We start from the raw sequence: 238249 nt of genomic DNA, 5'->3' as shown, positions 1-238249 counted from the left end.
TGCAATCCCTGTAATTATCAGGCAGTGCGGAGCTGTGTGTGTGTTGGCCTGTGATGAGAGATCAGTGATGTGAAACTGCAACTCCTGCTTGATTGATGCATATGGCAGAAGTTAATCCTCTGCCATTGTGGAGGAATGCAGGAGAGTTGAGCTCGGCTATAAACCAGGTAACAGTGATAACACACAGGCATCTATACTGATGTAGATAGCAGATGATAAAGTAGGCGGACTGTACAGAAGCAGTCAGTACACAGAAGCATAAGGTGACTTCTACATTTAGATTGGCCTGATAACAGAGGTGGGGCTAGTAACGAGCACACAGGAGAGTGGGGAGGGGGTCTGCAGCACCGAGGAGAAGCAAGTGCTGCTGAGAAATGTAGTTTTAGCAGTGTAAGAATAAGACCGCCCATTTATGTGAAGCTGTATGCACAAGGGGCAGATGGATGAAAAAAGACATGAACGTATGAGAGAGAAACTCTTGGGATTAATTTGTATATTACCAATAAGTATGCCATTATTGTGCTTTGTGAAAAAAAAAAGTGCAATCTGTGGAATCATCTTTTAGAACAGCACTGTATCAGTATGTAGATTCTGAGGCTCTTTTGTATGCCTTCTATAACAGTTTGTTTGCCTGTGATATTGTTCATTTTTTACACCGCTTACATTTTTTTTTCTAATGGCTCGGTTGTTCCTTCCTCAAACGGCAGGGTCTGTGTATCCCATGTGATTAATCTTCAACCCTGCAGGGTCTGATTGCATCCTATGAGATGCAGTTTCAGCCCATTTACCATGCCTCCTGCTTGGGATACGTTTCCTCTTGTCAGTTACAAGCATGAGTCAGGCTGAAGCTGCATTTTATAGAATACATTAAGACTCTGCAGAGTGAAGATACATCGTATAAGGTTCATTAAGACTCCTATATACGTCACATAGGGTACAATGAGACTGCTGTATCCATCACATAGGGTACACTGAGACTTTGCACACAACCCCTCACAGATACTAATGACTGTGAGTCGGGAGAGAATATGCATATTCCTACCCATAATACAAGGGTAATATTTTTTTTTTTTTAATAAATGCTAGAGATGAGCAAATTGATTTGCAAGACCCTGGTCCAGTGTCCGTGGCCCCTGGATGAGAGCCCTCCAAACCTGCTAGATCAGAGCTAAGCCGGATGCGTACGTGGACTCTAACTTTGTGCAATATTTATATATTCTGTTATTTTCCTTGATCTTTACAGGATTTATAATCCCGGCTATTACCGCTCCGTCCGCCTTCTCGCCCCCGCAGTTCACGGTGCGTTCTTCTGTCGATGGGTATTTTGTAAACAGTCTGAGATTTCGCTTCCTGGTATCGGATAATGAGGAAGTCGACGGTTTCCAATGGCCGAATCCTTTTATATAAGGAGCAGGTTTTATGGCATGAGCTCTATTGTTTAGATTCTGGCCAGTGAATCTCCTCCCTGCGGTGCGGGTGGGCTTCTATGTTCAGTTCGTGGGGGGTTTCTGGGACGGGTAAGTGCATGGCCCTGCCCTGATCTGCCGATCATGCACACGTCCTATCCAGGCACCAAATAACTCTTATAACGTGACTAAACACCTTAGATTCAAGCATTCTGCCAAAATCTGTTCCCCTACGTGTGCTTGCTCAAGTTTGCTGCTATCATAAATCTCCGGCATCGGCTTATCATGCTTGATAACCAAGGAGTGGGCATATCGAAATCCAACATGCCCAATCCTTGTTCCCGATATCTGCCTTGGGGCTCATTTGGACATTTATTTTTTGTTGTTGCTGTTTTTCATCTCTAGAACTCATCCTTTGGATAATTTTTGGGTCTGTTCACACATCCAACACAGAATCTTAGGAGTTCGTTTTGTTTTGTTTTTTTTCAGCAAAATACTTTTATTCATTTTCATTGGAAATTACGTTTTTGGAGCTTTTTTTTTCGTCCTCTAAGAGGTTTTGGAAAATTTCTGGTGGGGAAAAAGAAGCTCCCTGAAGGGATCTGCTCCAAAGAAGGCACTGTCCAATCAAAAGACTATAAAATAAAAAAACTTCTAAATTGATTTGGGGATAGAAATAAAAAATCTCCAAAAATTATCTCGTCCCCCCCAAAAAAAAGGAGTCTTTCCTTTTAGTATATGTCTCGTACCACTCCAGAACAGACACGAGGTGTCGCTTAGTCATGGATTTGTAGAATTAAATCATTTTATTAAACATTTGATTCACAGATTGAGGGCAGATTTTTGGGGGTGAGAGGATGACCTGCATTCCTTCACTCACGGGTACAAAAAAAAAAAAAAATCCGGTCCGGAGAAGATCTCGCAGGAAAACCGTCTAAGTGCTTACATGTAAAAACCCCCACAATTAATCAAAAGAGACCACCACATTTTAAAATTTTTCATAATTTTTTTTTTTTTCCGTAAGTGACCCAGCACTATAAGATAAAAGATAAAAAATATTCCAGTGTATAAATGGCACCACCAGGGCGGCACGTGACGGCCAGAGTCCTGCCGTGGCCTCTTCCAAGATTTCAGTCATCCAGTCCCAGCTTGATGATGATTCCGAAAACTGCAACCAGCGCAGCTACGAGCAAAAGGTTGGGGTTAACGGTCACGGGATCCCTTGTGGATACCTGTGCGGATGGAGGGAAAAAAATATACATTACGGTTATTAAAAGGGGATGAGATATAATGGTAGTGTACCGTCCCTTTAAGAAAAAAAACAATCTGGGACCGAAAAATCAGTTACTCCCATTAGGATGTTGATATATATATATAGTGCAGGCCAAAAGTTTGGACACACCTTCTCATTTAAAGATTTTTCTGTATTTTCATGACTATGAAAATTGTACATTCACACTGAAGGCATCAAAACTATGAATTAACACATGTGGAATTATATACTTAGCAAAAAAGTGTGAAACAACTGAAAATATGTCTTATATTCTAGGTTCTTCAAAGTAGCCACCTTTTGCTTTGACTGCTTAGCACACTCTTGGCATTCTCTTGATGAGCTCCAAGAGGTAGTCACCGGGAATGGTTTTCACTTCACAGGTGTGCCCTGTCAGGTTTAATAAGTGGGATTTCTTGCCTTATAAATGGGGTTGGGACCATCAGTTGTGTTGAGCAGAAGTCTGGTGGATACACAGCTGATAGTCCTACTGAATAGACTGTTAGAATCTGTATTATGGCAAGAAAAAAGCAGCTAAGTAAAGAAACGAGTGGCCATCATTACTTTAAGCAATGAAGGTCAGTCAGTCTGAGAAATTGGGCAAACTTTGAAAATGTCCCCAAGTGCAGTTGCAAAAACCATCAAGCGCTACAAAGAAACTGGCTCACATGAAGACCGCCCCAGGAAAGGAAGACCAAGAGTCACCTCTGCTTCTGAGGATAAGTTTATCCGAGTCACCAGCCTCAGAAATCGCAGGTTAACAGCAGCTCAGATTCGAGACCAGGTCAATGCCACACAGAGTTCTAGCAGCAGACACATCTCTACAACAACTGCTAAGAGGACTTTGTGCAGCAGGCCTTCATGGTAAAATAGCTGCTAGGAAACCACTGCTAAGGACAGGCAACAAGCAGAAGAGACTTGTTTGGGCTAAAGAACACAAGGAATGGACATTAGGCCAGTGGAAATCTATGCTTTGGTCTGATGAATCCAAATTTGAGAACTTCGGTTCCAACCACCGTGTCTTTGTGCGACGCAGAAAAGGTGAACGGATGGACTCTACATGCCTGGTTCCCACCGTGAAGCATGGAGGAGGAGGTGTGATGGTGTGGGGGGGCTTTGCTGGTGACACTGTTGGGAATTTATTCAAAATTGAAGGCATACTGGACCAGCATGGCTACCACAGCATCTTGCAGTGGCATGCTATTCCATCCAGTTTGCGTTTAGTTGGACCATCATTTATTTTTCAACAGGAAAATGACCCCAAACACACCTCCAGGCTGTGTAAGGGCTATTTGACCAAGAAGGAGAGTGATGGGGTGCTACGCCAGATGACCTGGCCTTCACAGTCACCAGACCTGAACCCAATCGAGATGGTTTGGGGTGAGCTGGACCGCAGAGTGAAGGCAAAAGGGCCAACAAGTGCTAAGCATCTCTGGGAACTCCTTCAAGATTGTTGGAAGACCATTCCCGGTGACTACCTCTTGAAGCTCATCAAGAGAATGCCAAGAGTGTGCAAAGCAGTCATCAAAGCAAAAGGTGGCTACTTTGAAGAACCTAGAATATAAGACATAATTTCAGTTGTTTCACACTTTTTTGTTAAGTATATAATTCCACATGTGTTAATTCATAGTTTTGATGCCTTCAGTGTGAATGTACAATTTTCATAGTCATGAAAATACAGAAAAATCTTTAAATGAGAAGGTGTCCAAACTTTTTGTCTGTACTGTATGTGTGTGTATATAAATATATATATATATATATATATATATATATATATATATATATATATATATTAATATCCATATATTTGGACGGAGACATTTTTCTAATTTTGGTTATAGACATTACCACAATGAATAAAAAAAAAAAAAACAATTCAGATGCAGTTGAAGTTCAGACTTTCATTTGAGGGGATCCACATTAAAATTGGATGAAGGGTTTAGGAGTTTCAGCTCCTTAACATGTACCACCCTGTTTTTAAAGGGTGGAGATTATATATATATATATATATATATATATATATATAATACACACACGTGTGTACCCACTCACACACATATATATATATATATATATATATATATATATATAATTAGTTTTTTTTTCATTACATTTCTTCATAAAAATCGAAAAAAAATTCTTACCAGCGCCCCCCTGCCAGGAGTTTGGGTCACACCATGATCCACACGGCTCGTGATATTTTTAACACTTCTCAAAAGGCTCAGCGCAAAATTTTGGCAATTACCCACAACACGTCTGCGAAGGTATAAAAGATTCGGATTATTTCTTCCCATTTTTTTTTGTCGTTTTTATTTTTTATTTTTATTTATTTTAATTATTTGTTCCTGCTTTTGCAACACATTCTTCCAAACATTTTTAAAGCAAAAACGTGTAAAAATCCTTTAAAATGTGGCACACGTTTCTAACATTTCCGCAAAAAAAATTCTGGCAGGTAAAACAAAAAAGAAAATCTCTCTCAGGGGGTAAACTAGGGATCATTTCTGTGTAATAAAAAAAAAAATTTTTTTTTTTTTTTTTTTTTATTTAAATGGCAAATTAATTGGCTACAAATATCTGGATAATAAAAACAGCGTCCGCGATGGTGGAGAGAAAAAAAGAGATGAACAAGTAGAAGTAGGAAATAGACTTAAAAAAGTGCAATTTAAAAAAAATAAAAAAAGCCTAAAGTAGGAAAAACTAGACAAAAGATAACACAATAATGAATATATGGCAATGGATTCACAGTAGCTTAAAAGAAAAGTGAGCGCTGCTGCCCCCTTCCGGTCTCTATTACCTAGCTCCGCCTTGGAACACAGTAGCAGCCAATCACTGGCCACTGTGGTTACCCAGCTGAGCCAGTGATTGGTTGAGGAGCCATTTCCTGTGTGTAGAGACTGAACCAGGAAGTTGTGACCAGCAGGGACCCTGTACGGGAGAGGAGGTGAATGAGAAGCATTGAGATTCACTTCCTTCTTTTATTTATTTATTTAAAGCACCCTGAGCCCTTTGCAAAAATATTTTTTAAACCCCTTCCCACCCCTTTAAGCCTAGGGCCAAATGGTTACATGACAACTGAAATATATGATGGGGGTCGGATTTTCACCTACGATCTAATATGACGCAACCGTCACAAAAACCCAAATCTTGTTTGACTTCTTTTCCCAAGTTGCAAAGAAATATATATATTTTTTTTACTTGGTTGTGAGTATGCTGCAGTACCATACCCAACCTCATGTCAGTGAGTGGCGCTGTTTCCTACAACCCCTTCAAGCTTTTCGGACAGGTTTCCATTTGCTTTCACCATATTAACCCTAACTATAATAATATATATATATATTTTTTTTTATATAGATCCTCCCCGACTCTCGGTGTAGTTACTGTTCCCGATGATTTCGCGGAGTTGAAATGTGGGTTATGTAAATCAGTATTTCAAGAGCAAATATTTGGCCGCAGAAACTTTACCGACCACGAGAGCAAATAGAGAAAGAAAACGGCGCTGAATAAACAGGGTTATCGGAGTGAGTCTCGTCCTCTTTTATGAGCACAATGCATTTTTAAAGAGACAGTAACCCCTGTATCTGTTGAAATAGTGCCACCCCTGACCACGGGTTGTTCGTGGTACTACAGTTGAGCTTTCTTCACTTAAATGGGACCAATACCAAGCACAAGCCATCATAAGGGGGTGGTTTCCAAAAGAAAGCAATAATTATTTTCTAATCCAGGACAACCCCATTAATTAGACCGTAGACCCCCTTTAATGGAAGGAAGACCCCCCTTTTTAGACTCTTATCTATTACCCAGTGCTGAGAGTGGCTGCAGAGAGCGTCATTCACAGTGGAGGACCCAACATGTAATACCTCATTTCCCCTGTGGCGTCACTGTAGGCATTTTAAAGTACCTGCTCCCAGAGATTACACATGATTCCAAGCAGCAGAAGATCCTTAAGGCAAAAAGTATTTTGTATATCTGATCGAGGATTACACTCCCAATCATCACTGGTTTGGGCTCCAATAGGAAGTAAAGGAGGCCAAACCTCACGAACACCTTATCAGCGGGACTAGAAAGGATCGCACTGCCCCTTTAAATATAAAATGCAGCATATAATATAAGTAATTGACAAAAAAAAGGGAGCTGATTATGAATCATATGATACGTAGACTCCTAGGAGCGCTCATAAAATATAAGTGATGTAATTACCGGTGACTGTTATTCGGTGTAATCCATCAATTGACCTTTTACAATGGACTCTGAACTGAATCATTAAACAAAATCTTTTCCTAAAGCAAACAGTATATCATAAAAGCAAACAGAGGAGAGATAGTCACCTACATGGACTGGCGGATAACGTGCGCCATCTTGTTCTCGAATCCTTTCCCGTAACTTCTGTTAAATTCGTCCCCAATAGCGGCCAACCTCTGTCCAATCTGCGCAGCAGAACTGAAGGGAAAACACCAGACCCTGGTAAGTGATGTGACACAGAAAAATGGTCCTGGTCCCTGGTTACTGATATATGACACAGAATAATGGTCCCGACCGCTGGTTACTGATATGTGACACAGAAAAATGGTCCCGGCCCCTGGTTACTAATATGTGACACAGAATAATGGTCCTGGTTACTGATATGTGACACAGAAAAATGGTCCTGGTCCCTGGTTACTGATATGTGACACAGAATAATGGTCCTGACCCCTGGTTACTGATATGTGACACAGAATAATGGTCCTGACCCCTGGTTACTGATATGTGACACAGAATAATGGTCTTGGTCCCTGGTTACTGATATGTGACACAGAAAAATGGTCCCGGTCCCTGGTTACTGATATATGACACAGAATAATGGTCCCGGCCCCTGGTTACTGATATATGACACAGAATAATGGTCTTGGTCCCTGGTTACTGATATGTGACACAGAAAAATGGTCCTGGTCCCTGGTTACTGATATATTGCACAGAATAATGGTCCCGATCCCTAGTTACTGATATGTGACACAGAAAAATGGTCCTGGTCCCTGGTTACTGATATATTGCACAGAATAATGGTCCCGACCCCTAGTTACTGATATGTGACACAGAAAAATGGTCCTGGTCCCTGGTTACTGATATGTGACACAGAATAATGGTCCTGACCCCTGGTTACTGATATGTGACACAGAATAATGGTCTCGGTCCCTGGTTACTGATATGTGACACAGAATAATGGTCCTGACCCCTGGTTACTGATATGTGACACAGAAAAATGGTCCCGACCCCTGGTTACTGATATGTGACACAGAAAAATGGTCCTGGTCCCTGGTTACTCATATGTGACACAGAATAATGGTCCTGGTCCCTGGTTACTGATATGTGACACAGAATAATGGTCTTGGCCACTGGTTACTGATATGTGACACAGAATAATGGTCCTGGCCCCTGGTTACTGATATGTGACACAGAATAATGGTCTTGGCCCCTGATTACTGATATGTGACACAGAATAATGGTCTTGGTCCCTGGTTACTGATATGTGACACAGAATAATGGTCTTGGTCCCTGGTTACTGATATGTGACACAGAATAACGGTCCTGGCCCCTGGTTACTGATATGTGACACAGAATAATGGTCTTGGTTACTGATATGTGACACAGAATAATGGTCTTGGTCCCTGGTTACTGATATGTGACACAGAATAATGGTCTTGGTCCCTGGTTACTGATATGTGACACAGAATAATGGTCTTGGTTACTGATATGTGACACAGAATAATGGTCTTGGCCCCTGGTTACTGATATGTGACACAGTATAATGGTCTTGGTCCCTGGTTACTGATATGTGACACAGAATAATGGTCCCGGCCCCTGGTTACAGATATGTGACACAGAATAATGGTCTTGGCCCCTGATTACTGATATGTGACACAGAATAATGGTCTTGGTCCCTGGTTACTGATATGTGACACAGAATAATGGTCTTGGTCCCTGGTTACTGATAAGTGACACAGAATAATGGTCTTGGTTACTGATATGTGACACAGTATAATGGTCTTGGTCCCTGGTTACTGATATGTGACACAGAATAATGGTCTTGGTCCCTGGTTACTGATATGTGACACAGAATAATGGTCTTGGTTACTGATATGTGACACAGTATAATGGTCTTGGTCCCTGGTTACTGATAAGTGACACAGAATAATGGTCTTGGTTACTGATATGTGACACAGTATTATGGTCTTGGTCCCTGGTTACTGATATGTGACACAGAATAATGGTCTTGGTCCCTGGTTACTGATATGTGACACAGAATAATGGTCTTGGTCCCTGGTTACTGATATGTGACACAGAATAATGGTCTTGGTTACTGATATGTGACACAGTATAATGGTCTTGGTCCCTGGTTACTGATATGTGACACAGAATAATGGTCTTGGTCCCTGGTTACTGATATGTGACACAGAATAATGGTCTTGGTCCCTGGTTACTGATATGTGACACAGAATAATGGTCTTGGTTACTGATATGTGACACAGTATAATGGTCTTGGTCCCTGGTTACTGATAAGTGACACAGAATAATGGTCTTGGTTACTGATATGTGACACAGTATTATGGTCTTGGTCCCTGGTTACTGATATGTGACACAGAATAATGGTCTTGGTCCCTGGTTACTGATATGTGACACAGAATAATGGTCTTGGTCCCTGGTTACTGATATGTGACACAGAATAATGGTCTTGGTTACTGATATGTGACACAGTATAATGGTCTTGGTCCCTGGTTACTGATATGTGACACAGAATAATGGTCTTGGTCCCTGGTTACTGATATGTGACACAGAATAATGGTCTTGGTCCCTGGTTACTGATATGTGACACAGAATAATGGTCTTGGTTACTGATATGTGACACAGAATAATGGTCCCGGCCCCTGGTTACTGATATGTGACACAGAATAATGGTCCTGGCCCCTGGTTACTGATATGTGACACAGAATAATGGTCCTGGCCCCTGGTTACTGATATGTGACACAGAATAATGGTCTTGATCCCTGGTTACTGATATGTGACACAGAATAATGGTCTTGGTACCTGGTTACTGATATGTGACACAGAATAATGGTCTTGGTTACTGATATGTGACACAGAATAATGGTCTTGGTTACTGATATGTGACACAGTATAATGGTCTTGGTCCCTGGTTACTGATATGTGACACAGAATAATGGTCTTGGTTACTGATATGTGACACAGTATAATGGTCTTGGTCCCTGGTTACTGATATGTGACACAGAATAATGGTCTTGGTCCCTGGTTACTGATATGTGACACAGAATAATGGTCCTGGCCCCTGGTTACTGATATGTGACACAGAATAATGGTCTTGGTTACTGATATGTGACACAGAATAATGGTCTTGGTCCCTGGTTACTGATATGTGACACAGAATAATGGTCTTGGTCCCTGGTTACTGATATGTGACACAGAATAATGGTCCTGGCCCCTGGTTACTGATATGTGACACAGAATAATGGTCTTGGTTACTGATATGTGACACAGAATAATGGTCTTGGTCCCTGGTTACTGATATGTGACACAGAATAATGGTCTTGGTTACTGATATGTGACACAGTATAATGGTCTTGGTCCCTGGTTACTGATATGTGACACAGAATAATGGTCCCGGCCCCTGGTTACTGATATGTGACACAGAATAATGGTCCTGGCCCCTGGTTACTGATATGTGACACAGAATAATGGTCCCGGCCCCTGGTTACTGATATGTGACACAGAATAATGGTCTTGATCCCTGGTTACTGATATGTGACACAGAATAATGGTCTTGGTCCCTGGTTACTGATATGTGACACAGAATAATGGTCTTGGTCCCTGGTTACTGATATGTGACACAGAATAATGGTCTTGGTCCCTGGTTACTGATATGTGACACAGAATAATGGTCTTGGTCCCTGGTTACTGATATGTGACACAGAATAATGGTCTTGGTCCCTGGTTACTGATATGTGACACAGAATAATGGTCTTGGTCCCTGGTTACTGATATGTGACACAGAATAATGGTCCCGGTCCCTGGTTACTGATATGTGACACAGAATAATGGTCCTGGCCTCTGATTACTGATATGTGACACAGAATAATGGTCCTGGCCCCTGGTTACTGATATGTGACACAGAATAATGGTCCCGGCCCCTGGTTACTGATATGTGACACAGAATAATGGTCCCGGCCCCTGGTTACTGATATGTGACACAGAATAATGGTCTTGGTCCCTGGTTACTGATATGTGACACAGAATAATGGTCGTGACCCCTGATTACTGATATGTGACACAGAATAATGGTCTTGGTTACTGATATGTGACACAGAATAATGGTCTTGGTCCCTGGTTACTGATATGTGACACAGAATAATGGTCCCGGCCCCTGGTTACTGATATGTGACACAGAATAATGGTCCCGGCCCCTGGTTACTGATATGTGACACAGAATAATGGTCCTGGCCCCTGGTTACTGATATGTGACACAGAATAATGGTATTGGTCCCTGGTTACTGATATGTGACACAGAATAATGGTCTTGGTCCCTGGTTACTGATATGTGACACAGTATAATGGTCTTGGTCCCTGGTTACTGATATGTGACACAGAATAATGGTCTTGGTTACTGATATGTGACACAGTATAATGGTCTTGGTCCCTGGCTACTGATATGTGACACAGAATAATGGTCTTGGTTACTGATATGTGACACAGTATAATGGTCTTGGTCCCTGGCTACTGATATGTGACACAGAATAATGGTCTTGGTCCCTGGTTACTGATATGTGACACAGAATAATGGTCTTGGTTACTGATATGTGACACAGTATAATGGTCTTGGTCCCTGGCTACTGATATGTGACACAGAATAATGGTCTTGGTTACTGATATGTGACACAGTATAATGGTCTTGGTCCCTGGTTACTGATATGTGACACAGAATAATGGTCCTGGTCCCTGGTTACTGATATGTGACACAGAATAATGGTCCCGGCCCCTGGTTACTGATATGTGACACAGAATAATGGTCCTGACCCCTGGTTACTGATATGTGACACAGAATAATGGTCTTGGTCCCTGGTTACTGATATGTGACACAGAATAATGGTCCTGACCCCTGGTTACTGATATGTGACACAGAATAATGGTCCTGGCCCCTGGTTACTGATATGTGACACAGAATAATGGTCTTGGTCCCTGGTTGCTGATATGTGACACAGTATAATGGTCTTGGCCCCTGGTTACTGATATGTGACACAGAATAATGGTCCTGACCCCTGGTTACTGATATGTGACACAGAATAATGGTCCTGGCCCCTGGTTACTGATATGTGACACAGAATAATGGTCCTGGTCCTTGGTTACTGATATGTGACACAGAATAATGGTCCCGGCCCCTGGTTACTGATATGTGACACAGAATAATGGTCCTGGTCCTTGGTTACTGATATGTGACACAGAATAATGGTCCCGGCCCCTGGTTACTGATATGTGACACAGAATAATGGTCTTGGTCCCTGGTTACTGATATGTGACACAGAATAATGGTCCTGGCCCCTGGTTACTGATATGTGACACAGAATAATGGTCCCGGTCCCTGGTTACTGATATGTGACACAGAATAATGGTCCTGACCCCTGGTTACTGATATGTGACACAGAATAATGGTCTTGGCCCCTGGTTACTGATATGTGACACAGAATAATGGTCTTGGTCCCTGGTTACTGATATGTGACACAGAATAATGGTCTTGGTCCCTGGCTACTGATATGTGACACAGAATAATGGTCTTGGTTACTGATATGTGACACAGTATAATGGTCTTGGTCCCTGGCTACTGATATGTGACACAGAATAATGGTCTTGGTTACTGATATGTGACACAGTATAATGGTCTTGGTCCCTGGTTACTGATATGTGACACAGAATAATGGTCTTGGCCCCTGGTTACTGATATGTGACACAGTATAATGGTCTTGGTCCCTGGTTACTGATATGTGACACAGAATAATGGTCTTGGTCCCTGGCTACTGATATGTGACACAGAATAATGGTCTTGGTTACTGATATGTGACACAGTATAATGGTCTTGGTCCCTGGCTACTGATATGTGACACAGAATAATGGTCTTGGTTACTGATATGTGACACAGTATAATGGTCTTGGTCCCTGGTTACTGATATGTGACACAGAATAATGGTCCTGGTCCCTGGTTACTGATATGTGACACAGAATAATGGTCCCGGCCCCTGGTTACTGATATGTGACACAGAATAATGGTCCTGACCCCTGGTTACTGATATGTGACACAGAATAATGGTCTTGGTCCCTGGTTACTGATATGTGACACAGAATAATGGTCCTGACCCCTGGTTACTGATATGTGACACAGAATAATGGTCCTGGCCCCTGGTTACTGATATGTGACACAGAATAATGGTCTTGGTCCCTGGTTACTGATATGTGACACAGTATAATGGTCTTGGCCCCTGGTTACTGATATGTGACACAGAATAATGGTCCTGACCCCTGGTTACTGATATGTGACACAGAATAATGGTCCTGGCCCCTGGTTACTGATATGTGACACAGAATAATGGTCCTGGTCCTTGGTTACTGATATGTGACACAGAATAATGGTCCTGGTCCTTGGTTACTGATATGTGACACAGAATAATGGTCCTGGCCCCTGGTTACTGATATGTGACACAGAATAATGGTCCTGGCCCCTGGTTACTGATATGTGACACAGAATAATGGTCCTGGCCCCTGGTTACTGATATGTGACACAGAATAATGGTCTTGGTCCCTGGTTACTGATATGTGACACAGTATAATGGTCTTGGCCCCTGGTTACTGATATGTGACACAGAATAATGGTCCTGACCCCTGGTTACTGATATGTGACACAGTATAATGGTCTTGGCCCCTGGTTACTGATATGTGACACAGAATAATGGTCCTGGTCCTTGGTTACTGATATGTGACACAGAATAATGGTCCTGGTCCTTGGTTACTGATATGTGACACAGAATAATGGTCCCGGCCCCTGGTTACTGATATGTGACACAGAATAATGGTCCTGGTCCTTGGTTACTGATATGTGACACAGAATAATGGTCCCGGCCCCTGGTTACTGATATGTGACACAGAATAATGGTCTTGGTCCCTGGTTACTGATATGTGACACAGAATAATGGTCCTGGCCCCTGGTTACTGATATGTGACACAGAATAATGGTCCCGGTCCCTGGTTACTGATATGTGACACAGAATAATGGTCCTGACCCCTGGTTACTGATATGTGACACAGAATAATGGTCTTGGCCCCTGGTTACTGATATGTGACACAGAATAATGGTCCTGGTCCCTGGTTACTGATATGTGACACAGAATAATGGTCTTGGTCCCTGGTTACTGATATGTGACACAGAATAATGGTCTTGGTCCCTGGCTACTGATATGTGACACAGAATAATGGTCTTGGTCCCTGGCTACTGATATGTGACACAGAATAATGGTCTTGGTTACTGATATGTGACACAGAATAATGGTCTTGGTCCCTGGTTACTGATATGTGACACAGTATAATGGTCTTGGTCCCTGGCTACTGATATGTGACACAGAATAATGGTCTTGGTTACTGATATGTGACACAGTATAATGGTCTTGGTCCCTGGCTACTGATATGTGACACAGAATAATGGTCTTGGTTACTGATATGTGACACAGTATAATGGTCTTGGTCCCTGGTTACTGATATGTGACACAGAATAATGGTCCTGGTCCCTGGTTACTGATATGTGACACAGAATAATGGTCTTGGTCCCTGGTTACTGATATGTGACACAGAATAATGGTCCTGGTCCCTGGTTACTGATATGTGACACAGAATAATGGTCCTGACCCCTGGTTACTGATATGTGACACAGAATAATGGTCCTGGCCCCTGGTTACTGATATGTGACACAGAATAATGGTCTTGGTCCCTGGTTACTGATATATGACACAGTATAATGGTCCTGGTCCCTGGTTACTGATATGTGACACAGAATAATGGTCCTGGTCCCTGGTTACTGATATGTGACACAGAATAATGGTCCCGGCCCCTGGTTACTGATATGTGACACAGAATAATGGTCCTGACCCCTGGTTACTGATATGTGACACAGAATAATGGTCTTGGTTACAGATATGTGACACAGTATAATGGTCCTGGTCCCTGGTTACTGATATGTGACACAGAATAATGGTCCTGGTCCCTGGTTACTGATATGTGACACAGAATAATGGTCCTGACCCCTGGTTACTGATATGTGACACAGAATAATGGTCTTGGTTACTGATATGTGACACAGTATAATGGTCCTGCTCCCTGGTTACTGATATGTGACACAGAATAATGGTCCTGACCCCTGGTTACTGATATGTGACACAGAATAATGGTCTTGGTTACTGATATGTGACACAGAATAATGGTCCTGGTCCCTGGTTACTGATATGTGACACAGAATAATGGTCCCGGCCCCTGATTACTGATATGTGACACAGAATAATGGTCCTGGTCCCTGGTTACTGATATGTGACACAGAATAATGGTCTTGGTTACTGATATGTGACACAGTATAATGGTCTTGGTCCCTGGTTACTGATATGTGACACAGAATAATGGTCCTGGTCCCTGGTTACTGATATGTGACACAGAATAATGGTCCCGGCCCCTGGTTACTGATATGTGACACAGAATAATGGTCTTGGTCCCTGGTTACTGATATGTGACACAGAATAATGGTCCTGGTCCCTGGTTACTGATATGTGACACAGAATAATGGTCCTGACCCCTGGTTACTGATATGTGACACAGAATAATGGTCTTGGTTACTGATATGTGACACAGTATAATGGTCTTGGTCCCTGGTTACTGATATGTGACACAGAATAATGGTCTTGGTTACTGATATGTGACACAGTATAATGGTCTTGGTCCCTGGTTACTGATATGTGACACAGAATAATGGTCCCGGCCCCTGGTTACTGATATGTGACACAGAATAATGGTCTTGGTCCCTGGTTACTGATATGTGACACAGAATAATGGTCCTGGTCCCTGGTTACTCATATGTGACACAGAATAATGGTCCTGACCCCTGGTTACTGATATGTGACACAGAATAATGGTCTTGGTTACTGATATGTGACACAGTATAATGGTCTTGGTCCCTGGTTACTGATATGTGACACAGAATAATGGTCCTGACCCCTGATTACTGATATGTGACACAGAATAATGGTCCTGACCCCTGATTACTGATATGTGACACAGAATAATGGTCCTGACCCCTGGTTACTGATATGTGACACAGAATAATGGTCTTGGTTACTGATATGTGACACAGTATAATGGTCTTGGTCCCTGGTTACTGATATGTGACACAGAATAATGGTCCTGGTCCTTGGTTACTGATATGTGACACAGAATAATGGTCCCGGCCCCTGGTTACTGATATGTGACACAGAATAATGGTCCTGGCCCCTGGTTACTGATATGTGACACAGAATAATGGTCCCGGTCCCTGGTTACTGATATGTGACACAGAATAATGGTCCTGACCCCTGGTTACTGATATGTGACACAGAATAATGGTCTTGGCCCCTGGTTACTGATATGTGACACAGAATAATGGTCCTGGTCCCTGGTTACTGATATGTGACACAGAATAATGGTCTTGGTCCCTGGTTACTGATATGTGACACAGAATAATGGTCCCGGCCCCTGGTTACTGATATGTGACACAGAATAATGGTCCTGGTCCCTGGTTACTGATATGTGACACAGAATAATGGTCTTGGTCCTTGGTTACTGATATGTGACACAGAATAATGGTCCCGGCCCCTGGTTACTGATATGTGACACAGAATAATGGTCCTGACCCCTGGTTACTGATATGTGACACAGTATAATGGTCCCGGCCCCTGGTTACTGATATGTGACACAGAATAATGGTCCCGGCCCCTGGTTACTGATATGTGACACAGAATAATGGTCCTGACCCCTGATTACTGATATGTGACACAGAATAATGGTCCCGGCCCCTGGTTACTGATATGTGACACAGAATAATGGTCCCGGCCCCTGGTTACTGATATGTGACACAGAATAATGGTCCCGGCCCCTGGTTACTGATATGTGACACAGAATAATGGTCCCGGCCTCTGGTTACTGATATGTGACACAGAATAATGGTCCTGACCCCTGATTACTGATATGTGACACAGAATAATGGTCCCGGCCCCTGGTTACTGATATGTGACACAGAATAATGGTCCCGGCCCCTGGTTACTGATATGTGACACAGAATAATGGTCCTGACCCCTGGTTACTGATATGTGACACAGTATAATGGTCTTGGCCTCTGGTTACTGATATGTGACACAGAATAATGGTCCTGACCCCTGATTACTGATATGTGACACAGAATAATGGTCCTGGTCCTTGGTTACTGATATGTGACACAGAATAATGGTCCCGGCCTCTGGTTACTGATATGTGACACAGAATAATGGTCCTGACCCCTGATTACTGATATGTGACACAGAATAATGGTCCCGGCCCCTGGTTACTGATATGTGACACAGAATAATGGTCCCGGCCCCTGGTTACTGATATGTGACACAGAATAATGGTCCTGACCCCTGGTTACTGATATGTGACACAGTATAATGGTCTTGGCCTCTGGTTACTGATATGTGACACAGAATAATGGTCCTGACCCCTGATTACTGATATGTGACACAGAATAATGGTCCCGGTCCCTGGTTACTGATATGTGACACAGAATAATGGTCTTGGCCTCTGGTTACTGATATGTGACACAGAATAATGGTCTTGGTCCCTGGTTACTGATATGTGACACAGAATGATGGTCTTGGTCCCTGATTACTGATATGTGACACAGAATAATGGTCCTGACCCCTGGTTACTGATATGTGACACAGAATAATGGTCCTGACCCCTGGTTACTGATATGTGACACAGAATAATGGTCTTGGTCCCTGATTACTGATATGTGACACAGAATAATGGTCTTGGTCCCTGGTTACTGATATGTGACACAGAATAATGGTCCTGGTCCCTGGTTACTGATATGTGACACAGAATAATGGTCCCGGTCCCTGGTTACTGATATGTGACACAGAATAATGGTCTTGGTCCCTGGTTACTGATATGTGACACAGAATAATGGTCCTGGCCCCTGGTTACTGATATGTGACACAGAATAATGGTCTTGGTCCCTGATTACTGATATGTGACACAGAATAATGGTCTTGGTCCCTGGTTACTGATATGTGACACAGAATAATGGTCTTGGTCCCTGGTTACTGATATGTGACACAGAATAATGGTCTTGGTCCTGGTTACTGATATGTGACACAGAATAATGGTCCCGGTCCCTGGTTACTGATATGTGACACAGAATAATGGTCTTGGCCTCTGGTTACTGATATGTGACACAGAATAATGGTCCTGACCCCTGATTACTGATATGTGACACAGAATAATGGTCTTGGTCCCTGGTTACTGATATGTGACACAGAATAATGGTCCTGGCCCCTGGTTACTGATATGTGACACAGAATAATGGTCCTGACCCCTGATTACTGATATGTGACACAGAATAATGGTCCTGGCCCCTGGTTACTGATATGTGACACAGAATAATGGTCTTGGTTACTGATATGTGACACAGAATAATGGTCCTGACCCCTGATTACTGATATGTGACACAGTATAATGGTCCTGACCCCTGATTACTGATATGTGACACAGAATAATGGTCTTGGTCCCTGATTACTGATATGTGACACAGAATAATGGTCCCGACCCCTAGTTACTGATATGTGACACAGAATAATGGTCCTGACCCCTGGTTACTGATATGTGACACAGAATAATGGTCCCGGCCCCTGGTTACTGATATGTGACACAGAATAATGGTCCCGGCCCCTGGTTACTGATATGTGACACAGAATAATGGTCTTGGTTCCTGGTTACTGATATGTGACACAGAATAATGGTCTTGGTCTCTGATTACTGATATGTGACACAGAATAATGGTCTTGGTCCCTGGTTACTGATATGTGACACAGAATAATGGTCTTGGTCTCTGATTACTGATATGTGACACAGAATAATGGTCTTGGTCCCTGATTACTGATATGTGACACAGAATAATGGTCCCGACCCCTAGTTACTGATATGTGACACAGAATAATGGTCCCGGCCCCTGGTTACTGATATGTGATACAGAATAATGGTCCCGACCCCTGGTTACTGATATGTGACACAGAATAATGGTCCTGACCCCTGGTTACTGATATGTGACACAGAATAATGGTCCCGACCCCTGGATACTGATATGTGACACAGAATAATGGTCCCGACCCCTGGATACTGATATGTGACACAGAATAATGGTCCCGACCCCTGGTTACTGATATGTGACACAGAATAATGGTCCCGACCCCTGGTTACTGATATGTGACACAGAATAATGGTCCCGGTCCCTGGTTACTGATATGTGACACAGAATAATGGTCTTGGTCCCTGGTTACTGATATGTGACACAGAATAATGGTCCTGACCCCTGGATACTGATATGTGACACAGAATAATGGTCCTGGTCCCTGGTTACTGATATGTGACACAGAATAATGGTCTCGGTCCCTGGTTACTGATATGTGACACAGAATAATGGTCCTGACCCCTGGTTACTGATATGTGACACAGAATAATGGTCCTGGTCCCTGGTTACTGATATGTGACACAGAATAATGGTCCTGAGCCCTGATTACTGATATGTGACACAGAATAATGGTCCCGGCCCCTGGTTACTGATATGTGACACAGAATAATGGTCCTGACCCCTGGTTACTGATATGTGACACAGAATAATGGTCCTGACCCCTGGTTACTGATATGTGACACAGAATAATGGTCCTGGTCCCTGGTTACTGATATGTGACACAGAATAATGGTCCTGGCCCCTGGTTACTGATATGTGACACAGAATAATGGTCCTGGCCCCTGGTTACTGATATGTGACACAGAATAATGGTCCTGACCCCTGGTTACTGATATGTGACACAGAATAATGGTCCTGGTCCCTGGTTACTGATATGTGACACAGAATAATGGTCCTGGCCCCTGGTTACTGATATGTGACACAGAATAATGGTCCTGACCCCTGGTTACTGATATGTGACACAGAATAATGGTCTTGGTCCCTGGTTACTGATATGTGACACAGAATAATGGTCCTGGCCCCTGGTTACTGATATGTGACACAGAATAATGGTCCTGAGCCCTGATTACTGATATGTGACACAGAATAATGGTCCCGGCCCCTGGTTACTGATATGTGACACAGAGTAATGGTCCCGACCCCTGGTTACTGATATGTGACACAGAATAATGGTCCTGGTCCCTGGTTACTGATATGTGACACAGAATAATGGTCCTGACCCCTGGTTACTGATATGTGACACAGAATAATGGTCCCGACCCCTGGTTACTGATATGTGACACAGAATAATGGTCCCGGCCCCTGGTTACTGATATGTGACACAGAATAATGGTCCCGACCCCTGGTTACTGATATGTGACACAGAATAATGGTCCTGGTCCCTGGTTACTGATATGTGACACAGAATAATGGTCCTGGCCCCTGGTTACTGATATGTGACACAGAATAATGGTCCTGACCCCTGGTTACTGATATGTGACACAGAATAATGGTCTTGGTCCCTGGTTACTGATATGTGACACAGAATAATGGTCCTGGCCCCTGGTTACTGATATGTGACACAGAATAATGGTCCTGACCCCTGGTTACTGATATGTGACACAGAATAATGGTCCCGGCCCCTGGTTACTGATATGTGACACAGAATAATGGTCTTGGTCCCTGGTTACTGATATGTGACACAGAATAATGGTCCTGGTCCCTGGTTACTGATATGTGACACAGAATAATGGTCCTGGTCCCTGGTTACTGATATGTGACACAGAATAATGGTCCTGGCCCCTGGTTACTGATATGTGACACAGAATAATGGTCCTGACCCCTGGTTACTGATATGTGACACAGAATAATGGTCCTGGTTCCTGGTTACTGATATGTGACACAGAATAATGGTCCTGAGCCCTGATTACTGATATGTGACACAGAATAATGGTCCCGGCCCCTGGTTACTGATATGTGACACAGAATAATGGTCCTGACCCCTGGTTACTGATATGTGACACAGAATAATGGTCCTGGTCCCTGGTTACTGATATGTGACACAGAATAATGGTCCTGGCCCCTGGTTACTGATATGTGACACAGAATAATGGTCTTGGTCCCTGGTTACTGATATGTGACACAGAATAATGGTCCTGGCCCCTGGTTACTGATATGTGACACAGAATAATGGTCCTGAGCCCTGGTTACTGATATGTGACACAGAATAATGGTCCTGAGCCCTGATTACTGATATGTGACACAGAATAATGGTCCCGGCCCCTGGTTACTGATATGTGACACAGAGTAATGGTCCCGACCCCTGGTTACTGATATGTGACACAGAATAATGGTCCTGGTCCCTGGTTACTGATATGTGACACAGAATAATGGTCCTGACCCCTGGTTACTGATATGTGACACAGAATAATGGTCCTGACCCCTGGTTACTGATATGTGACACAGAATAATGGTCCCGGCCCCTGGTTACTGATATGTGACACAGAATAATGGTCCTGACCCCTGATTACTGATATGTGACACAGAATAATGGTCCTGGTCCCTGGTTACTGATATGTGACACAGAATAATGGTCCTGGCCCCTGGTTACTGATATGTGACACAGAATAATGGTCCTGACCCCTGGTTACTGATATGTGACACAGAATAATGGTCTTGGTCCCTGGTTACTGATATGTGACACAGAATAATGGTCCTGGCCCCTGGTTACTGATATGTGACACAGAATAATGGTCCTGACCCCTGGTTACTGATATGTGACACAGAATAATGGTCCCGGCCCCTGGTTACTGATATGTGACACAGAATAATGGTCTTGGTCCCTGGTTACTGATATGTGACACAGAATAATGGTCCTGGTCCCTGGTTACTGATATGTGACACAGAATAATGGTCCTGGTCCCTGGTTACTGATATGTGACACAGAATAATGGTCCTGGCCCCTGATTACTGATATGTGACACAGAATAATGGTCCTGACCCCTGGATACTGATATGTGACACAGAATAATGGTCTTGGTCCCTGGTTACTGATATGTGACACAGAATAATGGTCCCGGCCCCTGGTTACTGATATGTGACACAGAATAATGGTCCCGGTCCCTGGTTACTGATATGTGACACAGAATAATGGTCCTGGCCCCTGATTACTGATATGTGACACAGAATAATGGTCCTGACCCCTTGATACTGATATGTGACACAGAATAATGGTCCTGGTCCCTGGTTACTGATATGTGACACAGAATAATGGTCCTGACCCCTGGTTACTGATATGTGACACAGAATAATGGTCCTGGTCCCTGGTTACTGATATGTGACACAGAATAATGGTCCTGGCCCCTGATTACTGATATGTGACACAGAATAATGGTCCTGACCCCTGGATACTGATATGTGACACAGAATAATGGTCTTGGTCCCTGGTTACTGATATGTGACACAGAATAATGGTCCTGACCCCTGGTTACTGATATGTGACACAGAATAATGGTCCTGGCCCCTGATTACTGATATGTGACACGGAATAATGGTCCTGACCCCTGGATACTGATATGTGACACAGAATAATGGTCTTGGTCCCTGGTTACTGATATGTGACACAGAATAATGGTCTTGGCCCCTGATTACTGATATGTGACACAGAATAATGGTCTTGGTCCCTGGTTACTGATATGTGACACAGAATAATGGTCCTGACCCCTGATTACTGATATGTGACACAGAATAATGGTCTTGGCCCCTGATTACTGATATGTGACACAGAATAATGGTCCTGACCCCTGGATACTGATATGTGACACAGAATAATGGTCCTGACCCCTGATTACTGATATGTGACACAGAATAATGGTCTTGGCCCCTGATTACTGATATGTGACACAGAATAATGGTCCTGACCCCTGGATACTGATATGTGACACAGAATAATGGTCCTGACCCCTGATTACTGATATGTGACACAGAATAATGGTCTTGGCCCCTGATTACTGATATGTGACACAGAATAATGGTCCTGACCCCTGATTACTGATATGTGACACAGAATAATGGTCTTGGTCCCTGGTTACTGATATGTGACACAGAATAATGGTCTTGGTCTCTGGTTACTGATATGTGACACAGAATAATGGTCCTGACCCCTGGATACTGATATGTGACACAGAATAATGGTCCTAACCCCTGATTACTGATATGTGACACAGAATAATGGTCTTGGCCCCTGATTACTGATATGTGACACAGAATAATGGTCTTGGTCCCTGGTTACTGATATGTGACACAGAATAATGGTCCTGAGCCCTGATTACTGATATGTGACACAGAATAATGGTCCTGACCCCTGGATACTGATATGTGACACAGAATAATGGTCTTGGTCCCTGGTTACTGATATGTGACACAGAATAATGGTCCCGACCCCTGGATACTGATATGTGACACAGAATAATGGTCCCGACCCCTAGTTACTGATATGTGACACAGAATAATGGTCCCGGCCCCTGGTTACTGATATGTGACACAGAATAATGGTCTTGGTCCCTGGTTACTGATATGTGACACAGAATAATGGTCCTGACCCCTGGTTACTGATATGTGACACAGAATAATGGTCTTGGTCCCTGATTACTGATATGTGACACAGAATAATGGTCTTGGCCCCTGATTACTGATATGTGACACAGAATAATGGTCTTGGTCCCTGATTACTGATATGTGACACAGAATAATGGTCCTGGTCCCTGGTTACTGATATGTGACACAGAATAATGGTCCTGGCCCCTGGTTACTGATATGTGACACAGAATAATGGTCCTGACCCCTGATTACTGATATGTGACACAGAATAATGGTCTTGGCCCCTGATTACTGATATGTGACACAGAATAATGGTCCTGACCCCTGGATACTGATATGTGACACAGAATAATTGTCCTGACCCCTGATTACTGATATGTGACACAGAATAATGGTCCCGGCCCCTGGTTACTGATATGTGACACAGAATAATGGTCTTGGTTACTGATATGTGACACAGAATAATGGTCCTGACCCCTGGTTACTGATATGTGACACAGAATAATGGTCCCGGTCCCTGGTTACTGATATGTGACACAGAATAATGGTCTTGGTCCCTGATTACTGATATGTGACACAGAATAATGGTCCCGGTCCCTGGTTACTGATATGTGACACAGAATAATGGTCCTGACCCCTGATTACTGATATGTGACACAGAATAATGGTCCCGGCCCCTGGTTACTGATATGTGACACAGAATAATGGTCTTGGTTACTGATATGTGACACAGAATAATGGTCCCGACCCCTAGTTACTGATATGTGACACAGAATAATGGTCTTGGTCCCTGATTAATGATATGTGACACAGAATAATGGTCTTGGTCCCTGATTACTGATATGTGACACAGAATAATGGTCTTGGTCCCTGATTACTGATATGTGACACAGAATAATGGTCCCGACCCCTAGTTACTGATATGTGACACAGAATAATGGTCCTGGCCCCTGGTTACTGATATGTGATACAGAATAATGGTCCTGGCCCCTGATTACTGATATGTGACACAGAATAATGGTCCTGACCCCTGGATACTGATATGTGACACAGAATAATGGTCCTGACCCCTGGTTACTGATATGTGACACAGAATAATGGTCCTGGCCCCTGATTACTGATATGTGACACAGAATAATGGTCCTGACCCCTGGATACTGATATGTGACACAGAATAATGGTCCTGACCCCTGGTTACTGATATGTGACACAGAATAATGGTCCTGGCCCCTGGTTACTGATATGTGACACAGAATAATGGTCCTGACCCCTGGATACTGATATGTGACACAGAATAATGGTCTTGGTCCCTGATTACTGATATGTGACACAGAATAATGGTCCCGGTCCCTGTTTACTGATATGTGACACAGAATAATGGTCTTGGTCCCTGGTTACTGATATGTGACACAGAATAATGGTCCTGACCCCTGGTTACTGATATGTGACACAGAATAATGGTCCTGACCCCTGATTACTGATATGTGACACAGAATAATGGTCCTGACCCCTGGATACTGATATGTGACACAGAATAATGGTCCTGACCCCTGGTTACTGATATGTGACACAGAATAATGGTCCTGGCCCCTGGTTACTGATATGTGACACAGAATAATGGTCCTGACCCCTGGATACTGATATGTGACACAGAATAATGGTCTTGGTCCCTGATTACTGATATGTGACACAGAATAATGGTCCCGGTCCCTGTTTACTGATATGTGACACAGAATAATGGTCTTGGTCCCTGGTTACTGATATGTGACACAGAATAATGGTCCTGGTCCCTGGTTACTGATATGTGACACAGAATAATGGTCTTGGTCCCTGGTTACTGATATGTGACACAGAATAATGGTCCTGGCCCCTGGATACTGATATGTGACACAGAATAATGGTCTTGGTCCCTGATTACTGATATGTGACACAGAATAATGGTCTTGGTCCCTGGTTACTGATATGTGACACAGAATAATGGTCCTGACCCCTGATTACTGATATGTGACACAGAATAATGGTCCCGGCCCCTGGTTACTGATATGTGACACAGAATAATGGTCCTGACCCCTGATTACTGATATGTGACACAGAATAATGGTCCCGGCCCCTGGTTACTGATATGTGACACAGAATAATGGTCTTGGTTACTGATATGTGACACAGTATAATGGTCCTGACCCCTGATTACTGATATGTGACACAGAATAATGGTCTTGGTCCCTGATTACTGATATGTGACACAGAATAATGGTCCTGACCCCTGGATACTGATATGTGACACAGAATAATGGTCTTGGTCCCTGATTACTGATATGTGACACAGAATAATGGTCCTGACCCCTGGATACTGATATGTGACACAGAATAATGGTCTTGGTCCCTGGTTACTGATATGTGACACAGAATAATGGTCCCGGTCCCTGGTTACTGATATGTGACACAGAATAATGGTCCCGGTCCCTGGTTACTGATATGTGACACAGAATAATGGTCTTGGTCCCTGGTTACTGATATGTGACACAGAATAATGGTCCTGACCCCTGGATACTGATATGTGACACAGAATAATGGTCTTGGTCCCTGATTACTGATATGTGACACAGAATAATGGTCTTGGTCCCTGGTTACTGATATGTGACACAGAAAAATGGTCCTGGTCCCTGGTTACTGATATATTGCACAGAATAATGGTCCCGACCCCTAGTTACTGATATGTGACACAGAAAAATGGTCCTGGTCCCTGGTTACTGATATATTGCACAGAATAATGGTCCCGATCCCTAGTTACTGATATGTGACCAAGAAAAATGGTCCTGGTCCCTGGTTACTGATATATTGCACAGAATAATGGTCTTGGTCCTGGTTACTGATATGTGGCACAGAAAAATGGTCCTGGTCCATGGTTACTGATATATTGCACAGAATAATGGTCCCGACCCCTAGTTACTGATATGTGACACAGAAAAATGGTCCTGGTCCCTGGTTACTGATATGTGACACAGAATAATGGTCCTGACCCCTGGTTACTGATATGTGACACAGAATAATGGTCTCGGTCCCTGGTTACTGATATGTGACACAGAATAATGGTCCTGACCCCTGGTTACTGATATGTGACACAGAATAATGGTCTCGGTCCCTGGTTACTGATATGTGACACAGAAAAATGGTCCCGACCCCTGGTTACTGATATGTGACACAGAAAAATGGTCCTGGTCCCTGGTTACTCATATGTGACACAGAATAATGGTCCCGACCCCTAGTCACTGATATGTGACACAGAATAATGGTCTTGGTCCCTGGTTACTGATATGTGACACAGAATAATGGTCCCGACCCCTAGTTACTGATATGTGACACAGAATAATGGTCCCGACCCCTAGTTACTGATATGTGACACAGAATAATGGTCTTGGTCCCTGGTTACTGATATGTGACACAGAATAATGGTCTTGGTCCCTGGTTACTGATATGTGACACAGAATAATGGTCCTGACCCCTGATTACTGATATGTGACACAGAATAATGGTCTTGGTCCCTGGTTACTGATATGTGACACAGAATAATGGTCTTGGTTACTGATATGTGACACAGTATAATGGTCTTGGTCCCTGGTTACTGATATGTGACACAGAATAATGGTCCTGACCCCTGATTACTGATATGTGACACAGAATAATGGTCCCGGCCCCTGGTTACTGATATGTGACACAGAATAATGGTCTTGGTTACTGATATGTGACACAGTATAATGGTCCTGACCCCTGATTACTGATATGTGACACAGAATAATGGTCTTGGTCCCTGATTACTGATATGTGACACAGAATAATGGTCCTGACCCCTGGATACTGATATGTGACACAGAATAATGGTCTTGGTCCCTGATTACTGATATGTGACACAGAATAATGGTCCTGACCCCTGGATACTGATATGTGACACAGAATAATGGTCTTGGTCCCTGATTACTGATATGTGACACAGAATAATGGTCCCGGTCCCTGGTTACTGATATGTGACACAGAATAATGGTCCCGGTCCCTGGTTACTGATATGTGACACAGAATAATGGTCTTGGTCCCTGGTTACTGATATGTGACACAGAATAATGGTCCTGACCCCTGGATACTGATATGTGACACAGAATAATGGTCTTGGTCCCTGATTACTGATATGTGACACAGAATAATGGTCTTGGTCCCTGGTTACTGATATGTGACACAGAAAAATGGTCCTGGTCCCTGGTTACTGATATATTGCACAGAATAATGGTCCCGACCCCTAGTTACTGATATGTGACACAGAAAAATGGTCCTGGTCCCTGGTTACTGATATATTGCACAGAATAATGGTCCCGATCCCTAGTTACTGATATGTGACACAGAAAAATGGTCCTGGTCCCTGGTTACTGATATGTGACACAGAATAATGGTCCTGACCCCTGGTTACTGATATGTGACACAGAAAAATGGTCCTGGTCCCTGGTTACTGATATATTGCACAGAATAATGGTCTTGGTCCCTGGTTACTGATATGTGACACAGAAAAATGGTCCTGGTCCCTGGTTACTGATATATTGCACAGAATAATGGTCCCGACCCCTGGATACTGATATGTGACACAGAATAATGGTCCTGACCCCTGGATACTGATATGTGACACAGAATAATGGTCCTGACCCCTGGTTACTGATATGTGACACAGAATAATGGTCCTGACCCCTGGATACTGATATGTGACACAGAATAATGGTCTTGGTCCCTGGTTACTGATATGTGACACAGAATAATGGTCTTGGCCCCTGATTACTGATATGTGACACAGAATAATGGTCTTGGTCCCTGGTTACTGATATGTGACACAGAATAATGGTCCTGACCCCTGGTTACTGATATGTGACACAGAATAATGGTCCTGACCCCTGGTTACTGATATGTGACACAGAATAATGGTCCTGACCCCTGGATACTGATATGTGACACAGAATAATGGTCTTGGTCCCTGGTTACTGATATGTGACACAGAATAATGGTCTTGGCCCCTGATTACTGATATGTGACACAGAATAATGGTCTTGGTCCCTGGTTACTGATATGTGACACAGAATAATGGTCCTGACCCCTGATTACTGATATGTGACACAGAATAATGGTCTTGGCCCCTGATTACTGATATGTGACACAGAATAATGGTCCTGACCCCTGGATACTGATATGTGACACAGAATAATGGTCCTGACCCCTGATTACTGATATGTGACACAGAATAATGGTCTTGGCCCCTGATTACTGATATGTGACACAGAATAATGGTCCTGACCCTTGGATACTGATATGTGACACAGAATAATGGTCCTAACCCCTGATTACTGATATGTGACACAGAATAATGGTCTTGGCCCCTGATTACTGATATGTGACACAGAATAATGGTCCTGACCCCTGGATACTGATATGTGACACAGAATAATGGTCCTGACCCCTGATTACTGATATGTGACACAGAATAATGGTCTTGGCCCCTGATTACTGATATGTGACACAGAATAATGGTCTTGGCCCCTGATTACTGATATGTGACACAGAATAATGGTCCTGACCCCTGGTTACTGATATGTGACACAGAATAATGGTCCTGACCCCTGGTTACTGATATGTGACACAGAATAATGGTCTTGGCCCCTAATTACTGATATGTGACACAGAATAATGGTCCTGACCCCTGGATACTGATATGTGACACAGAATAATGGTCCTGACCCCTGATTACTGATATGTGACACAGAATAATGGTCTTGGCCCCTGATTACTGATATGTGACACAGAATAATGGTCTTGGTCTCTGGTTACTGATATGTGACACAGAATAATGGTCCTGACCCCTGGATACTGATATGTGACACAGAATAATGGTCCTAACCCCTGATTACTGATATGTGACACAGAATAATGGTCTTGGCCCCTGATTACTGATATGTGACACAGAATAATGGTCTTGGTCCCTGGTTACTGATATGTGACACAGAATAATGGTCCTGAGCCCTGATTACTGATATGTGACACAGAATAATGGTCTTGGCCCCTGATTACTGATATGTGACACAGAATAATGGTCCTGACCCCTGGATACTGATATGTGACACAGAATAATGGTCTTGGTCCCTGGTTACTGATATGTGACACAGAATAATGGTCCCGACCCCTGGATACTGATATGTGACACAGAATAATGGTCCCGACCCCTAGTTACTGATATGTGACACAGAATAATGGTCCCGGCCCCTGGTTACTGATATGTGACACAGAATAATGGTCCCGGTCCCTGGTTACTGATATGTGACACAGAATAATGGTCTTGGTCCCTGGTTACTGATATGTGACACAGAATAATGGTCCTGACCCCTGGTTACTGATATGTGACACAGAATAATGGTCCTGGTCCCTGGTTACTGATATGTGACACAGAATAATGGTCCTGACCCCTGATTACTGATATGTGACACAGAATAATGGTCTTGGCCCCTGATTACTGATATGTGACACAGAATAATGGTCTTGGTCCCTGATTACTGATATGTGACACAGAATAATGGTCCTGGTCCCTGGTTACTGATATGTGACACAGAATAATGGTCTTGGTCCCTGGTTACTGATATGTGACACAGAATAATGGTCTTGGTCCCTGGTTACTGATATGTGACACAGAATAATGGTCCTGGCCCCTGGTTACTGATATGTGACACAGAATAATGGTCCTGGTCCCTGGTTACTGATATGTGACACAGAATAATGGTCCTGACCCCTGATTACTGATATGTGACACAGAATAATGGTCTTGGCCCCTGATTACTGATATGTGACACAGAATAATGGTCCTGACCCCTGGATACTGATATGTGACACAGAATAATGGTCCTGACCCCTGATTACTGATATATGACACAGAATAATGGTCTTGGCCCCTGATTACTGATATGTGACACAGAATAATGGTCTTGGTCCCTGATTACTGATATGTGACACAGAATAATGGTCCCGGTCCCTGGTTACTGATATGTGACACAGAATAATGGTCCTGGCCCCTGGTTACTGATATGTGACACAGAATAATGGTCCTGGCCCCTGATTACTGATATGTGACACAGAATAATGGTCCTGACCCCTGGATACTGATATGTGACACAGAATAATGGTCTTGGCCCCTGATTACTGATATGTGACACAGAATAATGGTCTTGGTCCCTGATTACTGATATGTGACACAGAATAATGGTCTTGGTTACTGATATGTGACACAGAATAATGGTCCTGGCCCCTGGTTACTGATATGTGACACAGAATAATGGTCCTGGCCCCTGATTACTGATATGTGACACAGAATAATGGTCCTGACCCCTGATTACTGATATGTGACACAGAATAATGGTCTTGGCCCCTGATTACTGATATGTGACACAGAATAATGGTCTTGGTCCCTGATTACTGATATGTGACACAGAATAATGGTCTTGGTTACTGATATGTGACACAGAATAATGGTCCTGACCCCTGATTACTGATATGTGACACAGAATAATGGTCTTGGCCCCTGATTACTGATATGTGACACAGAATAATGGTCCTGACCCCTGGATACTGATATGTGACACAGAATAATGGTCCTGACCCCTGATTACTGATATGTGACACAGAATAATGGTCCCGGCCCCTGGTTACTGATATGTGACACAGAATAATGGTCTTGGTTACTGATATGTGACACAGAATAATGGTCCTGACCCCTGATTACTGATATGTGACACAGAATAATGGTCTTGGTCCCTGATTACTGATATGTGACACAGAATAATGGTCCCGGTCCCTGGTTACTGATATGTGACACAGAATAATGGTCCTGACCCCTGATTACTGATATGTGACACAGAATAATGGTCCCGGCCCCTGGTTACTGATATGTGACACAGAATAATGGTCTTGGTTACTGATATGTGACACAGAATAATGGTCCCGACCCCTAGTTACTGATATGTGACACAGAATAATGGTCCTGACCCCTGGTTACTGATATGTGACACAGAATAATGGTCCCGGCCCCTGGTTGCTGATATGTGACACAGAATAATGGTCTTGGTCCCTGATTACTGATATGTGACACAGAATAATGGTCTTGGTCCCTGATTACTGATATGTGACACAGAATAATGGTCTTGGTCCCTGATTACTGATATGTGACACAGAATAATGGTCCCGACCCCTAGTTACTGATATGTGACACAGAATAATGGTCCTGGCCCCTGGTTACTGATATGTGACGCAGAATAATGGTCTTGGTCCCTGGTTACTGATATGTGACACAGAATAATGGTCCTGACCCCTGGTTACTGATATGTGACACAGAATAATGGTCCTGGTCCCTGGTTACTGATATGTGACACAGTATAATGGTCCTGACCCCTGGTTACTGATATGTGACACAGAATAATGGTCCTGACCCCTGGTTACTGATATGTGACACAGAATAATGGTCCTGGCCCCTGGTTACTGATATGTGACACAGAATAATGGTCCTGACCCCTGGATACTGATATGTGACACAGAATAATGGTCTTGGTCCCTGATTACTGATATGTGACACAGAATAATGGTCCCGGTCCCTGGTTACTGATATGTGACACAGAATAATGGTCTTGGTCCCTGGTTACTGATATGTGACACAGAATAATGGTCTTGGTCCCTGGTTACTGATATGTGACACAGAATAATGGTCCTGACCCCTGATTACTGATATGTGACACAGAATAATGGTCCCGGCCCCTGGTTACTGATATGTGACACAGAATAATGGTCCTGACCCCTGATTACTGATATGTGACACAGAATAATGGTCCCGGCCCTTGGTTACTGATATGTGACACAGAATAATGGTCCTGACCCCTGATTACTGATATGTGACACAGAATAATGGTCCCGGCCCCTGGTTACTGATATGTGACACAGAATAATGGTCCTGACCCCTGATTACTGATATGTGACACAGAATAATGGTCCCGGCCCCTGGTTACTGATATGTGACACAGAATAATGGTCTTGGTTACTGATATGTGACACAGTATAATGGTCCTGACCCCTGATTACTGATATGTGACACAGAATAATGGTCTTGGTCCCTGATTACTGATATGTGACACAGAATAATGGTCCTGACCCCTGGATACTGATATGTGACACAGAATAATGGTCTTGGTCCCTGATTACTGATATGTGACACAGAATAATGGTCCCGGTCCCTGGTTACTGATATGTGACACAGAATAATGGTCCCGGTCCCTGGTTACTGATATGTGACACAGAATAATGGTCTTGGTCCCTGGTTACTGATATGTGACACAGAATAATGGTCCTGACCCCTGGATACTGATATGTGACACAGAATAATGGTCTTGGTCCCTGATTACTGATATGTGACACAGAATAATGGTCCCGGTCCCTGGTTACTGATATGTGACACAGAATAATGGTCCCGGCCCCTGGTTACTGATATGTGACACAGAATAATGGTCTTGGTCCCTGATTACTGATATGTGACACAGAATAATGGTCTTGGTCCCTGATTACTGATATGTGACACAGAATAATGGTCTTGGTCCCTGATTACTGATATGTGACACAGAATAATGGTCCCGACCCCTAGTTACTGATATGTGACACAGAATAATGGTCCTGGCCCCTGGTTACTGATATGTGACACAGAATAATGGTCCTGGCCCCTGGTTACTGATATGTGACACAGAATAATGGTCTTGGTCCCTGGTTACTGATATGTGACACAGAATAATGGTCCTGACCCCTGGTTACTGATATGTGACACAGAATAATGGTCCTGGTCCCTGGTTACTGATATGTGACACAGTATAATGGTCCTGACCCCTGGTTACTGATATGTGACACAGAATAATGGTCCTGACCCCTGGTTACTGATATGTGACACAGAATAATGGTCCTGGCCCCTGGTTACTGATATGTGACACAGAATAATGGTCCTGGCCCCTGGATACTGATATGTGACACAGAATAATGGTCCTGGTCCCTGGTTACTGATATGTGACACAGAATAATGGTCCTGACCCCTGATTACTGATATGTGACACAGAATAATGGTTTTGGCCCCTGATTACTGATATGTGACACAGAATAATGGTCCTGACCCCTGGATACTGATATGTGACACAGAATAATGGTCTTGGTCCCTGGTTACTGATATGTGACACAGAATAATGGTCCTGACCCCTGGATACTGATATGTGACACAGAATAATGGTCTTGGTCCCTGATTACTGATATGTGACACAGAATAATGGTCCTGGTCCCTGGTTACTGATATGTGACACAGAATAATGGTCCTGACCCCTGGATACTGATATGTGACACAGAATAATGGTCTTGGTCCCTGATTACTGATATGTGACACAGAATAATGGTCTTGGTCCCTGGTTACTGATATGTGACACAGAATAATGGTCCTGACCCCTGATTACTGATATGTGACACAGAATAATGGTCCCGGCCCCTGGTTACTGATATGTGACACAGAATAATGGTCCTGACCCCTGATTACTGATATGTGACACAGAATAATGGTCCCGGCCCCTGGTTACTGATATGTGACACAGAATAATGGTCTTGGTTACTGATATGTGACACAGTATAATGGTCCTGACCCCTGATTACTGATATGTGACACAGAATAATGGTCTTGGTCCCTGATTACTGATATGTGACACAGAATAATGGTCCTGACCCCTGGATACTGATATGTGACACAGAATAATGGTCTTGGTCCCTGATTACTGATATGTGACACAGAATAATGGTCCTGACCCCTGGATACTGATATGTGACACAGAATAATGGTCTTGGTCCCTGATTACTGATATGTGACACAGAATAATGGTCTTGGTCCCTGATTACTGATATGTGACACAGAATAATGGTCCTGACCCCTGGATACTGATATGTGACACAGAATAATGGTCTTGGTCCCTGGTTACTGATATGTGACACAGAATAATGGTCCCGGTCCCTGGTTACTGATATGTGACACAGAATAATGGTCTTGGTCCCTGGTTACTGATATGTGACACAGAATAATGGTCCTGACCCCTGGATACTGATATGTGACACAGAATAATGGTCTTGGTCCCTGATTACTGATATGTGACACAGAATAATGGTCTTGGTCCCTGGTTACTGATATGTGACACAGAAAAATGGTCCTGGTCCCTGGTTACTGATATATTGCACAGAATAATGGTCCCGACCCCTAGTTACTGATATGTGACACAGAAAAATGGTCCTGGTCCCTGGTTACTGATATATTGCACAGAATAATGGTCCCGATCCCTAGTTACTGATATGTGACACAGAAAAATGGTCCTGGTCCCTGGTTACTGATATGTGACACAGAATAATGGTCCTGACCCCTGGTTACTGATATGTGACACAGAAAAATGGTCCTGGTCCCTGGTTACTGATATATTGCACAGAATAATGGTCTTGGTCCCTGGTTACTGATATGTGACACAGAAAAATGGTCCTGGTCCCTGGTTACTGATATATTGCACAGAATAATGGTCTCGACCCCTAGTTACTGATATGTGACACAGAAAAATGGTCCTGGTCCCTGGTTACTGATATGTGACACAGAATAATGGTCCTGACCCCTGGTTACTGATATGTGACACAGAATAATGGTCTCGGTCCCTGGTTACTGATATGTGACACAGAATAATGGTCCTGACCCCTGGTTACTGATATGTGACACAGAATAATGGTCTCGGTCCCTGGTTACTGATATGTGACACAGAAAAATGGTCCCGACCCCTGGTTACTGATATGTGACACAGAAAAATGGTCCTGGTCCCTGGTTACTCATATGTGACACAGAATAATGGTCCCGACCCCTAGTCACTGATATGTGACACAGAATAATGGTCTTGGTCCCTGGTTACTGATATGTGACACAGAATAATGGTCCCGACCCCTAGTTACTGATATGTGACACAGAATAATGGTCCCGACCCCTAGTTACTGATATGTGACACAGAATAATGGTCTTGGTCCCTGGTTACTGATATGTGACACAGAATAATGGTCTTGGTCCCTGGTTACTGATATGTGACACAGAATAATGGTCCTGACCCCTGATTACTGATATGTGACACAGAATAATGGTCTTGGTCCCTGGTTACTGATATGTGACACAGAATAATGGTCTTGGTTACTGATATGTGACACAGTATAATGGTCTTGGTCCCTGGTTACTGATATGTGACACAGAATAATGGTCCCGGCCCCTGGTTACTGATATGTGACACAGTATAATGGTCCTGGCCCCTGGTTACTGATATGTGACACAGAATAATGGTCTTGATCCCTGGTTACTGATATGTGACACAGAATAATGGTCTTGGTCCCTGGTTACTGATATGTGACACAGAATAATGGTCTTGGTCCCTGGTTACTGATATGTGACACAGAATAATGGTCTTGGTCCCTGGTTACTGATATGTGACACAGAATAATGGTCTTGGTCCCTGGTTACTGATATGTGACACAGAATAATGGTCTTGGCCCCTGGTTACTGATATGTGATACAGAATAATGGTCCTGGCCCCTGGTTACTGATATGTGACACAGAATAATGGTCTTGGCCCCTGATTACTGATATGTGACACAGAATAATGGTCTTGGTCCCTGGTTACTGATATGTGACACAGAATAATGGTCTTGGTCCCTGGTTACTGATATGTGACACAGAATAATGGTCTTGGTCCCTGGTTACTGATATGTGACACAGAATAATGGTCTTGGTCCCTGGTTACTGATATGTGACACAGAATAATGGTCTTGGCCCCTGGTTACTGATATGTGACACAGAATAATGGTCCTGGCCCCTGGTTACTGATATGTGACACAGAATAATGGTCTTGGCCCCTGATTACTGATATGTGACACAGAATAATGGTCTTGGTCCCTGGTTACTGATATGTGACACAGAATAATGGTCCTGGCCCCTGGTTACTGATATGTGACACAGAATAATGGTCCTGGTCCCTGGTTACTGATATGTGACACAGAATAATGGTCTTGGTCCCTGGTTACTGATATGTGACACAGAATAATGGTCCTGGCCCCTGGTTACTGATATGTGACACAGAATAATGGTCTTGGTTACTGATATGTGACACAGAATAATGGTCTTGGTCCCTGGTTACTGATATGTGACACAGAATAATGGTCTTGGTCCCTGGTTACTGATATGTGACACAGAATAATGGTCTTGGTTACTGATATGTGACACAGAATAATGGTCTTGGCCCCTGGTTACTGATATGTGACACAGTATAATGGTCTTGGTCCCTGGTTACTGATATGTGACACAGAATAATGGTCCCGGCCCCTGGTTACAGATATGTGACACAGAATAATGGTCTTGGCCCCTGATTACTGATATGTGACACAGAATAATGGTCTTGGTCCCTGGTTACTGATATGTGACACAGAATAATGGTCTTGGTTACTGATATGTGACACAGTATAATGGTCTTGGTCCCTGGTTACTGATATGTGACACAGAATAATGGTCTTGGTTACTGATATGTGACACAGTATAATGGTCTTGGTCCCTGGTTACTGATATGTGACACAGAATAATGGTCTTGGTCCCTGGTTACTGATATGTGACACAGAATAATGGTCTTGGTCCCTGGTTACTAATATGTGACACAGTATAATGGTCTTGGTTACTGATATGTGACACAGAATAATGGTCTTGGTTACTGATATGTGACACAGTATAATGGTCTTGGTCCCTGGTTACTGATATGTGACACAGTATAATGGTCTTGGTCCCTGGTTACTGATATGTGACACAGAATAATGGTCTTGGTTACTGATATGTGACACAGAATAATGGTCCCGGCCCCTGGTTACTGATATGTGACACAGAATAATGGTCCTGGCCCCTGGTTACTGATATGTGACACAGAATAATGGTCCTGGCCCCTGGTTACTGATATGTGACACAGAATAATGGTCCTGGCCCCTGGTTACTGATATGTGACACAGAATAATGGTCCTGGCCCCTGGTTACTGATATGTGACACAGAATAATGGTCTTGGTCCCTGGTTACTGATATGTGACACAGAATAATGGTCCTGGCCCCTGGTTACTGATATGTGACACAGAATAATGGTCTTGGTTACTGATATGTGACACAGAATAATGGTCTTGGTCCCTGGTTACTGATATGTGACACAGAATAATGGTCTTGGTTACTGATATGTGACACAGTATAATGGTCTTGGTCCCTGGTTACTGATATGTGACACAGAATAATGGTCCCGGCCCCTGGTTACTGATATGTGACACAGAATAATGGTCCTGGCCCCTGGTTACTGATATGTGACACAGAATAATGGTCCCGGCCCCTGGTTACTGATATGTGACACAGAATAATGGTCTTGATCCCTGGTTACTGATATGTGACACAGAATAATGGTCTTGGTCCCTGGTTACTGATATGTGACACAGAATAATGGTCTTGGTCCCTGGTTACTGATATGTGACACAGAATAATGGTCTTGGTCCCTGGTTACTGATATGTGACACAGAATAATGGTCTTGGTCCCTGGTTACTGATATGTGACACAGAATAATGGTCCCGGCCCCTGGTTACTGATATGTGACACAGAATAATGGTCCTGGCCTCTGATTACTGATATGTGACACAGAATAATGGTCCCGGCCCCTGGTTACTGATATGTGACACAGAATAATGGTCTTGGTCCCTGGTTACTGATATGTGACACAGAATAATGGTCCTGACCCCTGATTACTGATATGTGACACAGAATAATGGTCTTGGTTACTGATATGTGACACAGTATAATGGTCTTGGTCCCTGGTTACTGATATGTGACACAGAATAATGGTCTTGGTCCCTGGTTACTGATATGTGACACAGAATAATGGTCTTGGTCCCTGGTTACTGATATGTGACACAGAATAATGGTCTTGGTCCCTGGTTACTGATATGTGACACAGAATAATGGTCTTGGTCCCTGGTTACTGATATGTGACACAGAATAATGGTCCCGGCCCCTGGTTACTGATATGTGACACAGAATAATGGTCCTGGCCTCTGATTACTGATATGTGACACAGAATAATGGTCCCGGCCCCTGGTTACTGATATGTGACACAGAATAATGGTCCTGACCCCTGGATACTGATATGTGACACAGAATAATGGTCTTGGTCCCTGGTTACTGATATGTGACACAGAATAATGGTCCTGACCCCTGATTACTGATATGTGACACAGAATAATGGTCTTGGTTACTGATATGTGACACAGTATAATGGTCTTGGTCCCTGGTTACTGATATGTGACACAGAATAATGGTCCCGGCCCCTGGTTACTGATATGTGACACAGAATAATGGTCCCGGCCCCTGGTTACTGATATGTGACACAGAATAATGGTCCTGGCCCCTGGTTACTGATATGTGACACAGAATAATGGTCTTGGTCCCTGGTTACTGATATGTGACACAGAATAATGGTCTTGGTCCCTGGTTACTGATATGTGACACAGAATAATGGTCTTGGTCCCTGGTTACTGATATGTGACACAGTATAATGGTCTTGGTCCCTGGTTACTGATATGTGACACAGAATAATGGTCCCGGCCCCTGGTTACTGATATGTGACACAGAATAATGGTCCCGGCCCCTGGTTACTGATATGTGACACAGAATAATGGTCCTGGCCCCTGGTTACTGATATGTGACACAGAATAATGGTATTGGTCCCTGGTTACTGATATGTGACACAGAATAATGGTCCTGACCCCTGGTTACTGATATGTGACACAGAATAATGGTCCTGGTCCCTGGTTACTGATATGTGACACAGAATAATGGTCCTGGTCCCTGGTTACTGATATGTGACACAGTATAATGGTCTTGGTCCCTGGTTACTGATATGTGACACAGAATAATGGTCTTGGTTACTGATATGTGACACAGTATAATGGTCTTGGTCCCTGGTTACTGATATGTGACACAGAATAATGGTATTGGTCCCTGGTTACTGATATGTGACACAGAATAATGGTCTTGGTCCCTGGTTACTGATATGTGACACAGAATAATGGTCTTGGTTACTGATATGTGACACAGTATAATGGTCTTGGTCCCTGGCTACTGATATGTGACACAGAATAATGGTCTTGGTTACTGATATGTGACACAGTATAATGGTCTTGGTCCCTGGCTACTGATATGTGACACAGAATAATGGTCTTGGTTACTGATATGTGACACAGTATAATGGTCTTGGTCCCTGGTTACTGATATGTGACACAGAATAATGGTCTTGGTCCCTGGCTACTGATATGTGACACAGAATAATGGTCTTGGTCCCTGGTTACTGATATGTGACACAGTATAATGGTCTTGGTCCCTGGCTACTGATATGTGACACAGAATAATGGTCTTGGTTACTGATATGTGACACAGTATAATGGTCTTGGTCCCTGGTTACTGATATGTGACACAGAATAATGGTCCTGACCCCTGGTTACTGATATGTGACACAGAATAATGGTCCCGGCCCCTGGTTACTGATATGTGACACAGAATAATGGTCCTGACCCCTGATTACTGATATGTGACACAGAATAATGGTCCTGGCCCCTGGTTACTGATATGTGACACAGTATAATGGTCTTGGCCCCTGGTTACTGATATGTGACACAGAATAATGGTCTTGGTTACTGATATGTGACACAGAATAATGGTCCTGGCCCCTGGTTACTGATATGTGACACAGAATAATGGTCTTGGCCCCTGGTTACTGATATGTGACACAGAATAATGGTCCTGACCCCTGGTTACTGATATGTGACACAGAATAATGGTCCTGGCCCCTGGTTACTGATATGTGACACAGTATAATGGTCTTGGCCCCTGGTTACTGATATGTGACACAGAATAATGGTCTTGGTTACTGATATGTGACACAGAATAATGGTCCTGGCCCCTGGTTACTGATATGTGACACAGAATAATGGTCCTGACCCCTGGTTACTGATATGTGACACAGAATAATGGTCCCGGTCCCTGGTTACTGATATGTGACACAGAATAATGGTCCTGACCCCTGGTTACTGATATGTGACACAGAATAATGGTCTTGGCCCCTGGTTACTGATATGTGACACAGAATAATGGTCCTGGTCCCTGGTTACTGATATGTGACACAGAATAATGGTCTTGGTCCCTGGCTACTGATATGTGACACAGAATAATGGTCTTGGTCCCTGGCTACTGATATGTGACACAGAATAATGGTCTTGGTTACTGATATGTGACACAGTATAATGGTCTTGGTCCCTGGCTACTGATATGTGACACAGAATAATGGTCTTGGTTACTGATATGTGACACAGTATAATGGTCTTGGTCCCTGGTTACTGATATGTGACACAGAATAATGGTCCTGGTCCCTGGTTACTGATATGTGACACAGTATAATGGTCCCGGCCCCTGATTACTGATATGTGACACAGAATAATGGTCCTGACCCCTGGTTACTGATATGTGACACAGAATAATGGTCCTGGCCCCTGGTTACTGATATGTGACACAGTATAATGGTCTTGGCCCCTGGTTACTGATATGTGACACAGAATAATGGTCTTGGTTACTGATATGTGACACAGAATAATGGTCCTGGCCCCTGGTTACTGATATGTGACACAAAAAAATGGTCCTGGTCCTTGGTTACTGATATGTGACACAGAATAATGGTCCCGGCCCCTGGTTACTGATATGTGACACAGAATAATGGTCTTGGTCCCTGGTTACTGATATGTGACACAGAATAATGGTCCCGGTCCCTGGTTACTGATATGTGACACAGAATAATGGTCCTGACCCCTGATTACTGATATGTGACACAGAATAATGGTCCTGGTCCCTGGTTACTGATATGTGACACAGAATAATGGTCTTGGTCCCTGGTTACTGATATGTGACACAGAATAATGGTCTTGGTCCCTGGCTACTGATATGTGACACAGAATAATGGTCTTCGTCCCTGGCTACTGATATGTGACACAGAATAATGGTCTTGGTCCCTGGCTACTGATATGTGACACAGAATAATGGTCTTGGTCCCTGGCTACTGATATGTGACACAGAATAATGGTCTTGGTCCCTGGTTACTGATATGTGACACAGAATAATGGTCTTGGTCCCTGGCTACTGATATGTGACACAGAATAATGGTCCTGGTCCCTGGTTTCTGATATGTGACACAGAATAATGGTCCCGGCCCCTGATTACTGATATGTGACACAGAATAATGGTCCTGACCCCTGGTTACTGATATGTGACACAGAATAATGGTCTTGGTCCCTGGTTACTGATATGTGACACAGAATAATGGTCCTGGTCCCTGGTTACTGATATGTGACACAGAATAATGGTCCTGACCCCTGGTTACTGATATGTGACACAGAATAATGGTCCTGGCCCCTGGTTACTGATATGTGACACAGAATAATGGTCTTGGTCCCTGGTTACTGATATGTGACACAGTATAATGGTCCTGGTCCCTGGTTACTGATATGTGACACAGAATAATGGTCCTGGTCCCTGGTTACTGATATGTGACACAGAATAATGGTCCTGGTCCCTGGTTACTGATATGTGACACAGAATAATGGTCTTGGTTACTGATATGTGACACAGTATAATGGTCTTTGTCCCTGGTTACTGATATGTGACACAGAATAATGGTCCTGGTCCCTGGTTACTGATATGTGACACAGAATAATGGTCCCGGCCCCTGGTTACTGATATGTGACACAGAATAATGGTCTTGGTCCCTGGTTACTGATATGTGACACAGAATAATGGTCCTGGTCCCTGGTTACTGATATGTGACACAGAATAATGGTCCTGACCCCTGATTTCTGATATGTGACACAGAATAATGGTCCTGGCCCCTGGTTAATGATATGTGACACAGAATAATGGTCTTGGTCCCTGGTTACTGATATGTGACACAGTATAATGGTCTTGGCCCCTGGTTACTGATATGTGACACAGAATAATGGTCCTGGTCCTTGGTTACTGATATGTGACACAGAATAATGGTCTTGGTCCCTGGTTACTGATATGTGACACAGTATAATGGTCTTGGCCCCTGGTTACTGATATGTGACACAGAATAATGGTCCTGGTCCTTGGTTACTGATATGTGACACAGAATAATGGTCCCGGCCCCTGGTTACTGATATGTGACACAGAATAATGGTCTTGGTCCCTGGTTACTGATATGTGACACAGAATAATGGTCCTGGCCCCTGGTTATTGATATGTGACACAGAATAATGGTCCCGGTCCCTGGTTACTGATATGTGACACAGAATAATGGTCCTGACCCCTGGTTACTGATATGTGACACAGAATAATGGTCCTGGTCCCTGGTTACTGATATGTGACACAGAATAATGGTCTTGGTCCCTGGTTACTGATATGTGACACAGAATAATGGTCCTGGTCCTTGGTTGCTGATATGTGACACAGAATAATGGTCCCGGCCCCTGGTTACTGATATGTGACACAGAATAATGGTCCTGACCCCTGGTTACTGATATGTGACACAGTATAATGGTCTTGGCCTCTGGTTACTGATATGTGACACAGAATAATGGTCCTGGTCCTTGGTTACTGATATGTGACACAGAATAATGGTCCCGGTCCCTGGTTACTGATATGTGACACAGAATAATGGTCTTGGTTACTGATATGTGACACAGAATAATGGTCTTGGCCCCTGGTTACTGATATGTGACACAGAATAATGGTCTTGGTCCCTGATTACTGATATGTGACACAGAATAATGGTCCTGGCCCCTGGTTACTGATATGTGACACAGAATAATGGTCCTGACCCCTGGTTACTGATATGTGACACAGAATAATGGTCTTGGTCCCTGATTACTGATATGTGACACAGAATAATGGTCTTGGTCCCTGGTTACTGATATGTGACACAGAATAATGGTCCCGGTCCCTGGTTACTGATATGTGACACAGAATAATGGTCCCGGTCCCTGGTTACTGATATGTGACACAGAATAATGGTCTTGGTCCCTGGTTACTGATATGTGACACAGAATAATGGTCCTGGCCCCTGGTTACTGATATGTGACACAGAATAATGGTCTTGGTCCCTGATTACTGATATGTGACACAGAATAATGGTCTCGGTCCCTGGTTACTGATATGTGACACAGAATAATGGTCTCGGTCCCTGATTACTGATATGTGACACAGAATAATGGTCTAGGTCCCTGATTACTGATATGTGACACAGAATAATGGTCTTGGTCCCTGGTTACTGATATGTGACACAGAATAATGGTCTCGGTCCCTGGTTACTGATATGTGACACATAATAATGGTCCTGACCCCTGGTTACTGATATGTGACACAGAATAATGGTCCCGGTCCCTGGTTACTGATATGTGACACAGTATAATGGTCCTGACCCCTGGTTACTGATATGTGACACAGAATAATGGTCTTGGTCCCTGGTTACTGATATGTGACACAGTATAATGGTCCTGACCCCTGGATACTGATATGTGACACAGAATAATGGTCCTGACCCCTGGTTACTGATATGTGACACAGAATAATGGTCCTGGTCCCTGGTTACTGATATGTGACACAGAATAATGGTCTTGGTCCCTGGTTACTGATATGTGACACAGTATAATGGTCCTGACCCCTGGTTACTGATATGTGATACAGAATAATGGTCTTGGTCCCTGATTACTGATATGTGACACAGAATAATGGTCTTGGTCCCTGATTACTGATATGTGACACAGAATAATGGTCTTGGTCCCTGATTACTGATATGTGACACAGAATAATGGTCTTGGTCCCTGATTACTGATATGTGACACAGAATAATGGTCCTGACCCCTGGTTACTGATATGTGACACAGAATAATGGTCTTGGTCCCTGATTACTGATATGTGACACAGAATAATGGTCTTGGTCCTGGTTACTGATATGTGACACAGAATAATGGTCCCGGTCCCTGGTTACTGATATGTGACACAGAATAATGGTCTTGGTCCCTGGTTACTGATATGTGACACAGAATAATGGTCCCGGTCCCTGGTTACTGATATGTGACACAGTATAATGGTCCTGACCCCTCGTTACTGATATGTGACACAGAATAATGGTCTTGGTCCCTGATTACTGATATGTGACACAGAATAATGGTCTTGGTCCCTGGTTACTGATATGTGACACAGAATAATGGTCCCGGTCCCTGGTTACTGATATGTGACACAGAATAATGGTCTTGGTCCCTGGTTACTGATATGTGACACAGAATAATGGTCTTGGTCCTGGTTACTGATATGTGACACAGAATAATGGTCCCGGTCCCTGGTTACTGATATGTGACACAGAATAATGGTCCTGACCCCTGATTACTGATATGTGACACAGAATAATGGTCTTGGTCCCTGGTTACTTATATGTGACACAGAATAATGGTCCTGGCCCCTGGTTACTGATATGTGACACAGAATAATGGTCCTGACCCCTGATTACTGATATGTGACACAGAATAATGGTCCTGGCCCCTGGTTACTGATATGTGACACAGAATAATGGTCTTGGTTACTGATATGTGACACAGAATAATGGTCCTGACCCCTGATTACTGATATGTGACACAGTGTAATGGTCCTGACCCCTGATTACTGATATGTGACACAGAATAATGGTCTTGGTCCCTGATTACTGATATGTGACACAGAATAATGGTCCCGACCCCTAGTTACTGATATGTGACACAGAATAATGGTCCTGACCCCTGGTTACTGATATGTGACACAGAATAATGGTCCCAGCCCCTGGTTACTGATATGTGACACAGAATAATGGTCCCGGCCCCTGGTTACTGATATGTGACACAGAATAATGGTCTTGGTCCCTGGTTACTGATATGTGACACAGAATAATGGTCTTGGTCCCTGATTACTGATATGTGACACAGAATAATGGTCTTGGTCCCTGATTACTGATATGTGACACAGAATAATGGTCTTGGTCCCTGATTACTGATATGTGACACAGAATAATGGTCCCGACCCCTAGTTACTGATATGTGACACAGAATAATGGTCCCGGCCCCTGGTTACTGATATGTGACACAGAATAATGGTCCCGGTCCCTGGTTACTGATATGTGACACAGAATAATGGTCCTGGCCCCTGGTTACTGATATGTGACACAGAATAATGGTCCTGGTCCCTGGTTACTGATATGTGACACAGAATAATGGTCCCGACCCCTGGTTACTGATATGTGACACAGAATAATGGTCCCGGCCCCTGGTTACTGATATGTGACACAGAATAATGGTCCCGACCCCTGGTTACTGATATGTGACACAGAATAATGGTCCTGACCCCTGGTTACTGATATGTGACACAGAATAATGGTCCTGACCCCTGGTTACTGATATGTGACACAGAATAATGGTCCTGACCCCTGGATACTGATATGTGACACAGAATAATGGTCTTGGTCCCTGGTTACTGATATGTGACACAGAATAATGGTCTTGGTCCCTGGTTACTGATATGTGACACAGAATAATGGTCCTGACCCCTGATTACTGATATGTGACACAGAATAATGGTCCTGACCCCTGATTACTGATATGTGACACAGAATAATGGTCCTGACCCCTGGTTACTGATATGTGACACAGAATAATGGTCCCAGCCCCTGGTTACTGATATGTGACACAGAATAATGGTCCTGACCCCTGGTTACTGATATGTGACACAGAATAATGGTCTTGGTCCCTGGTTACTGATATGTGACACAGAATAATGGTCTTGGTCCCTGGTTACTGATATGTGACACAGAATAATGGTCCTGACCCCTGGATACTGATATGTGACACAGAATAATGGTCTTGGTCCCTGGTTACTGATATGTGACACAGAATAATGGTCCTGACCCCTGATTACTGATATGTGACACAGAATAATGGTCCCGACCCCTGGTTACTGATATGTGACACAGAATAATGGTCCTGACCCCTGGTTACTGATATGTGACACAGAATAATGGTCCTGACCCCTGGTTACTGATATGTGACACAGAATAATGGTCCTGACCCCTGGATACTGATATGTGACACAGAATAATGGTCCTGACCCCTGGATACTGATATGTGACACAGAATAATGGTCCTGGTCCCTGGTTACTGATATGTGACACAGAATAATGGTCCCGACCCCTGATTACTGATATGTGACACAGAATAATGGTCCTGACCCCTGGTTACTGATATGTGACACAGAATAATGGTCCTGACCCCTGGATACTGATATGTGACACAGAATAATGGTCCTGGTCCCTGGTTACTGATATGTGACACAGAATAATGGTCCTGACCCCTGGTTACTGATATGTGACACAGAATAATGGTCCCGACCCCTGATTACTGATATGTGACACAGAATAATGGTCCTGACCCCTGGTTACTGATATGTGACACAGAATAATGGTCCTGACCCCTGGTTACTGATATGTGACACAGAATAATGGTCCTGACCCCTGGTTACTGATATGTGACACAGAATAATGGTCCTGACCCCTGATTACTGATATGTGACACAGAATAATGGTCTTGGTCCCTGGTTACTGATATGTGACACAGAATAATGGTCCTGACCCCTGATTACTGATATGTGACACAGAATAATGGTCCTGACCCCTGATTACTGATATGTGACACAGAATAATGGTCCCGGCCCCTGGTTACTGATATGTGACACAGAATAATGGTCCTGACCCCTGGTTACTGATATGTGACACAGAATAATGGTCCTGACCCCTGGTTACTGATATGTGACACAGAATAATGGTCTTGGCCCCTGATTACTGATGTGTGACACAGAATAATGGTCCTGACCCCTGGATACTGATATGTGACACAGAATAATGGTCCTGACCCCTGATTACTGATATGTGACACAGAATAATGGTCTTGGCCCCTGATTACTGATATGTGACACAGAATAATGGTCCTGACCCCTGGATACTGATATGTGACACAGAATAATGGTCTTGGCCCCTGATTACTGATATGTGACACAGAATAATGGTCTTGGCCCCTGATTACTGATATGTGACACAGAATAATGGTCCTGACCCCTGATTACTGATATGTGACACAGAATAATGGTCTTGGTCTCTGGTTACTGATATGTGACACAGAATAATGGTCCTGACCCCTGGATACTGATATGTGACACAGAATAATGGTCCTAACCCCTGATTACTGATATGTGACACAGAATAATGGTCTTGGCCCCTGATTACTGATATGTGACACAGAATAATGGTCTTGGTCCCTGGTTACTGATATGTGACACAGAATAATGGTCCTGAGCCCTGATTACTGATATGTGACACAGAATAATGGTCTTGGCCCCTGATTACTGATATGTGACACAGAATAATGGTCCTGACCCCTGGATACTGATATGTGACACAGAATAATGGTCTTGGTCCCTGGTTACTGATATGTGACACAGAATAATGGTCCGGACCCCTGGATACTGATATGTGACACAGAATAATGGTCCCGACCCCTAGTTACTGATATGTGACACAGAATAATGGTCCCGGCCCCTGGTTACTGATATGTGACACAGAATAATGGTCTTGGTCCCTGGTTACTGATATGTGACACAGAATAATGGTCCTGACCCCTGATTACTGATATGTGACACAGAATAATGGTCTTGGTCCCTGATTACTGATATGTGACACAGAATAATGGTCCTGGCCCCTGGTTACTGATATGTGACACAGAATAATGGTCCTGGTCCCTGGTTACTGATATGTGACACAGAATAATGGTCCTGACCCCTGATTACTGATATGTGACACAGAATAATGGTCTTGGCCCCTGATTACTGATATGTGACACAGAATAATGGTCCTGACCCCTGGATACTGATATGTGACACAGAATAATGGTCCTGACCCCTGATTACTGATATGTGACACAGAATAATGGTCCCGGCCCCTGGTTACTGATATGTGACACAGAATAATGGTCTTGGTTACTGATATGTGACACAGAATAATGGTCCTGACCCCTGATTACTGATATGTGACACAGAATAATGGTCTTGGCCTCTGGTTACTGATATGTGACACAGAATAATGGTCCTGGTTACTGATATGTGACACAGAATAATGGTCCCGGTCCCTGGTTACTGATATGTGACACAGAATAATGGTCCTGACCCCTGATTACTGATATGTGACACAGAATAATGGTCTTGGTCCCTGGTTACTGATATGTGACACAGAATAATGGTCTTGGTCCCTGGTTACTGATATGTGACACAGAATAATGGTCCTGACCCCTTATTACTGATATGTGACACAGAATAATGGTCTTGGTCCCTGGTTACTGATATGTGACACAGAATAATGGTCTTGGTCCCTGGTTACTGATATGTGACACAGAATAATGCTCCCGGTCCCTGGTTACTGATATGTGACACAGAATAATGGTCCAGGTCCCTGGTTACTGATATGTGACACAGAATAATGGTCCCGGTCCCTGGTTACTGATATTTGACACAGAATAATGCTCCCGGTCCCTGGTTACTGATATGTGACACAGAATAATGGTCCTGGTCCATGGTTACTGATATGTGACACAGAATAATGGTCCTGGTTACTGATATGTGACACAGAATAATGGTCCCGGTCCCTGGTTACTGATATGTGACACAGAGTAATGGTCTTGGTCCCTGGTTACTGATATGTGACACAGAATAATGGTCTTGGCCCCTGGTTACTGATATGTGACACAGTATAATGGTCCCGGTCCCTGGTTGCTGATATGTGACACAGTATAATGGTCTTGGTCCCTGGTTACTGATATGTGACACAGTATAATGGTCTTGGTCCCTGGTTACTGATATGTGACACAGAATAATGGTCTTGGTCCCTGGTTACTGATATGTGACACAGAATAATGGTCTTGGCCCCTGGTTACTGATATGTGACACAGTATAATGGTCCCGGTCCCTGGTTACTGATATGTGACACAGAATAATGGTCCTGGCCCCTGGTTACTGATATGTGACATAGAATAATGGTCCTGGTCCCTGGTTACTGATATGTGACACAGAATAATGGTCCTGGCCCCTGGTTACTGATATGTGACACAGAATAATGGTCTTGGTCTCTGGTTACTGATATGTGACACAGAATAATGGTCCTGACCCCTGGATACTGATATGTGACACAGAATAATGGTCCTAACCCCTGATTACTGATATGTGACACAGAATAATGGTCTTGGCCCCTGATTACTGATATGTGACACAGAATAATGGTCTTGGTCCCTGGTTACTGATATGTGACACAGAATAATGGTCCTGAGCCCTGATTACTGATATGTGACACAGAATAATGGTCCTGACCCCTGGATACTGATATGTGACACAGAATAATGGTCTTGGTCCCTGGTTACTGATATGTGACACAGAATAATGGTCCCGACCCCTGGTTACTGATATGTGACACAGAATAATGGTCCTGGCCCCTGGTTACTGATATGTGACACAGAATAATGGTCCCGACCCCTAGTTACTGATATGTGACACAGAATAATGGTCCCGGCCCCTGGTTACTGATATGTGACACAGAATAATGGTCTTGGTCCCTGGTTACTGATATGTGACACAGAATAATGGTCCTGACCCCTGGATACTGATATGTGACACAGAATAATGGTCCCGACCCCTAGTTACTGATATGTGACACAGAATAATGGTCCCGGCCCCTGGTTACTGATATGTGACACAGAATAATGGTCTTGGTCCCTGGTTACTGATATGTGACACAGAATAATGGTCCTGACCCCTGATTACTGATATGTGACACAGAATAATGGTCTTGGTCCCTGATTACTGATATGTGACACAGAATAATGGTCCTGGCCCCTGGTTACTGATATGTGACACAGAATAATGGTCCTGGTCCCTGGTTACTGATATGTGACACAGAATAATGGTCCTGACCCCTGATTACTGATATGTGACACAGAATAATGGTCTTGGCCCCTGATTACTGATATGTGACACAGAATAATGGTCCTGACCCCTGGTTACTGATATGTGACACAGAATAATGGTCCTGACCCCTGATTACTGATATGTGACACAGAATAATGGTCCCGGCCCCTGGTTACTGATATGTGACACAGAATAATGGTCTTGGTTACTGATATGTGACACAGAATAATGGTCCTGACCCCTGATTACTGATATGTGACACAGAATAATGGTCTTGGCCTCTGGTTACTGATATGTGACACAGAATAATGGTCCTGGTTACTGATATGTGACACAGAATAATGGTCCCGGTCCCTGGTTACTGATATGTGACACAGAATAATGGTCCTGACCCCTGATTACTGATATGTGACACAGAATAATGGTCTTGGTCCCTGGTTACTGATATGTGACACAGAATAATGGTCTTGGTCCCTGGTTACTGATATGTGACACAGAATAATGGTCCTGACCCCTGATTACTGATATGTGACACAGAATAATGGTCCCGGTCCCTGGTTACTGATATGTGACACAGAATAATGGTCTTGGTCCCTGGTTACTGATATGTGACACAGAATAATGCTCCCGGTCCCTGGTTACTGATATGTGACACAGAATAATGGTCCAGGTCCCTGGTTACTGATATGTGACACAGAATAATGGTCCCGGTCCCTGGTTACTGATATGTGACACAGAATAATGCTCCCGGTCCCTGGTTACTGATATGTGACACAGAATAATGGTCCTGGTCCATGGTTACTGATATGTGACACAGAATAATGGTCCTGGTTACTGATATGTGACACAGAATAATGGTCCCGGTCCCTGGTTACTGATATGTGACACAGAGTAATGGTCTTGGTCCCTGGTTACTGATATGTGACACAGAATAATGGTCTTGGCCCCTGGTTACTGATATGTGACACAGTATAATGGTCCCGGTCCCTGGTTGCTGATATGTGACACAGTATAATGGTCTTGGTCCCTGGTTACTGATATGTGACACAGTATAATGGTCTTGGTCCCTGGTTACTGATATGTGACACAGAATAATGGTCTTGGTCCCTGGTTACTGATATGTGACACAGAATAATGGTCTTGGCCCCTGGTTACTGATATGTGACACAGTATAATGGTCCCGGTCCCTGGTTACTGATATGTGACACAGAATAATGGTCCTGGCCCCTGGTTACTGATATGTGACATAGAATAATGGTCCTGGTCCCTGGTTACTGATATGTGACACAGAATAATGGTCCTGGCCCCTGGTTACTGATATGTGACACAGAATAATGGTCTTGGTCCCTGGTTACTGATATGTGACACAGAATAATGGTCTTGGCCCCTGGTTACTGATATGTGACACAGAATAATGGTCCTGGTCCCTGGTTACTGATATGTGACACAGAATAATGGTCCCGGTCCCTGGTTACTGATATGTGACACAGTATAATGGTCTTGGTCCCTGGTTACTGATATGTGACACAGAATAATGGTCTTGGTCCCTGGTTACTGATATGTGACACAGAATAATGGTCCCAGTCCCTGGTTACTGATATGTGACACAGAATATTGGTCCTGGTTACTGATATGTGACACAGAATAATGGTCCTGGTCCCTGGTTACTGATATGTGACACAGAATAATGGTCCCGGCCCCTGGTTACTGATATGTGACACAGAATAATGGTCCTGACCCCTGGTTACTGATATGTGACACAGAATAATGGTCCCGGTCCCTGGTTACTGATATGTGACACAGTATAATGGTCTTGGTCCCTGGTTACTGATATGTGACACAGAATAATGGTCCCGGTCCCTGGTTACTGATACGTGACACAGAATAATGGTCTTGGTCCCTGGTTACTGATATGTGACACAGAATAATGGTCCCAGTCCCTGGTTACTGATATGTGACACAGAATAATGGTCCCGGCCCCTGGTTACTGATATGTGACACAGAATAATGGTCCCGGCCCCTGGTTACTGATACGTGACACAGAATAATGGTCCCGGTCCCTGGTTACTGATATGTGACACAGAATAATGGTCCTGGTTACTGATATGTGACACAGAATAATGGTCTTGGTCCCTGGTTACTGATATGTGACACAGTATAATGGTCTTGGTCCCTGGTTACTGATATGTGACACAGAATAATGGTCCTGGTCCCTGGTTACTGATATGTGACACAGAATAATGGTCTTGGTCCCTGGTTACTGATATGTGACACAGAATAATGGTCCTGACCCCTGGTTACTGATACAGTGGGGCAAAAAAGTATTTAGTCAGTCAGCAATAGTGCAAGTTCCACCACTTAAAAAGATAAGAGGCGTCTGTAATTTACATCATAGGTAGATCTCAACTATGGGAGACAAACTGAGAAAAAAAAAATCCAGAAAATCACATTGTCTGTTTTTTTTAATAATTTTTTTTGCATATTATGGTGGAAAATAAGTATTTGGTCAGAACCAAACAATCAAGATTTCTGGCTCTCACAGACCTGTAACTTCTTCTTTAAGAGTCTCCTCTTTCCTCCACTCATTACCTGTAGTAATGGCACCTGTTTAAACTTGTTATCAGTATAAAAAGACACCTGTGCACACCCTCAAACAGTCTGACTCCAAACTCCACTATGGTGAAGACCAAAGAGCTGTCAAAGGACACCAGAAACAAAATTGTAGCCCTGCACCAGGCTGGGAAGACTGAACCTGCAATAGCCAACCAGCTTGGAGTGAAGAAATCAACAGTGGGAGCAATAATTAGAAAATGGAAGACATACAAGACCACTGATAATCTCCCTCGATCTGGGGCTCCACGCAAAATCCCACCCCGTGGGGTCAGAATGATCACAAGAACGGTGAGCAAAAATCCCAGAACCACGCGGGGGGACCTAGTGAATGAACTGCAGAGAGCTGGGACCAATGTAACAAGGCCTACCATAAGTAACACACTACGCCACCATGGACTCAGATCCTGCAGTGCCAGACGTGTCCCACTGCTTAAGCCAGTACATGTCCGGGCCCGTCTGAAGTTTGCTAGAGAGCATTTGGATGATCCAGAGGAGTTTTGGGAGAATGTCCTATGGTCTGATGAAACCAAACTGGTACTGTTTGGTAGAAACACAACTTGTCGTGTTTGGAGGAAAAAGAATACTGAGTTGCATCCATCAAACACCATACCTACTGTAAAGCATGGTGGTGGAAACATCATGCTTTGGGGCTCTTTCTCTGCAAAGGGGCCAGGACGACTGATCCGGGTACATGAAAGAATGAATGGGGCCATGTATCGTGAGATTTTGAGTGCAAACCTCCTTCCATCAGCAAGGGCATTAAAGATGAAACGTGGCTGGGTCTTTCAACATGACAATGATCCAAAGCACACCGCCAGGGCAATGAAGGAGTGGCTTAGTAAGAAGCATTTCAAGGTCCTGGAGTGGCCTAGCCAGTCTCCAGATCTCAACCCTATAGAATACCTTTGGAGGGAGTTGAAAGTCCGTGTTGCCAAGCGAAAAGCCAAAAACATCACTGCTCTAGAGGAGATCTGCATGGAGGAATGGGCCAACATACCAACAACAGTGTGTGGCAACCTTGTGAAGACTTACAGAAAACGTTTGACCTCTGTCATTGCCAACAAAGGATATATTACAAAGTATTGAGATGAAATTTTGTTTCTGACCAAATACTTATTTTCCACCATAATATGCAAATAAAATGATAAAAAAACAGACAATGTGATTTTCTGGATTTTTTTTTTCTCAGTTTGTCTCCCATAGTTGAGGTCTACCTATGATGTAAATTACAGACGCCTCTCATCTTTTTAAGTGGTGGAACTTGCACTATTGCTGACTGACTAAATACTTTTTTGTCCCACTGTATGTGACACAGAATAATGGTCCCGACCCCTGGTTACTGATATGTGACACAGAATAATGGTCTTGGTCCCTGGTTACTGATATGTGACACAGAATAATGGTCTTGGTCCCTGGTTACCGATATGTGACACAGAATAATGGTCCCGGTCCCTGGTTACTGATATGTGACACAGAATAATGGTCCCGGTCCCTGGTTACTGATATGTGACACAGAATAATGGTCTTGGTCCCTGGTTACTGATATGTGACACAGAATAATGGTCTTGGTCCCTGGTTACTGATATGTGACACAGAATAATGGTCTTGGTCCCTGGTTACTGATATGTGACACAGAATAATGGTCTTGGTCCCTGGTTACTGATATGTGACACAGAATAATGGTCTTGGTCCCTGGTTACTGATATGTGACACAGAATAATGGTCCCGGTCCCTGGTTACTGATATGTGACACAGAATAATGGTCTTGGCCCCTGGTTACTGATATGTGACACAGAATAATGGTCCTGGCCCCTGGTTACTGATATGTGACACAGAATAATGGTCCTGACCCCTGGTTACTGATATGTGACACAGAATAATGGTCCTGGCCCCTGGTTACTGATATGTGACACAGAATAATGGTCTTGGCCCCTGGTTACTGATATGTGACACAGAATAATGGTCTTGGTCCCTGGTTACTGATATGTGACACAGAATAATGGTCCTGGCCCCTGGTTACTGATATGTGACACAGAATAATGGTCCTGGTCCCTGGTTACTGATATGTGACACAGAATAATGGTCTTGGTCCCTGGTTACTGATATGTGTCTCAGAATAATGGTCTTGGTCCCTGGTTACTGATATGTGACACAGAATAATGGTCTTGGTCCCTGGTTACCGATATGTGACACAGAATAATGGTCCCGGTCCCTGGTTACTGATATGTGACACAGAATAATGGTCCCGGTCCCTGGTTACTGATATGTGACACAGAATAATGGTCTTGGTCCCTGGTTACTGATATGTGACACAGAATAATGGTCTTGGTCCCTGGTTACTGATATGTGACACAGAATAATGGTCCCGGTCCCTGGTTACTGATATGTGACACAGAATAATGGTCCCGGTCCCTGGTTACTGATATGTGACACAGAATAATGGTCTTGGTCCCTAGTTACTGATATGTGACACAGAATAATGGTCCTGGTCCCTGGTTACTGATATGTGACACAGAATAATGGTCCTGGTCCCCGGTTACTGATATGTGACACAGAATAATGGTCCTGACCCCTGGTTACTGATATGTGACACAGTATAATGGTCCTGACCCCTGGTTACTGATATGTGACACAGAATAATGGTCTTGGTCCCTGGTTACTGATACGTGACACAGAATAATGGTCTTGGTCCCTGGTTACTGATATGTGACACAGAATAATGGTCCCGGTCCCTGGTTACTGATATGTGACACAGAATAATGGTCCCGGTCCCTGGTTACTGATATGTGACACAGAATAATGGTCCCGGTCCCTGGTTACTGATATGTGACACAGAATAATGGTCTTGGTCCTGGTTACTGATATGTGACACAGAATAATGGTCTTGGTCCCTAGTTACTGATATGTGACACAGAATAATGGTCCTGGTCCCTGGTTACTGATATGTGACACAGAATAATGGTCTTGGTCCCTAGTTACTGATACGTGACACAGAATAATGGTCTTGGTCCCTGTTTACTGATATGTGACACAGAATAATGGTCCCGGTCCCTGGTTACTGATATGTGACACAGAATAATGGTCCCGGTCCCTGGTTACTGATATGTGACACAGAATAATGGTCTTGGTCCTGGTTACTGATATGTGACACAGAATAATGGTCTTGGTCCCTGGTTACTGATATGTGACACAGAATAATGGTCCCGGTCCCTGGTTACTGATATGTGACACAGAATAATGGTCCCGGTCCCTGGTTACTGATATGTGACACAGAATAATGGTCTTGGTCCCTGGTTACTGATATGTGACACAGAATAATGGTCTTGGTCCCTGGTTACTGATATGTGACACAGAATAATGGTCCTGGTCCCTGGTTACTGATATGTGACACAGAATAATGGTCCTGACCCCTAGTTACTGATATGTGACACAGAATAATGGTCTTGGTCCCTGGTTACTGATATGTGTCTCAGAATAATGGTCTTGGTCCCTGGTTACTGATATGTGACACAGAATAATGGTCTTGGTCCCTGGTTACTGATATGTGACACAGAATAATGGTCCCGGTCCCTGGTTACTGATATGTGACACAGAATAATGGTCCCGGTCCCTGGTTACTGATATGTGACACAGAATAATGGTCTTGGTCCCTGGTTACTGATATGTGACACAGAATAATGGTCTTGGTCCCTAGTTACTGATATGTGACACAGAATAATGGTCCTGGTCCCTGGTTACTGATATGTGACACAGAATAATGGTCCTGGTCCCCGGTTACTGATATGTGACACAGAATAATGGTCCTGACCCCTGGTTACTGATATGTGACACAGAATAATGGTCCCGACCCCTGGTTACTGATATGTGACACAGAATAATGGTCTTGGTCCCTGGTTACTGATACGTGACACAGAATAATGGTCCTGACCCCTGGTTACTGATATGTGACACAGAATAATGGTCTTGGTCCCTGGTTACTGATACGTGACACAGAATAATGGTCTTGGCCCCTGGTTACTGATATGTGACACAGTATAATGGTCCTGACCCCTGGTTACTGATATGTGACACAGAATAATGGTCTTGGTCCCTGGTTACTGATACGTGACACAGAATAATGGTCTTGGTCCCTGGTTACTGATATGTGACACAGAATAATGGTCCCGGTCCCTGGTTACTGATATGTGACACAGAATAATGGTCCCGGTCCCTGGTTACTGATATGTGACACAGAATAATGGTCTTGGTCCTGGTTACTGATATGTGACACAGAATAATGGTCTTGGTCCCTAGTTACTGATATGTGACACAGAATAATGGTCCTGGTCCCTGGTTACTGATATATGACACAGAATAATGGTCTTGGTCCCTGGTTACTGATACGTGACACAGAATAATGGTCTTGGTCCCTGTTTACTGATATGTGACACAGAATAATGGTCCCGGTCCCTGGTTACTGATATGTGACACAGAATAATGGTCCCGGTCCCTGGTTACTGATATGTGACACAGAATAATGGTCTTGGTCCTGGTTACTGATATGTGACACAGAATAATGGTCTTGGTCCCTGGTTACTGATATGTGACACAGAATAATGGTCCCGGTCCCTGGTTACTGATATGTGACACAGAATAATGGTCCCGGTCCCTGGTTACTGATATGTGACACAGAATAATGGTCTTGGTCCCTGGTTACTGATATGTGACACAGAATAATGGTCTTGGTCCCTGGTTACTGATATGTGACACAGAATAATGGTCCTGGTCCCTGGTTACTGATATGTGACACAGAATAATGGTCCTGACCCCTAGTTACTGATATATGACACAGAATAATGGTCTTGGTCCCTGGTTACCGATATGTGACACAGAATAATGGTCCCGACCCCTGGTTACTGATATGTGACACAGAATAATGGTCCTGGTCCCTGGTTACTGATATGTGACACAGAATAATGGTCCCGGTCCCTGGTTACTGATATGTGACACAGAATAATGGTCTTGGTCCCTGGTTACTGATATGTGACACAGAATAATGGTCTTGGTCCCTGGTTACTGATATGTGACACAGAATAATGGTCTTGATCCCTGGTTACTGATATGTGACACAGAATAATGGTCCTGGCCCCTGGTTACTGATATGTGACACAGAATAATGGTCTTGGTCCCTGGTTACTGATATGTGACACAGTATAATGGTCTTGGTCCCTGGTTACTGATATGTGACACAGAATAATGGTTTTGGTCCCTGGTTACTGATATGTGACACAGAATAATGGTCCCGGTCCCTGGTTACTGATATGTGACACAGAATAATGGTCTTGGTCCCTGGTTACTGATATGTGACACAGAATAATGGTCCCGGTCCCTGGTTACTGATATGTGACACAGAATAATGGTCTTGGTCCCTGGTTACTGATATGTGACACAGAATAATGGTCTTGGTTACTGATATGTGACACAGAATAATGGTCTTGGTCCCTGGTTACTGATATGTGACACAGAATAATGGTCCCGACCCCTGGTTACTGATATGAGACACAGAATAATGGTCTTGGTCCCTGGTTACTGATATGTGACACAGAATAATGGTCCCGACCCCTGGTTACTGATATGTGACACAGAATAATGGTCTCGGTCCCTGGTTACTGATATGTGACACAGAATAATGGTCCTGGCTCCTGGTTACTGATATGTGACACAGAATAATGGTCTTGGTCCCTGGTTACTGATATGTGACACAGAATAATGGTCCTGGCCCCTGGTTACTGATATGTGACACAGAATAATGGTCTCGGTCCCTGATTACTGATATGTGACACAGAATAATGGTCTTGGTCCCTGGTTACTGATATGTGACACAGAATAATGGTCCTGGCCCCTGGTTACTGATATGTGACACAGAATAATGGTCCTGGCCCCTGGTTACTGATATGTGACACAGAATAATGGTCCTGGCCCCTGGTTACTGATATGTGACACAGAATAATGGTCCTGACCCCTGGTTACTGATATGTGACACAGAATAATGGTACTGGTCCCTGTTTACTGATATGTCACAGAAGAAGAAGTAAGCAAGCTCCTTGCATCTTCTCGCCCGACCACTTGCACCAGTGACCCCATTCCGTCACATCTCCTCCGGTCCCTTTCCCCAGCTGTCACCTCTCACCTAACAAAAATATTCAACCTTTCCCTCACTTCCGGTATTTTTCCCTCCTCATTTAAGCATGCCATCATACATCCATTACTTAAAAAACCATCCCTCAATCAAAACTGTGCCGCTAATTATAGCCCTGTCTCTAATCTTCCCTTCATCTCTAAACTCCTCGAACGCCTGGTCCACTCCCGTCTTTTACCCGCTATCTCTCAGATAACTCTCGACCCTCTTCAATCTGGCTTCCGCTCTTTACACTCTACTGAAACTGCCCTCACTAAAGTCTCTAATGACCTACTAACAGCTAAATCTAATGGTCACTACTCCATGCTAATTCTCTTGGATCTCTCTGCAGCATTCGATACTGTGGATCATCAGCTCCTCCTCACTATGCTCTGCTCCATCGGCCTCAAGGACACCGTTCTCTCCTGGTTCTCCTCCTATCTCTCTGACCGATCCTTCACTGTATGTTTTGCTGGTTCCTCCTCCTCTCACCTTCCCCTTACTGTTGGGGTTCCTCAAGGATCAGTCCTAGGCCCCCTCCTCTTCTCTTTGTATACTGCCCCTATTGGACAAACAATCAGTAGATTTGGTTTCCAGTACCATCTCTATGCTGATGACACCCAATTATACACTTCTGCTCCTGATATCACACCGACCTTTTTAGAAAACACCAGTGATTGTCTTACCGCTGTCTCTAACATCATGTCCTCCCTCTATCTGAAACTAAACCTGTCAAAAACTGAACTCCTCGTGTTCTCTCCCTCTACTAACCTACCTTTGCCTGACATTGCCATCTCCATGTGCGGTTCCACCATTACTCCAAAGCAACATGCCCGCTGCCTTGGGGTCATCCTTGATTCTGACCTTTCATTCACCCCCCACATCCGATCACTGGCTCGCTCTTCTTACCTGCATCTCAAAAACATTTCTAGAATTCGCCCTTTTCTTACTTTCGACTCTGCAAAAACTCTTACTGTTTCACTTATTCATTCTCGTCTGGACTATTGTAACTCTCTACTAATCGGCCTCCCTCTTACCAAACTTTCCCCACTCCAATCTGTCCTGAATGCTGCAGCCAGGATCATATTCCTCACCAACCGTTACACCGATGCCTCTACCTTGTGCCAGTCATTACACTGGCTACCCATCCACTCCAGAATCCAGTACAAAACTACTACCCTCATCCACAAAGCACTCCATGGCTCAGCACCACCCTACATCTCCTCTCTGGTCTCAGTCTACCACCCTACCCGTGCCCTCCGCTCCGCTAATGACCTCAGGTTAGCATCCTCAATAATCAGAACCTCCCACTCCCGTCTCCAAGACTTTACACGTGCTGCGCCGATTCTTTGGAATGCACTACCTAGGTTAATACGATTAATCCCCAATCCCCACAGTTTTAAGCGTGCCCTAAAAACTCATTTGTTCAGACTGGCCTACCGCCTCAACGTATTAACCTAACGATCCCTGTGTGGCCTATTTATAAAAAAAACAAAAAGAAACAGGTTCCTCGCATCATGTTCTCATTCACTTTAGGCAGTTAATAGCCCTCTGTGTCTGTACTGCTACATACTTAGGCAGGTAACTGGTTCATGCAGCTTTACATGAACACCTGAGCCTTACACTATGGCCGGTCCGAATAACTAAAGCAATTGTTACCATCCACCTCTCGTGTCTCCCCTTTTCCTCATAGTTTGTAGCTTGCGAGCAGCAGGGCCCTCACTCCTCCTGGTATCTGTTTTGAACTGTATTTCTGTTATGCTGTAATGTCTATTGTCTGTACAAGTCCCCTCTATAATTTGTAAAGCGCTGCGCAATATGTTGGCGCTATATAAATAAAAATTATTATTATTATTATTATTATATTATTATGTGACACAGAATAATGGTCCTGACCCCTGGATACTGATGTGTGACACAGAATTAGGGTCCCCGCCCCTGGTTACTGATATGTGACACATAATGCAGAATAAGGCTATATTCACACATTGCGGTTTTTACAGCGGAACCGCAGCGATTTTGCAATTGCGGGTCCGCAGCAGTTTCCATAGCGTTTTCAGTAACATGTAAACCCTATGGAAACCGCAAACCGCTGTGCACATGCTGCGGGAAAAAACGCGCGGGAAAGCAGCGGTTTACAACCCGCAGCATGTCACTTCTTTGTGCAGAATCGCAGCGATTCTGCACCCATAGGAATGTATTGATCAGCTTACTTCCCGCATGGTGTGCACAGTCCCATGCGGGAAGTAAGCTGATCAATGCATTCCTATACCATGCGGGAAGTAAGCGGATAATGTGCGGGTTATACCCGGGGTGGAGGAGAGGAGACTCTCCTCCAGGCCCCGGGAACCATATTTGAGTAAAAAAAAAAAAATTTAAATAAAAAATCATGATATACTCTCAGCGCTGCACGCGGCCGTCCGGTCTCAGGTTTGCTATGCAACCAGGACCTGCGGTGACATCACGAAGGTCCTGGTCGCACAGCATCTTTGGAACCGGACCGCCGCATGCAGCGCCGAGGAGATCGGGACGTCAGAGGGTGAGTATATCATGATTTTATTATTTTTAACAGTACTATTGATGCTGCATATTGCTGCATATGCAGCATCAATAGTAGGAGTAAATCCTGCAGCGGAACCCGCAGGACAAACCGCGATAAATCTGCAGGGATAACCGCAGCGGGTTTGCCCTGCAGATTTATCAAATCCGCTGCGGGAGAACCCACAGGGACAGGACGCTATGTGTGCACATAGCCTAAGGGTCCCGAATGCTGGTTACTGATATGTGACGCAAAATCAAGGTCCCGACCCTGGTTAAATGTATATGACACACAAAATAAGTGTTCCAGCCCTGGTTACTGATATGTGACACAAATTTTGGGTCCTGGCCCTGGTTACTGACACATAATACAGAATAAGAGTCCTGGCCCCTGTAAACTGACATATAATACAGAATAAGGGTCCCGATCCCTGGTTACTGAAATATAGGTGAGGTGTTCTCAGACATTGTACAGGAGGAGCAGGTGAGCTGTGACATCACATTGTGATTGGTGGATTCTGTGTTGTATATAGAGGTGTTATCAGTCATTGTACAGGAGGAGGAGGTGAGCTGTGACATCACCTATTGTGAATGGTGGATCCTGTGTTATCTACTGTATATAGAGGTGTTATCAGTCATTGTACAGGAGGAGGAGGTGAGCTGTGACATCACCTACTGTGAATGGTGGATCCTGTGTTATCTACTGTATATAGAGGTGTTATCAGTCATTGTACAGGAGGGGGAGGTGAGCTGTGACATCACCTACTGTGAATGGTGGATCCTGTGTTATCTACTGTATATAGAGGTGTTATCAGTCATTGTACAGGAGGAGGAGGTGAGCTGTGACATCACCTACTGTGAATGGTGGATCCTGTGTTATCTACTGTATATAGAGGTGTTATCAGTCATTGTACAGGAGGAGAAGGTGAGCTGTGATATCACCTACTGTGAATGGTGGATCCTGTGTTATCTACTGTATATAGAGGTGTTATCAGTCATTGTACAGGAGGAGGAGGTGAGCTGTGACATCACCTATTGTGAATGGTGGATCCTGTGTTATCTACTGTATATAGAGGTGTTATCAGTCATTGTACAGGAGGAGGAGGTGAGCTGTGACATCACCTATTGTGAATGGTGGATCCTGTGTTACCTACTGTATATAGAGGTGTTATCAGTCATTGTACAGGAGGAGGTGAGCTGTGACATCACCTATTGTGAATGGTGGATCCTGTGTTACCTACTGTATATAGAGGTGTTATCAGTCATTGTACAGGAGGAGGAGGAGAGCTGTGACATCACCTATTGTGAATGGTGGATCCTGTGTTATCTACTGTATATAGAGGTGTTATCAGTCATTGTACAGGAGGAGGTGATCTGTGACATCACCTATTGTGAATTGTGGATCCTGTGTCATCTACTGAACGTAGAGGTTGTCATTGTACAGGAGGAGGAGGAGAGCTGTGGCATCACCTGTTGTGAATGGTGGATCCTGTGTTATCTACTGTATATAGAGGGGTTATCAGTCATTGTACAGGAGGAGGAGGTGAGCTGTGACATCACCTATTGTGTATGGTGGATCCTGTGTCATCAACTGTACATAGAGGTTGTCATTGTACAGCCATGTAGATTACCTGTGGTTGACATCAGTTGGATTTGAGGTATCGGGGCTGATGGTATTCTGGAGCCCGCTTTGTGGGTGACTATGGGAGACAACATAGCAGCCAGATGAGATGCTCCCCGGGACGTGTTGTGGCATTTCTGTCCAAAATAAAAGTTATAAATATACCGTATATAAATTATTGAACAAATAGATACAATAATGAAACAATACCTTCACTTACAGCGTTAGGATATATACAGATGTGAGCTTCTTTACGGTTCCTCCTGACACTGCATATCCTAAGATGAATAGTGTGACTAGCTTTATCAATTTTTCTTTTTTTTAATACTCTGTCGGGAGATGTTTTTGCTACATGTGTCTATTTGTGGTCACCCTGTGGCTGTGATGTGAATTGCAGCCTGACAGGTGGACACATCAGCAGGATCAGATGAGCGCAGTAGTTGAACAACGTAGTGCAAGTATTAAAGGGGTTGTCTGAATAGGTTCACCGTGCAACCCCTTTAATTCTGAAAGTTGTAGAGAACTGTATAAGGGACTGAAGTGAATCTCTTTATGTCTCTGTGAGATGTGGGATGCTTTTTGGTGGGGTCCCCATATTGAAAAAAATCTATAGCCAAAACTTTTTTTTTTTAAATTAAGAGTGACCATTAGAGTTTGTTCACATGGAGCATTTTTGTAGCTTTTTTTTTTTTTTTTTTGGTGCATAAAAAATGCAAGCATTGGCAGGAAAAATGCTGCTCTTTTTTTATGTGTAATTTTTGTTGCATTTTTACTAGTGTTTTTTTTTTAGCCATTTATTTGAATGGGTAAAAATTGCTGCAAAAAGATTGAAAAATTGCCGCAGATTTCAAAAAGAAAATTAATGCTTTTAAAAACTCAAGAAAAACAGAAAACTTAGCATCTGGATGACAATTCGGAAACTATATTAATTATGCTTTACTTTTTTTGGCTCACGAAAAAAAAAAAAAAAAAGATGCAAATACTAAGTGTATGAACGAGCCCTGATGATCACAAGGTGTCCTGGTGCTAGAACCCACAGCGATCGGCCGCAATCTGTAGGAGAATCCAGTGTTTGGTTTCCCTGCAGCGCCCCCGCAGGAGAAATGGAGCATTACACATTACTATTAAAAATGAGTGGGAATGGGAGACGCTCTTGTAACCGTTAGAATAAATGGGGGGTCCTGAACAGAGAAAAGCCACCTAATGCCTGGAAGTGTGCAATACTGGGTTTTTGCCCTATATACAGGAACAACGCAATAAAAGAAGCCTCTCCGTAATCCCTTCAGCCCTGCTATACCTTCAGGGTTATTTACCCATAAAGTACATATTTGCAGTAACTCGTGGAAACCAATCAGGATTGAGCTTTTGGCGGACATATGTAAGGTGACTCTTTGTTAGCGGCTGGCCCCCACTCCGCAGCGAGCAGACGGTAGAGCCGCCTGGTTATGACCTGCGACGAGACACCAGACATCACAACACAATGACATTCACCCCGGTGTAACACGCACGTCACTAAACACCTGCCGTGCTAATCGCCTTCCCCCCCAGAGGCTATAACAGAAGCCGCCATTGTATTGTCCGCACCGTCCCGAGTCACACACCCTAAATCATGTCAGCTGACGCCCCTCTGTAACAAGGCCACTAAATACGGTAATCCCTTAGAGCTTCCCGTAACATTCGAGCCAGGCGAGATCATTAAAGAGGAACACTTCCTAATATTCAGTGGTACAAACAGTGGCCCCTGGGTGCCTATGAGGAGTATGGGGTCCTCCGTTTCTACTGGCGGCACCATAGAAATCATTGAGACTTTTTTAGGGACAGTTGATAGGCAGAGTAGGCAGCTGCCTAGGGTCCCATTGGGAAAAGATGCTTTGCCTTTAAAAGTGAACTTGTCAGGCTGTATTTTGTAGAGCACGAGGAGCTGAGTAGATTGATATATGGTTTTATGGGAAAATATCCAACACAACTCGTTATTTATCACTTTAAATCTCTGTTTTTCATTTGCGTTTTAAGAGTCCAGTAGATGAATTTAGGACCGCCCACTGGACTCCTAAGCCAAGAACGAGCAGAGATTTAAATGAATAAATTAGAAGAGATACTTAATATTTTCCCACAACCCTATATATCGTTCCGCTCAGCTTCTCGTGCTCTATAACATGGCACAAGTTCGAGACAGTGTGACTTCATCGAAAAGATTAGGTTACTGAAGACGGGGCAGTGATCCGATGTTACAAAACTCACCCCCAAAAATGAGAAACGGATCTCCAGGGGTATTTCGGTAGATGACTTGAGTTGGAGGCTGTTTGACCTGATCATTGATGTTACTGCCCCTATCATCATGATGATGTGGTGTGTTGATCCATTGATTGCCCACATGGGCACCCAAAACTTGGCCCTAAATTAGTAAGTAAACCCCTGAGAGCTTCAGCCACAAGTATCACAGTCTTATTCGGTCCATGACTGGTGTCATTGTGGAGCCCTAGCCTAAAGGTAGCCTTACACGTTGACCGGCTATTCCTCACGATTCCCACCCCACGCATCCTCCAATACTCATAATCTTATAGGTTGGCCTCTCATACATGCCAACTATTCTACATTTTCTAAAAAAAAAAAAAATTTCCTTAAATTTTTGGGTGTCCCGAATTGAAAAGGGGTGGTGTTTACCCAAACCACACCCACAAATTTGTGGTCAGGACTAAATGTCTCTGCATTTACAGCCTCTGATTTATCAGCCATGAGAATAAAAAGGATTAGGCATATTGAAATCCAACATGGCCCACCTTCCTTGATACTTGACAACTCTCCCGGAAATGTCTATGAGGCTCCCTAAAATAAAAAAGGAGACTTTTCTAAAACTTTCCAAAATTTCTGGATAATGCCAAGATGAGTCCAGGGGTCTAATTGCACCACGAGGGGGGCGGGTAACATAGAGTAATGCAGGTGGGGGAAGAAGAGTAAAGGGCTGTGGCTATGGTCAAAAATTTTTAGCAGTGCCCTTCAACGGCTACAAAATTGGCCAAGTATGCCCTTCTTACCCCCGGCATCTGCCACGGGGTGAGACTTAAGACTCGGCTGGTTCTGCTGACGGTTATCTGATATATATAGGCTGATGATACCCCTGATTTCGGCTGGACAAGTCAGCGGTAGATATTGAGCAAAGAAAGAATGATCGGGCATGCTGAGTTTCAACATGGCTGATCCCCTGTAGATACGTTGATACCGGAGGATCTGGCTACTATTGCATTGTGCATCCACATGATGTAATATCGCAGAAAACACAAGATGTTCTCGCATGGATCAAGTCGAGCACAAACACTCTCCCAATTTACCAGCTGCAAATGCAAAATGCCATTGAAATGGCAAACAAATGACCAGCGAAAATTTGCATCGAGGCGTAGTCGCCATTGCCTGCATTCTCCGCAGACGTGACCTAATCCCAGAACTCTGAGCGCAGAAATGAAAACATCAGAGAAGAGTCACATGAGTTTAGACACTCGAATGTACACAAAACACACACGCTCGCCTTTCACCCTAGGGCTGACGGCGGCAGCCTGACACTGTGCAGACAGCATTTGTACACTTATAGGGAAGAAGAGGTGGCGGATAAGGGGCTTTCAAGGGGAAGTCGAGCAGAAAAACAGCTTCAGACATGTCACCAAAACATTACTGGAGGGGATGTGTTTACGTGGATCCCTACAATTATGTCAGCCACTTAAAGGGAATCTGTCCGTAGGATCAGCCCTACTAAGCCGTCTATATGGGCATGAAGGTCATAGGAAGCTGAATAAAATGATACCTTGATATCTGCGATCCGATGTCTAATTCCTGAGAAATCAACGTTTTTCTTAATATGTAAATGAGCCGTTAGGATCTATGGGCCGGGCATAGATCTCCCGGAGAATCTGCCTCCAGAGCTTATTTTAAAGGAAACGGGACGTTACCGACATGTAGATCAGGAGAGAAGACTGTCAGTCATTACATGTCTCACACTGGTAACTCTCCCATTTAATTTAAAATAAGCTCCGGAGGCAGATCCTCAGGGAGATCTATGTCCGGTACATAGATCTATGGGTGACAGTACTGTACATGTATGATTCCTTCCCGATAGATTGTCGCTGTTCATACATGTGTATAGGGAGGATGCAGGACGCTCGCTCTTGTCATTAGTTGGGGGTCCCCCATGTATTATACATTATCACCTATCCTGAAGATAGTGATAAACATGGCCGCCTTACTGATTTAATTGACATCAACCATGGCAGATATGGGGAGGTCTTCACAAGGCCAATGCCATCATCACCCCACAGTTATGTTGCAGTGGGGGTATTGCTCCTGATCCCTCTGGCATGGTGGATGTTGCAAAGTGAACCTTGGGTAAAATGGGCCCACCAGGTTCGGCAGGTGTATAGATCGTCCCTGGTTTTCAATGTTTTTTTGTTAAGGAATAATCCCTTCCTACTAGATAGGTAAAGCCTAAATTTTAAAGAGTTATTGCCATCTTTATAATATGGATATTGTTAGATAGTACTCAAAAAAACAAGCACTTTTGCAATTTATTGCTTATCAAAATCTGCAATTGTTCTTGAGATATTAACACTTTTCTTGTGCTTACATCTCGTTGCCTAGGAGACCGACCACCGCTGCTGTATAGTTTGTAAACACTGCGCTGAAGCTGGCGGGGATTAAGAGGTAAAAGCGAGCTCCAACGATCCTGCTAACTTCAAAACAAGGCTTACAAGCTCAATAGAAAGAGCCTGTAAGCATTTGAACATGTTCTGTTGTATAACAGCGGTGGTCGGTCTCCAAGGCAACGAAGGGTAAACAAAAGAAAAACGTTAATATCTCAAGAACGGCTTAAAATTTTAACAAGCAGTAAATTGCAAATTTGCTTGTTATTATACGTACTGTCCGACAATACCTATTCATGAAGACGGCAATAATCCCTTTAAGTGTATCTTTTGTACATTACCTACTGTGTACATAAAGAAACGACGTGTACTTCTCCTTCTTGCTGGATACAGGAAAAACAGGAACTAGAAATGTCAGAAACAAAGTCTCACAGCCATCCCGCCATTCTAGGAACGGACCAGGGAGGCGTCGTCATGAGATTTATCAGGAGCGAGAATAACACGGATCATGTTCAATGGCAGAAATGAGTTTGTTTACAGATCGGTTACAGGATGGCATCGGCACCAGTATACGGCCGGGTGTGGCCGCCTGTGCCAGGTCCCGCGCCACGACTTCTAAAAACAAGTGAAAAGCGCACACGGTGCATGGGGTTGTCAGGTTAGGACGGATCCCTGACACCATCTTATCATGGAGGAGGGGGAGGGGCACAGCTATTATCAGCTGTTATCAGCCAAAGCGCAGGGTAAAAAAAACAAAAAAAAAATGCTGGGCACCAAATTAAAATTAAAGCGTCGGTACTCCTCCACTCATTTCTATAGCCTCCTGATCCAATATGGTGGCACTGGCCCTTTAATGCATGCGAGACTACGACTCTGAGGACTCTCAGTATGGCAGCTGCTGTGAAACTACAAGTTTCAGAATTCCCTGTTCTTAGAGCATGCTGGGAATTGTAGTATCACAACCGCTGGCTGTTAAGTCTATCTATCAAGAACCTGTGATAGAAGTGAAGGAATTGCTATTTAGGCAGTTGTCTGTAATTTTTTTAATGGGTGACAACCATTAGGCTACTAAAATTAATATTATAGTCGAGAACTATTCACAAATGACCAACTGGTGGCTAGTAGTAGCCATTTTACCAAAGTTTTAGGGGTACAGACTGGGAGAAACTAGTGCTGAGGAAACGGAGCCTAGTTGCCCATAGCAACCAATCACCTTGCTCCTTTCATTCACAAAAGGGCCTCTGAAAACTCTAAGCTTGAATCTGATTGGTTGATAGTGGCAACTGCACCATTTTGTTTTTCCCTTAGTACTAGTTTGATCAATTTCCGCCATGACGGTGTTCACAGAATCTCTCCCCTCAGTTGTATTTTCGAGGAGACTTGAACCTGTGATTTCTTGTACAATATACACCACAATACTGTAATATTGTAAAATTACAATTACCAAAGGCTCGGCTTCTTAGGTGTACAAACATGGCAGACAAAATTGGTCTTCAATAGGCCCCTGGCTACCATGACAACGCCATCAGTCCCCAATTTTCAACCTCTTAAATGCTGCTGTCACAATTGGGGTACTCACATCTCCCAGATGTTATCCCAATATGTAGCCGGTGTAATAATAATAATAACAATAATAATAATAACAAATACCTCCCATTAGAAATGTAGTATAGTTCTTCTGATTCGCTATGTCACTTACCCCAAGTGCAGGGCATCAAGTAGCTTGGATATTCATGGTTACGACCACTCATATAGTGACAGTTAGCTGTTAGTAGTCGTAACCATGGATATCTAAGCTACTGCAATCCCCTGCACATGGGGTAATTGATAGAAAATCAGAAGAACTATACTAGGTTTCTAATTGGAGGTATTTGCTGCTATTATTATTATTAGAGCTGCTAAATATTGGGATAGGATCTTGGAGCTGGGAATACCTTTTTAAGCTTCTGTGCTTCTGTAATCAGAGCTACCTCGCAGCTAGGGCTCATGCAGAAGTCTGTGCAAATTGGTCCAAGCACGGACTGCTAATGCAAGGACTGGCCGCGGCTCTCCTGATGGGAGCATGATAGCCTCATAGAAATACATGAAGCTCTAATGTTCCTGTCGTGACACTTGTGGCCAGTCCGTGCTTGGCAGTCCGAAATCGGACTAATTTTGCATATACATCACAGGAGGGGCTGGGAGCATATACATCACAGGAGGGGCTGGGAGCATAGACATCACAGGAGGAGCTGGGAGCATATACATCATAGGAGGGGCTGGGAGCATATACATCACAGGAGGAGCTGGGAGCATATACATCACAGGAGGGGCTGGGGGCATATACATCACAGGAGGAGCTGGGGGCATATACATCACAGGAGGAGCTGGGGGCATATACATCACATGAGGCGCTAGGGGAATATACATCACAGGAGGGGCTGGGGGCATATACATCACAGGAGGGGCTGGGGGCATATACATCACAGGAGGAGCTGGGGGCATATACATCACAGGAGGGGCTGGGGGCATATACATCACAGGAGGAGCTGGGGGCATATACATCACAGGAGGAGCTGGGGGCATATACATCACAGGAGGAGCTGGGGGCATATACATCACATGAGGCGCTAGGGGAATATACATCACAGGAGGGGCAGGGGGCATCTCTATATCACAGGAGGGGCTGGGGGCATCTATATATTACAGGAGAAGCTGTGGGCATATACATCACAGGAGGGGTTGGGAGCATATACATCACAGGAGGGGCTCGTGGCATATACATCACAGGAGGGACTGTGTGCATCTATATATTACAGGAGAAGCTGTGGGAATATACATCACAGGAGGGACTGGGGGAACCTATATATTACAGGAAGAGCTGGGGGCATCTTATGTATTACAAAAGGAGTAGTGGGCATATGCATCACAGGAGGGGCTGTGGGCATCTATATATTACAGCAGGGGCTAGTGGCATATACATCACAGGAGGGGCTGGGGGCATCTATATATTACAGGAGAAACTGGGGGCATATACATCACAGAGGGGAAGGGTGCGTATACATCACAGGACACATGGAGTGTATACATCATAGGGGAGACTGGGGGCATCTATATATTACAGGAGAGGCTGGGGACATACATCACAATAGGGGCTAGGACCATCTATATACTACAGGAGGAGCTGGGGGAATCTGTTCATCACAAGAGAGGCTAGGGGCATATACAGTACATCACACGGGAGGAGCTGGGGGCATATACATCACAGGAGGAGCCGGGGGCATATACAGTACATCACATAGGAGGAGATGGGGGCATATACATCACAGGAGGGGCTGGGGGCATATACATCACAGGAGGAGCTGGGAGCATAGACATCACAGGAGGAGCTGGGAGCATATACATCATAGGAGGGGCTGGGAGCATATACATCACAGGAGGAGCTGGGAGCATATACATCACAGGAGGGGCTGGGGGCATATACATCACAGGAGGAGCTGGGGGCATATACATCACAGGAGGAGCTGGGGGCATATACATCACATGAGGCGCTAGGGGAATATACATCACAGGAGGGGCTGGGGGCATATACATCACAGGAGGGGCTGGGGGCATATACATCACAGGAGGGGCTGGGGGCATATACATCACAGGAGGAGCTGGGGGCATATACATCACAGGAGGGGCTGGGGGCATATACATCACAGGAGGGGCTGTGGGCATCTATATATTACAGCAGGGGCTAGTGGCATATACATCACAGGAGGGGCTGGGGGCATCTATATATTACAGGAGAAACTGGGGGCATATACATCACAGAGGGGAAGGGTGCGTATACATCACAGGACACATGGAGTGTATACATCATAGGGGAGACTGGGGGCATCTATATATTACAGGAGAGGCTGGGGACATACATCACAATAGGGGCTAGGACCATCTATATACTACAGGAGGAGCTGGGGGAATCTGTTCATCACAAGAGAGGCTAGGGGCATATACAGTACATCACACAGGAGGAGATGGGGGCATATACATCACAGGAGGAGCCGGGGGCATATACAGTACATCACATAGGAGGAGATGGGGGCATATACATCACAGGAGGGGCTGGGGGCATATACATCACAGGAGGAGCTGGGGGCATATACATCACAGGAGGGGTTGGGGGCATATACATCACAGAGGGCTGGGACCATCTATATATTACAGGAGGAGCTAGGGGCATATACATCACAGGAGGGGTTGGAGGCATATACATCACAGGAGGAGCTGGGGGCATATACATCACAGGAGGGGCTGGGGGTATATACAGTGGGGCAAAAAAGTATTTAGTCAGTCAGCAATAGTGCAAGTTCCACCACTTAAAAAGATGAGAGGCGTCTGTAATTTACATCATAGGTAGACCTCAACTATGGGAGACAAACTGAGAAAAAAAAATCCAGAAAATCACATTGTCTGTTTTTTTAACATTTTATTTGCATATTATGGTGGAAAATAAGTATTTGGTCAGAAACAAACAAACAAGATTTCTGGCTCTCGCAGACCTGTAACTTCTTCTTTAAGAGTCTCCTCTTTCCTCCACTCATTACCTGTAGTAATGGCACCTGTTTAAACTTGTTATCAGTATAAAAAGACACCTGTGCACACCCTCAAACAGTCTGACTCCAAACTCCACTATGGTGAAGACCAAAGAGCTGTCAAAGGACACCAGAAACAAAATTGTAGCCCTGCACCAGGCTGGGAAGACTGAATCTGCAATAGCCAACCAGCTTGGAGTGAAGAAATCAACAGTGGGAGCAATAATTAGAAAATGGAAGACATACAAGACCACTGATAATCTCCCTCGATCTGGGGCTCCACGAAAAATCCCACCCCGTGGGGTCAGAATGATCACAAGAACGGTGAGCAAAAATCCCAGAACCGCGCGGGGGGACCTAGTGAATGAACTGCAGAGAGCTGGGACCAATGTAACAAGGCCTACCATAAGTAACACACTACGCCACCATGGACTCAGATCCTGCAGTGCCAGACGTGTCCCACTGCTTAAGCCAGTACATGTCCGGGCCCATCTGAAGTTTGCTAGAGAGCATTTGGATGATCCAGAGGAGTTTTGGGAGAATGTCCTATGGTCTGATGAAACCAAACTGGAACTGTTTGGTAGAAACACAACTTGTCGTGTTTGGAGGAAAAAGAATACTGAGTTGCATCCATCAAACACCATACCTACTGTAAAGCATGGTGGTGGAAACATCATGCTTTGGGGCTGTTTCTCTGCAAAGGGGCCAGGACGACTGATCCGGGTACATGAAAGAATGAATGGGGCCATGTATGGTGAGATTTTGAGTGCAAACCTCCTTCCATCAGCAAGGGCATTGAAGATGAAACGTGGCTGGGTCTTTCAACATGACAATGATCCAAAGCACACCGCCAGGGCAACGAAGGAGTGGCTTCGTAAGAAGCATTTCAAGGTCCTGGAGTGGCCTAGCCAGTCTCCAGATCTCAACCCTATAGAAAACCTTTGGAGGGAGTTGAAAGTCCGTGTTGCCAAGCGAAAAGCCAAAAACATCACTGCTCTAGAGGAGATCTGCATGGAGGAATGGGCCAACATACCAACAACAGTGTGTGGCAACCTTGTGAAGACTTACAGAAAACATTTGACCTCTGTCATTGCCAACAAAGGATATATTACAAAGTATTGAGATGAAATTTTGTTTCTGACCAAATACTTATTTTCCACCATAATATGCAAATAAATTGTTAAAAAAACAGACAATGTGATTTTCTGGATTTTTTTTTCTCAGTTTGTCTCCCATAGTTGAGGTCTACCTATGATGTAAATTACAGACGCCTCTCATCTTTTTAAGTGGTGGAACTTGCACTATTGCTGACTGACTAAATACTTTTTTGCCCCACTGTACATCATAGAGGGCTGGGACCATCTATATATTACAGGAGGAGCTGGGGGCATATACATCACAGGAGGAGGCTGGAGCTGGGGGCATATACATCACAGGAGGGGCTGGGGGCATATACATCACAGGAGGGGCTGGGGGCATATACATCACAGGAGGGGTTGGGGGCATATACATCACAGGAGGGGTTGGGGGCATCTACATCACAGAGGGCTGGGACCATCTATATATTACAGGAGGAGCTGGGGGCATATACATCACAGGAGGGGCTGGGGGCATATACATCACAGAGGGCTGGGACCATCTATATATTACAGGAGGGGCTGGGGGCATATACATCACAGGAGGGGCTGGGGGCATATACATCACAGAGGGCTGGGACCATCTATATATTACAGGAGGAGCTGGGGGTATATACATCACAGGAGGGGCTGGGGGCATATACATCACAGAGGGCTGGGACCATCTATATATTACAGGAGGAGCTGGGGGTATATACATCACAGGAGGGGCTGGGGGCATATACATCACAGAGGGCTGGGACCATCTATATATTACAGGAGGAGCTGGGGGTATATACATCACAGGAGGAGGCTGGAGCTGGGGGCACATACATCACAGGAGGAGCTGGGGGCATATACATCACAGGAGGGGCTGGGGGTATATACATCACAGGAGGAGCTGGGAGCATATACATCACAGGAGGGGCTGGGGGCATCTACATCACAGGAGGGGCTGGGGGCATCTACATCACAGGAGGGGCTGGGGGCATCTACATCACAGGAGGGGCTGGGGGCATCTACATCACAGGAGGGGCTGGGGGCATCTACATCACAGGAGGGGCTGGGGGCATCTACATCACAGGAGGGGCTGGGGGCATCTACATCACAGGAGGGGCTGGGGGCATCTACATCACAGGAGGAGCTGGGGGCACATACATCACAGGAGGAGCTGGGGGCACATACATCACAGGAGGAGCTGGGGGCACATACATCACAGGAGGGGCTGGGGGTATATACATCACAGGAGGGGCTGGGGGCATCTACATCACAGGAGGGGCTGGGGGCATCTACATCACAGGAGGGGCTGGGGGCATCTACATCACAGGAGGGGCTGGGGGCATATACATCACAGGAGGAGCTGGGGGCATATACATCACAGGAGGGGCTGGAGGCATATACATCACAGGAGGGGCTGGGGGCATATACATCACAGGAGGGGCTGGGGGCATCTACATCACAGGAGGGGCTGGGGGCATCTACATCACAGGAGGGGCTGGGAGCATATACATCACAGGAGGGGCTGGGAGCATATACATCACATGTACCAGGTGGGTGGACAGGAGGTAATTTTATGCCCAGATGCCCTGATCAGTACCTCCTGTCCACCCACCCCGTGGTATATGGCCATACAGTGTACTGATTGCTGTACCATATAACAAGCACCATTCATTATGGTGTCCAACTGACAGTGCCATACATAAGCCAAAAACAAATCCTATAGCGTTACCTAAGTAATATTGTCATACAGTGCCGAAACAACCATACACTTCGCAAATAATATATAATAAGCCAATAATAATAAAATAATAAAGAGCCTAATGCATAAATAAATACCGCCATACAGTGCTCCAATATTACCGGTCCATTATAATAACGCCATCATCATAATGCTGCAAAAATCGGTGACTAACAGACCGTGTTTTCCAATTTAATATCAAAACATCGAGACATGGGGACAAGGAACCTCCGACACGTGCGGGGACGGTTTGTTTTGCAAACGACAAAGGGAATCTGCGTCGTCAGGAGATGATTATCACATAATGACTGTTTTATTTTTGCCGCTCACTCTTGACTACTGTTTAGGGTTGCGTTCCTCCCGTCATGTAAAAACCTAATATCACGTATGGACATCAATAGGGGAGCGTTATCACGGGGCGGCACTATTAACCGTGTCAGCGCCAGGCAGGGCAGATCTAAAACAAGGCAAAAAAAAAAACCCCAGCAGCGACACAAACATAAAAGCGTAAAAGAAGCGTAAATTAGGCAAAACTTTGAAAATTGGAGATATTTACCTTATTTTTTGGGGGGGTGGAAGCGACAGCTGCCCTGGAGGTAGATAGAATGGTAGGATTATTATATAATATGCCGCCATCCATGATATGTATAGAATGTGCATGGTATATAGTAGCGGTATTTTTTATACTGTAAGGGTAGAGAATACTTACAGCAGCGTCACTTGCAGGCGGTGGTAATGAGCTTACTTTCACTTTACCGAATTACAAGTCTTGGGGTGGAGACAGCCTGCACCTCCCCCTCCCTGTGGGTTGTTGTGATCGAGGGACAAAGCAATGACAGTCTTCCTGCCGCCTCCGAACATGTCAGCCAGACTAGTATAATGCCGCCATAACATTGCTCCACTGCACCAATAGTGACAAGTTGCACCAATTTTATAAACTGGGAGTTGACCATTTCAAATTTTTTTACCTGCCCAATTTTTGATAAGGGGAGCCTGCAATGTTCCCTTTTTTTGTTAACGCCTTTTGCGTATCAGCCCAATTTATTATTATTATTATTATTTATTATTATTATAGCACCATTTATTCCATGCCGCTTTACATGTGAGGAGGGGTATACATAATAAAAACAAGTACAATAATCTTAAACAATACAAGTCACAGCTGGTACAGGAGGAGAGAGGACCCTGCCCGCGAGGGCTCACAGGCTACAATTTACCTAGCCCCCTTATTTTTAGGCCAGAGGGGGTCTCCGGGACACAATATTCACCTATAAAAACACCCATTTTGGGTCTCCTGAGCATTTCACGCCACTGATAAATATCCTATAAAATCCGGCATACCCAATAGGCCCGATTCATTATCGAATTTGTGCCTTTTTTTCTTGTCCATGTTTTTTTTTGCCCCCCAAAATGTACAGTGATGTTATGCACATCTGAAATCTCTGGGCAAATTTTGTCCAATTTTTTTGCAAAATATTCAACATTTTGTTCTAATAAAGGCACAAAACAGGTGAAAAGGGAAAATAAAAAAAACAAAATTTAATTGGAGCAAAATTCATAAAGCACGCACAAAAAAATGACAGGGAATATAAGACAAAGAAGAACAGTAACTTTACCACCCCCCCCCCCCCCCCAATACACAAATGATGAATTGGGACCAATGATTCTTTCCAGTGGTGAGGGAATTTTTAGACTATTGTTGACTATTGCCATAATAAATGGCATTTCTTGGTCTTGCACCCTCACTCGTATCTTCCATGTGGTCTTTTACAGGCCATGCCCAGTCCACGGCCATTTTCCACCTACTCCCTGCCCAATCTCTGCCACCTTTACACCTCGGACCATTACTCTCTGAGACGCTGAGCTAGACAGTGAGGTCATTTCGCCTGGTCATTAACTTGCTTCAGGCAGTACGATGCCACCTGAGTATTCAGGTACTTGGCTTTATTGCCGCTGCTAGATTAGTCCTCCCTATTCCAGCTCTGCTAGATTAGTCCTTGCTGTTCCAGCTCTGCTAGATTAGTCCTCCCTGTTCCAGCTCTGCTAGATTAGTCCTCCCTGTTCCAGCTCTGCTAGATTAGTCCTCCCTATTCCAGCTCTGCTAGATTAGTCATCCCTGTTCCAGCTCTGCTAGATTAGTCCCTGCTGTTCCAGCTCTGCTAGATTAGTCCTCCCTATTCCAGCTCTGCTAGATTAGTCCTCCCTGTTCCAGCTCTGCTAGATTAGTCCTCCCTGTTCCAGCTCTGCTAGATTAGTCCCTGCTGTTCCAGCTCTGCTAGATTAGTCCACCCTATTCCAGCTCTGCTAGATTAGTCCTCCCTGTTCCAGCTCTGCTAGATTAGTCCTCGCTGTTCCAGCTCTGCTAGATTAGTCCTCCCTGTTCCAGCTCTGCTAGATTAGTCCTCCCTATTCCAGCTCTGCTAGATTAGTCCTCCCTGTTCCAGCTCTGCTAGATTAGTCCTCGCTGTTCCAGCTCTGCTAGATTAGTCCTCCCTGTTCCAGCTCTGCTAGATTAGTCCTCTGTTGTGAATTCTGTGGCAGAGCTCCCTCCTGTGGTCACAAGTGGTACTTCAGCTGATTCTCTCTGGGAGCTTCCGTTTGTGGAGGAAACTGGTACTGCTGCTTCTGAGTTTCCTCCCTCAGGTGATCTGGTGAGGTCGTTAGGTGCTTCTCTACTTAACCCCACCTAATGCTTTGATTCATGCTTCCTGTCAATGTTCCAGTGTTGGACTTGTGTTTCTCTGGATCATTCCTGTGGCCTGCTGCTCTGCATAGCTAAGTGCTTCTTTGCTATTTGTTGCTATTTTTTCTGTCCAGCTTGTCTATTTGTTTTGCTGGAAGCTCTGGGACGCAAAGGGTGTACCTCCGTGCCGTTAGTTCGGTACGGAGGGTCTTTTTGCCCCTTTGCGTGGTTTTCTTTAGGGTTTTGTGTAGACCGCAAAGTTATCTTTCCTATCCTCGTTCTGTCTAGAATATCGGGCCTCACTTTGCTGAATCTATTTCATCCCTACGTTTGTCTTTTCATCTTACTCACAGTCATTATATGTGGGGGGCTGCCTTTTCCTTTGGGGTATTTCTCTGAGGCAAGGTAGGCGCAATCCACGGCTACCTCTAGTTGTGTTTGGAGAGGATCAGGGATTGTGGTCTGCAGAGTTCCCACGTCTCAGAGCTCGTTCTATTATTTTGGGTTATTGTCAGATCACTGTATGTGCTCTGACCTCCATGTCCATTGTGATACTGAATTGCCTTTCATAACAGTCCTCCCTGTTCCAGCTCTGCTAGATTAGTCTTCGCTGTTTCAGCTCTGCTAGATTAGTCCTCCCTGTTCCAGCTCTGCTAGATTAGTCCTCCCTGTTCCAGCTCTGCTAGATTAGTCCTCGCTGTTCCAGCTCTGCTAGATTAGTCCTCCCTGTTTTAGTTTTGCTAGATTAGTCCTTGCTGTTCCAGCTCTGCTAGATTAGTCCCCGCTGTTCCAGCTCAGTTAGCTTAGTCCTCGCTGTTCCAGCTCTGCTAGATTAGTCCTCTCTGTTCCAGCTCTGCTAGATTAGTCCTCCCTGTTCCAGCTCTGCTAGATTAGTCCTTGCTGTTCCAGCTCTGCTAGATTAGTCCCCGCTGTTCCAGCTCAGTTAGCTTAGTCCTCGCTGTTCCAGCTCTGCTAGATTAGTCCTCTCTGTTCCAGCTCTGCTAGATTAGTCCTCGCTGTTCCAGCTCTGCTAGATTAGTCCTTGCTGTTCCAGCTGTGCTAGATTAGTCCTCGCTGTTCCAGCTCTGCTAGATTAGTCCTCGCTGTTCCAGCTCTGCTAGATTAGTCCTCGCTGTTCCAGCTCTGCTAGATTAGTCCTCGCTGTTCCAGCTCTCCAAGATTAGTCCTCGCTGTTCCAGCTGTGTTAGATTAGTCCTCGCTGTTCCAGCTCAGTTAGATTAGTCCTCGCTGTTCCAGCTCTCCAAGATTAGTCCTGGCTGGTCCAGCTGTGCTAGATTAGTCCTCCCTGTTCCAGCTCTCCAAGATTAGACCTCGCTGTTCCAGCTCTGCTAGATTAGTCCTGGCTGTTCCAGCTCTGCTAGATTAGTCCCCGCTGTTCCAGCTCAGTTAGCTTAGTCCTCGCTGTTCCAGCTCGGTTAGATTAGTCCCTACTGTTCCAACTGTTCTAGCTCCGCTACATTATTCATCGCTGTTCCAGCTCTGCTTCATCAGTCATCCTATTCCAGTCCTGCTTCATAAGCTATCGCTGTTCTAGCTCTGCTACACCAGTTCCCATGTCCTCTACAGCCAGTGACATCCTCCAAAACTCTTCACCCGTCTATACTGCCCTGCACCAGCGCCTCCTGGCCAGGCTGAATAAGAACTATTCATCCCAACTAGGGACTATTCTTATCCCGATTCACGTGACACATTTCCATGGCTGATTATCCCCCGAATTTCCACAGATTTTGTTTTCATTGTTTTTTTTCTGCAGCGTGAGATCCCATTCACATTGCTCCTACTGTAATACGCTGCAGATTGCTGCACTGGATCTGAGGCATAACAAAAAAGGGAGTCCATGGAAAGACTACTATTGCCATTACCCCAAAATACCAGCAGGTGGCCCTGCTCCCTTGTCATGGCCATTTCTCCTCTTATTAGCTGGATGTTATAAGAAAAGGACTGAGAGCTGCAAGGGGGGGAAGGGCAGCTATTCACAGCCAGAATGGGCTTGGTCGGTTACCATAGAGATGACCCGGAAGTGGATGTGTCAGCTGCACCTGCTCCTCTTGCTGCAGGGCTCTGGCTGGATCTCCACTGTGAGTATATTATGGGGGGATAATGGAGGAGAGGGCAGGACCTGGGGTCATTATTAGGAAAGAGAGTGCGGACTACTGTAACCGTGCCGTCATGTCCTGCCCCATCTGTATACTCTCCTGGTATATAGAATCATTGGTAATTAACCCTCTGTGTCCAAAGCAAAATCTCAAAAAAAAAAAAAAAAAAAAAATATATATATATATATAAGGAGACAAAATGGAACAGCACAATGCTCACCAAGTGCGGGTGCCTAGCCCCCTGGATAGAATGGTCCAAACATTCATCCAAATTGAATACCAAATACGAAAAAGAAGGCAGCACTCCCAAAGTTTTCAGGTGAAAAAAGATGGAGATTTAATCGACCCACATCACTGTGCCACAGTGATGTGGGTCGATTAAATCTCCATCTTTTTTCACCTGAAAACTTTGGGAGTGCTGCCTTCTTTTTCGTATTTGGTATATATATATATATATATATATATATATATATATATATATATAGCCCCCAAATAATCGTGCCACACTGCTCACAAATAATATGCCCTTAATGGGGTATTTCTGCTGGCACTGCTAATGTGGGCACTTTTTATCTGCCAATTTTTATGGGAGTCATTCTGGCACTGTCGATGAGGGCACTTTCTATCTGGCACTTTTAATGGGGTCTTTCTGGCACTGATCGGACCGTATTTTGGGTCTGAGTGCTCTCCATGAAAAATATTTCTGTGTTGCACTAATGGGGGAGCTTTCTGTCTGACACTGGTAATGGGGGCACTTTCTGTCTGACACTGGTAATGGGGGCGCTTTCTGTCTGACACTCGTAATGGGGGCGCTTCTGTCTGACACTGGTAATGGGGGCACTTTCTGTCTGACACTGGTAATGGGGGCACGTTCTGTCTGACACTGGTAATGGGGGCACTTTCTGTCTGACACTGGTAATGGGGGCGCTTCTGTCTGACACTGGTAATGGGGGCACTTTCTGTCTGACACTGGTAATGAGGGCGCTTTCTGTCTGACACTGGTAATGGGGGCGCTTTCTGTCTGACACTGGTAATGGGGGCGCTTTCTGTCTGACACTGGTAATGGGGGCACTTTCTGTCTGGTAATGAGGGCGCTTTCTGTCTGACACTGGTAATGAGGGCACTTTCTGTCTGGCACTGGTAATGGGGGCACTTTCTGTCTGGCACTGGTAATGGGGGCACTTTCTGTCTGACACTGGTAATGGGGGCACTTTCTGTCTGGCACTGGTAATGGGGGCGCTTTCTGTCTGACACTGGTAATGGGGGCGCTTTCTGTCTGACACTGGTAATGGGGGCGCTTTCTGTCTGGCACTGGTAATGGGGGCACTTTCTGTCTGGTAATGAGGGCGCTTTCTGTCTGACACTGGTAATGGGGGCACTTTCTGTCTGGTAATGAGGGCGCTTTCTGTCTGACACTGGTAATGGGGGCGCTTTCTGTCTGACACTGGTAATGGGGGCGCTTTCTGTCTGACACTGGTAATGGGGGCGCTTTCTGTCTGGTAATGAGGGCGCTTTCTGTCTGACACTGGTAATGGGGGCACTTTCTGTCTGGTACTGGTAATGGGGGCACTTTCTGTCTGGTAATGAGGGCGCTTTCTGTCTGGTAATGGGGGCGCTTTCTGTCTGACACTGGTAATGGGGGCGCTTTCTGTCTGACACTGGTAATGGGGGCACTTTCTGTCTGGCACTGGTAATGAGGGCGCTTTCTGTCTGGCACTGGTAATGGGGGCACTTTCTGTCTGACACTGGTAATGGGGGCACTTTCTGTCTGGCACTGGTAATGAGGGCGCTTTCTGTCTGACACTGGTAATGGGGGCACTTTCTGTCTGACACTGGTAATGGGGGCACTTTCTGTCTGGTAATGAGGGCGCTTTCTGTCTGACACTGGTAATGGGGGCACTTTCTGTCTGACACTGGTAATGGGGGCACTTTCTGTCTGGTAATGGGGGCACTTTCTGTCTGACACTGGTAATGGGGGCACTTTCTGTCTGACACTGGTAATGGGGGCACTTTCTGTCTGACACTGGTAATGGGGGCACTTTCTGTCTGGTAATGAGGGCGCTTTCTGTCTGACACTGGTAATGGGGGCGCTTTCTGTCTGACACTGGTAATGGGGGCGCTTTCTGTCTGACACTGGTAATGGGGGAGCTTTCTGTCTGGCACTGGTAATGGGGGAGCTTTCTGTTTGGCACTGGTTATGGGGGCGCTTTCTGTCTGGCACTGGTAATGGGGACACTTTCTGTCTGACACTGTTTATGGGGGCGCTTTCTGTCTGACACTGGTAATGGGCGCACTTTCTGTCTGGTAATGAGGGCGCTTTCTGTCTGACACTGGTAATGGGGGCGCTTTCTGTCTGACACTGGTAATGGGGGCGCTTTCTGTCTGACACTGGTAATGGGGGAGCTTTCTGTCTGGCACTGGTAATGGGGGAGCTTTCTGTTTGGCACTGGTTATGGGGGCGCTTTCTGTCTGGCACTGGTAATGGGGACACTTTCTGTCTGACACTGTTTATGGGGGCGCTTTCTGTCTGACACTGGTAATGGGCGCACTTTCTGTCTGGCACTGATAATGGGGGCACTTTGTCTGGCACTGGTAATGGGGGCACTTTCTGTCTGGCACTGGTAATGGGGGCACTTTCTGTCTGGCACTGGAAATGGGGAACTTTCTGTCTGGCACTGGTAATGGGGGCACTTTCTGTTTGGTCATGTAAGCACTGTCGCCCCTCTCTGCCGTCCAGGGCCATGTCGGGAAAATTGAAATGGGTGACGGATATTGAGAAGTCGGTGCTGATTAATAACTTTGAGAAGCGCGGATGGGTCCAGGTGTCGGAGAGCGAAGACTGGAATTTCTACTGGTAAGAAAATACCTATGGGTGGGCTATGTACTTGGAAAATGGGGTCATCCTTAAAGTAGACGTCCCTGTGGAGGGGAGAGTCAAGTAGTATGCAGCCCTCAGATGTGGGCCCCTTTTATTTTGGTGCCCTGTAGCCGCTGCCTCTATGGCATGTACCTCCTTGCTTCTGCCAATAAGTAATAATTTAATTCCATATATCGGCCATTGAACTAAAAACAGATCAAAGACAAATGTCTTGAAACATGGTTGCGCTTCTGTCGCGTATCTGAGACAAATTTGAGTCATTTTCACACAGAACTAAAAAGTGTAAATCCTACGTAAGCCACAAGGTGGCGCATTAGAACTTCTTGTATGGCAAGTATGCTTGTATTTGGGCTAAAAAAAAATTTTTTTTTTTTCATCATTTGACATTTACAGGTTGTTTTCCTGTGTGTTTTGACTGCAGGATGGGTTAACTGAGAGTGAGTCAGTGAGCTTGTTTTGATGAGGAGTTGGTAACTCTTTTATCTATGTTTTTTTTTTTAGCTCCTCCTTGTTGATTTATGAGTACAGACCATAGCAAAGTGAAGCTCAACTTTGATGTGGTCATGAATCAACACAGAGGAGCTCAGCGACAGTAGTTTTTACTTACATTTCCAGACTCAAAACCTTGCTAAGATGTACCAACAATTGAATTGTTGGACTCATTAATGTTGGGGTTCTTTCCTCCTCCCCAATCGCTCTCTTCCAGGATGAGCGTGCAGACCATCAGAAACTGCTTCAGCGTAGATACCGGCTTCCGCCTGTCAGATGATCAACTCGTCAATCACTTTCCTAATCACTACGAACTCACCAGGAAGGATCTGATGGTGAAAAACATTAAGAGGTACCGGAAAGAGCTGGAAAAGGAAGGCAGCCCCCTGGCCGAGAAGGACGAGAATGGCAAATATCTGTACTTGGGTCAGTGTGAACCCCACCACCACCCCCCGAGCTTTTACCGTCCGCTGGGGTTGAGTTACTATCTATGGCAGGAATCCGCCTGTTTCTCTATGGTAGATTTCACTTCTGTATCATTTCTTCCGATTCATATATCTCTGGGGTCATAAATGATCCCTAGAACGTGAAATATAGGCCAGTTGTTGAAGCAGCGGTTTGTTTTCCAGAGCTGCTTTTCCGGTACTTGTCTGAATAGTAAATTCGCAACCAAAGTCGGCCACTTTGGGAGTTTCTAAAACTTTTACTCGTCTATCTCTACATTAACCTTTTCCATGACCTCTCCTCCCTCTTTCTTGGCCATACACCTTAGATAAAGTGGTGCAAGTAGAGTCCGATCGGCTCCGGTGCAAAATTGGACCTCGGCCATCACCTGCATGTTGGTCAGATGTATTGGCTCTTGTAGCATTCTAAATCCTAAAAACATATGCTTGTCGCCCCCCTCTTCAATCATGTACTAATGTCCCCTATCGTGGGCCCCTTCTGGTAATAATGTCCCCCATTCTCCATTCTGTGCCCCTTCCAGTAACAATGTCCAACATCCTGTATCTCTTCCAGTAAGAATGTCATCATCCTGGGCTCCTTGCAGTAATAGCATCCCTATCCTTGCTCCTTCCAGGTGTAACGTCCTGCATAATGGGCACCTTCCTGCTTTAATGCCCTTTCCTGATATAATGTTCCACATCCTGGACCCCTTATTGCTGTAATGTCCGCCATCCTGAATGCTTCCATTGTTAATGTCCCCATCCTGGGTCTCTTGTAGTAATAATGTCCCCATCCTGAGCACCTTCCTGCTATAATGTCCCTATCCTGGGCCACCTCCACTGCTAATTGGTGTAATTTCCCCATCCTTTTGGTAATAATGTCCCTATCCTGGCCCCTTCCTGGTATAATGTTTCCCATCCTGAGCACCTTCCTGCTATAATGTCCCTATCCTGTGCAGCTTCCACTGGTAATGTCCCCATCCTGGGCTCCGTGTTGTAATAATGTCCCTATCCTGGCCCCTTCCTGGTATAATGTTCCCCATCCTGAGCACCTTCCTGCAATAATGTCCCTATCCTGTGCAGCTTCCACTGGTAATGTCCTCCATCCTGGTGTAATGTCCCTATCCTGGGCCCCTTGTAGTAATAATGTCCCTATCCTGGCCCCTTCCAGGTATAATATTCCCAATCCTGAGCACCTTCCTGCTATAATGTCCCTATCCTGGGCTGCTTCCACTGGTAATGTCCTCCATCCTGGTGTAATGTCAACATCCTGAGCCCAGTGTAGTAATAATGTTCTGATCCTGACCCCTTCCTGGTATAATATTCCCCATCCTGGGCCCCTTCCTGCTATAATGTCCCTATCCTGGGCCGCTAAAATGTCCTCCATCCTGGTGTAATGTCAACATCCTGAGCCCAGTGTAGTAATAATGTTCCGATCCTGGCCCCTTCCTGGTATAATATTCCCCATCCTGGGCCCCTTCCTGCTATAGTGTCCCTATCCTGGGCTGCTTCTACTGGTAATGTCCTCCTTCCTGGGCCCCTTCCAGTAATAATATCCCTCATCCTGGGCCCCTTCCTGGTATATTTTTCCCATTCCTGCAATAATGTTCCCCGTTCTGCCACTGTTTTCCAACACATTTGAACAAGAAAACGTCAGCGTGTAACCGGCGGGTTTCTGTGCAGCAGTACATTTCAGCTGGATGTTCGTCCAAGGATACACATACAGTTGAAATAGCTGCTGCTGGTGTCGGCGGATCCTCCTCCTGCACGGGCCCGGACACGATCGCACCCTCTGCAACTGCGGTCATTACACCCCTGCCTAGATAAATCTTATGCAAATCTGCTAATTTTGGCGGGATATGCAGGGGCGCTCGTTCAGTTGAAGTAAACACCATCAGAACGGTCCGAAATCGGACATGCCCGATCCTTAAGTCCCTTGGCAATGTATCGTCCTTCTATTACGGTGTATAGCACAACACGTCCTTTATTTTGTGTCCGTCTCCTTTAGACTTCGTGCCTGTCACCTTCATGCTACCAGCTGATTATAACTTATTCGTAGAAGAATTTCGGAAAAACCCATCCAGCACCTGGATCATGAAACCTTGCGGAAAAGCCCAAGGAAAAGGGATATTTCTCATCAACAAGCTCTCGCAGATTAAGAAGTGGTCCAGGGATAGCAAGACTTCCTCGTGAGTGACAGAAAAACGCGCCGTCATATGTTGCAATACTCTTAAAGGGGCTGTCCACGACTAATATTGCAGACCAGTCCTTAGCATAGGTCATCAAAATTCGATCAGTGGGGGTCTGACACCTGATCGGCTGTTTGCTGGTTCCGATGCGGCTGCTCGTTCGCAGTGTATGGAGTTGGAACAGCACAGCTCCATACACCATGTAGTGGCCGTTCTTGGGTACTGCAGCTCATCTCTTATTGAAGTGAATGTGATCTGAGCTGCAGTACCTAAGAACGGCCACTACATACACTGTGTACTTTACGCACACTGGGATTTACCACTTAGGTGGATCATCAGTATGTTCTCAGCTCCCCCTAATGGTGGCTGCAAGCAGCAAGGGTTTTATCATTTAAAGGGGTTGTCCACATTTAGGTACTCTTTGTTTAATTGAGGCTAAAAAAAAGTATTTTTTTTGCATTTGGGTTTTATGACAAATTTTGCATTGTTTGCCTTCTATAGTCTTTATGTTGTATTGTCTCTCGTTGGCTGCAGAACGGATTAACTGAGAATCCATCGGCGAGCTTGTTCTGGCAGTGAGATGGGGAGTAGATAACTCTTTTACCTGTCTTTTTCTGAGCTCCTTTCACACAAGTCCTTAATGTGCAGGGAAACAAAGAGCCGGTAAAAGAGAAACGATGCAAAATTTTTAATGAAACCCGATTGCAAAAAATGATTTTAGCCCCAAATTTATGCAATTAAGTAAAAAAAATAAAATAAAAAAATAATATATATATATATATATATATATATATATATATATATATATATATATATATATATATTCTTAAGTAATTAAAAAACAAAAAAACTATATATATATATATATATATATATATATATATATATATATATATATATATATAATAAAAAAAAATATATAATTTTTTTTAAATAAATATATATATATATATATATATATATATATATATATATATATATATAATTATTTTATTTTTTTTCTTTTCTTTTTCCCCAATATGGACTACCCCTTTAACTTAAGTAAAGTATGTTGGGTTGTATATATATTTTATTTTTTATTTTTAAATCTACCCTTTCAGGTTTGTGTCGCAGTCCTCTAAGGAAGCCTATGTCATCTCCTTATATATTGATAATCCTTTGCTGATCGGTGGGAAGAAATTTGATCTGCGTCTGTACGTGCTTGTGACGACATACCGGCCTCTCAAGTGTTACATGTAAGTAATGGATATGTGATGTATAAACTTAATATATCATACAAAACTGACCGTACAAATCATCCGCTCCAGAAAAAATGGCCTCTATAAAGCCACCTAGGGGCAATGCCTAACCCTTGAAAGGAAGTCTGTCACCCCTAAAACTCAATTTAAAAAGCACCTGTCACCAGATGAAAAGTGTCCAGTCTTTATTCTCGCTGCTCCCCTGAGTATTCTGTTTTTTTGCTTTTTGTAAATCCGCCATACGGTTCCAGAGATATGGACCTTATTATTTAGTGCTACTTCTTATGGTCTTTATGGAGAGGGCGTGGCTAGCATGGTAATTATGCAGAGCAGCCTAATGACACGCCCCCGAGGATCCTATGAAACACGATCTCTTAGTAAAAATGGGGCGTATCGCTGTAATTAACCTCTTAATTTTTTAATGAATTTATATTAAGAGCACAATTCCATCTCGGAGGAAAAAAATAAAGTTTGTACATCTTGGAATGCGGCTAAAAATTATTTTAAAAAATATTCGTGCAAAAGTAGTAAAACATAATAAAAAAAAAATATATAAATGTGTTTATCTATTATTACCACTGTAAAAATATAGCCCAAGAAACAATGGCCGATCACTTACTTTTTTTTCCTCACCTCCCCCACCCCCTAAAAAAAGAAAAGTGCACCCTTATGGGGTTAAATGAATACATGTATAGAACTGATATACACTGGGGATACCTACTGCGGTTCCTAAGGGACGTGGTGCAAAGTAACCGAAAAAGTGAAATCCTGTGTTAGGCTCCGCCCCTCAGGTCATGCTCTAGCCCTGCCCCTCAGGTCATGCTCTAGCCCCGCCCCTCAGGTCATGTTCTAGCCCCGCCCCTCAGGCCATGCTCTAGCCCCGCCCCTCATCTTCTTAGACACCATTTTGTTACATTCTTCCCGATCCAGGTACAAACTTGGATTCTGCCGTTTCTGCACTGTGAAATACACCCCAAGCACAAGCGAGCTGGACAATATGTTTGTGCATCTGACGAACGTCGCTATCCAGAAACACGGGGTAAGGAGATTGCTGCTGTCTGACGTCATGTAGCCCTGTCTGTTATAAGCTGGAGGACACTAGGACCCAGTTCTGTCCATGTTGCCCCTAGCAACCAATCACAGGCCGGCTTTCTTTTCATCAGAACTGTTTAAAACGTGAAAGACGAGCTCTGATTGGTTACTATGGGAAACAGACCTCTCTTCTTCCAGACGGGCCAACTATGTAAGCGACCGGGCTGTCCCGGGCCACATGCTGAATGCAGGCTGCCATAAACTGCGGCTTATATCCTGCGGATGGTAGTGAAAGGCAGTAATGGTAACTTGTGAATATCTTGTTCTAGATTTCTCGTGGTTAACACTAACGAAGGCGTAATTCTTAGAATTGAATCGCTGTACGTAACTAATATGAAGTCTGTTTAATTGCTACAATCTGGCATCTAATTAGCCAGAAAATCTGATCACATGTGTATCCATCTATCTCTATCTACTATCACATTAACCACAGCAGGTGAGGTTGTGGGGTGTCCCCGGTGTACGGCGGTTCTCGTGGGGAGTTCCTGCTGTACGGCGGGTCTCGTGGCATGTCCCCGGTAGTATACGGCGGGTCTCGTAGCATGTTCCCCGGTATACGGCGGGTCTCGTAGCATGTTCCCCGGTATACGGCGGGTCTCGTGGCATGTCCCCGGTATACAGCGGGTCTCGTGGCATGTCCCCGGTAGTATACGGCGGGTCTCGTAGCATGTTCCCCGGTATACGGCGGGTCTCGTAGCATGTTCCCCGGTATACGGCGGGTCTCGTGGCATGTCCCCGGTATACAGCGGGTCTCGTGGCATGTCCCCGGTAGTATACGGCGGGTCTCGTAGCATGTTCCCCGGTATACGGCGGGTCTCGTGGCATGTCCCCGGTATACGGCGGGTCTCGTGGCATGTCCCCGGTAGTATACGGCGGGTCTCGTAGCATGTTCCCCGGTATACGGCGGGTCTCGTGGCATGTCCCCGGTATACAGCGGGTCTCGTGGCATGTTCCCGATGTACGGCGGATCTCGTGGCGTGTCCCGGTATACAGCGGGTCTTGTGGCGTGTCCCCGGTGCGCCTGCGCCACTTTCCCGGGTTTTGGTGAATGAGTGGTCTTGCACTGTACTAGGCGGTTAATGTTCTAGCTGGTCATTGTATGTAGTGTGTGTGTATATGTATATATGTATGTGTATGTGTGTGTGTATATATATATATATTATATCTCCAGTGACTGAGTCAGAGATCGCTCTGTACATGACCCATACTACCGAGGGCCACGCTCGTCCTTCTTCCTGTACACCGGCCTCTGCCCGCGGCTCCTCGCTGGGGTATAAGACGCTGTTCTCTCTTGCAGGATGATTACAATCACGTCCACGGTGGGAAATGGACGGTCAGTAATTTACGCCTGTACCTGGAGAGCACGAGAGGACGGGAGGTCACTGATAAACTGTTTGATGAAATCCACTGGATAATCGTCCAGTCCCTGAAGGCCGTGGCGGTGAGTCAGTTATCGACCAGAGCGGGAGGCGGGCAGGTCTCCGGGCACCGCGGTCATATCACTGCCAGCCGGGCAGAGCGCTGCCGACTGCTGCCGGTGACTGCGGGGAGCATCGGGCGAAAGGCTCAGCTCTGATGATTACAGGAGACGACTGCAGCAGTTCTTTCTCTCTCCCTTTTCTTTCTTTCTCTCTCCCTTTTTTCTTTCTCCCTTTTTCCTTACTCTTTCGTTCTTTTTATTTTTTTCATTCTTTCTTTCTCTTTCTACTCTTCTGTTTTTCTTTCTTCACTTATATTCTCTATCTTTCTAGCTTTCCTTTTCTATGTTTTTCTTTCCTTTTTTTTTCTCACTTTCCTTTTCTTTCCTTCTATATTTTCTCACTCTCTTTTGTTCTTTTTTTTCCTCCTTTTTTTTCATTCTTTTTTATCTTTATCTTTGTTTTTCTCACTTTCTTTCATTCTCTTTTTCCTCTTTTTAGCCCTCTCCCTTTCATTCTCTATCTTTCCTTTTCTCTTTTTATTTTTGTTTCTCACTTTCCTTTTTTTATTTCTCTCTCTCTTTCTCGGTTGCATTCTCCCTGCATATACTGAACACAACCATTGGCCCTTATTTATCCTATGGGGCCAATTTAGTGTCCATTTGGCTTCCGTTGACGCCGTATGCGGATCGGCATAAATGGGGGCGTTTACCATTGTTTCGCTTTACTGGTTTTGAGTCCTTTTTTTTTCAGAGTGTCTGATTTTTTTTTTTCCGCTCCTCTTTCATGTTGAGGTACCATGCAGACGGGCAGCGATGTGCTGTAAAGATGTAGCGCACTACCAGTGAGTGGCCAGCAGGTGGCGGCAGTGTAGCGGTCGGTGATGCGGTTGCTTGTCGCAGCGGGATCTGACGCCAGAATGTTATTACTGGCGGCTCATGTGGTCGGTGGTAGACAGTATGTGGGATATAATTACACGCTGCTGCCCGCGCACTTATGTGGTTATCTGCGACCTACGTACATGTGTTAGCTGGAACCGCAGTCAATTACAGCTGGCGGGGTCTGGATCCTATCAAAGAAGCCAACCCCAAATCATTGGGTAGCGGACGTACAATGGGGGGGGAATCATAGGGGGAGCCGCCATTACAGTGACCCCATTGCAGCTGTTACAGGAGAAACCTCCTCCCGATACCGCAGCATTTTGAAGACTTACCTCCGGAGTGGAGTAAAATTAAAGCTCTAGTTTTGCAGAAGCCAATTGGTTTTGGTCCCAGCGGTCGGACCCCCACTGATCACTAAGTTATCACCTATCCTGGTGGGTTGGTAGCAATTTGTTATCACCGGACAATCCCTTTAATAGAATATTTTGACCAATTTTGTCTCATCTGGTGAAAGGATTCCCCACATCACAAGCATTGTTCGGCTTGGAAGAGCATTCATGTGTTTATATAGGGCAGAGGGGAAAAAGCCGCTGCCATACACCTCTGCCAGCGGGTTATGCCTTGTCCATATCCCATACACATCAGTGGAGTGCGCTAAAATCGGCCATAAATGACGCCTCCCCACAAAAAAAATAACTCATATCTTTAATTGTTTAATATCTTTTATTACTTTTTTTTTTAATTTACATTTTGCAATTATTTATTATTCATTTTTTTTTTTTTTAAATCAGCCGGTGATGAATAACGACAAGCATTGCTTCGAGTGTTACGGCTACGATATCATCATAGACGACCGGCTGAAGCCCTGGCTGATTGAGGTGAGTGTACCCCCTTATTTTCCAGGGAACATTTTCACTTCTTTGCTACTTTAAGGGGTTCTCAAACTTCTTTTTTATATTCCAGTAAGGAATTATGAATTAAAGGGGTTGTTGACTACTTAAAGTCCTAAAAAGGGGCACTTGTTGGCCTTAAAGGGAATCTGTCAGTTAGTTCAACCCTCCTAAGCCGCCTATATGGGCATGTAGGTCATAGGATGCTGAATAAAATGATACCATGATATCTGCGATCCGATGTATTATTCCAGAGAAATCCACGTTTTTCTTAATATGTAAATGAGCTGTTAAGATCTCTGGGCGGGACAGAGGTGTTCCCAAGAGTCTGCCTCCAAAACTTGCTTTAATGCTTAGCCACGCCTCTGATTTTATTCCACTTTCTATGCTTTACTAACAGATGCCCTTTATAAAATAACAAAAGTAAGATGCAGCAATAGCGAGGGGCAGTGGGTGTCTGGTAGTTTAGTTTGTCTTTTTTTTTTTTTTAATTTTAAAGGTCCCCATGGGCCTATTTTTTAAAATGATAAAAAGTAATGGACATCCCCTTTAAATGGGGGTTCAGAATTCCTTTTTTGCCCAGAGCGGAGAGAAGTCATAAACATCGTCTCTTCTTGTGGAGGACCGCTCCTGTTCTGTATTTCATTAATATGAACGGACACTGTAATACTTCATTCCACCTGTGGGAGTGCTGCAGGGAAACTAAACACTTATTGCCAGGTTTACCCACCGATCACAGCTGATCACAGGAGTCAAGGACATTAGTCAAGGACTGGAGGCTTTAACAATGATGTCGTAAATGTTATGTCTCCCAGTGAACGTTCTTCCTGCTCCTCTCCAAAGTCCCGCGCGCTCTCGAGTAGCGATTTGTGACCGACTTCCTATTTTCATTCCAGTCTTTCTTCTTCTTAGACGTCTTTTGTAATATTCCACATACGTAGATCACACGACTGATGTTATTACATGTGTCACTGGCTCCAATGTGATCACAGATTTCCAGTGTCCAGGAATAGTTTCTAAAAAAAAACCCAAAAAACAGGAAAGTATCTCAATATACGGAACTAAGAGCTTATTTGTTACTAGATGGTGGCCCGATTCTGACGCATCGGGTATTCTAGAATATGCATGTATGTATGTATATAGCAGCCACATAGCATATAGCACAGGCCACATAGTATATAGCAGCCACGCAGTATATAACACAGCCCACGCAGTATATAACACAGCCCACGCAGTATATAACACAGCCCACGCAGTATATAACAGTGGCCGCGCAGTATATAACACAGCCCACTCAGTATATAACACAGCCCACGCAGTATATAACACAGCCCACGCAGTATATAACAGTGGCCGCGCAGTATATAACACAGCCCACTCAGTATATAACACAGCCCACGCAGTATATAACACAGCCCACGCAGTATATAACACAGCCCACGCAGTATATACCACAGCCCACGCAGTATATACCACAGCCCACGCAGTATATAACAGTGGCCGCGCAGTATATAACACAGCCCACTCAGTATATAACACAGCCCACGCAGTATATAACACAGCCCACGCAGTATATAACACAGCCCACGCAGTATATACCACAGCCCACGCAGTATTTAACACAGCCCACGCAGTATATAACACAGCCCACGCAGTATATAACACAGCCCACGCAGTATATAACACAGCCCACGCAGTATATAACAGTGGCCGCGCAGTATATAACACAGCCCACTCAGTATATAACACAGCCCACGCAGTATATAACACAGCCCACGCAGTATATACCACAGCCCACGCAGTATTTAACACAGCCCACGCAGTATTTAACACAGCCCACGCAGTATATAACACAGCCCACGCAGTATATAACACAGCCCACGCAGTATATAACAGTGTGGGCACCATATCCCTGTTAAAAAAAAAAAAATTATTAAAATAAAAAATAGTTATATACTCACCCTCCGGCATCCAGCGAAGCTGTCCCAATTGCGCGCTCGGCTGCCGCCAGCTTCCGTTCCCAGAGATGCATTGCGAAATTACCCAGATGATTTAGCGGTCTCGCAAGACCGCTTAGTCTTCTGGGTAATTTCGCAATGCATCTCTGGGAACAGAAGCTGGCGGCAGCCGCGCGTGCATCGGCGGACGACGGAAGGTGAGAATAGCAGTTTTTTTTATTATTTTTAACATTAGATCTTTTTACTATTGATGCCGCATAGGCAGCATCAATAGTAAAAAGTTGGTCACACAGGGTTAATAGCAGCGTTAACGGAGTGCGTTACTCGCGGCATAACGCGGTCTGTTAACGCTGCCATTAACCCTGTGTGAGCGCTGACTGGAGGGGGAGTATGGAGCGGGCGCCGGGCACTGACTGGACAGAAGTAGGGAGGGACTAATTCTCGGCCGGACTGTGCCCGTCGCTATTTGGTCGTGGCCTGGCGACCGCGACCAATCGGCGACGCGGGATTTCCGTGACAGACGGAAGTACCCCTTAGACAATTACATATAGACCTGTGACCATGGAAACGCATTGCTCTGCAGGGGAGCTGCAGTAGAAAAAAAACAGGTGAAAATATTTGTAATTTTTTAAAAGGGAATTGTCCAGGACTTCGTAAATTTTGTTTTAATTTTTCATTCTATAAATCAATAGTACATGTGAAAATAAGTACAAGATTACGGTAATATCTCTTATCAGAGAAATCTGCTTCTTCTCCTCCTGGACTGATTTTACAGTTACAAAATTCAATTCACGGGTAAAATCTGTCTTCAGTGTAGACAGATTTTTACTTTACTAAGATAGGAGAAGATAGTTGATAATCTTAAAATTCTATGTAGACTGGAGGGGGTGGAGCTCAGGCGGTAGCTCCTCCCTCTTCTTTCCCTCTACATAGACTGTTAGGAGATGACAGTTGCTACTCTTAACATTCTATGTAGACTGGAGGGGGTGGAGCTCAGGTGGTAGCTCCTCCCTCTTTTCCCCCTCTACATAGAATGTTAGATCACAGTTACTACTCCTAACATTCTATGTAGACTGGAGGGGGTGGAGCTCAGGCGATAGCTCCTCCCACTTCCTCCCCTCTACATAGACTGTTAGGAGATGACAGTTGCTGTCCTGGACAATCCCTTTAAATGCATTGACACAAGGGTATAATTCCGTACGAGTGCAGACTGCTAATTTCCTTTCTGTATCTGACAGGTTAACGCATCTCCGTCCCTCACGTCAAGCACGGCCAACGACCGTATACTGAAGTACAACCTCATCAATGACACTCTGAACATCGTTGTCCCAAACGGGGAGATCCCGGACTGCAAGTGGAATAAAGTCCCCCCCAAAGAAGCCCTGGGAAGCTACGAAATCTTGTAAGATGCCACCACTGTAGCATTGGCCCATGTAAAAATGGCAGCAATCTACTAAGGAGCGAGCAAATGGCATGCACCGGCTGATTGCATCTAAACAGATAGGGGGGAGGCTCCTGCTGCAGGCGGTTGAGGAGACACAGAGATGATTCCTTTATAGATTTCTCAGTTTTATCTTTCTCACCTGTCATTGCTGATTCAGTGATTGCACCAGGTTACAGTGTTTATTCCTGCTGTCTACCCTGTCCCTGCTGCCACCACTGATCCACCAGTGTCAGCATGCCCCCTCCAGATTCTCACTGGTATGGGTGCACTGTGACTGGATCTGGTATGGAGCATAGTAGCTGAAACTGTTATGGCACACCGATACTGTTATGGGGGCACTACGGCTGTAACTGTAAGGGGGCACCATACTGTAAGGGCTATGGGGGGCACAGGGGCCGTAATTGTAATGGAGGTGCCGCGGGTGTAACTGCCCTGGAAATGTTCACCATCTCTTTCACACATTTTTGACCGGTTTTGTGGGACAGGCACCGTTTTGGGTTTTGCTAGTCATACCGGACCCCTTTAATCCCCCATTTTGTGTCCTGTCGTAGATATGACGAGGAGGCGGCTCAGGCAGACGGGTCAGAAAGGGACCTGAGGAACCGACCAGGACAGACGTTTGGTGTCAAAGGCGGCCGAAGCAAGGAGCCCGGGAGAGCGGCCCCCACAACGTGGAAGTAGCTGGTTTATGGGGAAATCAGGGGAGACGTTCTATCGTTTTTCCGGAGCAAAAGGATTTCACCTTTGTGCAGTACAGGGAGCAAGAAAAATGGGAAAAGGGACGGAATTCGACCCGCTGGCTTCTGGTCTGCACATTTTGGAGATTCATAGGTTGGCAGGAGTCTTGTATCCACCATGTGAATGGAGCGGTAAAGTGCATGTATTACCACCGCTCCATAGAAGTGAATGAAGAAGCGGTCACTTGTGCAGTCCCGTAGAAGCGAATGGAACAGTGGTCACGCATGCACCCCCCCATAGAAGTGACTGGAGTTGTCGTCACTGGTGTGCACTCCCATAGAAGTCAATGGAGATGTGGTCACTGGTGTGCACTCCCATAGAAGTGAACGGAGATGTGCTCACTCGTAAATGCATTAAAGCAGTAAAAAAAAACTACATTTGTTGCTTTAGACTTTGTAAAAATGACATTCAGCTCAGCTGCAAGGACTCGCAGAGCTCTGCTACATCAGCCATAGTCGTAGACGACCCTACAGGGGTCTTTACCCATCCTGATGCCCCCTCTTATTACAAAATTAATAGCTGAATATTTCCAACACTTATAACCAGCCGAGATTCGTCGCTGACCTCTACGGGAGGCGAATGTTATTTATAGGATGACGGAGACCATTGTTCTGGCTGTAGAATATGTGATGTGCAGTATGTAAATAAACAGCTCAGCAGGACACGTCTGGTTTGGGTTTATGCATAACAACACTGCATATTGCACTAATTTTGGCTGCACAACTTTGTAGTATTTCATGCTGGATTATGCCTTGATGCTGGCAAGTTCCAGGGTCAAGGACGTTCTTTGTAGGCAGAGTTATCGCACTGTCTGCTCACGGCCTCCTTTGAGATGTATTGTATACAAGCCCCAGTGTCTCCTATGTGATATATACAGCAGCAGTCTCTGTCTCCTATGTGATGTATATACAGCAGTCCGGATGTCTCGTATGTGATATATATACAGCAGTCCCGGTGTCTCCTATGTGATGTATATACAGCAGTCCCGGTGTCTCCTATGTGATGTATATACAGCAGTCCGGATGTCTCGTATGTGATATATATACAGCAGTCCCGGTGTCTCCTATGTGATGTATATACAGCAGTCCCGGTGTCTCATATGTGATGTATATACAGCAGTCCGGATGTCTCGTATGTGATGTATATACAGCTGTCCCGGTGTCTCCTATGTGATGTATATACAGCAGTCCGGATGTCTCGTATGTGATATATATACAGCAGTCCCGGTGTCTCCTATGTGATGTATATACAGCAGTCCGGATGTCTCGTATGTGATATATATACAGCAGTCCCGGTGTCTCCTATGTGATGTACATACAGCAGTCCTGATGTCTCGTATGTGAAGCATATACAATAGTCCCTGGGTCTCCTATGTGATGTATATACAGCAGTCCGGATGTCTCGTATGTGATATATATACAGCAGTCCCAGTGTCTCCTATGTGATGTATATACAGCAGTCCTGATGTCTCGTATGTGAAGTATATACAATAGTCCCTGGGTCTCCTATGTGATGTATATACAGCAGTCCCAGTGTCTCATATGTGATGTATATACAGCAGTCCCGGATTCTCCTGTGTGATGTATATACAGCAGTCCCGGTGTCTCGTATGTGATGTATATACAGCAGTCCCGGTGTCTCGCATGTGATGCATATACAGCAGTCCCAGAGTCTCCTGTGTGATGTATATACAGCAGTCCTGGTGTCTAGCATGTGATGTATATACAGCAGTCCCGGTGTCTCGCATGTGATGTATATACAGCAGGCCCGGAGTCTCCTGTGTGATGAATATACAGCAGCCTCAGTCCTATACTATATGACATCCATATGCCCTAGAAGTGTGTGTAGTGTCATAAGTGATTTTCTGTTTTCATAAAATCCCTTTCACCGAGCTGCTTTGTTTAAAGGGAACCTGTCACCCCGTTTTTTGAGATTGAGATATAAATACTGTTAAATAGGGCCTGCGCTGTGCGTTACTATAGTGTATGTAGTGTACCCTGATTCCCCATGTATGCCGAGAAATACATTACCAAAGTCGGCGTTTTCGCCTGTCAATCAGGTTGGTCTGGTCAGGTGGGCGTGTTCACAGCGTTCTTTTCTTCCCCAGGTTTCCGTTGGTGGCGTAGTGGTGTGCGCATGTCCAAGGTCCGGATTCCCTGTGCCCACGTGAAGACACAGCGCGCGATCTGCGCTGTCATTCCTTTCATCGGTGCGGGCGGCCATCTTCCTGGGGCCGCGCGTGCGCAGATGTAGTGCTCTGCTGCACGGGGCTTCAGGAAAATGGCCGCGGGATGCCGCGCGTGCGCAGAAGAGATCGCGGCGGCCATTTTCCCAAAGCCGAGATGCAAACTCGGCTTTGGGAAAATGGCCGCCGCGATCTCTTCTGCGCACGCGCGGCATCCCGCGGCCATTTTCCTGAAGCCCCGTGCAGCAGAGCACTACATCTGCGCACGCGCGGCCCCAGGAAGATGGCCGCCCGCACCGATGAAAGGAATGACAGCGCAGATCGCGCGGTGTCTTCACGTGGGCACAGGGAATCCGGACCTTGGACATGCGCACACCACTACGCCACCAACGGAAACCTGGGGAAGAAAAGAACGCTGTGAACACGCCCACCTGACCAGACCAGCCTGATTGACAGGCGAAAACGCCGACTTTGGTAATGTATTTCTCGGCATACATGGGGAATCAGGGTACACTACATACACCATAGTAACGCACAGCACAGGCCCTATTTAACAGTATTTATATCTCAATCTCAAAAAACGGGGTGACAGGTTCCCTTTAAAAGAAAAAATAAAAATAAAACAGGCTTAATCCTCCTCCCCTGGTCCAGCGCTGAGTCTCCGTCGCTGTTCCTCGTGTCTGGAGTTGACTACATGGGCCGCTGAGCACATCGATTGGCTGCAGTTCTGTTGACATGACGTCAGCACTGCAGACAATAGATACCGGGAGCAGTGGTGATTCATTGCTGGACCCGGGGAGGGGGGAAGTAAGGTATATTTATTTTAATTACTGTAAGTGCTATTTTTTTTTTTTTTTGTTTTACCAACTCTGCAACGTGTGAACTCTGCCTAAATCTGCGGGTTTGGTGGCGTCTTGAGGATTTGGTGTTTTTTCGGTCAGGCCTCGCAGTCTGCCATATGTTTATAGGTCTCTTTAATTGCATCTTAAAGGCACGGGCGAGTACTAAACACTCTACCATTTATGATATAGTGTTTTTGTTTTCTTTTTTTTCCAGCGAGCGGCGAACATCCAGTTAGAGGATAACATTTACCTCTCGCTCCTTTCTTCCCTTGTGAATATGACAAGTGCTGGCGGCACAATCCACCGCAGAAACATGCAAGGAATGTGACACAAATGCCTCTTGCCTTGAACTCCTGTGTGTACACAGCGAGGCCGTCTGCGAGACCCGGAGGGGGTTAATAATTAATTTTCACCCAAACTTTTTTTTTTTTTACTGCCTCCACCAACAATGGTTCAGATAAAAGAAAACAATAGCTGCCACAATCTCACTTTCCTATTCCCGAGATAGCGGAGTCAAGAAAAATCTGGTGACCATTGAGCTTGCTCTTTACGCCCTTTGAATAGTTCTGGGTATATTCTGATAGCATCGCCAAGGGAAGATCTCAGCCATGTTCTTACGATGCATTTCTTTTGCAGTGATTTTCTGAAAACTGACAGGTTTTCCTCCAGGATTGCCCTGTATCTAGCTTCATCCATCAACTCTGAACAGCTTCCCTGCCCCTGCTGAAGAAAAGCCTCCCCACAGCATGATGCTGCCACCACCATGTGTGACAGTGGGGATGGTGTTTTCAAGGTGTTGTGCAGTGTTAGTTTTCCACTACACACTTGTCACTCTTCTTGTGGAGTATAGAACTAATAGTTATCGTTTGGTCAGATTCTCCCTTCTGAGCTGTGGATCTCCTCATCTCCTCCAGGGTGACCGTGGGCTTCTTGCCTCCTTCTCTAATTAGCGTTCTCCTCGCTTGGGATGTCCACCTACATGGACGGCCATGTCTTGGTAGGTTTGCACTTGTGCCATACTCCTTCCATTTGTGCATGTTGTCAGATGTCCAGATCTTGAGCTATTTATTTTATTTTATATAGCCTAACCCTGTTTTACACTTTTCCACAACTTTATCCTTGACTTGTCTGGTGGGCTCCTTGGTTTTCGTGATGTTGTTCGATCCTTAATGTTCTCAAACAAACCTCTGAGCTGTAGTTATACTGAGAATAAATTACAGACCAGGTGGACTCAACTTATTAATTTTGGATTTCTGGAAGCGATTGGTCATTTGGGATTTTATTTAGGGGTATCGGACGACAGGGGGTTGAATACATATGCACGTCAACACGATCTCTGCAACAGATCTTCCTGGTTGCCCCGGGCTTATGTTTGTGATACATAGACCCTGAAGTCACAATTCACACCCTAATACCTCCATCCACACCCCATAATGCAATTTCTAAAGATTTTTTTGGCCCAGTGCTTGTGCCCCTTTCCCAAGCCTTCTGTTATCTGCTGGAGCAGCTAGTGTTACCCGTCCTGCCTCCCGAACCATCTGTCCCTTTCAGCTGCTCATTTCATTTATTCCATCATCCCGGCTGGCGCACGTGAATCTCCTCTCGTCACCCGTCACCGCCGCTGCCAGGCGGCAGAACAAAACGTCTCTTGATCACATCAAAGATTGGGCTGGATTCTAGATATATAAAAAAAACAACAACCTGCTTGAGCCGTGAGATCACAGGATGCGAGTTAAGTGAGATCTGTCAATAAAAAAAGAATAAAAATAGCCGAGCAGATGAAAATCCTCAGAGTTCCCTGCCGGGAGATGAGTAAATGAAAATGACAGCCGGATTAGAGATGGGAAAACTCCTACTGCTGGATCAGATTAGGAAAACATGGCCGCTTTCTTCCAGAAACAGCGCCACTTCTGCCTACAGGCTGGGTGCGGTATTGCAGCTTGGTTTTTGTTGCAGATTTCACCCAGATTTCACTCAAGTTTTCTAAAATCTCGTACACGACGCTGTAAGATGCGGTGGAATCTCTGGATGGAAAAAACTGATGGAAAATCGGCTCCTCGTAGGAACCTCAGAACATCCCCGAGGCGAGAAGAGTCTGTACCGAGAAGGTCAGAGACCGTGCGTGTGACTGTGCGCCGGCTCCGATCTCCCGAGATCACCCCGGCCATTATAGACGGTGGGGGCACACAGGTTATCGTTACGGGGGCACTCAGGTTATTGTTACGGGGGCACTCAGATTCCTGTTATGGGGGCTCTCCTATCACTGTGGGGGCACACAGGTTCCTGTTATGGGGGCTTTCCTATCACAGTGGGGGCACTCGGGTTCCTGTTATGGAGGCCCTCCTATCACTGTGGGGGCACACAGGTTCCTGTTATGGGGGCACTGCTATCACTGTGGGGGCACACAGGTTCCTGTTATGGGGGCTCTGCTATCACTGTGGGGGCACACGTTCCTGTTATGGGGGCTCTCCTATCACTGTGGGGGCACACAGGTTCCTGTTATGGGGGCTCTCCTATTACTGTGGGGGCACACGGGTTCTTGTTATGGTGGCTTTCCTATCACTGTGGGGGCACACGGGTTCCTGTTATGGGGGCTTTCCTATCACTGTGGGGGCACTTGGGTTCCTGTTATGGAGGCCCTCCTATCACTGTGGGGGCACACAGGTTCCTGTTATGGGGCTCTGCTATCACTGTGGGGGCACACAGGTTCCTGTTATGGGGGCTCTCCTATTACTGAGGGGGCACACAGGTTCCTGTTATGAGGGCTCTCCTATCACTGTAGGGGCACAGGTTCCTGTTATGGGGTCTCATTACTGTGGGGGCACACAGGTCCCTATTATGGGGGCTCTCCTATCACTGTGGGGGCACACGGGTTCCTGTTATGGGGGCACTCGGGTTCCTGTTATGGAGGCCCTCCTATCACTGTGGGGGCACACAGGTTCCTGTTATGGGGGGCTCCTATCACTGTGGGGGCACACGGGTTCCTGTTATGGGGGGCTCTCCTATCACTGTGGGGGCACACGGGTTCCTGTTATGGGGGGCTCTCCTATCACTGTGGGGGCACACGGGTTCCTGTTATGGGGGGCTCTCCTATTACTGTGGGGGCACACGGGTTCCTGTTATGGGGGGCTCTCCTATCACTGTGGGGGCACACGGGTTCCTGTTATGGGGGCTCTCCTATCACTGTGGGGGCACACGGGTTCCTGTTATGGGGGCACTCGGGTTCCTGTTATGGAGGCCCTCCTATCACTGTGGGGGCACACAGGTTCCTGTTATGGGGGGCTCCTATCACTGTGGGGGCACACGGGTTCCTGTTATGGGGGGCTCTCCTATCACTGTGGGGGCACACGGGTTCCTGTTATGGGGGGCTCTCCTATCACTGTGGGGGCACACGGGTTCCTGTTATGGGGGGCTCTCCTATTACTGTGGGGGCACACGGGTTCCTGTTATGGGGGGCTCTCCTATCACTGTGGGGGCACACAGGTTCCTGTTATGGGGGGCTCTCCTATTACTGTGGGGGCACACAGGTTCCTGTTATGGGGGCTCTGCTATCACTGTGGGGGCACACGGGTTCCTGTTATGGGGGCTCTCCTATTACTGTGGGGGCACACGGGTTCCTGTTATGGGGGCTCTCCTATTACTGTGGGGGCACACAGGTTCCTGTTATGGGGGGCTCTCCTATTACTGTGGGGGCACACAGGTTCCTGTTATGGGGGCTCTCCTTCCACATCCTGGTTGTCCCTGTTGAGGAGCAGCAATGGCTCACGGCTCAGGATCTTCTTCTATCCTCCTCTCCTACGTCACCGGCCCATCGTCACGTGACCGCGTTCCACAGCTCACGTCAAAACGAGGCTTGGATTCACTTCCTATCTCCGCGAGACGCTAAGGGGCGGGCTGCAGCTGAGCCAATCGCCTGTCGGTAGTCGTGGTATCTGGGTGTGGCTGGGGAAGGCTGCAGATTGCAGAAGCTCCCGCCTGACAGGGAACCGACCGAGAGGGGAGCGGCGGAGCCGGGAGCGGGAGGTAATGCGGCAGTGTTCGCGCGGGGCTTCCGTTACACTGTGTCAGTGCTGCTCCCTGTCCGCGTCCCCACGTGTGCTCGCCCCTGTATTCTCCCTCGCTGGGGGGTTATTCCGTATATAGCTGTCAGGGCATGCTGGGAGTTGTAGTTTTGCTGCAGATGGAAATCCACAGGTTAGATATTGATGGCTTAAAGGGAATGTTTGTGTTGTGGCCGGAAAATCCCTGTAATCGGGCACATTCCTTTAATGCAGCATCAACCAGAACTGATTCATTGACCTCTAGAGCTTGTGATGATTATTGATCAGGCTGAGCTGTGTGTGCAGGGGGGCGGTGTAGCTGAGCTGTGTGTGTGCAGGGGGGGCGGTGTAGCTGAGCTGTGTGTGTGTGCAGGGGGGCGGTGTAGCTGAGCTGTGTGTGCAGGGGGGCGGTGTAGCTGAGCTGTGTGTGTGCAGGGGGGCGGTGTAGCTGCGCTGTGTGTGTGCAGGGGGGGTGGTGTAGCTGAGCTGTGTGTGTGTGCAGGGGGGCGGTGTAGCTGAGCTGTGTGTGTGCAGGGGGGCGGTGTAGCTGAGCTGTGTGTGTGCAGGGGGGCGGTGTAGCTGAGCTGTGTGTTTGCAGGGGGGGTGGTGTAGCTGAGCTGTGTGTGTGTGCAGGGGGGGCGGTGTAGCTGAGCTGTGTGTGTGCAGGGGGGGCGGTGTAGCTGAGCTGCGTGTGTGTGCAGGGGGGGCGGTGTAGCTGAGCTGCGTGTGTGTGCAGGGGGGGCGGTGTAGCTGAGCTGTGTGTGTGTGCAGGGGGGGCGGTGTAGCTGAGCTGTGTGTGTGCAGGGGGGGGCGGTGTAGCTGAGCTGTGTGTGCAGGGGGGGGCGGTGTAGCTGAGCTGTGTGTGTGCAGGGGGGGCGGTGTAGCTGAGCTGTGTGTGTGTAGGGGGCGGTGTAGCTGAGCTGTGTGTGTGTGCAGGGGGGGCGGTGTAGCTGAGCTGTGTGTGTGTGCAGGGGGGGCGGTGTAGCTTAGCTGTGTGTGTGCAATCTGTACCCATTATCTGCGGGTTCCTGTCGGTGTATGTACTGCGGCCCATTCACCGCCTGCTGGGAGGATTCTCCGCTCTGCGCCTTCTGCTTTGTGATGTGACGGCCAGTGTGACCACCTGTCAGCGGAGGGCGGTGCGTGTGCGAAGCAGCATAGGTGCTTTTATCTTTTTTCTTTCCTCACTACCTGTAAATGATGTATTAGTGTTTAGAGCAGCATTAACTATTCTTCAGGCTTCAGAGCTGTAATCTCCCAGCACATGTTGTAGGAGCTCAGGTCAGATGTTGGCGAAGCGCTTATCATGTTTGTTCATTGTCCATCGACAAAATAATGAGTGCAGCTCTGGAGTATAATACAGGATGTAACTCAGGATCAGTAATGTAATGTATGTACACAGTGACTGCACCAGCAGAATAGTGAGTGCAGCTCTGGAGTATAATACAGGATGTAACTCAGGATCAGTAATGTAATGTATGTACACAGTGACTGCACCAGCAGAATAGTGAGTGCAGCTCTGGAGTATAATACAGGATGTAACTCAGGATCAGTAATGTAATGTATGTACACAGTGACTGCACCAGCAGAATAGTGAGTGCAGCTCTGGGGTATAATACAGGATGTAACTCAGGATCAGTAATGTAATGTATGTACACAGTGACTGCACCGGCAGAATAGTGAGTGCAGCTCTGGGGTATAATACAGGATGTAACTCAGGATCAGTAATGTAATGTATGTACACAGTGACTGCACCAGCAGAATAGTGAGTGCAGCTCTGGAGTATAATACAGGATGTAACTCAGGATCAGTAATGTATGTACACAGTGACTGCACCAGCAGAATAGTGAGTGCAGCTCTGGGGTATAATACAGGATGTAACTCAGTAATGTATGTGCACAGTGAGTGCAGCTCTGGAGTGTACGTTTTTACCATTTGGGAAGTGACCCTTGTCGTTATAAATGTCGGCACTTGAGTGCAGTGTGAGGCTCCAGTGATCCTTGGCTCGGGCTCTGGTGACGATGTAGTAACCATCATCTCCACTCCCAGTAACTCAGTAAATTGTGATTCATGCAGGTTAGTAACTGGTTGTGGGCAGGAGCTGCACGCCCTCCATGTTTCGCCCTCCATGTTTCGCCCTCCATGTTTCCTTGCCGGGAGTGATGTCATCACCTTGGTATGAGATAGCGGAGTCTTCCTGCTCGGTGGCACATGCTGGCGGCGTTCTCCTGTGTTTTTAGCCACCAGGTCCCATAAAGGAGCGTCCTATGGATACAAGTCCTCAAAATGGACATTTTTTTTCCCCTGGAGCCTGGATATAATTGCACTGTGTGAGTGAGCCCTTTCACATGGGTGTCAGCGAGTAGGAAAAAAAAAATCATAGTTGATTAACTTGCGGATTGGCAGGGGTCCGACTTTTGGGGACCTGTCCGAAATGCTCTGTACTTGACGTCCTCTGGATTGCTCCCCCCCCCCTGGTTCATAAGGGGTTACCACTATATGTTTGCGGAGCACAAACCCCGCAGAGATCACCGTGTGATGTCAGACCGCGGCGGTGTAAATCCAGAGATCAGCCGCGTTCTGCCCTCCGGCCTTTTTTTATTATTATTATTTCTTCCACCCAGGATGGTTATTTGGTTTACTAAGGAAAATGCAATTAACTCGCGAGAACGACACAACGCCTGTGATGAAGCGTGTGATTGTGCGGTCGTCTGGTGTTTGCAGAACTAATCCCATCCCCCCATAATCACTACTGTAGCCCGTAGATTCTAAATTAATAAAAAATTGCCCAAAAAATGTTCCTGAGCCTCTGGCTTACATCCCGAAATCTTCCTCGCCTTGGTAAGATAATCCGGAGCAGTTGTTGCTGGCTTGCATTGCATTGGCTGCAGTTCGTAAACCGCCTGTGACAGGCACGCTGCTGCTCTGGCACGGCCTGTTGCCTCTCCTGGGTGTACCGCCTGTGACATGCACGCTGCTGCTCTGGCACGGCCTGTTGCCTCTCCTGGGTGTACCGCCTGTGACAGGCACGCTGCTGCTCTGACACGGCCTGTTGCCTCTCCTGGGTGTACCGCCTGTGACATGCACACTGCTGCTCTGGCACGGCCTGTTAACTCTCCTGGGTGTACCGCCTGTTAAAGGCACGCTGCTGCTCTGGCACGGCCTGTTGCCTCTCCTGGGTGTACCGCCTGTGACATGCACGCTGCTGCTCTGGCACGGCCTGTTGTCTCTCCTGGGTGTACCGCCTTGTGGAGAAATATGCGTATATATATCTATATGTGTGTGGTGACATATGCCTAGGGTTATTCGTGTGACTAGTAATAATGTAACATCTGTCCTGAAGGAAAGTCGCACCTAGGTGTTAATAGGTACTTCCTTGGGACTAGTAGAAATTGTCTCCATATCTCACCATGAGGTCTAGCTAGGGCCAAGAAGAAAGGTAACATTTGGCACCTCCTAGGTCTTGGAGGGGTGATGCTAATTGCGGCCTGAGGGCATCTTTTCACAAGTGTCTCAGGAGAAAAATAATATATTCATTAGTAGCGCGGTTGTGGCCAATCAACAAGCCATCAATTATGATATTAACCTGAGGGGCCGGTCTAGAAACCTGACCTCCAGACCAAAGTTATAAATTTAGGCTGCAGACAGATAATTGTGTTCACATGTGAGGGCTGCCTGAGAAGCTGGTGTGATCCAATCTACATTCGTCCTACCCTCAGGGAGCAGAAAGAAACTACCAGTTAGATAATTTCTGTAAGTTTCTCCTGTTATTTTGATACTGTTTTGCATAAGTTGTATGTCTTTTTATCATCATGTTTTATACCTTTTTCTTATTGTAAGCATTGAACCTTTTGTTATTAAAGTATAAAACTTTACAAGTTGAACCTTGAATGTTGTAAAAGAATCCATAGCATAAGGTGTGTGAGCCTTATGAGTGATAGACATATTTTTATTAGTAGTATTATTTCTGGGACTCATCGCCCGTGTATTCGATGAGTGGTGGCAGCGCGTATGAGCGGGTGTGTGGCCTAGGTCGGTGTGTGATTTATGCTCCAGTTACAGCATAGGACAGAGGTTGAATGCTGGACTGAGAGTGGGGAGATAGATTAACCCTTGCAGGCACAACCCCAAGTCACGTGTGAGAGCAGACACGTGACGAATAAGTGACACCACGGAGTAGGGATCCGTGACACGCCTGTTACATGCACGCTGCTGCTCTGGCACGGCCTGTTGCCTCTCCTGGGTGTACTGCCTGCGACATGCACGCTGCTGCTCTGGCACGGCCTGTTGCCTCTCCTGGGTGTACTGCCTGCGACATGCACGCTGCTGCTCTGGCACGGCCTGTTGCCTCTCCTGGGTGTACTGCCTGCGACATGCACGCTGCTGCTCTGGCACGGCCTGTTGCCTCTCCTGGGTGTACCGCCTGGGACATGCACGCTGCTGCTCTGGCACGGCCTGTTGCCTCTCCTGGGTGTACCGCCTGGGACATGCACGCTGCTGCTCTGTCACGGCCTGTTGCCTCTCCTGGGTGTACCGCCTGTTACATGCATGCTGCTGCTCTGGCACGGCCTGTTGCCTCTCCTGGGTGTACTGCCTGCGACATGCACGCTGCTGCTCTGGCACGGCCTGTTGCCTCTCCTGGGTGTACCGCCTGTGACAGGCACGCTGCTGCTCTGGCACGGCCTGTTGCCTCTCCTGGGTGTACCGCCTGTGACAGGCACGCTGCTGCTGTGGCACGGCCTGTTGCCTCTCCTGGGTGTACCGCCTGTGACAGGCATGCTGCTGCTCTGGCACGGCCTGTTGCCTCTCCTGCTCCTTACTCCTTTCCTGTGACTCTTCAGCATATTTCTCAGAATTTGGATGTAGTTTTACACATTTTAGCTTTAGTAATTGCATCTTTTTTTTTTTCTAGTCTCATTTTCTGAAACGCCGTTTTCTCAGTAGCCGTGAGACCCCCGCGCCTCGTCTCGCACCGCGCACCGGTTTTTTCTTGTTTCTTCCATTCCGATGTCTTTTCTTTCTTTTCACTTGTTGGTGTCAGGCATCAGAAGCGCCCACATTGTGTGTGTGTAAAGAGCTCATCTGATAATAGAGGACAATGACTGCGCCGCGGCTGCCATTGTATTCCCTACTTGTGCTATGTAAGCTGAATGTGCTGGTGTGTGCGCCCGGCATTTAAAGCCATTAATCCGCATTGTATTCCTCGTGAAGGGCCATTAAACGTCATAGGAAAGGAAAAAAAAAAGGATACAGTTTACAGCTGTGATGCTTTTGTCCTCTGTTATCATCCAGGGCACAGTGCGGTTATTGCCAGTGCTGACCTTGGCCTGTGCAGCTGCCTGCACCAATCCTACCCTCCAGCACAGTGTGTACTGGAACGCAGCCGCAGAATGTCACCCAGAGCAACAGGTTGTGCATTGTCTGGTGGTATTATTTATTAGAGGTGCTGTTATGTGGAGGTGTTCTGCACTGTATAGTCATATTATTTTAATATTGCCCAGCACAAGGTTCAGCTTTGGATTCTTGGCAGTAGTCGCTCCTTCCTTCCATCCCTGGAGGCTTTCTGTAATCCTATACAGGTGCAGATGAAGATCCATCGTAGGATGCGGCCATGTAAGGGTCACATGTTTATTTCATGAAGATGGTCAGAAGGGTAGTGTTATCTAGATGCATTACTGATCCTGAATTACCTCCTGTATTATACTCCAGAGCTGCACTCACTATTCTGCTGGTGCAGACACTGTGTACATACATTACTGATCCCGAGTTACATCCTGTATTATACTCCAGAGCTGCACTCACTATTCTGCTGGTGCAGTCACTGTGTACATACATTACATTACTGATCCTGAGTTACCTCCTGTATTATACCCCAGAGCTGCACTCACTATTCTGCTGGTGCAGTCACTGTGTACATACATTACATTACTGATCCTGAGTTACATCCTGTATTATACCCCAGAGCTGCACTCACTATTCTGCTGGTGCAGTCACTGTGTACATACATTACATTACTGATCCTGAGTTACATCCTGTATTATACCCCAGAGCTGCACTCACTATTCTGCTGGTGCAGTCACTGTGTACATACATTACATTACTGATCCTGAGTTACATCCTGTATTATACTCCAGAGCTGCACTCACTATTCTGCTGGTGCAGTCACTGTGTACATACATTACATTACTGATCCTCGACTGATCCTGAGTTACATCCTGTATTATACCCCAGAGCTGCACTCACTATTCTGCTGGTGCAGTCACTGTGTACATACATTACTGATCCTGAGTTACCTCCTGTATTATACCCCAGAGCTGCACTCACTATTCTGCTGGTGCAGTCCCTGTGTACATACATTACATTACTGATCCTGAGTTACATCCTGTATTATACTCCAGAGCTGCACTCACTATTCTGCTGGTGCAGTCACTGTGTACATACATTACTGATCCTGAGTTACCTCCTGTATTATACCCCAGAGCTGCACTCACTATTCTGCTGGTGCAGTCACTGTGTACATACATTACATTACTGATCCTGAGTTACATCCTGTATTATACTCCAGAGCTGCACTCACTATTCTGCTGGTGCAGTCACTGTGTACATACATTACATTACTGATCCTGAGTTACCTCCTGTATTATACCCCAGAGCTGCACTCACTATTCTGCTGGTGCAGTCACTGTGTACATACATTACATTACTGATCCTGAGTTACATCCTGTATTATACTCCAGAGCTGCACTCACTATTATGTACGCAGTGACTGTGTACATACATTACATTACTGATCCTGAGTTACATCCTGTATTATACTCCAGAGCTGCGCTCACTATTCTGCTGGTGCAGTCACTGTGTACATACATTACATTACTGATCCTGAGTTACATCCTGTATTATACTCCAGAGCTGCACTCACTATTCTGCTGGTGCAGTCACTGTGTACATACATTACATTACTGATCCTGAGTTACATCCTGTATTATACCCCAGAGCTGCACTCACTATTCTGCTGGTGCAGTCACTGTGTACATACATTACATTACTGATCCTGAGTTACATCCTGTATTATACTCCAGAGCTGCGCTCACTATTCTGCTGGTGCAGTCACTGTGTACATACATTACATTACTGATCCTGAGTTACATCCTGTATTATACCCCAGAGCTGCACTCACTATTCTGCTGGTGCAGTCACTGTGTACATACATTACATTACTGATCCTGAGTTACATCCTGTATTATACTCCAGAGCTGCGCTCACTATTCTGCTGGTGCAGTCACTGTGTACATACATTACATTACTGATCCTGAGTTACATCCTGTATTATACCCCAGAGCTGCGCTCACTATTCTGCTGGTGCAGTCACTGTGTACATACATTACATTACTGATCCTGAGTTACATCCTGTATTATACTCCAGAGCTGCGCTCACTATTCTGCTGGTGCAGTCACTGTGTACATACATTACATTACTGATCCTGAGTTACATCCTGTATTATACTCCAGAGCTGCACTCACTATTCTGCTGTGCAGTCACTGTGTACATACATTACATTACTGATCCTGAGTTACATCCTGTATTATACTCCAGAGCTGCGCTCACTATTCTGCTGGTGCAGTCACTGTGTACATACATTACATTACTGATCCTGAGTTACATCCTGTATTATACCCCAGAGCTGCGCTCACTATTCTGCTGGTGCAGTCACTGTGTACATACATTACATTACTGATCCTGAGTTACATCCTGTATTATACTCCAGAGCTGCACTCACTATTCTGCTGGTGCAGTCACTGTGTACATACATTACATTACTGATCCTGAGTTACATCCAGTATTATACCCCAGAGCTGCACTCACTATTCTGCTGGTGCAGTCACTGTGTACATACATTACATTACTGATCCCGAGTTACATCCAGTATTATACCCCAGAGCTGCACTCACTATTCTGCTGGTGCAGTCACTGTGTACATACATTACATTACTGATCCTGAGTTACATCCTGTATTATACCCCAGAGCTGCACTCACTATTCTGCTGGTGCAGTCACTGTGTACATACATTACATTACTGATCCTGAGTTACATCCTGTATTATACTCCAGAGCTGCACTCACTGTTCTGCTGGTGCAGTCACTGTGTACATACATTACATTACTGATCCTGAGTTACCTCCTGTATTATACTCCAGAGCTGCACTCACTATTCTGCTGGTGCAGTCACTGTGTACATACATTACTGATCCTGAGTTACCTCCTGTATTATACTCCAGAGCTGCACTCACTATTCTGCTGGTGCAGTCACTGTGTACATACATTACATTACTGATCCTGAGTTACCTCCTGTATTATACTCCAGAGCTGCACTCACTATTCTGCTGGTGCAGTCACTGTGTACATACATTACATTACTGATCCTGAGTTACATCCTGTATTATACCCCAGAGCTGCACTCACTATTCTGCTGGTGCAGTCCCTGTGTACATACATTACATTACTGATCCTGAGTTACATCCTGTATTATACTCCAGAGCTGCACTCGCTATTATGTACGCAGTGACTGCACCAGCAGAATAGTGGGTTCCTTGTGTGACGGGGTACATTGTAGCATGAGGAGGATACAAGGTCCCGCGCTCTTCCCTCCTATTCACAGTTTTGCTTTTACAGGTCCCTTATGTTCATTCTGTGCAGTCTGCTCCGGTTTGGGTGGGTGATGGTGATGATGACGATGGTGGGGGGTGTCCACTCTTCCTGTAACATTTTCCTCTCTTGAAAGGGGAAGTCTAGTAATTAGTGAGTTTGTACATACATTGTTTGGATTAGTGATGCCACGATGTTCATTGTTCTACCTACCTGGTTCCTCTTGGGTCACTGGATGAAGATCACTCTTTTTTTTTTACCATGTGTGAACAAGCCTTTATAATAAGGGAAACCTGCTTTGTAGGGGTTGTCAACTACTAAAAGGGGTCCATGGTGGTCATAAATAATAATAAATAAAAAAAAAAAAAAAGTAACATGCTCTTATTTTATCCCTTAAGTTTTCACCACCATTCCTGGGTGCTACTGCCGTATAGCCTGTGACCACTGCAGCCAGTCAGTGCTCCCTGATTGGCTGCAGTGGTCACCTGAATGGAATGCAAGACGTTTCCCGATCATGTGTGATGGTATTGATGATGGACGTCGTGTTTCCTTCTTCTCTTGGCCTGCGGATGGATCGATGTGTCTCTGTAGGGAGGGACGGGGTGAGACTGTCACTCATTTGCTCCACAATGGGAAATAATAAGGGAAAAAAAAGAATCTTTTCACAGCTTCCTCCATTATTTCCTCTGCCGGATTTTTATACTTCTCCCCCCTGCAGTCCTGCTATTATGATTGCTCGGCATAGTACAATCCGGTCTGTACGGGCGGAGAGATGAGATGCTTTTATCTTCCCCCCCCCCAACTCCATTCCCCTCCGCTGCACCCTGGGCTAAACCCTGGTCTGCATGGGTAACAACCGAAACAAGCCAGTGCTGCAGAGGCAGGCAGTCTGTTGTATGACCCCATGCTGTCCTGCTTGATGAAAAGTCACTGTTTTTGACTGCCCTAGGCTGGATAGTTTATGGGTGGGAAGGGATGGTGCTATTTTCTTCTTAAAACAGCACCACCCTTGTTTCTAGGTTGAGCATGGTATTGCAGCTCCACTGGCTAAAATGCAACCTGCAGTCTGTTTTTGGAATCTATACCATCCCTTTAAGGGAGGGGTGGAAGGAAAATCAATCTAGTTCCATTGGGACATAGTCCTGGCCACAGGTCTTGAAACACTGTTATACTATTAACTTTCCACGATATCTTTATTACTTAGGTCGGCAGAGAGTAATGGAGCCCGTGAGGTCATTTAAGGGGACTGTACATTTAATTGGATTAATTAAATTAAATGCCAAATCTCCCTTGTCCCAAAGATTTCTGTCCTGCATTGTACTCTTGACACTCCTCTTTATTGCTGGGAGGGCGTCTGGTTCATTTTAAAGGCACATAATAAATATATTTAATATCTACACCCCCCCCCCCCCCCAACATTGAAATTTGCAGCACAAAAAAGGAAGTCGTGGAATGATAGAAATCACAGGAGACGTGTTAACGATGTGCGAATGACGGAAAAAAAATGTAAGCAAAATTTTCTAAACCTCTCGATTTATTCAGCTTGGAGTACAAGATAAATCCCGACAATTACATCATTGGCTGCTATCACTGCAGTTATTAATGGTTACCTGAGGAAGGATCTGGGCAAATCATCAAGATCCTCTTCTGGCAGCTCCTGTTTAATCACCGACCCGTGATGTGCTCGATGGGAGACAAGTCTGGAGATGCTGCAGACTATGGTGGCACATTCAGAAGCACCAGTGACATGTGGCCACATCATTCTAACGCTAAGTCTAGTGTCCCTCAAATGAAGACTAAAGGGGTCCGACCGCTGTACATTGTCCCCCACAATGTAATCCTTGGAATAAGACAGGTGTGATGTTCCAACATGAAGACCTCCTCATGGCGTGGTCTCCAGACCAATCTTGGGTCTCATCGCTGAATAGGGTAGATCTCTATTGCCGTCTTGCTCTGTTCCGTGGTAGTCTGTGAGAGCGGTGGCGTGAGGGTGAAGGTCTTCACGAGGGAATATCACATCTGTCCTACAATGAGGGTGTGGGGGGTGACCTAATATATGGTAGCCGGACCCCTCTAGTCTTCATTCCATGTGCCTTAACAGCTCGGGGTTGCATTGATGTGGTAGAACCATTTGTGCCGCCTTTTCTTCTAAGGGTCCCACCAGCCATTTTTCAAAACAACTCCAGGCCGCATATTGCTCGTGCTTCTGTAAGGAGACTGTGCGGCCTTCACGTGCTACCACGGCCTGCCGAGTCTCCACACTCGATCCCATCTGGTCAGTGATTACATATGAGCTGCCAGCTGCGGATTTTGATGATTTACACAAGTGCATTCAGAAGCAGAACCTTCCTCAGACGACCATTTAATAACCGCAGTGAAAGCAGCAAAACCCCTCACTGATCCCTGCCGCTCCCGTTCTGCTGGAGAAATCCCTTTAAGGCCACTACACCACTCTTGATTTTACAGTGTTCTTTATTCAGTCAGTACAGCCGCCATTTTTATAGCGACGAATAAGCCGCACCTTTTTGACCAAATCACAACAATGGAGGAAATTCATGAAAGGGTAATTATCCATGGCAACCAATCACGGCCCAGCTTTCATTTCATATTCTACTCTTGACAAATGAAAGCTGTGATCTGATTGGTTGCTATGGGCCACAAAGACAGATTCTTTCTAGTTTTCCTCTGGCTGCCATATTACATTTGGGGTCAGTGAGTGGCGAGAAAACGTCCTCATTGTCCCCGTCTTCTAGTTCCCAGATGGGAAACACCCGGTGAAGATGTCAATACTAGTATTAGGCCGATAATGATGTGCCCTAAAAGACAGGGCTGACTGGCCATAGCAACCAATCACAGCACAGCTTTCATTTTTCAAGAGCAGAATATGGAATGAAAGCTGCGCCGTGATTGGTTGCTACAGGCAACAGACCATTTGTGTTTATATTGGTTCCATAAATCCGGCCTGTGTGCTTTCTGTGGCCCTATGGCTACTAGGGGCCCATGTAGGACTTCTGGTGCCGTAAATTTAGATTTTAATGATGTATAAATAATAAAATATCCTTTTAAATATTGCCTTCCCATATATACATGTTCTATGGCAGCATTCGGCCTCCTCTACAGCCCAGGGTGCCCTCATTGCTCTGCTAAGATTATGTCGGCACTATTTTCAGAAGCTGTAATCTCGTTTGCAGTACTTAGCCCTCTGAACGTCAGCTGTTTGCGGGCGTTTTTATTTATTTCCCCCCTCGTAGCATTGCATGTCCTTCCCTGCAGCGGTATGGATCCGCCACCGACGCGGGCATCACCTTACAGTCCCCGCGGGCACCGTTCCTCACTACAGGAGCATGAACCCGTTCTTTCTAATGTGACATTGTGCCCCGAGGACCTCCAAGGAACTTTTTGTTTTTTGCCCATTCTTGGCTGGCAGAGCAGGGGTTAATGATGGCGCATCGGTCGTCTGCAGCGTGACGCAGTCGCCTGTTTTTTTTTTTTTTTCCGTGGGCTTTCAATTTATTTTACGCACCGAGGAAAAATCTTTTTTTTTTTTTTTACTCTCACTCGTTTAATAATGTAATTCTATGCAGCGGGTAATAGGAAGCCGATCAATTATATAAAACCACACAAGATGCGTGAATTTAATGGAGAGGAATCGGAAGTAGAAGATGCTGTTATGGCACAGTCGCTGGTTGGAAAGGGAACCCTGCTCCTGGCCCCTTATTTTACTGGAAGAGGGCATGTTCTCAACTAAAAAGCCTTACTACACCCTTGGGCTACTAAAAAAAACAAAAACAAAAAAAAAAAACGCAAAAATTATCCAAAACGAGAAGTTATTAACCAATCGCCACTCACCCACCTATCTAGAAGGTTAATGGATCTATAAATAAGTGATCACCCAACCATTCCAAACCCTCTAAACCAAAACTGATGAATCGATGGGTAGAAGTGCCCCCAAACCACCCGTCTCCAACCCTGCCGAACCAGAAGGGTTAGTGATCAGTCAGGGGGTGAAGTGTCTTCAACTACTTGTCCTTCAAACCGGAAGGGTTAGGGGTCAAAGGGGGAGGCATGCCCCCAATGCTCCAAACTAGACAAGTCAGGGATCCAAGGGGATGAAGTGCCTATACAGACAGGTCAGGGATCGTTTGAAAGAAATCCTCCTAACTAAGCATCCCAGCCCCTCTCCAAGCCAAGGGTCAGGGATCGAAGGAAGAGTCAAGCCACCAACCACCCAAACTAGAAGGGTCAGGGTTCCATGGGGATGAAATGCCTACCATCCAACCATTCGACTACAGACAGGTCAGGGATCGTTTGGAAGAAATCCTCCTAACCATCCCAGCCCCTCTCCAAACTAGAAGGGTTTGATATCACAGGGGAAAAAGCCCTCCCAACCTTACAAACCAGAAGGATCAGGGATCGAAGGACGAGACCTGTCGCCAACCACCCAAACTAGAAGGGTCAGGGTTCCATGGGGATGAAATGCCTACTTCCAGCCGTTTCAATACTAACAGGTCGGGGATCGATTTGGAAGAAATTCTCCCAGCCCCACCCCGGAGTAGAAGAGTTTATCATTGGGGAGAGAAGTGTCCCCAACCCTCCAAACTAAAAGGGTGAGGGATCCATGGGGATGAAGTGTCTACCATCCAACTGTTCCAGTGCAGATGGGAGAATGATCAGGGGTCAATTTTGAAGAAACCAAACAACCTAACCCCTTCCCGAACCAGAAAGGTTGAACATCAATGGGGGAGAAGTGCCGCCAACCATCCAAACCACAAACGATGGTGATGAATGTAGTAGAAGTGCCTCCAACCAGCCTTACCCAACCCTCCATATCAAGTGTTGGGGATTGAGGGGTTCTTATCACCAAAGCTTATGGAAAACCCCATCTCATGACTGGCTTTCACCTGGGCTGACACCTCACTGTCCACCAGGATCTTCTTTTGAGGTTTGTTTCTTCTGAAGTGTCAACTGGGGTGAGAAATCTAATGGCCACCTATACAGGTCCTTCTCAAAAAATTAGCATATAGTGTTAAATTTCATTATTTACCATAATGTAATGATTACAATTAAATTTTCATATATTATAGATTCATTATCCACCAACTGAAATTTGTCAGGTCTTTTATTGTTTTAATACTGATGATTTTGGCATACAACTCCTGATAACCCAAAAAACCTGTCTCAATAAATTAGCATATCAAGAAAAGGTTCTCTAAACGACCTATTACCCTAATCTTCTGAATCAACTAATTAACTCTAAACACATGCAAAAGATACCTGAGGCTTTTATAAACTCCCTGCCTGGTTCATTACTCAAAACCCCCATCATGGGTAAGACTAGCGACCTGACAGATGTCAAGAAGGCCATCATCGACACCCTCAAGCAAGAGGGTAAGACCCAGAAAGAAATTTCTCAACAAATAGGCTGTTCCCAGAGTGCTGTATCAAGGCACCTCAATGGTAAGTCTGTTGGAAGGAAACAATGTGGCAGAAAACGCTGTACAACGAGAAGAGGAGACCGGACCCTGAGGAAGATTGTGGAGAAGGACGGATTCCAGACCTTGGGGAACCTGAGGAAGCAGTGGACTGAGTCTGGTGTGGAAACATCCAGAGCCACCGTGCACAGGCGTGTGCAGGAAATGGGCTACAGGTGCCGCATTCCCCAGGTAAAGCCACTTTTGAACCATAAACAGCGGCAGAGGCGCCTGACCTGGGCTACAGAGAAGCAGCACTGGACTGTTGCCAAGTGGTCCCAAGTTCTTTTTTCTGATGAAAGCAAATTTTGCATGTCATTCGGAAATCAAGGTGCCAGAGTCTGGAGGAAGACTGGGGAGAAGGAAATGCCAAAATGCCTGAAGTCCAGTGTCAAGTACCCACAGTCAGTGATGGTGTGGGGTGCCATGTCAGCTGCTGGTGTTGGTCCACTGTGTTTCATCAAGGGCAGGGTCAATGCAGCTAGCTATCAGGAGATTTTGGAGCACTTCATGCTTCCATCGGCTGAAATGCTTTATGGAGATGAAGATTTCATTTTTCAGCACGACCTGGCACCTGCTCACAGTGCCAAAACCACTGGTAAATGGTTTACTGACCATGGTATTACTGTGCTCAATTGGCCTGCCAACTCTCCTGACCTGAACCCCATAGAGAATCTGTGGGATATTGTGAAGAGAAAGTTGAGAGACGCAAGACCCAACACTCTGGATGATCTTAAGGCCGCTATTGAAGCATCCTGGGCCTCCATAACATCTCAGCAGTGTCACAGGCTGATTGCCTCCATGCCACGCCGCATTGAAGCAGTCATTTCTGCCAAAGGATTCCCGACCAAGTATTGAGTGCATAACTGAACATTATTATTTGATGTTTTTTTTGTTTGTTATTAAAAAACACTTTTATTTGATTGGATGGGTGAAATATGCTAATTTATTGAAACAGGTTTTTTGGATTATCAGGAGTTGTATGCCAAAATCATCAGTATTAAAACAATAAAAGACCTGACAAATTTCAGTTGGTGGATAATGAATCTATAATATATGAAAGTTTAATTGTAATCATTACATTATGGTAAATAATGAAATTTAACACTATATGCTAATTTTTTGAGAAGGACCTGTACCTAAAAGAGGGACATCCCATAAGGTAACCTCACCATTCATTGTAAACCAAGCACTGCGTTAACATTATAGTGGATGCTGGGTGCCAATGAGCAGAAGATGGCATCCTCCAAACAACCATTGAGATATGGGTTGTCTGGTTTTGCAGCTCGACTCTTCTGAAATTACCGTAATAGGACTGAGCTGCAAAATCCCACCCAACCTGTGTGCTGCTGCTGTTTTTGGAAGATGGCAGCCATGTTTTCCTAGTCTCTTGGAGTCTGGAGGGCGATCTTTCCTGTGCTATCAAGTGTGTAGGCCAAGATTTGTTCAGAACTTTTTGACTAGGCCGAGATGAGCTGGTTGTTTTCAGAAGACACTAGTTCTATGGACCTTCCAGTTGGGAAATCCCATTTTACATTGTCTGCGTAGTGAACTGTAATGTGGCTGGAGAGAAATTTTTGCAATTTTTCTTTTTTTGCAAAATGTGCAGCTATGTGTTTTCTAAACAGGATGATCTTGATGTATCAACAGAACTGGTGAACACTAGATGTGCAAATAACGGCTGAATCACGGCTTGGCTGATGGTAAAGAACCCACTAATGATGATGAGGATTGGCATCGTCAAGTGCGTTATCGTTAAAAATGACCGGACAGATCTGATTGGATTCCAAAATAGATGTTTCCCTATGAAAATATTACAAACACTTGGCTGCTTTCTTCCATATACAGCACCACCCCTGTCTGCAGGTTGGGTGTGGTATTGCAGCTTGGCCCTATTCATTTCAATGGGACTGCGCTACAAAACCAGTAACCAGGTGCCATTTTTGTAATAAAGCCGCTATGTTTTTTTTATTTTTTTTAAAGCTCGAAAACTGCTGTCCTTTTGGCTGCAATTTTCATAAACAGCGCATTACTCACCTTTCCCAGGTCCAGTACTGAGACTCCTGCTCCCTCAGTTGTTTTTTTACTGTCTGCAGTGCTGATGACACATTGACAGCCCTGCAGCCCATAACGGAGCTCAGCAGTTCTGTTCAAGTCAGTCAAAAGCCGCTGAGCTCAATGATTGGCAGCAGCAGTGACGACAGCACTGCAGACAATATCAGACACCGTGAGAAAACCGCACCTTAAGACTGGGGATTTTCGAAACTGGAAAACCCCTTTTGAAAGCTGGTATCATCTGACATTCTACAGATGTTTTCTTTTACTTTCTTTTGCATGCCTTGGGGTTTAAGGATGAACATTCACCAGGTCATTAAATTGTCCAGTTTTTACTCCTTTTATACCCGCTGCTCCCCTGAGTATTCCACTTTTTTTTTTTTCCGAAATCCGCCATACGGTTCTAGAGATATGGCCCTTTTTATTTAGTCCTAAGTTTTATGGGCGGGGCTCACGGGATTCTAAGGGGGCGTGTTTTTAGACTACTCGTAACCTGTGAGCCACGCCCCCTTGTAAAGACCATAAATCTTGGAACTAAATAAAAAGGCTCGTATCTCTGGGACCGTATGGCAGAGTTGGGGGGGAAAAAAGTGGAACACTCAGGGGAGCAGCAGGAATAAAATCAGAGCAAATACTGGTTACTTTTGACTTGGTGACAGGTCCCCCTTTAAGGCTGGCCATACACATTTTAAATATCTGTATCTTCTGACCCCTTTGATCCTACATATGCATGTATTGTTAAAGGAGTGAGGGAAGTGGGCTGGTGGTGACATCTTTAGCAGCTTCTTATTTCCTGTGGAGCCAAAGGATCGTACATGTTGAAGGCCAACTACCCCATCGTATTCTTCCCCCATCTGTGATTGGGGGGTTCATACAGCTTAGATGGTTGTCTCTGCCTGCCGACAGCGTCGGACTGGAGCACCTTGGGCCCACCAGAGAAAATCATTCTTGGGGCCCACTATGTAGCTACATAGAAATACATTCAAGACCATCAATTGTGCGGTAAAACGCGCTAATATCAGGGTGTAATATAAGGTAGTACATGTCTTAATTATGTAGCAGGGGTTGGGGTAGCCCCCTCATAGAATATAATGCAGCCACCCATAGAATATAATGCAGATTCCTCATAGAGTATAATGTAGCCTCCCCCATGGAATATAATGCAGCCCCCCTAATAGGGTATAATACAGCACCCCACAAAATATAATGCAACCCCCTCATAAGGTATAATTTAGCCCCCTCATATGGCATAATGCAGCCCCTCCACAGAATATAATGTAGCCCCTCATAGGACATAATGCAGCTCCCCTCATATAGTATGATGTAGCCCCCTCAGAGAATAATGCAGCCCCCACAGAATTATAATATAGCCCCGTCATAGGGTATAATGCAGCCCCCCGTGAAAGGGTATAATGCAGCCCCCTCCACCATCATCATTTTTCTCCCCCTCCACCATTGTACTCATTGTCTCCTTCCCCAGCACCATTGTCCTTTCCACCACTACCATCTTTGTCCTTTACACCACAACAATAATTGCTTTCTTCCCCACCATCATCATCATTGCCCCCACCACCATCATAATCATCATTGCCTCCAGCACCATAATCGTCATCATCATTGCCTCCCCCCGCACACACGCAGGCACACACACACACACACACACACACACACACACACACACACACACACACAGCACCCACTCACCTCTCCGCACGTTCCCAGCAGCCGCAGCACATCCCGGCAACTTTCTGTCTGAAACAGCCGCGCTGAATGATGACATCATCCAGCCGCGCTGATTCAGACAGGAAGTGCCGGGCAGGAAGGACGGAGTGGATCCCTGCAGCTCTGCTCTGGTCCCAAGCTGCAGGGATCGCAATCAAGGATTGCCGCCCTTTAGGTGCCTACCTCTGGGGCCCCCCATTCAGCAGCAGCGGTTGGCAGTGTTAGCCTCAGCCTGCGGCTAACGCTGCCCGCCATTAAAGTGAAATGGTATTCACGCCTCTCCACGCCCATTTTTCTTTAGCAGCGGGGACAGGCTCCTGTCCATCTGCTGCTCTCTGGCACTAGAAGGGCCCCCCTTGACTCAGGGGCCCCATAGCAGCTGGGTGTGGCGCTATTAGCGACACTCCACTGGCTGGGGAGCCCCTGGAGCAGTGGGGGGCCCTGGGCAGCTGCTGGCCAATATGCCAGCAGATGTCAGTGCCTGGGCCAGTCCGACCCTGCCTGCCGATATTCGTTGGTTTGGCTGACATTAAATCTAATCTTTTATAGCCAGTTTTAGGCATCCATCAACGATACAGCGAGGGTGGTTGGGTTCCACGCAACCTCAAGAGCTGTAATCTCCTACTTGAGTAGAAGGCTTGTCTTTGGTCATGCGTGGAGACTTAAGGGCCAGAAGCCTCTGGATGACGGCTGAAAACTGTGGAATGTTCCTCCATGAAGATGTTAGGAGTCAACAGGGTCCACCCCGGTAATTTGGCTTTATTCGGCCTTGACTGAAGATGTCTCGTTATAATGGTGTCCATCCTGGAGAGGACACGCTAATCTCTGTTGATAGACATGATGTAAAACGTGCTCCTCGCCGGTTTGTATTCCAGATTTGATCGGAGCTTCCTTTCTTTCTTCTCCTCGGTTGGTTTGATGTATGTCTGCGTCTTTTGAAAACTGGAGCAGAGTTTGCCAGAGGCAGCACGTGGATTTATCTTGGATCTTTTTCAAGGCTCGATAAGAGGGGAGACCCTTTCATGAAAGTGTTTGGAGTCGCAGAAATGTAAATGCAGTTTTTACGCTCCACTATATGATAACGCTGTGCACATTGCCAGCCAGCGTAGAGGAAATGCTCTCCTAAAGTTCCAGTATGTGTATTTGAAAGCCCTGGCGTCATTTACAGGCTGTTCTGCCTGCCCCGCTTTTTTTTTTTAAGCTGCGTCTCCTGCCTGCCCCGCTTTTTTTGCAGCTGCCTCTCCTGCCTGCCCTGCTTTTTTTGCAACTGCCTCTCCTGCCTGCCCTGCTTTTTTTGCAACTGCCTCTCCTGCCTGCCCTGCTTTTTTTGCAACTGCCTCTCCTGCCTGCCCTGCTTTTTTTGCAACTGCCTCTCCTGCCTGCCCTGCTTTTTTTGCAACTGCCTCTCCTGCCTGCCCTGCTTTTTTTGCAACTGCCTCTCCTGCCTGCCCTGCTTTTTTTGCAACTGCCTCTCCTGCCTGCCCTGCTTTTTTTGCAACTGCCTCTCCTGCCTGCCCCGCTTTTTTTGCAACTGCCTCTCCTGCCTGCCCCGTTTTTTTTTTTTTTTTTTTTTGAAGCTGCCTCTCCTGCCTGCCCTGCTTTTTTTGCAACTGCCTCTCCTGCCTGCCCTGCTTTTTTTGCAACTGCCTCTCCTGCCTGCCCTGCTTTTTTTGCAACTGCCTCTCCTGCCTGCCCTGCTTTTTTTGCAACTGCCTCTCCTGCCTGCCGCGTTTTTTTTTTTTTTTGTTTTTTTTGTTTTTTTTTAGCTGCCGCCTCTTATTCCTGCCCCGCTTTTTAAGCAGCCGTCTCTTCTGTTGGCCACCCACTTGTTGCTCCAGAATTGGAGTATAGGGAGGGCTAATGGTTTTGGCTCCAAATCTGTATTTTGCTTATTTCCCTCAGATGTCATCTATTTCCCATGGATCCCATCTACGATGGTAACATCAGCCTGTAGGACAGAAAACTAATGTGGACTGTTAAAAAATTTTTTTATAATTAAAATAATAAAATTCCAGCCATAGTAGTTGCATAATTTAAAGGGTAACATTTCTCAAACGTGGCCTAGCACCGTCCCGATGACTTGTTGTGATGCAGAAGAAATGGGACTTCTCTCTTTTCTGACCTTTTTTTTAGCTCCTTTACTTCTGAGGAGGGCTCAAGTGCACGCTGGAGAGTTATCCTGCCGCCTTCGTACATTATTCACGCCGTTGGTAAAATATTAAGTGCATGCCTCGGCTTCTTATCCTGGATTCTCTGCTGTTGTGAAATCGGCATCAAGGGTCACCAAAGTGTTTCCCTCTCCTGCTGCCTCCTAGTGGTAAGGTTAAATTCCTTGCCCTGTTCTCCATATTTTTTTTGGGTGTAACTGATCTTTTGTGGATTCCGGACTTTAAAGGGGTTTTGTAACACCCCCCCCCCCACCCACCCAGCCACCGACTGCAGTTTGTTAGCACTGATATCACTTCAACAGCGCTGCAGTCAATCGGTGATCAGTGGTTCTGTGTAGCTTTCGCCATCAACTCGACTATATACAGGGGCAAAGTAGGGTGAGCCTACTAATATCGGTCACTTCTATCTTGTGTGTATGTTGGGGTGGTCTTCTGACTCTCCTCCGAAAGGGAAGGTAATAAGGATTGAGCATATTGAATTTCAACATGACTAATCCTTTTATCACAGGGAGATGCTCCACTGCTTGAAGTGCCTGATGGCTGCGTACTCCAATCTCCCCATTGAGAACACTTGTTCACTTGCCTGAGCGTCTACGTGTATGCTGGGATCGAGAGCAAAAATGCCAGGTGACCACTGTTGACCTCCTAAGGTCTTTCTGTAGTTGGTGGCTACCAGCATTAGTGGTAGACATCCTGCCTCCCTATGCTCTTGAATGACCGTTCTGCCTGTATATGGTCCAACACCATTGAAAAGCTGAACATCAAACCTGCTATGATGGTGGACGTATTGACGATCGCACTACGACATGGCTGAAACTTGAGAAAATTGGACGACTCAAGGACTTCTCTTTTTTAGTCTTTTTTTAGGCTCGGGAAGGTATAATGTGATAGTTTGGTTTGGTCAGGATGTGGCGAGTGTCACATCTATGTCTTTGTGGTTCGTGCAGAAGTAGACTACACGGTTACAGCTTTATGGAAATCCTTTACTGACTCGTTGTTTGCCATTACCTTCCAATAATAATAATAATTACCTTCACCGTGGCCAAACTGACATAAATGGATGATCTCCAGTGCCAAATATTGGTGTTGGGAGAGGTTGTCTGGAAGTTGAGGTTTTTCGAGACGTTCGTGGCCTACGCCTTGCTCTTCATACGTGTTCTTCTTGGAGCTAATCATTTTTTGTGATGTCTTCTTCACTTATTTGTCTTTCTCTGTTTCAAAATTGCCCTGCCAATTGTGCCAAGAACGGCAGCCGATCCTATACATTTGAAAGTGCAGGGGATTGCGGCCAGCCCGAATCTCGTGCTGGGAAAAATGGACGAGGATCCATAATTTTTAAGCAAACGTCTCATTCCCTTCACTCTTGAGATTATTCAAAGAAGATCCAACCATGATATGAGTGGAATGAGCTTGCCTAATACTGTTCTATTTTTTTTAATAGGAACGAGGTATTGGGTATGTCGAAATTCCACTGCCCTATCTTTCTGTTCAGTGAAATTCTGCATTGGGAGACCCATATTCCACCAAGACATGGCCAAGTATCTATTGTGCATAGGGTAAAGGTGGTCTCCAATGGCAAATACTAGGAAAAAAGAGGAGACCTATTGGATTCCAACATGCCGATCCCTTTTATCCCCAAGAGAACCAAGCCACTTCAAGAGGATTACTTGGATGTAATGAGAAATGGTTGACTACGAATGTTCACCCAACTCTTAGCTCAAGAGGGTCGTAGTCAAAGACCAAACCCAACCAGGCTTGGGTCAAAACTGTAGACATGGCCAACTATGTCTAGACACGCAATGTCTGAGAACTAGTCCCAAAGATAGGACTGTTGGGTGGACACTTAAATCCAACATGCCCAATCTATTCTTTCCACCATCATTGGCTGGATTGTTATGGAGTCACCAAAGTACTGACTGACACACTTAGGTCTAGTTTACGTGCAGTGCCAAACTTGGTTGTTTATCTAATGACCTTGACATGACAAGACAGAAGTCTTCATATGAAATCTTTTTAAGCTCGATGTGGTCACAACATCTTTACCTCCACGTGTCTCAGCAGGTCGTGATACGGGCAGTCACGTTTTCTCGTGTCCCTCCATGAGTTCTATCGTCAGGTTCATCTTCTCGTCTTTCCTGGGAGTGCCGGGCCAGAGGGTGTGTATGGGATTTAATTTTGGAATTGCTAATTATCATTTTGAACTCTACTGCAGTATTATTAGGAACGTCCATGCTTACAGTAGGGCCGGGACACCGTAAACATATACTTGTAATAATAGTACCTGACGTTCCAAAAACAGGTTTTCCATCGGAGCTCCTGATTCTCCTACGTGTCAGGTTTTGGTGATTGAGTCATAGGTGGAATTTACGACGTTTGACGAGATGTTCTTATTTTGACCTCTTCATTTCCCCCGTGATGTAAGACAACTTTTTTATTTGAAATCAGAAGTTTTGAAAGACTCCTGCACCACTTCCAAAATTGCCTTCTGGGTGTTTCGAGAACCGCCAAGCTAGGTTCTTTTGGAATGCTTTACGTGGACATCCCAAATGGACCTCTCGTGGTGGAAAGACGGCGCATGTACAATTGTTTTTTCCTCTTTGTGGATGGGGGAATGCTAGATATTCTGCACATGCGTAGGGTTCTAGGGTCGTCATCTTTCTCAAACTGGGGCATGTGCAGATAGACAATGATTTCTGTGCCTACAATCTGGGCGTTCTCGGTTTTCTGGCAGCGACACAGATGATGACCCTAAGAGTCTTGCGCATGTCGATTATTTCCGCAGAAGTAAGATGGGGATCTGCATATCAGCTGAATCATTGATTCTTCCGCCCACCATGCATAGCTCATTTCCCGAAACGTGTTATGGATCTAGTTTGATGCGTCATCCATGTCGGTCAAGGGGGGGAAAGGGGCTGGCTTGGTGACCCTTCTACAGGATACTTTGCGGGTTTGATCATGCCCAGTAGACACTTCAACTCTAATGGTCATTGGGCACAGATATAGAAAGCTCTTTATGTCCTACATCTTGGGAACATCAAAGGTGTCGGCACAGGGGCTGTTAAACTTTTTATCGGGGGTCGTTCTCCAGTGGAGAAATGGATGGACAAGGAGATCTCTTGGCTGGAGGTTCTAAGCAAGGTGGCTCCTGAAGAAGGTGTCTAAATACATGGAGGTCCAGAAATTGGGTAATATATTGAGATGAGTCACATTTTCTACTTTTATTTTTAATTTTCCTCTGAAGTCTCACTACCGCTTCCTCCTTGGTTTTCCTGTGACCTGTAATATCACATAATTGACTTTTTGATCCAAATGTCGCCCGTGTTGTGTCTTGTTGCCCGGAACAATGAGCTGTTTTATGTCATTGATGGGGGGAGGGAGGGGGGGGGGCATGGAGATGATCTGTAATACTTACTGTAGACGTGAAAGACACCGGCGGGTGGTGTGTATATTTTCACCATCTTTTTTTTTTTTTGGCTGACATCCTTGCTCCGAGGTCGTCATGTTTTTGATTTGAGATCTCGCCGTGTTTTTCTAAAAACAGCCCCTTTTTATTAAATCGTCAGCAGCTTCGTAGACTTGTGCTCAGCGCTTCCTCGTCTTCACCGTCCGGGACAAAGGTCCCTATTGTAGCGACATATTTATAGTTGCGGCTATTTTACCTCTTCTGCTATCAAGGCACAATGTGAGCACCTTGTCCTGAAGGTTAATCGCCCCCTCCTCCCTTCTTGGAATACTGGCGCCTGCGAGGGGGGACAATAGATTGCAAGCTGTGTGTCCTGTCGCCATAAACATTGGTGTCAAAGGCGTAAAAGAAAATGAAGGAAAAAAATAATAAAGGCTGCTTTCTTTCAAAAACGGCGCCTCACATGTCTTCAGGTTGTGTGCGGTATTACAGTTCAGTCTCATTTATGTCAGTGTTTCTCAGCTGCAATAACATCCACAACCTTAGTACAGGGGTGGAAATGTTTCTGCACTAAACTGGCCATGTTTTTTTTTCTTAAACTTGGGCATCCCTTTAACACTTACATCCGGGTAATCTCTTGTTTACTCGCTGTGCCACCTACATGTGTGATTGCAGCATCCGATCATTGGCCTCAGGGGTAATGTTAAGATTGGCGGCACTAGAAATCTAATGCAAGTGATTGACTTAAGTGGTTACATGTCTAGCTGGCCCGTCACCGGCGCAAGACTTCCATTGAAGGAGAACTCGCCACCTCTCGTGGCCGCCTGTTCCAATCATTGATCACCCTCGCTGTCACAAAGTTTTTTTCTAATATCTAATCTGTATCTTCTCCCTTTTGGTTTCATTCCATTGCTTCTTGTGTTTCCATGTGCAAATGAAACTAAGGATGATCCCTCTACACTGTGACAGCCCTTCAGATATTTGTAGACCGCTATTAAGTCTCCTCTTAGCTTTCTTTTTTGCAAGCAAAACCTTCCCAAATCTTTTAACCGCTCCTCGTAGGACATACTTTGCAGTCCACTCACCATCCTGGTCGCTCTTCTCTTAACTTGCTCCAGTTTTTCAATGTCTTCTTTTAAAATGTGGTGCCCAGAACTGGACACCGAATTCCAGATGAGGTCTGATCAAAGAGGAGTAGAGGGGGATAATTACTTCACTTGATCTAGACTCTATGCTTCTCTTAGTACATCCTAGAACCATGTTTGCCTTTTTGATGCTGCATCACACTGTTGACTCATGTGCAGTCTGTGATCTATTAGTATACCCAAGTCTGTTCACACGTCCTGTTGCTTAGTTCTATTCATCCCATTCTGTAGCTGTGATTTTTTTTTTTTTTTTTTTTTTAGCTTAGATGTAAAATCTTGCATTTCTCCCCGTTTAATACCATTCTATTAGTCGCTTCCCATTGTTCAAGCTTATCTAAATCCTTCTGAATCCTTTCTCTGTCTTCACTAGTATTAGCTATCCCTCCTAGCTTTGCATCGTCTGCAAATTTGATTAGTAGAATGCTTTGAGAATAAAACATAAAAATTATCAATGTAAACTAAAATTAATATCCCATAGAGGTCTGAATGATAATCAAAATCAAAGTGGAAAATCAAATTACAGGCTAATCCAGCTTCAGTGGAAATGCCTCAAGACAAGGAAATGATGCTCAGTAGTGTGTGTGGCCTCCACGTGCCTGTATGACCTCTCTACGATGCTTGGGCATTCTCCTGATGAGATGGCCGATGGTCTCCTGAGGGATCTCCTCCCAGACCTGGATCAAAGAATCAGTCAATTGATGGACAGTCTGTGATGTTGGTGGATGGAACAAGATATGATGTCCCATATGTGCTTGATTGGATTCAGGTCTTAAAAATGGGCGGGCCAGTTGATAGCTTCAATGCCTTTATGTTGCAGGAACTGCTGACACTCTTCAGCCACATGAGGTCTGGCATTGTCCTGCATCAGAAGGAACTCAGGGCCCAGTACACTTGCACATGGTCTCACAATGGGTCTGAGGATCTCCTCTTGGTACCTCTGGCTAACACATGGTGTTCTCTGGCAAATGCCAATCGCCCTGCACGGTGTTGAGCTGTTAAACTCAACATCCACTTGTGTACTTCAGGCCCTCATGGAGTCTGTTTCTGACAGTTTGAGCAGACACATGGATGTTAGTGGCCTGCTAGAGGTCATTTTTCAGGGCTCCTCCTGTTGCTCCTTGCACAAAGGAGGAGATGGCGGTCCTGCTGTTCGGTTGTTGCCCTCCTATGGCCCCCTCCACGTCTCCTGGTGTGCTGGCCTGTCTCCTGGTATCTGCTCCATGCTCTGGACACTGTGCTAGCAGGCACCGCTACCCTTCTTGCCACAGCTCGCATTGATGTGCCATCCTGGATGAGCTGCACTACTCGAGCCCCTTTTGTGGGTTTTACAATAGACACCGCCTCATGCTACTGTACCTCCAGGGGTGAGAGCAATGACAAAATGCAAAAGTGACCAAAACAGCCAAAAAGGATGAGAACAGAGAAATGGTCTGTGGTCACCCCCTGCAGAACCGCTCCTTTATCGGGGTTGTCTTGCTAATTGCCGATCATTTCTACCTGTCATCTGTTCCATTTTGCACAACAGCAGGAGAAATTGATTCACAATCGGTGTTGCTTCATAACTGGACAGGTTGATTTCACAGAAGTGTGATTGACCTGGAGTTAGTGTGTATAATATGTACACATATTTATGTGTGTGTGTGTGTATATGATGTATACATACTTGCAGTATTTACAGGTGTTCATACCACACACATTTACAGTATTTATGGGTGTGTATAATATATACGTATGTGTATATATTATACACACTTTTTTTTTCCGCCTTTTATTTGCCCCCATGCTAGTGGTGTGCATGCCCTGTGCGGCGCAGGTTTGACGTGTCGCTGTACCTGTGGAGGGGAGGGCGCCGCTGCCTCTGCTGCAATATGTAAACATGTCACTGTGCTGTCAGCAGCAGCAGCAGCGAGCAGGAGGCGGAGGAGGAGTGCGGGATTCCTGCTGCAGTGTGCAGGAATGACCTTACCCTGAGCTGCAAGGATTTCGGCTGCACACACAGGAAATGATGAAACGCACACAGTAAGGATCGTGCGGATGGGAAAAGGTCGCAGCAGCCGTGCAGGAATAATAACGCAGGTGCTGGCAGGCTGAACGCCAACGATGCAGCCAGAGCCCCGCGCCACCAGCCGCAGCCGCTGCCGTCTGTAAGTACCCGGAGCCTGAATGTCACACGCCGCTTCTCCCAAGAGCAACGCAGCCATCTGCTACCCTGTTATTTATCTCGTCCGCGCAGGTCAGGTGTAACGTGGAGAAATGGATTTTCTTCGCCAGCCCCATCCCCGACCACCCATTTACCCACCCTCTAATCCGTCAGTAATGCTTCTCTAGTCAATGGCTTAATCCCCGCTCTCCTCCAGATGCAGAAGTGGCCGTTATTACCCGGCAGCTGCATTGGTTCAGTGGTAGGAATCCACAAAATCAACGCTGCTGCATGTGCTAGAGTCTGAAAGATTATATATAAAAAAAAATTTATTTATTTTTTTTTTTTTTTAGAACCCGATTTTTTTTTTTTTTTTTTTTTTTTTTTGTCCTGGATCCCATTTTTTGCAGTCTGCTTTTTTTTTTTTTTTTTTTTTTAATATGTAAGGAACGGGGAGGGGGTGTTGGATGTCCAATAAAAAAAAATATATTATTATTATATATTATTATTTTTTTTTTTCTGTTTGCAATATAAACATCGGCGTCTCATAGGGAGGTAATTAAAGCGGTGTTTGGAGATGCTATGGCGGACCACCTCCACGCTTCGCCCCTCTGTAGCTGTGGGAGATGATGATGACTCATTGGAGTTGTAGTCCCCATCTGCGGCATGTAGGTAGTGTTAATGAATATATTGAGCAAATGTGTTGTGTGTTTGTGACAGTGGAGGAATATTCTGTGCGGGGGCCGGGGACTGCTGCTGGAAATCTTGTTGGGGGAAATCGAATTTGGTTCCTGAGATGTTCTGCTGTATAGGGACGTGCTTCTGTCATTAACTCCTATGCTGGATGTTCACCCATCAGCCATAGCATTAATATGGTGCAGCTCCTGTGATGCCACCAACACAGCTCTAGCCCAGGTTCTTTCCATAGGGCATCCTGCTGCCATCTCTTTCCAGGTAAGCGACAACCAAACACCCGGCCGCCCACATGATGGTAACATAGTAACATAGTAACATAGTTAGTAAGGCCGAAAAAAGACATTTGTCCATCCAGTTCAGCCTATATTCCATCATAATAAATAAATACCCAGATCTACGTCCTTCTACAGAACCTAATAATTGTATGATACAATATTGTTCTGCTCCAGGAAGACATCCAGGCCTCTCTTGAACCCCTCGACTGAGTTCGCCATCACCACCTCCTCAGGCAAGCAATTCCAGATTCTCACTGCCCTAACAGTAAAGAATCCTCTTCTATGTTGGTGGAAAAACCTTCTCTCCTCCAGACGCAAAGAATGCCCCCTTGTGCCCGTCACCTTCCTTGGTATAAACAGATCCTCAGCGAGATATTTGTATTGTCCCCTTATATACTTATATATGGTTATTAGATCGCCCCTCAGTCGTCTTTTTTCTAGACTAAATAATCCTAATTTCGCTAATCTATCTGGGTATTGTAGTTCTCCCATCCCCTTTATTAATTTTGTTGCCCTCCTTTGTACTCTCTCTAGTTCCATTATATCCTTCCTGAGCACCGGTGCCCAAAACTGGACACAGTACTCCATGTGCGGTCTAACTAGGGATTTGTACAGAGGCAGTATAATGCTCTCATCATGTGTATCCAGACCTCTTTTAATGCACCCCATGATCCTGTTTGCCTTGGCAGCTGCTGCCTGGCACTGGCTGCTCCAGGTAAGTTTATCATTAACTAGGATCCCCAAGTCCTTCTCCCTGTCAGATTTACCCAGTGGTTTCCCGTTCAGTGTGTAATGGTGATATTGATTCCCTCTTCCCATGTGTATAACCTTACATTTATCATTGTTAAACCTCATCTGCCACCTTTCAGCCCAAGTTTCCAACTTATCCAGATCCATCTGTAGCAGAATACTATCTTCTCTTGTATTAACTGCTTTACATAGTTTTGTATCATCTGCAAATATCGATATTTTACTGTGTAAACCTTCTACCAGATCATTAATGAATATGTTGAAGAGAACAGGTCCCAATACTGACCCCTGCGGTACCCCACTGGTCACAGCGACCCAGTTAGAGACTATACCATTTATAACCACCCTCTGCTTTCTATCACTAAGCCAGTTACTAACCCATTTACACACATTTTCCCCCAGACCAAGCATTCTCATTTTGTGTACCAACCTCTTGTGCGGCACGGTATCAAACGCTTTGGAAAAATCGAGATATACCACGTCCAATGACTCACCGTGGTCCAGCCTATAGCTTACCTCTTCATAAAAACTGATTAGATTGGTTTGACAGGAGCGATTTCTCATAAACCCATGCTGATATGGAGTTAAACAGTTATTCTCATTGAGATAATCCAGAATAACATCCCTCAGAAACCCTTCAAATATTTTACCAACAATAGAGGTTAGACTTACTGGCCTATAATTTCCAGGTTCACTTTTAGAGCCCTTTTTGAATATTGGCACCACATTTGCTATGCGCCAGTCCTGCGGAACAGACCCTGTCGCTATAGAGTCACTAAAAATAAGAAATAATGGTTTATCTATTACATTACTTAGTTCTCTTAGTACTCGTGGGTGTATGCCATCCGGACCCGGAGATTTATCTATTTTAATCTTATTTAGCCGATTTCGCACCTCTTCTTGGGTTAGATTGGTGACCCTTAATATAGGGTTTTCATTGTTTCTTGGGATTTCACCTAGCATTTCATTTTCCACCGTGAATACCGTGGAGAAGAAGGTGTTTAATATGTTAGCTTTTTCCTCGTCATCTACAACCATTCTTTCCTCACTATTTTTTAAGGGGCCTACATTTTCAGTTTTTATTCTTTTACTATTGATATAGTTGAAGAACAGTTTGGGATTAGTTTTACTCTCCTTAGCAATGTGCTTCTCTGTTTCCTTTTTGGCAGCTTTAATTAGTTTTTTAGATAAAGTATTTTTCTCCCTATAGTTTTTTAGAGCTTCAATGGTGCCATCCTGCTTTAGTAGTGCAAATGCTTTCTTTTTACTGTTAATTGCCTGTCTTACTTCTTTGTTTAGCCACATTGGGTTTTTCCTATTTCTAGTCCTTTTATTCCCACAAGGTATAAACCGCTTACACTGCCTATTTAGGATGTTCTTAAACATTTCCCATTTATTATCTGTATTCTTATTTCTGAGGATATTGTCCCAGTCTACCAGATTAAGGGCATCTCTAAGCTGGTCAAACTTTGCCTTCCTAAAGTTCAGTGTTTTTGTGACTCCCTGACAAGTCCCCCTAGTGAAAGACAGGTGAAACTGCACAATATTGTGGTCGCTATTTCCTAAATGCCCAACCACCTGCAGATTTGTTATTCTGTCAGGTCTATTAGATAGTATTAGGTCTAAAAGTGCTGCTCCTCTGGTTGGATTCTGCACCAATTGTGAAAGATAATTTTTCTTGGTTATTAGCAGAAACCTGTTGCCTTTATGGGTTTCACAGGTTTCTGTTTCCCAGTTAATATCCGGGTAGTTAAAGTCCCCCATAACCAGGACCTCATTATGGGTTGCAGCTTCATCTATCTGCTTTAGAAGTAGACTTTCCATGGTTTCTGTTATATTTGGGGGTTTGTAACAGACCCCAATGAGAATTTTGTTACCATTTTTCCCTCCATGAATTTCAACCCATATGGACTCGACATCCTCATTCCCTTCGCTAATATCCTCCCTTAAAGTGGACTTTAGACAAGACTTTACATAGAGACAAACCCCTCCTCCTCTCCGATTTTTACGATCCTTTCTAAACAGACTGTAACCCTGTAAGTTAACTGCCCAGTCATAGCTTTCATCTAACCATGTCTCGGTTATTCCCACTATGTCAAAGTTACCTGTAGATATTTCTGCTTCTAGTTCTTCCATCTTGTTTGTCAGGCTTCTGGCGTTTGCGAGCATGCAGTTTAGAGGATTTTGTTTTGTTCCAATCTCCTCACTGTGGATTGTTTTAGAAATGTTCTTACCTCCCTTCTGAGTATGTTTTCCTGGGTCGTCTTTGTTCGAGTCTAATGTTTTTCTTCCCGTCCCCTCTTCTTCTAGTTTAACGCCCTCCTGATGAGTGTAGCGAGTCTTCTGGCGAATGTGTGTTTCCCAGGTTTGTTGAGGTGTAGTCCGTCTCTGGCGAGGAGTCCATCATACCAGTAATTCACACCGTGGTCCAGGAATCCGAATCCTTGTTGTCTGCACCATCGTCTTAGCCAGTTGTTTGCATCAAGGATCCTGTTCCATCTCCTGGTGCCATGCCCATCTACTGGAAGGATAGAAGAAAAAACTACCTGTGCATCCAGTTCCTTTACTTTCTTCCCCAACTCTTCAAAGTCCTTGCAGATTGTCGGTAGGTCCTTCCTTGCCGTGTCATTGGTGCCAACATGTATCAGAAGAAATGGGTGGACGTCCTTGGAGCTGAAGAGCTTTGGTATCCTATCGGTCACATCCTTGATCATCGCACCTGGAAGGCAGCATACTTCTCTTGCAGTTATGTCCGGTCTGCAGATGGCTGCTTCTGTGCCTCTCAGTAGTGAGTCTCCCACCACCACCACTCTTCGTTGCTTCTTGGCTGTACTTTTTGCTGTCACTTGTTGCTGTGTGCCCTTTTCTTTTTTGCTTGCTGGTATTGCTTCATTCTTAGGTGTGCCATCTTCATCCTCTACAAAGATTTGATATCGGTTCTTCAGTTGTGTGGTTGGTGATTTCTCCATGGTCTTCTTGCTTCTTTTGGTCACATGCTTCCACTCATCTGCTTTTGGAGGTTCTCTGACACTTTTTGCACCTTCTGTGACCAGTAGAGATGCTTCTGTTCTGTCTAGAAAGTCTTCATTCTCTTTGATGAGTTTCAAAGTTGCTATTCTTTCTTCCAGACCCCGCACCTTTTCTTCTAAAAGGGCCACTAGTCTACACTTCTGACAGGTGAAATTGGATTCTTCTTCTGGTCGATCTGTGAACATGTAGCACATGCTGCAGCTCACCATGTAGGTTGTCACATCTGCCATGTTGCTCCTAGATCCTGCTGACTTGCTGTGTGTTTTCCTCCTTGTGTAATCTACTCAGCCAAGCTCTCTTGCAATAATGTCCTACAGGCAAAAATACGGCGCGCGGTTTGGTGATGCTTTCGAAGCAGCTGGTCCCGGCTGTACCCAACGATCTTCTAGCTTAGGGAGACTTCGCTTCCTTCAGAAGGCACCTGGAATATGCAAATTAGCCTCCTGAAGCTTGAATCCCTGGTTTGGTGATGCTTTCGAAGCAGCTGGTCCCGGCTGTACCCAACGATCTTCTAGCTTAGGGAGACTTCGCTTCTCCCAGAAGGCACCTGGAATATGCAAATTAGCCTCCTGAAGCTTGAATCCCTGGTTTGGTGATGCTTTCGAAGCAGCTGGTCCCGGCTGTACCCAACGATCTTCTAGCTTAGGGAGACTTCGCTTCTCCCAGAAGGCACCTGGAATATGCAAATTAGCCTCCTGAAGCTTGAATCCCTGGTTTGGTGATGCTTTCGAAGCAGCTGGTCCCGGCTGTACCCAACGATCTTCTAGCTTAGGGAGACTTCGCTTCTCCCAGAAGGCACCTGGAATATGCAAATTAGCCTCCTGAAGCTTGAATCCCTGGTTTGGTGATGCTTTCGAAGCAGCTGGTCCCGGCTGTACCCAACGATCTTCTAGCTTAGGGAGACTTCGCTTCTCCCAGAAGGCACCTGGAATATGCAAATTAGCCTCCTGAAGCTTGAATCCCTGGTTTGGTGATGCTTTCGAAGCAGCTGGTCCCGGCTGTACCCAACGATCTTCTAGCTTAGGGAGACTTCGCTTCTCCCAGAAGGCACCTGGAATATGCAAATTAGCCTCCTGAAGCTTGAATCCCTGGTTTTGAAGCTTGAATCCCTGGTTTTGAAGCTTGAATCCCTGGTTTTGATGGTAAACATCATTCATTTGACCAGGCACCTTCTTTAGTTGCATTTCTAGTGGTAGACGGGTCACCATGGACACTCTAACTAGTCTGTGACTACACTGTAAGCTGCGATGCTCTGCGTGTCCTGACTCCTTTCTATCATAGCTGTGATGCTCTGCGTGCCCTGACTCCTTTCTATCATAGCTGTGATGCTCTGCGTGCCCTGACTCCTTTCTATCATAGCTGTGATGCTCTGCGTGTTCTGACTACTTTCTATCGTAGCTGTGATGCTCTGCGTGCCCTGACTCCTTTCTATCATAGCTGTGATGCTCTGCGTGTTCTGACTACTTTCTATCATAGCTGTGATGCTCTGCGTGTTCTGACTACTTTCTATCATAGCTGTGATGCTCTGCATGCCCTGACTCCTTTCTATCATAGCTGTGTTGCTCTGCGTGCCCTGACTCCTTTCTATCATAACTGTGATGCTCTGCGTGCCCAGACTCCTTTCTATCATAGCTGTGATGTTCTGCGTGTCCTGACTCCTTTCTATCATAACTGTGATGCTCTGCGTGCCCAGACTCCTTTCTGTCATAGCTGTGATGTTCTGCGTGTCCTGACTACTTTCTATCATAGCAGTGATGCTCTGGATATCTTGACTCCTTTCTATCGTACCTTGTGAGCGTCCGTAATGTAGCCATGGCTGTGTATGTCCTAAGCTGATTTCCATAACTCCATACTAACTTTTGCATTTATGACAGCATTCGGGTGTAATTCCTCTTCATCTCTTTAGCAGAGGCCCGATGGTTTTGTTTCACAATTGACTATTATTTGGAACTGTTCATAACTCCCTCCACCTTGACTAAAGCTCTAGTTCCAGCTGCCGAGACAGTCCCAAAGCATAATGCCTCCACCATGCTTCACTGTGTGTATGGGTTTCTTTTTTTGATATGCAGTGTTGACTTTACGACAAACATACCTTTTGAAATTATGGCCACAAATTTAAATCTTGATTTCATCAGACCAAAACACTTTTTTTTTTTTCCCTCATGCTCTTGGCAAATTTGATTATAGGTTTTGGCTTGGATGTTTGTCTTTGAAAGAAAAGGCTTCCGTCTTGCCAACCTACCCCACGGTCCAGTCTAAGAGATTATCGCATGCAGTACGCAGCCAGTGCCTCTTGCTGCTCCCTTAATTTTGTTGTGTAGGCCTCTTGACAATCTCCCAGGCCAATTTTCATGAGTTTTTGAAGAACGTACAGTTCTAGGTAATGTTGTGCCAAATTTAAGTTTCTTCTTGATGACCGTGTTTACTGTGTTTCATGGTGTATCTAGTGCCCCGGAAACGTTTTTGCACCCTTCTCCTCACCTGATAAGTTTCAACATTGGGATCCCTTTGCTATGTTGACAGCTGTTTATGTTGAAAAGAGGCAAATGCCATGATCCATAAATAGGGAGTTCTCCACACAGAAATCCTCTGTGAACAAGAATGGAGGTCCAATGTGTACAAGGGCTTCCTGTTTGGTGGGCTAGAGACATTTGTCCAGCAGTGGCCGCTGCTTCTCCCAGTAACAAATAAAAGCACTGGGGGTGGCGGGACTGGGCATCTGATGAGACCACTACTTTAAAACTATAGAGCAATGAGCGTAAATGTCTGTGGAGCGTTTTAGGCTTCTGTGTGTGGTCCTGCTCATGTATTGTGTACACTTCCTTCAGTATTTTAATTGGTTGACAGTGATGTAAATCTTCTGTGAAATCCATAATTGCGCAGTTTAGATATTTCCCTAGTACATTAAGCTCTGACAGTAAAGTTATTGTGCACTAGGTCTGCGGCGTAGAAGCCTGGATATGGCCGTCGTGTAGTAAATTAATGACTGCCTGTCATTGTGAATATGATTCTTCATTCATATGGATTAACCAGTTCCACCCTTTATTATACTCCAGAGCTGCATTCAGAATTCTGGTGTTTTGTCATTGGAAATATTCAGTGAAAAGCAAGGTATTAAGTGTAGTTCCGGAGTATAATACAGGACATAACACCGGATCAGTAATGTATGTACACAGTGACTGCACCAGAAGAATAGTGAGCGCAGCTCTGGGGTATAATACAGGATGTAACTCCGGATCAGTAATGTAATGTATGTACACAGTGACTGCACCAGCAGAATAGTGAGTGCAGCTCTGGAGTATAATACAGGAGGTAACTCAGGATCAGTAATGTAATGTATGTACACAGTGACTGCACCAGCAGAATAGTGAGTGCAGCTCTGGGGTATAATACAGAATAAGGAATATACAGTATGTACACAGCGACTCCATTTTTTTACTTGGTTTCTATGTAGTAAATGGGAGAAGCGTTCTCTCCAGATCGGACTTTTCCTTCGGTTATGCCAGTCTCCTCCTTTCTCTGGTGCCAAGTTGCTTCTATGATATTTTTAGATATTTCTCTGAGAAATGATGTGAATTCCTTCTTTCTGGTAATATCCTTTCGGTACATGCTTTCATCCTTTCTATAAATTTTAATGACTTCTGACATTTTGTCTTTAACCCCATCTCCCGATGACTTGTAGACAATGTATGTGACATCCCTATTTAAGGCGCTTGGCTGTCAAGCTTCCTTTTTCACTTTTCATTAATTTTTTCACTTTTTCATCCTTAATGCTACATGATTTCTTAAGCAGTGCTTCGTTAGAGGGAAGAACATGAACAAGTCTGTGCAGTGTGGAGAGGCAGTATAATGTGTAGCGAATGTAAATCATGTTGCACTTTGAACTACTAATTGTAGTTTGATTCTGACCTGCTACCACTTCATTTGTTTTTTGTATTTTTACCTGCAGAGCAGCGCTCTTCGCATCCCAGCTGTGATCTGACATGCATACACTAAATTGGAGCCTGCTCTGCTGCAGTTCCCCTGCACAGTGTGTGGCCAGAAAGCAGAGAGACTGTGAAGGGGCTGCAGTGCTGAATTATTGTAGCTGCCCCTTCAGCCACAAGGTTGGTGAGTGTCTTAGTAGTTGGACTCTATAAAGTGGTGGCATACATTAATGACTTCGACTAGTGGTGCTCAAGCCACCTCCTGTGCAGGGAAACGGCAGCACACCAACATTGAAGTGAATGGGCCTGGCTGCAGATAATTGCTTCCATGGTGACTTAGGGTACTGGGATGGTTAATGCCCGATGGTCTAGTGTAGTAGAGGTTCATTTTTGCTTTCCTGGTGGTCTAAAGAAGTGGATAGGTTGATGCTTGTTTGCTTTCCTGCTGGTCTGGAGCAGTAGATTGGTTGCTTGCTCATTGCTGCTTTGGAGTAGTGGGGAGGTTGACGCGTGCTTCCCTGGTGGTCTGGAGTATTGGGGAGGTTGATGTTCGCTTTACTGATTTTCTACAGTTGTGAGGGGCCTCTTGTTTTGCTTCCCTTGTGGTCGAGAGTAGTGGAGAGGTAGATGCTGGCTTTCCTCATGGTCTGTAGTAGTGAGGAGGTTGTTGTTTTGCTTCAGTGGTGCTTTGGAGTGTAGGGAACAGGTAGATGATCGCTTGCCTGGTGGTCTGGAGTAGGGAACAGGTAGATGCTCGCTTTCCTGGTGTTCTAGAGTAGGTAACGGGTTGATGCTCGCTTTTATGGTGGTCTGGAGTAGGGAACAGGTAGATGCTCACTTTCCTGGTGGTCTGGAGTAGGGAACAGGTAGATGCTCGCTTTCTTGGTGTTTTGGAGTAGGGGACAGGTTGGTTCCCGCTTTTCTGGTGTTCTGGAATAGGTGACAAGTTGATGCTCGCTTTTATGGTGGTCTGGAGTAGGGAACAGGTAGATGCTTGCTTTTATGGTGTTCTGGAGTAGGGGACAGGTTGGTGCTCGCTTTCCTTGTGGTCTACAGTAGGGGACAGGTTGGTGCTCGCTTTCCTGGTGGTCTACAGTAGGGGACAGGTTGGTGCTCGCTTTCCTTGTGGTCTACAGTAGGGGACAGGTTGGTGCTCGCTTTCCTGGTGGTCTACAGTAGGGGACAGGTTGGTGCTCGCTTTCCTTGTGGTCTACAGTTGGGGACAGGTTGGGGCTCGCTTTCCTGGTGGTCTACAGTAGGGGACAGGTTGGTGCTCGCTTTCCTTGTGGTCTACAGTAGGGGACAGGTTGGTGCTCGCTTTCCTTGTGGTCTACAGTAGGGGACAGGTTGGTGCTCGCTTTCCTTGTGGTCTACAGTTGGGGACAGGTTGGGGCTCGCTTTCCTGGTGGTCTACAGTTGGGGACAGGTTGTGCTCGCTTTCCTGGTGGTCTACAGTTGGGGACAGGTTGGCGCTCGCTTTCCTGGTGGTCTACAGTTGGGGACAGGTTGGCGCTCGCTTTCCTGGTGGTCTGCAGTTGGGGACAGGTTGGTGCTCGCTTTCCTGGTGGTGTGGAGTAGGGGACAGGTTGACACCTGCTGACATTTGAGTAGAAATGAAGCCGTATCTTGCAGAGCCTTTCAGCCTTTTTTACTGAGGTGTAGGCTATATTTCCTTACCTGGTACATGGTTTTCTTTCTCGTGTGACTTGTGTGATGTAGGTTCCTTGTGAGATTTCTCATCAGATTAGTGCTGGTTTTTCCGTATCGCTGATTTCCGTGATCTCCCTGCGCGTACAGATTATAATTAGATGATCTGCTTGTTCTTGGCAGACCTTTCCTGACTCTCGTTCCTTCCATAAAAGGAAGATCTGCAGAATTTTCTTTTTCTCCTTCTCTCTGATCACATTGACTTCGAGCAAAGTGCTGGGTAACTCATGGAGGACAGCTTCCTTTATAGGGTTCCTGGAGTTCCCATTCACTCAAGTGGAGAATGACTCGTCCTCGTCTAGTCACTTCTCCGTAAGGAGGTACAGAACACCTTCACACTTGACGTCACAGTTGGTAGGGCCTTACTTGTAAGTCTCTTCTTGGTCACCCTTTTGGATGAGGTCTCTTCTGTACTCAATGGACTAGATACCTACTCTACACTATGGGTTTATACACCAAAATCTGTGACTTCGAGGGTTCTCTGCTTTGGACAACCACCGTTTCTCAACCCCACCTTACTGTTTTGATTGCCTTTTGCCAAATGACCGTTCGACCGACAGTAGTCATGGACGTTTTCTTCCATACATAGGAGCACTCGTTCGACTGAGCCCTCCTTTGTTTTCTATTAGAAAGCCGCCATTCTCCAGGAGAATAAAAAGATCAGCAGCCTGAAATCGAACTTTCTGGAACCTTAACTTCCCCAACAATCAATTGCTTGGGCTCCCATACACATTAGATTAATGCCGGCTGATATCGACGTAATTTTAAATGTCTCTTGACAATAAGTCTATGATAAAGTGTCCCACTGCCATGAATCCTTAGTGATCGTCAGCGATCGGTGAGGAAACTTGGCAGTAAGTATTCATTTTCTCTGCAGCACAACCGCAGGTGAGATTGGGTATTACACCTGGTCCTTTAAATCAATGAGTCGTCCATGTAATGCAGGACAGGTCGGGTCCTCCAAAGCAAGAGACTGTCTTTGGAGCCTCCGAGCGAGAGTCGAGAGGGGTCCTAATATTGAGTTTAGAAGAATTTGTTGGTCCGACCTGGTATGAAACAAAGCCAATGGACATCGACCCAACAGAACTTGGATAAGTGGTGCACAACTTTCATTGTTGTGATGAATGGGGTCCCAGCGGTCACTCCACCTTAAACCAATAAAGGTATCCTCATTTAGTGGGGTCTTCATGGCGTCCATGCCCTTCTTCAGCTTTATTTATTGGGCTTGTTAATTGTATTCCGGCGTGATGGGTGAGTCAGTGCCTCTCGCAGTTGGAATTTTATACTGTCGGCTATTTATAACCCTCGCTGTACAACAAGACCCCCGTCTCTTCTTTCCGCTGTTGCTATGGCTGCTCGCCGGTGGCCTGGGGCGTTTTGCACATGTGTTTTGGAAAAGTAAGGAAAGGCACCGAGGAGACCGGGGTGTTACCTGACTGTGTCGCTGTGGCTGGGAGGACGACCTTGAGCCTCGTTCCTTCATTGCAAGCCGCAGACTGAGTGGTCACTCTCCGAGTTGGCAGCCTAATATCTTGTAAGGTATATTGCTTTTTCATAAAGTGATGGCATATCCCTCCTCCTTCTCGACCTGTCCTCTGCCTTCGACAGTCAATCACTGCCTACTGCTACAGATTCTTTCTTCCTTTGGCATCAAAGACCTTGCCTTGTCCTGGATTTCCTAATACCTTTCCGACCGCACATTTAGCGTTTCCCACTCCCACACTACCTCCTCATCCCGCCCCCTCTCTGTTGGAGTCCCTCAAGGCTCTGTCCTAGGTCCCCTACATTTTTCCATCTATACCCTTGGCCTAGGACAACTCATAAAGTCCCATGGCTTCCAGTACCGCCTGTATGCTGATGACGCTCAGATCTACCTCTCTGGCCCAGACGTCGCCTCTCTGCTGTCCAGAATCCCGGAGTGTCTGTCAGCCATATTCTCCTCCTTCACCTCTCGCTTCCTAAAACTCAATGTAGACAAAACCGAGCTCATCATCTTTCCCCCATCTCACGTATCCCCCCCTACCTGATCTTTCTATTATGGTAAACGGCATTACGCTCTCTCCCGCACCTGAAATATTTCCAGAATCCGTTCCTTCCTGAGCCCACAATCTACTAAAACTCTTATGCATTCCCTTATCATCTCCCGCCTCGATTACTGCAACACCCTGCGGCCTCCCTGCTAACTCTTGCACCACTCCAGTCTGTCCTCAACTCTGCTGTCTGACTAATCCACCTCTCTCCTCACTACTCCCCTGTTTATCCCCTCTGCAAATCCCTCCACTGGCTCCCAATTCCCCAACGAATCCAGTTCAAACTACTAACACTGATCTACAAAGCCATCCACAACCTGTCCCCTCCCTATATCTCTGAACTAATCTCCCAATATCGTCCCTCATGTAATCTGCGATCCTCCCAAGACCTCCTACTATCCTCCACACTTATTCGTTCCTCGCACAACCGCCTCCAAGATTTCTCCCGAATATCCTCCATCCTCTGGAATTCCATGCCTCAACACCTCCGATTATCCACCACCCTTGGATTCTTCAGACGGAACCTGAAAACCCATCTCTTCAGGAAAGCCTACAGCCTGCAATAACCATTCTGCCACCTCACCACCACCCGAGCTGCCGCCTCACCACCACCCGAGCTGCCGCCTCACCACCACCCTAGCTGCCGCCTCAACCACCACCCTAGCTGCCGCTATCCCGTAGAATGTAAGTCTGCAAGGACAGGGTCCTCTCCCCTCTGTACCAGTCTGTCATTGTAAATTTGTTTACTGTAAACGATATCTAGAAGTCTGAACGTAAACCCTTTCTCATGTACAGGACCATGGAATTAATGGTGCTATATAAATAATAATAATATCCCTAAGGGTCTGACTTCAGGGACCCCCCACCATCTTGTTACTCTATGGGGCCAGGCTACCGTTGTGCTTGAAAAGCAATGAAACTGCTCTGGAGCTTCAGGTTCTGGAATCCCCACAATCAGCTGTGCTTCCACCCACTATGCGGTGGAACCGCTGTGCACCTCAATTCAAGTGAATGGGGCCGGCTGTAGATTCTCAGCACAGCTGGATGGATGGAAACGACGGCACTGACTTGGAACTGCGATCCCTCGGTGATGACTGTAGTAATTCACTGGGCGTTACGTTCTTCTTTCCTTGAGTTCTGGATAGGAACATACCACGTAACTACTCAGAGGAAGTTTACTAAAAAGGTGGAGTTCTTATAGTTTCCAAGTTGGGTGGGTCATCATTACAATAACCTCTGTGTACCCAGAAAGCATTTGCTTCTGCTGCCTCCTCCGGTGTAAACTCATACAAAGGGTGTACTTCTACCATAGCAGGAGAGGAGACAATCTGTGCAGATGTGTCCTCCATAGCCAAGACCGAAAACCCCAATGGGGCACTTGGCCTCTTGCCTCTTCTTCATAGGGGATTTTAGCCTTCTCCTCGATAAACACTGTCGGATTATAGGGTGGACTTGATGGTGTTGTCCTTTTTTTTATCTTCTCTACCTCTTTATCAAACTTTATCATCTCCTTTTTGGGTTTGGAGTACTTTGTCCTGGATGCCCATTTCTTGGCCAGCATATAGCGTCTCTCTTGTTCTGGAGGACCTGTCCTCTCCTTCAGTACACAGACAACCCATCGATTTGAATGAAAACCCAAGGTGTAATGCCTCTCTTCCCCTTGAGGAGGCACTGCAGGAAAATTACCAGGTTTCCATACTGATCACTGATCACAAGAGGTCCACTTTGTGATTGGCTTATTGTAAAGTGGACCTTCTGACAAAGTGCGATCGTAATGGAAAACCGCTTTATCTGGGAATGTAAATGCTCGTAAAGACCTTTTACAAATTTGCACTCAGTTGTTGTTTTATGAGTAAACCTTGCAGGGAGTGTTTAGTTTCCCTGCAGCACCACCACAGGTGAAATGAAGTATTACATCGGGTCCTCCAGTGCAGGACACCCTTTGAGGAACGAGGATCCTGAACAGGTTTATTCATTTTATTAAGGTTTTGCTATTCGGGAACTTCCCAGTGATGTCTCCTCTAGGAGCATCCATCTGTAGGGCCGAAGGGCTTAAATGTGCTAAAACCCCGATCAGGTGACTTAAGCCCTCTCAGCACTTGATCTAGCGTCAATGGGATATAATTAGTGGGGAGGCTACATGAATGGTGGTGGGGGTTGGTGTACATGGAGCCTTTCCGGTATAACATGAGCGTGCAGATGTGCCAGGCTTCACACTTCTTTCTGTTTCCTCATTAATGTTATTTTAGTCATTAGCGGTAATTAGTGGTCCTGGTTTCTTGCTGCCATCAGGATCCGGTTCTGTAGAATCGCACACTGTTCACATCATGTTTAGCGCCTACGACGGAGGAAGTGATCTACTGACTAACTTCTTGTGGATAGACCTATGGTGAGATGTCACCCATAGGCTACATTGTAAGAAACCAAATATTTTATTTATTTTTATTTTTTTTTAACTCTTCGAGTTTTTTTTTTTTTGCCTATATATATATATATATATATATATATATATATATATATATATATATATATATATATATTTTAATTCCCTTAACTTTTTTGCATTTTTTTTTTTTTTAAACTTGGGGGTGGAGGAATGGGGTTGACTTTCGGAGGAGGGAGGATGGGGGGTGTTTGGGAATGGGATTGACTGTCTTGGGGAGCTGGGGGGGAGGGAAGGGGTTTGGGATGGGGGTGGACGAATGTGAATGTCTTGGAAAGCTGGGGGATTTTTATGACAAGGGTGACTGGCTTGGGGAGTTTGTGAGGGGATGACTGTCTCAGAGACCAGGAGACCATCATGGGAAGCTGCCGGGGGTCAAACATAACCAATTGCAGGTTTCATTTTTCCTAGCAATTGAAAGCTGATAGTCTCAAGGTTGGCCTGTATTGATAAATAAAGGCTCTATATAGGATTTGAGGGAAGAAATTTGAGAAATTCCTGTACAGTATAAGTATATTTGGCCTTTTAAGGTGCCTTAAAGATGATCTGTCATCAGGTCGGAAGTGACTCTTTTTATGTAATTTTATTTATGCTGTTCCCCAGAGTATTCTGATTTTTATTTTTATTTTAATCCACCTCACGGTTCCAGAGATGGGCCTTTTTTATTTGGTGGTAATTTTTATGGTCTTTACTGAGGGAGGAGGCGTAGCTCATGGGATCCTCTGGGGCGTGTCTTTAGGCTGTTCTGTAGCCACGCCCCCAAGGTAAATGATTTGAAAAATAGCTGATATATCTGGAAACATGGTGGATTTTTTTTAAAAAACAAAACACAAATTGGGGAAAAAATAAATCCTTGTGACCGGCCTCCTTTTAAAGGGGTTTACCCACTTGTCACAAGATCAGTGAGGTTCCTTCAGGTCTGATCCCACACCCTGTCGAATATTTCTCAGCACTGAGTTCTTGTTTTAATATAAAAACCTTTAGGTAATATTTTGTTATCAAAGCTGTCTTAGTTACAACAACCTTTTATATATATTTATATATATATATATATATATATATATATATATATATATATATATATATATATATATATATATATATATATAATTTTTTTTTTTTTTTCTTTATATATTGCTGGTTTTTGCTTCTTAATTTTATTTATTTTTTTAAGTTCCATGATCGTATTGGGGATTTTCTTCTGACCCAAGAAGACTTTTAATGTAAAGCTCAGGGATTAAAAATCTCTCCACTGGTTCTCGTATTAAAGGGCCATTAACAAAAAAAAAGCTTTGCGTAAGGATTTTATTAATTCTCAGATAAGCCGAGTACATGATACATGTTCAGTCCTAGGACTAAGAAAATGTCAGTCTGTAAATTCTCACGTAGAAATGAGCGAATGTCTATGGTGGCCGCCACTCGTTGTGAGCGTTGACTTTAGTTGCCCTTTAATTCTGGCAGGTGCGGCTATTGCCCCAATGTCAGGCAGCTGTCTAGACAGCAACAAATTTTTTCCCTCCAAAGTGATCTCCATGTCAAAGACCCTCTCAACCTGGCAGATCACAACTTGACAACTCGCTTTCTCTTTTACCGACTTGATCTGGTCATGGTGAACGCTTATGAGGTCTGGCGACGTCCCCTCCTTATAGTTTTCTGTGGGTAAACTTTGTACTGACTGAAAGGGGGGATCTCAGAAGACTCATTGGTCTGTCTGGCTTAAAACTTTTTGTAGAATAGAGGGGCTGCGGTACTGATTCAGTGGTACCCTGCACTGATCCTGAGAATGGAGGGGCTGCGGTACTGATTCAGTGGTACCCTGCACTGATCCTGAGAGTGGAGGGGCTGCGGTACTGATTCGGTGGTACCCTGCACTGATCCTGAGAGTGGAGGGGCTGCGGTACTGATTCAGTGGTACCCTGCACTGATCCTGAGAGTGGAGGGGCTGCGGTACTGATTTGGTGGTACCCTGCACTGATCCTGAGAATAGAGGGGCTGCGGTACTGATTCGGTGGTACCCTGCACTGATCCTGAGAATGGAGGGGCTGCGGTACTGATTCAGTGGTACCCTGCACTGATCCTGAGAGTGGAGGGGCTGCGGTACTGATTCGGTGGTACCCTGCACTGATCCTGAGAATGGAGGGGCTGCGGTACTGATTCGGTGGTACCCTGCACTGATCCTGAGAGTGGAGGGGCTGCGGTACTGATTCGGTGGTACCCTGCACTGATCCTGAGAATAGAGGGGCTGCGGTACTGATTCAGTGGTACCCTGCACTGATCCTGAGAGTGGAGGGGCTGCGGTACTGATTTGGTGGTACCCTGCACTGATCCTGAGAATAGAGGGGCTGCGGTACTGATTCGGTGGTACCCTGCACTGATCCTGAGAATGGAGGGGCTGCGGTACTGATTCGGCGGTACCCTGCACTGATCCTGAGAATGGAGGGGCTGCGGTACTGATTCGGTGGTACCCTGCACTGATCCTGAGAATAGAGGGGCTGCGGTACTGATTCGGTGGTACCCTGCACTGATCCTGAGAATGGAGGGGCTGCGGTACTGGTTTGGTGGTACCCTGCACTGTTCATGAGAAAAGGGGCTGCGGGACTGATTCAGTGGTACCCTACACTGTTCATGAGATAAGAGGGGCTGCGGGACTGATTCAGTGGTACCTTACACCAGGCATGTCAAACTCAGGGTACCCCGAGGGCCACATGAGTAACAAGAGGTTGTTGCGAGGGCCGCACACAACAGCTAATGTCACACACGTATTTTAACAGCAGTCATGAAAACAAGATATGAAGTAGTAATATGTAAGGGTACCGTTACACTAAACGATTTACCAACGATCACGACCAGCGATACCGTGGCCGTGATCGTTGGTAAGTCGTTGTGTGGTCGCTGGGGAGCTGTCACACAGACAGCTCTCTCCAGCGACCAACGATGCCGAAGTCCCCGGGTAACCAGGGTAAACATCGGGTTACTAGCATGTTATTACTAGCATGTTAATGTCAGCCAGATGTAGGCTGAAGGGTGAGTAGAGGCGGACGGAGTTGACCTAGTACTAGGTCTTATGCAGGGATATGGGCCAATGAATGAAGAGCCGGAAGTGCTGATCGTGAAGTTTTGAGCATCTGCGGCCCGCACAAAAGTCTCAAACTTTGTGTTTAGAGACAAAGATTGAGACTTTTGTGAGGGCCGCAGATATGCCTGTGAAGGGCCGCATGCGGCCCTCGGGACGCGTGTTTGACATGCCTGCCCTACACTGTTCATGAGATAAGAGGGGCTGCGGTATTGATTCCATGGTACCCTGAACTGATCCTGAGAATAGAGGGGCTGCAGGACTGATTCAGTGGTACCCTGAACTGATCCTGAGAATGGAGGGGCTGCGGTACTGATTCAATGGTACCCTGCACTGTTCATGAGAATAGAGGGGCTGCGGTACTGATTCAGTGGTACCCTGAACTGATCCTGAGAATGGAGGGGCTGCGGTACTGATTCAATGGTACCCTGCACTGTTCATGAGTAAAGAGGGGCTGCGGTACTGATTCGGTGGTACCCTGAACTGATCCTGAGAATGGAGGGGCTGTGGTACTGATTCAGTGGTACCCTGCACTGATCCTGAGAATGGAGGGGCTGCGGTACTGATTCAGTGGTACCCTGCACTGATCCTGAGAATGGAGGGGCTGCAGTACTGATTCAGTGGTACCCTGCACTGATCCTGAGAATGGAGGGGCTGCGGTACTGATTCAGTGGTACCCTGCACTGATCCTGAGAATGGAGGGGCTGTGGTACTGATTCAGTGGTACCCTGCACTGATCCTGAGAATAGAGGGGCTGCGGTACTGATTCAGTGGTACCCTGCACTGATCCTGAGAATGGAGGGGCTGTGGTACTGATTCGGTGGTACCCTGCACTGATCCTGAGAATGGAGGGGCTGCGGTACTGATTCGGTGGTACCCTGCACTGATCCTGAGAATGGAGGGGCTGCGGTACTGATTCGGTGGTACCCTGCACTGATCCTGAGAATGGAGGGGCTGCGGTACTGATTCGGTGGTACCCTGCACTGATCCTGAGAATGGAGGGGCTGCGGGACTGATTCAGTGGTACCCTGCAGCTTTACGGAGCTAGAGGGCATGCGGAGATTGCACCTCCTCTGTTTTATAGTGATGGCATGTCCTAGCAATGCAATGTTAGTGAACCATTGTTGCTGCGGCAACCATTAAACTATAATCCAGGCCTGTAGGGTATACATGCTGCCATATGGGGCTTTGTGTTAGTGTAGATCAATGCACGTGGGAGTATCGCCATGTTCGGCCTCTGACCCCGCAGTGCGGAGGGTGCATTTTGAGAGTCGTACTTCGGTTTTCCGCACGTTTACAGTGTAAACAGCCATTATAAGGTTGGCTGCCATTGTGACGCTCGGCCTATTCTTTACCCGGGGAAAACAATTGTTCCGTACAGTGAAGCCGCCGTGTTCTGCGCTGTCACTTTCCATCAGTGCAGGTTGCAGGTGAGCGGGGTGACCTGGATTCTGTGTCCTTGGCACATTGTTCGGGAGCTGTAGATAAACATCCGTGAGATTGCAGCGCACGCGGCGTGGTCGACGCTTCCTAAAAACTCACGGCGAGTGTGAACTTGGACATGTAGGATGAGTCGCTAGAGATCTGTGCGCAATCTTGTGCCTATTAGTGATCCTACCTGTCACCAGGTTGTAAGGACCGTTTACTGTTTGTCCTTAAAGGACTCGTCCATCCAGATGGAGTTTTAGAAATTTGTTCAAGGTCATTAAATTACAGACTTTTTTGGGGGGGGAGAGAAAGGAAGCAATGGCCACCGTGTTCTTCATTAAACAGACCATTGTTAAATGTTTGGGATGAAAAGTTTAAATTCTTGGCTTTTTGTATTATAACCCCCATCATCTTCTCTCCGCAGGTACTGACTGTCTTTTGAAGAGGAGAATACGGAGCACTCTCCTTTTGGGTATAACTCTGCTTTGCTTCTTCAGTAATCATGTCTGGAAACTACGACGACGCAGTTGGGGTTGAAGTGTCCAGCGACAGCTTCTGGGAGGTAAAGATGTGTATTTTTTTTTATTAATGTCTTAAGTCACTGTTTTATTCGAGCTGCACTCCTCCAGAGGAGATGATGATTGCCTTGTCAGAGATGTGGTCAAGGAATTCCTTGGAGATCTGTCTACTAGATGGTATACTGTATACTCACTTATCTCTACTGTATACTCACTTATCTCTAGGTATATCTGTAAGTTCTCAGGCCTCCAGATACAGTGGACTAAAGTCAGCCGAACCTGCCGGGACTCAACGACCATCTATTGTGTATGTGGGGCTCCCCGAAATAAAATCTAAACTTTAATTAGGCGTTTGAGATCGACCAGGCAGTACACTCGATCGGTAGTGATGAAGAAGCGAGCTCTGGCGAGGCGGCGGCCCCTGTCGTCTTCCGGCGGGGCGGCGGCCCCTGTGCCTGCAATGTGCTCGTAGTTTAATCCGCTTCGTGCTGTGATGTCGGAATCAAACATTTACTTTGCCAACCCTTTTCCAGTACATCAGGGTTGCGTGACGCCCATCGTGATGAATGTAGGGCACCTTTTACCGTTCACCGCTGGTATGAGATCACCTCTACCATCCAGGAAGTCATCGTCCACCGCTGGTCTAATCTTGCGTCGCCGATCACCAGGTCTGTGAGCTTGCGGGAAGATTTGTATAGAAGTTTTTAATGAATGAATGTTGCATGACGCAACCAAGGAGAACCACGAAAATGCTGAGTGAAAGGATCTGTACCCTTCATCGTGATTCCAAGGCTTTGATTTAGGACCTTCTCTAAGATGCCACATGGGAAAATGGAGGTCCTTTTGAAATGCGTACATCAACAAGACTCCATGTGATTTTGTAGAAGCGATCTGACCATCATCTTGCCAGACTAAACTAGCTGATCAGAGACTAGAATCTGGTGGCCACCATTCCTAGTGTCTTGCCGCCTCGTCTAGCCGAAGGTTAAGCAGATCCACGTTGTCCTCAGTTTTGATTGTAACCTTCTATATGGTGGTTTCCTCGCGGTATCGTCTTTCTCGCCTTCTCGATGCATCTGCTTCTCGTTAGTTAAAATTTGCTGAGCTGTGTTCCCTTGTCTCTTCTCATTGTTCTAGCAGGAAAACCGTGATGTGAAGTCATCTGGAAGTTCTGTAGGAAACTTGTAACAATTAGTGTGAGTCATGGAAGGGCCAGGATTTCGCCCCGAAAGGAACTTATTAGCGAGTGAACGGAAACTAGCTTTCCTCAGTACTGGAATTTAGCTGTACTGTTACGATGCACGGCAGGGGTCCGCAACCTGCCACCCTCCACCTGTTGCTCAACTACAGCTTCTCGGGCATTTTCACCGGGTTTTCCCCCTCCGCAGTCTCTGTCTCTAGTTAGCAGTTGTCTCTGAGCTAGTGAGGGTAGGCTACCTCATCTACCATGATATCTCCCATACACCCCGCACACAAAAGGAGGGATTCCTGCTCTCCTCTCTATGTAGCAAATGTTTAGAAGCCACAGCATGGAGGACATTATTGAGCAGTACTGAGCAGTGTAGCTGTGAATCCAGAGCTTACTGTGTCAATGTCTTCTACGCTCAGCTTCACTCCTCCACTCTTAATAGACTTCAATAGGCAGCTGCAACTTGATCCCTCAGTGATCGACCAGTCCATTATGTTTTGCCTAAGACAGACCTTTACATGTACCTTCATACGAGATGAGCAGTATGTAGCAGCAGCTTATTCCACTCTCCCTATTGAAAACACATGCCCACTCTTCTCCGCAGAGCGTGCATGTGGATGGGTGCTTCCTTTTAGAGGAGCAGTTTGACTTATTTCCCATGAGTCCATTTGACAGACTCGGATAGAGACAATGGATTATAGTCTTTGTACACAATTTTCATCCTACGAAAATGGTTATGGTGTAGGAACTCAAGCTCTGGAGCACAAACTTCAGCTCTAACCATTTCAGCCAGTGCACTTTATAGGTGTGGTCATTAAACTTTAGCTGTTTTGGGTTTGCTGGGAGTTGCAGTTTGCCAAGAGCTGGAGAATTTTTAGTTACGCTAAAGCTGCAGTTTGTGCTCCAAAGCTTCAGTTCCGAACTGTTTTTGCAATTAATCCGGTAACCTCACAGCAGTGGCTATTGTGAAACTACTCTAAGGGCATGCCGAAAACGTCAGTTTCTGGACAGCTGGTTGTGTTTTTATGTTGGGAACCGAAGCTCTGGAGCACAAACTTCAGCTCTAACCGTTCCATCTAATTGTCAGATTAGCGGTGTCGTCCGTCCTGTGGCTCTCCATTAGGAAACTGTTGTCAGGGCATGAAGATGGTAGAGAAAACTGGATCACAATCGGACGAGTGTCTTCTTCCCTTCCACGGCTCAAGGTCACACAGAATTTATTCACTTTGCTGCTATCAGATTCCACCCAACAGAGGCCTGGTTGTTCGCCGTCGCTGCCGCTCGCTGGGTGACTGACTCGCTCCACTGTCCGCGCTGCATGTCAATGAGGCCGGCGCGTTTCGCAGTGGAAGCGGTTTGTACACATCAGTCCCCTCAATGTGTCCTCACATGCGGTGCCGACAAGGGGCCTCTAAGATCTGAGCCTCCCTTTTGAATGGCCCTTTAACACGTCGCGGAAAATATGTACAAGGGGAACATTAACTGCTGCTTGGAGGGATGGGGAAAAAAAATAGCAAAATAGTGAACCTCCCACTCCCCGCTAATAGTATTCCCATGGCAAAATATTAAAACCACAACCCATGTAGCAATTGAAAGGATTAAGACAAAAAAAATATTGTCTTTTTTAGCTGTAATCTGTGACTACAGTTTAGCCGCGGTGCCTACAGGCGATCTCTGGTAGTCTGAGACACGCCCCCTGTTTACTGATTGGTTCAAACTGCCTTCCCGCTACAGCGTGTCATCTTCCGATTGGCTGCTGTGAATAAGTAGAAAACAGTAGATTTTTATGACATTAAAGGGGCATTTCCTGTGACGGGAGACCCCCTTTTCCTTTGTTTTTCAAAGTAGAATAGTTTTATTCACCCTCTAAGTCTCCGTCGCTGTACTCTGTGTCTTAGTGTCTTCAGCTCTGATATCAACAACTCTGCAGCCAATCGGTGATCTGAGTGGCTCGTGCCATCAAATATTGCTGAGCTCAGTGATTGACTGCAGCGCTGTCTATAGGACAGACAATATCAGACATCAGGAGCATCGGCGGAAACTCTGCTCCGGACCTGGGGAGGGTGAGCAAAGCAAACTTTTTAACTTTTTTTTTTCTGTGTGTGTTTTTTTTGCACCCGGGAGAATCTGGAAAATCCATTTAAGGACGGACTAAACTAAAGCCCCTGTTCACATTAGATTAAAGTAGATTTTCTGCCGGAGCGGATGACCATCTAATTTTTACGGGAGTTTCCTATGTAGAAGGAGCCATGTCGAATTTACGTCTTGATTATTTGGTTTCCCCCAAGGGAATAATCTGCTGCCAGATATGTCTGGCAGCCACTTTTTCTATTAAAAACGCATGCATGATTGTCTGAATCGAGCGTGCGTGTGTTATGAGAGAGCCACAGACGAACAAGCCGGATAAGTTTTGCTTCTCTACTCTATGACCCAAAGTCACACCAAATATACGTTTCAGAAATGTTCTGTTGTCATGGTGATAATTGACGGCGAGATTATAATACGCGGGATAAGCTTTTTCTGATTTGATACCATACTCCTCTTGGTGCGGTGCACAGAACGAGGGGCGGTGGTGGGGTGGTTGGCGTGGTGGTTGGCCGCCCCTCAGTACAACGCGTCTGCTTGGTAAAGTGACATTATCCAGATGCACTCCGCAAGTAATTCCGCAAATTCCGTGAAGAACGCTGTTTAAGGAGCGAGGCGAGGAGTCTCGGCAGCCGGGGGGTTAATGCCGCCTTGTTTTGCTTTAGGATTACGTTGCAGGAATCTGGACTATTCGCAACCTGTGTACATTGGTAACTCACAGTCCTCATTCACGGACGCTTCCGTCTTGTGCAACCAGGAGCTGAGGGATAACAAGTGGCGCTTTCTGCTCGCCCCGCGGAGCATCTCGCTGCAGAGTGTTTATACAGGGATGAGACGTTATATAACCAGAGAGCGGGCGGGAGAGACTCGTCCAACCTGATTTCTGCTCTCCTGATGTATGAAGCCATTTACAGGGTTCGGGTCCCCGGGAGACAGCGCCATTTACGATTGGGCTTTCTCTCCCCTACTCGGCAAAATAGATATGTGAAGAATGTGCCACCGTGTGCTGGAGAGATGGTAATCGAGTAGGGAGCAGTCACTTCAAGGGAAAGCAAGGAATGAATGGAATAGGGGAAAGTGCAAGAAGGGATAAAGGAGAAGGGGAAATAGGACTGGGAAAGAAGAGGATAAAAGTGCGGAATGGGAACAAAAGGAGTAAAAAGAAGGAAAACGGGAGACGAGGGGTGAAAGGAATGAAAAAAGTGGGGAAAGGAAATTAAAGTGGAGGGGAAAGGAATGAATGAATGGAATAGAGGAAAGGGCAAGACAGGCTAAAGAAGGGGAAATAGGAATGGAAAAGAAGAGAAGAAAAGTGTGGGGAATAGGAACAAAAGGAGAAAAAGAAGGAAAACTGGAGACGAGGGGTGGAAGGAATGAAAAAAGTGGGGAAAGGAACACTGTGGAAGTAGGGAGAATGAATGGAAAAGACATGAAGAAAAGTGCGGAAAGAGGAGAAAAGGGAGAAGCTGGGGAAAGGACACAAAAGGGGGGTAAAGGGATGGAATAGTGGAAGTAGGACAAAGGAATGGAAAAGACATGAATGGGAAGGAGAGAAGGTGGGGAAAGGTAACAAGGGGGCTAAATGGAAATAAGCCGGGGAAAAGGAATGGAAAAGGCAACATGAATAAAAGTGAGGAAAGGAAACAAAAGGAGGGTAAATGGAATGGAAAAGGAGACTAGATGAAAGAGAAAGGAAAGAAAGTGGGGAATGGAAACAGAAGGGGGTTGGGGGTAAAGGGAAGGAAAAGGGATGAAGGTAATGGAAAAGGGAAATAAAACCAGTATAAGAAGTGGGGGAAAAAAGATGTGATGGAAAGAAAGAGGAGAGGGGGAAAAAAGACCAGAGAAAGTGAAGAAAGTGGGAAGAGGAAACAAAAGGAGACTAAATAAGTAAAACTGGAGAAAAGTGGGCAAAGGAAAAGTATGGAAAGAAATTGAGGAAAGGAAACAAAACAAAAGTGGAGGGTTTAGGAAAGGAAAACTGAAGGGAAGCGGGAAAAACGGTATTGTGGTGTTTTAGAATAGATACAGAGCAGAGACTCTCCAAATCCTCCTCAAATGCTCAAAAATCCTCAAACATGTGGATTCTGCTCAGTTTCTTCTCTGAAAACTGCAAAAAGACTCCATGTGCATATTGTCCAAGGATGGAGGGTGGCGGGGGAGTGGAGAGGAAACAGAAAAAGCTGGCATGGAAAGTGAAAACATGGTAAGGGGGGAAAAAGCAAGGATAATGAAAAGTTGGGTTTAAGGGAGAGAGGTGGGAGGGGAAAGACATTTGAAAGAAAAATCTGGGAAGAGGAAAATAAAAGAGGGGAAGGAAGAGAGAAAGCAAGTGAAGGGAAAGACCAAACTGGAAGTGAAAGAGGAGAATGAAAAAGCTGTGAATGGCAATAGTGGGGGGGACAGGGGGAAAAAAATGAGGAAGTAATACCTGTAAAGGAAAAGTGATGAAGGGTGAGGATGAAAACTTTAGAGAAAAAGGGGGGAAAAAAGGATGGGTGTTTATCTGTCATCAAATCTTCTGTTACCTGTAACTTGTGTATTGTTTCCCCTGTAACTTGTGTATTGGTTCCCCTGTAACTTGTGTATTGTTTCATTGGTCACTTGTGTATTGTTTCCTCTGTCACTTGTGTATTGTTTCCTCTGTCACTTGTGTATTGGTTCCTGTCTTTTGTGTATTATTTCCCCTGTAAGGCTGCCGTCACGCTAGCAGTATTTGGTCAGTATTTTACATCAGTATTTGTAGCCAAAACCAGGAGTGGGTGATAAATGCAGAAGTGGTGATGTGTTTCTATTATACTTTTCCTCTAATTGTTCCACTCCTGGTTTCGGCGTACAAATACTGATGTAAAATACTGACCAAATACTGCTAGTGTGACGGCAGCCTTACTTGTGTATTGTTTCCTCTGTAACTTGTGTATTGTTTCATCTGTCACTTGTGTATTGTTTCCTCTGTAACTTGTGTATTGTTTCCTCTGTCACTTGTGTATTGTTTCCTCTGTCACTTGTGTATTGTTTCCTCTGTCACTTGTGTATTGTTTCCTGTCACTTGTGTATTGTTTCCTCTGTAACTTGTGTATTGTTTCCTCTGTCACTTGTGTATTGTTTGCTCTGTCACTTGTGTATTGTTTCCTCTGTAACTTGTGTATTGTTTCATCTGTCACTTGTGTATTTTCCCCTGTAACTTGTGTATTGTTTCCCCTGTAACTTGTGTATTGTTTCATCTGTCACTTGTGTATTGTTTCCTGTCACTTGTGTATTGTTTCCTCTGTCACTTGTGTATTGTTTCCCCTGTCACTTGTGTATGGTTTCATCTGTCACTTGTGTATTGTTTCCTCTGTAACTTGTGTATTGTTTCCCCTGTAACTTGTGTATTGTTTCATCTGTCACTTGTGTATTGTTTCCTCTGTCACTTGTGTATTGGTTCCCCTGTAACTTGTGTATTGGTTCCCTTGTAACTTGTGTATTGTTTCATCTGTAACTTGTGTATTGGTTCCCCTGTAACTTGTGTATTGGTTCCCCTGTAACTTGTGTATTGGTTCCCCTGTAACTTGTGTATTGGTTCCCCTGTAACTTGTGTATGGTTTCCCCTGTAACATATGTATTGTTTCCCCTGTAACTTGTGTATTGGTTCCCCTGTAACTTGTGTATTGGTTCCCCTGTAACTTGTGTATTGTTTCCCCTGTAACTTGTGTATTGGTTCCCCTGTAACTTGTGTATTGGTTCCCCTGTAACTTGTGTATTGGTTCCCCTGTAACTTGTGTATTGGTTCCCCTGTAACTTGTGTATTGGTTCCCCTGTAACTTGTGTATTGGTTCCCCTGTAACTTGTGATCATCGGGGACATTTTTGTGTGGGGACGGCTGTTGACTTATTTTCTTGCGTTGGAACAATTCTTTTTCTAGGTTGTTTGCAGTACACAGACCAATGTGTTGCTAATGGCAACATATAAAATGTATTCGCGGAACAATTTTGTTGTGACTCATGACACACTAATGAAAAGAAACGTGCGCAGTTATTACCTAAGCGCGTTAGTGGATTAGATAGGATTGCGCCTGCAGAATCACTTTATTCTTTTTTTATTACTTAGGATGTAGGTTTGACAAAGATGTCGTAGGAGTAAATGGCTCCCGGTGCTGTAATATACAGGAGTAGTGATCGTATTTTATTATTATTAATGATGCTTTTACGATGACGGTAAACTGAGCAGAGCTGTAAACTCCCTTTTCGTGAAGCCTGACCACCAATCCACAAGTGCTACTTTACTCGACTACTACTGTGGCTGACCATGATATGACATGGCAGCTTCCCGAAAACACTCTTCCTCATGCCCCTGAGCATTTAAGGCCTTGATATGGTAACAAGTTCTTAAAAATACAAGTATTGCTGGAGCCTAGAGAGGCAGGAACACACACGTACTCTAATGTGCGTTACTGTGCACCTTCCCCTGTAATTCACTTTTCCTCTGTGAGTCCTGGAATGAGGGAAGAAATATGGATTTGGTAGAATTATTTCTTATTTGTCATGGGTCTGTATAAGGGTATGTACTGCTGGAGCCTAGATAAGCAGGAATATACTCATACCCTACTAACTGTGATTTACCATGCACCTTCCCATGCAGTTCACTTTTTGTAGCTGAGCCCTGGAATGAGGGAAGGAATATGGATTAGGTAGAATTAGTTCTTAGTTCTCACGGGTCTCTGTAAGGGTATGTACTGCTGGAGCCTAGATAGGCAGGAATACAGTCTGCTCTGTATTACTACACCACTTCCCCTGTAACTTCTGTTTCCTAGCAGAGTCCTGGAAAGGGGTGAAAGAATATGGATTTTGTACATACATGCTAGCCACCTTAGGGAGAGACCCAAGTTGGGCTAAATGTAGCGGGACGAAAGAGACCGAAAAGCCCTCTACTCAAAGGAAATACATAGTGGATGCTTTCCTGAAACGGAAAGTACTTGCAAGCAGCATAATACAAAGAATAGCAGGTTTACCCAGAATCCTTTGACGCTTGGCGGTTCCAAGCGCTGTGGATTAGACTGGGGTGGAAAGAGATGATTTGCATAGCTCCGCCTACTGCAAAGGATTCTGGGTAAACCTGCTATTCTTTGTATTATGCTGCTTGCAAGTACTTTCCGTTTCAGGAAAGCATCCACTATGTATTTCCTTTAAGTAGAGGGCTTTTCGGTCTCTTTCGTCCCGCTACATTTAGCCCAACTTGGGTCTCTCCCTAAGGTGGCTAGCATGTATGTATCGCTTGCTCACCGAGCCCCACTCCATACAGCCAACCAATTCCAGCCCTGTGCTGATGAGGGCCTAAAGCCCGAAACACGTGTCCACAGGTAGGAATTGGTTGGCTGTGTAAATTTAGAAACTAATCCGCAGCATTGCACGCTTGGCGGTTCCAAGCACTGTGGATTAGACAGGGGTGGAAAGAGATGATTTGCATAGCTCCGCCTACTGCAAAGGATTCTGGGTAAACCTGCTATTCTTTGTATTATGCTGCTTGCAAGTACTTTCCGTTTCAGGAAAGCATCCACTATGGATTTTGTAGAAATTTTTTTTCCCCAATAACTCTATGGGTCTTTGTAAGGGTATGTACTGCAGGAGCCTAGATAGGCAGGAACACACTCATGCTCTACCGACAGTGCTTTACTGTGCACCTCTCCCTGCAATTCACTTTTTATAGCCGAGCTCTGGAATGAGGGAAGGAATATGGATTTTGCAGAACTATTTCTCATGATTCCAAAGGACTGTGAAAGGTCATACAGTTGTGTGAAAAAGTGTTTGCCTCTCCTTCAATGTTTCAGATCACCAAACAAATGTAAATATTAGGCAAAGATAACACAAGTAATCACAAAATGCAATTTTTTTTTTATTATGAACGGAAAGAGAAATCCAAACCTACAGGGTCCTGTGTGAAAAAGTGATTGCCCCCTAAACCTAATAACTGGTTGGGCCACCCTTAGCAGTAACCACTCCAATCAAGCGTTTGCGATAACTGGCAATGAGTATTTTACAGCGCTCTGGAGGAATTTTGGCCACTCATCTTTGCAGAATTGTTGTAATTTGGCCACATTGGAGGGTTACCGAGCATGAACCGCCATTTTTAGATGCCACAGCATCTAAATCGGATTAAGGTTAGCACCTTGACTAGGCCACTCCAAAGACTTAATTTTTTTTTTTTTTTTAAGCCATTCTGAGGTGGACTTGCTGGTGTGTTTTGGATCATTGTCCTGCTGCATAACCCAAGTGCGCTTCAGCCTGAGGTCACGAACAGATGGCCAATTTCTTTCAGCATTTTTTGGTAGACAACAGTCTAGACGTCCAGTTCCTGAAGCAGCAAAACTGCCCCATACCATCACCATGTTTTACTGTTGGTATGGTGTTCCTTTTCTGAAATGCTGTTACTTCTACGCCAGATGTAATGGGGCATACACCTTCCAAAAAGTTCATCTTCTGTCTCGTCAGAGTATTCTCTCGTCAGAGTATTCTCCCAAAAGTCTTGGATCATCAAGATGTTTTCTGGCAAAACTGAGATGAGTCGTTGTTCTTAATGCTCAGCAGTGGTTTTCGTCTTTGAACTCTGCCATGCAGGCCATTTTTTGCCCAGTCTTTCTTATGGTGGAGTCATGAACACAGACCTTAACTGAGGTGAGGTCTGCAGTTCTTTGGATGTTGTTGTGGGGTCTCTTGTGACCTCTTGGATGAGTCGTCGCTGCGCTTTTGGCGTAATTTTGGTCAGGCTAACACTCCTGGAAAGGTTCACCACTGTTCCAAGTTTTCTCCATTTGTGAATAATGGCTCTTATTGTGGTCCGCTGAAGTCCCAAAGCTTTAGAAATGGCTTTATAACCTTTTCCAGACTGATAAGATCTCAATTACTTTTTCTCATTTCGTCCAGAATTTCTTTGGGTCACACCTTGAGGTCTAGCTTTTGAGGACCTTTATGTCTACTTCACATTGTCAGGCGGGTCCTATTTAAGTGACTTCTTGATTGAGAACAGGTGTGGCAGTAATCAGGCCTGGAGTGGCTAGGGAATTCGAGCTCTGCTTCCCAAAGATTCGATAAACCACAGTTAATTTATGCTTTAAAGGGGGGTGGGGAGGAAAGGGAGGGGCAATCACTTTTTCACAGAGGACCCTGTAGGTTTGGATTTCTTTTTCCATTAATAATAAAGACCTGTATTTTATTTTTACTTGTTGTTTGTCTAATATTTTAAATGTGTTTGGTGATCTGAAACATATAAGTGTGGCAAACATACAAAATAATAGGAAATCAGGAAGGGGGCAAACACTTTTTCACACAACTGTACACGGCTGTAGCCTAGATAGGCAGTAATACACACACTCTTCTCTGCATTAGTTTGCACCTTCCCCTGTAACTTAAATTTCTTGGCTGAATCCTGGAATAAGGGAAAGACTGGATTTGGGGGTGTTTGTTACTAAGGGACTGTGTAAGGTTATATGCTTTCGAGCCTTTGTAGACGCTTGTGCCTGCATTGGAGCTGTATACACAAAACGGCAATTTTTAATCCAGACTATTAAGCGAACTTCATTCTTTTTGTCTGCATTTTATTTTTCATTGCATTTTATTTATTTTATTTTTTTTAAATAATTTTTGACAGATCGGCAATTACAAGCGTGCAGTCAAAAGGATAGACGACGGGCACAGACTCTGCAACGATTTAATGAACTGTCTGCACGAGCGGGCGAAAATCGAGAAGGCGTATGCGCAGCAGCTGACAGAATGGGCAAAGAGGTGGAAGCAGCTCGTGGAGAAAGGTAAAGAGGATGGAATCTGGGTGGGTCACACTTTGGATCGGGCATAGAGCGGTTGTCACTCTCCTTTCTCGCTCCGTGATAGCCAGCAGAATTGTGAGTTCAGCTCTGGAGTATAATACAGACTGTAGGCAGTGCGGTGTCCTTTACGTAGCTTCTGTCCAGTGGTCGGTGTTTATATAGTGACATTTGTCTTTTACAGCCTGTATTTGAGTCCAGAGCTGCATTAACAATCAGTCAGAGCAGAAATCTCCCAGCATTCCTCAGTGTAATACCACTTTACCTCTTGTAGGGCCTCAGTACGGCACCGGGGAGAAGGCCTGGAACGCCGTGATGACCGAAGCCGAGAGAGTCAGCGAGCTCCACCTCGAGGTGAAGAACGCACTGATGAATGACGACTTTGAGAAAGTGAAAAACTGGCAGAAGGAGGCGTACCACAAGCAGATGATGGGGGGCTTCAAGGAGACCAAGGAAGCTGAGGATGGCTTCAGGAAAGCACAGAAGCCGTGGGCAAAGAAACTCAAGGAGGTGAGAGGGAAGATGGCCACAATTAGGTCACATTCCGCTCAGACGGCACGTGACCGCGGCAGCCAATCAGTGGCTGCTGATTGGTTGAGGTGGTCACTACAAGGTCCCACTTATTTTTTTTTATTTTCTTCGCCTTTCTCCAGGTGGAAGCAGCTAAGAAGGCTTACCACGCTGCCTGCAAGGAGGAGAAACTCGCCATATCCAGGGAGACAAACAGCAAAGCCGACCCTGCGCTCAATCCTGAGCAGCTGAAGAAACTGCAGGACAAGGTGGAGAAGAGCAAGCAGGACTCTCAGAAGGTGCGGATGTGGCGGATCACCTCGCCCTTGTTTGTAGACCTGCCCTGGTGTAAGCCCCGACGAGCAAATATACGTGATCTGCAGCCGCCGCATTGCGAGAGCCCCAGAGCACAGCAACACGGCCGCCGACTTAGCACGTGCCCTATATAACCTGGGGGTCCTCTTATGTGGCGTCTACACCCTCCCCATAGGTACCTGGACCAGAAAACTCTGCATCCTTTATAGGAACACCCCTGCTTAAAGGGATGGCATCAGATTAGAAGGTATTGGCTGTATTCTTCCAGGAACAGCGCCACTCTTATCTATAGGCCGTGCCTGGTACTGCAGCTTTAACTTGTTCCTGCCCCAAGATGTACTGTTAAGCCATGGAGGGAGAGCGAAGGTCACGCCATGCAGGGTAGGTGGTGGCTGTCTCTTACAACGATGATAGCTGCTGTTTAACCACTTAAATGCTGCTCTCGGAGACTGTAATTGGCACAATCCCAGTATGACATCCGTTCAGGAACCCATCAACTACACCCCTAATACCCGCCTGTGACGAGATTGTGGGGTGCCTAAAGGTCGCCAACTGTATGCTCCCCATTGTGGAAATTCCCCCCCCCCCCCCCCTCCCCGGTTGCAGAGGTTGTTGGCCCCCCCCCCCCACCTTTCCCCAGGTGCGGAGGTTGTCTTGTTCGCCCCTCCTCTCCCCAGCTGCGGAGGTTGTTTGCGCCCCCTCCCCCCGGTTGTGGAGGTTGTTCGACCTCTCTCCCCGGGTGCGGAGGTTGTTCGACCCCCCCCCCCCCTCTCCCCGGTTGCGGAGGTTGTTCGCCCCCCCCCCCCCTCCCTTTTCCCGGTGGTGGTGGTTGTTGTTATTATTATTTATTTCTATAGTACCATTGATTCCATGGTGCTGTACATGAGACAGAGTTACATACAAATTACAGATTTCACTTACAGTAAACTAACAATGACAGACTGATACAGAGGGGCGAGGACCCTGCCCTTGCGGGCTTACATTCTACAGGATGGTGGGGAAGGAGACAGTAGGTTGAGGGTTGCAGGAGCTCCGGTGTTGGTGAGGCGGTAGCTCCGGTAGTGATGAGGAGGCAGCGGGGTCAGTGCAGGCTGTAGGCTTTCCTGAAGAGTTGGGTTTTCAGGTTCCGTCTGAAGGATCCGAATGTGGAATTCTTTGCCCCAACACGTCCGACTATCAACCAGAGGATGGGAATATTCGGGAGAAGTCTTGGAGGCGGTTGGGTGAGGAGCGAATAAGTGTGGAGGAGAGAAGGAGGTCTTGGAAGGACCAGAGATTACGTGAGGGAAGATATCGGGAGATTAGTTCAGAGATATATGGAGGAGACAGGTTGTGGATGGCTTTGTAGGTCAGTGTTAGTAATTTGAACTGGATATGCTGAGGGAATGGGAGCCAGTGAAGAGGTTTGCAGAGGGGGGAAGCGGAGGAGTAGCGAGGAGAGAGATGGATTAGTCGGGCAGCAGAGTTAAGGACGGACTGGAGAGGTGCAAGGGTGTTAGCAGGGAGGCCACAGAGGAGGATGTTGCAGTAGTCGAGGTGGGAGATGAGGGCATGCACAAGCATTTTAGTAGATTGACGGTTGAGGAAAGGATGGACTCTGGAGATATTTTTGAGCTGGAGGCGACAGGAGGTGGAAAGAGCTTGGATGTGAGGTTTGAAGGACAGGACAGAGTCAAGGGTTACTCCGAGGCAGCAGACTTCAGGTACAGGGGAAAGCATGATGTCTTTAATTGTGATAAATAGGTCAGGTAAGGAAGATCTATGAGATGGAGGAAAGATGATGAGTTCAGATTTGTCCACATTGAGTTTGAGGAAGCGAGAGGAGGAGAAGGATATGGCTGATAGACACTCCGGGATTCTGGACAGCAGAGAGGTGACGTCTGGGCCAGAGAGGTAGATCTGAGTGTCATCAGCATTCAGGTGTTACTGGAAGCCATGGGACTTTGAGTTGTCCCAGGCCAAGTGTATAGATTGTTGGAGTCCCTCAAGGCTCTGTTCTAGGACCCCTACTCTTCTCAGAGAGAGGGCGGGATGAGGAGGTAGTGTGGGAGACGCTAAATGTGCATTTGGAATGGTACGAGGAGATCCAGGATAGGGCGAGGTCTTTGATGCCAAAGGAGGAGAAGATCTGTAGTAGGAGGCAGTGGTCAACTGTGTCGAAAGCCGAGGACAGGTCTAGAAGGAGGAGTATAGAGTATTGTCTGTTAACTTTGGTGGTAAGTAGGTCGTTAGTAATTTTGGTCAGGGCGGTCTCAGTTGAGTGATGGGGACGGAAACCAGATTGTAGATTGTCAAAGAGCAAGTTAGATGAGAGGTGGGAGGAAAGTTCAGCGTGGACGTGCTGCTCCAGGAGTTTGGAAGCAAATGGGAGCAGCGATATTGGGCGATAGCTGGACATAGCAGTTGGATCGAGGGTTGGCTTTTTAAGGATAGGCGGATCCGCGGTTGCGGAGGTTGTTCGACCTCTCCCTGGTTGCGGAGGTTGTTCGCCCCCCTCTCCCCGGTTGCGGAGGTTGTTCGCCCCCCTCTCCCCGGTTGCGGAGGTTGTTTGCCCTCCTCTCCCCTGGATTGGGGGATGTGCTGTAGGATACGAGCGCGGCCCCGTCACTTGTAACGACCTCTTGTTTTCGTGCTTGGAAATCCTGATCTACATCTCCACAAACTATGAGAAGCCGTTGAATAATTCATGGCGCCCCTGGTGAATAATGAATAGGACATCGGAGTAGGGGGACTTCCCTTCTCGCCATGACTTGTGCGCGCTTATATAGGGGGCTATAAGGTTTACATATGTGACCTTTTTACCCTCGTCTTGTTGTGTTTTTTTTTTTTTTTTTAAACATTTTTTAATACCCCTTCCCCCTCAAAATGGAATCAAAACAAAATTAACAGCACAGAGTATTTGCGGAGGGCTATAGGCTGGTCTTGTGGGAGTCAATAAAGTGTCAAATCATGGTATTAGGTGGGGGTGTATGTGAAAGGTCATATAGGAGCCAGTAGTGGTTCAAGAAGCAGCGCAGAGTATTTCAGGAGATGAAAATGAGCGGAGTTAAAAAATGTGGAGATCGCAGACGTGACAATAGAAGAAGCAGCACAGAGTATTTCAGGAGCTCAGGTGGGGGAAGGGTGGGGATCGGGAGACCCTCACATCAATCAATAGCAGAGGGGACATTTCTATACTGATCTCCCAGCCCCCCAATAACACTTCTTGCCGTTTTGCTGGCTCATACCTGCTGACTGTCTCCTTTTTTTAAAACCATGTGAAGGAAATGACCCGGCGCAGCAATGTCGGTGAATAATCCGCCGTCCTGTGCTCTTCACAGACCAAAGAGAAATACGAGAAGACCCTGAAGGACCTGGACGGCGCCACCCCGCAGTACATGGAGAACATGGAGCAGGTGTTCGAGCAGTGCCAGCAGTTCGAGGACAAGAGACTCCGCTTCTTCCGAGACCTGCTGCTCGACGTGGAGAAGCATCTGGATCTGTCCAATCTGGATGGGTAAGATCTCATCATTAGGGTCCGTGTTGTCCTTGGCGCGGAGCGTCCAGACCTGGGGAGGGTGGAAGGATCCTTGTAGATATGGCCGGACGGATCAGAACAACTTGATAGATGGGAAGACATTGAATGTTTATGGATAGGAGGAGACGCGGAGTGATGGCTAGAACCAGGCTGGGAAGGGCGATTCCCAAAAAAAACAAGTTGTCCTCTATCCGTAGGATCTATAAGATAGGAGACACCTTACCAATCACTGAGCGTTTCTCCACTTGGACGCCCAACGATCCCAAGATCGGAGCTCTGGAACCTGAAGAAAACCTCAGCCCCCATCCTGAATGGAGCGGAGCTGTGTGGGTTCGGCCTCCACTTCACTCATTGTCTATGATACTGTCGGAAAGAGCCGAGTACCATAGACCAAAAACCATTGGGGCTGCAGAGCCTCAATCTTGGCATTGTTGTGGGTCTCAGAGGTCAAACTCTGTCATTAGCAAGTTATCCTCTATCCATGGATAGGGGCGTGGATCACTGAGAGTTTGAGCATTAAGATCACGCAACGATCCCAAGATCAGGACTCTGGAACTCCAAGAAAAAAGCCTGTGCGTCCAGGTCCTGATCGGAGCCGAGTGGCGAATGCTTGGCCTCTGCTCCATTTATTGTCCTTGGGACTGTCAGGAATGCCTGAAACACCTCATTGACTATCCCATAGACAAAGAATGGAGCAAGTGCAGCTGCGGTCCATCCAAGACAGGTCTGCAGAGCACATTTTCTTGGCATTCCAGAACCCTATTCTTGGGATCATGGAGGGTCCCAGTGATTAGCTCTCCCCTCTTGTGTTGACCCCCATCCCTTTCCCTCCTGTGTTGACTCTCATCCCTCTGCCCTTCTCTTGGGTTGACCCCAGTCCCTCTCCCTTTCTCTTGGGTTGACCCCCCCCCCCCCCGTCCCTCTCCCTTCTCTCGGGTTGATCCCTGTCCCTCTCCCCTTCTCTTGGGTTGACCCCCGTCCCTCTCCCCTTCTCTTGGGTTGACACCCCCCCCAGTCCCTCTCCCCTTCTCTTGGGTTGACACCCCCCAGTCCCTCTCCCCTTCTCTTGGGTTGACACCCCCAGTCCCTCTCCCCTTCTCTTGGGTTGACATCCCCCCCCCCCCCCCGTCCCTCCCCCCTTCTCTTGGGTTGACCCCCCCCCCCCCCCCCCGTCCCTCTCCCCTTCTCTTGGGTTGACACCCCCCCCGTCCCTCTCCCCTTCTCTTGGGTTGACACCCTCCCGTCCCTCTCCCCTTCTCTTGGGTTGACACACACACACACACACACACACACACACACACACACACACACACACACACACACACACACCCCGTCCCTCTCCCCTTCTCTTGGGTTGACACCCCCCCCCGTCCCTCTCCCCTTCTCTTGGGTTGACACCCCCCCCCCCGTCCCTCTCCCCTTCTCTTGGGTTGACACCCCCCCCGTCCCTCTCCCCTTCTCTTGGGTTGACACCCTCCCGTCCCTCTTCTCTTGGGTTGACACCCCCCCGTCCCTCTCCCCTTCTCTTGGGTTGACACCCCCCCCCCCCCCCCGTCCCTCTCCCCTTCTCTTGGGTTGACCCCCCCCGTCCCTCTCCCTTCTCTCGGGATGATCCCCGTCCCTCTCCCCTTCTCTCGGGTTGATCCCCGTCCCTCTCCCCTCCTCTTGGGTTGACACCCCCCCCAGTCCCTCTCCCCTTGTCTTGGGTTGACACCCCCCCCCCCCCCCCAGTCCCTCTCCCCTTCTCTTTGGTTGACACCCCCCCCGTCCCTCTCCCCTTCTCTTGGGTTGACACACACACAACCCCCCGTCCCTCTCGCCTTCTCTTGGGTTGACACCCTCCCGTCCCTCTCCCCTTCTCTTGGGTTGACACCCCCCTCCGTCCCTCTCCCCTTCTCTTGGGTTGACACCCCCCTCCGTTCCTCTCCCCTTCTCTTGGGTTGACATCCCTCTCCCCTTCTCTCGGGTTGACCCCCGTCCCTCTCCCCCCTTCTCTTGGGTTGACACCCCCCCGTCCTTCTCCCCTTCTCTTGGGTTGACACCCCCCCCCCCGTCCTTCTCCCCTTCTCTTGGGTTGACACCCCCCCGTCCCTCTCCCCTTTTCTTGGGTTGACACCCCCCGTCCCTCTCCCCTTCTCTTGGGTTGACACCCCCCGTCCTTCTCCCCTTCTCTTGGGTTGACACCCCCCCCCCGTCCTTCCCCCCCCTTCTCTTGGGTTGACACCCCCTCCGTCCTTCCCCCCCCCCCCCTTCTCTTGGGTTGACACCCCCCCGTCCTTCTCCCCTTCTCTTGGGTTGACACCCCCCCGTCCCTCTCCCCTTCTCTTGGGTTGACACCCCCCCGTCCCTCTCCCCTTCTCTTGGGTTGACACCCCCCCGTCCCTCTCCCCTTCTCTTGGGTTGACACCCTCCCGTCCCTCTCCCCTTCTCTTGGGTTGACACACACACACACCCCCATCCCTCTCCCCTTCTCTTGGGTTGACACCCCCCTCCGTTCCTCTCCCCTTCTCTTGGGTTGACACCCCCCCGGCCCCTCTCCCCTTCTCTTGGGTTGACCCCCCCCCCCCCCCCGTCCCTCTCCCCTTCTCTTGGGTTGACACACCCCCCCCCCGTCCCTCTCGCCTTCTCTTGGGTTGACACCCTCCCGTCCCTCTCCCCTTCTCTTGGGTTGACACCCCCCTCCGTCCCTCTCCCCTTCTCTTGGGTTGACACCCCCCTCCGTTCCTCTCCCCTTCTCTTGGGTTGACATCCCTCTCCCCTTCTCTCGGGTTGACCCCCGTCCCTCTCCCCCCTTCTCTTGGGTTGACACCCCCCCCCCCCCCCCGTCCTTCTCCCCTTCTCTTGGGTTGACACCCCCCCCCGTCCTTCTCCCCTTCTCTTGGGTTGACACCCCCCCCCGTCCTTCTCCCCTTCTCTTGGGTTGACACCCCCCCCGTCCCTCTCCCCTTCTCTTGGGTTGACACCCCCCGTCCTTCTCCCCTTCTCTTGGGTTGACACCCCCCCCGTCCTTCCCCCCCCCTCTTCTCTTGGGTTGACACCCCCCCCCCCCCCCCCCCCCGTCCTTCTCCCCTTCTCTTGGGTTGACACCCCCCCGTCCTTCTCCCCTTCTCTTGGGTTGACACCCCCCCGTCCCTCTCCCCTTCTTTTGGGTTGACACCCTCCCGTCCCTCTCCCCTTCTCTTGGGTTGACACACACACACACCCCCCCGTCCCTCTCGCCTTCTCTTGGGTTGACACCCCCCCCGTCCCTCTCCCCTTCTCTTGGGTTGACATCCCTCTCCCCTTCTCTCGGGTTGACCCCCGTCCCTCTTCCCCTCTTGTGTTAACCCCCGTCCCTCTCCCCTTCTCTTGGGTTGACACCCCCCGTCCTTTTCCCCTTCTCTTGGGTTGACCCCCCCCCGTCCCTCTCCCCTTCTCTTGGGATTACCCCCCCCCACCCCCGTCCCTCTCACCTTCTCTTGGGTTGACACACACACCCCCCCGTCCCTCTCCCCTTCTCTTGGGTTGACACCCCCCCCGTCCCTCTCCCCTTCTCTTGGGTTGACACCCCCCGTCCCTCTCCCCTTCTCTTGGGTTGACCCTCCCCCCCGTCCCTCTCCCCTTCTCTTGGGTTGACACCTCCCCCCCCCCCCCCGTCCCTCTCCCCTTCTCTTGGGTTGACACCCCCCCCCCCCCCCGTCCCTCTCCCCTTCTCTTGGGTTGACACACACACACACACACCCCCGTCCCTCTCCCCTTCTTTTGGGTTGACACCCCCCCCCCCCCCGTCCCTTTCCCCTTCTCTTGGGTTGACACCCTCCCGTCCCTCTCCCCTTCTCTTGGGTTGACACACACACCCCCCCGTCCCTCTCGCCTTCTCTTGGGTTGACACCCCCCCGTCCCTCTCCCCTTCTCTTGGGTTGACACCCCCCCGTCCCTCTCCCCTTCTCTTGGGTTGACACCCCCCCTCCCCCCCCCCCCCCGTCCCTCTCCCCTTCTCTTGGGTTGACACACACACACACACACACCCCCCCGTCCCTCTCCCCTTCTTTTGGGTTGACACCCCCCCCCCTGTACCTCTCCCCTTCTCTTGGGTTGACACCCTCCCGTCCCTCTCCCCTTCTCTTGGGTTGACACACACACCCACCCGTCCCTCTCGCCTTCTCTTGGGTTGACACCCCCCCGTCCCTCTCCCCTTCTCTTGGGTTGACACCCTCCCGTCCCTCTCCCCTTCTCTTGGGTTGACACACACACACCCCCGTCCCTCTCCCCTTCTCTTGGGTTGACACCCCCCTCCGTTCCTCTCCCCTTCTCTTGGGTTGACATCCCTCTCCCCTTCTCTTGGGTTGACACCCCACCCCGTCCTTCTCCCCTTCTCTTGGGTTGACACCCCACCCCGTCCTTCTCCCCTTCTCTTGGGTTGACACCCCCCCGTCCTTCTCCCCTTCTCTTGGGTTGACACCCCCCCCCCCCCGTCCCTCTCCCCTTCTCTTGGGTTGACCCCCCCTCCCGTCCCTCTCCCCTTCTCTTGGGTTTACCCCCCCCCCGTCCCTCTCCCCTTCTCTTGGGTTGACACACACCCCCTCCCCCCGTCCCTCTCCCTTTCTCTTGGGTTGACACCCCCCCCCCCCCCCCGTCCCTCTCCCTTCTCTCGGGTTGATCCCCGTCCCTCTCCCCTTCTCTCGGGTTGACACACACACACCCCCCCGTCCCTCTCCCCTTCTCTTGGGTTGACACCCCCCTCCGTTCCTCTCCCCTTCTCTTGGGTTGACATCCCTCTCCCCTTCTCTCGGGTTGACCCCCGTCCCTCTTCCCCTCTTGTGTTAACCCCCGTCCCTCTCCCCTTCTCTTGGGTCGACACCCCCCGTCCTTCTCCCCTTCTCTTGGGTTGACCCCCCCCCCCCGTCCCTCTCCCCTTCTCTTGGGTTTACCCCCCCCCCCCCGTCCCTCTCCCCTTCTCTTGGGTTGACACACACACCCCCCCGTCCCTCTCCCCTTCTCTTGGGTGGACCCCCCCCCCTTCCCTCTCCCCTTCTCTTGGGTTGACACCCCCCCCCCCCGTCCCTCTCCCCTTCTCTTGGGTTGACACCCCCCCGTCCCTCTCCCCTTCTCTTGGGTTGACACCCTCCCGTCCCTCTCCCCTTCTCTTGGCTTGACACCCCCCGTCCCTCTCCCCTTCTCTTGGGTTGACACCCCCCGTCCCTCTCCCCTTCTCTTGGGTTGACACCCTCCCGTCCCTCTCTCCTTCTCTCGGGTTGATCCCTGTCCCTCTCCCCTTCTCTCAGGTTGATCCCCGTCCCTCTCCCCTTCTCTTGGGTTGACACCACCCCAGTCCCTCTCCCCTTCTCTTGGGTTGACACCCCCCCGTCACTCTCCCCTTCTCTTGGGTTGACACCCCCCCAGTCCCTCTCCCCTTCTCTTGGGTTGACACCCCCCGTCCCTCTCCCCTTCTCTTGGGTTGACACCCCCCCGTCCCTCTCGCTTTCTCTTGGGTTGACACCCTCCCGTCCCTCTCCCCTTCTCTTGGGTTGACACCCCCCCGTCCCTCTCGCTTTCTCTTGGGTTGACACCCTCCCGTCCCTCTCCCCTTCTCTTGGGTTGACACCCCCCCGTCCTTCTCCCCTTCTCTTGGGTTGACACCCCCCCGTCCTTCTCCCCTTTTCTTGGGTTGACACCCCCCGTCCCTCTCCCCTTCTCTTGGGTTGACACCCCCCGTCCTTCTCCCCTTCTCTTGGGTTGACACCCCCCCCCCGTCCTTCCCCCCCCTTCTCTTGGGTTGACACCCCCTCCGTCCTTCCCCCCCCCCCCTTCTCTTGGGTTGACACCCCCCCCCCCCGTCCTTCTCCCCTTCTCTTGGGTTGACACCCCCCCGTCCCTCTCCCCTTCTCTTGGGTTGACACCCCCCCCCCCCCCCCCCCCCGTCCCTCTCGCCTTCTCTTGGGTTGACACCCCCCGTCCCTCTCCCCTTCTCTTGGGTTGACACCCTCCCGTCCCTCTCCCCTTCTCTTGGGTTGACACACACACACCCCCCCATCCCTCTCCCCTTCTCTTGGGTTGACACCCCCCTCCGTTCCTCTCCCCTTCTCTTGGGTTGACATCCCTCTCCCCTTCTCTTGGGTTGACACCCCCCCGTCCTTCTCCCCTTCTCTTTGGTTGACCCCCTCTCCCCTTCTCTTGGGTTGACCCCCCCCTCCCCCCCCCCCCGTCCCTCTCCCCTTCTCTTGGGTTGACACACACACCCCCCCGTCCCTCTCCCCTTCTCTTGGGTTGACACACACCCCCCCAGTCCCTCTCCCCTTGTCTTGGGTTGACACCCCCCCCCCAGTCCCTCTCCCCTTCTCTTTGGGTGACACCCCCCCGTCCCTCTCCCCTTCTCTTGGGTTGACACACACACAACCCCCCGTCCCTCTCGCCTTCTCTTGGGTTGACACCCTCCCGTCCCTCTCCCCTTCTCTTGGGTTGACACCCCCCTCCGTCCCTCTCCCCTTCTCTTGGGTTGACACCCCCCTCCGTTCCTCTCCCCTTCTCTTGGGTTGACATCCCTCTCCCCTTCTCTCGGGTTGACCCCCGTCCCTCTCCCCTTCTCTTGGGTTGACACCCCCCCCCCGTCCCTCTCCCCTTCTCTTGGTTTGACACACACACCCCCCGTCCCTCTCCCCTTCTCTTGGGTTGACACACACACCCCCCCCCCTTGTCCCTCTCCCCTTCTCTTGGGTTGACACACACACACCCCCGTCCATCTCCCCTTCTCTTGGGTTGACACCCCCCCGTCCCTCTCCCCTTCTCTTGGGTTCACACACACACCCCCCCGTCCCTCTCCCCTTCTCTTGGGTTGACACCCCCCTCCGTTCCTCTCCCCTTCTCTTGGGTTGACATCCCTCTCCCCTTCTCTCGGGTTGACCCCCGTCCCTCTCCCCTTCTCTTGGGTTGACACCCCCCCGTCCTTCTCCCCTTCTCTTGGGTTGACCCCCCCCGTCCTTCTCCCCTTCTCTTGGGTTGACCCCCCCCGTCCCTCTCCCCTTCTCTTGGGTTGAACCCCATCCCTCCCCCCCCGTCCCTCTCCCCTTCTCTTGGGTTGACACACACACACCCCCGTCCCTCTCCCCTTCTCTTGGGTTGACACCCCCCCGTCCCTCTCCTTCTCTTGGGTTGACACCCTCCCGTCCCTCTCCCCTTCTCTTGGGTTGACACACACACCCCCCCGTCCCTCTCGCCTTCTCTTGGGTTGACACCCCCCCGTCCCTCTCCCCTTCTCTTGGGTTGACACCCTCCCGTCCCTCTCCCCTTCTCTTGGGTTGACACACACACACCCCCCCGTCCCTCTCCCCTTCTCTTGGGTTGACACCCCCCTCCGTTCCTCTCCCCTTCTCTTGGGTTGACATCCCTCTCCACTTCTCTCGGGTTGACCCCCGTCCCTCTTCCCCTCGTGTTAACCCCCGTTCCTCTCCCCTTCTCTTGGGTTGACCCCCCCCCCCCCCGGTCCCTCTCCCCTTCTCTTGGGTTGACCCCCCCCCCCCCCCCCCGTCCCTCTCCCCTTCTCTTGGGTTGACACACACACACCCCCCCCCCGTCCCTCTCGCCTTCTCTTGGGTTGACACCCTCCCGTCCCTCTCCCCTTCTCTTGGGTTGACATTTCCCCCGTCCCTCTCCCCTTCTCTTGGGTTGACACCCCCCTCCGTTCCTCTCCCCTTCTCTTGGGTTGACATCCCTCTCCCCTTCTCTCGGGTTGACCCCCGTCCCTCTCCCCCCTTCTCTTGGGTTGACACCCCCCCCCGTCCTTCTCCCCTTCTCTTGGGTTGACACCCCCCCCGTCCTTCTCCCCTTCTCTTGGGTTGACACCCCCCCGTCCCTCTCCCCTTCTCTTGGGTTCACACACACACACCCCCGTCCCTCTCCCCTTCTCTTGGGTTGACACCCCCCTCCGTTCCTCTCCCCTTCTCTTGGGTTGACATCCCTCTCCCCTTCTCTCGGGTTGACCCCCGTCCCTCTCCCCTTCTCTTGGGTTGACACCCCCCCGTCCTTCTCCCCTTCTCTTGGGTTGACCCCCCCCATCCTTCTCCCCTTCTCTTGGGTTGACCCCCCCCGTCCCTCTCCCCTTCTCTTGGGTTGAACCCCATCCCTCCCCCCCCGTCCCTCTCCCCTTCTCTTGGGTTGACACACACACACCCCCGTCCCTCTCCCCTTCTCTTGGGTTGACACCCCCCCCCCGTCCTTCTCCCCTTCTCTTGGGTTGACACCCCCCCGTCCCTCTCCTTCTCTTGGGTTGACACCCTCCCGTCCCTCTCCCCTTCTCTTGGGTTGACACACACACCCCCCCGTCCCTCTCGCCTTCTCTTGGGTTGACACCCCCCCGTCCCTCTCCCCTTCTCTTGGGTTGACACCCTCCCGTCCCTCTCCCCTTCTCTTGGGTTGACACACACACACCCCCCCGTCCCTCTCCCCTTCTCTTGGGTTGACACCCCCCTCCGTTCCTCTCCCCTTCTCTTGGGTTGACATCCCTCTCCCCTTCTCTCGGGTTGACCCCCGTCCCTCTTCCCCTCGTGTTAACCCCCGTTCCTCTCCCCTTCTCTTGGGTTGACACCCCCCCCCCGTCCTTCTCCCCTTCTCTTGGGTTGACACCCCCCCCCCCCCCGTCCTTCTCCCCTTCTCTTGGGTTGACCCCCCCCCCCGGTCCCTCTCCCCTTCTCTTGGGTTGACCCCCCCCCCCCCCCCGTCCCTCTCCCCTTCTCTTGGGTTGACACACACACACCCCCCCCGTCCCTCTCGCCTTCTCTTGGGTTGACACCCTCCCGTCCCTCTCCCCTTCTCTTGGGTTGACACCCCCCTCCGTCCCTCTCCCTTTCTCTTGGGTTGACACCCCCCTCCGTTCCTCTCCCCTTCTCTTGGGTTGACATCCCTCTCCCCTTCTCTCGGGTTGACCCCCGTCCCTCTCCCCCCTTCTCTTGGGTTGACACCCCCCCCCGTCCTTCTCCCCTTCTCTTGGGTTGACACCCCCCCCCGTCCTTCTCCCCTTCTCTTGGGTTGACACCCCCCCCGTCCTTCTCCCCTTCTCTTGGGTTGACACCCCCCCCTGTCCTTCTCCCCTTCTCTTGGGTTGACACCCCCCGTCCCTCTCCCCTTCTCTTGGGTTGACACCCCCCATCCTTCTCCCCTTCTCTTGGGTTGACACCCCCCCGTCCTTCTCCCCTTCTCTTGGGTTGACACCCCCCCCGTCCTCCCCCCCCCCCCTTCTCTTGGGTTGACACCCACCCCCCCCCCGTCCTTCTCCCCTTCTCTTGGGTTGACACCCCCCCCGTCCTTCTCCCCTTCTCTTGGGTTGACACCCCCCCCCCCCCGTCCTTCTCCCCTTCTCTTGGGTTGACACCCCCCCGTCCCTCTCCCCTTCTTTTGGGTTGACACCCTCCCGTCCCTCTCCCCTTCTCTTGGGTTGACACACACACCCCCCCCCGTCCCTCTCGCCTTCTCTTGGGTTGACACCCCCCCGTCCCTCTCGCCTTCTCTTGGGTTGACACCCCCCCGTCCCTCTCCCCTTCTCTTGGGTTGACATCCCTCTCCCCTTCTCTCGGGTTGACCCCCGTCCCTCTTCCCCTCTTGTGTTAACCCCCGTCCCTCTCCCCTTCTCTTGGGTTGACACCCCCCGTCCTTTTCCCCTTCGCTTGGGTTGACCCCCCCCCCCGTCCCTCTCCCCTTCTCTTGGGTTTACCCACCCCCCCCCCGTCCCTCTCCCCTTCTCTTGGGTTGACACACCCCCCCCCCCCGTCCCTCTCCCCTTCTCTTGGGTTGACACCCCCCCGTCCCTCTCCCCTTCTCTTGGGTTGACACCCCTTCCCCCCCCGTCCCTCTCCCCTTCTCTTGGGTTGACACCCCCCCCCCCCCCCCCGTCCCTCTCCCCTTCTCTTGGGTTGACACACACACACACACACCCCCGTCCCTCTCCCCTTCTTTTGGGTTGACCCCCCCCCCCCCATCCCTCTCCCCTTCTCTTGGGTTGACACACACACCCCCCCCCGTCCCTCTCGCCTTCTCTTGGGTTGACACCCTCCCGTCCCTCTCCCCTTCTCTTGGGTTGACACCCCCCTCCGTCCCTCTCCCCTTCTCTTGGGTTGACACCCCCCTCCGTTCCTCTCCCCTTCTCTTGGGTTGACATCCCTCTCCCCTTCTCTCGGGTTGACCCCCGTCCCTCTCCCCCCTTCTCTTGGGTTGACACCCCCCCCCCCCGTCCTTCTCCCCTTCTCTTGGGTTGACACCCCCCCCGTCCTTCTCCCCTTCTCTTGGGTTGACACCCCCCCCCGTCCTTCTCCCCTTCTCTTGGGTTGACACCCCCCCCTGTCCTTCTCCCCTTCTCTTGGGTTGACACCCCCCGTCCCTCTCCCCTTCTCTTGGGTTGACACCCCCCATCCTTCTCCCCTTCTCTTGGGTTGACACCCCCCCGTCCTTCTCCCCTTCTCTTGGGTTGACACCCCCCCCGTCCTCCCCACCCCCCTTCTCTTGGGTTGACCCCCCCCCCCCCCCCCGTCCTTCTCCCCTTCTCTTGGGTTGACACCCCCCCCGTCCTTCTCCCCTTCTCTTGGGTTGACACCCCCCCCCCCCCGTCCTTCTCCCCTTCTCTTGGGTTGACACCCCCCCCGTCCCTCTCCCCTTCTTTTGGGTTGACACCCTCCCGTCCCTCTCCCCTTCTCTTGGGTTGACACACACACCCCCCCCGTCCCTCTCGCCTTCTCTTGGGTTGACACCCCCCCGTCCCTCTCCCCTTCTCTTGGGTTGACACCCCCCGTCCTTTTCCCCTTCGCTTGGGTTGACCCCCCCCCCGTCCCTCTCCCCTTCTCTTGGGTTTACCCACCCCCCCCCCGTCCCTCTCCCCTTCTCTTGGGTTGACACACACCCCCCCCCCGTCCCTCTCCCCTTCTCTTGGGTTGACACCCCCCCGTCCCTCTCCCCTTCTCTTGGGTTGACACCCCTTCCCCCCCCGTCCCTCTCCCCTTCTCTTGGGTTGACACCCCCCCCCCCCCCGTCCCTCTCCCCTTCTCTTGGGTTGACACACACACACACACACCCCCGTCCCTCTCCCCTTCTTTTGGGTTGACACCCCCCCCCCCCGTCCCTCTCCCCTTCTCTTGGGTTGACACCCTCCCGTCCCTCTCCCCTTCTCTTGGGTTGACACACACACACCCCCCCCCCGTCCCTCTCGCCTTCTCTTGGGTTGACACCCCCCCCGTCCCTCTCCCCTTCTCTTGGGTTGACACCCCCCCCGTCCCTCTCCCCTTCTCTTGGGTTGACACCCCCCCCCGTCCCTCTCCCCTTCTCTTGGGTTGACACCCCCCCCCCCCCCCGTCCTTCTCCCCTTCTCTTGGGTTGACACCCCCCCGTCCTTCTCCCCTTCTCTTGGGTTGACACCCCCCCCGTCCTCCCCACCCCCCTTCTCTTGGGTTGACCCCCCCCCCCCCCCCCCCGTCCTTCTCCCCTTCTCTTGGGTTGACACCCCCCCCGTCCTTCTCCCCTTCTCTTGGGTTGACACCCCCCCCCCCCGTCCTTCTCCCCTTCTCTTGGGTTGACACCCCCCCCCGTCCCTCTCCCCTTCTTTTGGGTTGACACCCTCCCGTCCCTCTCCCCTTCTCTTGGGTTGACACACACACCCCCCCCGTCCCTCTCGCCTTCTCTTGGGTTGACACCCCCCCCGTCCCTCTCCCCTTCTCTTGGGTTGACACCCCCCGTCCTTTTCCCCTTCGCTTGGGTTGACCCCCCCCCGTCCCTCTCCCCTTCTCTTGGGTTTACCCACCCCCCCCCCGTCCCTCTCCCCTTCTCTTGGGTTGACACACACCCCCCCCCCCGTCCCTCTCCCCTTCTCTTGGGTTGACACCCCCCCGTCCCTCTCCCCTTCTCTTGGGTTGACACCCCTTCCCCCCCCGTCCCTCTCCCCTTCTCTTGGGTTGACACCCCCCCCCCCCCCGTCCCTCTCCCCTTCTCTTGGGTTGACACACACACACACACACCCCCGTCCCTCTCCCCTTCTTTTGGGTTGACACCCCCCCCCCCGTCCCTCTCCCCTTCTCTTGGGTTGACACCCTCCCGTCCCTCTCCCCTTCTCTTGGGTTGACACACACACACCCCCCCCCCGTCCCTCTCGCCTTCTCTTGGGTTGACACCCCCCCGTCCCTCTCCCCTTCTCTTGGGTTGACACCCCCCCCGTCCCTCTCCCCTTCTCTTGGGTTGACACCCCCCCCCCGTCCCTCTCCCCTTCTCTTGGGTTGACACCCCCCCCCCCCCCCGTCCCTCTCCCCTTCTCTTGGGTTGACACACACCCCCCCCCCCCCCCCCGTCCCTCTCCCCTTCTCTTGGGTTGACACCCCCCCCCCGTCCCTCTCCCCTTCTCTTGGGTTGACACCCCCCCGTCCCTCTCCCCTTCTCTTGGGTTGACACCCCCCCCGTCCCTCTCCCCTTCTCTTGGGTTGACACACACCCCCCCCCCCCCGTCCCTCTCCCCTTCTCTTGGGTTGACACACACACCCCCCCCCCCCCCGTCCCTCTCCCCTTCTCTTGGGTTGACACCCCCCCCCGTCCCTCTCCCCTTCTCTTGGGTTGACACCCCCCCGTCCCTCTCCCCTTCTCTTGGGTTGACACCCCCCCCCCCCGTCCCTCTCCCCTTCTCTTGGGTTGACACTCCCCCCCCCCCCCCCCCCCGTCCCTCTCTCCTTCTCTTGGGCTGACACCCCCCCCCCCCGTCCCTCTCCCCTTCTCTTGGGTTGACACACACACACACACCCCCGTCCCTCTCCCCTTCTCTTGGGTTGACACCCCCCTCCGTTCCTCTCCCCTTCTCTTGGGTTGACATCCCTCTCCCCTTCTCTCGGGTTGACCCCCGTCCCTCTTCCCCTCTTGTGTTAACCCCCGTCCCTCTCCCCTTCTCTTGGGTCGACACCCCCCGTCCTTCTCCCCTTCTCTTGGGTTGACCCCCCCCCGTCCCTCTCCCCTTCTCTTGGGTTGACACCCTCCCGTCCCTCTCCCCTTCTCTTGGGTTGACACACACACACCCCCCCCCCGTCCCTCTCGCCTTCTCTTGGGTTGACACCCCCCCGTCCCTCTCCCCTTCTCTTGGGTTGACACCCCCCCCGTCCCTCTCCCCTTCTCTTGGGTTGACACCCCCCCCCCCCCGTCCCTCTCCCCTTCTCTTGGGTTGACACACACCCCCCCCCCCCCCCCCCGTCCCTCTCCCCTTCTCTTGGGTTGACACCCCCCCCGTCCCTCTCCCCTTCTCTTGGGTTGACACCCCCCCGTCCCTCTCCCCTTCTCTTGGGTTGAGACCCCCCCCCCCTGTCCCTCTCCCCTTCTCTTGGGTTGACACTCCCCCCCCCCCCCCCCCCGTCCCTCTCTCCTTCTCTTGGGCTGACACCCCCCCCCCCCGTCCCTCTCCCCTTCTCTTGGGTTGACACACACACACACACCCCCGTCCCTCTCCCCTTCTTTTGGGTTGACACACCCCCCCCCCCCGTCCCTCTCCCCTTCTCTTGGGTTGACACCCTCCCGTCCCTCTCCCCTTCTCTTGGGTTGACACACACCCCCCCCCCCGTCCCTCTCGCCTTCTCTTGGGTTGACACCCCCCCGTCCCTCTCCCCTTCTCTTGGGTTGACACCCCCCCGTCCCTCTCCCCTTCTCTTGGGTTGACACCCCCCCTCCCCCCCCCCCCCCCCGTCCCTCTCCCCTTCTCTTGGGTTGACACACACACACACCCCCGTCCCTCTCCCCTTCTTTTGGGTTGACACCCCCCCCCCCCCCGTACCTCTCCCCTTCTCTTGGGTTGACACCCTCCCGTCCCTCTCCCCTTCTCTTGGGTTGACACACACACCCCCCCGTCCCTCTCGCCTTCTCTTGGGTTGACACCCCCCCGTCCCTCTCCCCTTCTCTTGGGTTGACACCCTCCCGTCCCTCTCCCCTTCTCTTGGGTTGAGACACACCCCCCCCCGTCCCTCTCCCCTTCTCTTGGGTTGACACCCCCCCTCCGTTCCTCTCCCCTTCTCTTGGGTTGACATCCCTCTCCCCTTCTCTCGGGTTGACCCCCGTCCCTCTTCCCCTTTTGTGTTAACCCCCGTCCTTTTCCCCTTCTCTTGGGTTGACACCCCACCCCGTCCTTCTCCCCTTCTCTTGGGTTGACACCCCCCCCCCCCCCCCCGTCCCTCTCCCCTTCTCTTGGGTTGACCCCCCCCTCCCGTCCCTCTCCCCTTCTCTTGGGTTTACCCCCCCCCCCCCCCGTCCCTCTCCCCTTCTCTTGGGTTTACCCCCCCCGTCCCTCTCCCCTTCTCTTGGGTTGACACCCCCCCCCCCCCCCCGTCCCTCTCCCTTTCTCTTGGGTTGACACCCCCCCACCCCCCCCCCGTCCCTCTCCCTTCTCTCGGGTTGATCCCCGTCCCTCTCCCCTTCTCTCGGGTTGACACACACACCCCCCCGTCCCTCTCCCCTTCTCTTGGGTTGACACCCCCCTCCGTTCCTCTCCCCTTCTCTTGGGTTGACATCCCTCTCCCCTTCTCTCGGGTTGACCCCCGTCCCTCTTCCCCTCTTGTGTTAACCCCCGTCCCTCTCCCCTTCTCTTGGGTCGACACCCCCCGTCCTTCTCCCCTTCTCTTGGGTTGACCCCCCCCCCCCCCCGTCCCTCTCCCCTTCTCTTGGGTTTACCCCCCCCCCCCCCCCCCCGTCCCTCTCCCCTTCTCTTGGGTTGACACACACCCCCCCCGTCCCTCTCCCCTTCTCTTGGGTTGACACCCCCCCGTCCCTCTCCCCTTCTCTTGGGTGGACCCCCCTTCCCTCTCCCCTTCTCTTGGGTTGACACCCCCCCCCCGTCCCTCTCCCCTTCTCTTGGGTTGACACACACACCCCGTCCCTCTCCCCTTCTTTTGGGTTGACACCCCCCCCCCCCGTCCCTCTCCCCTTCTCTTGGGTTGACACCCCCCCCCCCCCCCCGTCCCTCTCCCCTTCTCTTGGGTTGACACCCTCCCGTCCCTCTCCCCTTCTCTTGGGTTGACACCCCCCGTCCCTCTCCCCTTCTCTTGGGTTGACACCCTCCCGTCCCTCTCCCCTTCTCTCGGGTTGATCCCTGTCCCTCTCCCCTTCTCTCGGGTTGATCCCCGTCCCTCTCCCCTTCTCTTGGGTTGACACCACCCCAGTCCCTCTCCCCTTCTCTTGGGTTGACACCCCCCCGTCACTCTCCCCTTCTCTTGGGTTGACACCCCCCCAGTCCCTCTCCCCTTCTCTTGGGTTGACACCCCCCCGTCCCTCTCCCCTTCTCTTGGGTTGACACCCCCCCGTCCCTCTCGCTTTCTCTTGGGTTGACACCCTCCCGTCCCTCTCCCCTTCTCTTGGGTTGACACCCCCCCCGTCCCTCTCGCCTTCTCTTGGGTTGACACCCTCCCGTCCCTCCCCCCTTCTCTTGGGTTGACACGTCCCTCTCCCTTCTCTCGGGTTGATCCCCGTCCCTCTCCCTTCTCTCGGGTTGATCCCCGTCCCTCTCCCCTTCTCTTGGGTTGATCCCTGTCCCTCTCCCCTTCTCTCGGGTTGATCCCCGTCCCTCTCCCCTTCTCTTGGGTTGACACTCGTCCCTCTCCCCCTCCTGTGCTTGCTCCGTGGCCGGTCACACAGGCGGTGCAGTGATGGCAGCCTTGTTGCTGACGGTGTTCTCCCGCCTTCGCTTTCCTGTGATTGCTTTCCTTATTGATGTGTCCCAGGGGGGATATAAAGACCCCGACGCCTCCTACGTATTAATGTGCTCTTGATATTTCTCCCGGTGACATATGGCGGCACTAATCACTCTGGTGAAATACTGCCCGTGTCACTGACTGTTTCCTTCTCCCCAGTTATGCCAGTATATACCGAGACCTGGATTACACCATCAAGTCGGCCGACGTCCTGGAGGACCTGAAGTGGTTCAAGAACAATCACGGCCCCGGCATGTCCATGAACTGGCCCCAGTTCGAGGTGGGGAGATACGATTGTGGGTGGGCATCCATCGCCTGTGTATGGCCGGGTGGGGGGGCACTGGTCTCTCGTATAAAGGCGGAATATCATCCCACCAATCTTAAGGATGGAGCAGTGGCGCCCTCCCGCTGAGGATGGCCGCTGCCGGTATGACGTGGCGTTTACATTTTCCTATGCAATGTTAATATTTCTCCTCCTGTCTCTCTCCTGCCTTCCATGATGCAAGGACGAGGTAAGTTACGTCCCCCCGGTGGTCCGTCCGCTCCTCGCCCCATTTATTGGTGGGGAACGCTGTGCACATGACACAATGTACATTATATCCATTGTCAGTGGTTTATGTGTTCTGTTACATGGCTGGCTGATACTTGTAGTTCTTAGTAAGTTAAGAGATTGAAAAAAAAATAAAATAAAATCCAGAAATGGCGCCCCTCCTGTCCACAGGTCTTACCTGGAATTACAGCTGATCATGCCTCTTAAATGAGGTTGAGGTGTAGTACCAGAAACTGCCAGTGGAAAAAAAAAAGAAAGAAAGAAATATAGATAGATAGATTATTTGTGCTGGTATTTGTAGTTCCCCAGCGGCCATATAACTGGATGTGTTCAATCCTAAGGATTCCCATTGCACGCCAATAGGAGTGTAATATTATCTGGTTGTAGCGCCCCCTTCTGGTAGATCATCACGCTACAGTACATCTACGTGATCGCTTTCATTACATCAATGTTTTGGTTTTTTGGTTTTTTTTCAAGGGCATGTGCGCCCCCCAGGGTTCTGCCAACCTCACTGCTGCCACCCTGTGGTGAGCAGCTGTAATAGCAGATGGCCTCTCATCTACAGTGTTTCGCTTTGTACTGACGTTAATGATGCGTGAAACGCCACCGGGAGGCTTCCGGGCTAGTTCTCGCCTGATTTTTTTTTTTTAATTTTTTTTTTTTTTTTTTTTTTGTCATGGCAACCTGATGGCGTCTGATCCTCGCGCTCCAGTTACATCTCGCGGCGCTCGTCACGATCCGGCGCAGCGCTCCCCTCACACACTGCATGATCCGTTCCGTTTCATTTGCTTCTCATGAGATGAAAACGAAAAAAATAAATAAAATATGACCGATTGTCGCTGCATTATGTCCTTTGTGCACCAGTGCCCCCTGCTGGAGAGAGAGGAGTACTGCACCTTCATCTTCCCTTCTTTTTTTTTTTTTTGTTAACCCTTTCTTGTAGGAATGGTCTGCGGACTTAAACCGTACTCTGAGCCGGAGAGAGAAGAAGAAGCCCGGAGAGGGGGTCACCCTGACAGGAATCAGTCAGGCGGGCGAGGGGTCTCTGCAGAATAAACACAGCAGGTGGGTCCGCACATTCAGCTCGCTCCGCGGCTTATGTCTTTACGTTGGACTTAGTTAATGGGTGTTATGTAATGCCTCAGTTATCCTAAGGTGGCGCTGCAGGGAATAGAAGCACTCCCAGTAATTATAGCTGATCAGTGGGAGTCTCAGCTCATTATAAAAGGTCACTTTTAGGTGGAGGACCCTTCAAAATTATTATTTATTTTTTACCATGATTCTTAGTTAATTCCATCTCCACGATCCTATCCCAATATGAAGTTGGTGCAATAATATTAGCACATATCTCCGATTAGAATTGTAGTGTAGTTCTTCTGATTAGCTAGGTCGCTTAGCCTATTTGCAGGGCATTGCATAGCTTAGGTGTCCATGGTTACGACAACTGTCACTATGAGAGTGGCTGTAACCATGGATACCTGAGCTACTGCAATGCCCTCCACATGGGCTAATCAGAAGAACTATACTACATTTCTAATTGGAGGTATTTGCTAATTTTATTATTACTACACCTACTACATGTCAGTATAGGATCTTGGAGATGGGAATACCCCTTTAAATGTGTTTGGTACTTTTCCATTATCCAGATGCAACTGGTGTCCCTAAAATAATGGGAGCAAAGTTGCAATTAAATATTTGGGGAGGCGGGAGAGTAAGCTACCCTTTGGTAGTGGGTGGGAATCCATCTATTGGGCATGTTCCCGGAGAAATGACCACCCGTTAGTAGCGTCAAGTCACTTATAAGGGTATTCCCATCTCCAAAATCCTATCCCAATATGTAATATTAAGAAATGCCTCCAATTTAGAAACGTAGGATAGTTCTTCTGATTAGCTATGTCACTTACTCCATTTACAGGGCATTGCAGTAGCTTAGGTATCCACGGTTATGTCTAGTCGTAAAGTGACAGCTGGTTGTAACCATGGATACCTAAGCTACAGCAATGCCCTGCGTATGAGGTAAGCGACATGGCTAATCAGGAGAACTAGTCTACGTTTCTAATTGGAGGTATTTCCTAAAATTATCATGACTCATTGGATCTTGAAGATGGTCGTGATCAGGTTGGGGGGTTATGACGGTATGGCTAGGCGTAGTGATTGCTAGGATGTACCCACGATGCCGGCGGAGGACGTTCGCACCCCACCCCCCGGTCCGGCTGCCACGTTCTTCATGAAGTGGACGTCGGAGCGGGGTCCTGAGGCTGCAGAGTCTTCCCATACAGTATGTGCCCCCCTGTCTGTGAGGTCCGTGCCGGTTTGATGCGCCTGCTCTCTTCTTCCCACGTAGCCATCTTAGCGTCCAGTCAGTGCAGTCCACGCAGTCGAGTCCCAACCCGTTCGAGGACGAGGAGGAGACGAACAATATCATTGACAAGGAGGACAGTAAAACGAAAAAGTTGGTGACTCGCTGCTCCCTGTTGTCTCTTCTTCTCGTCTGCACTTGTTTGTCCGTAGGGGGCGAGGAGCCGCAGAGCTCGGGGCGAGGAGCCGCGGGGCATGAAACTTTACTCCATCCACTTGGGCTCTCTCTCTAACCCTGGTTTTCCCCATTTTTTTTTTTTTTTTTTTTTTTTTTTCCTTCCAGCACCGGACACTAACCCGCCATTATCTATTAACGCCGCTTATTAACTCGGGCGCTCCGGGGTCTCTAAGTCTCCACTTTTGGGCAGTTACAGGTATTCTACCCCTTCTGTGGGCACCAGGAGTGTTCGTACTTTTCAGAAACGGCTCCATCCCTGATCAACAGGTTGCAGGTGGTATTGCAGCTCGTGCCCTATTCATTTTAGAAAAAGTCCATAGTTCTTCTTTAAAGCCAAATTTGGGATGTTTAAGCCCTGCGAGCATTAACCACCCACTTTGGGGGGTGATATTACTAAGCCTCCTCCTTTTTATGGGTCCGGTTCATTGGACTGACCCAGTAGTGTCAGCCTGACCTGCCGGTATATGTAGTATAGACTGAACGTCCATGTGTCCTTCGGGGTAGAATACCTGTAGCCCCTCACTGGGGATCATTGGGGTCTGAGCACTACCTTTCCTCATTGGAGGCGCTGCTTTTCTGACTCGGACTGGCCCACTGGAGAACCGGAGAATCCACCGGTGGGCCCCCCCTCCCCCGTGAAGGATTGCTAACGAGTAGCGCTATTATACTAGATTCCTAATTTGCAGAAATAGGTTTAATCAAATCATTCATTAATATTATATAGATGAAAAAGTAAATTTGTATACTAGGGGCAGGCTATGTTTGCATGTAGCAGAACACTGGGCCCCAAGGATCAATGTTACTGGTGGGCTTTTGCCAATCCAGTCCAGCACTGGTTATCGTATACATTTTCGCTATCACTTTAAAGGTCTTTTTTTTTCAATCAGCCAGGCAGGATGACGGGAGCTCAGTACATGTTCTACTTAATAAGGGCAGACATTGTAGACTCGTGAAAATGTAACCACAACTTTCAGGCCCCAATCAAGTTCTTCCATGAAATAACACGGCCAATCACTGCTCTCCTATAAAGGCAGACCTAAAAAAACTTTCTATTGACCTGAAATGTGTAGAAAAATAGTTTATACCCCTTTAGGTGACAGTCAGTGGCGACTGTGGCATCTAAATGGTAAGTCGGAAGAAGGCGGGGGTGTGACCTCTCTCGGCCAATCCGCTTCTCTGCATCCGTACAGTGGGGTGTTAATGGGTCGTCGGGGCTTAATAACTGGCCTGCGGGGGAGAAAAAAAAAATTGAGTTGAGGATTTACCCCACCTTTAACCCCTTTTTCAATCTATTATATGGTAAATAATGCAGCGTCGTTAAAAACAGAACCGGTCCCAGAATTTAAAATAAATAAAAATACTTATGGCTAGGTTAAACAAGTAATAACAATGAATTATATTATAAGAAGTCTGCGGCGGGTGATTAAGTATTTTATGAAGTTGGCGCTAAACGATAAAATTCTATCTACCTGCGGCCACCACTAGGGGGAGCTCACTGCATGCGGGATTATTATTGTGCTCAATAACTGCTGTATGTAGATGTTGAGCGCTCCCCCTAGTGGTGGCAGGTGGAATTGTATCATTGTTCCTATGTCTGTATCAGAATATTTGGAACTCTGGTCAATAAACAGATATATTTCGACCTTATTATGCACAGAATTCCACCTGTAGGAGGAGGTCTGTCATTACAGCTGCCGGGCCTAACCACTACTATTCCTGCACGAGCCGCATTCACTTAACAAACCTCTTTTGTTTTGACCTGTAAAGCTGGAGCTCGCAAGATGGCCTTGGCCTGCCTTCTCGTAGCCGCGCCATATTCCTTTTCCAGTCCAGGTATATGGGATCTTACCCTGCATCGTCTTGTATTCCAGCGTCAGCAGCTACGAAAAGAGTTACCCCACCGAGTGGTCCGATGACGAGTCCAACAACCCCTTCACCAGCAACGACGCCAATGGGGACAGCAACCCTTTTGATGAAGAGGCGGCTGCCGGATCGGAGGTCCGGGTCAGAGCACTGTATGACTACGAGGGGCAGGAGACTGACGAGCTCAGCTTCAAAGCCGGTAAGGAAAGAGGGGGGGGGATGACGCAAGCCCGTAATGAGGACAAATTATTAGTAATAAAATTTTTAAAAAAATTTAAAAAAGGGGAGACTAATGTAGTGTAAAGTATGGCGAGCTTAATGCTTAAAGGGCCCATCATTATTTTTTTTTATTTTTTTTATTTTTTTTTTTAGGAGAAGAGCTGACAAAAATAGAAGACGAAGATGAACAAGGCTGGTGCAAAGGGCGTCTAGACGGCGGACAAGTGGGCCTGTACCCTGCAAACTACGTGGAGGCCGTGCAGTGACATCGGAGCGCCGTCCTCCCCCCGCCTCTAGCGCGCGCCTAGTTCTCGTAATAACTTGTAATCTCGTCACTGGGATAAGTTGAATGCGGCATAACTTGTAAATAATACAATGTAAGGAAGATGCGGTTGACACTAGGAATGACTTTGCAAACATTCGGTAGAGCTGGGAATCTTGATGTTTTTTTTATTTTAACTTTTTGGTTTTTCTCCTTTTTCAAAGTTTAGACACTGAGTCCCCGTAGAGCGGCAGCTGTCCTTACTTTGAAAGGGACCCAATTTAGTGCAAAATCAGCACATTTAAGAAAACGGGCCTGCTTGTTTTCTTACTGTAATATTTTGGGGGGTTTTTCGATTTAATATAATTTTATTATTGGTCGCTGTTGTGGACGGTGCCTTGCATTGATCCTGCGCATTCATGTATCCATATGACTTGTTGGAAGTGACCTTTTCTGTAATGTGGAATATATATTTTTTTAAGCGTTGCAATTCTGTATTTTTTTTTTTTTTTTAATGAGGTTCTTGTCTTATTTAATGGCGGGGATAGATGATGATTTTTTTTTTTCCTCCACCCTTTTTTTTTTTTTTTTTCTTTGCCCCCACTTTCTTACTTTTCCCTCCCCTTTACTATCCTTTTTATCCTCCCCTTTTTTTTTTCCTTTATCCTCCCCTTTTTTTCCTTTATCCTCCCCTTTTTTTTCCTTTATCCTCCCCTTTTTTTTTCTTTATCCTCCCCTTTTCCTTCATCCTCACCCTTTTTTTCCTTTATCCTCCCCTTTTTTTTCCTTTATCCTCCCCTTTTTTTTTCTTTATCCTCCCCTTTTCCTTCATCCTCCCCTTTTTTTCCTTTATCCTCCCCTTTTTTTTCCTTTATCCTCCCCTTTTTTTTCCTTTATCCTCCCCTTTTTTTTCTTTATCCTCCCCTTTTCCTTCATCCTCCCCTTTTTTTTTTCCTTTATCCTCCCTTTTTTTTTCCTTTATCCTCCCCTTTTTTTTTCTTTATCCTCCCCTTTTCCTTCATCCTCACCCTTTTTTTTTTCCCTTTATCCTCACCCTTTTTTTTTTTTTCCTTTATCCTCACCCTTTCTTTTTCCCCCTCTTTTCCTCACTGCTCCTATTCAGTTATAGAAAAAATTATAAATTATAAGCTCGGGGTTTTATCACGACAGAATGACTCCATATATTTAAAAAATTAAAGATGTAAAAAAAATTAAATTAAATAGCCTGGCCTTAGCAGATAGTAATATAGTATTGTATTTAAAAAGGCTGTTACAATAAATTGTGGCAGAGCTCAAACACCTAAGCCTGGGTCAAAAATAATAAAAAAAAAAAAAAAAATTATTTTCCTTTATTTTATTTTTCCTTTGTCACTCGATATTCAGAAATGATCTATTTTGACTTCAACAGATCAAAACCTGGACTAATCGGGGGGACTATTTTCTGGTATTTATAACACTTTCCTCTCACTTCACATTCCCTCACGTTGTACAAATGATCTGCTGATAGTGTCTATTTTTATTATTGTAATTTTTTTTTTTTTTGTATTATGTCCTGTCCTGTCCAGTAAAGCAAATCTGATTTTTTTTTTTTCTGTCCTGTCCTGTCCAGTAAAGCAAATCTGATATTTTTTTTCTATTATGTCCTGTCCAGTAAAGCAAATCTGATTTTTTTTTTTTTTCTATTCTGTCCTGTCCTGTACGGCAAAGCAAATATCTGATATTAGCTGCAGTCCACTTCCCCTGTTGGTCATAAACAAAGTATTACATGAAAACCTATTCCTAGGACCAACCGAGAGCTCTGCACCTATTTTACTTCGAGCTCGTCATGGTGGGTAAGGGTTTTTTTTTTTTTCGGGTCAGTCTTAAGACCTCCACCTTTTCCGTAGACTTGATGCAGAACCAGAGCTGATCTAGTTTAACCAGTTACATCCCAATGGCTACATATGTGTCAAGACTTTCTTCATGTCGTCATCTACTGTACAAGTAGCCAAACGCTGTGTTAGAGTAATGTGCGTTTGTGTCTATATGGGTAAAAAAAAAAAGGAAAAAAAAAAACCTAATAAAAACTCTACATATTTATGCCTCTATATATAGATATATAAACCATTGACTATACCGGAGAGAATCCTTTATACGCATGTCGTCTCGTGGATTTCATGACAGACTATGCTTGAAGACTGTTATCGACTCTAGATCCTTCCATCCTTCCTAGTTTTGGCTGTATCATAGTCTTTAAAAAGTATTCTGTGATTCTGGAGAAAAAAATAAAATAAATAAAATTTAAAAAAAATAATACAAGAAAAAAATAACTAAAATTTTTAGTAATAAACTAAGGAAAAAAAAAAAAAAGTGTCGTGAATACGTAACTTTGGAAATTTGGTGACTTCGTGAGCTTCTTCTCAGTCCTGTGCGGATTTCTCGTAGCGAAACACTGTAAAACCGTCTTCCACAACGTCTCGGAGATGGAGAATCTCGGGCGGTGGCACCTACGGAGTTGGTCTTCTCGGAAGAAGACGGTGGCTTCTTACCTCGGTGCCACAAGTCTTTACGACCAGGGGGGCTAGCTGATCTGGTGGATCTCTGTGGTGTGCAGAGTAGATCCCTTTGTTTTTTGTCCTCCGTCCTATACCCCCTTCACCCTCACCGCCTCTGTATGGCGCAGGGACGAGAGTCCTCCTGGTTTATAATGACGTGTTGTCGATTTGTTTCTAATACGGTTTTGTTGAGGAAAGTCTTTACTGCATACTATAGCACAAATAAGTGTTCACAAAGCTGATTTGTGGGATTTCGGGTAAGCTGTGCCACACCAGGAATCTTTGGCTGTAATCCTATGAAAAGAATACAAATATATTTTATTGGAATTCTCCCGGTGTTCCTGTGTGTTTTATTTTCTATTTATTATTAAATAAATAAAAATATATGAAGTACATGTGGGGGTTGCCCTGATTGCTAGGGAACCCCCACATGTACTTTTTGCTAAATCATTCAGCAGCGGCAAGAAAAACTAAATCTCCGAGCACTAAAAAAAACTACTCGGAGGACCCCCCCGAGCAATCTCGAGTAACGAGTATATTCGCTCATCGCTAATTATAAACCAGACACACAACTATGGACCACAGAGCAGTATATATCACAAATCTTGATAAGTTTTATTAGGGAAAAAATACATTAAAATAGTATTAAAACCGTAATGCATAAACAATTGGACAAAAAAGAGAGAGGGGTAAGTGCCACCTAAGTGCCACGTCCAAAATGGAAGGTAATATATAGCAGACCAGTGCGGGCAGACTATAATGCTGAAAATATATACGCATAGCAATAAAAATTGTATAGTCTCACCAGACACAACCCATGTGGCGCTATGAAAGGTAAAAATAAGACTTTGTTTCTCGAGGTGAGAATCGTATCGTTTGGCACCGCTCCCAAATCAAACCTTGCATGACACCAATCACATTGATGTGCGCCATTTTTATATTAGTAACAGGGTTTTTTTTTTTTTAAATATAGACTTCCAAATCTAATACATAACCAAAGAAATAAACAATGAAACCCTTCCTTCAGTCACCACTAGAGGGAGCTCACTGCAAACGATCTGATCAAATTCAGTGTATAAATCGGGTGCAGAGGGCTCCCTCTAGTGGTGACTGCAGGCGGACAATTTTGGAATGTACCCATCTGTCTATGCGCAGGATTCTGAAGGTTAGGCTCTCAGTTCACAGACTAACTCGCTCTCCCCGCCACAAAAAAATAAAATGTCAGCAAGGCCAAAAGAAGTTATTTAAAGCATTGTACCATCGGCCCAACTGCTGGGGCATGTGGAGTGGTTTCAAGTTGAAGATAGCCTATAGGTTAAATTCGATAGCCTTAAGGCTAACATGTTGATCCAGAAGATGACAAAAAGAAAAACCCCATGGGGGCGGACACTAATAGCTCCATATTCATCAAGTACAGAGACGGCTGTATATATTGGACAGAGATGTGAACACAGTGCTCTTACTGGACGGAAGCTCTCCCGACCTGAACATCACAGCTGCATAGAAATACAGTCCATACACTGCATTCCAATCTTGGTCTGATTTATAGGTCCGTCTGACTGCGCTTTAAGGGGGGGGGAATCCTTCCTGACTCCATATAGGGCAATCGGAGTAGTTCCCTGGACCGACGTCCATCACAAAATGTAGTGCCTAAAAACTGCAATATATTTTTCAATAAAGGCATCCAGGTTCTGCATGAATTGTATGCAGTGAATCAACCATTACAGCATCATGTGGCAAAGAGTTCCACAGTCTCACTGCTCGTACAGTAAAGAATCCATAATCTCACTGCTCGTACAATAAAGAATCCATAGTCTCACTACTCTTTGTAAAGAATTCAGTCTCACTGCTCACAGTAAAGAATCCATAGTCTCACTGCTCGTACAATAAAGAATCCATAGTCTCACTGCTCTTACAGTAAAGAATCCATAGTCTCACTGCTCGTACAGTAATGAATCATAGTCTCACTGCTCTTACAGTAAAGAATCCATAGTCTCACTGCTCTTACAGTAAAGAATCCATAGTCTCACTGCTCTTACAGTAAAGAATCCAGTCTCACTGCTCTTACAGTAAAGAATCCATAGTCTCACTGCTCCTACAGTAAAGAATACATAGTCTCACTGCTCTTACAGTAAAGAATCCATAGTCTCACTGCTCGTACAGTAAAGAATCCATAGTCTGTGCTCGTACAGTAAAGAATCCATAGTCTGTGCTCGTACAGTAAAGAATCCATAGTCTCACTGCTCGTACAGTAAAGAATCCATAATCTCACTGCTCGTACAGTAAAGAATCCATAATCTCTCTGCTCTCACAGTAAAGGATCCATAGTCTCACTGCTCTGCCAGTAAAGAATCCAGTCTCACTGCTTGTACAGTACAGAATCCATAGTCTCACTGCTCGTACAGTAAAGAATCCAGTCTCGCTGCTCTTACAGTAAAGGATCCAATATCACTGCTTGTACAGTACAGAATCCATAGTCTCACTGCTCGTACAGTAAAGAATCAGTCTCACTGTTTGTACAGTACAGAATCCATAGTCTCACTGCTCGTACAGTAAAGGATCAATAGTCTCACTGGTCTTACAGTAAAGAATCCATAATCTCACTGCTTGTACAGTAAAGAATCCATAATATCTCTGCTTTCACAGTAAAGGAGCCATAGTCTTACTGCTCTGCCAGTAAAGAATCCATAGTCTCACTGCTTTTCCAGTAACGAATCCAGTGTGACTGCTTGTACAGTACAGAATCCATAGTCTCACTGCTCGTACAGTAAAGAATCAGTCTCACTGCTTGTACAGTACAGAATCCATAGTCTCACTGCTTGTACAGTAAAGGATCAATAGTCTCACTGGTCTTACAGTAAAGAATCCATAATCTCTCTGCCCTTACAGTAAAGAATCCATAATCACTCTGCTCTTACAATAAAGGATCCATAGTCTCACTGCTCTTCCAGTAGAGAATCCATAGTCTCACTGCTCGTATAGTAAAGAATCCATAGTCTCACTGCCCTTACAGTAAAGAATCCATAATTGCTCTTCTCATACAGTAAAGAATCCATAGTCTCACTGCCCTTACAGTAAAGAATCCATAATTGCTCTTCTCATACAGTAAAGAATCCATAGTCTCACTGCTCGTACAGTAAAGAATCCATAGTTTCACTGCTCGTACAGTAAAGAATCCATAGTCTCACTGCTCGTACAGTAAAAAAATCCAGTCTCACTGCTCGTTCAGTAAAGAATCCATAGCTTCACTGCTCTCACAGTTGAGAATCCATAGTCTCACTGCTAATACAGTAAAGAATCCACAGTCTCACTGCTCTTGCAGTAGAGAATCCATACTCTCACTGCTCTTGCAGTAGAGAATCCATACTCTCACTGCTCATGCAGTAAAGAATCAAGTCTCACTGCTCGTACAGTAAAGAATCCATAGTCTCACTGCTCTTACAGTAAAGAATCCAGTCTCACTGCTCGCACAGTAAAGAATCCACAGTCTCACTGCTCGTACAGTAAAGAATCCACAGTCTCACTGCTCATACAGTAAAGAATCCATAGTCTCACTGCTCCTACAGTAAAGAATTCATAGTCTCACTGCTCATACAGTAAAGAATCCACAGTCTCACTGCTCGCACAGTAAAGAATCCAAAGTCTCACTGCTCGTACATTAAAGAATCCACAGTCTCACTGTTCGCACAGTAAAGAATCCATAGTCTCACTGCTTTTCCAGTAACGAATCCAGTGTGACTGCTTGTACAGTACAGAATCCATAGTCTCACTGCTCGTACAGTAAAGAATCAGTCTCACTGCTTGTACAGTACAGAATCCATAGTCTCACTGCTTGTACAGTAAAGGATCAATAGTCTCACTGGTCTTACAGTAAAGAATCCATAATCTCACTGCCCTTACAGTAAAGAATCCATAATCACTCTGCTCTTACAGTAAAGGATCCATAGTCTCACTGCTCTTCCAGTAGAGAATCCATAGTCTCACTGCTCTTCTCATACAGTAAAGAATCCATAGTCTCACTGCTCGTACATTAAAGAATCCACAGTCTCACTGTTCGCACAGTAAAGAATCCATAGTCTCACTGTTCTTCCAGTAACGAATCCAGTCTCACTGCTTGTACAGTACAGAATCCATACTCCCTGCTCGTACAGTAAAAAATCCATAGTCTCACTGCCCTTACAGTAAAGAATCCATAATCGCTCTGCTCATACAGTAAAGAATCCATAATCACTCTGCTCTTACAGTAAAGGATCCATAGTCTCACTGGTCTTACAGTAAAGAATCCATAATAGCTCTGCTTTCACAGTAAAGGATCCATAGTCTCACTGCTCTTCCAGTAAAGAATCCATAGTCTCACTGCTCTTCCAGTAACAAATCCAGTCTGACTGCTTGTACAGTACAGAATCCATAGTCTCACTGCTCGTACAGTAAAGAATCCAGTCTCACTGCTTGTACAGTACAGAAACCATAGTCTCACTGCTCGTACAGTAAAGAATCCAGTCTCACTGCTTGTACAGTACAGAATCCATAGTATCACTGCTCGTACAGTAAAAAATCCATAGTCTGCTTGTACAGTACAGAATATAGTCTCACTGCCCGTACAGTAAAGAATCCATAGTCTCACTGCCCTTACAGTAAAGAATCCATAATCGCTCTGCTCATACAGTAAAGAATCCATAATCACTCTGCTCTTACAGTAAAGGATCCATAGTCTCACTGCTCTTCCAGTAGAGAATCCATAGTCTCACTACTCGTACAGTAAAGAATCAAGTCTCACTGCCCTTACAGTAAAGAATCCATAATTGCTCTTCTCATACAGTAAAGAATCCATAGTCTCACTGCTCGTACAGTAAAGAATCCATAGTTTCACTGCTCGTACAGTAAAGAATCCATAGTCTCACTGCTCTTCCAGTAAAAAATCCATAGTCTCACTGCCCTTACAGTAAAGAATCAAGTCTCACTGCCCTTACAGTAAAGAATCCATAATTGCTCTTCTCATACAGTAAAGAATCCATAGTCTCACTGCTCGTACAGTAAAGAATCCATAGTTTCACTGCTCGTACAGTAAAGAATCCATAGTCTCACTGCTCTTCCAGTAAAAAATCCATAGTCTCACTGCTCGTTCAGTAAAGAATCCAGTCTCACTGCTCGCACAGTAAAGAATCCAGTCTCACTGCTCTTACAGTAAAGAATCCACAGTCTCACTGCTCGCACAGTAAAGAATCCACAGTCTCACTGCTCATACAGTAAAGAATCCACAGTCTCACTGCTCATACAGTAAAGAATCCACAGTCTCACTGCTCTTGCAGTAGAGAATCCATACTCTCACTGCTCGTACAGTAAAGAATTCATAATCTCACTGCTCGTACAGTAAAGAATCCAGTCTCACTGCTCGCACAGTAAAGAATCCAGTCTCACTGCTCTTACAGTAAAGAATCCACAGTCTCACTGCTCGCACAGTAAAGAATCCACAGTCTCACTGCTCATACAGTAAAGAATCCACAGTCTCACTGCTCATACAGTAAAGAATCCACAGTCTCACTGCTCGTACAGTAAAGAATCCAGTCTCACTGCTCATACAGTAAAGAATCCACAGTCTCACTGCTCGTAAAGAATCCAGTCTCACTGCTCGTACAGTAAAGAATCCACAGTCTCACTGCTCTTACAGTAAAGAGTCCACAGTCTCACTGCTCGTACATTAAAGAATCCACAATCTCACTGTTTGCACAGTAGAGAATCCATAGTCTCACTGCTCGTACATTAAAGAATCCATAGTCTCACTGCTCTTACAGTAAAGAATCCATAGTCTCACTGTTCTTCCAGTAACGAATCCAGTCTCACTGCTTGTACAGTACAGAATCCATACTCACTGCTCGTACAGTAAAAAATCCATAGTCTCACTGCCCTTACAGTAAAGAATCCATAATCACTCTGCTCTTACAGTAAAGGATCCATAGTCTCACTGCTCGTACAGTAAAGAATCCACAGTCTCACTGCACTTACAATAATCCATAGTCTCACTGCTCGTACAGTAAAGAATCATAATCTCTCTGCTCTTACAGTAAAGAATCCATAATCTCCATTCCATTCTCCTATTGGCGCGGGGTGCCAATTGGTTATCATGACAGGCAGAGGGTCTGATGCTGATGACCCCCGTGCCTGTCATTATAATCCTCATGTGAACGCTGGCACGTGGCCGAAGCACTATGTATAGCACAGGTAGTGAGATTATCAAGGCTTCAAGTCCCCTAAGGGGACTAATAACTACAGTAAAAAGTGAAGTTAAAAAGTTTTTACAAATATGAAGAAAAAAAACAACCCCATAAAAGCTCAAATCACCCACCCTTTTGCACAATTAAAAATAAAACAATAAAAAATACACATATTTGGTATCGCTGCGATCTATCACACTATAAATGAATCCAATCAATAAACGTAACGAGAAAAAAATCAAAACACTAGAATGACTTTTTTTTTTTTTGGTCGCTGCAAGATTGCAATAAAATGCAATAACGGGCGAGCAAAACATCGTATCCACACCAATATGGTATCAATAAAAACGTCAGCTCAGGACGCAAAAAATGAGCCCTCACCGGACCCCAGATCACGAAAAATGGAGGCGTGACGGGTCTCGGAAAATGGTGACATAAGTGAATTTTTTTTTTTTTTTTTTTTTTTTTTAAATATTTCCCAATTTTTTTCAACACTTCAATTAAAAAAGAACCTGGACATGTTTGGTGTCTGCGAACTCGTAATGACCTGGAGAATCATAATGGCAGCTCAGTTTTAACATTTAAGGGACATGGTAAAAAAAAAACAAAAAAACTATTGGAATTGCGCTTTTTTTTCGCTATTTTAACCGCACTTGGGATTTTTTCCCCGTTTTTCAGTGCAATATATGGCAAAGTGAATGATGTTGTTAAAAAGTACAACTCGTCCCGCAGAAGACAAGCCCTCAGACGGCCATATTGATGGAAAAATAGTACAAGTTGTGTCGAAGAAATGAAACGCAAAAACGTTAAAAAAAAAAATGACCGAGGCGGGAAGGGGTTAAGAAGATTTTGCAGAAAAAAAAAATACTTTCTCCTTTCACCGTTTCTAAAATGTAAACAAATATGTCTGACTACAGAAAGGAGCAGGAAAAAGACCTGTTGTCATAGGAACTGAGAAGGAGGAAGATGAAAAAGAATCTACGGGTAGCAACAAGAGGCAAAATACCTCACACTCGTTCTGCAGGGACGTTCAGTGTGTCACGTGTCGCCCTTTTAACCAATCATTCGCAGAGGAGGGCGGAGTTTCCGCTAAGTGTCATGGCGGCCTCCAGGAGTGGTCGATAGTCCGGGGGGTCATCGAGGCAGCTGCTACCGGAGACGAATAAAGACCCGGAGAGATGGGGACGGTGCACGCTCGGGTGAGGCCCGGGGTAGCGGATATGTGTGTGATACATGGCCGGGTTGTGGGGTGTGTAGAGATACGGAGGGGTATTAGTATGGGGCAGTTCCTGGGTTGGGTGGAGCAATATGGCCGCCATTGGGGGTTTGAGGTTCTAATGTCTTGTTTTCCTTATTACTTGGACTGAAAAGTGTAAATAATCCTTTTTTTTTTCTTGTGGGGACGGTGTTTCCATAGTAACAGTGTTACTTCTTTTTTGGGGGCCTAGATCCCACCCATAAATACATCAGTGATTTCTCTTTAGACTGTGTTCACACACTTGGGGGGGAAATTCTTAAAAATGTTGCAAATTACTTTTTTTTTTTTTTTAGTAAAAAGAGTCTACCACCGTTTTGTGTGTGCAGCTCCCTTTCAGATCTATGTGTCTCCACGGTAACCAACTACAAACCAATCTCGTGTAGTCTCATCTGTCAGTCTCCTTATTAAGCGGGGTACTGTTATCTTATAAAATGATGGCATGTGGCGGCTTCAGAGGTAGAAGCGAGTCTGACTACGGGATTTGCTTGCGTGTAGTCCGTTACCGTGGAAACCTGTAGGTCAGCAGATGAGCTGTATGCATAGAACAATGGAAAGTTGTTATTTTTTTTGGGGGGGGAGGGGGCAATAAAAAGACAAATGTAATGGCAGAAGTCTACACACCATTTTGGGAAATTTCTCGGATGTGCCGACTCAAGGCGCATCACTAATGTTCTTTTCTCCATAGTTGCAGAAGTCTACACACCCTTATGAGAGATTTCTTGTATGTGCAGGATCAGGGCTCGTCACTAATGTTCATTCCTCCATAGTTGCAGAAGTCTACACACCCTTATGGGAGATTTCTTGTATGTGCAGGATCAGGGCTCGTCACTAATGTTCATTCCTCCATAGTTGCAGAAGTCTACACACCCTTATGGGAGATTTCTTGTATGTGCAGGATCAGGGCTCGTCACTAATGTTCATTCCTCCATAGTTGCAGAAGTCTACACACCCTTATGAGAGATTTCTTGGATGTGAAGGATCAGGGTGTGTAACTAATGCTCATTCCTCCATAGTTGCAGAAGTCTACACACCCTTATGGGAGATTTCTTGTATGTGCAGGATCAGGGCTCGTCACTAATGTTCATTCCTCCATAGTTGCAGAAGTCTACACACCCTTATGGGAGATTTCTTGTATGTGCAGGATCAGGGCTCGTCACTAATGTTCATTCCTCCATAGTTGCAGAAGTCTACACACCCTTCTGGGAGATTTCTTGGATGTGACTGATCAGGGCTCGTCACTAATGCTCATTCCTCCATAGTTGCAGAAGTCTACACACCCTTATGGGAGATTTCTTGTATGTGCAGGATCAGGGCTCGTCACTAATGTTCATTCCTCCATAGTTGCAGAAGTCTACACACCCTTATGGGAGATTTCTTGTATGTGCAGGATCAGGGCTCGTCACTAATGTTCATTCCTCCATAGTTGCAGAAGTCTACACACCCTTATGGGAGATTTCTTGTATGTGCAGGATCAGGGCTCGTCACTAATGCTCATTCCTCCATAGTTGCAGAAGTCTACACACCCTTATGAGAGATTTCTTGGATGTGAAGGATCAGGGTGTGTAACTAATGCTCATTCCTCCATAGTTGCAGAAGTCTACACACCTTTCTGGGAGATTTCTTTGACATGTCAGATCAGTACACGTCACTAATGTTCATTCCTCCGCAGAGTTTGGATCCTCTCCCTATGGACGGGCCGGATTTTGGACCCGGAAGTGATGACGGCGACCTGGTGGAAGTGGAGCCGCAGAAGAAGCAGGAAATCTTAGAAAATAAAGATGTGAGTGTGTGAAAGCTCGACCCCGAGGGTCCCCAGATAGACCCCCCGACTCCACAGCAGGAGACCAGCGCTGTAAGGAATGTGCTAATTGGGGGCAGAGTTTTCTAAGATCCCACGCGGTAGTGCTGGAGAGTGACCGCCAATAACTCCAGTCCCGTACATTAGTGCTGGAGAGTGACCGCCAATAACTCCAGTCCCGTACATTAGTGCTGGAGAGTGACCGCCAATAACTCCAGTCCCGTACATTAGTGCTGGAGAGTGACCGCCAATAACTCCAGTGCCGTACATTAGTGCTGGAGAGTGACCGCCAATAGCTCCAGTCCCGTACATTAGTGCTGGAGAGTGACCGCCAATAGCTCCAGTCCTGTACATTAGTGCTGGAGAGTGACCGCCAATAACTCCAGTGCCGTACATTAGTGCTGGAGAGTGACCGCCAATAACTCCAGTGCCGTACATTAGTGCTGGAGAGTGACCGCCAATAGCTCCAGTCCCGTACATTAGTGCTGGAGAGTGACCGCCAATAACTCCAGTCCCGTACATTAGTGCTGGAGAGTGACCGCCAATAACTCCAGTCCCGTACATTAGTGCTGGAGAGTGACCGCCAATAACTCCAGTCCCGTACATTAGTGCTGGAGAGTGACCGCCAATAGCTCCAGTCCCGTACATTAGTGCTGGAGAGTGACCGCCAATAACTCCAGTGGCGTACATTACTGCTGGAGAGTGACCGCCAATAGCTCCAGTCCCGTACATTAGTGCTGGAGAGTGACCGCCAATAACTCCAGTCCCGTACATTACTGCTGGAGAGTGACCGCCAATAACTCCAGTCCCTCGCCATAGTGCTGGAGAGTGACCGCCAATAACTCCAGTCCCGTACATTAGTGCTGGAGAGTGACCGCCAATAACTCCAGTCCCGTACATTAGTGCTGGAGAGTGACCGCCAATAACTCCAGTCCCGTACATTAGTGCTGGAGAGTGACCGCCAATAGCTCCAGTCCCGTACAGTAGTGCTGGAGAGTGACCGCCAATAGCTCCAGTCCCGTACATTAGTGCTGGAGAGTGACCGCCAATAGCTCCAGTCCCGTACATTAGTGCTGGAGAGTGACCGCCAATAACTCCAGTCCCGTACATTAGTGCTGGAGAGTGACCGCCAATAACTCCAGTGCCGTACATTAGTGCTGGAGAGTGACCGCCAATAACTCCAGTCTCGTACATTAGTGCTGGAGAGTGACCGCCAATAACTCCAGTGCCGTACATTAGTGCTGGAGAGTGAGCGCCAATAACTCCAGTCCCGTACAGTAGTGCTGGAGAGTGACCGCCAATAACTCCAGTCCCGTACATTAGTGCTGGAGAGTGACCGCCAATAGCTCCAGTCCCGTACATTAGTGCTGGAGAGTGACCGCCAATAGCTCCAGTCCCGTACATTAGTGCTGGAGAGTGACCGCCAATAACTCCAGTCCCGTACATTAGTGCTGGAGAGTGACCGCCAATAACTCCAGTGCCGTACATTAGTGCTGGAGAGTGACCGCCAATAACTCCAGTGCCGTACATTAGTGCTGGAGAGTGACCGCCAATAGCTCCAGTCCCGTACATTAGTGCTGGAGAGTGAGCGCCAATAACTCCAGTGCCGTACATTAGTGCTGGAGAGTGACCGCCAATAACTCCAGTCCCGTACATTAGTGCTGGAGAGTGACCGCCAATAACGTCCACCCTCCAGCGATCGAGCGCTCTGCCTGATCACCATCACATATATGGACATTCAGATGCGTCAAAGGGTTAATCGTTCATCTAACAACACAGCTGGGATCAGCGTTTTCTCCAGTCCCCGTACATTAGTGCTGGAGGGTGGCCGTTAAATGATCAGCCATGTTCCAACTGGTGCTCGCTCTGCCTGATCACCATCACATACATGACCATCAGGGTGGGAAGGGGTTAAACATTAAAGGGCTGCCCCCCCTAATAATTTCTATTTTCTTCAGGTTGTGGTTCAGCGCGTTCACTTCGAAGGTCTGGGAAGGACAAAGGACGACCTGGTCATGGCCGAGATCGCCGATGTCTTCAAGGCGAAGAATCTCATTGATGTAAGTGGAGGATGGTGTGGGGGGGACATGTCTGCCGTGTGGTGGTCTCTTCACCAATTTTGACCCCTTACAGGTGATGAGGAAATCCCACGAGGCCCGAGAGAAGCTTCTCCGCATGGGAATATTCCGAGAGGTGGAAGTCTTGGTGGACACCTGCCCAGGTGAGAACATGGGGGGAGACGTATGTGTGCACTGTCACCAGCAGGGGGCGCTAAATACTGTATAGATCCGTGATGAGACCTTAGTCATAATTTAACCCCTTACTGATTGTTCCAGACGACGACGCTCTTCCCAACGGCCTGGACGTCACCTTCGAAGTCACCGAGTTACGAAGATTAACCGGGAGTTATAACACGATGGTCGGCAACAATGAAGGCAGCATGGTATGATGGGTCCCGTGCCGATCCTCAGCGGTTCCTCCTGGAAAATTAGGAATAAAGTGGCACCTGGAGGGGGGGGAGGGTTCCTACAAAGAGCCTGCATCCAACTCAATACCTTTTTTTTTTTTTTTTTTTTTTTTATAAAGGTTCTTGGACTCAAATTGCCAAACTTGTTTGGTCGGGCCGAAAAGATGACTTTCCAGTTCTCCTACGGAACCAAGGAGACGTCGTACGGATTGTCCTTCTTCAAACCGCAAGTCGGGAACTTTGACAGGAAGTAAGAAGCGACAATGATCAGACTTCAGGGGGTTTTATTAAAGGGCTCGACCTACGATTAAGGGGGCAAAAAAAATCATTATCCGCTCCTCCATCAAGTAACTTTTACCAGCACTTGTACACCATCTAGTGGTCATTCTCGGCACTGCAGTTCATTTCTTATTTACCCCTTTACCACCTTGCGATTTTTTTTATTTATTTATTTTTTTCATTTTTTCGCTTATGTTTTTTTGCTTCCCAGAGCCATAACATTTTTATTTTTCCATCAATATGGCCACATGAGTTGTACTTTTGAACGACATCATTCATTTTACCATATAATGTACTAGAAAATGGGGGGAAAAAAGCTCCCAAGTGCGGTGAAATTGCACAAAAAAAGTGCAATCCTACAATTGTTTTTTGGGTTTTTTATTTACCATGTTCACTATATGGTAAAACTGAGCTGCCATTATGATTCTCCAGGTCATTACGAGTTCATAGACACCAAACATGTCTGTTTTTTTTATTTTTTTTATTTAATTGGTGAAAAAACAGATTCCGGAATTTTTAAGAAACAAAGAAAATTGCTTATGTCACCATTTTCCACGTTCCGTATTGTCTCCATTTTTCATGATCTGTGGCTGGGTGACGGCTTATTTTTGCCCCCCGAGTTGGTGTTTTGTTTTTTTTAGATACCATTTTGGGGTATATACGATGTTTTGCTCACCTTTTATTGCAATGTTGCCTATGCCAAAACCTAATAATTCTGATGTTTTGATTTTTTTTTCTCGTTGCGCTGTTTACCAATCTGATTTATTTAGTTTATATATTGATAGATCAGACGTTTCTGAACGCGACGATTCCAAATGTGTTTTTAATTTTTTTTTTTTTTTTCAATGGGGCAGAACTGTGTTTAATTTTTTTTTTTATATTTTTTTCACTTTTTTTTTTTTTTTTCTTACTTTTTACTGACCTCAATAGTCTTTATAGGACTTCTTTATCGAAGCTGCCATAATTCGATTTGGCGTTCATAGGAGATTGACAGTGCCGGGCACACGGGGATCGTCTTCTGCAGACTCCTGGCTGTCATGACAATCCCCTAGGCGGCCCGTGACCCCGTGACAGGGGCGCTGATGAGCGGGTCTTGACAAGCTTCCGTACCGTTCTTGTTAAATCCCCTCCCCCCCATCAGTGACGGACAGCGGCATTTAACTGGTTATCATAGAGGCCATTAATATGACAAACCCTTTAAAACTGGCTATTAAATTTGCGCGTTCCCACACTGCCCTCTTGTGGTCATTTTCTTTCTTTTGCTAAAATTTTTTTTTTTTTTACAATTTAATAGTGTTTTAAATCTGTTAATAAATCCCCCCCTTCCCTTCTGTTCTTCTTCTTTTCTTTGTGCAGCTTCTGCTTCAATCTGTACAAAGTGACCGGACAGTTCCCCTGGAGCTCGCTGCGAGAGACCGACCGCGGCCTGTCCGCTGAAATCAATGTATGGAAAATTAATATGACCTGGGTTCATTATTATTATTGTTATTATTATTATTATTAGGATTATTCTTTTAAAAAAAAGGCAAAATAGCACCACCATTGACCACAGGCTGGTTGTGGTATTGCGTCTCAGACTCAACAATCCTTTATGTCTCCATTGGTTATAGTTTCCAATATGGAAGACCAGCCACACCTTGAAGTGGGAGGGAGTCTGGCGAGAGCTCGGCTGTTTAGCGAGAACGGCATCGTTCGCCATCCGGGAGGAAAGTGGTCACTCCCTGAAGTCTTCCCTCTCGGTAAGTAAGAATGACATCAGATGATGCTACGGTGATGGCGACACACGAGACCCCTGCAGCCACAGACCGGCGCTCCCCCTCCCCGATATCTGATTGTCGCGGCTTCTCTAGATTGACTCCATTTTTTTTTCTGTTTTCATTCACAGCATTCAATGATGATTGATTCCCGCAATTCTACAATCCTGCCAAAGAGGGGCGCCTTACTGAAAATCAACCAGGTGACGGCATCTCCTGCCAATAGCCCTAAGCTGGAATATGATCTAGTAGAGAGGGGGATATCCAGTAATGGGGGGGGCATCAGCGGGGTCTGCGTGCTGTGCAGGCCCTCTGGCTGTAGAATGTCTCACTATAAGGCTATCTGTGCGCTGCAGGAGCTGGCCGGCTACACCGGGGGAGACGTCAGCTTCTTAAAGGAAGATTTCGAACTGCAGATAAACAAGCGTCTCGCGTGGGACTCGGTAAGAGGATATAGATGATAAATGCTGCCATTGTTCTTCTTCAGGTTCCGGTAAGTCATGGTATATGTGGATGTATAGAGCAGGCTCAGGAGCAGAGCCCGCGTCATACAGCTGTGTCATACAGCCAGCGCCTGCCTCTGACTGCGACTAGAGCTAGCCCCTATCTCTGTTTATCTATATCGATGGGTCACCATTGGATTCAGGTGCCTTTCAAGATCCCATTGCTGAGTGATGAAACAAAGTAAAAAAAAAAAAAAATTAAGTGAAAATTATTTAGTAATTGTAGATAATTCAAACATTTATAAAGGTTATATATATTTAAACCATTTTATAAGGTGAAAAAAATGGATTGGTTCCTTGAAAAATGTAATTCTAAATTCCTGCAGCCACCACTAGGGGGAGCTTATTGAAGGGAGATATACATATATATATGTATTAGCGAGTTGTGTCTCTGCTCCACCTAGTGGCAGTTCAGGAATTTTATAATTTAACACTCAGTGTGCTGGAAGAAAAGTGTCCATTTTGTTGTATTTTTTAGCTGCCCAGTTAATGAACGGTATCTAACACTCGTTTCTTGCCGTAGGTGCTCTCCACGTCTCTCTGGGGCGGCATGCTGGTTCCTCTTGGAGATAGGCCGTCCAGTATCGCAGATCGGTGAGCAGAAGAGGAAACCAGTTGTTTCTTGGTCGGCGTCATATTATTATAGTGTTTAATCACCTTTTATATTGTCTGTAAAGGTTTTATTTGGGAGGTCCGACAAGTGTGCGGGGATTCAGTATGTACAGCATCGGACCCCAGAGCGAAGGTCGGTACTGTCCATCAGATGACAGGAGGCTGCAAATGTCAGTGATGGGAGATAATGGGATTTGGTTTCTCTACTGTCCGGGCAGGTGACTATCTGGGCGGTGAGGCTTACTGGGCCGGGGGTCTACATCTCTACACACCACTACCCTTCCGTCCTGGCCGGGGCGGTTTTGGCGACCTCTTCAGGACACATTTCTTCCTTAATGCTGGAAACCTCTGCAACCTGAACTATGGTAGGAAGAACATGAAGGAGAGGAGAGAGCGTCCAGAGGAGAGAGGAGGGGAGAACATCCAGAGGATGGGAGGAGGAGAGAACGTCCGGGGGAAGAGAGAAGGTCCAGGGGAGGGGGAGGGGGAAGAGAGAAGGTCCAGAGGAGGGGGAGGGGGAAGAGAGAAGGTCCAGAGGAGGGGGAGGGGGAAGAGAGAAGGTCCAGAGGAGGGGGAGGGGGAAGAGAGAAGGTCCAGAGGAGGGGGAGGGGGAAGAGAGAAGGTCCAGAGGAGGGGGAGGGGGAAGAGAGAAGGTCCAGAGGAGGGGGAGGGGGAAGAGAGAAGGTCCAGAGGAGGGGGAAGAGAGAAGGTCCAGAGGAGGGGGAGGGGGAAGAGAGAAGGTCCAGGGGAGGGGGAAGAGAGAAGGTCCAGAGGAGGGGGAGGGGGAAGAGAGAAGGTCCAGAGGAGGGGGAGGGGGAAGAGAGAAGGTCCAGAGGAGGGGGAAGAGAGAAGGTCCAGAGGAGGGGGAAGAGAGAAGGTCCAGAGGAGGGGGAAGAGAGAAGGTCCAGAGGAGGGGGAAGAGAGAAGGTCCAGAGGAGGGGAGGGGGAGGGGAGGGGGAGGGGAGGGGGAGGGGAGGGGAGGGGAGGGGGAGGGGAGGGGAGGGGGAGGGGAGGGGGAGGGGAGGGGAGGGGGAGGAGAGGGGGAGGGGAGGGGGAAGAGAGAAGGTCCAGAGGAGGAAGGGGGAGGGGGAAGAGAAGGTCCAGAGGAGGGAGGGGGAAGAGAAGGTCCAGAGGAGGGGGAGGGGAGGGGGAAGAGAGAAGGTCCAGAGGAGGGGGAGGGGAGGGGGAAGAGAGAAGGTCCAGGGGAGGGGAGGGGGAAGAGAGAAGGTCCAGAGGAGGGGAGGGGGAAGAGAGAAGGTCCAGAGGAGGAAGGGGGAGGGGAAAGAGAAGGTCCAGAGGAGGAAGGGGGAGGGGGAAGAGAAGGTCCAGAGGAGGAAGGGGGAGGGGGAAGAGAGAAGGTCCAGAGGAGGGGGAGGGGAGGGGGAAGAGAGAAGGTCCAGAGGAGGGGGAGGGGAAAGAGAAGGTCCAGAGGAGGAAGGGGGAGGGGGAAGAGAAGGTCCAGAGGAGGAAGGGGGAGGAGGAAGAGAAGGTCCAGAGGAGGAAGGGGGAGGAGGAAGGGGGAAGAGAGAAGGTCCAGAGGAGGGGGAGGGGAGGGGGAAGAGAGAAGGTCCAGAGGAGGGGGAGGGGAGGGGGAAGAGAGAAGGTCCAGGGGAGGGGAGGGGGAAGAGAGAAGGTCCAGAGGAGGGGGAGGGGAGGGGGAAGAGAGAAGGTCCAGAGGAGGGGGAGGGGAAAGAGAAGGTCCAGAGGAGGAAGGGGGAGGGGGAAGAGAGAAGGTCCAGAGGAGGGGAGGGGGAAGAGAGAAGGTCCAGAGGAGGGGGAGGGGGAAGAGAGAAGGTCCAGAGGAGGGGGAGGGGAGGGGGAAGAGAGAAGGTCCAGGGGAGGGGGAAGAGAGAAGGTCCAGAGGAGGAAGGGGGAGGGGGAAGAGAAGGTCCAGAGGAGGGAGGGGGAAGAGAAGGTCCAGAGGAGGGGGAGGGGAGGGGAAAGAGAGAAGGTCCAGAGGAGGGGGAGGGGAGGGGGAAGAGAGAAGGTCCAGGGGAGGGGAGGGGGAAGAGAGAAGGTCCAGAGGAGGGGGAGGGGAGGGGGAAGAGAGAAGGTCCAGAGGAGGAAGGGGGAGGGGGAAGAGAAGGTCCAGAGGAGGAAGGGGGAGGGGGAAGAGAGAAGGTCCAGAGGAGGGGGAGGGGAGGGGGAAGAGAGAAGGTCCAGAGGAGGGGGAGGGGAAAGAGAAGGTCCAGAGGAGGAAGGGGGAGGGGGAAGAGAAGGTCCAGAGGAGGAAGGGGGAGGAGGAAGAGAAGGTCCAGAGGAGGAAGGGGGAGGAGGAAGGGGGAAGAGAGAAGGTCCAGAGGAGGGGGAGGGGAGGGGGAAGAGAGAAGGTCCAGGGGAGGGGAGGGGGAAGAGAGAAGGTCGAGGGGAGGGGGAAGAGAGAAGGTCCAGAGGAGGGGGAGGGGAAAGAGAAGGTCCAGAGGAGGAAGGGGGAGGGGGAAGAGAGAAGGTCCAGAGGAGGGGAGGGGGAAGAGAGAAGGTCCAGAGGAGGGGGAGGGGGAAGAGAGAAGGTCCAGAGGAGGGGGAGGGGGAAGAGAGAAGGTCCAGAGGAGGGGGAGGGGAGGGGGAAGAGAGAAGGTCCAGAGGAGGGGGAGGGGAGGGGGAAGAGAGAAGGTCCAGAGGGGGAGGGGAGGGGAGGGGGAAGAGAGAAGGTCCAGAGGGGGAGGGGAGGGGAGGGGGAAGAGAGAAGGTCCAGAGGAGGGGAGGGGGAGGGGAGGGGGAGGGGAGGGGGAAGAGAGAAGGTCCAGAGGAGGGGGAGGGGAGGGGGAAGAGAGAAGGTCCAGAGGAGGGGGAGGGGAGGGGGAAGAGAGAAGGTCCAGAGGAGGGGGAGGGGAGGGGGAAGAGAGAAGGTCCAGAGGAGGGGGAGGGGAGGGGAGGGGGAAGAGAGAAGGTCCAGAGGAGGGGGAGGGGAGGGGGAAGAGAGAAGGTCCAGAGGAGGGGGAGGGGAGGGGGAAGAGAGAAGGTCCAGAGGAGGGGGAGGGGAGGGGGAAGAGAGAAGGTCCAGGGGAGGGGAGGGGAGGGGGAAGAGAGAAGGTCCAGGGGAGGGGAGGGGAGGGGGAAGAGAGAAGGTCCAGAGGAGGGGGAGGGGAGGGGGAGGGGAGGGGGAGGGGGAGGGGGAGGGGAGGGGGAAGAGAGAAGGTCCAGAGGAGGGGGAGGGGAGGGGGAAGAGAGAAGGTCCAGAGGAGGGGGAGGGGAGGGGGAAGAGAGAAGGTCCAGAGGAGGGGGAGGGGAGGGGAGGGGAGGGGGAAGAGAGAAGGTCCAGAGGAGGGGGAGGGGAGGGGGAAGAGAGAAGGTCCAGAGGAGGGGGAGGGGAGGGGGAAGAGAGAAGGTCCAGAGGAGGGGGAGGGGAGGGGGAAGAGAGAAGGTCCAGAGGAGGGGGAGGGGAGGGGAGGGGGAAGAGAGAAGGTCCAGGGGAGGGGAGGGGAGGGGGAAGAGAGAAGGTCCAGAGGAGGGGGAGGGGAGGGGGAAGAGAGAAGGTCCAGAGGAGGGGGAGGGGAGGGGAGGGGGAAGAGAGAAGGTCCAGAGGAGGGGGAGGGGAGGGGGAAGAGAGAAGGTCCAGAGGAGGGGGAGGGGAGGGGGAAGAGAGAAGGTCCAGAGGAGGGGGAGGGGAGGGGAGGGGAGGGGGAAGAGAGAAGGTCCAGAGGAGGGGCAGGGGAGGGGGAAGAGAGAAGGTCCAGAGGAGGGGGAGGGGAGGGGAGGGGGAAGAGAGAAGGTCCAGAGGAGGGGGAGGGGAGGGGGAAGAGAGAAGGTCCAGAGGAGGGGAGGGGAGGGGAGGGGGAAGAGAGAAGGTCCAGAGGGGGGGGAGGGGAGGGGAGGGGGAAGAGAGAAGGTCCAGAGGGGGGGGAGGGGAGGGGGAAGAGAGAAGGTCCAGAGGAGGGGGAGGGGAGGGGAGGGGAGGGGAGGGGGAAGAGAGAAGGTCCAGAGGAGGGGGAGGGGAGGGGAGGGGAGGGGGAAGAGAGAAGGTCCAGAGGAGGGGGAGGGGAGGGGGAAGAGAGAAGGTCCAGAGGAGGGGGAGGGGAGGGGGAAGAGAGAAGGTCCAGAGGAGGGGGAGGGGAGGGGAGGGGGAAGAGAGAAGGTCCAGAGGAGGGGGAGGGGAGGGGAGGGGGAAGAGAGAAGGTCCAGAGGAGGGGGAGGGGAGGGGAGGGGGAAGAGAGAAGGTCCAGAGGAGGGGGAGGGGAGGGGAGGGGGAAGAGAGAAGGTCCAGAGGAGGGGGAGGGGAGGGGAGGGGGAAGAGAGAAGGTCCAGAGGAGGGGAGGGGAGGGGGAAGAGAGAAGGTCCAGAGGAGGGGGAGGGGAGGGGAGGGGAGGGGGAAGAGAGAAGGTCCAGAGGAGGGGGAGGGGAGGGGAGGGGGAAGAGAGAAGGTCCAGAGGAGGGGGAGGGGAGGGGAGGGGGAAGAGAGAAGGTCCAGAGGAGGGGGAGGGGAGGGGAGGGGGAAGAGAGAAGGTCCAGAGGAGGGGGAGGGGAGGGGGAAGAGAGAAGGTCCAGAGGAGGGGGAGGGGAGGGGGAAGAGAGAAGGTCCAGAGGAGGGGGAGGGGAGGGGGAAGAGAGAAGGTCGAGGGGGGGGGGAGGGGAGGGGGAAGAGAGAAGGTCCAGAGGAGGGGGAGGGGAGGGGAGGGGGAAGAGAGAAGGTCCAGAGGAGGGGGAGGGGAGGGGAGGGGGAAGAGAGAAGGTCCAGAGGAGGGGGAGGGGAGGGGAGGGGGAAGAGAGAAGGTCCAGAGGAGGGGGAGGGGAGGGGGAAGAGAGAAGGTCCAGAGGAGGGGGAGGGGAGGGGGAAGAGAGAAGGTCCAGAGGAGGGGGAGGGGAGGGGAGGGGGAAGAGAGAAGGTCCAGAGGAGGGGGAGGGGAGGGGAGGGGGAAGAGAGAAGGTCCAGAGGAGGGGGAGGGGAGGAGGAAGAGAGAAGGTCCAGAGGAGGGGGAGGGGAGGGGAGGGGGAAGAGAGAAGGTCCAGAGGAGGGGGAGGGGAGGGGAGGGGGAAGAGAGAAGGTCCAGAGGAGGGGGAGGGGAGGGGGAAGAGAGAAGGTCCAGAGGAGGGGGAGGGGAGGGGAGGGGAGGGGGAAGAGAGAAGGTCCAGAGGAGGGGGAGGGGAGGGGAGGGGAGGGGGAAGAGAGAAGGTCCAGAGGAGGGGGAGGGGAGGGGAGGGGGAAGAGAGAAGATAATATTATTGTTTCTTTGTTCCCAGGTGAGGGCCCCAGAGCTCACCTCCGCAGGCTGGCTGAGTGCATTCGCTGGTCTTATGGTGCCGGTATCGTGTTACGACTAGGAAACATCGCTAGACTGGAACTAAATTACTGCATCCCCATGGGCGTCCAGAGCGGAGACAGGTACGTAATGTTAAAAGATGGCGGCACTGCAGCAAACTCCATTGATTACATTGCTCGCAGGCCTTTCCAGCATTACGATGCGCACCATGTGTAGCATTGGCCGGGATCAGAGTTAACTCTGTTCCTGGACTTCAGCTCTGAGTGATTTTCTGTTTTGTTTTTTTTCCTCCCCTTCTTCCAAGAGTCACAGCTTCTTTATCTTTCCGTCCCTGTAGACGAATCAGGGCTCGTTTTTTGCGGGACGAGTTGTACTTTTGAATGCCACCATTCATTTTACCATATAGTGCACCATTTTCCGAGACCCAGAACTCTTTCATCTTTTGGATGTGAGGTTGGGTGACGGCTTCTTTTTTGTGCCCCGAGCTGATGTTTTTACTGACACCATTTTGGGGTAGATACGATATTTTGATTGCATTTTATTGCGAACAAAAAACGTAATTCTGGCTTTTAGATTTCTTTTTTTTTCTCTCATTATGCCATTTACCAATCGGATTTATTATATATTTTCATCGGACCTTTCTGAACGCAGCGATACCAAATGTGTATTTTTTAATGGTGCAAAAATAGGGTCGATTTTAATTTATTTATTTTTTTACTGTATTTAATAGTCCCCTTAGGGGACTTGACGCTGCAAATCGTCTGTAACAATGAAACAAACTTTGATTTAAAAAAAAAAATGGAAGTATAAAGTAATTAAAAATGTTCTTAACTAATTTGGACATAATGAGGTGGATGAAAAAAAAAAAACCTGAAATTGCATAGATGTGGCGGATACCTGCAGCTTCACCGTGTCTTCTCCCCCAGGATCTGTGACGGGGTGCAGTTCGGCGCTGGGATTCGGTTCCTGTAATTCTCGGACAAGTTTCGCCGCTGAAAATAAATCTCTTCACTATTTAAATCCGACATTTTTGGTTTTGTTTTCGCTCAAAAAAAAAAAAAAAAGGTCCTAAAGTTTCATGTATGTACTAAATTTTCTGCACTGATTTTTCCCAATGGCCGCACTATTAAAAATAATAAAAAAAGGAAAAAGATCAACTTGGATGAACTTAAAGGGGTTGTCTACTCTGCCTTTATAATAAGGGTCCGAAACGGAGGACGGATCCGGTCTGGTAACATATATCCACTATAGCTACTCGGGGATCAGTGAAGAAGGGTAAAGTGAGGGGGACGAGCACGACAAGTTTTTTTTAGTTATACCCAACAGTAAAAAGAATGGTGAAAGTAATAGAAACAAAAAGGACAGGGAAGCCTTGTTGGGGCTGCTTGAAGGATTTGGGGTGGGGGGTGACTGCTTTATTCCACCAGCTCCCCCACCTGGCCATGGGTTGCGTCTAGTATTCCATAGGACAGTTCCATTGAAGTCAGTGGTGAGCTGCAATACCACATACAAACAGGTGTGGCGCTGTTAGCTATGGCTTTTCTGCTTCTGGATAATTGCCTTAAAGGGGATATTCCCATCTCCAAGATCCTATCCCAGTATGTAGTAGGTGTGCTAATATTAGCAGATACCTCCAATTAGAAATGTAGTATAGTTCTTCTGATTAGCTATGTTGCTTACCCCATGTGCAGGGTATTGTAGTAGCTTAGTATCCACGGTTACAACCACTCATAGTGGTAATGACTATGGATATCTAAGCTAAGGGGTAAGCGACATAGCTAATCAGAGGAACTATACTTCATTTCTAATAGAAGGTATTGGCTATTATTATCACACCTACTACATATTGAGACAGATCTTTGGAGATGGGAATACCCTTTTAATTAAAGATTACACAGGTTATTATTCTTTAGCTGCAAAATAAGTTTTTGCAATTTTATTGTACAGAAAATTAGTAAAAAAGCGAGAATCTGAAATTTTGAAATTTACATCAAGGTTCATAAAACTATGAAAGAAAAAAAAATTTGCACCTCTAGCTGGCGCTGGAAGGTATAGATATATTTTTCCAGGTAGGTTTTCATGTAACTTTCCCTTATTTTAGTTAATTTATTTTGGGACGAGGGGAGCCGGTGTACTTACTAACAATGATAATGCCTATTGATTTACTGGGGTTTGATCCCCAGAGACAGAACGGGTCTGCAATCCCTAAAGCGATAGATTGTGTTGATGGATGGATCCCGGACGATGGCGTCCTACACGAGGGTGTGTACGGCGGAAGCCTTCCTCATAAGCCTCTGAGTCAGGGGCGAGTTTGGTCTCAAGACGTCTCGTTCAATTAAAAGACTTCTGCAAAATTAAATAGTGAAAAAAAAAATGGTTTTAGAGAATTAGGCTGGTGCCCTTTAAATTTAAAGGGATTATTCCCTTTTCAGGAAATATTAGTCCCTGGGGGCCAAATACAAATTGTGCTATATTTCTGGGGTCCATCGGTGAAACACTGCTGCTCCCAGGGTCTGGCATTGGCGCGGTGCTAACATCCATTGTAGATGGAACGTCCGGCTCAGAGCCGCTGAGCTCACTGATTGGCTGCAGCGCTCACTGATTGGCTGCAGCTCGGAGCAGGACGCTCCATCTACATTGGCTGTCAGCACCACAGACAATGCCAGACACCGGGAGCGGCAGCAGGGAGTCGCCTACATGAAGGGACAGGCGATGTTCGTACCTGGCTAAATTCTGATGGGATTTTTTATTACTGTTGATTGCAGCGTGAATAAGAACCTGGTTGAAGAGATCTCTCTGGAAAACAGAACATGTAAAATAATCACATAAACCCGTGTTGGCAATAAAAAAAAAAATTCTTAACTGTAGACAGATTTATCATTGAGTTCAATTAATAACTTGTTCGCAGTGTGCTCCCTCTAGTGGCGGCTTCAGGAAGCTGAAATTTTTTTTTCTTTGTTAGTCTAGGTCTATGTATGGCTGCTATAAAGACATAGTAAGGAATTGGCAGATGGTTTAAAAAAAAAATTATATATATATATATATTATATATTAAAGGGAGCACTAAAATCCCACATCCTAGATATCACTGAATTAAATATTCCAGTTGCAGAGCTTTATTCATTACATAGTGGAATGCGTGGAGAACAATAAAACATAAACATGACCAATGTAAGTCATAATTAATATCCCACGGAGGTCTGGATTTGGAATGAGACGCAAAATCAAATTAGAAGCTGATCCAACTTCAGTGGAAATGCCTCAAGTCAAGGAAATGATGCACAATAGTGTGTGTGGCCTCCACGTGCCTGCATTTCCTCGCCAATGTCATATCTGACCAGTTCCAATCGCCCTGCACGTCATACCATCATGGAGTCTGTTTCTGACAGTTTGAGCAGACACATGGATGTGGCCTGCTGGATGTCATTTTGCAGGGCACTGGCACTGTTCCTCCTTACACAAAAGGAGAAGTTAGCGGTCCTGCTGCTGGGTTGTTGCCCTCCTACTGCCCCCTCCACATCTGGTGTACTGGCCTGTCTCCTGGTATCTGCCCCATGCTCTGGACACTGCGATGACAGACGCAGCAAACCTTCTTGCCACAGCTCACATTGATGTGCCATCCTGGATGAGCTGCGCTATCTGAGCAACTTCTGTGGGTTGTACAGTGGACACTGCCTCATAATACTGTACCTTCTAGGGGTGAGAACAATGACAACATGCAAAAGTGACCAAAAAGAATGAGAACAGAGAAATGGTCTGTGGTCACCCCCTGCAGAACCGCTCCTTTATTGAGGGTGTCTTGATATTTGCCAATAATTTCCATCAGTTGTCTGTTCCATTTGCACAGCAGCAGGAGAAGTTGATTCACAATCGGTGTTGCTTCCTAAGTGGACAGGCTGATTTCTCAGAAGTGTGATTGACCTGGAGTTACAGTGTGGTGTTTAATTGTTCCCTTTATTTTTTTTGAGCAGTGTGTGTCTCATTACTTTCTTATGCCATTACCTGGGCATCGCTTCCTCCAATATGCAGAATTTGGTACCGGATAGGTTGCATCAGCTCCACCACCTTGTCATAGTTACCGCTGTCAAACTCTACGAGAGCCTGGCTGAGCGGGAGGCCGAGCTCTCGGATCAGGGAGTGCTGGTAGTTCTCACCTGGAGATCTAAAGATGGAAAATATACAAACGCATGAAATAAAAGTCTAAAAGAAAGTCATTTATTTATGAAATCCACATAGGAGAACACCACGGCCTAAGGCACAGCATGTACATCCTGAAGGCCAAAGGAGGCCCAAAGCTAGATGGATGTCTCGAATAAAGAAAGAAAAAGCGGCCACTCAGTGCGGATACATAATGATAGCCATAATGGTTCACATGAACCTGGACCTGAGGCCACGTCACCCTTCCATAGTCCAGCAAACCTCCTACCTGCCGGCATGTCACACATGCAGCACACCTCAGAATAGGAGCAAGGGACGTCGCCGTAAAGAGCAGATTCTCAAGACCCGGAATAGTGACGTGGCGCGCAGGTCCAGGTTCGCGCAGGTCTTTTTTTTACTCGGCTCTACTTACTTAGAAAGTTCCTTCAGAGCCTGGAGCAGCTGCGTCGTCATCTCCCGATCTTTGGATCCCAGGGAAGACATTAAGAAGTGGAGGTCGTTGAACATCAGGATGTGATCGTTGCGGTGTTTCTTGGTAACTTGCACCAGTTTGTCCCATCGTTTGTCAACATCTACTCCTGAAAGGGCAGGATCATTAATCTAGGGGATGGCGGGAGTTGTAGTTTTGTATTGCCGAAGAGCCTCAGGTGGCTGAGCCCAGCAATACCTTTACATGGACAGTCAGTTCCTCCGTTACTGAGAAATCAGCGGTTTAATTAATATGCAAATGAGGCTGAAGAGCTAGGGTAGATCTGAAGCTTCTGTCACTTCCCGCTCAGCGCCGTCTCCGCCTCTTCCTTTGCCTGAAGTCACACAGCATAGAAACTGCCAATCAAGCAGGAGGAGGAGGCACTAGGCAAAGTGACAAGCTTCAGATCTACCCTAGCTCTTCAGCCTCATTTCCATATTAATTAAAACGCTGAAGAGCTAGGGTAGATCTGAAGCTTCTGTCACTTCCCGCTCAGCGCCGTCTCCGCCTGCTCCTTTGCCTGAAGTCACACAGCATAGAAACTCAGTGAAGGAGGAGGAGGCACTAGGCAAAGTGACAAGCTTCAGATCTACCCTAGCTCTTCAGCCTCATTTCCATATTAAAATGCTGAGGAGCTAGGGTAGATCTGAAGCTTCTGTCTCCTCCCACTCAGCGCCGTCTCTGCCTGCTCCTTTGCCTGAAGTCACACAGCATAGAAACTGTCAATGAAGCAGGAGGAGGCGGCGCTAAGCGGGGAATAGAGCTGGAGTGACAAGAGGCTTCAGATCTACAGTAGCCCTTAAGCCTCATTTGCATATCAATTTATATGCCGATTTCTCAGTAACGGAGGAACAGACTGGCCATATAAAGGTATCGCTTGACTTGTCTTTGAAAGAGCTACATATATATATATATATATATATATATATATATATTTATTAGTGCTTCTCCCTAAAATATTGCTGGTTACAGAACGAGTTAACCAAGAAACCACCAGTGAGCTTTATCCCCTCCGATGGGAGAGTTTGTAATGATTATTTATCTTTCTTCGACCTCATAAAAGCTTAGCTGAACTTTGATGCGGTCATACATCGGCACTCAGAAAAGGCTAGTTAAAAGAGTGACAAACGCTCCCATCAGAACAAGCGCTCACTGAAGGATTCTCAGTCACTTCGTTCTGCGGCCGCAAAGAGTCCAAAAAAGTGAAAATTTCTATTGAAACCCAATTACAAAAATAATCTTCTTTGTCTGGAATGTACGGTGACAACTTATTTTAGAAAACTAGGAAAACGTTCCGAGCAGTTGTCAGTTCCCTCCCCCCACTCTGCAGATGAGATAAGCCGGATTCTCCAGCAGGGGGCGACGATGAGCACAGATAACGCTCTTGTGTCTACCGTCCGTTTGTCGGTACCTTCCATCTGGAGCCGGAGGAGCAGAGATGAATTGTCCACGACGTCCAACATGCTCCCGCTCGTAAAGCACATGGGCGCAATCTGCGGCCGAGGAGACGGATTATCAGATTTTCGAATTAAAGGAAGGCAAAAATTCAGTTTACTGTCCGTATCTCTATGGAAAACCCCTTAAAGTAATCCGCCAGGTACTCACACATTCATCGTACAGGGTCATGGCGGCTTCATATTCTCCCTAGAAATAAGAATAAGGGATCAGTACACCGTTCGGTATCTTTTGTGGCTCACAACTGGGCGGAGGAAGAGCAAATAACGCCGCCATATGTAATATAGAAAATTATAATAGTCTAACCTTCTCGATGAAATATAAGGCCCAGTGCCAGTAGACGTGGCAGGCGAGCATGTCTCCTCCCTGCGAGAAAATACAAGCAAAACGCTGAAGATCGGCCGTTAGGCAACTGATTACAGCAGAAGCCCCTCCCACAGAATTAGGCCCTGCCCACGAGGAGCGATTAGGCACTAATTAACCCAATGCCTTCAAGATTTCTACCTCCTGACAGTCCGACAGTAAGAACCTTTATAGGGAAGGAGCAGACGGTAATACCAGGGCTTTACCTTCCAGTTGTTCTCGGTTTGTTTCATGAAGGACAAGCCTTCCTCTACGTCGGCCTTCATCTCGTACACGTGAGCCACGGTGTGCACCGACCAACAGTCCTTCTGGTCCGTAGCCAGAGCCTAGACATCATAGGAGAGGAAAGAAGAATATGGCGTTGTATCATTTAATACTGGGTAAGATTCAGATTTTGGGGAAGTGGGGGGATGCGGCTGCAGTTAAGATTTTTTTTTTTTAGTTTATTCATATTAAAACGTCTTTACCTCCTTGGCCACTTTCAGTGCTTGATCGTAAAAGTTGGTTTCAAGCAGCCCAAATGAGTACATGCCTTTCACATAACTAAAAAAGAGAAGAGGAATAAAACAATTCCTCTAAAACAGCATCTCATTAATACAGAAATGGCAGAATTAGCCACCACTAGGGGGAGCATGCGGCATATGATTTAACACTGCGCTAATTATGTCTGCAGTGAGCTCCCCCTAGTGGTGGCTGAAGGAAGATAGCATTTTATAACATGCTATATAACAGTCGTAGACAAATTGCGGTGGCTTTCGACATAGTATGGGGCGTCTCCGAAAAGGATTCTTAGAGGAAGGTAAATACATGAAATGCTGACGTACCTACTTAAAGGAGTATTCGGGGTCCAATATGGAAGAATTCGGGAGATTGAATCTCTCATCTGAGTTTTCTGTCCAAGGTAGAAGTAGGAATCATGGGCAAGTTTTATAGCCAGCAAGTCCAAGGGGTGATCCTGTAAGATTAGGTCCCACGTGTCTGCCGCCTTTGGAAGATTTCTAGATATAAAACAATATATTAAATAATAATAATGAAACCTGCGCGCACGTCTCCTCGGTCCTCACCTTCCTCCCCAACTCTCCAAACCTTTAGTCAAGACTTGTGACTTTTGAAAAGTTTCTGCTTCAAAAACCTCAACAAAAAAAAACCCCAAACCTCATTGTGACTACACCCCAAGGATATGTGCGCACCACATTGTTTTCAAGTGGGCGAATTCGCTATTTCAAGAGGAAAACTCTTCAAGAAACGGCAACTTTTTTTTTCCCGAAACATCTTCTTCAGTTTTTAGGATTTTTTTTTTTAGTACATTTTCAATGTTTTTTTTCATATTGGGTCCAGTGTTTTTTTTTCTAGATTTTTTTCTTTTCACTCCATTGAACAATGAAGAAGATTCTAGCATCTTCCAGACGTCTTTTCAGCCTTCCCATTGACTTCTATGATAAAGTACCGTTTATCGCATCTGAAGCCGCCCGAAGAATGAGCCGCTCGCTTGGCATCTGAGGGATTAAAGACGCTTAAAAGCCTTAATATTTGCACAGCAAGTTGTTTTTACATAGAAATGCTCGTGTTTTTTTCTTTTGACACGTTTGAAAGCGTTTACCGGCAATTTTTGGCATGAAATCCGCCTGAAAAAGTCATGGTGTGCACGCCTAAAATTGCCTGAAAATGCCTTTAGAGGTGCTTTCTTTGTTTTTTTACTCTAACACAAGCAGCCCCTTGAGTATTTTTAACTCAGGGGCTGCTGGTAAATATATGATCAGACCAAGTAGAATTTGGACTGCAGCTTTGGGTGTGAATGTAGTATAAAAATATGGAAACAAAAAAAAAATAAAAAAATTGGAAAATGAATAAAGTATTCATACCCTTTAGCAAAAGTCTCCAGTGCGGCTACATGTAATTTTTCCCTTTCGGTCAGGGGCTGAGTCTTGGCCAAATCTGACATTACTTTCAGGTCCCTCTCAAATTCCTTATCAAGCAGTGGTGACCGACCAGTGCCGATCAGATCCAAACCGTTAGAAATCACGTGTCCCATAACTGAAAGAAGAAAAAAATGGATACAGTATATAATAAAGAAGGAGGAGACAGAGAAGGAGAAAGATAAGAAGGAGGAGGAGAAAGATAAGAAGGAGGAGGAGGAGAAAGATAAGAGGAAGGAGAAAGATAAGAAGGAGGAGAAGGAGAAAGATAAGGAGGAGAAAGGAAGAAGAAGGAGAAAGGAAGGCGGAAAAGGAGAAAGGAAGAAGAAGGAGAAAGGAAGAAGGAGGAGGAGAAAGATAAGAAGAAGGAAGAGGAGAAAGATAAGAGGAAGGAGAAAGATAAGGAGGAGAAGGAGAAAGGAAGAAGAAGGCGAAAGGAAGGTGGAAATAAAAAGGACAAAAGGAAGGAGGAGATAGAAAAGGATGAAGGAAGGCGGAGGAGAGGGAGAAAGGAAGGCGGAAAAGAAGAAGAAAGGAAGAAGAAGGAGAAAGGAAGGAGGAGAAAGGAAGAAGGAGGAGAAAGGAAGAAGGAGGAGAAAGGAAGAAGGAGGAGAAAGGAAGAAGGAGGAGAAAGGAAGAAGGAGGAGGAGAAAGCAAGGAGGAGAAAGGAAGGAGGAGGAGGAGGAGAAAGGAAGGAGGAGGAGAAGGAGGAAAGGAGGAAGAGAAAGGAAGAAGGAGGAGAAAGGAAGAAGAAGAAAGGAAGTAAAAGGAGAAGGAGAAAGGGAGAATGAGGAGAAGGAGAAAGGGAGAATGAGGAGAAGGAGAAAGGGACAACAAGGAGAAAGGAAGAACAAGGAGAAAGGGAGAAGGAGAAAGAAAGAAGGAGAAAGAAAGAAAGAAGGAGAAAGGAAGAAGGAGGAGAAGGAGAAAGGAACAAGAAGGAGAAAGGAACAAGGAGGAGAAAGGAACAAGGAGGAGAAGGCGAAAGGAAGAAGGAGATACTGACAAGTATCAGGATCTCTGGGTCACACGTTATCTGCACTGATAAATTGCAGCAAACTATCATGACCGGATAGAGACTTGCATTAATAGGTTTTGCCTTGACTTGATGCAATTGACCCTCAGTTGTAAAATGTATTAGATCTGTACAAGTTTATGGCGTCTGGTTGTAAATACGAATGGTGGTGTCATTTATATTCTCTGAAAAAAGGCCAAGAAAGCAAAAAGTCTGCCGGGGTAAGTAAACTTTTGAGTACAACTGTATCTTTACTATGCAGAGACAGCATATTGGATGTTGTATAAATCGAGCACGTACCAAAATTTGGATCCGCTGCTTTCATTTTCTGCAGGCAGCCTTCAATTCCTCCCATTGTTTTGTCATTCGTCCATGTAACATACTAAGTTTAAAAAATATAGTTAAAAAAAATGGCCGTTATCAACAGCGACCAATCACAAAATAGACCCTGATGAATTTAGTTCTATGCAGCTATTATTCTCTGTTATCAGCCATTTGCAAGGAGCACTTGCCTGCTATATTTCCTATATATTAAGTACATGCTGGAAACTTTAACCGATTGCTGCCCAATTAGCTGACTGTGGGAGGACACTGTTGGAAAGAAGGATCGGACATGTTGGAATTCAACATGCCTGATCCTGTGGGAGATCAAATCAGCTGCCATCATTATGCTGCACGGCATTTGTAGCTTGTAGAAAAAAAGGTGTATTGTCCCTTTAATTGTCAAAATAAATGGCCACCGAGGATATTGTTTGCAGAGAGGAATTTTGGCAGGGGGCCGCCATCAGCTGACAGGATTGTGTAAGCACTGGGCATCTGAGTACAGGACTAGGAAATATAATCTACAGGGGGGGGGAACCCGGCATCGCAGGGAGGTCTCAGACAGCATTCCCAGGCTTTAGGAAGGGAGCGGACACCATTATGGGGTAACTATAAAAGTGCGTTATTATGGCCGTGAGCACAGATGTGGCATCCGGGCCCAGGTGCTGGAAGTGTCCCATCAGTGGTGTAAAAGAAGTGAAGATAAGGACCGAGTCAACGGTTTAGGACCTACAAGTTAGGCCCCGAAATCTGAGACAGACTGGTTGCTAGGGACCAGCTGCCTGACAACGCCATATAAAAGCTGTAGGTGATATCAACCATCGCGTTGTCAGGCAGAAGGTCCATAGCAACCGGTCTGTGTATCCCAAAAACTGGGCTAAGCTTGATTCAGTTGACGTACAGATGGTCCAGGTCCTTTGTCACTCATGGAGACGTGTCTCAGCTACAATGTGAGGCCTCACTGAGACGCCCGTTTTTCCAGGGATAGTACATGTTCCCATAGTAGTCTATGGGGCTGTTCACCTTTCAAAGTTCCTTTGTTAAACGAGTGTCCGCGAACGAAAAACTCTGAAAACCTAAACCTTGTCAACATGTCCGATTTTGATCCGAGGCCTGGATCCCTAACTCATTCAAATCAATGGGTCTGTGGGGAAAAAAAAAAAAATGGACGCCATCATTGTGTCATCTGGGATAGAGCTGTGTTATTATTATTATTTTACTGTTAAATCGGATTATTTAATCCCACTTTTGTCTTGGTGACAAGCGGAGTTGCACTTTAAGCAATAATAATTGACTACACAACCAGCGCAATATATTTTTACGAGGTCGCTTCTTCATGTGGACAATATGCAGAGTCAGCACAGCAGGTATAGAACTGTGAGGTAAAATGACGTTGGGCCAGAGGACACCTGTCTGGGCCGAGGTTCTTCGAGTCAGAGGTGGCAATAATATACTATACGCAGAGCCGGAGGTTCGATTCAGCGGGATCATGAGTTACCTGATATAAGGTGGCGTCAAACAGTTTACAAGCTTCATTGCTAGTAGTGGAAAGGGCCATCCCCACATCCTGCCAGGCCTGCAAGTCATAAGCAAATAATGCTATCAGAAAGTCATAGGGTAGCAGAGACAGGGGGTGTAGTATAAAGAAGGGGCACAGGGTAAATAGGGGGTATAGCCTAGAGAGGAGGGCACACTGAAGATGGTGACAGAATGGAATGAGGACTGTGGAGATATAGAAAGCATGGGAGGAAATAGTGGAGAGTTGACAGTGTGGAGGTTATAGTTCATAAGGGCAGACAGTGTGGGGTTATAGTTGATAAGGGCGGACAGTGTGGAGGTTATAGTTGATAAGGGCAGACAGTGTGGAGGTTATAGTTGATAAGGGCGGACAGTGTGGAGGTTATAGTTGATAAGGGCAGACAGTGTGGAGGTTATAGTTGATAAGGGCAGACAGTGTGGAGGTTATAGTTGATAAGGGCGGACAGTGTGGAGGTTATAGTTGATAAGGGCAGACAGTGTGGAGGTTATAGTTGATAAGGGCAGACAGTGTGGAGGTTATAGTTGATAAGGGCAGACAGTGTGGAGGTTATAGTTGATAAGGGCAGACAGTGTGGAGGTTATAGTTGATAAGGGCGGACATTGTGGAGGTTATAGTTCATAAGGACGGACAGTGTGGAGGTTATAGTTGATAAGGGCGAACAGTGTGGAGGTTATAGTTCATAAGGGCAGACAGTGTGGAGGTTATAGTTGATAAGGGCAGACAGTGTGGAGGTTATAGTTGATAAGGGCAGACAGTGTGGAGGTTATAGTTGATAAGGGCGGACATTGTGGAGGTTATAGTTCATAAGGACGGACAGTGTGGAGGTTATAGTTGATAAGGGCGAACAGTGTGGAGGTTATAGTTCATAAGGGCAGACAGTGTGGAGGTTATAGTTGATAAGGGCGGAGAGTGTGGAGGTTATAGTTCATAAGGACGGACAGTGTGGGGTTATAGTTGATAAGGGCGAACAGTGTGGAGGTTATAGTTCATAAGGGCAGACAGTGTGGAGGTTATAGTTCATAAGGGCAGACAATGTGGAGGTTATAGTTGATAAGGGCAGAGAGTGTGGAGGTTATAGTTCATAAGGGCAGACAATGTGGAGGTTATAGTTGATAAGGGCAGAGAGTGTGGAGGTTATAGTTCATAAGGACGGACAGTGTGGGGTTATAGTTGATAAGGGCGAACATTGTGGAGGTTATAGTTCATAAGGGCAGACAGTGTGGAGGTTATAGTTGATAAGGGCGGAGAGTGTGGAGGTTATAGTTCATAAGGACGGACAGTGTGGGGTTATAGTTGATAAGGGCGAACAGTGTGGAGGTTATAGTTCATAAGGGCAGACAGTGTGGAGGTTATAGTTCATAAGGGCAGACAATGTGGAGGTTATAGTTGATAAGGGCAGAGAGTGTGGAGGTTATAGTTCATAAGGACGGACAGTGTGGGGTTATAGTTGATAAGGGCGAACAGTGTGGAGGTTATAGTTCATAAGGGCAGACAGTGTGGAGGTTATAGTTCATAAGGGCAGACAATGTGGAGGTTATAGTTGATAAGGGCAGAGAGTGTGGAGGTTATAGTTCATAAGGACGGACAGTGTGGGGTTATAGTTGATAAGGGCGAACAGTGTGGAGGTTATAGTTCATAAGGGCAGACAGTGTGGAGGTTATAGTTGATAAGGGCGGACAGTGTGGAGGTTATAGTTGATAAGGGCGAACAGTGTGGAGGTTATAGTTGATAAGGGCAGACAGTGTGGAGGTTATAGTTGATAAGGGCCGACATTGTGGAGGTTATAGTTGATAAGGGCGGACAGTGTGGAGGTTATAGTTGATAAGGGCAGAGTGTGGAGGTTATAGTTGATAAGGGCAGAGTGTGGAGGTTATAGTTGATAAGGGCAGAGTGTGGAGGTTATAGTTGATAAGGGCAGACAGAGTGGATGTTATAGTTGATAAGGGCGGACAGCGTGGAGGTTACAGTTGATAAGGGCAGACAGTGTGGAGGTTATAGTTGATAAGGGCCGACATTGTGGAGGTTATAGTTGATAAGGGCGAACAGTGTGGAGGTTATAGTTGATAAGGGCAGACAGTGTGGAGGTTATAGTTGATAAGGGCCGACATTGTGGAGGTTATAGTTGATAAGGGCGGACAGAGTGGATGTTATAGTTGATAAGGGCAGACAGTGTGGATGTTATAGTTGATAAGGGCGGACAGCGTGGAGGTTATAGTTGATAAGGGCAGACAGAGTGGATGTTATAGTTGATAAGGGCGGACAGCGTGGAGGTTATAGTTGATAAGGGCGGACAGAGTGGATGTTATAGTTCATAAGGGCGGACAGTGCAGAGGTTATAATTCATAAGGATAGACAGCGTGGAGGTTACAATTCATAAGGGGTAATGTCGTGTTATCCTGACAGTGGACAGTGTGATGGTACATACTTGTGCATGTGCAGTATCGGAACAAGCATACGTAAACGCAAAATTGTGCACCTTCTACTATACTGCCAGGAAGGACATATAGCAGTGTTCCATCTCTAAGTCAGTTATGGAGTCACCGGGAAGGGAAGGGAGCACTTTGGCTACTACATTACAGGAATACTTCCCAACTCTCCTAGAATCATGCAGGAAGGTGACAGGAAAAAAAAAAGATCACTCTCAAAAATGGGTCCCGCTCCCCCCCATAATAGGTTAATAGACACCTAACTGGATAAAGGCAGCGCTAATCCTCTGCTGACGACGGGCGAACATTGCTCCCTTCTGTGAAATTTTGGGGCCTTAACAAAACTTTGTTTCTTTTCATGGCCTCCAACTTTTATAGTGTCAAGACCCTGCGAACAACTCCCCTCAACTTTCTGCAGCTGTATAAGGGGGCGGACAGGTGGGTTAGCTGCGGTTTTGGGAAGAATTAGGGGACAGTGTAACACATCGCAGCTCGTGAATGCAGCCTTGAGACATCAGGCATAAGACGCTGGATTTGGGGGCAGAGGATCATTCCTATGGAGTAAGGGGGCACAGTGGTGCCAGCCAGGAGGGCGAGGACTCACCTTACAGTCCCTCAGACTGGTGGCTGCCATGCTGATCTACTGTCACTGGGACTGTGCCCAGCACTGAGCTGCAGATCATATGATCTGTGCTGCACTAAAGCCTTCCCCACAGGAGGAGGAGGAGGAGGCCTGCACAGGAAGATCAGCAGTGGAGGAGGAAGCAGCACAGCTGCCCCATGTGCTGTGCATTGGGTGCATTGGATGTAGCAGAGCTCAATTGGTTGCATTGTGTCAGGGGTTACTCGCTCTGCAGCGCGTATTTAGCTGCAGTCCTACGTAAAAGCCCTGACACCAGCGATGTACTGGCAAAGCCCTGCTACGTCCGCATGTCCTGGGTTTTAACCCCTGCCTCTATGATTCACTTTTCCCCCAAGGAGCTTTTGGGGAGGTTTTGATGCTGCAGGATTTCTACACCTATTATTTAAAGTAGGTTACTTGGATTTTTGTATAGCGTTTTTATATACGTTTTTTATAGCATTTTTGCAAGCGTTTTATTGCGTTTTTGTGTACTTTTTATGATTTGTGTTTTTTTTTTTTATTGCATTTTTGTGTACTCCAATGCTTTTTCGTGTGTTTTTATTTGTATTTTGTGTACTTTTTTATTGCATTTTTGCACTTTTTATGCTTTTTTTTGTGTACGTTTTTGTTTGTGTCCTTTGTGTGTGCTTTTTTTATTGCATTTTGGCATATTTTTTTTATGCACGTTTTTATTGCGTTTTTGTGTCCTTTTTGCAGTTTTGTGTGCTTTTTTTAATTTTATGCTTTTTTGTGTACGTTTTTATTTCGTTTTTGTGTCCTTTTTGCATTTTTGTGTGCTTTTTTAATTGCATTTTTGCATACTTTTTTTTATGTACTTCTTTATTACATTTTTGTTTTTTTTTGCATTTTCGTGTGCTTTTTTTATTACCTTTTTGTGTACTTTTTAAACATGACTTATTATTTTTTTTTTTTTTTTTATTGGTTTAAAAAAAAATCTTGAACTTTTGTAAAAAAAAAATAAAAAAAAAAAATGATACAATTCTCTCAACCCTATGTTTTTTTTTTCTGACATTGACGAAGATGTGAGTTTTTTTGTTTTATTTTGTGTGGTACTTAATACCAATGTTGTTTTCTTTTTATGGCATTTTTATTGTGGAATATGCAGCAACTAAAAAGATGCCATTTTTTTTTCCCCTTACGGCTTTGTACTTTATATGTTAATTAATTTTAGATTTTTATCTAACTTGATGATACCAAATATATTAATTTTGTTTTCAATATTTTTTATTTTCAGGTTGGGAAAATTGGGTGATTCCAACTTTTTTTTTAATTAAAATTAAATAATTTTTTTTTATATATCTTTAAAAAAAAAATATTAAAGGGGTATTCCCATCTCCAATATCCTATCCCAGTATGTACTAGGTGTAATAATAATAGCGAATACCTCCCAGTTTAAAATGTAGATAGTTCTTCTGATTCGCTGTCGCTTACCCCATGTGCAGGGCATGGCAGTAGCTTAGGTATCCATGGTTACGACCACTAACAACTGTCACTGAGTGGTCGTGACCATGGATACCTAAGCTACTGCAATGCCCTGCCCTGTATCTATTGTCAGGACAGCTGTTATTGGTAGTAACCATGGATATCTAAGCTACTGCCATGCCCTGCACATGGGGTAAGCAACATAGCTAATCAGAAGAACTATACTACATTTCTAATTTTAGGTGTTTTCTAATATTCTTATTATTACACCTACTACATATTGGGATAGGATCTTGGAGATGAGAATATTAGTGTATATCTAATTTCCGACTGGTGCCGAGTGACATGTCCAGCCGATAGCGACACAACGGTACACTATACCACATACACACCATTAAACATAGTATTACACGCTTCGTCATAAACTTTGTGTTGATTGATCTGTTTCTATTTCCAGATGGACCTTGATGAATCCCAAAATCCACAAGGAATATTTGAATGTCAGCTCTGCAGGCTATCCGTCCCGTATTCTTACTTTGGCCAGAAACCACCAAATACACAATCCATCATGTAAGTAAATGCGATCAGCAAACATTTCACCTCCATATTACCTGGAAACCATCAACAAGCAGGCTAGTTGCTGCTTTACAGTTACTATGGCTCTATCTGTGTTATTATAGAGGAGTGTGACTGTCTAGGACGTTCCCAACTAAGGTTAGATAGGGCAGCAACTTGCTGATGGTTTCCAATTTATTTCTTTTACAGCTGCAAATTAATTTACACAGCAAGGCAGGAATTATGGAAATAGTTAAAAAAATGGAGAAAAAATTCAAGTGTGGTGAAACGGTTAAAAATACTTTTATTTTGCCTTTTTTTTTTTTCTTTCCCTTTCATTTTATGTTAAAAAAATAAATAAATTACCAGTTATCATGATTTTTCCAGAGATACCAAACTTATGTTTTTTTTTTAAATTATTCTAAAGGCTTAAAAAAAAACGTCTTAACTTTGTAAAATAAAAAAAATCGGCATTTGTCAAGATCCGTAACTTTTCGATTTTTCCATAAATGTAGATGTGTGAGGTGGAGCTTGTTCTTACGTAGCGAGCTGTAGCTTTGATTGCCACGATTTATGGACACATGACAATTTAATCACCTTTTAGGCATTTTTGGCGGCCGATGCCGTGACATTAGGGGCTGTCAGGTACTGACTTAGTGATGGAACCTCATCATTAGTTAGCCGATGTGGCCACGAGGGCTATCTCTTGCTATGGAAGACCGGACATTGATTGAAATGGTGTAATTCCTCTCTTCGCCTGCGGTAGTGCTGTAGGCAAAGCACACAGTTCATTCCCAGATTAAAATTGAAGTGGTGTAATTCTTCTCTTCGCCTGCGGGAGTGCTGTAGGCAAACCACACAGTTCATTCCCACACAGATGATTGGTGGGGGGAAGAATACCCGATAATCAGTTTATTTTTATGGATATTTTCTAACAAAAAGTGTTACCAACCCCTATAAGTGAACAGTAGGCCAACACGTTCCTATGTTACATCTTATTTATCTAATGTGTGCACTGATTTCCCATTTTGTTACAGCCTCCTGGAGGAATGCTATGTTACGAGGGATCCCTTCATGCCGGACAAAGAGAAGTTCCTGATTCTGGGCTCCCCCTGCAGTCTGTGTCAGCGGGTGGTCTGTGTCGGCACGGTAATAAATTGTGCTATTTCCAGCTCTACAGAAGAATGATAACACCATAGAAAGGATAAGAATAGTAGGCCTCAGCTATCACCACTGTTTACAAGGAAAACGGTTGCTCGTAGCAACCAATCACAGCTCAGCTTTCATCTGTTAAACAGCTCTGGTGAAATGAAAGCTGCTTCGTGATTGGTTGCTATGGGCAACACAGGCAGAGTAACCTATTATGGTGGAGAAAATGTGGCTATAAAATTATATATATACTAGCTGAAGAGCCCGGCGTTGCCTGGGCATAGTAAATATCTGTGGTTAGTTATAGCACCTCACGTCTCTTATTTTCCCATCATGCCTCTCATTTTCTCCCTTACACCTCTCATTTTCCCCCACTCCTCTTATTTTCCCCCTCACTCCTCTCATTCCCCCCTAACAATTGTCATTTTGACCTCACATCTGTCATTTTCCAATCACTCCATTATTTTCCCTCACTCCTCATTTCGCACTCACACCTTTTCATTTTCACCTCACACCCCTCATTTTCACCTCAGTATATACATGTTTGTCATCTCCCTTATATATAGTATACACCTGTATGTCTTCTCTTGTATATAGTATATACCTGTATATCCTCTCCCCTGTAAATAGTATATACCTGCTGTATGTCATCTCCTCCTGTATATTGTATATACCCATGTGTCATCTCCTCCTGTATATATTATATACCTGTATGTCATCTCTTCTGTATATACTATACACCTGTATGTCATCTCGTCCTCTATATACCTGTGTCATCTCCTCCTGTATATAGTATATACCTGTATGTCATCTCCCCTGTATATAGTATATACCTGTGTCCTCTCCTCCTGTATATAGTATATATATACCTGTGTCATCTCCCCTGTATATAGTATATATGTGTCATCTCCTCCTGTATATAGTATATACCTGTGTCATCTCCTGTATATTTTATATACCTGTAAGTCTTCTCCTCCTGTATATAGTATATACCTGTGTCAGCTCCTCCTGTATATAGTATATACCTGTGTCATCTGCTCCTGTATATAGTATATACCTGTGTGTCATCTGCTCCTGTATATAGTATATATCTGTGTGTCATCTCCTCCTGTATATAGTATATATCTGTATGTCATCTCCTCCTGTATTAGACCGCGTTCACACATTATTTGCTCAGTATTTTTACCTCAGTATTTGTAAGCTAAATTGGCAGCCTGATAAATCCCCAGCCAACAGGAAGCCCTCCCCCTGGCAGTATATATTAGCTCACACATACACATAATAGACAGGTCATGTGACTGACAGCTGCCGTATTTCCTATATGGTACATTTGTTGCTCTTGTAGTTTGTCTGCTTATTAATCAGATTTTTATTTTTGAAGGATAATACCAGACTTGTGTGTGTTTTAGGGCGAGTTTCATGTGTCAAGTTTGTGTGTTGAGTTGCATGTGGCGACATGCGGGTAGCAACTTTTTGTGTGTCGAGTTGCATGTGACAGGTTAGTGTAGCAGGTTGTGTGCAGCAAGTTTTGCGCATGGCGAGTTTTATGTGTGGTGCGTTTTGAATATGTGCAAGTTTTGTGTGAGGCAACTTTTGCATGTGTTGCAACTTTCGTGCATGTGGCAATTTCTCCGCATGTGCAAGTTTTGCGTGTGGCGAGTTTTCCATGAGGTGAGTTTTGCATGAGCCTAGTTTTGCATGTGGCGAGTTTTGCGTGGCTACTTTTGTGTTTCGACTTTTATGTGGCGAGGTTGGTGTATGTGTGGTGAAATGTGTGCTGAGGGTAATATGTGTTCAAGCACGTGGTAGTGTGTGGCGCATTTTGTGTGTGTTTTCATATCCCCGTGTGTGGTGAGTATCCCATGTCGGGGCCCCACCTTAGCAACTGTACGGTATATACTCTTTGGCGCCATCGCTCTCATTCTTTAAGTCCCCCTTGTTCACATCTGGCAGCTGTTAATTTACCTCCAACACTTTTCCTTTCACTTTTTTCCCATTATGTAGATAGGGGCAAAATTGTTTGGTGAATTAGAACGCGCGGGGTTAAAATTTCGCCTCACAACATAGCCTATGACGCTCTCGGGGTCCAGACGTGTGACTGTGCAAAATGTTGTGGCCAGAAACTTGAGTGCATCGAAACAGATATGTATTTCCTGCCTGGACAGATCAGGCGCTGTGTAGACTGAGGTTTTTCCCAAGTAAAAACCACTGCAGGAAATGTTCCTTTCTTGAAGGTTTTTAGGGTGCATGCCTAAGCCGAAATTCCCAAGAGCAAGACAATTCAGGAAAATGCCGCCTTTTTTTTTTTTTTTTTTTTTAAGCATTTTTTGGGCATCTTACCCCTTTTGTGTCAGAATCCACCTGAAAAAGATAAAAGATGTCACGCAGAGCCTTATTTAGCTTTTATTTTGATGAAGGCTTTTTTTTTTTTTTGTTGCAACCTTTTGATCTTAGAAAACAAATACCTTAAAAAAAAAAAAAAAAAAACTGTCTGAATGAAAGGAATCATTATCTTTTTGTAGTGGTCAAAAAAGTCAGGGGTTTTTTTTTAGCAGAAGATGAATCGGGAAACTGTTCTTTTATCTATAATTCTGGCAAATAAAAGGACAAAAAAGGGGGGGGGGGGTGAAGGAACAGGACAAAAAAAAGTGGAGTAAGGACAAAAAAAGGGGAAAGGACCCCCAAAAAAAAAAAAAAAAGGCAGGACCAAAAGAGGGGGGTCAGGACAAAAAAAAAGAGTAACGACAAAAAAGGGGGGATAGGTTAAAAAAGGAGTAAAGACAAAAAAAGAGGGGGGGCAGGTTAAAAAAAAGTGACAAAAGGGAGGGGGACAGGTTAAAAAAAGGAGTAAAGGCAAAAAAAGGAGTAAGGACAAAAGGGAGGAAAGTTTAAAAAGGAGTACAGACAAAAGAAAGAGTAAGGATTAAAAAAGGAGAAAAGGGGGGACAGGATAAAAAAAGACAAAAAAGGAGTAAGCACAAAAAAGGGGGGACAGGACAAAAAAAGGCGTAGAAGACAAAACAAAAAAGGAGAAAAAAAAAAGTGAGAACCACAAAAAAGCAGCAGCGGCAAAAACCATCAGAAAACATGCTATAGGAGTGACCAAAATAAAGACACAAGATGCTTTAGAAAAGAACAAAAAAAAGGAAATAGTTTCCCCACAAGGTTCACTATCGTGATTGCCAAGGAAAAATACCAGGAATTTGCAGATCTGAACCCAAATCTAGAACCATTTTGTGCAGAAAATAGTAAAACCACATGTGTGAGATTTAGCAAATGTAATCCACGTCTAGTTCTGCCATTTTGGGGTCTGTTCACACAATAAGGATTTACATGGGTTTTGGGACCGATTTAACAATAAAATCTGCATATAAAAAAGCAACATTTTGTGAATTATTACAGATTCTGCCAGGACGGGTCTCCTTCTCTTGTGGAGACGCAGCAGTAATCTTCTGTAAAATTTTTTTTCCCCAAAAAAATCCTTAAACCAGTTGCCGCTCTGCCCCCCCCCCCTCCTACAAGACTTCATTCATCCCGACACTGTCTCCTCTGCCCGACTTTAGGACTGCAGCCTCTTCTACTCCAAGAGATTCTGCCTCCCCTGCGTCACCAAGAACAAGGCGGCTTTTCCTCCCGAGATTCAGCAGGACCTGGATAAGAGGAAGACCCAGACTAAATGAACTACGGCGCCACTGACTGCACAGGAGGACGAGCAGCCGCCATTTATACAAGACATCTCACCCTTATCTGTCATAGAAGGGACTTCATGCCTGACAGAATGGAAAGAGAACATACAACGCTCATTCCGTGCACCATCAGAAAGAATAAAGGGGAATTCTAGATACAAAAAATAAAAATCTTGCAATGTAGAAAATTCGAAACTTTTCTTTTATAGGTTGGAGATCCTTAAAGGAACCTGCCAGGAAGATTCCATCATTGAAACTAGTGGTCCCGATGGATAGGACCTAGTGAAACAATAAAAAACCATACCTGTCTTGTAGTAATCTGATGTGCCAACGCCGAGAAATTGAGCTTTGAAATAACATGTAAATAAGCCTGGAAGTGCGTTAGGCGCACGGTGTCTATTGACACACCCTCAATGCACTTTCAAGATAATTTGCATAAGGGTCAAAGCTACATTTCTCAGTGCTGGTGCATGGGATTACTACAAGACAGGTATCGTTGTTCTTGTTTTTTTTTTTAACAGGACCTACCAATAGTGTCAGTGGTAAAAAAAAAAAAAAAAAAAAGTCCTAATGGGACCCTATACCCCTACCAATCGCTCAAACAACTGAGAAGCAGCACTAAAGGGAAAGTTTATGGGACTGTACATCACTGTGTACTTTTGCACAGTGGTTTGAGTGATCAGTAGGGGTCCCAGGACAAGGATGGACCCCCACACAAACATGTAGAAGCATTTTAGCTATCTGTGCCTGGTTTCATGTAAAGGAGACCTCTGTACATATATATATATATATATATATATATATATAATCTGTAAGGGGAGGAAAGAACAGACACGAGAAGTAGTGTAATACCCAACTGATACAGTTATTTATTAAAAGTCCTTGTCCCATATCACAGAGCCCTTCTCACTTAGTGAGAGTATCGTCCGCCTCAGCGCCAGCCGTCACAGGCTCAGCCACTTCACCACGTAGACGTTCTTCTTGCCGACCTTGATGAGGGACAGCCCGTTGCTGAGGATGTGCTGGCCGACCACCAGAACCTCGTCTGGGTTTGTCACTCTCATGTGGTTGAAGCTTACGCCCCCGCCGCTCAGTATGTCAAAGCTGCAGGGTAAAGGACATTCAGTTAGAGGGTCTCTCCCCCATATTTTCCACACGATAGACCTACTCCGTGCCCGTCACCCCAGCAGTAACATTCCTCCTTTTTTGCATTAAAAACCACATCAACCGGTCTACTTTTTGACTTGCAAACATTAGAATACCCACCCACGGACCCCTTCTGGAATAGCCGACACTTTCAGACAGGCGTCCAGCACTCTAGTGCCAGGTTCAAGCAAAAATTCAGCAAAAGGGGCTCCCTGGAAGAGTTCCTGCAGTTCTTGATCAGACATGGCTGCCAAAGCGTCAATGCTGCTGTGATACAGAGCCTGCGTGCACCTAGTGGAGAATATGGATATTACAGCCATGCAATAAAATAAACACATTTTCTAAATAGGAGGCTTTTCTTTTGGCATCTTTCTATGCCCCATAAGAGCAATGGACGCATGAGACCTGGAGCGATGGACGGAGGCACCTGCTTTGATGATAATGGGCTGACACCTCACCTCTTGGCTGACTCCAGTCCTTCTTTGCCATGGACGAGCTTTGTCACCTCTGCTGCCAGTCTCTTCTGGGGTATCCGTTTCTCCGGCTCCTTGGCGTGTTGTTCCATAATGTGTGCAATCTCCGGCAGGGGGAGGAAAGTGAAAAGTTTTAGGAACCTAAGAAAAAAAACAAAAAAAAACCATAAATACACAGGGGATCCATTGGTAACAAGAACGGTGACCGACCATCCAGGTCTATTTTGTATATTAATACACTAAGGCTCCGTTCACACCTGTGTGTGCATCTGAGGTTTCAGCGGGAGACCCGTGGCTGGTCTGGACATGGTGGTCTGTACGTGGCCCATAAATGCTGGATGTGTAGAACTGGCTTAGTTGTGCAGCACTGCTTACTCCGGCATCGGTAGGCGAGCGGCACTGACGACGTGTCTGCACATACCGGAGCGGCAGGTATCATGGAGGGATGTGCAGACGTCATTAGCGCCCCTCGCCTCCTGAAGGGAGCGACATTCCCTCTACGTGGTCTCCTTTTCAATCCCTGATTATAAATCTTACTCACACCCCCTGTCCTAATATTGCACATCACCTCTCCACGTTGCCATCTTGCTGCCGTACAAAGTACTGGTAGAACTCAAACGGTGACGTCCGCTCTCGGTTCAGCCATACGGCGTTTCCGGCAGACTTGCCCAGCTTATCTCCGGTGGTGCTTGTGATAAGCGGCAACAGGATCCCGAACACGTCTTCTCCTGTGGTCCTGTGTAAAGACAGAGGGTCAATATATAATCCCGACCACATAGATCACACCCCAGAGAACGGCCTTTATCTATATATCCGCAGCAGCAGGTTTCTAATTCCTGCAGGAGTGTGGAGACTATCCTTATGGGCATGTTCACAATGTGGATCCCCTGCGGGAGAACAAACATAACTACATTTGTGAGGAATCAGGTTCCTGTGCTTAGTGCAATAAATATCTTTTCGGAGACCCAGAACTTTATTTTTCCATGTTTGGAGCCATGTGAGGAGCTGCAGTTTATATATACCATTTTAGGGTACGTTGCTTTGCAGCATTTGCTTTACGGTACCTATACAGTGTCAGTCACCAGGTTTGGCCAATCTGAAGTACTCAGGGCAGATATACAGCATTTCTATAATGCCGGGGCTCTTTGACCTTACACGGAGCCTGCGCAGGAGCACGACGCCAGAGACTGTGAGGATGATACAAGGACTGGCCATCCACGCAATTGTTATGCAAAACCTATAGCTTGCAGGCTAAAATGATCGCCTCCATTGAAGTCCAGCCAGTGGCTCGGCTTCATAGGAATACTGACGTGACATCCATGGAGACCCATCAGTAAACGACCGGAGGTCACATCAATCCTCTCTGGTGCCCCATTCCTGTAGGGGGTAGAGATCAGATGCCCCTTTCTGGTGCCCCATTCCTGTAGGGGGTAGAGATCAGATGCCCCTTTCTGGTGCCCCATTCCTAGAGTGGGTAGACAGATGCCCATTTCTGGTGCCCCATTCCTAGAGTGGGTAGACAGATGCCCATTTCTGGTGCCCCATTCCTGTAGGGAGGGTAGAGATCAGATGCCCCTCTGTGGTGCCCCATTCCTAGAGAAGGTAAAGATCAGATGTCCCTTTTTGGTGCCCCATTCCTAGAGCGGGTAGATAGATGCCCCTTTCTGGTGCCCCATTCCTAGGGGGGGGTAGATAGATGCCCCTTTCTGGTACCTCATTGCTAGAGGGGGTAGACAAATGCCCCTTTCTGGTGCCCCATTCCTAGTGGGGGTAAAGATCTGATGCCCCATTCCTAGAGGGGGTAGACAGAAGCCCCTCTCTAGTGCCCCATTCCTGTAGGGGGCTACAGATCAGATGCCCCTTTCTGGTGCCCGCACCTCTGGATGAAGTCGTGCCCGGACATGAGGTTGCCCAGTTGGTCGGTGCCGCCCAGCTGGATCTTGCAGCCATGTTTCTGGTGCAGGTAGTAGAAGTCATAGGCCTGGAACACCTGGTAGGTGAACTCTGCCAGGCTCATGCCCTCCGCGGAGCTCAGGCGGCTCTGCACACTGTGCCTGCTCAGCAGGGTGCCCATCCGGAAGTGTCTGCCCACCGATGCCAGGAAGTCCACGGCCGAGCGCTGCCGGTACCAGGCGGCGTTATCCAGCACCGTCACCCGCCCGCCGGCCCGCACCGGCCCCTCGTGGTTGGAGAAGATGCGGTGCAGCGAGTCCCGGATCCCCCGCACGTTCTCCGCCAGCTGCTCCGGGCTCAGGGGCGCCCTCTCCTGGTGACGCCCGCTGGGGTCCCCGATCTGGGCAGTGGCCCCTCCGACCACAGCGATGACATGGTGCCCGGCCCGGTGAAAGTGGAGGAGGCCCAGCACGGCCAGGAGATTCCCCACGTGGAGCGAGTCCGCCGTGGGGTCAAAGCCGCAGTATACGGTCTGAGGGCCGGAGGACAGGAGCTCCTGGAGATGCAGCTCGGCGCTCTCAGCCGGGAACACATCCTTAAAAAGGCCCCGGCGTGTCCCGGACACTAGAGGGTCAGATAGACTGGACAGACCGCGCACACGGGGCCGGGAAAGACGGGAGAGTGACAGGAGAGCGTGTCTGATGGGCGCCGCCATCTTGTTTCAGGGAGGTGGCTGATGGGAAAAGAGTCAGCTGACTAATGGGGCAGTCTTATGAAAATTGTCTTTTGGTGCCTGTAGCAACCAATCATAGCGCAGGTTTTATTTTTCAAGCTGCGCTGTGATTGGTTGCTCAGTCAAGCACACGAGAAAAGCTGCGCTGTGATTGGTTGCTCAGCTTTCATCTTTCACGCCAACTATAAAAGCTGTCCTGTGATTCGTTGCTCACCTTTCATTTTTTTTTTTTTTTTTTTTTTTTTTTAAAGCGCACTTATAACCTGTGCTGTGATTGGTTAATTTGCTTTCATTTCTTTTTCAGGCGCACTATAAAAGCTGCGCTATGATTGGTCACTCAGTATAAATTGCTTTGTCAGACGCACTATAAAAGCAGGGATGTGATTGGTTGTTCAGTGAAACAAAGACAAAAGTTGATAAATCTATGAGGTTCTGCTGAGTAAATTAAAGGAACAGTAACATCATAAAAAACAACCAAAAATAAAACTCGTCTTCCGTATCCTCAAGTCATCCAACTTTGATATTCCCCGAAAGTGGCCACATAAACAATGCGAACAGTGCACAAAACAACATAGCACTCACTGTGGGGCGCTCACCACATATACAGCTCCCATTCACAGCAATAACAGCAATAAACTGTAAGGCTATGTTCACACGTTCCTGATTTCCCTCCTTTTTTTTCAGGACTAAAAACCGCAGCTCTTGGCAGAAAACGCAGGTCTTTTTTTGGTGCGTTTTTTGATGCGTTTTTTGATGCAGTTTTCTATGCAGAGTCTGTGTGTTTTCTAGGAAGTTTTTTAGGGTTAAAATGGCTGAAAACACCCTAACCCTACCCCTAACCCTATTTTAACCTTAGTAGGGGGGAAAAAAAAAATTATTTATTTTTTTATTGTCCCTACCTATGGGGGTGACAAAGGGGGGGGGGGGGGGTCATTTACTATTTTTTTTTATTTTGATCACTGAGATAGGTTACATCTCAGTGATCAAAATGCACTTTGGAACGAATCTGCCGGCCGGCAGATTCGGCGGGCGCACTGCGCATGCGCCCGCCATTTTGCAAGATGGCGGCGCCCAGGAAAGAAGACGGCCGGACGAACACCGGGAAGCCGGGTAAGTATAAGGGGGGGGATTAGGGCACGGAGGGGGGGGGGGGCGGGCGTCGGAGCACGGGGGGGGGGGGGGGGTCGGAGCATGGGGGGGTGGGACTGGGGCACGGGGGGGCAGCCACACTGCAGCGGTTCTGCACCACAAACCGCAGAAAACCCGCAGATATTTTTTCTCATCTGCGGGTTTTACTGCGGGTTTGACCTCACATTGGATGTCAATGGGTGCAGAACCGCTGCAGTTCCGCAAAAAGAAGTGACATGGTACTTCTTTTTTACCGCGGCTATTCAGCGCGGCTTTTTTCGGGATTTTCCGCAATGTGGGCACAGCAGTTCCTGTTTTCCATAGGGTACATTGTAATGTACCCTGCATGGAAAACAGCTGCGGACCCGCAGCGGGAAAATCGCGGCGATTCCGCATGAAAAAAAGGATGGTGTGAACATGGCCTAAATCTGCTCTAGGGGAGTGGCTGCTGACGGCAGCCCAGACACAAAACTAGAGGTGATAAACAATTGGCACCGATCAGGGGTGTACATGGAAATCAGGGGGTCCCATAGTAACGATCTAACGTGCCTCCCTCCCATGGGATCACAGCTGTTATTACAAACCATCATGTCCCTGAAGTCACCAAGAACCTAAGATCAAAACAAGATGAACAAATACCCCGTAATAAATAAATAATAATAATAATAGTGAATGTAAAATACAAAGGAAGATTAGTTACCACTATTCTGATCAAAAAGTACAATGATAACACCTCTATATACAGTAGATAACACAGGATCCACCATTCACAATAGGTGATGTCACAGCTCACCTCCCCCTCCTCCTGTACAATGACTGATAACACCTCTATATACAGTAGATAACACAGGATCCACCATTCACAATAGGTGATGTCACAGCTCACCTCCCCCTCCTCCTGTACAATGACTGATAACACCTCTATATACAGTAGATAACACAGGATCCACCATTCACAATAGGTGATATCACAGCTCACCTCCTCCTCCTGTACAATGACTGATAACACCTCTATATACAGTAGATAACACAGGATCCACCATTCACAATAGGTGATATCACAGCTCACCTCCTCCTCCTGTACAATGACTGATAACACCTCTATATACAGTAGATAACACAGGACCCACCAATCACAATAGGTGATATCACAGCTCACCTCCTCCTCCTGTACAATGACTGATAACACCTCTATATACAGTAGATAACACAGGATCCACCATTCACAATAGGTGATATCACAGCTCACCTCCTCCTCCTGTACAATGACTGATAACACCTCTATATACAGTAGATAACACAGGATCCACCATTCACAATAGGTGATATCACAGCTCACCTCCTCCTCCTGTACAATGACTGATAACACCTCTATATACAGTAGATAACACAGGACCCACCAATCACAATAGGTGATATCACAGCTCACCTCCTCCTCCTGTACAATGACTGATAACACCTCTATATACAGTAGATAACACAGGATCCACCATTCACAATAGTTGATGTCACAGCTCACCTCCTCCTCCTGTACAATGACTGATAACACCTCTATATACAGTAGATAAGGCTAGGGTCACATTGCGTTAGTGCAACATGTTTAGCGCTAGCGGGTTGCGCTAACGCAATGTTTTTATGTGGCCGCGTCCCGGGGTCGCGTTAACGTCCCCGCTCTCGCAGATCCCCGATCTGCGAGAGCGGGGAACGGACCGCGGGCGCGCCTCGGACGCTGCTTGCAGCGTCCGCGGCGCGCCAGGAAACACCGGCGCGCCGCTAGCGCGTGCCGAACATGGCACGCGCTAGTGCTGCGCGTTCCCATTGCCTTGAATGGGCGCGCTAACGGACGCGTTGCACGGCGTTAATTTCGCCGTGCAACGCTGTCCGTTAAGCGCGTTCCCATAACGCAATGGGAACCCAGCCTAACACAGGATCCACCATTCACAATAGTTGATGTCACAGCTCACCTCCTTCTCCTGTACAATGACTGATAACACCTCTATATACAGGAGATAACACAGGATCCACCATTCACAATAGGCGATGTCAGAGCTCACCTCCTCCTGTACAATGACTGATAACACCTCTATATACAGTAGATAACACAGGATCCACCCTTCACAATAGGTGATGTCACAGCTCACCTCCTCCTCCTGTACAATGACTGATAGCACCTCTATATACAGCTGATAACACATGATCCACCATTCACAATAGGTGATGTCACAGCTCACCTCCTCCTCCTGTACAATGACAGGAAACACCTCTATATACAGTAGATAACACAGGATCCACCATTCACAATAGGTAATGTCACAGCTCACCTCCTCCTCCTGTACAATGACTGATAACACCTCTATATACAGTAGATAACACAGGATCCACCATTCACAATAGGTGATGTCACAGCTCACCTCGTCCTCCTGTACAATGACTGATAACACCTCTATATACAGTAGATAACACAGGACCCACCATTCACAATAGGCGATGTCACAGCTCACCTCCTCCTCCTGTACAATGACTGATAACACCTCTATATACAGGAGATAACACAGGATCCACCATTCACAATAGGCGATGTCACAGCTCACCTCCTGTACAATGACTGATAACACCTCTATATACAGTAGATAACACAGGATCCACCCTTCACAATAGGTGATGTCACAGCTCACCTCCTCCTCCTGCACAATGACTGATAGCA

General features: G+C 46.8%; 6 protein-coding genes across 10 annotated transcripts; 4 read left to right on the top strand and 2 right to left on the bottom strand.

Moving 5' to 3' along the window:
* Nucleotides 1–80420: 80420 nt before the first annotated feature.
* TTLL1 (TTL family tubulin polyglutamylase complex subunit L1) lies at nucleotides 80421–96910 on the top strand. The gene is made up of 10 exons (XM_069763362.1): nucleotides 80421–80572; nucleotides 83328–83444; nucleotides 84175–84383; nucleotides 86409–86589; nucleotides 87690–87824; nucleotides 88758–88866; nucleotides 90217–90360; nucleotides 92010–92096; nucleotides 95305–95468; nucleotides 96062–96910. Exons 2-10 carry the CDS (start codon nucleotides 83332–83334, stop codon nucleotides 96189–96191), a joined length of 1272 nt encoding a protein of 423 aa, XP_069619463.1. The 5' UTR covers nucleotides 80421–80572; nucleotides 83328–83331; the 3' UTR covers nucleotides 96192–96910.
* Nucleotides 96911–103205: 6295 nt separating this feature from the next.
* PACSIN2 (protein kinase C and casein kinase substrate in neurons 2) lies at nucleotides 103206–187392 on the top strand. Of its 4 annotated transcripts, none has more exons than XM_069763357.1 (11): nucleotides 103206–103298; nucleotides 149846–149983; nucleotides 160837–160993; nucleotides 161283–161518; nucleotides 161662–161817; nucleotides 165154–165329; nucleotides 181169–181289; nucleotides 182503–182624; nucleotides 183904–184011; nucleotides 185967–186157; nucleotides 186331–187392. In XM_069763357.1, exons 2-11 carry the CDS (start codon nucleotides 149924–149926, stop codon nucleotides 186441–186443), a joined length of 1440 nt encoding a protein of 479 aa, XP_069619458.1. In that variant the 5' UTR covers nucleotides 103206–103298; nucleotides 149846–149923; the 3' UTR covers nucleotides 186444–187392. The 4 variants fall into 4 exon arrangements, with proteins under 4 accessions (XP_069619458.1, XP_069619461.1, XP_069619459.1 ...); XM_069763358.1 differs by lacking the exon at nucleotides 103206–103298 and adding an exon at nucleotides 129805–130067; XM_069763360.1 differs by lacking the exon at nucleotides 183904–184011.
* Nucleotides 187393–196248: 8856 nt separating this feature from the next.
* Nucleotides 196249–210227, top strand: SAMM50 (SAMM50 sorting and assembly machinery component). Its single transcript, XM_069763353.1, has 15 exons — nucleotides 196249–196384; nucleotides 198113–198223; nucleotides 200200–200301; nucleotides 200375–200462; nucleotides 200578–200684; nucleotides 200828–200958; nucleotides 202344–202431; nucleotides 202598–202726; nucleotides 202873–202944; nucleotides 203098–203184; nucleotides 203768–203838; nucleotides 203922–203989; nucleotides 204075–204221; nucleotides 209035–209176; nucleotides 209981–210227. Exons 1-15 carry the CDS (start codon nucleotides 196364–196366, stop codon nucleotides 210024–210026), a joined length of 1410 nt encoding a protein of 469 aa, XP_069619454.1. The 5' UTR covers nucleotides 196249–196363; the 3' UTR covers nucleotides 210027–210227.
* A 748-nt stretch (nucleotides 210228–210975) lies between these two features.
* On the bottom strand, nucleotides 210976–223436 carry TTC38 (tetratricopeptide repeat domain 38). Of its 2 annotated transcripts, XM_069763354.1 has the most exons (14): nucleotides 223322–223427; nucleotides 220250–220327; nucleotides 218731–218812; nucleotides 217362–217533; nucleotides 216324–216497; nucleotides 215967–216042; nucleotides 215706–215825; nucleotides 215443–215502; nucleotides 215287–215325; nucleotides 215093–215174; nucleotides 213625–213790; nucleotides 213057–213216; nucleotides 211777–211850; nucleotides 210976–211400 (listed from the first exon to the last, which is right to left on the bottom strand). In XM_069763354.1, exons 1-14 carry the CDS (start codon nucleotides 223349–223351, stop codon nucleotides 211307–211309), a joined length of 1407 nt encoding a protein of 468 aa, XP_069619455.1. In that variant the 5' UTR covers nucleotides 223352–223427; the 3' UTR covers nucleotides 210976–211306. The 2 variants fall into 2 exon arrangements, with proteins under 2 accessions (XP_069619455.1, XP_069619456.1); XM_069763355.1 differs by lacking the exon at nucleotides 218731–218812 and having other exon boundaries at nucleotides 223322–223436.
* Nucleotides 223437–223450: 14 nt separating this feature from the next.
* Nucleotides 223451–230360, top strand: CDPF1 (cysteine rich DPF motif domain containing 1). The gene is made up of 4 exons (XM_069763356.1): nucleotides 223451–223747; nucleotides 225240–225352; nucleotides 226375–226486; nucleotides 230050–230360. The coding sequence occupies exons 2-4, from the start codon at nucleotides 225240–225242 to the stop codon at nucleotides 230164–230166; spliced, it is 342 nt and encodes a 113-aa protein (XP_069619457.1). The 5' UTR covers nucleotides 223451–223747; the 3' UTR covers nucleotides 230167–230360.
* Nucleotides 230361–231013: 653 nt separating this feature from the next.
* Nucleotides 231014–234412, bottom strand: YARS2 (tyrosyl-tRNA synthetase 2). Its single transcript, XM_069763352.1, has 5 exons — nucleotides 233669–234412; nucleotides 232360–232527; nucleotides 231777–231932; nucleotides 231439–231609; nucleotides 231014–231276 (listed from the first exon to the last, which is right to left on the bottom strand). The coding sequence occupies exons 1-5, from the start codon at nucleotides 234397–234399 to the stop codon at nucleotides 231117–231119; spliced, it is 1386 nt and encodes a 461-aa protein (XP_069619453.1). The 5' UTR covers nucleotides 234400–234412; the 3' UTR covers nucleotides 231014–231116.
* Nucleotides 234413–238249: the final 3837 nt, after the last annotated feature.

The sequence above is a fragment of the Ranitomeya imitator genome, chromosome 4 (assembly GCF_032444005.1).
Source record: "Ranitomeya imitator isolate aRanImi1 chromosome 4, aRanImi1.pri, whole genome shotgun sequence".
NCBI lineage: Eukaryota > Metazoa > Chordata > Amphibia > Anura > Dendrobatidae > Ranitomeya > Ranitomeya imitator.
Note: the sequence above shows the minus strand (reverse complement) of the source record. Positions and strands in the feature narration are given on the sequence as shown.

Bases quoted from the DNA above. Each gene is read 5' to 3' on its own strand.
- TTLL1 (XM_069763362.1), top strand. From the start codon at position 83,332: ATGTCGGGAAAATTGAAATGGGTGACGGATATTGAGAAGTCGGTGCTG. The intron at 87,825-88,757 runs GTAAGTAATGGA...TTCCCGATCCAG, and splicing joins CGGCCTCTCAAGTGTTACAT to GTACAAACTTGGATTCTGCC. The intron at 92,097-95,304 runs GTGAGTGTACCC...TGTATCTGACAG, and splicing joins TGAAGCCCTGGCTGATTGAG to GTTAACGCATCTCCGTCCCT.
- PACSIN2 (XM_069763357.1), top strand. From the start codon at position 149,924: ATGTCTGGAAACTACGACGACGCAGTTGGGGTTGAAGTGTCCAGCGAC. The intron at 161,519-161,661 runs GTGAGAGGGAAG...GCCTTTCTCCAG, and splicing joins GGGCAAAGAAACTCAAGGAG to GTGGAAGCAGCTAAGAAGGC. The intron at 184,012-185,966 runs GTTGGTGACTCG...CTTGTATTCCAG, and splicing joins GAGGACAGTAAAACGAAAAA to CGTCAGCAGCTACGAAAAGA.
- SAMM50 (XM_069763353.1), top strand. From the start codon at position 196,364: ATGGGGACGGTGCACGCTCGG. The intron at 203,185-203,767 runs GTAAGAGGATAT...TTCTTGCCGTAG, and splicing joins AGCGTCTCGCGTGGGACTCG to GTGCTCTCCACGTCTCTCTG. The intron at 203,990-204,074 runs GTCGGTACTGTC...CTGTCCGGGCAG, and splicing joins CATCGGACCCCAGAGCGAAG to GTGACTATCTGGGCGGTGAG.
- TTC38 (XM_069763354.1), bottom strand. From the start codon at position 223,351: ATGGCAGCCACCAGTCTGAGGGACTGTAAG. The intron at 220,328-223,321 runs GTGAGTCCTCGC...TATGACTTGCAG, and splicing joins CCAGTCTGAGGGACTGTAAG to GCCTGGCAGGATGTGGGGAT. The intron at 218,813-220,249 runs GTAACTCATGAT...TTTTAAACTTAG, and splicing joins TTGACGCCACCTTATATCAG to TATGTTACATGGACGAATGA.
- CDPF1 (XM_069763356.1), top strand. From the start codon at position 225,240: ATGGACCTTGATGAATCCCAAAATCCACAAGGAATATTTGAATGTCAG. The intron at 225,353-226,374 runs GTAAGTAAATGC...ATTTTGTTACAG, and splicing joins CCAAATACACAATCCATCAT to CCTCCTGGAGGAATGCTATG. The intron at 226,487-230,049 runs GTAATAAATTGT...GCCCGACTTTAG, and splicing joins GGGTGGTCTGTGTCGGCACG to GACTGCAGCCTCTTCTACTC.
- YARS2 (XM_069763352.1), bottom strand. From the start codon at position 234,399: ATGGCGGCGCCCATCAGACACGCTCTCCTGTCACTCTCCCGTCTTTCC. The intron at 231,933-232,359 runs GTGATGTGCAAT...TTTTTTTCTTAG, and splicing joins CAAGATGGCAACGTGGAGAG to GTTCCTAAAACTTTTCACTT. The intron at 231,277-231,438 runs GTGGGTATTCTA...TTTACCCTGCAG, and splicing joins ATTCCAGAAGGGGTCCGTGG to CTTTGACATACTGAGCGGCG.